Here is a 288,358-nt window from a genome sequence, read left to right as displayed (position 1 = left end):
ATTACAAATAAGGAAATTGAGGTTCAGAGAGATTAAGTAATATCCCCAAGCACCACAGCTAGAAAGTGACAGATCTAGGACTCTCAAATCCTTAAGCTTATCACATTATAGAGTAACTGATCCATTACAAAGCAGTAATTCAGGAGATATTTGATAGACAATGACAGATTAATAACATTTCTGCTCTACTTCCTTCAATAAAATCCTCAACAAAATAATTGAAAGATTAAGAGAAGGAGAAACCTCCTTTTTTATTCTATTGAAGTATAGTTGATTTACAATGTTGTGTTCATTTCTAGTGTACAGCAAAGTGGCTCAGATAAATATATGTGTGTATATATGTGTGTGTGTGTGTGTGTATTCTTTCTCATATTCTTTCCATTATAGCTTATCACAAGATATTGACTATAGTTTCCTGTGCTATACAGTAAGACCATGGTTTATCCATTCTCTATATATTAGTTTTCATCTGCTAATCCCAAACTTCTACTCCAGCCATTCCCCACACCTTCCCCCTTGGCAACCACAAGTCTGAAGTCTGTTCTCTATGTCTGTGAGTCTGTTTCATAGATAAGTTCATTTGTATCATTTTTTTAGAGTCCACATATAAGTGATATCATATATTTTTCTTTCTAACTTAGTATGATAATCCGTAGGTCCATCCATGTTGTTGTAAATGGCATTATTTCATTCTTTTTATAACTGTGTAGTATTCCATTGTATATATATACTACATTCTTTATCCATTCATTTGTCGATGGACATTTAGGTTGCCTCGTGTCTTGGCTGTTGTAAACAGTACTGTGTTGATCACAGGGATGCAAATATCCTTTTGAGCCATGATTTTCTCCAAATATATGCCCAGGAGTGTGATTGCTTTATTTTCAGTTTCTTAAGGAACCTCCATGCTGTTCTCCATAGTGGTTGTACCAATTTACATTCCCACCAACAGTGTAGGAGGGTTCTTTTTTCTCCATACCCTCTCCAGCAATTATTTTCTGTAGAATTTGAAGATGGCCATTCTGACTGGTGTGAGATGGTATATCTTTGTGGTTTCGATTTGCATTTCTCTAATAATTAGTGATGTTGAGCATGTTTTCTTGTGCCTGTTGGCCACCTGTTTATTTTCTTTGGAGAAATGTCTGTCTAGGTCTTCTGCCCATTTTTCTATTGGGTTGTTTGTTTTTTAGTTATTTAGTTGTATACTGTGTATATTTTGGAGATTAAGCCCTTGTCGGTTGTATTGGAAAAAATTCCATTTTAAAGAAATTAAGAATTCGTCAAAAATCCTGAATCACAACATACAGAATTTCTTACAGGATAGTATTTCTCCTGAGTCTCTTTTGCAAAAAAGGTACTTACACAAAAATCTAGTCAACTCAAACAGTAAAGAACCAAAACATGGAGAAGCCATGGTATGATACGCCTGGGATTAAGTACTGATTCCATTAATATTTGTAATTTAAAATGAAAAAAATATAGGAATTATAATAATAGAACAGAATATAAAGGATATAAACATTGATAATGCAAAAATTGTAATGGAGCTTACAAAAATGTGGAGGTATGAGGGAAGAGAGGAGTGGAAGAAAGTTTAAGTACATGAATATCTTTCTTATCAATAGAGAAAAATCAAGAGATATCATTCAACCTGATAAGTCAGTAAGTAGATGTTAAACATACTATCTAAACTTAGGAAGATAAACAGAAATATTAAAAATATATAAACTTTTAATATTACCAAAAATTAAAAAATAATAAACATAATTAAACATAGAATTTCATAACTGTATAAAAAAAGAAATCCATACTAAACACCAAAACAACAAGAAAGTAAATAAAATGATTAGAAAAAACAACCACCTTATGATGAATAAGGTAAAGCTGAGAATATCATGGTAACACATTTATGTATGTATTAGCTGATGCAACTACATAAATGAAGTGAATGAAAGTGACAGTATTATTCATATTTGCAAAATAATATGATTATCCATGTGATGAAACCCAAAAAGAAAAATTGAAACCCTACTAGAAAAAATAAGAGAATCAGTGAGGTATTTCATTACAAAGTCAGCAATGTTAATCAGTAACTTCTCTGTATATAAAAATTCAGTTCAGTTCAGTTCAGTCACTCAGTCATGTCCAACTCTTTGCAACTCCATGGACTGCAGCATGCCAGGCTTCCTTGTCCATCACCAACACCTGGAGTTTACCCAAACTCATGTCCATTGAGTCGGTGATGCCATCCAACCATCTCATCCTCTGTTGTCCCTTTCTCCTCCTGTCCTTGATCTTTCCCAGCATCAGGGTCTTTTCCAATGAGTCAGTTCTTTGCATCAGGTGGCCAAAGTATTGGAGTTTCAGCTTCAGCATCAGTCCTTCCAATGAACACCCAGGACTGATCTCCTCTAGGATGGACTGGTTGGATCTCCTTGCAGTCCACAGGACACTCAAGAGTCTTCTTCAACACCACAGTTCAAAAGCATCAATTATTTGGCACTCAACTTTCTTTATAGTCCAACTCTCATATCCATACATGACTACTGGAAAAACCATAGCCTTGACTAGACGGACCTTTGTTGGCAAAGTAATGTCTCTGCTTTTTAATATGCAGTTTAGGTTGGTCATAACTTTCCTTCCAAAGAGTAAGTGTCTTTTAATTAATGAGATATAAGTTACAGTTAAAGAGAAATCTCTGCCATCAATATCCATATGATTTCTCACATTCAGTCTTAGAAAGACATCTTGCCATTTGAAGCAACATGGATATCATGCTAAGTGAAATGAGGCACAGAAAGGAAAAAACTCCATGATCTTACTTTTATATGGAGTCTTTAAAATCTGTGTTGAATTCATAGAGGCAGAGAGTAGAATGGTGGCTACTAGGGGGTGGGGAGGTGGGGGAAATGTGGAGATGTTGGTCAAACAGAACAAAGTCACAGTAGGATGAATAAGCTTAGACATCTAATGCACAACATTATAACTACAGTTAACATTGTATTGAATACTGAAAATTTGCTGAGAGTGTAGATTTCAGGTGCTCTCATCACATTAAAAAAATGGAAAGACTATGAGATGATATGTTAATTAGCTTAACTGTAGTAATCATTTCACTATGTATATGTATATCAAATCATCACGTTGTACACGTTAAACATACAATGTTTATTTAAAAATAAAATTAAAAAAACATCTAGGCATAAATACCATAAGAAATGCACAGCATTTATATCAGCTAGAAACTTAAAAAATATACTGAGTGACTTAAAATCAGCTTTAAAGAAGTAGAAAGCTATATACTAAGTTGTTGGAGTATGACCTTCAATATTTGAAGTATATCAATTCTTTTTATATTGATCAATATATTCAATTCTAATCCAAACATTAACATGAGTGTAGCTATAACTTGACATAATGATTCTGAATTTCATCTGGATAAATAAACATGAGAATAGCAAGGAATCCTCTGAAAAAGGAGTATAAAGTAGGGGAACTAGGATTACTGTACACTACAATGTTGCATAAAGCAACAGTAATTAAAGCGGTTTGATTTTGGGACTTAAACTGACTGATGAACAGAATAGAGAGGCCAGTCAGATCCAAACACATCTGGAATTTAGTTTGTGATATAAAGTAGTATCTCTGGTAATGGGAAAAATATTAATAGATCATTCAATATATACACAGTGGAATATATTCAGCCTTTAAAAAGAAAGAAATCCGCCATTTATGATAACATAGATGAAACTTGAAGCATTCTGCTAAGTGAAATAAGTCACATAGTAAAAGATAAATACTGTATGATCTCAGTTATATGTGAAATCAAAAAAATAAAAATAAAATAAAAACTGAACTCAAAGAAACAGACTCATGTTGTGAGGACCTGGAGGGTGAGGGAAATAGGTAAAGGTGGTCAAAGGGTACAACCTTTGAAATATAGGGGGAAAAAGTTGTTCTCAGGATCTGAAATGTATGCTTGCACACATGGTGATGGTAGTTAATAACACTGGAGAGAATACATGAGAGTTGCTAAGAACGTAGATGGGCTTCCTTGGTGGCTCAGATGGTGAAGAATCCGTCTGCAATGCGGGAGACCTGGGTTCGATCCCTGGGTTGGGACGATCCCCTGGAGGAGGGCATGGCAACCCACTCCAGTATTCTTGCCTGGAGAATCCCCATGGACAGAGGAGCCTGGCAGGCTTTTCAGTCCATGTGGTCACAAAGTGTCAAACACTACTGAGTGACTAAGTACAGTACCCAGAACAAGAATACAGATCTTAACTGTTCTTACCATCACCACCACCACAACCAAACAATGGTAATTATGTGAGATGAAGGATGTTAATAGATTTATTGTGGCAATCATTTCTCAGTATATACGTGTGTCAAATCATCAGATTGTTTGTACACCTTAAACTTATGAAATGCTGTATTTCAGCTATATTGCAACAAAACTGGAAAAAATATAGACATCAGAGCAACTGGCTAGCAGTTTTATTTTTTTTTAAATATATAATTGTAAATCTTGTTTCCTACTTCCCTCTTTAAACTGAAGGGTAGAGCAGATAGATCAAATATTTAAACAGAAAAAAAAATGCATAAATAAACCAGATAAAATCATGGGAAAATTTATGTGTGTATGTGGAGAGAGGATCTTTCTAACCTGAAAAAAAAAAATCCATTACTGAAAATAATCATAAAAGGTAATTTTATTATATAAATCTTAAAAATTTCTGCATGACAAATATAATTATAACAGTCTAAAAAACTGACACATTTGGGAAGAAAGATTTCTAACTTCTGGGCCAGAGAAGACACTGATTTTCTTAATACTGAAATAACTCATACAAATGAATAAACAAGAAAGAGAAAATCAAGCTGATAAAAATAGCCAAAAGGGGAGAGGGTGAAACAGATCATATAAAAAGAATTTAACAAATGTTAAACCATGTATGTGTTCACAGATAAGTTAAACAATACAAAATAAAATGACAAAATACTATTTTTAAACTATCATATTAGAGAAGATTAAAAAGTGGTTTGAGGGACACAGTTGGAAAGCGTGAGGAGAAACAAGCACTCATATACTGTTGATAGAATCATAAATTGAGGCAAAGTATTTCGAAGGACAAGTTGTCATTATTAAAATTTTAAGTATATTATAACTTTTGACTTAGTGATTTGTCCTTTAAGTCTTTAGTATATAGATAACTTTGTGTATGTGATCAACTACATATGTAGAACTAAGCCTGTTGCAGCACCCAGGTTAGAAGGAGAAAATGACAAAATTTTAAATATCTTGTTGGTTTTGAACATCATGGTACATCTGCAATGCAATACTATGTATTTGTTTATAACAGTGAAATTAAAAAGAAAGATACATAATATATATTGTAAAATGAAAAAGAAAGTTACAGAACAATATGTGTAGTATACTTTTTCATATAGATATAAAAAAGTCAGACTTTCTATCTGTATACATATAGATATTTCCAGATATGCAAAAAGCTTACCAGTTATTTCTAGTGAGTAGGATTAGTATCTTAAGAGGGGAAGGAAGTGAACTTCTTATTTTATTTTATGTATCTTAAGGCAATTTGAGTATTTTTCCACAATCACTTATTTCTTTTATAACAAAACTGGCTTGTATTTTATTAAGTAGCTGTTGATGGCCCTTTAGTTACAAATCTATTTTTAGATATCACTAGTGTGCTTCTCTAGTGCCTTTATGAAGAAGAAATTCTAGGCACCTAAGAAAATGTTTAGTGAGAACCTATTCTAGGTCCTTGGCATATATGGGGGAAATGAAAAATTGCTCATGGGAAAAAACAAAATAGAATTCATTTTTCCCTAGACTTGTGAACTCTATTTTGATAATTTGCATTACCCTTTGGCAATCCACTTTATCTTAAAATGCTGGGGATTCCTAACAAGAACATCATGCATGGTTACTTACAAAAGTACAGATAATTGTGATTAAAATTTCAAATAAATTAACTTTAAGAGCCATGCAAGGGCAACTAAGTACTTCTGTTCTGGGACTAGACATGCAATGCTAATCCTCAGTCAACATAATTATGTCCTTTGAGCCGTATATTAGAACTTGTAAGACATACATTCGGTCATAACAACAGTCTTGTATAGGCATGAAACTCTGAATGTCAATGGGGCATAAATGATCAGAAATTTCAAAATCCTCTTCCTGGGCTTTCTAGAATCTTCATAATTGTTCTCCATTCTCTTTTCTGATTTTCCTTCCTGTTCCTTTTCATTGCTTTGCTAAGGTCAAGAATCTCCCAGCCTTTCATGGACTTATGATTGCTCCTCCTACCCTTACACCCCAACTCACCCCAACATGCATTATAAAAGCATAGCCTGAGGGAGGAACAGCATAACACATTTCTGTTAAGAGCATGAACTACGGACCCATTTTCCAGTTTTGTGACTCTGGACAAGTTGTTTAAACCATATGTGCTTCACTCGCCCCACCTCACAGAGTTATTAGAAGTAAATTACTTACATTAAAAGACTAATAACTAATCTGTAGGGCTTACAGCAGTTCCCTTGGCACATAGCTGGCATCATGTAAGAACTTGTTAAGTCAACGAATAAGTCCTATGAGGCTTGGCATAGACATGACCACCATCAGGAAACTTTTTGCACTTTCCTCTTAGTTTTTCTCCTCTCTGTGCTTTGGCTTGATGTTATGTTTACTGGACCACATTTTCTAAAAATTAATTTATTTTTGGCCCCATGGAGAAGCATGAGGGATCTTAGTTCCCTGATCAGGGATAGAACCTGTGCCCCTTGCAGTGGAAGCACTGTGTCCTAACCACTGGACCACCAGGCAGTTCACCCAGAATGCTTTTTTTTTGTTTGTTTGTTTTTGCCCACTGTATAGCTAAGCTATTTATTTATTTTTTTATTTTTTTTTATTTTTAAACTTTACATAATTGTATTAGTTTTGCCAAATATCAAAATGAATCTGTCACAGGTATACATGTGTTCCCCATCCCGAACCCTCCTCCCTCCTCCCTCCCCATACCATCCCTCTGGGCTGTCCTAGTGCACCAGCCCCAAGCATCCAGCATCATGCATCGAACCTGGACTGGCAACTCGTTTCCTACATGATATTTTACATGTTTCATTGCCATTCTCCCAAATCTTCCCACCCTCTCCCTCTCCCACAGAGTCCATAAGACTGTTCTATACATCAGTGTCTCTTTTGCTGTCTCGTACACCGGGTTATTGTTACCCTCTTTCTAAATTCCATATATATGCGTTAGTATACTGTATTTATGTTTTTCCTTCTGGCTTACTTCACTCTGTATAATAGGCTCCAGTTTCATCCACCTCATTAGAACTGATTCAAATGTATTCTTTTTAATGGCTGAGTAATACTCCATTGTGTATATGTACCACAGCTTTCTTATCCATTCATCTGCTGATGGACATCTAGGTTGCTTCCATGTCTTGGCTATTATAAACAGTGCTGCGATGAACATTGGGGTACACGTGTCTCTTTCCCTTCTGGTTTCCTCAGTGTGTATGCCCAGCAGTGGGGTTGCTGGATCATAAGGCAGTTCTATTTCCAGTTTTTTAGGAATCTCCACACTGTTCTCCATAGTGGCTGTACTAGTTTGCATTCCCACCAACAGTGTAAGAGGGTTTCCTTTCCTCCACACCCTCCAGCATTTATTATTTGTAGACTTTTGGATCGCAGCCATTCTGACTGGTGTGAAATGGTACCTCATAGTGGTTTTGATTTGCATTTCTCTGATAATGAGTGATGTTGAGCATCTTTTCATGTGTTTGTTAGCCATCTGTATGTCTTCTTTGGAGAAATGTCTATTTAGTTCTTTGGCCCATTTTTTGATTGGGTCGTTTATTTTTTCTGGAGTTGAGCTGTAGGAGTTGCTTGTATATTTTTGAGATTAGTTGTTTGTCGGTTGCTTCATTTGCTATTATTTTCTCCCATTCTGAAGGCTGTCTTTTCACCTTGCTAATAGTTTCTTTTGATGTGCAGAAGCTTTTAAGGTTAATTAGGTCCCATTTGTTTATTTTTGCTTTTATTTCCAATATTCTGGGAGGTGGGTCATAGAGGATCCTGCTGTGATGTATGTCGGAGAGTGTTTTGCCTATGTTCTCCTCTAGGAGTTTTATAGTTTCTGGTCTTACGTTGAGATCTTTAATCCATTTTGAGTTTATTTTTGTGTATGGTGTTAGAAAGTGGTTCAGTTTCATTCTTTTACAAGTGGTTGACCAGATTTCCCAGCACCACTTGTTAAAGAGATTGTCTTTAATCCATTGTATATTCTTGCCTCCTTTGTCAAAGATAAGGTGTCCATATGTGTGTGGATTTATCTCTGGGCTTTCTATTTTATTCCATTGATCAATATTTCTGTCTTTGTGACAGTACCATACTGTCTTGATAACTGTGGCTTTGTAGTAGAGCCTGAAGTCAGGTAGGTTGATTCCTCCAGTTCCATTCTTCTTTCTCAAGATCGCTTTGGCTATTCGAGGTTTTTTGTATTTCCATACAAATTGTGAAATTATTTGTTCTAGCTCTGTGAAGAATACTGTTGGTAGCTTGATAGGGATTGCGTTGAATCTATAAAGTGCTTTGGGTAGTATACTCATTTTCACTATATTGATTCTTCCAATCCATGAACATAGTATATTTCTCCATCTATTAGTGTCCTCTTTGATTTCTTTCACCAGTGTTTTATAGTTTTCTATATATAGGTCTTTAGTTTCTTTAGGTAGATATATTCCTAAGTATTTTATTCTTTCCGTTGCAATGGTGAATGGAATTGTTTCCTTAATTTCTCTTTCTGTTTTCTCATTATTAGTGTATAGGAATGCAAGGGATTTCTGTGTGTTGATTTTATATCCTGCAACTTTACTATAGTCATTGATTATTTCTAGTAATTTTCTGGTGGAATCTTTAGGGTTTTCTATGTAGAGGATCATGTCATCTGCAAACAGTGAGAGTTTTACTTCTTCTCTTCCAATTTGGATTCCTTTTATTTCTTTTTCTGCTCTGATTGCTGTGGCCAAAACTTCCAAAACTATGTTGAATAGTAATGGTGAAAGTGGGCACCCTTGTCTTGTTCCTGACTTTAGAGGAAATGCTTTCAATTTTTCACCATTGAGGATAATGTTTGCTGTGGGTTTGTCATATATAGCTTTTATTATGTTGAGGTATGTTCCTTCTATTCCTGCTTTCTGGAGCGTTTTATCATAAATGGATGTTGAATTTTGTCAAAGGCTTTCTCTGCATCTATTGAGATAATCATATGGTTTTTATTTTTCAATTTGTTAATGTGGTGTATTACATTGATTGATTTGTGGATATTGAAGAATCCTTGCATCCCTGGGATAAAGCCCACTTGATCATGGTGTATGATCTTTTAATGTGTTGTTGGATTCTGATTGCTAGAATTTTGTTAAGGATTTTTGCATCTATGTTCATCAGTGATATTGGCCTGTAGTTTTCTTTTTTTGTGTGGCATCTTTGTCAGGTTTTGGTATTAGGGTGATGGTGGCCTCATAGAATGAGTTTGGAAGTTTACCTTCCTCTGCAATTTTCTGGAAGAGTTTGAGCAGGATAGGTGTTAGCTCTTCTCTAAATTTTTGGTAGAATTCAGCTGTGAAGCCGTCTGGACCGGGGCTTTTGTTTGCTGGAAGATTTTTGATTACAGTTTCAATTTCCGTGCTTGTGATGGGTCTGTTAAGATTTTCTATTGCTTCCTGGTCCAGTTTTGGAAAGTTGTACTTTTCTAAGAATTTGTCCATTTCTTCCACGTTGTCCATTTTATTGGCATATAATTGTTGATAGTAGTCTCTTATGATCCTTTGTATTTCTGTGTTGTCTGTTGTGATCTCTCCATTTTCGTTTCTAATTTTGTTGATTTGATTTTTCTCCCTTTGTTTCTTGATGAGTCTGGCTAATGGTTTGTCAATTTTATTTATCCTTTCAAGGAACCAGCTTTTGGTTTTGTTGATTTTTGCTATGGTCTCTTTTGTTTCTTTTGCATTTATTTCTGCTCTAATTTTTAAGATTTCTTTCCTTCTACTAACCCTGGGGTTCTTCATTTCTTCCTTTTCTAGTTGCTTTAGGTGTAGAGTTAGGTTATTTATTTGACTTTTTCTTGTTTCTTGAGGTGTGCCTGTATTGCTATGAACTTTCCCCTTAGGACTGCTTTTACCGTGTCCCACAGGTTTTGGGTTGTTGTGTTTTCATTTTCATTCGTTTCTATGCAAATTTTGATTTCTTTTTTGATTTCTTCTGTGATTTGTTGGTTATTCAGCAGTGTGTTTTTCAGCCTCCATATGTTGGAATTTTTAATAGTTTTTCTCCTGTAATTGAGATCTAATCTTACTGCATTGTGGTCAGAAAAAATGCTTGGAATGATTTCTATTTTTTTGAATTTACCAAGGCTAGCTTTATGGCCCAGGATGTGATCTATTCTGGAGAAGGTTCCATGTGCGCTTGAGAAAAAGGTGAAATTCATTGTTTTGGGATGAAATGTCCTATAGATATCAATTAGGTCTAACTGGTCTATTGTATCATTTAAAGTTTGTGTTTCCTTGTTAATTTTCTGTTTAGTTGATCTATCCATAGGTGTAAGTGGGGTATTAAAGTCTCCCATTATTATTGTGTTATTGTTAATTTCTCCTTTCATACTTGTTAGCATTTGTCTTACGTACTGTGGTGCTCCCGTGTTGGGTGCATATATAGTTATAATTGTTATATCTTCTTCTTGGATTGATCCTTTGATCATTATGTAGTGACCTTCTTTATCTCTTTTCACAGCCTTTGTTTTAAAGTCTATTTTATCTGATATGAGTATTGCTACTCCTGCTTTCTTTTGGTCCCTATTTGCATGGAAAATCTTTTTCCAGCCCTTCACTTTCAGTCTGTATGTGTCCCCTGTTTTGAGGTGGGTCTCTTGTAGACAACATATGTAGGGGTCTTGTTTTTGTATCCATTCAGCCAGTCTTTGTCTTTTGGTTGGGGCATTCAACCCATTTACGTTTAAGGTAATTACTGATAAGTATGATCCCGTTGCCATTTACTTTATTGTTTTGGGTTCGAGTTTATACACCGTTTTTGTGTTTCCTGTCTAGAGAATATCCTTTAGTATTTGTTGGAGAGCTGGTTTGGTGGTGCAGAATTCTCTCAGCTTTTGCTTGTCTGAAAAGCTTTTGATTTCTCCTTCATACTTGAATGAGATCCTTGCTGGGTACAATAATCTGGGCTGTAGGTTATTTTCTTTCATCATTTTAAGTATGTCTTGCCATTCCCTCCTGGCTTGAAGAGTTTCTATTGAAAGATCAGCTGTTATCCTTATGGGAATTCCCTTGTGTGTTATTTGTTGTTTTTCCCTTGCTGCTTTTAATATTTGTTCTTTGTGTTTGATCTTTGTTAATTTGATTAATATGTGTCTTGGTGTGTTTCTCCTTGGGTTTATCCTGTTAGGGACTCTCTGGGTTTCTTGGACTTGGGTGATTATTTCCTTCCCCATTTTAGGGAAGTTTTCCACTGTTATCTCCTCAAGTATTTTCTCATGGTCTTTCTTTTTGTCTTCTTCTTCTGGAACCCCTATGATTCGAATGTTGTAGCGTTTAATATTGTCCTGGAGGTCTCTGAGATTGTCCTCATTTCTTTTAATTCGTTTTTCTTTTATCCTCTCTGATTCATTTACTTCTACCATTCTATCTTCTAATTCACTAATCCTGTCTTCTGCCTCTGTTATTCTACTATTTGTTTGCCTCCAGAGTGTTTTTAATTTCACTTATTGCATTATTCATTATATATTGACTCTTTTTATTTCTTCTAGGTCCTTGTTAAACCTTTCTTGCATCTTCTTAATCCTTGTCTCCAGGCTATTTATCTGTGATTCCATTTTAGTTTCAAGATTTTGGATCAATTTCACTATCATTATTCAGAATTCTTTATCAGGTAGATTCCCTATCTCTTCCTCTTTTGTTTTTTGTTTGGTGGGCATTTATCCTGTTCCTTTATCTGCTGAGTATTCCTCTGTCTCTTCATCTTGTTTAAATTGCTGAGTGTGGGGTGTCCTTTCTGTATTCTGGCAGTTTGTGGAGTTCTCTTTATTGTGGCATTTCCTCACTGTGTGTGGGTTTGTACAGGTGGCTTGTCAAGGTTTCCTGGTTAGGGAAGCTTGTGTCAGTGTTCTGGTGGGTGGAGCTGTATTTCTTCTCTCTGGAGTGCAATGAAGTGTCAGTAATGAGTTATGAGATGTCTATAGTTTTGGGGTGACTTTGGGCAGCCTGTATCTTGAAAGCTCAGGGCTGTGTTCCTTTGTTGCTGGAGAATTTGCTTGGTATGTCTTGCCCTGGAACTTATTGGCCCTTGTGTGGTGCTTGGTTTCAGTGTCGGTATGGAGGCATTTGATGAGCTCCTGTCAATTAATGTTCCTTGGAGTCAGGAGTTCCCTGGAGTCAGGGTTTGGACTTAAGTCTCCTGCTTCTGGTTATCGGTCTTATTTTTACAGTAGTTTCAAAACTTCTCCTTCTATACAGCACCATTGATAAAACATTACATTAAAGATGAAAAGTTTCTCTACAGTGAGGGTCACTCAGAGAGGTTCACAGGGTTACATGGAGAAGAGAAGAGGGAGGAGGGAGTTAGAGGTGACCCAAATGAGATGAGGTGAATCAATAGTGGAGAGAGTGGGCTAGCCAGTAGTCACTTCCTTATGTGCACTCCACAACTGGACCACTCAGAGATGTTCACGGGGTTATACAGAGAAGAGAAGAAGGAGGAAGGTAACAGAGGTGGCCAGAAGGATCAAAGGGGGGAATGAAAAGGAGGGAGACAGATCCAGCCAGTAATCAGTTCCCTAAGTGTTCTCCACCGTCTGGAACACACAGAAATTCACAGAGTTGGGTAGAGTAGAGAAGGGTTAGGGAGGAGACACAGGCGACCTGGTGGAGAAAAAGGAGAGTCCAAAGGGAGAGAGAGCAGTCAAGCCAGTAATCTCACTCCCTAGTGAAAAATGGGTCCTGAAGATTGGGTCCTTAAAGGTACAAAATTGATAACTAATACCAGAAAGCAAAAATTAAAAATCTAGAGTAGAACTTGGAATTTCAAAAATATGATGTTAAAGAAAAGAAGAAGGAAAATAAAGAGAGAAAAAACGAACAAACAAAAACAAACAAGGTCGTGAAAATTATAAAGAAAGTACAGGTACAAAATTGATAACTAATACCAGAAAGCAAAAATTAAAAATCTAGAGTAGAGTTTGGAATTTCAAAAATACGATGTTAAAGAAAAGAAGAAGGAAAAGAAAGAAAAACGAACAAACAAAAACAAACAAGGTCACGAAAATTATAAAGAAAGTACATGTACAAAATTGATAACTAATACCAGGAAGCAAAAATTAAAAATCTAGAGTAGAGTTTGGAATTTCAAAATACAATGTTAAAAAAAAAAAAAAAAGAAGAAGAAGAAAATAAAGAGAAAAACAAACAAATACGAACAATGTCACAAAAATTATAAAGAAAATACAGGTACAAAATTGATATCAAATACCAAAAGCATAGATTAAAAATCTAGAGTAAAGTTTGGAATTTCAGATATACAATGTTATATAAAAAGAAGAAGAGAAAGAAACAGAGAAGAAGGAGAAAAAAAAGTCACAGAAATTATATAAAAAAAACTATAGGTACAAAATTGATAACATATACCAAAAAAAGCGAAAATTAAAAATCTAGAGTAGAGTTTGGAATTTCAAAAATACAATGTTAAAGAAAAGAAGAAAAAAACAAAAACAAAAACAAACAACAACAACAAAAAAAACAAGGTCAAAAAATTATAAAATATATATATATGAAGTTTGCTGAAGAAGAAAAAAATAGGGTCTTTTTTTTTTTTTTTTTTTTTTGCAAAGTAATAGGTTATAAAAGTGAAAATTAAAGGAACAATAGAGGACTTAAAAATTTTTTTTTATTTAAAAAAAAAGAAATGATCGTAAAAATAATAAAAATATATCTAGGACTTTTTGTTTTTTTTTGTGCGTGTTGTGGGTTCAGTTCATTTTTGGCTAGTTCCTTGGTCAGATTTATATTTCTCAAGATCTATAGGCCCCTTCCTATGTAGTCCGTAGTAACCACAGGGTTTTGATCTATTGCCTGTAGCTTCCAAGGAGTTTCCCTCTGTTATATCTTCTTCTGTTTGCTAGTCTCTTCAGTATCTGGTTTCCGCCCTGACACAAAGGGCACGGTGGAGGACAGTTTTTTTTTTTTTTTTTTTAGGCTTACTTGTTCAGTCGCTGTGGGGGGAGGGAGGAGGATGCTGCAAACAAATAACACTGGCGTGCGCTCGCAGTGCCTCAGCCACACTGGGTCTGCCCCCGCTCACGGCGCGTGTAGCCTCCCTGCCCACACTGCTCAGGCTCTAGGTTGTTCCGCCGGGAACAATCCGAGGCTGGCCCTGGGCTGCATGTACCTCCCAGGTCCAAGCTGCTCAGGTTCAGGCACTCGGGTAGTCCTCAGAGGCGCAGACTCAGTTGGGCCTGCGTTTTGTGCTCTTCCCAGGTCCGAGCAGCTCAGGTGATGAGGTGTTTGGCGAGCGCCAATGCTACGACTTATCGCCTCCCCGCCACTCAGTTATCTGGGTGTAAAACCGGCGCACCTTCAAAGGCAGATGTTGACCGTCCAGCCCCCCAAGAAGTTTTAGTTAGCAAAGAAGCCTGCTTACAGTTTTATAGATAATGTCTCTCTGGGGCTGCGATTGCCCCCTTCCAGCTCTGGCTGCCTGTCACTGGAGGGGGAAGATCTGCAGCCGGCTATCTCTGTTCAGTCCTTTGTTCCGTGCGCGGGCCTGGCGGTCTTAGGTTAGGGCTGGTTTTTCGCGTCGTAGATATCCCACAGTCTGGTTTCCTAGCCCAAATTATTTCGCTCAGATAGTGCTCAGGGTATTCAGGCCAGATTCTTACTCTCAGCGATGCAGCCCACGCCACGCCTCCCTGCCCATCCCCGGCTTGCTAATGGCGGATGCAGGCATCTGCGCTGCTTCTCCGCTGGGGGAGTTACCGTAGGGCTCGCAATCTGCGAGTTTTAATTGTTTATTTATTTTTCCTCCCTGTTATGTTGCCCTCTGTGCTTCCAAAGCTCGGCACAGATTCGGCAGTGAGAAGGTTTCCTGGTGTTTGGAAACTTCTCTCTTTTTAAGATTCCCTTCCCGGGACGGAACTCCGTCCCTCCCTCTTTTGTCTCTTTTTTTTTGTTTTTAATATTTTTTCCTACCTCCTTTCGAAGAGTTGGGTTGCTTTTCTGGGTGCCTGATGTCCTCTGCCGGCATTCAGAAGTTGTTTTGTGGAATTTACTCGACGTTTAAATGCTCTTTTGATGAATTTGTGGGGGAGAAAGTGTTCTCCCCGTCCTACTCCTCCGCCATCTTGGCTCCTCCCTCCAGACTGCTTTTTAATTGTCAGTTGTTCTAGAGCTTGCCTGCTGAAGTGATCCACAGTGAAGATGTTCTTCAGTTGGTAAATGCAAGGTTTTTTTTTTTGTTTGTTTGTTTTTTAGGGCACGTATTTTGTTTTGTTTTGTTTTGTTTTTTGCCTTCCACCAAATCCCTAGTGCCTAGACTGGTGCCTAGGGCAGATGCATTTGAACAAACCAAGAAAAAAACTTCTCACTTCTTTTATATCCCCACCTATTATAGTGCTGCACAGGAGTATCAAGTAATAATAAAATTATTATTAGTAGTAGTGATTATAATGTGACACAGACTGAGTGCTACATGGCAGAAAGTGTGTTAAGTACTTTACATACAGAATTTTATTTAAGCCTCTTAACAACCCAGTAATGGAGGAGCTGTTAGTAGCCTAACCTTTGTAATGGAGAGAGTGAGGCTGAGCAAGACCCCCTTATACCTACTGATCATACAACCAGTAAGTCATAGAGTTGAAACCCTGGTGATCTGACTTCGGAGCTGCTCTCTTAACAAAACTGACAGTTGTTGAAGGTCACCTAAGCTATGTCACAGGTGGTGAACATTGTCTCATAGGCATTCACTCTTTGAAGGAAAAATGCCGTTTATGTAGATCCACATAAGCGTTGAATTTCTTTCAGGTACCTCTCCCATTAAACAGAAACAGTATAAGAAAGAAGGTGGGGGAGAATTATCTCATACGATTGTCACACTAACCTGTGGATGCCCAGCTATCACCTCTGTTGTACTGATAAGTGCATCAGTTTCAGAGAGATCAACATGAAATGCTGAGCTTTTGAACACATCTCAGTATGACTCCAAACACTAAACTAATTTTTGTTGTTTGTACCATAGATATTTCTAAGGAGGTTAATTAAAAATAATACAGCATTGATAATGACATTTTAGAAACTATGATATTTAGGTAAGAGAAATACTTATACAAGTAGGATTTTCCAAATGTGTAACATACCAGTTTTTTAGTAACCAGAGGTGAACCCTGGAGAAAATGATAGATGAAATAAGTCCAGTGGTGATCCTGCCACATCGTTTCCCCCTTAACCTAGTAATCATTCCAGAACAGTTCTGGTGGAAATATTTTTATCCTTGTACCTTTGAGATTTTTGGTTTTAAGGGATGTATGATTTCTGAATCAGTTGATGTTCTATAAATTTTCCAAAAAAGTACATTTGTTACTGAATTTTACTCCATAATTTTATCCTTTCTAAAACAGCACATATTTTTGATAGCAATTTTTTTAGCATCTCTCACACAAGTATATTTTAAACTATAGTTATGTTGGTAGATTTTAGCTTTCTTTGTAGAACACTTTCTCTACCCAAATCCTGACAATTTAGACCACCTGGTACACAGTTTATGGCTTCATATCTATACAGTAGCTGAAAATTCTGAAGCACATCTCTTTATGTGGAATCAGAGATATCATTATGCAATTCATCCCTTTCCTACTCTTGACTGTCTTGTCCCCAAGAAGATTTTATCATAAGTTCCTCATTGCCTGTCAAGTGTATCACCTTATCATTTACGTGACTTATTGTAAGTTTATGTACCCTAGCATATAAATTCATTTTATCCTAGCTTGTTTTTGTTTGAGTCCACATAAGATTGCTTTCCTTTGGAGACTAAGCTCTTTCTAAATATGCTTATCTGAACAAAATGCATAACGACCTAGAAGCTAAGCCAAGTGGTAACAAAATACAGAGTTTTGTCAAGTTGTCTTATGTTGATCAGCTTTTGGAACTGAGCCCCTTTAAAATTCATACTTTTCAGCGTGAATACCCTAAGCTGCAAAGTCAGGAATTCCAATTTGGTAGCATAGAGAAACATGTCCTTGTAATTAGAATGAGACCAATGGTATAATGGCCATTCATGCCACTGCACTTGGTTCCTTGAGCTTTGGGTCAAAAAAGCATACTATTAATCTAACACTTATATAAATAAGTAAACGTCATGTTCAATGTGCCAGATATCTCCCAAGATCAAACTGGTATGCAAATACTGACAGAAAGTCTCCTACTGTGACTTGCAGTCAGTATGCAAAGTGTTAGTCACTCAGTCATGTCCAACTCTTTGTGACCCCATGGACTGTAGCCCACCAGTCTTCTCTGTCCATGGGATTCTCCAGGCAGGAATACTGGAATGGGGTGCCATTTTCTTCTCCAGAGGACCTTGCTGATGCTGGGATCGAACCTGGGTCTCCTGCATTGCAGGCAGATTCTTTATCATCTGAGCCAAACAACTCCATATTGTTCGTCTCCAATAATGATTTTCATGTGAATCCGTGTTAGGACTGAACTTAATAGAAAGGAAGTCTAACTAGAAAGAATCCTCTGAAGTGCAAGAGTGCCCCTCATTTGGGAATAACATTCCCAGGACACAGGACACATTCTTTGTTTCTTTTGTCTAAGAGAGAGGGATATATTTGCAAATGATCTGAAGAAAATGAGAACTTTTATGCAAATCAATTACTACGCACTAATAAAAATGATCCCATGAGGCAAAGGAATAACAGTCCAAGGTTGGTCCATCTAGTATAAATAATGTAGCCTAAACTGGAAATGGATTAAGTAGAAATGTCTGAGTATTTCAATAAAAGTAAATGTCACACACACATATATAGAGATAGGGCCCAAGTATTCTGAAGATAAAAACTTGTAGTGTACAAAATCAAAAAAGAACACATTATTTCCTGAAAATTACCTTCAGAAACCATAGAGCATTGTTAAGTCAGACTCATTAGAGAGATGGCCAGTCTGAATTGCCGAAATGTCTTCAGTATTTAGAATTTATTTTATTTGGATACATTTTATTGCTCTAAACTAATTTAAATAATAATCAGTAAACATAGTCTAGTGGAACATTTAATGAGCTTGATTTTAATTAATAGATAAGGGTAATTTGTAACTGACTCATTGTTTATCTTCAAGTTGATTTTGCTAATGTCTTTGGAAGCATTTGTTTCTGCAAGCAGTTTACGATTCTTCAACATTTTTCATTAACATTTGCCAAACAGTTTTTGCATAGAAAAGTGCAAAAGGAGTGTTCAACCCAGAATTCTTTGTTATCATAAAATTAAATAAGATTTGAATGATTTTTATAGAAAAATTCCTCATAATGGATTAATTACGTGCAGGGCAAACTTTGGTAGTATTGGGAAAAAATTTTAAAGAGCTAGAAATCTAACAAAATTCTCCTTTACTCTTGCCAGACAGTACTGACATAGCTGGTTGATTTGATCAAATTAAGATATTTTGTTAAAGCACTATAAAACAAACAAACCCTTAGGCTATTTGATGGAATTGACTAGTTATATTTTTGTTTCAAACTGGCTGATTCCATACCGTCAAAGTAGAGAAATAGCCCAAATGTACTTGATTCCTTTAAATATATATTTATTTGAACTAATATTTTTTAAGGGGTGATGTGTCTCTCTTAAAAAAGATGTTTTGAATGCTAAAATTATTCATCAGTCCTTGAGAATTTATTGAGGTCATTCTGTGTGTTAAGGATAAAATTTTTAAGATTCTGCCTTTGCTTGCAGGTTGCTAACAGCATAACATATTATATACTTAATAATAACAAATTATGTATATTATTATATATAACTTGAGAAAAATATGAGTGAGTTTCATTCAGGCGTTCTTCCATTCAACTGAACTAACATGATTTGAGAACCTGTGCCAGGTTCTAAAGTATAAATGTGCAGAACATCACTTTTTTGCCATATAAGAGGAGATGTGACATGGAGAATAAGAGGCATCTGCTACAAACACTATGATTTAACAAAAATAAAGGAAACAAACACCTTTTCTTCAAAGATGTCCCAGGTAGGAACTGTGGCCTGAAATCATCTGTATAACTATTCTAATACACGACTTGCCCCATGAGGACCCAGTAGTGGTTGTGCTTTTGGAGTACGGAATCAACTGGAAATTAAATTGGAGAGGTGAACATTTGTTCAAACACTGTTGACACCTCATCCAGGTGACTCAGACCTAAGTTCCTTCTGCCTTTCTAGAAGTCTCCATCCTCAGATCCTATTAGATAATTAGTTTAGCACTCCATTCCACTTGACTTCTGTAGACATTGCTGAAATCTTCAGATCCCATTTCTTTCTTTCCTGAGCTAACAAACTGAACAGAGACATGTGTTTGTTAGTTTTTCAAAATCAGGTTGAGGGGAAGGTCTGTAGGAATTTTCCCACATGCCTTCTCTACAGGTACCCTATATTTTCATTCCACATTTTCAGATTCGAGTTGACAGGAATAATTAATTATACAAAAAGGCAAGGTACTCAAATCCAACAAACATAATGTATGGTTCTCTTTGTGGTTTTAATGAATGCATCCTTAGTATACCTTTCAAAGTACATATTCAGTGTGGTTCTGTGATAGTGCAGCCATACTCTCTTTTCTCTCTTCTTGTCATTGCTTCTGGTTAGTGCATTCTGGCTTGTTTATGGTCGATGCTTTCAAAGAAGCATGATTTATTGACTCCAGTGAGCTTGCTGAATATTTATTTATGTAAGTATAATTTAGTGTCTACAAAATAAAAAGCCATCACCCCTTCACCATTTTGGCTATGGATTTTTAAAACAAATTTATACATTAATGGTATTATTTAAAAATACTCTCCCACATTTTATCTAATTAGAAACCCTCTCAATTTCTGCTTCTTTTCTGTGCTCCCAGAGTATCTGTTCTTTAAGACCTGTATCCTATCATAGTCTTTGTCACACTCTATTATAATTTTATGCTTTCTTGTTTATTTTTTCACTGTGCTTGGAGTTCTCTACCCTAATGGCACTTAGTAGGGTATTAGTAGGTATTTGCTGAGTGAGCCATTGATTAAATAATAGGTGTCTTGAATACCTGGATTGTGTTAATTTTTCTTATTTTCAATACCGTGCTTCTTTTGGGATGTTTGCATGCTAAGTCGCTTCAGCTGTGTCTGACTCTTTGCGACCCCATGGACTGTAGCCTGCCAGGCTCCTCTGTTCATGGAATTCTCCAGGCAAGAAGACTAGCATGGGTCGCCATTTCCTTCTCCAAGGGATCTTCCTGACCCAGGAATTGAACCCGCATCTCTTATGTCTCCTGCATTAGTAGGTGATTCTTTACCACTAGCGCCATTTGGGGTGTTGACCATGCATAAATCCATACTGGATCCCTAAAATGATTGCATAAATATCAATACAGTGCTCAAGGCCTACAAGTGGTATCCATATGAGAAGATACAAATATAATCCATAAAACTGTGGACCCAATGGACCATTTTATAGACGTTCATTTTATAGATGAGGAAACTAAGTTTTTCATAGGAAAATGATTTCCCAAGGTCATCAAACCTTTTAGTGGTGGAGTCAGGTTTTCAGTCCAAATCTACTATATAGTATAAAAGGGAGAAGCCAAAAAGGGCTATGAAAATAATTTAAAGGTTAAAGGACATAGTTCAAATATGGGTTCAAGATGGGTTGGGATAGAACACATTCAAGGGGTAAACGATGACCCCTATCTCACCAAAACTAATTCAATAGGATAAAGGTATTGAATAAAATCAATGATCTGGGAAAGAGAGACAGAGGAAAAGTAGACCAATCACCATGTTTCCAGGATTCACAATTTAACATTTCCTAAAGTAAGAGTATATCTTATAATTAAAAGGATCTATGTGGGTCTTTAACCTGGCCGGGGACATTTTGAATTATATTGCTCCCTCCTCGATCTCTCCCACCCAATAAAAAGATGATTTATGAAGGGAAGCAAAATTGGTGAAACATTATATGTGATTGTGCTAAATTGAAGTCATTCTGTAGCACAGTTTAAGTATTTATTTTTCTGAAAGGACTCTTCTTGTTAAATACTTCTCATTCTATTATTTCTAGCCAGTGGAAATCCATCATGAGTATTTAAATCTCAAAGATGAGCTAGATTCTAAATCTGTACCTCATGTTTCTCAGCTGAGTCTCTTCTTCAAATTATATATGCATTTTCTGTATCTGTATTCCGATTCATTTTTCACACTTTCACAGTCTGGGATGGGAACCATGCATTTGCTAGTTCTTGACCTATTTTTAAGTTTTGTCAAATTTTTTTTCAACTTGTGCCTCTGCCCAGGAGGAACAACCACTTTAGATTGAATCACATTACAATCAGTTTTGTAAACTTAATCCAAATTGGGTCTTATACTATGTTTGTCTCTAATCAACTTAAAACTGAGTGTTTTTTTCCCAGTAATTCTGCTATTATGAGCCTTCTTTCTAGATATGTTTGTTCTTATTCTAAGGGCCTTGTCAGCTGTAATTCCAGAATATAGATAACTCTATAATCTCATGCTCAGCAATTATTTCCAGCTTGTTCTTGACTAAAATCTTTGACATTTCCTCTCATGTCTTCAGCCCTCAGTGGCCTCAAACTGTCCTGCTTAAATGACTTCCAACCATTAAAGTTTACCAATTTTAAGTGATTTTTTCCTACCATCCGAATCACTAGAGTTCCATAAGACTATAGGATGTGAAGTCACTCAGTCATGTCTGACTCTTTGTGACCCTATGGACTGTAGCCTACCAGGCTTCTCTGTCCATAAGACTGTAGGGACCATCCAATTAGATATTCTGTATCATGGTCAAGAACCCTGATGCCCAGAGAGATGAAATGATTTTTCCAAGGTCACATAAATTGGTAGTATCAGAGTCAATGTGAGGACTCAAGGCTCTTGATTTTTGTAAGATGGCTTTTCAACCCTACTGTAGTACGTTTATTTATATGACCAATGTCTTATTTTTCTTATGTTGTTTAGAGCTCCAAAATACTTGTAGCATTTTGTTTATCTTAACCTTTGACTTGAATTTTTGTGAAAATAAAGATACTGTAATCTATTCTTATGCTTATCATCCCAAATCATCAATAAAAGATGTCTTCATTTCCACCTATATCAGGAAGCCCATTAACATAGCATTTTAATTTGAATTAATGATAACACTTAGAAAGGAATGCTAGATCAAATACTATAACCGATCTTCATTATAATTCCAGTACAGACTAGCAGATGTACAGTTATAGCCATGTTGTGTTATGAACATTTTGAAAAAGTAATTAAATGAGTGGCTCTGGATAAGACGTTAGAACCAAGGTGATAAAGTCAATGATGCAGATCCAAACTGAAAAAAACAGTAACCCATAGTCAAAGTAATTCTTGTATTTAAATATTATTACCTATTGATTTTGTCTTAATATTTTTACTTTCAGAAATAGAGTGCTCCTAGGAATTCCAATTATTGGCATACATTTCTACACTGTTTATGAATTAAGACAAAAATCACATGCTGTTATAATGACATTTGGAGGCATTCAACAAAGGGGTAGCATAAAAAATCTATGGTTTTAGAACATGGAAACCCTTGGGTTTCCTTTCAAAGAAAATGTGTAACCAACTTCAATAGTGAGAATGGTTATGTACTCATGGTGCTAAAGAAAACCCCTGTGTTTCTGTTACAAGTGTGTATGTTCAAAGAGAATGACATATTCCAAAGTAAAGCTGAGTATTGACTCATAGCTCCTGTGCAGTCCATCTGCTGCTTTTAAAGTCTGCATGGAGTCCTTGAGGTGAATGTGAAGACAAACTCAACTGAGATAAGTAAAATTCTGTTCAGAAAAAGCAGAGGTACATATGCAATTACACACACACACACACACACACACACACACACACACATGGGGCTTCCCTGGTGGCTCAGTGATAAAGAATCCACCTGCCAATTCAGGAGACATGTGTTTGATCCCTTGGTCAGGAAGATCTCCAGGAGAAGGAAATGGCAACCCACTCCAATATTCTTGCTTGGGAAATCCCATGGACAGAGGAGCCTAGTGGGCTACAGTCCATGGAGTTGAAAAGAGTTGGACATGACTTAGCGATTAAACAACAACAACAACAACAGCAAAATATATAAACAATGCAGATTTATTTTTGTTTATTTAAGTATTGACACATGCATACTTTTTGAGACACTAAGTTGCCTTTCTGCCAATAAACTCCAGTTTGCAACTGTTTTATTTTTTTTAATCATTAAGGAGTGGTTCATAGGCAATAAGCAAAGATTTTTTGTAGAGCATGAGTCACTGAAATCCCTTGCCTCTGATTTTTGTTTTTGATTTAAGAAGACCTGTACATATTCAAAAACAAGAATTGAGAAAATTACCTGGAAAAATCGATGCTCAGAGCTTCAATTACATGGACAGGTCATAAGAGAATATTTCAAGGGGAAGGGAAGCTGAATTACTGAGATAATTGTTTCCATTTCCCCATTCAGTTTTCATGTGTAAGCACAATATTTTGCAGTTTATATTGAAAAGCTTTTTGGCCATTTGTTGGTGCTACTGATGAATTCTGACTTCTCTTCATGGTCATTACTCAGATCTGAGAGCGTATGTTTTAAAGTAAAAGCAAGACAAACTTGCAAACTAAAACAAATTATTTGGAAGCAGGGACTGAGGGTCAAAAACTCCATTAGTGTCTTCAATCAATATAATGGAATTACCTGGGGAACTTGTTAAAAAATCCAGATTACCAGGGCTTACTAGACTCTCTTGTTACGGAGTATAAGAATACATATGTGTAAACAGCTCCCGGGGTGATTCAGATGCATTTAGCTAGGCTGGCCAGCACTAGTGATGTTTGGGAACTACTGAAGTACATCATAACAAATATTTAACAACTGAGGTTCCCTTAGGAGATTTCTATATGTTTCATAGTTTGAAATTATCTATTTTACCTGATTCTTTTACTGAGTGTATTTACACGTCATGTAAGGAGAGAACCATTTCCACTAAAATTTCCTGATCAGAGTAGTCCCCATGTGGTATTTTTATAAAAACACAACTGGAGAGATGGGTACAAGTCTATGCAAGCTACTATCTGGTAGACCTATTTGTGTGAAACTTTTATTGGCAAGATGTCTCAGAAATATTGTTGTTTTAGTGGCTAAGTCGTGTCTGACTCTTTGTGACTCCATGGAGTATAGCCTGCCAGGTTGCTCTGTCCATGGGATATCTGAGGCAAGAATACAGGAGTGGGTTGCCTCTTCTTTCCCCAGAGATCTTCCCAACCCAGGGACTGAACCCATGTCTCCTGCACTGCAGGCAGATTCTTTACTGATGAGCCCTATTGGGTTGGCCAAAAAGTTCGTTTGGGTTTTTTGTAAGATATTATGGCAAAACCTGAGTGAATTTTAGGCCAATCCAATAGCTAGTTAAATATAGGCTAGATGCTTTTGTTAAGAGTAAATAAATATATTTTCCCATTTGTCATAACAACCAGCACTCATCAGAATAAATGTTAATATTTATGAAATCCCATATAACTAATCTGATACAGTTATTAAGAAGATGAAATTAACAAAATTGCCATAGTTGCTATACATAGAATCAACTACTCAGATTCTTAGGCAATTCATTACTGAAGAAAATTACAGATCCCTCTCAAACCAGTCAGGAAGCTGAACTAGGAAAGTATCATATTCGAAATGATGAAAAAATTACTTTTGTTTTTCAAATCCTAATGTATCTGAGCTATCTCACTTGCTTGACTTCATTTTATATTTGCACCATTTAAATTTTGCCAATGGTTGGATCTCCTTGCAGTCCAAGGGACTCTCAAGAGTCTTCTCCAATACCACAGTTAAAAAGCATCAATTCTTCAGCACTCAGCTTTCTTTACAGTCCAACTCTCGCATCCATACATGACCACTGGAAAAACCATAGCCTTAACTAGACGGACCTTTGTTGGCAAAGTTATGTCTCTGCTTTTTAATATGCTGTCTAGGTTGGTCATAACTTTCCTTCCAAGAAGTAAGCGTCTTTTAATTTCATGGCTGCAATCACCATCTGCAGTGATTTTGGAGCCCCCCAAAATAAAGTCAACCACTCTTTGCACTGCTTCCCCATCTATTTGCCATAAAGTGATGGGACCAGATGCCATGATCTTAGTTTTCTGACTGTTGAGCTTTAAGCCAACTTTTTAATTTTCCCCTTTCACTTTCATCAAGAGGCTCTTTAGTTCTTCTTCACTTTCTGCCATAAGGGTGGTGTCATCTGCATATCTGAGGTTCTTGATATTTCTCCCGGCAATCTTGATTCCAGCCTGTGTTTCCTCCAGCCCAGCATTTCTCATGATGTACTCTGCATATAAGTTAAATAAGCAGGGTGACAATATACAGCCTTGACGTACTCCTTTCCCTATTTGGAACCAGTTCGTTGTTCCATGTCCAGTTCTAACTGTTGCTTCCTGACCTGCATACAGGTTTCTCAAGAGGCAGGTCAGGTGGTCTGGTGTTCCCAAGATCAGTCCTTGGTATTCATTGGAAGGACTGATGTTGAAGCTGAAACTCCAATACTTTGGCCACCTGATGCAAAGAGCTGACTCATTTGAAAAGATCCTGATGCTGGGAAAGTTTGAGGGCAGGATGAGAAGGGGACAACAGAGGATGAGATGGTTGGATGTCATCACCGACTTGATGGACATGGGCTTGGGTGAAATCCAGGAGTTGGTGATGGACAGGGAGGCCTGGTTGCTGCAGCTCATGGAGTCACAAAGAGTTGGACATGACTGAGCAACTGAACTGAAGTAAACACTTTGCCAAAGTAAGTACAAATGTTTTGCAGCAATGAGATGGTAAGTGGAAACATCTATGTCTCTGGAAGAAAAACAAATCAAAACATGATTTGCACCATTTAACATTTTCAATGACATTTTCAGCCACTGTAGCCAATGCCAAGCCCCCAAATTGATATCACTGTATGTAGAGTTGGGAAGAAATGCATAGTTGTGTCTCACAATGTGGCATGACCTGGTCGTAGCACACCATTGGCTGTATATGTTTAGGCTACAGCTACCAAATGGTAAGCAAGGAACCATCCTTTTACTTCCTCATATTTTCACATTCAGGATCACTGCTTGCTCTCAGAGAGTTCCTGTCTATTTTTAAAATTAATTAATTAATTTTAATTGGAGGCTAATTACTTTACAATATTGATTATGGTAGTTTTTGCCGTACATAGACATGAATTAGTCATGGCTGTACATGTGTCCTGCCATCCTGAACAACCCCCCTCCACCTCCCTCCCCACCCCATCCCTCTGTGTTTTCCCAGAGTACCAGTTTTGGATATTTTGCATATGGTAATATTCACGTTTCAAGGCTATTCTCTTATATTGTCCCACCCTGGCCTTCTCCCACATATTCCAAACGTTTGTTTTTTACTTTTGTGTCTCTTGCTGTCTTGCATACAGGGTTGTCATTACCATCTTTCTAAATTCCATCAGTTCAGTTCAGTCACTCAGTCATGTCTGACTCTTTGTGACCCTGTGGAGTTTAGCATGCCAGGCCTCCCTGTCCATCATCAACTCCCAGAGTTTACTCAAACTCATGTCCATTGAGCCAGTGATGCCATCCAACCAGCTCATCCTCTGTTGTCCCCTTTTCCTCCCGCCTTCAATCTTTCCCAGCATCAGGGTCTTTTCAAATGAGTCAGCTCTTCGCATCAGGTGGCCAAAGTGTTGGAGCTTCAGCTTCAACATCAGTCCTTCCAATGAATATTTAGGACTGATTTTTAGGATTGACTGGTTGGATCTCCTTGCAGTCCATATATATGCATTAATGTACTATATTGGTGTTTCTCTTTCTGGCTTACTTCTTTCTGTATAATAGGCTCCAGTTTCATCTGCCTCATTAGAACTGACTGAAAATGCATTCTTTTTTATAGCTGAATAATATTCCATTGTGTATATGTTCCACAACTTCCTTATCCATTTTTCTGACGGTGGACATCTAGGTTGCTTCAATGTCCTCGTTATTGTAAACAGTGCTGCAATGAACATTGGGGTACACGTGCCTCTTTCAGTTCTGGTTTCCTCCATGTGTACGCCCAGCAGTGGGATTGCTGGGTCATATGGCCATTCCATTTCCAGGTTCTAAGGAATCTCCACACTGTTCTCCATAGTGGCTGTACTAGCTTGCATTCCCACCAGCAGTGTAAGAGGGTTCCCTTTTCTCCACACCCTCCAGCATTTATTGTTTGTAGACTTTCTGATGGCAGTCATTCTGACCAGCGTGTAATGGTACTTCATTGTTTTTTTTTTGATTTGCATTTCTCTGATAATGAGTGATGTTGGAGAGCTCCCATCTTTTATGGAGAAAATAAACAAGGAGACAGACAAGTGTTATGTAATGAAATAAGTACTTGGAAAAGGATGAACACTGGGTGGTTAATGAGAACCAAAGAGGGACAGCTAACCAAAGTTTGAGGAAGCTTCCCTGAGGAGGTGACATCTAAAGCAAATTTCATAGCATATACTTGTGGACCATACTTTGATAAACCTTACACATATTGTGGACTTCTCTTGTTGATCAGACAGTAAAGAATCTGCCTGCAGTGTGGGAGACACAGGTTAGATTCCTGGCTCAGGAAGATCCCCTGGAGAAGGGAATGGCTACCCACTCCAGTGTTCTTGCCTGCAGAATTCCGATATCTATTATATATTGGGTTGGGGGCAGAAGAGTAGCTGAGTCTGGATGGATAGCCAAGGACCGAGTCTTAGAGGAACTTGAGGGGCATGATTAGGAGCTTGGATATTACATCTGTTGTTCATAGAAGAGCACTGAAGGTTGGGGAATTAGTGGATACATAGCAGAAAATGCATTTAATGAGGAGGGGGATGGGCTGGAGGTAGAGAAAAATCCTGTGTAAAACTCAAGGAACTCATACATTCCACATGGAGAGAGGCCTGTAAGCAGAGGGTTTACTTTGATACATGACAGTATGGGCTTGAATAAAGGTATGAACTTGGCTGTGGATTGTTTTTTATGTTCCTGTCATATATGTGTAAGTAGGTTGTAAGCTTCTTGAGTTGAATATAAAAGTTTAGAATGTTACCAATTCCACAGGTATCTCTGAAGTCATGTGGTGGTATGAGTGCATGTTAGGTCTCCTCAGTAGTTTCCGACTCTTTGTGACACCATGGACTGTAGCCCGCCAGGCTCCTCTGTTCATGAGATTCTCCAGGCAAGAATACTGGAGTGGGTTGCCATGCCTCCTCCAGGGGATCTTCCCAACCCAAGGACTGACCCCACATCTCTTATGTCTCCCGCATCAGTAGGTGGGTTCTTGACCTCTAGTGCCACCTGGGAGGCCCATAGTGGTATATAGAGAAGCAAATTATACAAGAATTTTATTGTATGTTTCTATTTACACATGGTGTTTGAGTTTATGTGGAAATATTCCCCACCTAATCACTAAACTATAAGAAACGGAAAGAAATTTGTTTAGGTCTTTAACAAACACATGCAAAATCAACACGAGCTGTAAATGTAATTAAAAACATCATATCACTTACTAGTATATAGAAATATTAGGTATTTAATTTTAACATTTACAAATTATTTATACATGTAGACCTCTTTCTTTGCCAAAGAGTGGTCAAAGATTTTGAATATTTGGACATTTTCTATTTATAAATGAGTAGTTGTACTATTTTAATAATACAGGGAAATCAATTTTAGTGACTTACTCTTACACATGTAACAATGGGCTATACAGGAAATGACCTTGGATTTGATTGTGATCTAAAGACTTGCAATGTTGTGTTATATTTTCCAGTAAACCTCTCATAATCAAGCCCTCTATTATCAACACAGGTTATTTCTCAAGTCTAAGTAAAAATAGCATATTTTCTTTGGAAAGGATTTGAAGAATACAATTTATTTATCACAACACAAATTGTGCCCACTTAATATTAAATATACTAAAAATAATTCATACAATTTACTAGCATTAGCAGATAAGCTGAGCAATTGTATAAAAGCACTGCTATGTATGACATATACATAGGACACAGACACATTTGGTGATAGGACTGAATTTTCTTTGGTGTTTTAGCCTGTGCCCCATATTGCATAAATGATGTTTTAAATTTATTCTTTAACTTGAAATATTTGGTTAAAAGAAGAAAAGGGATTTAATGTCACAGGTGAGTGTTTGCTCTTTCTGTAGTTAGAATTCTTCATTTAAAACTAAAAAGGTAAGCATAGCCTGCACTGTACTGCAGTAACGATGTTAAGAATCTTTATGTTTTAACACAAGGGCTTATATTTGGCTCACCCTACATGCCCCACAGAAATGGGCAATGAGACAAGGTAATGATGGTAGGTTCACAGCTCAATGGATGACCCATGTGTGATGCTACCAGTTCAGTTGTTGGCTACCAGAGCACAAGTGTCAGGGCAAAAAGCATGGAGACTTTCACCTAATCTTAAGTGCCTTGGAGGGGAAGCGATACAAAATTGTTTCCCCTCATATTTCATGGGCTAGATTTAATCACATATTTCCACCTAGCTGCAAAGTAGAGTGGGAATTCAGTTATTCCTGTGCCCAGAAAGTAGACAGAAATTGGATATTGGTGAATGTTGGACTACCTTAGAGAATAAAAGACTAATATGTTAAATATATGGAATCAGGACAGGAAAAGCTCAAGAATTCCACTCAAATTTCTTTGAATCTGTATTCTCTCATTCCAAGAACCGTGTCTTCCATGATTTTGTATCTTCAGTGAATATGACAATGCCTGAGTACCTAGGCATTCAAGAAAATTTCTGTTGAATGACTGATTTCCCTAGAATCTATAGAAAAGTGAGAGTTAGAATTGCTTGAATTCTAAGGGGTAATTGAACACAAACCACACGAACACACACAAAACCCACTAGATTCATTAGATAGATAAAAGGATATAACCAGTTAATCATAAATGAACTGATTGAAATCAGTTTGGTATAATCTACAAGTTCAACATAAGTTCTTTCTTCCTGAGTGGAAAGACATGTCTAGTTAATAGAATTCCAAAAGTCAGATGACGAAACTGAACCAAAATAGCCGATCAAGGAATCCTGTCAGCATCCCATTTCGGCCTACCATAAATTCCATCCCACGAGCTGTTGATGTGGTAAAACCTCCATCTGTGCTGTTTTAGTATCCACAAAACATAACCAGAGAGCTGAGAAGCACCTTAGCAAGTATTCGGTCTAGGGATGGTTAGTAATTGGAAGAGCTCCACTCCCAAGGCAGACATTTTGCTTGCTCTTTCTATAAGTTTGTAAGTGAGCTGAAGGCTATGCAGATAATTTGATATATATATATATATATATATATATATATATATATAATGCCTTACACTGTAAGGTACTGTACTATGAACTTTATATGAATTATCAAATGCATTCTTTACAGCAAGTCTACAAGATAGGTAATATTATTCTCTTCATTTTACAGGTGAGGGAACAGAGGCTTAGAGAGGTTAAGTAACCTGCTAATGGTTACATATTTGGTAACTAGAAAACTTTGCTTCCAAATTCAGTGCTCTTAACCTCTGTTCTCGGTCATTGGGATATTATGCAGTTACTACAGGCTACAGAGACAGTGTTGAACCAAGACACTCAGAATCTTTCTGAATACTGTGACACAAGTAATTATGTCCAGCCAATGGTGATTGTCAAGGAATTTGAAACTTATTTCCCTTGTCAACTGCCTTAGTTTGCATGAGGTGTTTAGGATTCAGGAGCAAACTGGCAGAGTAGAAGGACCTTGAGCTCACCTCCTCACAATATCACACATAAATCGCAACTAACTGTTAAACAACCCTCAACAAAAAAAAACGAACCTACCGAAAAGATCTTCTACAACATGAAGAAGAAGGCACAGTGAGATATGGTAGAAGTAATTCACTTGCAATATAATAAAATCCCTCCATTCACATGGGAAAACTGAGGTCCAAGAGAAAGATGTCTAAGGTTACCTTCAGGAGATGGTGTCAGACCTTGGAGTGGAAGAACACAGCAGTCCTGACTTGGAACCCCAGGCTCATATACCAGGATATCTACTGAGATCTCTGCTCTAACAAGGGCAGCAGCTTAGAAATCAGGGACCCTTGGTTTCTTTCTGACAATGGACCCACAAGAGAACAAGCCTTAGAGCACAGTGTACTCCATCACTTCTAGAAGATCCGATGGACACTTTGTCAATATTTGCCATAGCATTTAGTCATACAGATTAGGTGTGCTGGGGGTTGCACAGAATTTCATGGAAGGGTCAGTGACAGTTCTAGTTTGATTACCCCCAACTAGGCTAAATCACGTCTGTTACTTCCCGTCACTGATGAATCTGACTCACAGAGAAGGAAATCCAGAGAGCCACAGAAAGGGTAATGCTACACAAGAGGAAGAGAGATTTAGAAAAGGGGAGATAATGGAAAAGAGATAAGATTATAAAACATTTGTTATGCTGATGAGTAGAGAGAGGCTGTTCACAAATTCTTATGGCTGTTCCCACACTCCAGTTATTTGTGTCCTTAAATTGAACACCTAGACAAAATATCTCACTTTAGCATGAAGACTGTGGCTTCTTCACTGCTTTTTGGCCCAAGATCTCCTCAGTTCTTTGTTTTGCATGGCCTGGATTTCACCTTTTCCACGTAGCCATTCTCCAGCTGGCAAAGTCAGTGTCTAGGGTACCCTGGAGTGCATAGCAAGGACCCTTGAAGGCGAGCTGAGTATCTGCCGTCTATCTCAGCCCACAGCTGTGGTGAGTCTTTTCTTCTGGTGATTTTCAATGCACCCTCCAGCTCAGAGATGAGAGCCTGCTTTGGATGAGGGTTTCAGGGTTGTTGGATCACTCGAACCTTTTCAAGCAAACTCTGAATTTCAAGGACACAGTGGGTTACAAGAAGTAGGGGCTCTGGCTGCCTTCACAGGAACTTTCCTTACAATTCATTTTCTATTCATGCGTGGTGTGCATCATGCTCGTCATATTGTGAAGAAAGCAACAAGAAAAGGACCTCATTTTCCTGCATCTCATTGTGTTAGCAGAACAGCAACTTTGAATGAAAGATGGAAATTAGGGAGGGAAATTCTACATTATCCTTAAGAGCATTTGACAGAACATCATATTCTATGTAATTTAAATAGCCAAATAGAGCAAGCAGAGTTTAATTAAAGGCAGACTATGGGCTACAAACTTCTGACAATGATTTGAAAGGGTGCTTAACAATATCTTAACTTGACTCATTTTGATTCTTTTTAAGGCCCCAGTATTATTACTCTGAGTATCTACCATCCCCAAATTAAGAGAGTTGTAGATGTAAGCCTTGGCAAAAGACATCCCACTGTGTGAGTTTCAAAACTAACATTTGTGATCCATTGTTGGTAAAGTATACTGTGCTTGTGTCAGACGGGATGTCAGGGAGGGGTTTGTGTGTGTGTGTGAGATGGGATGTCAGGGAGGGGTGTGTGTGTGTGAGAGATGCGGTGTCTGGGAGGGGTGTGTGTGTGTGTGAGACAGATAGGGTGTCAGGGAGAGGTGTGTGTATGTGTGTGTGAGAGATGGGGTGTCAGGGAGGGGTTTGTGTGTGTGTATATGTATTTTCATGGAAAGCGCAACCTGCTGAGAGGCACGACCTGAGTGAATTTAGTACAGTCCAGTGTCTGACTTTCAGCCTCAGCATCAGAGATTTTCTCATTTCTACACTCCCATGGGAGGACAATTGCCCCTGAATATGTATTAATATCTTCAGTCAAATTTGAAGACCTGGCAGTTATATTCACCTGGAGATGATTAATAACTTCTTTGAATGCTATTGGTATAAAAATGAGGAGGTTCAAACTAAGGTACATGTGGGGACCCTGGTTTACATAAACTCTAATCACATACATTCTGGAAAAAAAGGAGGAAAAGCACAGAAAATGCCTTGTCTAACAAAAGCTACCAATTAGGTCCAAACTCGAGAAATAGCAGGAAAGGGGATCATATTACCCATATTTCTGAGGCTGACCCTCCAAGATTAATCCCTGCTTATGGCTGGACGCTCTTGGATCACTGACATTCTGGAAAGGGCCCATTTAGGTTTAATGATGCTGGAACTCTGTGGCACTGCCACCTCAGCCTGGTCCTCACACTGTTATCTTATGCTCTAGTTTCAGTACTTTGATCCATGTTGTATATTCCTGTTTATGTATTTCTGTTCGTTTCCTTCCCCACTAGCCTCAGAGGATTTATGGTCAGGGATTAAGGTTCTGCTTTGTCCCCACTCAATCCCTCTAGGAGTGCTGTTGTTATTGTTCTGTTGCTCAGTCGTGTCCGACTCTTTTTGACACCACGGCCTGCAGCACACCAGGCTTCTGTGTCCTTCACTATATCCTGCAGCTTGCTCAAACTCATGTCCATTGAGTCAGTGATGCCATCCAGCCATCTCATCCTGTCACCCCCTAAGAGTGTAGCTGGTGCAGCTCAGTCCCATGGCTCAGTACTGGCTGCCTAGTGCTAGAGTTCCCTGTGCTAACTGACTGTCTTGACTAGATCCCTGCTTAGAGCTGATGGCTAGACCCTCTTGGTACATTCCTTAGGAGGAGAGGCATATATACACTTGACCCCGAGGCAGAATTGGCAACAACAATAACCTGGGACTCCTGGTAACATTTATGGATTTCATGGATAAACCCAAAATCTTGTTTAATTTTCTAGATAAAAATCATAGCTGACTTAAGGAAGTGATTCAGATGGCTGTAAGATACCCAATCTGCAGCAGAGGAAGCTATGAGAGTAGAATTTTATTTACATATTTATAAGAATAAAGGACTCTGATTTTATAATTTTGCCCTCACAAATATCCTTCATATGTGAGGAAGGAAAAAAGGCATTTTTGATATCCACATCTGTAGGCTTTAGAGAACCACTCCAGCTTAATAAAAAATGAATCAGAAAAAAATAACTCAAGTTGGGGACAGATTAAACATATAAAGAACAATGGTGACAATAAAACAGTTAAAATTGAATAGCTATTGCTAATAAACATATGAATTATAATAAAAATGATGAGTAGTATCTTAAAATAGAAAATAAATTCTGTAAAAAATAGTTGCTTAGAACTCAACATTTCCAATCTGTGAAACCAAAGATAGGAGTTTAGGAAAGAATAAAAATAGCAGTAGGTCTCAACACAGTGCATTGTGGCTACATGATGATTCTTCAGGTTTTGTAGATTGATATGTCAATATTCATTTCAAGTAAGTGTTTTCCAAATTTTAGGGTATAGAATTATGTAGTACCTCTTTGAAATAAGTGCCAACAAAAAGAATGTGAAAAATGCATTCAGAAAAAGATGAAAAGATAACAAAAAGCAAGTTAGAAAATAAAAAGTAAAATTTTAGAAATAAGACCAGATATGTTGGTAATTATAATAAATTTGAAATGATGAAATTAATTCGTTAAAAGAAAGTTGTGAGAAGTGTACTGCTCACAAGGAAAACATCTATATTAAATTATATAGAAAGATTAAAAACAAAGAAGTGATTTAACATACATTAGGAACATGCAAATCAGAAAGCAGGGCAAGCAATATTAATATAAGATACAATGAAATTTTAAACAAATAGTATTATGCTCAGAACAACACAGGAGTAAAAATATACAAGGTAAAAGCCTTTAAAAATCACAAATTTGATTAAAAACACAAATCACAAATTTGATTAAAAACACAATTACATTGAAAGACATTAACATAGTAAGTAGGACAAAGTCAATAATGATACAGAAGATTTAGATAAGCATAAAGGAAGTTGATTTAACAGATATTAGAACAGTTTTTTTTAAAAAAACAAATAACATATATTTCCCCATGTGTCTATGGAACTTAAAGAATTATGCTCCTGAACTAAGAAAAAACTTTAATAGATTCAAAAAAGTCTAAATTTATAGGCCTCATTTTCAGGCATAATGTACTACTAGAAATCAAGAACAAACAATAAAAACCTATGTGTGTGTGTGTGTGTGTGCGTGCATGTATGCGAATGTGTGTTATAGCAGTTTGAGAAAACAGGAAACATTATAGAATAACAGTGGAACATTATTTTTTTGACAACAACAACCAAAAAAGGAGAATTAAAAGCTCTGGCAGGGGGAAAGCCCTAGGAAACAACAGGAACAAACTCCTACACAAGAAAGTCATAGTCTAAATGTAAAGCAAATGAAAATGGAGAAAGATTTTCAGTAACTGGTAGAATATAATAAAAAGAATCCATCTGACTTACACAGGGAAAATCCTGTCTTTTAAACAATTTTCTTATTTTTGTATAATTTCAAATTTACAGAATAGTTACAAGAACACTGAAATTTTATATCCTCTCTTCAGATGACCAGCTGTTTATCTTGTATTTATTGCCTCCTTTCTTCTGCTTACTTTGGGTTTATTTTGTTATTCCTTATCCAATTCTTTAATGTAAAAGTTGATGTCTGAATTAGAATCTTCCTTTCTAACATAGGTATTTAGATTTATAAATTTCCCCCTACCTACTGCTTTATCAGCACCATCCCACATGTATTGTGTCTTTATTCAGTTCAAAATGCTTTCTCATTCCTATTTTGATCTTTTTTTTCACCGATGACTTATTTGGAAATGTATTATTTAATATCTAAATATTACAGATTTTCCAGATATTTTTCTGTAATTGACTTATGATTCAATTATAGCCAGACCACGTAGTGTATGTTTCATGGTTTGAATGCTTTCAAATTTATCAACATTTCTTTTATGACCCCAAACATGTATTTTTTTTTAAAGCATGAAAACAAAAATAAAAGCATGTATATTTTTCAGTTGTTGGGTAGAGGATTCTAAACTATCAGTTAGGTGAAGGAGGTTGATAGTTGTTTCAAGTATTCTATTTCCTTCATGATATTCTGTTTACTCTTACTGAAAGAAGGTTGTTGCAATCTCCCATTGTGATTGGAATTTATTATTTTTTCCAGTTCTATCAATTTTTGCCCCGCATATTTTGAAACTTTTTTTTATCCTCTCAATGAATCTTCTTTCTCTAGTGATTTATTTGTTTTTTTAAAATATTTATTTATTTGGCTGCACTGGGTCTTAGTTGCGGCACAGAGGATCTCAAATCTTCTTTATAGCATGCGAACTCTTAGTTGTGGCATTGGGATCTTGTTCCCGGACCAGGAATTGAACCCAGGACCCTGCATTGGGAACGTGGATTCTTGGCCACAGGACAACCAGGGAAGTCCTTCTCTGGTGATTTAAAATGCTGTTACCTATGTCACTGATTTTCAAAGTTTGGTTATGTTGTGCTTTGGTTTTCTTCCTTTAAGCCCCTGTTTAGGTTTTATAGAGTTTTTTCTTTTCCTTTTTTTTTTTTTTTTTTTGGTCTCTAGGATTATAATGTTGATCAACTCTGAAAAATTTCAGCCTTAATTTTCAAATCTTATATTATTTTATTTTTAACTTGAATTTCATATATGTTAGGCTACTTTTTGTTATCTCATATGGTTGCTGATGATGTGGGGTTTTTCCCATTTCTTTTTCTCTATGTATTTTGTTTTCAGAAGTTTCTACTGCTATGTTATCAATTTCATTAACTTTTTCAACTGCAGTGTTTTCACTGAACTCTATCTGATCATTGTGCAAACTCCAAAAATCTCCTTCAATTCTGAAACTTCCATAAACTGTTTTTACTAAACCAGGGTAATGTGAGCTATTTTCTTATCTTTTATCTCTGGGAATCAATAAATAGTATGCTTGTGTTACTTGCTCAGTCATGTCTGAGTCTTTTTGTGACCCCATGGACTATAGCCCACCAGGCTCCTCTGTGCATGGAATTCTCCAGGAAAGAATACTGGAGTGGAGTATTAAAGTTGATAAATAATGATACAACATATCTGTTTCTCTGCTTATAGAAAATTACCTGCAAAATATTTGGTGGTTCACATATTTGGTGAATTTATGAATGAAAATAGGATGGAGGTGTTAAGGGTCAGTTAAGGTGGATATTTCTCTTCATAAGGTCTTCCTTATTATTTGCCTTTTAAAATATGATCACATTCATATATTACTTAGAAAATTATATTGGAAAAGTTAAATTGTTTAACTCTGTTTAACTACAGACAAAATACATCTGCATAATTAATATCTGCCAGAAAATTTAACTGGAATGTTGAATGCATTCTTCAGAAAGAGGCATTCTGTTGGTTAAGCAGTGGGGTTGATTATTTTAGATTCTTGCAATCCTATAGCTGCATTAGGCAAAATTAGTTAAGTAAAGTACCTGAAACTCTATATCAGAAATCTTTAATGCATGGTCCATGGAAAATTGTGTAAATGTTAACTGCTCCACAAGTGATTAGTGGTGTTAAAGGAAAAATAAATAAAAATTTAAAAGAAAGATTAATTTCACAGAAGTTCCCTTCCAAATTGCATTGTTACTAGATTATTTTAAAATTTTCATATGTACCAAAAGATTGCATTGATCTGTTAATCTCAATGGCCCTTCACTGAACAGTCCCAGTTACCTTGGTTAACGAACTTGAGTGTCATTAACAAAACATTTTGTGATCTAAATCATGCACACAATTAAAAAAAAAAACAAATTCTAAATGTATTAGAACAAAAAATTCAATAAATTTTTACTAAGTAAAGACACCAATTTTACTAGTACCCATTTACATTACCACCAGCATCCCATAAACCTCACTGGAGCCACTTCCAACTCTTTATTCCTAAACAGGTAATTGCTTTTGTATTAGCATAGATTATTTTTTAACCTTTATGTAAATAGAAATATATATGTAAATATATAAAAAAGAAATATATATATGTAAATAGAAATAGATAGCATCACTGACTCAATGGACGTGAATTTGAGCCAACTCTGTGAGATAGTTAAGGAGAGGGAAGCCTGGCATGCTGTAGTCCATGGATTTGCAAAGAGTTGGACACAAATTAGCAACTGAACAACAACAATAAATAGAAATATAGTACCATGTCATTTAAATATTATTTTTAGTTTGCTATATATGCCTTTTTCCTTGCAAATAATCCATCAAGATATATCCCCAATTCACACACAAAAAATGGATCAATGGCTGCAAATTGTGTACTAAAGTATAAAAGTAGCAATGAAAATGGTAATGTAAATAGTACAATTCAGAGTAACATCACAGACATAGCTAAAAAATTGGACTCTAGTGAGAATATGGAACATACATCTGTGAATTTAAGAAAGAAATATTAAATCTGTGAAACCTGGTGTTTTCACTAAAGCACCAAGAAAGGAAAACTGGATTGGAAAACAGTGAAAGAAATATTTGAAAAATTAGATTTCATTCAACCAGTGATGAATTTTCTCCTAATTACAGCAATTCACTGTAACAAATTTTGCTAAACTGTAGCCTAAAGCCATCAACAATTTATTATTTCCAAGCAAAATAATGATGTCACTGGTAAACCAATCTTTTCCCAACTGATAATGACATAAATGTATCCAGAAAGACATGGATAAATTAATTACTTAAATCAGAGAAGATACAAAGAATCATATTCATCATGACAAAATAGTTACAATGAGATACAGTTAACACTGAAGAAAGTTATTAAACTCAGATATATATGTCTCTTATGAAATTGGGCATTGTTTCTCTGCTATAAATGACTAGAAAGGTAGGCAAAGTATTTCAAATGACTCTTTTCAAACATTGTGCAAAAAACAGCACAGGCTTTCTTTTTTGATTTCTTCTGTGATTTGTTGGTTATTCAGCAGCGTGTTGTTCAGCCTCCATATGTTGGAATTTTTAATAGTTTTTCTCCTGTAATTGAGATCTAATCTTACTGCATTGTGGTCAGAAAAGATGCTTGGAATGATTTCTATTTTTTTGAATTTACCAAGGCTAGCTTTATGGCCCAGGATGTGATCTATCCTGGAGAAGGTTCCATGTGCGCTTGAGAAAAAGGTGAAATTCATTGTTTTGGGATGAAATGTCCTATAGATATCAATTAGGTCTAACTGGTCTATTGTATCGTTTAAAGTTTGTGTTTCCTTGTTAGTTTTCTGTTTAGTTGATCTATCCATAGGTGTGAGTGGGGTATTAAAGTCTCCCACTATTATTGTGTTATTGTTAATTTCTCCTTTCATACTTGTTAGCATTTGTCTTACATACTGTGGTGCTCCCATGTTGGGTGCATATATATTTATAATTGTTATATCTTCTTCTTGGATTGATCCTTTGATCATCATGTAGTGACCTTCTTTGTCTCTTTTCACAGCCTTTGTTTTAAAGTCTATTTTATCTGATATGAGTATTGCTACTCCTGCTCTGCCTTATGATCCAGCAATCCCACTGCTGGGCATACACACTGAGGAAACCAGAAGGGAAAGAGACACATGTACCCCAGTGTTCATCGCAGCACTGTTTATAATAGCCAGGACATGGAAGCAACCTAGATGTCCATCAGCAGATGAATGGATAAGAAAGCTATGGTACATATACACAATGGAGTATTACTCAGCCATTAAAAAGAATACATTTGAATCAGTTCTAATGAGGTGGATGAAACTGGAGCCTATTATACAGAGCGAAGTAAGCCAGAAGGAAAAACACCAATACAGTATACTAATGCATATATATGGAATTTAGAAAGATGGTAACGATAACCCTGTATAGGAGACAGCAAAAGAGACACTGATGTATAGAACAGTCTTATGGACTCTGTGGGAGAGGGAGAGGGTGGGAAGATTTGGGAGAATGGCATTGAAACATGTAAAATATCATGTATGAAACGAGATGCCAGTCCAGGTTCAATGCACGATACTGGATGCTTGGGGCTGGTGCACTGGGATGACCCAGAGGGATGGTATGGGGAGGGAGGAGGGAGGAGGGTTCAGGATGGGGAACACATGTATACCTGTGGTGGATTCATTTTGATATTTGGCAAAACTAATACAATTATGTAAAGTTTAAAAATAAAATAAAATTAATTAAAAAAAAACATACATTTGGGTACACAAAAAAACAGCACAGGCGTATGAATCTTGAGAGAAAGGAAACAGACAAGTTGAATCTTTCATTTTCCATGAATTTCTATCTGGAGGCAATTTTAAATCTATTACATAGGAATGGGAAACTCAAGAAACAGAGACCTAGCTGAGTTGAGGAAACAACTTGAGTTTTTCAAAGACACTGATGTTGCTGGAGTTGTGGGAAATTCTAGAAAATAAAGAGCTATGCAAGAAAGGGGCTTCCCTGGTGGCTCAGTGGTAAAGAATCCAGCTGCAGTGTGGGAGACCTGGGTTTGATCCCTGGGTTGGTAAGATCCTCTGGAGGAGGGCATGGCAACCCACCCCAATATTCTTGCCTGGAGAGTCCCCATGGACAGAGGAGCCTGGTGGGCTACAGTCCATGGGGTCACAAAGAGTCTGACACTACTGAGTAACTAAGCACAGCGCAGACCCTCTCTAGCAATTCTGAAGAATAAGACGTGAAAGGATCATGCTTATCTACAAGTAACTTAACTGCTTTCCAAACCAGATTTCAGCACATTTTACAAAAAAAAAAAAAAAAAACCTTAATAATTAAAAATTTCACAAAGTTCAACCTTCAAAAAAAATGGTTAGATATGTGACAAAGCAGGAAATGTGAATCATAACTTCGAGAAAAATAAAGGCATCAGGAACTGATTTAACATTGGTAGAGAAGAGGAAATTATCCAACAAGAACTAGAAAACAACTCATTGAAATGTGCTCAAAGAATGAAAGGAAAATATAAACAAAACCAAGAAAGAATTAAAAAGATATTTTAAAATCCCTAACTAGAACTTCTAAAGCTGGAAATTGCAATATCAGAAATGGAAGTGTTTGAGAGCAGATTTTATACTTCAGGAGGAAATACCAGTGAATTAGAAGGTACAGCAATAGGGAGCTTCCCTGGTTGTCCAGTGGTTAGGACTCTGTGCTTCCACTGCAGGGGGCAGAGATTCCATCCCTGTTCAGGGAACTAAGATCCTGCATGCCATATGGTAGAGCAAAAAAAGAAAAAAAAAAAAAAATGAAGTTACAATAGTGGAAATTAGCCAAAGTAAAGTACAGAGAATGGAAGAAAAGAATGAACGCTGTCCTCGTTGACTTGTAGAAAAATATCAAACAATCTAATGTGTAACTGTGGTCCCCAAAGGGGAAAATGTTGAATAACTGTTGCCTGAAATTTTTCAAAATTTAATGATAACTAAATATCTGAATCAGAGATCAAATTGCCAACATCCACTGGATTATCAAAAAAGCAAGAAAATTCCAGAAAAACATCTATTTCTGCTTTATTGACTATGCCAAGACCTTTGACTGTGGATCACAATAAACTGTGGAAAATTCTGAAAGAGATGGGAATACCAGACCACCTGACCTGCCTCTTGAGAAACCTGTATGCAGGTCAGGAAGCAACAGTTAGAACTGAACGTGGAACAACACACTGGTTCCAAATATGAAAAGGAGTATGTCAAGGCTGTATATTGCCACCCTCCTTATTTAACTTCTATGCAGAGTACATCATGAGAAACGCTGGGCTGGAAGAAGCACAAGCTGGAATCAAGATTGCCAGGAGAAATAGCAAGAATCTCAGATATGCAGATGACACCACCCTTATGGCAGAAAGTGAAGAGGAACTCAAAAGCCTCTTGATGAAAGTGAAAGAGGAGAGTTAAAAAGTTGGCTTAAAGCTCAACATTCAGAAAACTAAGATCATGGCATCCGGTCCCATCACTTCCTGGCAAATAGATGGGGAAACAGTGGAAACAGTAGCTGACTTTATTTTCTTGGACTCCAAAATCACTGCAGATGGTGACTGCAGCCTTGAAATCAAAAGACGCTTACTCCTTGCAAGGAAAGTTATGACCAACTTAGACAGCATATTAAAAGCTGAGACATTACTTTGCCAACAAAGGTCTATCTAGTCAAGCTATGGTTTTTCCAGAGTCATGTATGGATGTGAGAGTTGCACTATAAGGAAAGCTGAGTGCTGAAGAATTGATGTTTTTGAACTGTGGTGTTGGAGAAGACTCTTGAGAGTCCCTTGGACTGCAAAGAAACCCAACCAGTCCATCCTAAAGGAGATCAGTCCTGAGAGTTCATTGGAAGGACTGATGGTGAAGCTGAAACTCCAATACTTTGGCCACCTGATGTGAAGAACCGACTCATTGGAAAAGACCTTGATGCTGGGAAAAATTGAAGGCAGGAGGAAAAGGGGACGGCAGAGGATGGGATGGTTGGATGGCATCACCGACTCAATGGACATGAGTTTGGGTAAACTCTGGGAGTTGATGACGGACAGGGAGGCTTGGTCCATGGGGTTGCAAAGAGTCGGACACGACTGAGCGACTGAAATGAACTGAACTGAGATATATGAAAATGCAAGAGGTTCAACAACATCCAAAAGTAATAAAATAAAGAAAATCATGTCAATGTACATCTTAATTAAAGCTGAAAAAGAAGGACATTATGAAAAATTTGAAACAAGTCAGAGGGAAAAAAAAAGAAAGTGTATAAGAATGGCTATAGTGTTCTCACCACAGAGATGAGTGACATTTTTAAAGTACTAAGAAACAAATGTCTGGTGACCAATATTCTATATCAAGGAAAAATATATTTCAGATGAATGTTAAATACAACATTCTCAGAAAACCTACAGGAGAGAAAATTTATCTCCAGCAGGCCTACACTACAAGGAATGATAAGAGGAATTTCTTCATGCAGAAGGAAAATAATACCAATGGAAAATTGGATCTCTTTCTAAAGAGATGAAAATTACTAGTAATGGTAAATATGTGGGTAAAATAAATATTTTCCTAAGTTTAATTTTGTATTTTATAACTGATATGAAAACAAAAATAATAAAATTGTATCCTTATATTTTTAACAAGTAAACAATATGACAGCAATAGCATAAAGGATGAGAATGGGGAAATGAAAGTGAAAGTTGCTCAGTGGTGTCCGTCTCTGTGCGAACCCATGGACTATATATATGGTCCATGGAATTCTTCAGGCCAGAATAGTCGAGTGGGTAGCCTTTCCTTCTTCATGGGATCTTCCCAACCTAGGGATGGAACCCAGATTTCTCTCATTGCAGGTGGATTCTTTACCAGCTGAGCCACCAGGGAAGCCCAAGAATACTGGAGTGGGTAGCTTATCCCTTCTCCAGCAGATCTTCCCCACCCAGGAATTGAACTGTGGTCTCCTGCATTGCAGGCGGATTCTTTACCAACTGAGCTATTTTTCAGCTCCTACATTATAGGGGAAATTGTGTATAACTATTTGAAGGTAGAAAGTGATAACTTACAGAAAATTAAACCTTTTGCAACTTATTTTAAAACAGTAAACCAAAAAGGTACAGACTACAAACTAAAAAAAACTACAATGTTAATGATTCCAATTATACATAGTGAAAAAGTAGACATCTGAGCAAAATGTGATAGAGACCATGATAATCAGCAGCACACAAAGTGGAAGAGTAAATACCTATCAAACATGAAAATAGGTCTCTTTAAACTTTGCTTTACTGATATATGAAATATGAATCAGCTTCCTGCATATGTGGCATACATAAACCTGGAAGAGATGCTAGATCACATTCTGTTCTATTTATCACTGAGAATCCAGAAAAAAACCCAGTGAAAAACAGCAGAAGACCAAAATTTTAAATTCTCATTTAGTCAATGATTAAAACTAAAAAGCTGTACTACAAGTATCCCTGAAGGGGCACCAGCTCTCTGTATAGCATGTGACAGCTTGCTATGAAAATAAAGAAGTACCACCTGAATGTTATTCTATAAAGTACTTTAATCACAGAAAATACTTAATGATATACCTTGTTCTATTGCACTTCACTTTACTGTGTTTCAGATATAGCGTGTATTGTATAAATTGAAGGTTTGTAGCAATCCTGTGGTGGAGCAAGTCCATCAGCATCATTTTTTCCAATAGCGTTAACTGACTTCTGTCTCTGGGTCACATTTTGGTAATTCTCACCATATTTCAATGTTTTCCATTATTATATTTGTTGTGGTGATCTGTGATCAGTGACCTTTAATATTACTATTGTCATTGTCTTGGGGCTGCCATGAACCATGCCTGTATAAGACAGTGAACTTATTTGATAAATGCTGTGTGTGTCCTGACTGCTCTATCAGTCAGCTGGTCCCCCATCTCTCTGCTTCTCCTCAGGCTTCCCTATCCCCTGAGATACAACAATATTGAAATCAGGCCAATGAATAATTCTTCAGTGATCTCTGTAAGTGTTCAAGTGAATGGAGTAGTTGCATGTCTCTCATTTTAAATCAAAAGCTAGAAATAATTAAGCTTAGTGGGGAAGGTATGTTGAAAGCCGAGATTGACCAAATCTAGGCCTCTTGCAGGAAATGGTTAGCCAGGTTGTGAATGCAAAGGAGGGAAATTAAAAGTGCTACTCCAGTGAACACATGACTGATTTGAAAGTGAAACAACCTTATTGCTGATATGAAGAATGTTTAGTCTGGATAGAAGTTCAAACCAGCACAACATTCCTTTAAGCTAGAGCCTAATCCAGAGCCAAACCCTAACTCTCTTCAATTCTGTGAAGGCTGAGAGATGTGAGGAAGCTGCAGCAGAAAAGTGTGAATCTGGCAGGCATTGGCACATGAGGTTTGAAGAAGCCCATGGATCAAGAGGTAATTTTGTAAGACTATAGCTGCCATACATAATAATTCCTTTGATAGATTTGGGCAAAGTAAATTGAAAACTCTTTGAAAAGGATTCACCATTCTAGATGCCATTAAGAACATTTGTGACTCATAGGAAGAGGTCAAAATGTCAGCATTCACAGGAGTTTGGACAAACTTGATTCTAACCCTCCTTGATGACTGAGGGGTTCAAGACTTCAATGGAGGAAGTAACTGCAGATGTGATGGAAATAGAATGAAAATGAGTATTAGAAGTGGGGCTGAAGATGTGACTAAAATGCTGCAATCTCATGATAAAATTCCAGCACTTGAGGAGTTGCTTCGTATGGATGAGTGAAGAAAGGGGTTTCTGGAGATGAAATCTCTTCCTGATGAAGATGCTGTGAAGACTGTTGAAACAAAGGATTTAGAATGCCACATCAATTTAGTTGATAAAGCAGTGGCACAGTCAAACCTGTGGTTTTCTAGTAGTCGTGTATAGATTTGAGAGTTGGACCATAAAGAAGGCTGAGTGCTGAAGAATTGATGCTTTCAAACTGTGATGCTGGAGAAGACTCTTGAGAGTCCCTTGGACAGCAAGTAAATCAAAACAGCCAATCCTAAAGGAAATCAGCCCTGAATATTCATTGGAAGGACTGATGCTGAAGCTGAAGTTCCAATACTCTGGTCACCTATGTGAACAGCCAAGTCACTGGAAAAGATCATGATTCTGGGAAATATTGAGGGCATGAGGAGAAAGGGACAACAGAGGATGAGATGGTTGGATGGTACCACTGACTCAATGGTCATGAGTTTAAGCAAACTCTGAAAGATAGTGAAGGACAGGCAAGCCTGGCATGCTGCAGTCCGTGGAGTTGTAAAGAGTCAGCCATGACTGAGGGATTGAACAACAGCAAATCTGTGGCAGGGTTTGAGAGGACTGACTCCAATTTTGAAAGAAATTTTATTGCGGATAAAATACTATCTTACAGCATTGCATGCTACAGATAAATTTTCATGAGAGGAAAAGTCAACTGATGTGGCAAACTTCATTGTTGTTTCCTTTTACAAAATTGTCATAGCCACCCCACAGCCTTTGTAACTACCACCCTGATTAGTCAGCAGCCATCAATGAAGCAAAACTCTCTACCAGCAAAAAAAAATTACGACTCCCTGAAGGTTCAGAAGATGGTTATCATTTTTTAATAGTAAAGTATATTTTTAATTGAGATATGTACAGTGTTCTTTTTAGACATAATGCTATTGCATACCTATTATAACAGACTATAGTACTGTGTGAATGTAAGTTTTACATGCAATGGGAAATTTAAAAATCTGTGTGATTCACTTTATTGCAATGGTCTGGAACCAAACCTGAACTATCTCTATGGCTTACCTTTATACCTCCTAAAACTGACTTGGTGAAAATTTTGTAAGCGATAAAATGGTGGACATTGAATGCATTTTTTTGAATGCTCTGTACAGAAATGGTCTAAAAATAACATCTTATATAGCAAAGTATGATTGCTCTTGAGAACACATATGTATATATGAGTTTTTAAGGGAAAGATAAGGTAAAATCATCTTCATAATAGAAGAGTGATATATGCAAGTATCTTGAAGAGCCTAAACCTATGATTTAATGGATAAAATATCATTATTTACAATACTGTGGATAACCTGTCAAAATATTTTAAATGCAAATGGTTACAAAAATATTCCCCAAAATTTGGCTGTTTCCTCAAATCTAAAGATCTTCCTCAATTCATTGAAGAGAGAAACCCATGACATATCATTAGGCATGGTCAAAATCCACACTTAAATGCTTTAATAGAACATGTAGAATATTTTTCAGAGCCAAATGAAACCAGAGACTAGAAATGGAATCTATTCTCTGACAAGTTGAAATATCCAGTGTTTCAGCTGTTGAGTGCAATGTGCTTGTCAACTTTGCATCTGATGGTTCACTGATAATAGTTTTTATTGAAGCATGTCTCCATAATTTATGGGTCCTCATTTCATCTTAATATCCCTATCAGCCTGAAATACTTGCTGCCATTACCAACAACCTATAATTGTGAGTTAGGACTTTCTAATTTTAAATCAGTAAACAGTAAGAAAAGGAACTGACCATGTTGCTCAGTGTATCCACAGGTCAGATATAGATTTTTGGTGAAAGAGCTACATTTGTAGACTATAGACTAACATAGTGTTAATTTTATAAAGTAGGAACACATATGATCAGATCGGATTAATTACTGTCATTATGTACATCAAGAGGGCAAGAATGGTTGTATGCAGATGAGGTTGGAGATTATTTTCTATAGTTTTCTACAGTTCATGAGAAACATGACAGTAGTTTGCATAAGCAGAGATTTAAATAGTTTGATATAAGGGATAGGAGTTTAGTGCATGGGACAAGATGATGGCAAAGTAAGAAGAGGGATCAAAATAAGGTCTATGTTTTGGCTTTTGTAGAATGTTTTTTCTTTTTGCTGTGACTAAGAGCACAAGAAAAAGAACAATTTGACAAGGACATTATGTTTTATTATTTGATTCTAAGGACTGTGAACATTCAATAGGGAGATACCACCGAAGGAAACTGTATGAGGCTGGTACAGAGGAGAGTGATTTTGATTGGACATTAACATTTTGAGGCCATCAGAATATCTATGCTGATTAGAACCATAGCTTTGAGAACATCATCCAGGAAGCCTGTGAGTGAAGAAACTATAGGGCAGATCAGTGAGGAATAACACATTTAAAGAACAGAGGAGTATGGGGTCAAAGAAAACAAAAAAGAGCCTTCCTTCAAGAAGGAATCAACTGACCAGAATTTGACTAAGACACAGAGTGGCATGAGAGCTGAAAGCATCTATTAGATTTCATGAAATAGAGTTTACTTAACAAACTTATTTTGAGTAGAATTATTGTAGTGATCAAAGTGGAACTCAGATTGGATTTGGTTGAAGAGTGAATGGCAAATGAATTGAAACAGTGAGTATGGACCACTTTTTAGAGAAGTTTGTGCTTAGTTCAGTTCAGTCGCTCAGTCGTGTCTGACTCTTTGCGACCCCATGAATTGCAGCATGCCAGGACTCCCTGTCCATCACCAACTCCTGGAGTTCACTCAGACTCACGTCCATCGAGTCAGTGATGCCATCCAGCCATCTCATCCTCTGTCGTCTCCTTCTCCTCTTGCCCCCAGTCCCTCCCAGCATCAGAGTCCTTTCCAATGAGTCAACTCTTCGCATGAGGTGGCCAAAGTACTGGAGTTTCAGCCTTAGCATCATTCCTTCCAAAGAAATCCCAGGGCTTATCTCCTTCAGAATGGACTGGTTGGATCTCCTTGCAGTCCAAAGGACTCTCAAGAGTCTTCTCCAACACCACAGTTCAAAAGCATCAATTCTTTGGCGCTCAGCCTTCTTCACAGTCCAACTCTCACATCCATACATGACCACAGGAAAAACCATAGCCTTGACTAGATGAACCTTTGTTGGCAAAGTAATGTCTCTGCTTTTGAATATGCTATCTAGGTTGGTCATAACTTTCCTTCCAAGGAGTAAATGCCTTTTAATTTTATGGCTGCAGTCACCATCTGCAGTGATTTTGGAGGCCCCCCCCCAAAAAAAAAAAGTCTGACACTGTTTCTACTGTTTCCCCATCTATTTTCCATGAAGTGATAGGACTGGATGCCATGATCTTCGTTTTCTGAATGTTGAGCTTTAAGCCAACTTTTTCACTCTCCACTTTCATTTTCATCAAGAGGCTTTTGAGTTCCTCTTCACTTTCTGCCATAAGGGTGGTGTCATCTGCATATCTGAGGTTATTGATATTTCTCCCAGCAATCTTGATTCCAGCTTGTGTTTCTTCCAGTCCAGCATTTCTCATGATGTACTCTGCATATAAGTTAAATAAGCAGGGTGACAATATCCAGCCTTGACGTACTCCTTTTCCTATTTGGAACCAGTCTGTTGTTCCATGTCCAGTTCTAACTGTTGCTTCCTGACCTGCATACAGATTTCTCAAGAGGCAGGTCAGGTGGTCTGGTATTCCCATCTCTTTCAGAATTTTCCACAGTTTATTGTGATCCACACAGTCAAAGCCTTTGGCATAGCCAATAAAGCAGAAATAGATGTTTTTCTGGAACTCTCTTGCTTTTTCCATGATCCAGCAGATGTTGGCAATTTGATCTCTGGTTCCTCTGCCTTTGCTAAAACTAGCTTGAACATCAGGAAGTTCACGCTTCATGGACTGCTGAAGCGTGGCTTGGAGAATTTTGAGCATTACTTTACTAGCATGTGAGATGAGTGCAATTGTGTGATAGTTTGAGAATTCTTTGGCATTGCCTTTCTTTGGGATTGGAATGAAAACTGACCTTTTCCAGTCCTGTGGCCACTGCTGAGTTTTCCCGATTTGCTGGCATATTGAATGCAGCCCTTTCCCAGCATCATATTTCAGGGCTTGAAATAGCTCAACTGGAATTCCATCACCTCCATTAGCTTTGTTTGTAGTGATGCTTTCTAAGGCCCACTTGACTTCACATTCCAGGATGTCTGGCTCTAGGTCAATGATCACATCATCATGATTATCTGGGTCATGAAGATCTTTTTTGTACAGTTCTTCTGTGTAGGGAGACAATTAGGGCTGACTGAGGCAGTGAGGTCAGGAGGAAAACTTTCAAAAAATAAAAGCAGCTAAAAATCAAGAATATGTACTTGTTGATGGGAACAATTCGGTATAAAAGGAAAGTTTGAAATACGGGAATAATAATAAGTTGGGAGAGTGTGCAATCTCAAGCACATGTTGAGTGATATAGTTTACATGGGAGGAGGTATATCACTTCAATTCTAACTGGAGGGAAAGAAGAAAAAGTGAGTATGGATGTTGGTACGGTTGCAGGAGGTACATTGATCTGCTCAGAAATGCATGGGATAGATTTGTGATATGAAGTTTTGGGAAACTGGGAAAGATTTGATGTTGTCATGGTAGAGAAAGGAGATCAAGTTGATTAGGGAAAGCTTTGTAGGACTTGTACATAGTGTGTTGGCCCTAATTAAGGCTAATGAGCACTAATTTTAGAGTGTTGCCATCAGACCCATTTTGTTGCTTTTTAAAATTTGGTGGTAAGAGCAGAGGTGAAACTTACGTGCATACAATTTGGGATATTGTCAGCTATATGTGAAGCAAGGGAGATAAAATATTTAAAGTTATAGACAATACCAATTCTATAATGTAAGGATTCAGTTAAGGGATAGGGAAAAAGTTGAGGGGTTACTAAGAATTCGAAGTGCTTATAAACTCAAACAGCAGTAAAAAGAATAAATAAATGGACATTTTGGTAAAAACTGGAATGCTTTGGAGGTGGAATATTTCTGAGTGATGATCCTGGCATGTGTACAAGTTGGCTGAAGGAGACTGTAGGAGGAATATGTTGGATGTTAAGAAAATGAGAGACCAGAGTGTTGAGCAGCTCATCTGTAGGAACAGGATGATAACAAGGCTTGAGAGAAACAAAGACCTTTTTTTCAGGTGCCTCTGCCTTGAATGAATAATTGGAGGGGAGGGGGTTAGATACAGTAATCAAAAGCAAGAGAAATGGCCAAGCCAGAGGTTGATAAAATTTGACTTAATTAAAATCAAGAACTTCTTTTCATCAAAAAACACCTTAAGACATGAAAAGACAAGCCACAGACTGGGACATGGTAAATACAACGCATATATTGGGGGAAGGAAACAAATCCAAAATACACACAGAGTTTACACATATCAATGAAAGATAATAAAGAATGGAAAGAATACAGGTGCTTCACAAGAAAGGATATCCAAATGGTCAGAAGATGTATGAAAATATGCTCAACATTATTCTCATTAGAAAAATGCAACTTAAAATCACAATGAGATATTGCTATATATCTGCTAGAATGTCTGAAATTAAAATGACTAACAATAACAGTAGTGGATGAGAATAATGAACAACTGGAAATCTCATATATTATTGGTGGGAATGTGAAATTGCAGAGGCACTTTAGAAAATATATTGGCAATGAAGATACATTTACCCTAAGACCTCAGTCATATTCTGAGTATATGCCTAAGAAAATGACTGCAAAGTCCCCAAAAAGGACATGTACAAGCTTATTAATGGTATATTTATTTTTAATAGCTATGAAATGTAAATAATTAAAATGCCTATCAACAGTAGCATGTATAAATACTGTTACATTCATACAATGAAAAACAACAGTACAAAGTAATGAATTATTGCTATATATTACAACATGGGTGAAACTTACAAACATAAAGTCCAGAAAAACAGTCAGATAGATAAATACTAGTCTATTATAAAGACATAGGCAAAAATAATCTGTGGTGATCAAAGTCAGAATAGTGGCTGCCTTAATAGGAAAAAGAGGGAGATATTATTGACTGGAATGTGGCATGAAAGAAACTATTAGCATGCTAGAAATGTCTTATTTCTTGATCTTGTTGGTTACATGGGTGTATAAATATGTAAAAATCTATCAAGCTATACATTAAGATTTGTGCATTTTATTGTTTGTCTTTTAACCATACAAAAGTGTTACAAGAACTTTCAAGAACTTGTTCCCATGTATCACTAGAATTCCACATAAATATAAGATCCATGAACCTAGGGTCCTTATTAACAAAATGAAATGTCAGTCTTATTAACAAATTGAAAGAAAAAATGAATGAATATAAATAAATTTTGAAAGCTGGATCAAGGGAGAGGAAGCTCAGGATATGATGTTGAAAGGATTCAATAGGATAGATGGATGGCCTCTGAAATACTGTTTGTAAACTCTAGAGTGCAGCTGAATTCCTTTAAAGGATGACTGGACTCCATCCCAAGAAATTCTGATTTAGTAGTTCTGGGAGTGGGGCTTGAGGTTTTAACAAGTGTCCCAAATAATTCTGATGTAGATATTCCCAGGTTCACCCACTGAGAATGATTTTTCTAAATGTTTACATTTTGGAAGGAATGAAAAGAAATCATAGAGGAGTGACTGCATCCTCCAAAAAAAAGGTTATGCTTAATACTAGAGCAGGCACTCCTTTTCTCTGCAGATTTTCAGCCATGACTTCTGACATGAAGCCCTTTTCCCTTTGGTAACTGTAAGTTTGATTCAAAGATCTGTGAATCTGTTTCTGTCTTGTAAATAAGTTCATTTGTTCTCACTTGTTAATTTGTATTACTCTTGTTTGCTTATATGACCAACTTGGCCTCTAAACTGTGAAATACTGTGAAGCAGTGGTAAAGAATCCATCTATTAGCGCGAGAGATGTGGGTTCAATCCCTGGGTTGAGAAAGTCCCCTGGAGAAGGGAATGGCAACCCACTCCAGTATTCTTGCCTAGAGAATTCCATGGACAGAGGAGCCTGGCAGGCTACAGTCCTGCTGCTGCTGCTGCTAAGTCGCTTCAGTTGTGTCCGACTCTGTGCGACCCCATAGATGGCAGCCCACCAGGCTTCCCCATCCCTGGGATTCTCCAGGCAAGAATTCTGGAGTGGGTTGCCATTTCCTCCTCCAATGCATGAAAGTGAAAAGTGAAAGTGAAGTCTCAGTCGTGTCCGACTCCTAGAGACCCCATGGACTGCAGCCCACCAGGCTCCTCCGTCCATGGGATTTTCTAGGCAAGAGTACTGGAGTGGGGTGCCATTGCCTTCTCCGAGGCTACAGTCCATGAAGTATCAAAAAGTCAGATGTGACTGAGGACACATGTACACGCACATACACACGTACACTGATGGGCAGAGGCTGTGTCACATTCTCAGTATTCGATGTGCCTAGTTTGGAGCACTGCACATATTATTGCCCAACTGGTTTTTGTTTGATGAACAAATGTCTGAATTTCACTGAGGCCTGAATTCAAGGAAAAGTGGAACACTGAGCCTAAGTTTCAGGTAACGATGTGGGCATGCCAAGATGCATGTGAGCACAGGAATGAAGAGACAGGATGACCTTGGTAAGCTGGGGAACTGAAGTTTTCAGGGCCAAGCATGGAACATGCTGATACCTAATAATACTGTCACATCAAAGAAAGTCATCTTTGCATATGTTGAAGAGATGTTTTTATGAAGATGTGGAATTATGATAGAGGCCACATTTGGGTTTGTTATACTTTGGCATTGGGCGTAATAACCATCTCAGGGCAAAATGCTTATTTCCTATGAGTGATTAATTAGGCATTACACAACTATGTGTTGTCAGTATCAAGTGTTTTCTGTCATCAGATTTCAAAAGAACTTTTTATCTTGTTTCTGCATGGGAATAAGGAAATTCAATAACCATGAATATTTCAAAGTGCTTATAATTAAAACTTCATGTGCTTGGCACGAAAACATGTTTCAGAGATTGAGCCAATTGTTTGCTGATTCTGCTGTTGATCTGCACCCGTGCATGCTAACAGCTGGCTAGCAAACACTGCGTGGCTTTGCTTCTTAGCCACCATGGAAGTAATGAAATATCTCCTTTTTGGGAGAACATCATTAATATTCAAGACAGAGTCAAATGCTCATGTGGTGTTTTCAATTAAGCTTTACATGTGGGGCTTAAATAAGCTCACCTGGAGCCTGGTGGGCATGACTGAGGACTGAGTGCACACATACAGAAGACGGAGCTAGACAAACACTTACCACCTTAACTCACTGAAATAGAATATAGCCAACTAGTACTGAAGAGCAACATGGTGACCTGTTCCTTTCCAGGTGAACCTATGGGGAGGCCAAGGTGTGCAGTGTCCCTAGAGATGGGGTGGGCGTCCTTGGATAAGGCTAGGTTAGGATGAAGTGAACGTTGCTCAGTCACGTCTGACTCTTTGTGACCTCAGGGGCTATACAGTCCATGGAATTCTCCAGGCCAGAATACTGGAGTGGGTAGCTTTTTCCTTCTCCAGGGGATTTCCCAACCCAGGGATCAAACCAGGGTCTCCTGCATTGCAGGCAGATTCTTTATCAGCTGAGCCACCAGGGTAGCCCAAGCTAGGATGGTGGTGAGCAATAACACTGGGGTCTGTAGCCAAAAGACTAAATCCTAGAGAGTGTGTTCCCAACTCAATAGAGTCAAAGTCAAGGTAAACAATCCCAAATTGTCTCCACTCTGGGGTCCTACATTAACAGCAAAATGCAGCTCATACCCCAAACAGGGCAGAGAGAAAAATAGAAAAGCAATAAGAAAGAAGTACAAAGGCAAATAGATATGTGGTTCCCCTTTAGTCATCTCCCGGGTGGAACACAAGCACCCTGGGTGGCTCTCTGTGTCATTGTTGAAGGACAAGTTTCAATCATTTAAAGGAGACAGCTGGAACAGACAGGGACCACCTCCCTTCTACTGAGTGGTGCAGTAAAAGACTAGATTCACGGGTAATGTTCGAAGTGCCCTGCTAGAACCTCGTGTCCCTACTTACAGAACTCCACTCCGTTGTTCAAAATATTGACCACAGAGAGTAGGAAAGCAACTGAGCTTCATTTATTTCATCATCAAAATGTTCAAGAAACACAGACCTGAGCTATGATAATTACCACTTAAGCAGATGGGAAAACTAATGCTTGGGAGGAAGTGGGAGCAATGGGACCATTTCCATGCTTCCCCTTGTCTTATGAGTCTCTGACTTGGCTCTGTTTCCTAGTTTCTCTGAGTTGGCCTCTATGATCTCATTCATTGCACGCTTACTGTCGAGTGATCAATTTCAAACTATTTCTTTTCTATCCTTGCTCTCTCTCTGTTGATTACAAAGCTTCCTTTCTGGAGAGCAGCTTTCATTAAATCATCCTTAATAACAGCGAGCCAAGGTCCATTCAATTTACAGTGTGATACACGGTTCCTTTATTGTTTCTTCTTCAATTTATAATTATTTTCTTTAGGCATTGAAGGCTAAGGGTAAAGTGCAGTGGTCTATGCAATTTTCTCTAATTCCTAATACAGTAAGGTCTAGGGATACACTGATGTGGTAGCAAATGAATTTTCATAATTATGCTAAGTACTCTACCAAAGGGTCAAGCTGTGACTTCCCCAGCCCTACTCAGCTACAGATGCTATTTCATCAAACTATAGGCTTTGTGCCACCCAGATCATGGGCCAATATTGCAGTATTGATCCAAACTGGCAGGATATTAGGAACCCTACTCATGTCAGAGGCTGGAGTCTGGAACTAGTCTTGCTGTTCTGAGCACCCAGATATCCACCACACCATAAACATGGGGCATCCACTGCAGATCCTTCATAACTAATCAATACCTCTGGAGCTGTGCTCCAAACCCCCTCTCCAATTTGATGGGGCCCTTGTTCTCTACTTGATCTTTGCCAGTCCCTCTGGTCATCTACTAGCTGGACGCTGTCATCAGTTTTCAGGTGCTAGCTCGGATCCTGTGCCAAACACTACTCAGCATTAAGACATTGCCTTCTTTTTATCTGAATGCAGAATATGTCCTGGGGGATAGTCTTCTTGTGCCCTACCTGGTATATTAAAAGCACTGTCAGTATCATCACTGGCTCTCATTATCCCTGTTTACCATATTCACTGAACACTGCATTCCTTGGACCCCAGCATTAAAGTTGGATCAATCTCTGTAAGCCTAGCCCAGGTCATCAATAGCAGTTTCTCCTTCCAAGCTAGCATGTGAGGCAGTTGTTGGACTGTGTCTTGGGGGTTGTAGAGGACCTTGAGGGAAAAATAGAACCAGAGAAAGGAGGCTCCTTTCTTGTGGGCATCAGAAGACAAAGATAGCGTTTTCACCAAGGTGAACAGCAGGAACAAGCTCAATGCAGCTGAGGGGTTGTCATTCTCTAACTCTCCCAGCTCCAGCCCCACTTGGTTGCTCCTCTAATACTTCCAGGTGGTAGGTTTAACTCCAGCAAATCTCTGAGTGTCTAATGAACTAGCCTGGCAGGATGTCAGGAATCTCACCTCTATATCTGGGTAGGATCTAGACTCGGTATTGCTGTCTTAATTGTGGTACCTCATATGTCTTGGGTACATGTACACCCATGGCTTCATAGCTATTCCCTTTCTCTTTCCTTTAGGTCCAGCCCATACCACAGTGTTCCTTCTTTGTTTTGAAAAATCTGTACACCGAATCCCTAGAAACCTGTGCAGAACCCTGATGCACTATTACTTTCGTGTGAGCCAACTTCCTTGAAGGGTTGGATCTAGTTTCCTTCATGCCTAATTTTCAACCAGATGGACCCCCACCTCCAGCATGCAGACTGGTCTGATTCTCTACACCTCAAAATGCCTGCTGCCATGTCCTACTCTTCATGGACTGTAGCCTGCCAGGCTCCTATGTCCATGGGATTCTCCGGGCAAGAATACTGGAGTGGGTTGTCATTTCCTTCTCCAATATCAGGCCTTACTGACTATCAATAGAGATCACTTCTGACTGAATTAATCATGCCCCCTTGAATGTTGTGGTTTGGATGCTCTAACCATATCGGTGCCCAGCTCTAAAGCCAAACTTTTCTTCCCCATAAGTCTGTTATTTTCATAACTCTAGGATTTTATATATGTAAATATAAATAGGGTCCCTCCTGCCAAGATGCCAAGATAGGATAGTCTCTGGTTATAGCGGACACTATCCATGCCATGAAAACCCCTACCCCATATACTTGTTAAAGCATGATCTGAAAAATGAGGAATTTACCAGTATATCTATTCAGGGAGGAGGAGAAGTGGGAGACAGAGGATGAGATGGTTGGATGACATCACCAACTCAATGGACATGCATTTCAGCAAACTCTGGGAGATAGTGAAGGACAGGGAATCCTGGCATGCTGCAGTCCATGGGGTTACAAAGATCGGACATGAGTGAGTGATTAACAACAACATATATGTGTGTGTGTGTGTGTGTATATATATGTATGTATATATATATATATATATATATAAAATCTTTGCCTGTGTTTGGTCTTTGTCACTGCATGCAGGCTTTCTCTAGTTCTGGAGAGCAGTGGCTCCTCTTGTTGCTGAACATAGGCTCTAGTGTGTGCAGGCTCAGTATTTGTGGCACAAGGGGTTAGTTGCCTTGGAACATGTAGGATCCTCCCTGACTAGGGACTGAACCCATGTCCCCTGCATTGGCAGGCAGATTCTTAACCTGCCACCACAGGTTAAGTGGTGGCAGTGGACCACCACAGAAGTCCCAGCACATATGTATTGATGTAGTCTGAACAGTGTTTTACTGTCCTTGCTTTTTCTTTCTCTTTTTAAATATCATTCAGTAAGGCTTCCTTTCCTTTCACTGTGGGCTCCACCACTCCTTATTGTCTTATATCTGGCCTGTTTAGCTCATTTAGCGTATCTGCCTAGACTCTAAATGCATTTAAGCTTGTAAAAAAACCTAGCTACAGCAAGTGTAAGAATGAAAGGCTGAAATGAACCTCTGCAAAAAGAGCAATTTCAAATGGAAGGTAATCAAACTTTAGTATTTATAAATTTTTCAAGTATTTATGATTGCAAATTGGCTTAATGTAATACAGCATGCTGGCAATAATGTATTGAATATTATATAGAATTAGCAAATCATATGTTTTTGAATTATAAGACTGTAAGAGAGGAAAAAACTTCAATAGCAAAGTGCAATAAGAATTTTAAGAGGCAACTTTTGAGGGAGTAAAATAATCAACGTAGATGATTCTGTTCAGGAAACATAATTTAAAATACAAAGTCAAGAGAACAGAAATATACTCACAGATGTAGAAAACAAATTAATTGTTACCAGGATGGAGAGGGATAAATTGGGAGATTGGGATTGACATATACACAGTACTATACATAAAATAGACAGCTAATACGAATCTGCCCTATAGCACAGGGAACTCTACTCAATACTCTGTAATATGGAAAAAAGAATCTAAAAAAAAGAATGGATGTATGTATATGCATAACTGATTAACTTTGCTGTACACCTGAAAGTGACAGAAACATTGTAAATCAACCATATTGAGGTAAAATTAAAAAAAAAAATACTTTGAATAAGTTGCTTGGCCTCTCTGTGTCTCAATTCTCAGAACTATTGTGGTGCATAGTAGGTAGTCTTGAAATGTCCATATTTTGTTAAAACTCAAATTTGGCACTTGAAAGAAAATCAGAACTATACATATCTCCTTTCAGTCTCTTTGTAAATGGCATCCTTCTCTCCATGTCTTTAAGCTGTCCATCATATCCATAGTGTGATTTGACTTCTTTTTGCAGAGACGGGTGACTTCTAGAAGGAGCCTGAAAATTTGCTTCAGATTAGTATCTGTATTAGCACACACCTAGTACGAGAAGGGGAAATCTAGTGCTAGCTTGATAGGGGTGGAAATGCCCAATCAACTCAGTAGCAGGACTAAATTGAAGCTTGGTAGCCTCTGGGCATAAACTTTAAAATTGAATAATTAAAATTCAATCATTTTCTGTCAGATATATTAAGAAAGGCAGTAGATAACTGAAAGAGATCATAATTGAGCTGTGTGTATATACAGGGCTATTGGACCAACATTTTAGGCTTAATTAACCACTCAGTTCTTGTTTTTCTGCATACATTGGTTGTTCTGAGTTACTGAGATGGTCATGGCAGTCAAAAAAGTCTTCAAATCACAATTTAGCCCTTGTTATTTTTCCCTGAGTAGTTGACTGGCTGCTTTGGAGACATGGTCTCAGAGGGATTTAGTATAAATGAAAAGGAAGTGAAAAATGATAGCAACTGCCCTGTATTGAGCTCCTGTGACTTGCCAGTCTCCTGATATGCATCTTCTCTTAGCACTCAGATCAGTCATATGAGGCAGGTCTTATTAGCATCTCGTTTTTATAGAGGAGGAAAGTGAGGCACAGAGAGGCGAAAGAAGTTTCCTGTGGTCACTACAGCTGTAAAAAGGTAGATGCAGAATTGGAACCCAGGTCTAACTGACTCAGAAATGCATGCTGTAGTACTATGCTGAGCTTCCTCTCACTTGAAGCCATTTCTGTGTCACTTGTTATCTATCTACCTTAAGGAGGAGAAGAGGGTAACACAGGATGAGATGGTTGGATGGCATCATCAACTAAAAGGACATGAGTTTGAGCAAACTCATGGTGAAGGACAGGGAAGCCTGGTGTGCTGCAGTCCATGGGGTCACAGAGAGTCAGACACGACTGTGACTGAACAACAACAGCCCCCCAAAATTTTTTATTTGCCTCTAATATACTTGGTTGCAGTTTTTGTTGTGTTTTGTGTCTGAATATGTCAGTTGATGGATGAATATGTGTGGTGCATTAAAACAACAGCCACCACAGAAATAACAATAACCTCCATCACTAGTATTTATTGAATACCATGTGTCAGTCAGAGTTCTAACTTGTGCATATAAATGATTGTATCCTCACTACAACACTCCAAAGAAAGTCCTGTAAGTATCTCCAGTTTACAGATGAAATAATGAGCACAGAGAAGCTAAGGAGTACTTGCATTAAGTTAGGGGTTGGTAAGCCTGCCTGTGGCCTGTATTTGTACCACTTGTAGCTAAGAATGGTTTTGATATATTTAATGGGTTGGAGAAAATAAAGCAAAGAAAAGTATGTGACAAAAAAGAACTATGTCCCCCACAAAGCCTAAAATATTACTTTCCCTTAGAGAAAAAGCCTTCCAATCCCTGGTATAGAGTCTAAGTCATGGGGATAGTAAATAGTAAAATCAAGGCATATTCTTTTTTTTAAGGTTGAAGTACAGCTGATTAACAATATTATATTGGTTTCATATGTTTAGCATTGTGATTCAGTATTTTTTCAGATTATAATTCATTATAGGCTAGTTACCTATAAGATAATGGCTATAATTCCCTGTGCTATACAGTAGACCCCTGTTGTTTATCTATTTTATATATAGGAGTTTGTATATGTTAATCACAAACTACTTACTTCTGCTCCTCTGCTGTCCTCTTTGGTAGCCATAAGTATGTTTTCTATCTGTGAGTCTATTCTGTTGTGTAAGTAAGTTCATTTGTGTCATATTTTAGATCACAGATATAAGTGATATCATATGATATGTGTCTTTCTCTGACTTCACTTAATATCACAATTTCCAGGTCCATCCATGTTCCTGCAAACAGCATTATTTCATTCCCTTTTTAATGACTGAGTAATATTCCATTGTATATGCATAACACATCTTTTTAAGCCAATCATCTGTTGATGGACATTTAGGTTTCTTCCATGTCTTAGTTATTGTGAATAGTGTTCCTATGAACAGTAGGGTCCTTTTGAATCCCAAGATGCAAGCATAGCTCCTATTATAGTGTTTCACATTAGAGTTTAACAATGATGACAAAAATGATAGGTATCAGAAGCTTTTATTTATTTAGTGTTTATTTCAGACACATAAGGATGGATTTTATGTAATATATGGTTTAATTTGCTACTCAGAATACTCTATGAAGTGTTTTCCAGTCTTTGTGCTACTCAGCTTCCATTTTCCTTCCTTCTTTCTTGCCAAAAGCACTATCAGTTTGTTCAGAGATCTATCCTTCATCCCATGTAACATGGTGTGTGTTAGTCGTTCAGTTGTGTCTAAGTCTTTGCGGCCTCATGGACTGTAGCCTGCCAGGCTCCTCTGTCCGTGGACTTCTCCAGGCAAAAATATTAGAGTGGGTTGCCATGGCCTTTTCTGGGGGATCTTCCTGACCCAAGGATCAAACCTGGGTCTCCTGCATTGCAGGCATATACTTTACCATCTGAGCTACCAGTGAAATCCCATGTAATGTGATAGAAGATGACCAACCTATTGTCTGTTCAGGAGTAGAGCCTGATGATCTAAAGTTCCCAGAGTAGGTCCAGTTCCCCTGTCAGTGATCATCAGGAGTAGACATGTGATCTAGTGCTGGCCAATGAGACTTGTGGGGGCTGGTCTTCTGGCCAGGAAGTCTTTAGCAAGGATTTCTCTCTTTTAAAGGAGATACAGAGAGATGGTCCCTCTTCTTCCTTTGGTGTTGATTTGTCTGGATGTGATGCTTTGATCTGACATATTGCTCCTATCCCAAGGGAAGCAGGGCAGCTTAGGGAAGAGGACAGCTAGAATTGCTAAGAAGTTGAGCCAATCCTTGGCACTTCCTCAAGATTTCTTGCGGTAAGAAGTAATGCCTTTTCTTATGATTAAGCCAGTTTAAGAGTCAGGGTTTTCTGATACAACTGCTCTAGTTCATAACAGGAAAATATATAATGTCAGTGCCTACCCAGTTGTCTTTTTAACATAACACTTTTCTCTGTCTGGCAAAAATGAAATTACAAAACACTCATGGCATATCATATACAAACACATCACTGAAGAAGCCACCTGACTGTATTTATTCCATGTATACATACGAATAATTTAAAAAGATTTAAAGGGTAATCTGTCATTAGTCTGTGACAGAACTCCCATTAATGTGTAGTGGGTCACATAAATGTCTTGACTTACCACACTTAGTTCTGTCCTTTTGCAACTTGGGGCTATTTGCCTCATATTCTGAAGTTGAATGACATTTTATTCAATTACAACATTAGAATGATGTTGTCCTATATAGCAAAACACTAACATCAGAAAGATTCTCAAATTTTGTGTCTTTTGACAGTATTACCAGGCACAATGCTGAAATGACAAATGTGTCTTTCATTTTAAAATATTCTGTCCTATGAAACACAAAGCATCTGTAATACTCTAGATTTATGATAATAAACAATAAAAATCATACACATAAATTTATCCTAAAGTATACATAACTGGTTTTTAAATATATCATATTCAATTACTTGAATTGAATTACTTGAATTGAAAATCATAATTAAAAATTCTCACTGCAAGTAGTACAATTTCCTAGTTCTTTTCATACTCACATATGCATACATATGTATTCTGTAGTGTTTATGTATTGTTGTTGTTCAGTCACTAAGTCATGTCTGACTCTTTGCAACCCTATGGACTGCAGCATGCCAGGCTCCTATGTCCTTCCTATGTCTCCCAGAGTTTGCTCAGATCCGTGTCCATTGAGTCGGTGATGCTAACTAACCATCTCATCCTCTTCTGCCCCCTTCTCCTTTTGCCTTCAATCTTTCCCACCATCAGGGTCTTTTCCAGTGGATCAGCTCTTCACAGGAAGGCCAAAGTATTAGAAATTCAGCTTCATCATCAGTCCTTCCAGTGAATATTCAGAGTTGATTTCCTTTACGATTCACTGGTTTGATCTCCTTGCTGTCCAAGGGGCCCTCAAGAGCCTTCTCCAGCAGCACAATTTGAAACTATCAATTCTTTGGTGCTCAGACTTCTTTAGGTCCAACTCTCACATCTGTACACGACTACTGGTAAAACCATAGCTTTGACTAGATGGATCTTCATTGGCAAAGTGGTGCCTCTGCTTTGTAATTAGCTGTGTAGGTTTGTCAGAGCTTTCTTTCCAAGGAGCAAGCATCTTTTAATTTCATGGCTGTAGTCACCATTTGCAGTGATTTTATAGCCCAAGAAAATAGTCTGTCACTGTTTCCACTTTGTCCCCTTCTATTTGTCATGAAGCGATGGGACCGGATGCCATGATCTTTGTTTTTTGAATGTTGAGTTTTAAGCTAGCTTTTTCATTCTCCTCTTTCACCCTCATCAAGAGCCACTTTTAGTTCTTCTTTGCTTTCTTCCATTAGAGTGACATCATCTGCATATCTGAGGTTGTTGATATTTCTCCTGGCAATCTTGATTCCAGCTTGTGCTTCATCCAGCCTGGCATTTAGCATGATATACTCTGTATATAAGTTAAATAAGAAAGGTGACAGTATACAGCCTTGTTGTACTCCTTTCCCAATTTTGAACCAGTCTGTTGTCCCATGTCTGGTTCTAACTGTTGCTTCTTGACCTTCATATGGGTTTCTCAGGAAACAGGTAAAGGGGTCTGGTATTGCTATCTCTTAAACAATTTTCCACCATTTGTTTTGATCTACACATTCAAAGGCTTTAGCATAGTCAATGAAGTAGAAGTAGATGTTTTTTTTTTCTGGAATCCCCGTGCATTTGCTATGATCCAATGAATGTTCGCAATTTGATCTTTGGTTCCTCTGCCTTTTCTAAACCCAGCTTGTACATATGGAAGTTGTTGGTTCATGTACTGCTGAAGCCTAGCTTGAAAGATTTTGAAAATTACCTTGCTAGGATGTGAAATGAGTGCAATTGTAGGGTAGTTTGAACATTCTTTGGCATACTCTTCTTTGGGATTGGAATGAAAACTGACCTTTTCCAATCCTTTGGCCACTGCTGAGGTTTTCAAAGTTGCTGGCATATTGAATGTAGCACTTTCACAACATCATCTTTTAGGATTTGAAATAGCTCAGCTGGAATTGCATCACCTCCACTAGCTTTGTTCATAGTAATGCTTCCTAAGACCCACTTGACTTCACACTCTAGGTTACTGAGTGACCACAGCATTGTGGTTATCTGGGTCATTTAGATTTTTTTTTAAATAGTTCTATGTATTTTTGCCAACTCTTCTTAATCTCTTCTGCTTCTGTTAGGTCCTTGCCTTTTCTGCATTTTATAGTGCCCTTTTTGGCATGAAATGTTCCCTTGTATCTCAATTTTTTATTTTATTTTTTTATTTATTATTATTTTTTTAAGAATTTTTACGACCGCCTGCCCAGCGCGCTACACCAGCCCACCGCCCACTGCCATGGCAAGCTCCTCCGCCGCACGTGCCGACCCGACGGAGCACGCACTCACCAGCACGCCTCCAATTTTTTTAAAGAGATCTCTAGTCTTTCCTATTCTATTGTTCTCCTCTATTTCTTTGCATTTTCATTTAAGAAGGCCTTTTTATCTCTCCATACACATAAATATATATGCATTTATAAATATATGCATCTGCTTTCCTTGTTTCTTCATAAAGTTTATATTTCAAAACTCGAAGACCAAAGATTCAACATCAAAAATTGAATGCCCATATTTATTATTCCCATTTAGATATACAGAAAGTACAGATTAGCTGTATATTTTAAACAATCAGTTGAGTTTTTCATACTGTTTTAGTTTGTGTATTTCGATTTGTTGGTGTTTACAATGTCTTTAAAATTTAATTTGCACCAAATCATGGTTTTTAAAATTTTAACATTTGAAATAATTACACTGTAATTTCTTTCAAGACTATACATTTATATGAATGTGTTTCCATCACAAATTAGTCCTAGAATTTTCTACAGTTCAGCTGCATCATTTAAATTTTTCTTTGATTTGGAAAGTTTCATTTCTGGGAGGTGATGACATGGACTTTTAACCAAGACATGATGCTTGATTCCCAGAAACATGAAAAACAAACAGCTTTGGGCACACGGTGATGCAGATGAATGGAGAGGAACGGAGAAATCTGTGAATGTTTACCATGATTTAATGATCTCTTGAAAAGCATCCCTTCCTCTTGACTCAACCAGAGGCCCATATGTGCAGCGAGTGAGAAAGCGTGGAAGCACACACAGTGATCTACAAAAGGCAATATTTTACATGAGCCCAGGGTTCTCCATAGCTGTTATTTTTTTTCCCCCAGTTTAATACCAAGTTGGTGTTTGACACAATTCCTGAAGTTAATACAGATTGCTTGTTGGAAAGTGATCTATTGAAAGAAACTGAAAACATTTGAAAGGTGAGAATTCAGTTTGAGAGACTACTTTTTCCATATTATACTTAAAGTATCAAGACTCATGATCACTAAATACCTCTAGGGATAGAATAAAAAGTACAGATGCATTTTTTTTCCTAAAAAATTGCTAGCACAATTTTCCCTTCATTCATAGGACTTTTCTGAGGGGTATCAAGGCCAGATAGAAATGTATTAATTGGTTAGCATGCTAGGCTAATGGTTTTAATTTCTGGTTTCCTATTATTGCTCATAGGTATGTGTAAGCATAATGAACAACATTCAGTTAGCAGAGCACACATTAGTCTCGCTTGAGTGCCCCTGCTATGAAACCTCATATCACCTTATACTTCCCCTCTTAGGCTCTTCCCTAGCTGCATTGTATGTACTATTCCTTTATGTTGTTCTGTTGCTGTGCGGCCAGTATTTCTGGCACAGAGGAGACATTCAATGATTTGACACTAGAATGATCAGGTTTCCAGTCATTCGGCAGTATACCATGAACTTTTCTAAAATCAAATGAGTCACTAGGCCAGAGGCTTTCTAAACTGAATAAATAAAAAGGTAGCATTATACCAAGAGGGATCTTTTAGAAATCACTTCAAGAAGCCAAGCTCCTCACAATTAGGGTCTCACTTTTTTTTCTTCTCTCTCATTTCTTAGCATTTATTTATGCATTACTTCAAGTCACTTACAGCCAGGTAGGGAAGACAGACTTTGAAGAAGTAAGTGCAGTACAGTACAATGATAGTAATGACAGGGAAATTTGGTGCCACTGTGAAAGTGTGAAATGGGGGGACTTTACCATGTCTAAGAGTTCAGGAAGGCTTCTCTGTGGAAGTTAACAAATCACAGATATAGTGTTTTCCTTAACTCAGCATTGTGGTTTACACATGTGGGGTTCTTGAAAATATTTATTGAGGAAAGTATATAATACATGGCAGTATAATTGTTGACATAAGGAATAGATGCTATATTAAAAAAAGTTATAAATGTAAACAAATATCCCTTGCCACTCCCACATAGACATACAGAGTTCACTAATTTTATATCCCTATTCATCTCAGGCATCTGTAGTGACCCGAAAATTGTTTCTGCAAACAGCTTTGTTGTTCTTTCTAGATTTTTTGCTTTAAGTTAGCTATTCCCCTTCCCTGAGTAGCAGGGGCTTTTTAGTATGTGCATATGTGTGTATGTCAGCTTATATGTGTGCAACAGTGCATGTTTTTCATTTCTATTCATTTCTACCAAGTGCATGAATACATGTTTCATATTTTCCAGACTCATTCTTTGAGAGTAGTTTTTCAAATGGTGTTCACTTGTGACATCACATTTAAGGTCCTTTCACTGTGAAATTGACATCCAGAATTATAAGAAAGAAGAGAACCTATACTTCTGAATTACTCAGGAAACTCATTGAAGATGACATATGAAATTGTTCTTCAGTCAGAAAAGACCTAGAGTTTCTTTTTTTTTGTTTGTTTGTTTTTTGTTTTTTTATTTTATTTTATTTTTAAACTTTACAATATTGTATTAGTTTTGCCAAATATCGAAATGAATCCGCCACAGGTATACCCGCATTCCCCATCCTGAACCCACCTCCCTCCTCCCTCCCCTACCCTCCCTCTGGGTCGTCCCAGTGCACCAGCCCCAAGCATCCAGTACCGTGCATCGAACCTCTATTATCACACCTTAGGTATTGTAGGAAGAATCACTATTTTGGAGCACTGTTTTTTTTTTTTTTTTAGCTGTAAAATGCTATAAAATGCTTATGAATATTTTCCAAGGTCATCAAATTTGATACACATTGTTTACATTGATACACATGTGTCTACTGAACATATTGTCTACATGGATGAGCAAGCAAGGAAGTACAGAAGCTGATGTCAAGAAAGAAGAATAAATGATTGGGAGATGTGGAGCATATAAAAATCAGGGAAACTTAGAGTATGATTAATACTATGGTTTTAGTTCCTTAAAGAAAACAAACTCTTTCCTGCCTTAGGGCAAACTCTTCATCTGGCTAGTTCCTACTTTTCATTTTATCAGTTCAGCTCAGTTCAGTTGCTCAGTCGTGTCCGACTTTTTGTGATCCCATGAATTGCAGCACGCCAGGCCTCCCTGCCCATCACCAACTCCCAGAGTTCACTCAAACTCATGTCCATCGAGTTGGTGATGCCATCCAGCCATCTCATCCTCTGTCGTCCCCTTCTCTTCCTGCCCCCAATCCCTCCCAGCATCATGGTCTTTTCCAATGAGTCAACTCTTCACATGAGGTGGCCAAAGTATTGAAGTTTCAGCTTTAGAATCAGTCCTTCCAATGAACACCCTGGACTGATCTCCTTTAGGATGGACTGGTTGCACCTTCTTGTAGTCCAAGGGACTCTCAAGAGTCTTCTCCACACCATAGTTCAAAAGCATCAATTCTTCAGTACTCAGCTTTCTTCACAGTCCAACTCTCACGTCCATATATGACCACTGGAAAAACAATAGCCTTGACTAGACAGACCTTTGTTGGCAAAGTAATGCTTCTGCTTTTTAATATGCTACCTAGATTGGTCATAACTTTGCTTCCAAGAAGTAAGCATCTTTTAATTTCATGGCTGCAATCACCACCTGCAGTGATTTTGGAGCCCAAAAAAGTGAAGTCTGACCCTGTTTCCACTGTTTCCCCATCTATTTGCCAGGAAATGGTGGGACCAGATGACATGATCTTACTTTTATGAATGTTGAGCTTTGAGCCAACTTTTTCACTCTCCTCCCTCACTTTCATCAAGAGGCTTTTTAGTTCCTCTTCACTTTCTGCCATAAGGGTGGTGTCATCTGCATATCTGAGGTTATTGATATTTCTCCCGGCAATCTTGATTCCAGCTTGTGTTTCTTCCAGCCCAGCGTTTCTCATGATGTGCTCTGCATAGAAGTTAAATAAGTAGGGTGACATTATACAGCCTTGATGTACTCCATTTCCTATTTGGAACCAGTTTGTTGTTCCATGTCCAGTTCTAACTGTTGCTTCCTGACCTACATATAGGTTTCTCAAGGGGCAGGTCAGGTGGTCTGGTATTCCAATCTCTTTCAGAATTTTCCACAGTTTATTGTGATCCACACAGTCAAAGGCTTTGGCATAGTCAATAAAGCAGAAATAGATATTTTTCTGGAACTCTCTTGCTTTTTCCATGATCCAGCGGATGTTGGCAATTTGATCTCTGGTTCCTCTGCCTTTTCTAAAACGAGCTTGAACATCTGGAAGTTCATGGTTCACGTACTCCTGAAGCCTGGCTTGGAGAATTTTGAGCATTACTTTACTAGCGTGTGAGATGAGTGCAATTGTGCAGCAGTTTGAGCCTTCTTTGGCATTGCCTTTCTTAGGGATTGGGATGAAATCTGACCTTTTCTAGTCCTGTGGCCACTGCTGAGTTTTCCAAATTTGCTGGCATATTGAGTGCAGCACTTTCACAGCATCATCTTTCAGGACTTGAAATAACTCAACTGGAATTCTATCACCTTCACTACCTTTGTTCGTAGTGATGCTTTCTTTTTTTTTTTCTTTCTTGCCACTTTTTTTTTTAATTTTTTTAATTAATTTTATTTTATTTTTAAACTTTACATAATTGTATTAGTTTTGCCAAATATCAAAATGAATCCACCACAGGTATACATGTGTTCCCCATCCTGAACCCCCTCCCTCCTCCCTCCCCACACCATCCCTCTGGGTCATCCCAGTGCACCAGCCCCAAGCATCCAGTATCGTGCATTGAACCTGGACTGGCATCTCGTTTCATACATGATATTTTACATGTTTCAATGCCATTCTCCCAAATCTTCCCACCCTGCTTGACTTCACCTTCCAGGATGTCTGGCTCTAGGTGAGCCATCATGATTCTGTGGGTCATGAAGCTCTTTACTGTACAGTTCTTCTGTGTTTTCTTGCCACCTCTTCTTAATATCTTCTGTTTCTGTTAGGTCCATACCATTTCTGTCCTTTATCGAGCCCATCTTTGCATGAAATGTTCCCTTGGTATCTCTAATTTTCTTGAAGAGATCTCTAGTCTTTCCCATTCTGTTCTTTTTCTCTATTTCTTTGCATTGGTCTCTGAGGAAGGCTTTCTTATCTCTCCTTGCTATTCTTTGGAACTCTGCATTCAGATGCCTATATCTTTCCTTTTCTCCTTTGTTTTGTGCTTCTCTTCTTTTCACAGCTATCTGTAAGACCTCCTCAGACAGTCATTTTGCTTTTTTGCATTTCTTTTCCGTGGGGATGGTCTTGATCCCTGTCTCCTGTACAATGTTATGAACCTCAGTCCATAGTTCATCAGGCACTCTATCTATCATAAGAAATCCCTTAAATCTATTTCTCACTTCCACTGCATAATCATAAGGGATTTGATTTAGGCCATATCTGAATGTTCCAGTGGCTTTCCTTACTTTCTTCAACTTATGTCTGAATTTGGCAATAAGAAGTTCATGAACTGAGCCACAGTCAGCTCCTGGTCTTGTTTTTGCTGACTGTATAGAGCTTCTCCATCTTTGGTGGCAAATAATATAATCAATCTGATTTCAGTGTTGACCATCTGGTGATGTCCATGTGTAGAGTTGTCTCTTGTGTTGTTGGAAGAGGGTGTTTGCTATGACCAGTGCGTTCTCTTGGCAAAACTCTATTAGCCTTTGCCCTGCTTCATTCCGTATTCCAAGGCCAAATATGCCTGTTACTCCAGGTGTTTCTTGACTTCCTACTTTTGCATTGCAGGCCCCTATAATGAAAAGGACCTCTTTTTTGGGTGTTAGTTCTAAAAGGTCTTGTAGGTCTTCATAGAACCGTTCAACTTCAGCTTCTTCAGTGTTACTGGTTGGGGCATAGGCTTGGATCATCGTGATATTGAATGGTTTGCCTTGGAAACGAACAGAGATCATTCTGTCCTTTTGAGATTGCATCCAAGTACTGCATTTCAGACTCTTTTGTTGACCATGATGGCTACTCCATTTCTTCTGAGGGATTCCTGCCCACAGTAGTAGATATAATGGTCATCTGAGTTAAATTCACCCATTCCAGTCCATTTTAGTTCACTGATTCCTAGAATGTCGATGTTCACTCTTGCCATCTCCTGTTTGACCACTTCCAATTTGCCTTGATTCATGGACCTAACATTCCAGGTTCCGATGCAATATTGCTCTTTACAGCATTGGACCTTGCTTCTGTCACCAGTCACATCCACAACTGGGTATTGTTTTTGCTTTGGCTCCATCCATTCATTCTTTCTGGAGTTATTTCTCCACTGATCTCCAGTAGCTTATTGGGCACCTACTGACCCGGGGAGTTCCTCTTTCAGTATCCTATCATTTTGCCATTTCATACTGTTCATGTGGTTCTTGAGGCAAGAATACTGGAGTGGTTTGCCATTCCCTTCTCCAGTGGACCACATTCTGTCAGACCTCTCCATCATGACCGGTCCGTTTCGTGTGGCCCCACACAGCATGTCTTTGTTTCACTGAGTTAGAGAAGACTGTGGTCTGTGTGATTAGATTTGCTAGTTTTCTGTGATTATGGTTTCAGTGTGTCTGCCCTCTGATTCCCTCTCGCAACACCTACCATCTTACTTGGATTTCTCTTACCTTGGACGTGGGATATCCTCATGGCTGCTCCAGCAAAGCGCAGCTGCTGCTCCTTACCTTGGACGAGGGCTATGCTAGCTTAAATGCCTAATATTCTGGAGAAATCTTCCCTCCCAATTCTACACTACCCCCTGATTCTTATGTATTTTCTTTCCTTTAGGAATTATCATAATTTAAATAATATCCTTGTTAATATGGATGATGAAATTTTCTGTCACTAGGTTATAAGGTCCAGTAGTGTAGAAATTATGGCTGACTGTTTTACTGCTATATTCTCAATACAGGACCTGGCAAAAAGCAAGCGCTTGATACATCCTCAGTGAATGAACAGAGTCATGAATATATTATTGGAACCAAGGATTTTGTGAACAAGGAAGAGAATGGTTTGAGGCAAAATTCTGGAACTGGGCTATTGACTGCCCATCTCTTTAATATCTTTGCTACCTAAGAGAATCCACTGTATTTAACAATCACAAATGGGGTTATGGGGTTTCTTTTTGGAGTGATGAAAATGTTCTGAAAATAGATAGTAGTCAGTTGTACATTAGAGGTAATGTACAACTGTGAATATGCTTAAAAACCACTTAATTGTGTGCTTTAAAATTGTGAATTTTATTGTATATGAATTATATCTCAATTAACTTTTTTAATCCATGAAGGGGAGTGACCATTATGAATGTCTTTCCACTTTAGTGATGTAGGGGTGGTCTGACTTTACAGTTCCATAGTTTCCTATGGAGACAGGTTTTCAATATTTATACTAAAATTTAACATGGAATCAATTTTACTAAAGCCCAGGAACTTTTGGTTTGATATGGTATGATATCATACCTGTGGTTTGATACTGTGCCTCTGGTGTTTACATCATCCTGCCTAGGACATTCTGGATCCCTGCTGTTGTGTGATACTTTTGGAATCTTAATGTGACAGTTTTAAAGCTCCTATGAAATAAGGGACATGGGAAACCAAGGATGCCACAAAAGATTTAAGTGGCAATTCATAGACTACCACCCCTCCAGCCCTACTTTTACTCTGGGAGACGATTGTATAAGCAGGAAATCACTGGCTGACTGAAATTTCTTCCCCAGACCTTCTATCCCTGTCCTCAAGAGGATTTACTACTTTTCCTTCTGCCTCATCTGCTCCTTGTGCTGCCATGGAGCTTGACTGCTGAAACTTTTTTCAAGGTGAAAATCTTTCAAAAGAGGCAAGCTTATCCAGAGGCTTTGCTTGGCTATGGAAAGGCACAGTCCTGATTTTCAACTCTTGCTGTTGGCTCAGGTACCTCAGGACAAGCCAATAGCCTCAAAGCCACATGTCAGGACCTGGGAAGGGGGGTACAGCATATGAGCAGCAGTTATAAAAAAAGTTCCAGCTGTTTTTTGGAAAGCAAGAGCATTTGGCACTACCAAGAAACAACTGAACCTTAAGATTACAGTAAAAATATTCGCTAGACTATGAGCCTATACTAGATGGCAGGGAGTTATGTGGCTTTTTCTATATGACATTTGCTAATATTACCTCATGCACCTGTGTAATTGTTAATTATCACCCCCTTTCATTAAGAAAGCCTTCTTCAGCGATCAATGCAAAGAAGTAGAGGAAAACAACAGATGGGAAAGACTAGGGATCTCTTCAAGAAAATCAGAGATACCAAAGGAACATTTCATGCAAAGATGAGCTTGATAAAGGACAGAAATGGTATGGACCTAACAGAAGCAGAAGATATTAAGAAGAGATGGCAAGAATACACAGAAGAACTGTACAGTAAAGAGCTTCATGACCAAAATAATCATGATGGTGTGATCACTCACCTAGAGCCAGACATCCTGGAATGTGAAGTCAAGTGGGCCTTAGAAAGCATCACTATGAACAAAGCTAGTGGAGATGATGGAATTCTAGTTGAACTATTCCAAATCCTGAAAGATGATGCTGTGAAAGTGCTGCACTCAATATGCCAGCAAATTTGGAAAACTCAGCAGTGGCCACAGGACTGGAAAAAGTCAGTTTTCATTCCAATCCCAAAGAAAGGCAATGACAAAGAATGCTCAAACTACCACACAATTGCACTCATCTCACACACTAGTAAAGTAATGCTCAAAATTCTCCAAGCCAGGCTTCAGCAATATGTGAACTGTGAACATCCTGATGTTCAAGCTGGTTTTAGAAAAGGCAGAGGAACCAGAGATCAAATTGCCAACATCCACTGGATCATGGAAAAAGCAAGAGAGTTCCAGAAAAACATCTATTTCTGCTCTATTGACTATGCCAAAGGCTTTGACTGTGTGGATCACAATAAACTGTGGAAAATTCTGAAAGAGATGGGAATACCAGACCACCTGATCCACCTCTTGAGAAATTTGTATGCAGGTCAGGAAGCAACAGTTAGAACTGGACATGGAACAACAGACTGGTTCCACATAGGAAAAGGAGTTCGTCAAGGCTGCATATTGTCACCCTGTTTATTTAACTTCTATGCAGAGTACATCATGAGAAACGCTGGGCTGGAAGAAACACAAGCTGGAATCAAGATTGCTGGGAGAAATATCAATAACCTCAGATACGCAGATGACACCACCCTTACGACAGAAAGTGAAGAGGAACTCAAAAGCCTCTTGATGAAAGTGAAAGTGGAGAGTGAAAAAGTTGGCTTAAAGCTCAACATTCAGAAAACAAAGATCATGGCATCCAATCCCACCACTTCATGGGAAATAGATGGGGAAACAGTGGAAACAATGTCAGACTTTATTTTTCTGGGCTCCAAAATCACTACAGATGGTGACTGCAGCCATGAAATTAAAAGACACTTACTCCTTGGAAGGAAAGTTATGACCAACCTAGATAGCATATTCAAAAGCAGAGATATTACTTTGTCAACAAAGGTTCGTCTAGTCAAGGCTATGGTTTTTCCTGTGGTCATGTATGGATGTGAGAGTTGGACTGCGAAGAAGGCTGAGCGCTGAAGAATTGATGCTTTTGAACTGTGGTGTTGGAGAAGAGTCTTGAGAGTCCCTTGGACTGCAAGGAGATCCAACCAGTCCATTCTGAAGGAGATCAACCCTGGGATTTGTTTGGAAGGAATGATTCTAAAGCTGAAACTCCAGTACTTTGGCCACCTCATGCGAAGAGTTGACTCATTGGAAAAGACTCTGATGCTGGGAGGGATTGGGGGTAAAAGGAGAAGGGGACGACAGAGGATGAGATGGCTGGATGGCGTCACTGACTCAATGGACGTGAGTCTGTTGAACTCCAGGAGTTGGTGATGGACAAGGAGGCCTGGCGTGCTATGATTCATGGGGTCACAAAGAGTTGGACACGACTGAGCGACTGATCTGATCTGATCTGATCTGATGTTGTGTGTGGATTTAAATTTCCTTCTAGAATCGCTTGCTTTCATCCTGAAGAACTTTTTGTAAAATCTCTCATGGTTTTTGTTTAGTGGGGGATATCTTTTTTCCTTCTTCATTTGTAGTTGCTTTGGCTGTAAGATTCTTGTGCGATAGTTCCTTTATGTCCAGCACTTTGAGTATGTCACCCCAGTGTATTCTGGTCACCATAGCTTATTATGAGAAGTTAGATATAACTCTTATTGAGATTCCCTTGTACATAAAGAGTCACATTTTTACTCATTCTTTAAAGCTTTTTGTTTTGTCTTTGGATTACAACATTTTGGCAACTATTAGCATTTTTCTTCAATATCATTTATATTTATTTATTGTTTGCAATTTTTCTTTGACTAGTGGATATCCCATATAATATATTTAGCAATTCTGGATTTTTATTTTCTTTGTTTTTTCCTCTAATAATTATTGTTTTTATTTTATTCATGCTTTTTAAAGTGGCTTTCCTGGACTATATCTGTCATATCTCTCTCCTCTGCTCTCTGTAGTCACTGATATTTATGATAAGTTTTTTTTGCTTCATTTTTATCACTTAATTTCATCATATTATATTGTATTGTACTGTACTGTATTATATTTTCTCTGCCTGACTTCCTATAGCTAACTCGTATTTCTACATAGCTTAGTGATTTGGCAACCATTGGTCAGAATTTTTAATCAAAAAGCTTGAGTCATTAAGTCTTACATCCTTTGACAGTGGATTTGTGTCTGTCTTGAGGGATACATTTCAAAGTTCAGGACGTTTTCATGTTTTGGGCTTTTACTTTCCTCAAGGTCACCTTAGTTTTTTTGTTCACATTTCATATCCTCTCAGTCAACTAAGAATATATGAAAACTTTGTGTGTTCAAGTCTCCCTACACAAGCATTGTTGTTGTTGTTCAGTCACTAAGTTGTGTTTGACTCTTTGCAACCCTATGGACTGCAGCATGCCAAGCTTTCCTGTCATTTGCTATCTCCTAGAATTTGTTCAAACTCATGCCTATTGAGTAGGTGATGCTATCCAACTGTCTCATCCTTTGTTGCCCCCTTCTCCTCCGGCCCTCAGTCTTTCTTAGCATCAGGGTATTTTCCAGTGAGTTGGCTCTTCGCATCAGGTGGCCAAAGTATTGGAGCTTCAGCTTCAGCATCAGTCCTACCAGTGAATATTCAGGGTTGATTTCCTTTAGGATTGACTGGTTTGATCTCCATGCTGTCCAAGGTTCCCTTAAGAGTCTTCTCCAGCATCACAATTCTAAAGCATCAGTTCTTTGGTGATCAGTCTTCTTTATGGTCCAGTTCTCACATCTGTACATGACTACTGGAAAAACCATAACTTTAACTATATGGACTTTTGTTGGCAAAGTGATGTCTCTGCTTTTTAATATGCTGTTTAGGTGTGTATAGCTTTCCTTCAAAGCAGCAAGTACCTTTAATTTCATGGCTGCAGTCACCATCCACAGTGATTTTGGAATCCAAGAAAATAAAATCTGTCACTGTTTCCAATTTGTCCCCATCTATTTGCCATGAAATGATGGGACCAGATGCCATGATCTTAGGTTTCTGAATGTTGAATTTTAAGCCAGCTTTTCCACTCTCATCAAGAGGCTCTTTAGTTCCTCTTTGCTTTCTGCTATTAGAGTGGTATCATTTGCATATCTGAAGTTGTTGATATTTCTCCTGGCAATCTCCATTCCTGCTTGTGATTCATGCAACCTGGCCCAAGAAAATAGTCTGTCACTGTTCCCATTGTTTCCTCATCTATTTGCCGTGAAGTGATGGGGCTGCATGCCATGATCTTAGTTTTTTGAATGTTGAGTTTTAAGCTAGCTTTTTTACTCTCCTCTTTTACCTTCATCAGTAGCCTCTTTAGTTCCTCTTTGCTTTCTGTCATAAGGGTGGTGTCATGTGCATATCTGAGGTTATTGATATTTCTCCCAGAAATCTTGATTCCAGCTTGTGCTCCATCCAGTGTGACATTTCTATGATATACTCTGCATAGAAGTTAAATACGCAGGATGATTATATAGCCTTTACATATTCCTTTCCCAATTTGGTACCAGTCTGTTGTTCCATGTCCAGTTCTGACTGTTGCTTTCTGACCTGCATACAGATTCCTCAGGAGGCAGGTAAGGTGGTCTGTATTCCCATTTCTTTATGAATTTTCCATAGTTTGTTGTGATCCACACAGTCAAAGGCTTTAGCATATTCAGTGAAGCAGGAGTAGATGTTTTTCTGGAATTTTCTTGCTTTTTCTGTGATCTAATATATGTTGGCAACTTGATCTCTGGTTCCTCTGCCATTTCTAAATCCAGTTTGTACACCTGGAAGTTCACAAGCACATAGTTTCTCAGTTAGCCAGGATTGTCTAGATAACTTGGGTTTTCTTAGATCTTTTGTGTACTTGGATGAGTCAGCCAAGTATGGGCAGAGTGCTTATTAAGCCTTACCCTGGCTTGCTCATTTCTAGAATCTCCCTGTTAAATTTCTAACTGTGCTTCCAATTGAATGCCCACCCCAAAAGGGACTACAACCTCTGGTTAGCAGAGAGCTTCAGATCTTCCCTGTTTGTCCCTGAGTATGTTTTCCATCCTTTGCAACAAATCAAGTAGGCCCTCATTAGCAATAAAGCTGCTGTTTCTCACAGACAACACAACCCTGGTATCATCACTGTTCTGACTGAACTTATAGGGGATGGGGACAGCCTAGGGCCAGAAGATCAGAGACTCAGACAGTTTTAACTGAATTTCAGCAGATTTTTGTGAATAAACTCGTCTCAGTATGCTGTTTGCTTTAGGTCAATTTCCATAACCCTTAACTGTTGTTATCAATTATTTGCCCAATTTTGTAGTTTTTTGGGGAATAGGATTTTTCAACTTGTTCACTCCTCTATAGTCATAAGTACCCTCCCCACTATGAGGGTATTTCTCTCATAATTGATAGCAGCACTATAGTTCTTTGTATTAAGGCATCATGATTTATTTATTTATTTAAGCAGCTATTGTTGGCAATTTGGTTCTTTTTTTTTTTTTACCTTTATGAAATGCCAGGAATATTTTTATGTGTGAATCTCTCTTCCCTTAAGCCACTTCTATAATTGGAATTATTGACTCAAAAATATAATTTTTTAAACGTTAGGAATTCATCTTGCCAAAATATTTCAAGAAAGACCATAACAATTTGTGCTTTCTCCAACACTGTAGGAGAGTGTTTGTCATACTATATACTCTCATCTATATTGGGCTTATTATTAAAAATAGATGTGCTTTGGTAACTGGATAATTGAAAGGATCCAGCATTTTTTTGAATTGCTTTTCCAAAAGTCTTTATTCATCTCAACTCTCTGTAATTCTTTATTTAGAATTAATGGATTCTTTCCCTTTTCCTTAGCTACTCCATTCATTACCTCTTCTTGCAGCAGAATAAGAAATCATTTCACGTCATCACGCACAACATCAACCCCCTTTATCTTTCTAATGGAGCCATCTTTAGAAACAGCATTCTCATTATCAGTTCTTCATGACTGTAAATTGATTCATCCAATTCGTAAGTTTTAAATTTTAATTAGGTCACAAGAATATCTTTTGCCTTTCAAGCAGTACAGATTAAAGGTCCTTTGCAAAGTAGTAATCTAACTTTTATGAAATTTAGGGAGAAAAGTGATGGACAATAAATTGCATTTTTAAACATTTTTGCTTTTATTACAATACTTTCTAAATAGTGACTAAAGCACATCTGACTTTCTCCACTGTAGATATATACTCTGTGAACTTGATGATTACGTTTTTGAAGTTATGATTCTGGACATTTTCTTCTAAAGCCCTTTTCCAATAGAAATTTATCATTGTACATTCATTCTTAGCTGTGATGGCTTGAATCCAGACACACAACCAGTCCAAACTATAGTACACCACTTTGTCTACATTTGTAACAATGTCCACGACAGTGTTCACTCCAAGATGTCTAGTGATATTTATTAAAAATATTTAAGGAGTTGGTCTTTCGTTTGATACTAACCTTCTACCTTCTGTTTCTGTTTCTTATTTCTTATTATGAGTTATATTCATTTACCTCAGAATAGCCAGGTAAATGGCTGAATCTTAAAAATTCAGATTGGGTGATTCCCATTCATAAAATGATTTAGTATATGATAGATTAAGGTCCACAAATTTCTCACATCCCAGTCCATACTTCCTTTTCAGGACTATACTCATTCTATGATGAGATAAAGGCTGTTTCCCTACCTCATTGAATGTGAAATAGTTTTCTTATTTATTTTGTGTCAAAGAGTATGGTAGGAAAGACATCACTAATGCAAGTTCAGGGCCTTGGCTTCAAGTGGCCTTATAGCTTCTGTTTTCAAACTCTTGGAATGCTCCTGAATTTGTCGGTTAAAGAAACTGGTCTAGCCTTTTGGATGATGAGATGCTGAGTTGAGGCATGTTGAGTATAACAGAATCTTCACAGCCACTAACAAGATTTGCAATTGAGGCTCTCTTGGAACTTGCAACCCATCAATTCCTACAGCTGAATGCATCCACATGAATTAACCCTGGGAAAACCAGCAAAGGATCTGCCCAGTTAACTTACAGGATGAGGAGAAATGATACATCATTATAATTTAAGATACTAAATTTTGGGGTGTTTTGTTTGGTGGCAGTAGCTAACTAGTACAAGTGGCTTATCATTCCACTTTGTTATTTTACTCTTTCTTACCTTTGCCTGTAAAACCCTTCATTATATAGAATTTCTACTTCTGGAATATCTTTGTCAATTCCATCCTTCTATCCTTATCATGGGCTTCCCTGGTGGCTCAGACATTAAAGAATCATCCTGCAATGTGGGAGACCTGGGTTCAATCCTTGGGTTTGGAAGACCCCCTGGAGGAAGGCATGGCGACCCACTCCACGATTCTTGCCTGGAGAATTGCCACGGACATAGGAGCCTGGTGGGCTAGAGTCCATAGGGTTGCAAAGAGTTGGGCACGACTGAGTGACTAAGCACAGCATCCTTATCAAAACCTAGTTTCAAAACTCTGAAAATAGAATTTTCCTTGAAACACTTCCCCCTCATGTACATTCTTATTAATATTAGCAAGCATGTTTTCCTGCCTCCAGTTCTATCATGGCCAGAGACTAGTACATGAACCATGGTCTCACAAATAAAAAGAGGCCAGAGAGTTAGGCTTCAAATCATTCCTACCAGCAGTGAAACTCAAAGCAGATACTTCCTGATGGCTGACCAGCATAGGTAATTTAAAGTTTGCCAAGATTTATGATTGTGAAAATATTTAGTTTTATCAGAGTATGAGTAAACCTTGACGGCTCAGACAGTAAAGAATCTGCCTGCAATGTGGGAGACCCGGGTTTGATCCCTGCATTGGGAAGATCCCCTGGAGAAGGCAATGGCAACCCACTCCAGTATTCTTGCCTGGAGAATTCCGTGGACAGAGGAGCCTGGCAGGCTACAGTCCATGGAGTCTACAAAGAGTCAGACACAACTGAGTGACTAACGTTGGCATTTTTATAACATTTATGAAGGTAAGTTCAATAATATCTATTAAAATGTAATATAGGTATATCTCTCAGAAATAATAAGACAGTTTCAGGATACTCATCCTAAAGAAATAAATGAAAAGGGGAGCAAAGGATTTTTGAATTAACCGTGTATTTCGAATGATCTCAATGTTATCAGCAGGACTTTATTAGGTAAGTTATTAACATCGATACAACAGAAAAGGAGGTAGTCATTCAAAACCTTGACATGGAACAACAATTTCCATGACAGATTGTTAAGGAAAGAAAGCAGTATACTATGGAATGCGTTTCTTCCTATTACTTTTACACATATAGCACAGATAGTAATCTGCCATCACTAGATGAAATTGCATCTCATTATACCAAAGAAGGCCTGATAGTGGAAGGAGAGGCAGCTATTTTTAACTCATCATGGGCATTTTAAAGGATTTGAAGGGGCAGTATGTGATCAGATAGGGTAGATGCGGAAAAGATATTTCTATTCATTGGTGGGAGGTGAGATGGCCCCTGTTTTATTCTCACTAGATACATGTTCTGAGACTGGAACTATAGCTTATTTTAACTTTCTGAGAAAGATGTTAGGAACCAACACTTGATTTGTCACTGGGAATCTCAGAAAACTATGCAATTTGGTGTCTCCCATTGAGTTCTTATCTGTTTCTGTTTAACCCTGCCTATCACAGAAGAACTGTACAAAAAAGATCTTCACGACTCAGATAATCATGATGGTGTGATCACTCACCTAGAGCTAGACATCCTGGGATGTGAAGTCAAGTGGGCCTTAGAAAGCATCATTACGAGCAAAGCTAGTGGAGATGATGGAATTCCAGTTGAGCTACTTCAAATCCTGAAAGATGATGCTGTGAAAGTACTGCACTCAATATGCCAGCAAATTTGGAAAACTCAGCAGTGGCTACAGGACTGGAAAAGGTACGTTTTCATTCCAATCCCAAAGAAAGGCAATGACAAAGAATGCTCAAACTACCGCACAACTGTACTCATCTCACATGCTAGTAAAGTAATGCTCAACATTCTCCAAGCCAGGCTTCAGCAATACGTGAACCATGAACTTCCTGATGTTCAAGCTGGTTTTAGAAAAGGCAGAGGAACCAGAGACCAAATTGCCAACATCCGCTGGATCATGGAAAAAGCAAGAGAGTTCCAGAAAAACATCTATTTCTGCTTTATTGACTATGCCAAAGCCTTTGACTGTGTGGATCACAATCAACTGTGGAAAATTCTGAAAGAGATGGAAATACCAGACCACCTGATCTGCCTCTTGAGAAACCTATATGCAGGTCGGGAAGCAAAAGTTAGAACTGGACATGGAAAAACAGACTGGTTCCAAATAGGAAAAGCAGTACGTCAAGGCTGTATACTGTCTCCCTGCTTATTTAACTTATATGCAGAGTACATCATGAGAAACGCTGGGCTGGAAGAAGCACAAGCTGGAATCAAGATTGCTGGGAGAAATATCAGTAACCTCAGATATGCGTATGACACCACCCTTATGGCAGAAAGTGAAGAGGAACTCAAAAGCCTCTTGATGAAAGTGAAAGTGGAGAGTGAAAAAGTTGGCTTAAAGCTCAACATTCAGAAAACGAAGATCATGGCATCTGGTCCCATCACTTCATGGGAAATAGATGGGGAAACAGTGGAAACAGTGTCAGACTTTATTTTTTTGGGCTCCAAAATCACTGGAGATCGTGACTGCAGCCATGAAATTAAAAGATGCTTACTCCTTGGAAGGAAAGTTATGACCAACCTAGAGAGCATATTCAAAAGCAGAGACATTACTTTGCCAACAACGGTCTGTCTAGTTAAGGCTATGGTTTTTCCTGTGGTCATGTATGGATGTGAGTTGGACTGTGAAGAAGGCTGAGTGCCGAAGAATTGAGGCTTTTGAACTGTGGTGTTGGAGAAGACTCTTGAGAGTCCCTTGGACTGCAAGGAGATCCAACCAGTCCATTCTGAAGGATTTCTTTGGGATTTCTTTGGATGAAGGATGCTGAAGCTGAAACTCCAGTACTTTGGCCACCTCATGCGAAGAGTTGATTCTTTGGAAAAGACTCTGATGCTGGGAGGGATTGGGGGCAGAAGGAGAAGGGGACGACAGAGGGTGAGGTGGCTGGATGGCATCACTGACTCGATGGACGTGAGTCTGAATGAACTCCGGGAGTTGGTGATGGACAGGGAGGCCTGGCGTGCTGCGATTCATGGGGTCGCGAAGCGTAGGACACGACTGAGCGACTGAACTGAACTGATCATCCAGTCTCTCAGGAGAGGTAGAAATAAAATCAGTTGTTCACTGACTACCTGGCAGCATCATAAGTTGGAGGAGGGCTTTATACTTAAGTACAGAGAAGAGGAGCAGGAACACCTTCTGTGGAGTTTCTAATCATGGACGCTTGGCTTGGCAGACAGCCCATAGGCTGAGAAGCCATAGAGAAGTGAATAAGAAGGGCATGGGATATTGTGCAATGTTAAAATGTTACCAAAGAGATGGAAGAGAACTTTCATACATATCCATGTATGTGCATATAAAGAAAAGGGATCTAAGAATGACAAGTATTGGGTTGACCAATCCAATAATATTAATAATGCCTTTGATATCCCCAGCACCATAGTCAGTAGGTAATGGATATTATTCTAGTTTCAGTTTCTCAACAAATCTGAGAGGTTAGATTCAGTTGTCTTGTTTTACATAAAAAGAAACTGAAGCTGAGGGAAATGAAACATTTGCCCAATGCTTCACAGATCACTAAATTCTTTGAGGCAGTACTCAAAATCAGATATCTCTAATTCCATTATTTTTCATTCTGGTACATTGTATTGCTTTGGCCATTCAAGGTCAAAGGGAGACAAAATTTTTTTTCAACGTGGATGAAATCAGGAAGTCACATTCACCCTGCTAAAAGGGACAGTATTTATTATCAAGAATGCATTTATTAAAAACTTAGTATCTAGAGGCAGAGTGCCTGTGTTCAAATCACTTCTCCTCTAATTATGAACCTACAATATAAATGTTGTATAGCCTTTGTCAATTACCTTCAACTCAACCTCTCCTTGCCTTGTTTTCCACATTTGTAAAATGGAGCTGTTATGAGAGACAAATGGACTGATATTTGTGAAGAGCTTAGAATGGTACCTAAGACATGCTGCTGCTGCTGCTGCTGCTGCTGCTGCTAAGTCGCTTCAGTCATGTCCGACTCTGTGCGACCCCATAGACGGAAGCCCACCAGGCTCCCCTGTCCCCGGGATTCTCCAGGCAAGAACACTGGAGTGGGTTGCCATTTCCTTCTCCAATGCATGAAAGTGAAAAGTACCTAAGACATAGTAAACCTAAATAAATATGTGCTAAATAAAATAAAGGAATAATTGTTATTTTGTATGAGAGACTTCTAAGCAAGAAGGCAACTTTAGCAACAGAATCTAATTCTTGCTCATCTGTATTCCCATCTTAATGACTGTGATATACTAAAAATGCCCCCCAAATATATCCTGGTAATCATTCCTGGCACTGGTGAATGTTACCTCATATAGAAAAAAAAAAAAAAAAAAACACCAAAAACCCTCCCTGCTGGTCATCCTCTTGTTTCTGACTCTCTCCGTACTTCTACCAGCAAACTAGGTCTCTGAAGTTCAAGGAAGAATTTGTAGTAAAGAATTTCCTACCAAACTGCGAACAGGCTTCCAGTTTTTAACCAAAGACTTCCTGAGATTCTGGATGGTTGACATCCGCCAGGAGGGTCACAGCCAGAGATCAGCTCCCCAGAAGAGACGCATGGCACACCAGAGACTGGCAGGCCCGGAAACCTGAGTGGCTGGGACTGGGGAGGTGATAAGACGCACTTCACCTGAGGAGAGTACGCTCACCAAGCACCTGGTTGCCTGAGCTGGTCGGACTAGGGAATGACACAAAACGCAGGCCCAACCGAGTGTGCCCCTTTCTGGAGTACCCAAGAACCTGAACCTGAACAGCTTAGACCTGGGAAGTGCACGCAACCCAGGGCCCACTCCCTGGAGAGCAACCTGAAGCCTGAACAGTGTAGACTGGGAAAGCACAGACGCCATGAGTGGGAACAAACCCAGTGTGGCCGAGACACTGCAAGCCACACACGCCAGTGATATTTGTTTGCAGTATTCCTCCCTCCCCACAGCATTACTGAACGAGTGAGCCTAAACAAGAGACCACCTTCGCCCCCTTGTGTCAGGGTGGAAATTAGACACTGAAGACATCTGCAAACAGAAGAAGCCAAATAAACAGAGGGAGCTGCTTTGGAAGTGACAGGTGCAACAGATTAAAATCCCTGTAGTTAACACCAACTACATTGGAAGGGGCCTATAGATCTTGAGAAGTATAAGCTGGAACAAGGAACTATATGAAACTGAACTGATCCCACACTGCCTGCAACAGCTCCAGACAAATTCCTAGATATAGTTTTACTATTATCAATTTTTTAAATTTTTAATGTTTTTTTTTCTTTTCTTAAGCCCTGTATTATGCCTTTAATTTTCATTTTTATAACCTACTGTTACCTTGCAAAAAAAAGACCCTATTTTTAAAGCAAACTTCATATATATTTCTTACACTTTTTGTGATTTTTTTATTGTATTTTTGAGAGTCTAACCTCTACTCTAGATTTTTAATCTTTGCTTTATAGTTCAGTTCAGTTCAGTCGCTCAATCATGTCCGACTCTTTGTGACCCCATGAATCTCAGTATGTCAGGCCTCCATGTCCATCACCAACTCTCAGAGTTCACTCAAACTCATGTTCATCGAGTCGGTGATGCTATCCAGCCATCTCATCCTCTGTCGTCCTCTTATCCTCCTGCCCCCAACCCCTCCCAGCATCAGAGTCTTTTCCAATAAGTCAACTCTTCACATGAGGTGGCCAAAGTATCAGAGTTTCAGCTTTAGCATGAGTCATTCCAAAGAACACCCAGGACTGATCTCCTTTACAATGGACTGGTTGGATCTCCTTGCAGTCCAAGGAACTCTCAAGAGTCTTCTCCAACACCACAGTTCAAAAGCATCAATTCTTTGGCATTCAGCTTTTTTCACAGTCCAACTCTCACATTGCTTTATAGTATTTGTTATCAATATTGTACATTTAAGAGTCCAATATTTAGTACCTATTTTTACTTAGGAGTGTGATTACTACTTTGATTACTCTCTCCCCCTTTTTACTCTCCTTTTTCTCCCCCAGGTCACCTATATCTCCTCCCTACCCCTTCTCTTCTCAACCCAACTCTGTGAATCTCTGGGTGTTCCAGGCTGCAGAGAACACTTAGGGAACAGAACACTGCCTAGATCTATCTCTCTCCTTTGATTCTCCCTTTTCTCCTCCTGCTCACCTCTATCTCCTTCCTCCCTCTTCTCTGCTCTATGTAACTCCATGAACCTCTCTGAGGGTTCCAACTGTAGAGAGCAGATAGAGAATTGTTTACTGGCTAGGTTGCTTTTGCCCCTTTTGATCCCCCCTCTTCTCCTCCTGGTCACCTCTATCTCCTTCCCTCTTCACTTCTCCATGTAACTCTATGAACCTCTCTTGGTGTCCCTCACTGTGGAGAATCTTTTCACCATTAACCTAGAAGTTTTATTATCAGTGCTGTATGGATGGAGAAATCTTGAGGCTACTGTAAGAACAAGACTTAAAACCAGAGGCAGTAGGCTTAAGCCCAAAACCTGAGAACACCAGAGAACTCCTGACTCTAGGGAACATTAATGGATAAGAGATCATCCAAAAGCCTCCATACCTACACTGAAACCAAGCACCACCCAAAGGCCAATGAGTTCCAGAGCAAGACATACCACAAAAATTCTCCAGCAACACAGGAACATAGCACTGAACTTCAATATACAGGCTGCCCAAAGTCACACCAAACCCACAGACATCTCAAAACTCACGGCTGGATACTTGATTGCACTCCAGAGAGAAGAAATCCAGCTCCACCCACCAGAATACCGATGTAAGCTTCCCTAATCAGGAAACCTTGATAAGCTACTCGTCCAACCCCACCCACAGTGAGGAACCTCCACAATAAAGAGGAACCACAAACTGTCAGAATACAGAAAGGCTACCACAAACACAGCAATCTAAACAAGATAAAAAGGCAGAGAAATACTCAGCATGTAAAGAAACATGATAAATGCCCACCAAACCAAACAAAAGAGGAGGAGATAGGGAGTCTACCTGAAAAAGAACTTAGAATAATGATAATAAAAATGATCCAAAATCTTGAAAACAAAATGGAGTTACAGATAAATAGCCTGGAGACAAGGATGGAGAAGATGCAAGAAATGTTTAACAAGGACCTAGAAAAAATAAAAAAGTCAATTAATAATGAATAATGCAATAAATTAGATAAAAAAACACTGTGGAGGGAACCAACAGGAGAATAATGGAGGCAGAAGATAGGATAAGTGAGGTAGAAGATAGAATGGTAGAAATAAATGAAACAGAGAGGAAAAAAGAATTAAGAGAAATGAGGACAATCTCAGAGACCTCTGGGACAATGTGAAATGCCCCAGCATTCGAATCATAGGAGTCCCAGAAGAAGAAGACAAAAAGAAAGGCCATGAGAAAATACTTGAGGAGATAGTAGTTGAAAACTTCCCTAAAATGGGGAAGGAAATAGTCACCCAAGTCCAAGAAACCGAGTCCCAAACAGGATAAACCCAAGGTGAAACACCCCAAGACACATATTAATCAAATTAACAAAGATCAAACACAAAGAACAAATTTTAAAAGCAGCAAGGGAAAAACAGCAAATAACACACAAGGGGATTCCCATAAGGATAACAGATGATCGTTCAATACAAAGTCTTCAGGCCAGAAGGAATGGCAGGACATACTTAAAGTGGTGAAAGAGTAAAGCTTACAACCCAGATAACTGTACCCATCAAGGATCTCATTCAGATATGAAGGAGAATTTAAAAGCTTTACAGACAAGCAAAAGCCGAGAGAATTCAGCACCACCAAACCAGCTCTTCAACAAATGCTAAAGGAAATTCTCTAGACAGGAAACACAGAAAGGGTGTATAAACACAAACCCAAAACAACAAAGTTAATGGCAATGGGACAATACTTATCAATAATTACCTTAAATGTAAACAGTTGAATGCCCCAACCAAAAGACAAAGACTGGCTGAATGGATACAAAAACAAGACCCTTATATATATATATATATGCAAATGGAGACCACAAAAAGCAGGAGTAGAAATATTCATATCAGATAAAATAGACTTTAAAATAAAGGCTGTGAAAAGAGACAAAAAGGATACTACATAATGATCAAAGGATCAATCCAAGAAGAAGATATAACAATTATAAATATATATGCACCCAACATAGGAGCACTGCGATATGTAAGGCAAATGCTAACAAGTATGAAAGGGGAAATTAACAATAACACAATAATAGTGGCAGACTTTAATACCCCACTCACACCTATGGATAGATCAACTAAACATAAACAAGAAAACACAAACTTTAAATGACACAATGGACCAGCTAGACCTAATTGATATTTATAGGACATTTCACCCCAAAACAATAAATTTCACCTTTTTCTCAAGTGCACATGGAACCTTCTCCAGGATAGATCACATCCTAGGCCATAAGTCTAGCCTTAGTAAATTAAAAAATATTGGAATCATTCCAAGCATCTTTTCTGACCACAATGCAGTAATATTAGATCTCAATTACAGGAAAAAAAAAAAAAAAACTATTAAAAATTCCAATATATGGAGGCTAAAGAAAACGCTTCTGAATTACCAACAAATCATAGAAGAAATAAAAAAAGAAATCAAAATATGCATAGAAACGAATGAAAATGAAAACACAACAACCCCAAACCTATGGGATACTGTAAAAGCAGTGCTAAGGGGAAGGGTCAGAGTAATATAGGCTTACCTCAAGAAACAAGAAAAAAGTCAACTAAATAACCTAACTCTATACTGAAAGCAACTAGAAAAGGAAGAAATGAAGAACCCCAGGGTTAGTAGAAGGAAAGAAATTTTAAAAATTAGGGCAGAAATAAATGCAAAAGAAACAAAAGAGACCATATCAAAAATCAACAAAGCTAAAAGCTGGTTCTTTGAGAAGATAAATAAATTGACAAACCATTAGCCAGACTCATCAAGAAACAAAGGGAGAAGAATCAAATCAACAAAATTAGAAATGAGAATGGAGAAATCACAACAGACAACACAGAAATACAGAGGATGATAAGAAACTACTATCAGCAAATATATGCCAGTCAATTGAACAAGTTGGAAGAAATGGACAAATTCTTGGAAAAGTATTACTTTCCAAAACTGAACCAGAAAGAAATAGAAGATCTTAACAGACCCACCACAAGCAGGGAAATCGAAGCTATAATCAGAAATCTTCTAGCAAACAAAAGCCCAGGACCAGATGGCTTCACAGCTTAATTCTATTAAGAATTTAGAGAAGAGCTAACACCTATCCTACTCAAACTTTTCCAGAAAACTGCAGAGGAAGGTAAACTTCCAAACTCATTCTATGAGGCCACCATTACCTTAATGCCACAAAAAAAGAAAACTACAGGCCAATATCACTGATGAACATAGATGCAAAAATCCTTAACAAAATTCTAGAAAACAGAATCCAACAACATGTTAAAAAGATCATACATCTTGATCAAGTGGACTTTATCCCAGGAATGCAAGGATTCTTTAATATCTGCAAATCAATCAATGGAATACACCACATTAAGAATTTGAAAGATAAAAACCACAAGATTATCTCAATAAATGCAGAAAAAAGCCTTTGACAAAGTTCAACATCCATTTATGTTAAAAACTCTCCAGAAAGCAGGAATAGAAAGAACATAACTCAACACAATAAAAGCTATATATGACAAACCCACAGCAAACATTATCCTCAATGGTGAAAAACTGAAAGCATTTCTTCTAAAGTCAGGAACAAGACAAGGGTGCCCACTTTCACCACTATTATTCAACATAGTTTTGGAAGTTTTGGCCACAGCAATCAGAGCAGAAAAAGAAATAAAAGGAATCCAGATTGGAAAAGAAGAAGTAAAACTCTCACTGTTTGCAGATGACATAATCCTCTACATAGAAAACCCTAAAGACTCCAGCAGAAGATTACTAGAGCTAATCAATGAATATAGTAAAGTTGCAGGATATAAAATTAACACAGAGAAATTCCTTGCATTGCTATACACTAACAATGAGAAAACAGAAAGAGAAATTAAGGAAACAATCCCATTCATCAATGCAATGAAAAGAATAAAATACTTAGGAATATATCTACCTAAAGAAACAAAAGACCTACATATAGAAAACTATAAAACACTGATGAAAGAAATCAAAGAGGACACAAATAGATGGAGAAATATTCCATGATCATGGATTGGAAGAATCAACATAGTGAAAATGAGTATACTACTGAAAGCAATCTATAGATTCAATGCCATCTCTATCAAGCTACCAATGATATTTTTCACAGAACTAGAAGAAATAATTTCACAATTTGTATGGAAATACAAAAAACCTCGAATAGCCAAAGCAATCTTGAGAAAGAATGGAACAGGAGAAATCAACCTTCCTGACTTCAGGCTATACTACAAAGCTACAGTCATCAAGACAGTATGGTACTGGCACAAAGAAATATAGATCAATGGAACAAAATAGAAAGCCCAGAGATAAATCCATGCACCTATGGACACCTTATCTTTGATAAAGGAGGCAAGAATATACAATGGAGAAAAGACAATCTCTTTAACAAGTGGTGTTGGGAAAACTGGTCAACCACTTGTAAAAGAATGAAACTAGAACACTTTCTAATACCATACACAAAAATAAAATCAAAGTGGATTAAAGATCTAAATGTAAGACCAGAAAGTATAAAACTCCTAGAGGAAAACATAGGCAAACACTCTCCGACATAAATCACAGCAGGATCTTCTATGACCACCTCCCAGAATATTGGAAATAAAAGCAAAAATAAACAAATGGGACCTAATTAAACATAAAAGCTTTTGCACAACGAAGGAAACTATAAGCAAAGTGAAAAGACAGCCTTTAGAATGGGAGAAAATAATAGCAAACGAAGCAACTGACAAAGAATTAATCTCAAAAACGTACAAGCAACACCTGCAGCTCAATTCCAGAAAAATAAACGACCCAATCAAAAAATGGGCCAAAGAACTAAACAGATATTTATCCAAAGAAGACATACAGATGGCTCACAAACACATGAAAAGATGCTCAACATCAGTCAATATCAGAGAAATACATATCAAAACCACAATGAGGTACCATCTCAAGCCAGTCAGAATGGCTGCTATCCAAAAGTCTACAAGCAATAAATGCTGGAGAGGGTGTGGAGAAAAGGGAACCCTCTTACACTGTTGGTGGGAATGCAAACTAGTACAGCCACTATGGAGAACAGTGTGGAGATTCCTTAAAAAACTGGAAATAGAACTGCCATATGACCCAGTAGTCCCACTGCTGGGCATACACAGCGAGGAAACCAGAATTGAAAGAGATACGTGTACCTCAATGTTCATCGCAGCACTGTTTGTGATAGCCACGACATGGAAGCAACCTAGATGGCCATCCACTGATGAATGGATAAGACAGCAGTGATACATATACATAATGGAATATTACTCAGCCATTAAAAAGAATACATTTGAATCAGTTCTAATGAAGGGGATGAAACTGGAGCCTATTACACAGAGTGAAGTAAGCCAGAAAGAAAAACACCAATACAGTATACTAACACACATATATATATATGGGATTTAGAATGACGGTAACAATAATCCTGTATGTGAGACAGCAAAAGAGACACAGATGTATAGAACAGTCTTTTGGACTCTGTGGGAGAAGGAGATGGTGGGATGATCTGAGAGAATAGCATTGAAACATGTATATTATCATATGCGAAACAGATCTCCAGTCCAGGTTCGATGCATGAGACAGGGTGCTCAGGGCTGGTGCACTGGGATGACCCAGAGGTATGGGATGGGGAGGGAGGTGGTAGGGGGTTTCAGGATGGGGAACACATGTAAACCCATGACTGATTCATATCAATGTATGGCAAAAACCACTACAATATTGTAATGTATTTAGCCTAAAACTAAAATATATAAATTAAAAAATAAAAATACAAAAAAAGATTTTTTCCATTTTCCCTTGCCTTAAAATTTGAGTATTTTCCAAGATTCTCAGTTTATTTTCCAAGAGATCCATTTCAAATGAAATTTCTTGATAAAAAAAGAATATTTAGCATATTGGACTTCTTTGTAAGGAAACATAATTAGAAGAAAATCAATAGACCTAAGGAAATATATTTTAATTCAAAAACTACATTGAAAAATTACAGTACTTTTATCTGGAAGAGATTTATTTGAAGAAACAAAAGAAAATCAAGAAAACATTAAATCTGTGAACCTAGACCGAGTAGTCATGATGAGAGAATCAATGAACACAAAACATTGAAGAGAAGTGGAAAATATTATTGTAAAAAAATACTGCTGAGACATAGATGTCATAGATAAAGAGTTTTAGTAAAGACTCTTGATGTAATGGTTGTGAGCCTCTAGTTATTTATCTCTTACATTCCAAAACTTAGATCAATGTGATGTTGAAATTTTTCTCAAAAATGTTATTGAGTGAATGCATAAGCATCATTCTTGTTGACACTGTACAGGAATTTCACTCCCTGGTTTCATGTTGCCTTTTGCTCCAGTTTAAGTGTTTCTAGTGTATTTAACCAGAGAAAGCAATGGCAGCCCACTCCAGTACCCTAGCCTGGAAACTCTCATGGATGGAGGAGCCTGATAGCCTGCCGTCTATGGGGTCGCACAGAATCGAACATGACTGAAGCGACTTAGCAGCAGTAGCAGCAGTGTATTTAACAGTGTATAACTGACATTCACATTTAAAAATAGATTTGATTAACAGCTCCTGACATAACCTAGAACAATAAAAAGCAAAATGCTGAAAACTGACAATATCATTGAACCGTGATTCTTTTGGAAAAACCTTTTGACAAATATGAGAGTATCTTCCAGTTAGTACAGAGCTTATAGGAGTCCATTGAGAAAAAATTACCTGGAATTCACTTCATTATCTATTCAGACTCATCTTCATGAAATAGAACCACATTTTTATTTTTTTTTTTTTTTTTTAATAATACAGAAAAGAATTTTAATTGATTCATCATAAAGGCATCGAGCAAAATAATGTTAATGAAGTTTTAAAATAAAATATTTTATTTTAACCACATTTTTAAATGGCTGAAAATATATTTTTTTCTATTCCACTCATTCATAAAGTGTTCCATTTTGCAAACTGGTTAGTGATCATTATTTCACAAACACTTCTTTGTGATGGAACCAGAGTATTTCCACAACCAGTTTTCCCCAAAGTTTTGGAAGCTATAGCCCATTAAATCCAGACTACAGGAGGTAGTATTTTCTCCTCTCCAAATGACTCATTTTCCTTTTGATTATATTGATCAGAACTGACTAAAAAGTGTAAAATAATATCAGTGATTCTCAAAATCTGTATCTTATCTTTGATTTCTAGGACAAAATTTATGTATTTTCTTTTTGAAAACAGATATCCTTGATTCTGTTAAAAAATCATCTTCTACTTTAAGAGGGATTTTATGCAGGAAGTGGTATTAAAATTTATTAAATGTCTCTTTACCATTTATTGATTTATTCATAAAGTTTTAAACCTGTAACAAATTTATATCTTTTATTATTAAATCCCCCTTTTTAAGATAGTATGAAAGTAATACTCATTCAATTGTAATCATACTTTGAATTTTGAATTTTGGTTCTTTCCCGGGCTAGTGCTATGTGGCCCCATGCTCTCTTGTGATGCTGGGCAATGGTACCCACCGCAGTTCTCAGTCAGCCGTGTGATCACAACCCATATGCTTACGGCCATTATGTACCCACACAACAGTTCTGTTGTTCACTTTCCCTACAGTATTCAATAAATTACATGAGATACCCAATACTGTTTTTTTTTTTTTTAATGGGCTTTGTGTTAGAGTATTTTGCCTAACTGTAGGCTAATGTAGGCACTCTGAGCATGTTTAAGATAAGTGAAGATATAATGAACTTAATTTCTTAGGTTAGGTATATTAAATGAATTTTTGACATATTCAATTTACAGTGAGTTTATTAGGATGTAACCCAATTGTAAGCTGAGGAAGATTTGTGTGTATATATATATATATATCTTTATTCAAATAACTTGAAGGCAAAGTCAAACATATGCTCCCGGAATGGGAGGACTGAATATTTTAAAGATTTCAATTCAACCATAATTAATGTATAAATAAAAAAAAAATCTAATAAAAAATCCCAGTACACAAACTAATAAAAACCCCAGCACCAGCACACAAACTCATACCATGTCTGACAAGTATTTCCACCTTGAGATTTGTTGTCTCTGGTCTTATTTTGTTGTAAATGTTTAAACTTCCAATTTTAACAAAATAAAGACCACAACTGAGAATTAAATAAAAGGTTATAAGGTTTCCCTGGGAAAAATAAATTCTTTGTAAATGTTTAAACTTGCAATTTTAACAAAATCAAGACTGCAATTGAGAATTAATTAAAAGGTTGTAAGGAATATCTGGAAAAAATAAATTCTTAACCTTAGCTAAGAATAAATCAAACATTAATTGGAAGGAACTTGCTCTACTTATATAAAATGAAAATTTTGCAATAAGTTAGAAAATGTTGCAATAAATTAGAACTCAGTTGTATCAGGGCTTCCCTGATAGCTCAGTTGGTAAAGAATCCATCTGCAATGCAGGAGACCACAGTTCAATTTCTGGGTCAGGAAGATCCGCTGGAGAAGGGATAGGCTATCCACTCCAGTATTCTTGGGCTTCCTTTGTGGCTCAAATGGTAAAGAATCCACCTGCAATGTGGGAGACCTGGGTTTGATCCCTGGTTTGGGAAGATCCTCTGGAGAAGGGAAAGGCTACCCACTCCAGTATTCTCGCCTGAAGAATTCCAGGGACTGTAACTCATTTGGTTTAACATATCTTTGTGTCCATAGAGTCACAAAGAGTCAGACACGACTGAGTAATTTTCACTTTACAGTTGTCTTCAACAAACAAATAGAGGAAGGCATCAGAAAGATCATATTTGAAATACGCCATCAGTCAGTAGTAGTATCAGAAGTACAAATTAAAACACTATAAACTGTAATTTTTAGCTGGGAAAATAGCTAAAAACAATTTTTAAAGTGACACTCCATGTTGAAAACTAGGGCAACCACTTTTTATCCACCACTATTGTAGAGAAACAGTGAGTACATATAAACAGTCTTAAATACAAAAGACCATTTGACAGAACCACTGCCTATTAGATTCCTTCACATTTGCACATAATAAACTGATGGTTGAATGAAGGATCTGAGAGGTATTGAATTCCAAGGAAGGAGATAATTAGAACAACTCAGTTTGTGAACATCACTTTTCTTTTTCCTGATGTTGCAAGGAGTATCAGTGAAAGAAAGAAACCAGCATGCAAACCCATACCATGTCTGACAACTATTTCCACCTTGAAATTTGTTGTCTCTGGTCTTATTTTGTTGTAAGTGTTTAAGCTTGAAATTTTAACAAAATGAAGACCACAACTATGTCAGTAATCACTTGGTGTTCCATTCCTTTCAAATAATGCAATTAAATAAACACTATAAGATTTCAAGGGGTTCCATAGATTTAAAGGGAGAATATGGCTTTTGCATCTTGGCTTGAATCAGATGATTGTAACTGCCATTAATTACAACAGAATAACTTTTTGATAGACTCAGTTTTTACATTTCATTCTTTGTTTAACTCAAGTAAATCAGTCTCTATTCTCCTCCAAATGAAACATGCTTCACAACCTCTTAACTTCTGAGGAAAAGAAAATGTTAAGCAACAGAAAACTGTTTAAGATCACTCTACCAGGAAGTTGACCATATAAAATTTGACTATGATTATATTTGCAAATGACATTTTCATATAGATATATGGTTCCTTCTATTCTTTTTATCTCATTATCCATTATTTATGAACAAAATGTCTTAGAAGTAGAGCTAGAAGCATGTTGTTTCCATTTAAAAAACATCTTCAATTTTACAAGGCCAGAAACTTCCTAGATAAGAATATTAGGCAAATGCAAGACTCTTGAGAGTCCCTTGGATTGCAAGGAGATCCAACCAGTCCATCCTAAAGGAAATCAGTCCTGAATATTCATTGGAAGGACTGATGCTGAAGCTGAAACTCCAATACTTTGGCCACCTGATGTGAAGAACTGACTCATTGGAAAATACCCTGATGCTGGGAAAGAATGAAGTCAGGAGGAGAAGGAGACAACAGGGGATGAGATGGTTGGATGGCATCACCGACTCAATGGACATGAGTTTGAGTTAGCTCCAGGAGTTGGCAATGGACAGGGAGGCCTGGCATGCTGCAGTCCATGGTGTCACAAAGAGTTGGATACGACTGAGCAAACTGAACTGAACTGAATCAACATCTAGGGAAATGATGAATAAAAATGTGTATCTATATTTTTGCTCTTAAACTATTATGTATTAACATTAGTGCAAAATATTTTATATATTGAATACATTGGGTTACTGAATGGAATTAATACATTTCCATTGAAAACTACCTACTTTACTCCTGTGAATAAGGTCCCTTAACCAAAAAAGTTCCTGTCAAGGGTCAGTTCCTACTTATCCCTGAGTTGCAGATTTTATTTTCTTAATGAGATTATTCAAACAAATCAATCATATCCTCCTGCTGGAGCACCTCACCCACTTGGTACTATAAAATCTGCCCCTCATGGTCCCTATTTGCTTACTCTGTTCTTTATTGTAACCTTTATGTGTTCCTGCATGGTATGTATCCTTCTCTCTTGGACTGTGAGTATTTGTGACTAATAACCTGTTCTTGATGTAATTTGTCCAGTGTCAGGTGTTGTGTGCTCAGCCTTTTCAATAACCCTAGGAGGGGAATCTCTCCCTGACCAATGGGTTGAATAGAAAGCAAACAAAATAATGAATAAAATCCATCAAGTGTGTTAAGGATAGATAGTAAGAGAATAGTTTATAATTATAGGCAAAAATCATATGCATATGTTAAATATTGATACTGAGTGAGCAAGCAACTTGTAAAACATGGACAGCATGTATAATATTTGTCAAATATTAGACAGCAAGTAAGCTAGTTACACATTAAAATACTGAACTGAACTGAATGGGATAAGTGATGGAACTAAGAGTTGCTTATAGCTGCTTAAAGGGATTGAAGGATCAAGTTACAATTTACAATCATGCCACCCTTAAGTCAATAGCTATGCTATCTTTAAAATGGCCACCCACTGGTGACACCCAGTTTGGTCCCATCATGATATTACATGTGTTCTACTAAAGAAATATTTACAAAATATTTGTTCAGCAGGCTAATTGGCAAGCTATGGTGGGAGCCAGGCATCTGCATTCCTACCCCATTATGTCTCTTAGAAAGCATGTGATGGTTTCAGGAAATTTTGCAAGTTGTTCTTCCCTGATAATACCAAATCTCTGATATTTACACCATCAGCAGGAGTAGCTGATGTGAAGAGAGAGAGGGAGAGAGAAAGATTGATATTACATGTCCCTTGGTTTAAGGTAGTGTGGACCTTCTGTCCTACCATCATCTTATCCTAAGTGTGATAATCTCCCATCCTCCCATCCTTTGTCCCTATTATTCACTGTGCATTGTGCATATGTGCGAGCTAAGTTGCTTCAATTGTGTCTGACTCTGTGACGTCATGGACTGTAGAGCACCAGGTTACTCTGTCCATGGGATTCTCCAGGTAAGAATACTGGAGTGGGTTGCCATGCCCTCCTCCAGGGGATCTTCCTGATCCGGGGATTTAACCCTCATCTCTTATGTCTCCTGCATTGGCAGGCAGGTTCTTTCCCAGGTGGCACCTGGGAAGCCCATGTTTTTCCCATTTATGCTTACATATTTAATAATACTTTTGATTTTCCATTTATTGTTCCTTATTTAATTCAGTCAGATACTTTTTCCAATTATCTTGTATTCTTGCTTTTTTTTTTTTTTACTGACTCACTTTTCAGGTTACGGTTTTTTCCATAGTCACTGATTTAGCTGTACACTACATGTTATGAAATTTATCATTTTTATTATATTTCTATGAATTATGAAATTCCTCTGTATACTGCCTCTTATCCAAGAATTGCTTAAAAATTATTTACTGTTTTTCTGTATTTGAGACAAAGCTTCTACGTATCTTCTACAATCAACAAGAGAATATCATCTATCTCTTTTTTTCTTCTTTGGAATTGAAAGGCTTAATCTGTAGTATTTGTGGTTATTCCAAGAACACTTATTAAAAAATACATAGCTATCTAATAATCATACAGGATGCCTTTGTTTACAATTTTGCTTTGAGTTGAAAGTATTTAATAGGGGAATGTCTGCTTCTACTTTTGTTAAAATTTATCACTGTTTTGTACTATCTTGCCTTAACGTTGTCATCAGACACACCCTCCTCTAGCATGAGCTCCATGGGGGTAGGGATTATATGTGTCTTATTGAAATCTACCCTTAGCATTCTGGACATACATTCAGTTCAGTTCAGTTCAGTCGCTCAGTCATGTCTGACTCTTTGCGACCCCATGAATCGCACACGCCAGGCCTCCCTGTCCATCACCAACTCCCGGAGTTCACACAGACTCACGTCCATCGAGTCAGTGATGCCATCCAGCCATCTCATCCTCTGTCGTCCCCTTTTCCTCCCGCCCCAAATCCCTCCCAGCATCAGAGTCTTTTCCAATGAGTCAACTCTTCGCATGAGGTGGTCAAAGTACTGGAGTTTCAGCTTTAGCATCATTTCTTCAAAAGAAATCCCAGGGCTGATCTCCTTCAGAATGGACTGGTTGGATTTCCTTGCAGTCCAAAGGACTCTCAAGAGTCTTCTCCAACACCACAGTTCAAAAGCAGCAATTCTTCGGCACTCAGCTTTCTTCACAGTCCAACTCTCACATCCATACATGACCACTGGAAAAACAATAACCTTGACTAGATGAACCTTTGGTGGCGAAGTCATGTCTCTGTTTTTCAATATGCTATCTAGGTTGGTCATAACTTTCCTTCCAAGGAGTAAGCATCTTTTAATTTCATTGCTGCAGTCACCATCTGCAGTGATTTTGGAGCCCAAAAAGATAAAGTCTGACACTGTTTCCACTGTTTCCTCATCTATTTCACATGAAATGATGGGACCAGATGCCATGATCTTCATTTTCTGAATGTTGAGCTTTAAGCCAACTTTTTCACTCTCCTCTTTCACTTTCATCAAGAGGCTTTTTAGTTCCTCTTCACTTTCTGCCATAAGGGTGGTGTCATCCGCATATCTGAGGTTATTGATATTTCTCCCAGCAATCTTGATTCCAGCTTGTGCTTCTTCCAGTCCAGCGTTTCTCATGATGTACTCTGCATAGAAGTTAAATAAGCAGGGTGACAATATACAGCCTTGACGTACTGCTTTTCCTATTTGGAACCAGTCTGTTTTTCCATGTCCAGTTCTAATTGTTGCTTCCTGACCTGCATACAAATTTCTCAAGAGGCAGGTCAGGTGGTCTGGTATTCCCATCTCTTTCAGAATTTTCCACAGTTTATTGTGATCCACACAGTCAAAGGCTTTGGCATAGTTAATAAAGCAGAAATAGATGTTTTTCTGGAACTCTCTTGCTTTTTCCATGATCCAGCAGATGTTGGCAATTTGATCTCTTGTTCCTCTGCCTTTTCTAAAACCAGCTTGAACATCTGGAAGTTCATGGTTCACGTATTGCTGAAGCCTGGCTTGGAGAATTTTGAGCATTACTTTACTAGTGTGTGAGACGAGTGCAATTGTGTGGTAGTTTGAGCATTCTTTGTCATTGCCTTTCTTTGGGATTGGAATGAAAACTGACCTTTTCCAGTCCTGTGGCCACTGTTGAGTTTTCCAAATGTGCTGGCATATTGATTTCAGCACTTTCACAGCATCATCTTTCAGGATTTGAAATAGCTCCACTGGAATTCCATCACCTCGTAGTGATGCTTCCTAAGACCCATTTGACTTCACATTCCAGGATATCTGGCTCTAGGTGAGTGATCACACCATCATGATTATCTGGGTCGTGTAGATCCTTTTTTGTACAGTTCTTCGGTGTATTCTTGCCACCTCTTCTTAATATCTTCTGCTTCTGTTAGGTCCATATCATTTTTGTCCTTTATCGAGCCCATCTTTGCATGAAATGTTCCCTTGGTATCTCTAATTTTCTTGAAGGGATCTCTAGTCTTTCCCATTCTGTTCTTTTTCTCTATTTCTTTGCATTGGTCGCTGAGGAAGGCTTTCTTATCTCTTCTTGCTAATCTTTGGAACTCTGCATTCAGATGTTTATATCTTTCCTTTTCTCCTTTGCTTTTCGCTTCTCTTCTTTTCACAGCTATTTGTAAGGCCTCCCCAGACAGCCATTTTGCTTTTTTGCATTTCTTTTTCTGGGGATGGTCTCGATCCCTGTCTCCTGTACAATGTCACAAACCTCAATCCATAATTCATCAGGCAGTCTATCTCTCAGATCTAGTCCCTTCAATCTATTTCTCACTTCCACTTTATAATCATAAGGGATTTGATTTAGGTCATACCTGAATGGTCTAGTGGTTTTCCCTACTTTCTTCAATTTAAGTCTGAATTTGGCAATAAGGAGTTCATGATCTGAACCACGGTCAGCTCCTGGTCTTGTTTTGTTGACTGTATAGAGCTTCTCCATCTTTGGCTGCAAAGAATATAATACATTAGACATTTGATTAATATATATTTATCAAATAAAGAGGTATTCCTATAATTAGAAATTCTGGGTCACAGGCAGTTGCGTCTAGAGGCTAGAAGACACTGGACACCAAGAAAACAGAAACTTCATCAGGTGTTTACAATATAAATTTCAAACTGTAAAACTGGATTTTGAACATACTGTGGAATTGACTACTGTTTGCCAATGAAAATCTTATCTTTTTTTTTTAAATGTCAGTGAATTTACCTGAGCACATGAACACACAGCTAAATGTTAAATTTCCCACCCTCACTCTTAATTATGTGTGGCCACGACAGTAATTTATCACCAAAGAAAGCCTAGTGGGAGCAATTAATGTAAACTCTGAGTCACTCAAAAAAGATCTTCATGACCCAGATAATCATGATGATGTGATCACCTACCACCTAGAGCCAGACATCCTGGAATGTGATGTCAAGTGGGCCTTGGGAAGCATGACTACGAACAAAGCTAGTGGAAGTGATGGAATTCCAGTTGAGCTATTTAAAATCCTAGAAGATGATGCTGTGAAAATGCTGGACTGAATATGCCAGCAAATTTGGAAAATTCAGCAGTGGCCACAGGACTGGAAAAGGTCCGTTTTCATTCCAATCCCAAAGAAAGGCAATGCCAAAAAATGTTCAAACTATGGCACAATTGGACTAATCTCACATGCTAGAAAAGTAATGGCCCAAATTCTCCATTTCCAATATAAAACTAACCATTTCCAATATATGCAGTGCCATTGTAAGCCACTTCAGTCATGTCTGACTCTGTGCAACCCTATGGAAAATGGAGAAAGAAAATACTTACATAGCAAGTAAGGAAACCCCTCCATTGCTACTATATCCCTTATTTCTGTAACAGCCATGATTAATATCTACAACATCATTTCTTCCCTTACCTGTTCCACGTTTCCTTCACTTTTAAACAACCCTTCTGCTGATTGGAGTTCTTAATGGGCCTTTAATTTTTACTACTGACCATGGAAGCACTAAGAGACATTGATACTCTGGGTCAATTACCCTAGCCGAGAGATTTCCACACCTCCCCCCTTTATCTGTCAATTCACTATCATTAGCGATCAAAAATAGTCAGGTGGCAGTCTCATCTTTGAATTCAATGAAATTATTGTTGTGTATCCGGTAGAAGCATTAATCTTTTGGAGACCAGGACTTCCAAATCAATAGAGCTTAAAGTTACCGGAACAAGAAGTAAAAATTCTACTCTTGGTTTGATGTATTATTGAAAGGAATCACTCCTACTTGCAACCTTCATTCATAGATTCAGTAAAATGGTTTTACTGCTCTTTCCAATATAACCAGTAAATTCTAGACACCATGTGGATTAGAAGCTAGCTAGCCAGCCATTATTCAAGTATTTAGCTAACCTAATCAGGAGAGGAAGCACAAATGCATGAAATAACTAATGATAATAGGAAAATAATCATACAAACAGATACAATTAAAACTATAATAAACTACTTTCACCTTTATGCTAATAAATATGAAAATTGGATGAAATGCATAGTTTCCTAGGAAAATGTGCTTTACCAAATCTGACCAGAAAATCAATAGAAAATCACAACAGACTAATTTCCGCAGAAAACTTGAGAAAATTATCGGACAGATTATCTCACTGGACCAAAACACAAACACAAAAAAACATGCAATTAAGATGATTTAGCTGGAAAATTCTATCTAGCTTTTAAAGAGTAACTATTTTCCTTCAGAGGCTGGAGAATAAATAGAGCTAAAAGCCACTTATTTTCCATGAAACGATTTTAATACTGATACTCAAATTTCAAAAAATAGTCCACATAGAAAACTAAAGATCAAGCTAATTTAGGAAAATTGATATAAAAAGTCAACATAGGATATTAATAATTCAACAGGATATTAAAAGAATAAATCCAGAGTGAATGAATGGTTTATTTCAGGAATGCAAGGATGGTGTAGGAATAGGAAATTAAGCAATTCATCATAGTAGATCTAAGAAGAAAAAATATTTTTACTCCATAAATACTGAAACACATATGGAAAACTTCAACAAACTCTTTTAATTGAAGTATAGTTGAATTACAATGTTGTGTTACTGCTTTATAGCAAAGTAATTCAGTTATATATATATATATATATATATATATATATATTCTTTTCCATTACAGTTTATCACAGGATTTTTTTGCCACTTTATTTGTTATGTGAATAATAATTGTTTTACAGAATTTTGTTGTCTTCTGTCAAACATGAATAAGAATCAGCCATAGGTACACCCATGTCCCCCCTCTCCTGAACCTCTCTTCCATCTCCTCCCCTATCCCACCCCTCTGGATTGTCACAGAGCCCCTGTTTGAGTTCTCTGAGTCACAAAGCAAATTCCCATTGGCTGTCTATTTTACATATCGTATTTATGTTTCCATGTTACTCTCTCCATACATCTCACCCTCTCTCTCCTCCCCTCCCACTGTGTCCATAAGTCTGTTCTCTATGTCTGTCTCCATTGCTGCCTTGCAAATAAATGCATCAGTACCATCTTTCTAGATTCCATATACATACATCAGTATACGTTATTTATCTTTTTCCTTCTAAGTTACTTCACTTTGTATAATAGGCTCTAGGTTTGTCCATCTCTTGGCAGAATTGTATTAGCCTTTCCCCTGCTTCATTCTGTACTCCAAGGCCAAATTTGCCCATTATTCCAGGTGTTTCTTGACTTCCTACTTTTGCATTCCAGTCCCCTATAATGAAAAGGACATCTTTTTTGCGTGTTAGTTCTAGAAAGTCTTGTAGGTCTCCATAGAACTGTTCAACTTCAACTTCTTCAGTGTTACTGATCTGGGCATAGACTGGAATTACCTTGACATTGAATGTTTTGCTTTGGAAATGAACAGAAATCATTCTGTTGTTTTTGAGATTGCATCCAAATACTGCATTTCAGACTCTTTTGTTGACTATGATGGCTACTCCATTTTTTCTAAGAGATTCCTGCCCATAGTAGTAGATATAATGGTCATGACTTAAATTCACCCATTCCAGTTCATCCTAGTTCACTGATTCCTACAATGTCCATGTTCACTCTTGTCATCTCCTGTTTGACCACTTCCAACTTGCCTTGATTCATGGACCTAACATTCTAGGTTCCTATGCAATATTGCTCTTTACAGCATCAGACCTTGCTTCTATCACCAGTCCCATCCACAACTGGCTGTTGTTTTTGCTTTGGCTCCATCTCTTCATTCTTTCTAGAGTTATTTCTCCACTGATCTCCAGTAGCATATTAGGCACCTACCAACCTGGGGAGTTCATCTTTCAAGGTCCTATCATTTTGCCTTTTCATACTGTTCATGGCGTTCTCAAGGCAAGAATACTGAAGTGGTTTGCCATTCCCTTCTCCAGTGGACCATATTCTGTCAGCAAACACACTCTTCCAACACAAGAGAAGACTCTACACATGGACGTCACCAGATGGTCAACACTGAAATCAGATTGATTATATTCTTTGCAGCCAAAAATGGAGAAGCTCTATACAGTCAGCATAAACAAGACCAGGAGCTGACTGTGGCTCAGATCACGAACTCCTTGTTGCCAAATTCAGACTTAAATTGAAGAAAGTAGGGAAAAACACGTAACCATTCAGGTATGACCTAAATCAAACCTGTTATAACTATACAGTGGAAGTGAAAAATAGATTTAATGGACTAGATCTGATAGACAGAGTGACTGATGAACTATGGACAGAGGTTCATGACATTGTACAGGAGATAGGAATCAAGACCATCCCCAAGAAAAAGAAATGCAAAAAAAGCAAAATGGCTGTCTGAGGAGGCCTTGCAAATAGGTGAGAAAAGAAGGGAAGTGAAAAGCAAAGGAGAAAAGGAAAAATCTACCCATTTGAATGCAGAGTTCCAAAGAATAGCAAGGAGAGATAAGAAGGCCTTCCTCAGTGATCAATGCAAAGAAATAGAGGAAAACAATAGAATGGGAAAGACTAGAGATCTCTTCAAGAAAATTAGAGACACCAAGGGAACATTTTATGCAAAGTTGGGCACAATAAAGGACAGAAATGGTATGGACCTAACAGAAGCAGAAAATATTAAGAAGAGGCAGCAAGAATACACAAAAGAATTGTACAAAAAAGATCTTCATGACCAAGATAATCAGGATGTGGCATCACTCACTTAGAGCCAGACATCCTGGAATGCGAAGTCAAGTGGGCCTTAGAAAGCATCACTTTGAACAAAGCTAGTGGGGGTGATGGAATTCCGATTGAGCTATTTCAAATCCTGAAAGATGATGCTGTGAAAGTGCTGCACTCAATATGCCAGCAAATTTGGAAAACTCAGCAGTGGCCACAGGACTGGAAAAGGTCCATTTTCATTCCAATCCCAAAGAAAGGCAATGCCAAAGAATGATCAAACTACTGCACAATTGCACTCATTTCACACACTAGTAAAGTAATGCTTAAAATTCCCCAAGCCAGGCTTCAGCAATATGTGAACCATGAACTTCCAGATGTTCAAACTGGTTTTAGAAAAGGCAGAGGAACCAGAGATCAAATTGCCAACATCTGCTTGATCATCGAAAAAGCAGGAGAGTTCCAGAAAAACAATCTATTTCTGCTTTATTGACTATGCCAAAGCCTTTGACTGTGTGGATCACAATAAACTGTGGAAAATTCTGAAAGAGATGGGAGTACAATACTACCTGACCTGTCTCTTGAGAAACCTTTATGCAGACCAGGAAGCAACAGTTAGAACTGGACATGGAACAACAGACTGGTTCCAAATAGCAAAAGTAGTATGTCAAGGCTGTATATTGTCACCATATTTATTTAATTTATATGCAGAGTACATCTTGAGAAAAGCTGGGCTGGAGCTGGAATCAAGATTGCTAGGAGATATATCAATAACCTCAGATATGCGGATGACACCATCCTTATGGCAGGAAGTGAAGAAGAACTAAAAAGCCTCTTGATGAAAGTGAAAGAGGAGTGTGAAAAAGTTGGCTTAAAGCTCAACATTCAGAAAACTAATGTCATGGCATCCAGTCCCATCCCTTCATGGCAAATAGATGGGAAAACAATGGAAACAGTGTCAGACTTTATCTTTTTGGGCTCCAAAATCACTGCAGATGGTGACTGCAGTCATGAAATTAAAAGATGCTTACTCCTTGGAAGGAAAGTTATGACCAACCTAGATAGCATACTGAAAAGCACAGAGATTACTTTGCCAACAAAGGTCTGTCTAGTCAAGGCTATGGTTTTTCCAATGGTCATGTATGGATGTGAGAGTTGGACTATAAAGAAAGCTGAGTGCTGAAGAATTGATGCTTTTGAACTGTGGTGTTGGAGAAGACTCTTGAGAGTCCCTTGGACTGCAAGGAGATCCAACCAGTCCATTCTAAAGATCAGTCCTGGGTGTTCATTGGAAGGACTGATGTTGAAGTTGAAACTTCAATACTTTGGCCACCTGATGCAAAGAGCTGACTCATTTGAAAAGACCCTGATGCTGGGAAAGATTGAGGGATGGATGAGAAGGGGACGACAGAGGATGAGATGGCTGGATGGCATCATCGACTCAATGAACATGAGTCTGAGTGAACTCTGGGAGTTGGTGATGGACAGGGAAGCCTGGCGTGCTGTGGTTTATGGGGTCACAAACAGTCGGACACGACTGACCGACTGAACTGTACTGAACTGAACTTGTCCACTTTTTTAGAACTGATTCAAATGCATTCCTTTCTAAGCCTGAGTAGCCTTCCATTGTGTATATGTACCACAACTTTTTTATCCATTCATTTGTCGATGGACATCTAGGTTGCTTCCATGATCTAGCTATTGTAAATAGTGCTGCAATGAACAGTGTGATGCATATGTCTTTTTCAATTTTGGTTCCCTCAGGGTGTATGCTTAGGAGTGGAACTCCTGTGTTATATGATGGTTTTTTCCCTAGTTTTTAAGGAATCTCCACACTGTCTTCTAAAGTGGCTGTATCAGTTTACATTCCCACCACCATTGCAAGAGTGTTCCCTTTTCTCCACACCTTCTCCAGCATTTATTGTTTGTAGACTTTTGATGATATCCATTCTGACTGGTGTGAAGTGATATCTTATTGTAGTTTTGATTTGAATTTCTCTAATAATGAGTGATGTTGAGCATCTTTTCATGTGTTTTTTGCTCATCTGAATATCTTCTTTGGAGAAATGTCTGTTTAGGTATTTTCTCCCCTTTTTAATTGGGTGTTTTTCTGGTATTGAGTTGTATGAGCTGCTTGTATATTTTGGAAATTAATTCGTTTTCTATTGTTTCCTTTGCTATTCTCCCATTCTGAGGGTTGTCTTTTCACCTTGTTTGTAGTTTCCTTTGCTCTGCAAAAACTTTTAAGTATAATTTGGTCCCATTTTTTAATTTTTGTTTTTATTTCCATTACTCTAGGAGGTGCATCATAGAAGATCCTGTTTTGACTTATGTCATCAAGTGTTCTTCCTATGTATTCCTCTAAGAATTTTATAGTTTCTGGTCTTACATTTAGGTCTATAATCCATTTTGAGTTTATCTTCGTGTATGACTTTAGGTAGTGTTCTAATTTCATTCTTTTGCATGTAGCTGTCCAGTTTTCTCAGCACCACTTATTGAAGAGACAATCTTTGTCCCATCGTATATTCTTGCCTCCTTTGTCAAAAATAAGATACCCATAGGTGCATGGTTTTATCTTTGGGCTTTCTCTCTTTTTCATTTGGTCTACAGTTCTGTTTTTGTGCTAGTACGATACTGTCTTGATGACTGTAGCTTTGTAGTATAGTCTGAAGTCAGAAAAGTTGATTCCTCCAGCTCCATTCTTCTTTCTCAAGACTGCTTTGGATATTCTTGGTCTTGTCTGTTTCCATATGAATTGTATCACAGGATTTTGAATATAGTTCCCTGTGCTATACAGTAGGACCTTGTTATTTACCTATTCTTTATATACCAGTTTGCATATGTTAATCCCTTGCTCCCAGGCCTTCCCTCTCCCAACTTTCTCCCCCTTGACAACCACAAGTTAGTTGTCTATGTCTGTGAGTCTGTTTCTGTTTTGTAGATAGGTTCATTTGTGTCATATTTAGATTCTGCATATAAGCGATAACCTATGGTATTTATCTTTCTAACTTACTTCACTTAGTATGGTAATATCTAGGTCCATCCAGATTGCTACAAATGGCGTGATTTCATTATTTTTCATGGTTGAATAATATTTGATTGTCTGTATGTACCACATCTTCTTCATCTATTCATCTGTAAGTGGACATTTGGGTTGCTTTCATGTCTTGGCTATTGTGAATAGTGCTGCTATGAACATAGGAGTGTGTGTTGTATCTTTTAGAATTATGGTTTTCTCTAGATAAATGCCCAGGAGTGGGATTGCTGGGTCATATGGTAATTCTATTTTTAGTTTTCTGAGAAAACTTAATTTTGTTTTCCACAATAGCTGCACCAACTTACATTCCCACCAATAATGTAGAAGTGTTCACTTTTCTCTACACTCTCTCCAGTATTTGTTATTTGTAGACTTCTTAATGAATGTCATTCTGACCAGTGTGAGGTGATATCCCATTGTAGTTTTGATTTGCATTTGTGTAATAATTAGCATTTGAGCCACCAGGGAAGCCTTAATAATTAGTGATGTTGAACATCTTTTCATGTACCTACTGGCCATCTGGATGTCTTCTTTGGAGAAGTGTCTATTTATGTTTTCTGACCATTTTTTGATTGGGTTGTTTTATTTTTTTCAAGTTTCATGAGCTGTTTGCATATTTTGGAAAATGAGCCCTTTTGGGTCACATTGTCTACAAATAACAATCTCTTGATTTAAAAAATAGTTAAGAAAATAAGAATATATGGATATTTTCTTAACATAATAACATATATCTATTTCACTCCAAAGGCAGCAACATGTTTAATGGAGACATATTAGGTGCATTCCTTCTGAAGTAAGGAACTAGATATAAATATCTGCTATCTCTATTATCATTTAATGTTATATTGGAGATACTAGTTAAAGCAATAGCTTAGTGAAATAAATTTATTAGAGTGAGGTAAAGCTATCTTTGTTTATGAATGATGTGATTTCGTTCATAGAAAAATCAGGAAAATCAACTGAAAAACAAAAATCATCATAGTAAACTAGTGATGTGAAAAATTATAAACAAAAATCAGTCCTTCTATGGACATAAATTTGAGCAAACTCTGGGAGATCATGAAGGACAGGGAAGTCTGGTGTGCTGCAGTCCATGGGGTCACAAAGTGTTGGACACGATTTAGTGATTGAACAACAACAGCAATACTTTTCATATGTTTACACAACTACCAGTAAGGTTGTCATTACAATGAAATAAGTAACAGAAAGAATTCACAAGAAGTTCTATAAAAAGTAAACACTTTAAAATTACCCTCAAAGGACACAAATGAGGGTGGTCAAGATATACTCAACTGAATAGGAATTATTTTAAAAAGTTTTTTTTTTTCTAAATTTATCTATTAATTTAATACAAACTGACCAAAATGCACAAGATTACACAGTAAATGGTAGATTTGTGAGCAAGGAGATCCAACCAGTCCATCCTAAAGGAAATCGGTCCTGAATATTCATTGGAAGGACTGATGTTGAAGCTGAAACTCCAGTACTTTTGGCCACCTGATGCGAAGAACTGACTCATTTGAAAAGACTCTGATGCTAGGAAAGATTGAAGGTGGGAGGAGAAGGGGACTACGGAGGATGAGATGGTTGGATGGCATCACTGACTTGATAGACATGAGTTTGAGTAAAATATGAGAGTTGGTGATGGATAGGGAGGCCTGGCATGCTGCAGTCCACAGGGTTGCAGAGTCAGACACGAATGAGTGACTGAACTGAACTGTGAGAAGAATCCAGAAAGAGTTGTTCTGGTGTCAGTGTCCTAACATTGAACTGAAGTGTCTCTTTAAAGAGCTTTCTCATTTTTTTAAGGCAGGTTCATATTCTACTGTATGGATTTGGCACTATTTATTCATTTCCATGTCAATTCACATTAGGTTCTTTGAAAATTTTGCTTTTAAAAATGACTCAGCAGTGATTGCTGCTGTGGCTGCTGTTTAGTCACTAAGTCATGTCTGACTCCTTGTGACCCCATGGACTGTAGCCTGCCAGGCTCCTCTGCCCATGGGATCTTCCAGGCAAAAATACTGGGATGGGTTGCCGTTTCCTTCTCCAGGGGAACTTCCTTACCCAGGGATCAAACCTGCGTCTCCTGCTTGGCAGGTGGATTCTTTACTACTGAGTCACCTGGGAAGCCAGCAGTGAGCCATGTTATGGATATATCATTTTAGACACACACACAAACATATATCATTTTACATATGCACAAGAATATCTATGGGTTCCATTCCTATTGTGAAATTGCTGGATCAAAGGATTTATGCAAGAGAGAGAGAGAGAGAGAGAGAGAATGAATAGAATTCCTAAGAAATTAGAATAACCACATTAATGTCTATATAAGAAATAGTAATTGCATCTGAAATTGGAGTGAACATTGGGCAAATGAGATTCAGGAGTGGAAGAGGTATTTTCATTATATTATTTGTAAGCCATAATTTGAAACTATATGAAGGAGTTGAGCTGTATATACTCCCAGCACCTCTGAATGTGATGTTATCTGGAACCAGGGTCATTGCAGATCATAATTAATTAAGATAAGGAGGTCATAGCAGGACGGGCCCCTAACCCAATATGACTGTTGTCATTATAAGAAGAGAAGAGGTGCAGAGACACAGACAGAGAGAATGCCATCTGACAGTGGAGGCAGAGAGTGGGATTATGCTGCCAGAAGCCACGGAATACCTAGGGGCTACCAGAAGCTGGAATAAGCAAGGGAGCATCCTCCAGTAGAAACTTCAGGGGGAGCTAGTTCTGACAACACCTTAACATTAAGATTTCTAGCCTCCAGAATTGTGAGGCAATAAACTTCTGTTGTTTTAACTCACTCAGATTGTGGCCATTTGTCACAATGGCTTAGGAAATTCTGGAAAAAATCTGACAATTTAAAAACATATATTTGCATATACTAAAATTATATATTAGCAACCATTTGTGTAGATAATGAATTTAGACAGTACTTTTCAGTTCATATTTGATCTCTGTTGCTTCATATTAGAGTTTTGTATACAATTGAACTAAACTCGGTTAAGCCAATAAAAGAAATGTACATATTTGTTTTGAAGATTTAGATAATTATAATAATGTAACAAACACCACTAAATCCACTCCCTTACATATTATACCTTGTTCACTTTTTTGTATGTATACTTTTGTATTAATTATGGCAAGCCTTCACAGCATATTATGCTAAAGTCAGAAAGTCCTTGTAGATAAAATAGGTCTTTTGAAAGCAGTCTACTGTTAAAAGTTTAAATAATTAGCCTCCCATTAAAATAAATAAATTTATATTAAAAAAGAACAAAAAAATTGAATAGAAATAGCAGGCTTTTAGGGGGAATTGCAAGTTTCTCATATTTATAAAATGAAAATCTGTGGTGTTCTGGAATGGGGAGAGTCCATTAAGATTTATTATTTTCCATTAAAAGCAAAAAGCATGCTCAAGGAGACTGTTGTTAAAAATTGACTTGATTTAAGGAGGGAAGAAGTTGCATAAACAAATGAATCACCAGGAGATGGTTAATCAGCTTTGTGTGACTCATTATAAAATTCCTTTAACATCTGCTAATAAAATGCACTTGATATCATATTTTCATATTTTTCTGTCCTTTTTAAATAGCTTTATTGAAGTATAATTGATATACAACATTTTCATATTTATAGGGGCTATTGTTGAATAGAAACCCTACAAGCTGTATTTCAGTGTCACTTGTTGAAAATGACTTTAAATGTTTGATAATAAGAATCACTAATTGTGCTCTCATATTTGAAAGCTGCCTTACATAGAGCCCTCAAATGAATTTATCTGTGTTTGGTGGTCAGCATTTTTCATACAGGAGTGTTGAATCCTAAATTCTGAAAAGAAGGGCGCCTGAAACATTGGGGAGGGAACACAGTCCTCATTTTTATAGGATACTGAATATGAAATCAGGCTGAACTATTGTGAGAGAGTCATAGTAGAAGAGAAAGGGCATCAGACAAGAAAATGAGAGGCCTGGGTGCTAGACCCAGTTAGTTTTATAAGCCTCAGTAAATCATTTCACCTTTCACAGTATCATCGTTCTCCTCTGTAAAATAGAGGTAACAGCTACTTCACACTGTACATCTTCTTCCAATATACATGATTATTTTGAGGATCAGTTTGATAGTAGATATTAAAGGACTTTGCAATTTGTGAAATTACATGAATGGAATATTATCTTTCAATTTTATGAAGAGGCGGTCTTCCTCTACTAACTGAATATATTTTTCAGAGGAATAATTGAAAGAGGCAACAGAAATGCAAATCAGCCATCCTGCACTGTATGGTCAGTCCAGTTAGGCCCACAGAAAGTAAAATAATTTTTCAGATGATTGTGTATCAGTGCATTTATTTTCCCATGAACTTATGCAAACTTCTATTTTGCATCATTATATTTTAAAATATATCTATGGATATTAGCCAGAGAACTTTGAAAAAATGGACTAGCATTTAATGCAGCAATATTTAAGAAATAGAAATAAAATAAATATAGATCACATGTAAGGAAATTGGTACTTAAAATTCTAAGTACACCATTTTAAAGAATGAATCTGAATTATATTAACACCTTATATCAGGAGAACACTTCATACTTCAAAAAAATTTCCACTGACATCACTCTATTTGATTTTCATACTCACCCTGTATGGTTATTTATACTGGCTTACTGATGAGAAAATGGAGATTTTTGAGAGGTTATCTGGCATATCACTGCTGGTAAATGGCAGAACTGGAGTGAAAATGAGTTTTCCTAAGTCCCTAAATCACTGTACTAAGCATAATGATGGTTTTAACTAAGATATATGGACATCCTATATGCTAGCTTTTCTGTATTTTAAATAGAAATTTTGTTTCACTTAACTGATTATTATTGATTGTAATGTATCTCATTAATATGACAAAATAAATGGCAATGGCTGTGCATGTCTGGGTGGATTTCTGCTACCATGATTTTGCCTGCTCTTTCTTTTGCTATATTTTCAGCATTGTGTATTTGAAAAGGTAGTGACACATACTAAATGAGTAGATATTTAGATTAGGGTGAGTAACTCAATGAACTTAGCTCTCTGCAGGGGTCTGAAAATGAAGGGCATGCACTTGAAGAAGTGGTTGGGGAAGGAAACCTCCTGCTGCGTATGTCTGTTTCCCACTGCTCCATGAGGCAGAGTGTGCTAGTGCATCAGAGTATGCTAGTGTGTCAGAATTATAGGGCTTTCATTCTTGATTAGAAATGCATGGATCCATACAAGTAAAGGGATGGATGTGGTTGGGAATGGAGCATTCCAGAAATTCTCAATGTCTTGACATTTTCTCTTTGCATAAACAGAGGCAGTGTGGATTGGCAAGAATGTTTGACTGAAAGTCTCTGGCTCCACTTTGTCAAATTGGACAAGCCATATTCCAGTCTGTAGTCCTGTCCAGTGCAACCATCCTATTTGCAATATAAGGATTATTAGACCTCCCAGAGTAGGGATCCTCAACCACTGGGATCTATCTAATGCCTGATGACCTGAGGTGGAGCTGGTATAATAATAATAGAAATAAAGTGTACAAATATGTAGTGGCTTAAATCATCCCAAAGCAGTCATCAGCCCCCCAACCCTGGTCTGTGGAAAAATTGTTGAAACTGATCCCTGGTGCCAAAAAGGTTGGGGAGTGCTGCTCTAGAGAATATCTAGGGTTCTTGCTAAGTTTGTGCATGTAGCTGCCCTTATATAACATTATCCTTTTTCTCCCTTTCTTACTTTCCTAATTTTGGCAAATTCAGATACATCCTTTAAGACCCAACCATAGCTCAGATGTGAATTCCCCTATAACATTTCCTGGACACTCAGGAAGTCCCTTTGACATTCACATTCAAATGTACCAACTTCTAGTGTTATGTGATAATGTACAATAGTCACTTTTTTAAGAAGGCCCTCTCTCCTCCCAAATAAGATTTACCTTATGGCAGGGGTCTGATCAAATTTGTTACTATTTGCCCATTGAATATTACATGTCCCTTGTAAGCTAAGTCTGGTCTAGAACAGACACTAAAGAAATGTCTGTTGAAATTGTAGTATTGGGCCAACTTTCGGTGGCTTATTGTCCCTGAGAATATGGTCAATATAAGACAAAGGGACTACTTTGTGCTGAATGGAAAGGCTTAGAAGACACTTGGTAATGGACATTATCTTCTAATCCCCTTTCCAAAGGAATGAGTGCAAGAAAGATACAGAGAGGTGTTCCCTTAGCGTTAAAAGTAAATGTGCATGGTAACTGGAATGTAGACTCTTGTCAACAAAGCAGTGAATCCCTTCATGACAGTAAGATTCCTCCTCGGGCTTTAAAAAATGAAGTCATGTGCTTATGGATGCAGCAGACATTGGGCATAAAAATCCCCCAGCTTTAGGTAACATAATGCAACCTCAAATATATTGGCTAAAAATGACTGCGTTTTAAAAGCTTATTCTTTGAGCTTTCCCTTTATTGATCTTAGAAATGTTCTAACAGGAAAATCATATGCCTTGTTACTGCAAACTGAATCCCCTTTCATCATTTCTACCATTTGGCTGCATAGAAATCCCAATAGACACACCATTTTCACTAGCCCTCAAGAGTATCTGAAAATCATGCTCTCTGAGATAACCAGTTCATAAAGGTAATTCCTCACATATGTTGGAACTTTGTAGAGGAACTTTTGAGTTTTCTTTGCATGAACAATGTAGGCTTCAGATAATTCATTGAGAAGATGCTTACTTCCTAGCTTTTTAATAGAACACATTTTCTTTCCTTTTGTTTATAAATCTTTCAGCACCTTGTGAATCTTAATTGCCTGATGTTATAATTCACAGGCAGACATATAATAGTTGGCTTTATGACAGATACGTGCAAACACTGAAATGAAGAAAAAGGAAGACAGAGCATTGAGACAATGAATTGGAGAACCCATGCATAGCAGTTATCCTGAAACCACACCTACACATTCATGCCCAGTCACACTGCTCTCCTGCATATCACGCTTAACCTTTTCAGGGATCTTGAAGTATAGACCAGTTGTGTCCACTTATTGAACAGATATTTATTTAAAGAAATATGGTTAAGGTCAGTTCTTTTACTGCTTGGATTTATGGAGAGATTGAATTCACTAAAATGTAGGTCTTTCTGATGGAGAACCGAAGGATGGATCTGATTTAGGTTTCTAGATTGGACATAGTATGAACTCATTAATGTTAGGAGCAACTTATTTACCTACTCTAGGTCTTAGTTTATGGATGTGTTTGGTTCAAATTTGCCTTTTCCATTTGCAGGTGGTTACAGTGGGGAAACAGCCATTGGGAAGGGCCGTGGACAGCAAGGAAATATAGCTGAGTTGGCTGGCTTAGGCCAAGCAGTTCTGGTCATAATGATTGGCTTACAGGTAGGCAGATGATTTAGAGTGGCCTGATATATGTGATGTGGTTTAGCTCAGACCTTAAAATTAACTCAGGTGACATATTTCAGGAAAATAAGACCAAGGTTAGAATTGAACAAGTTTAAAGCCTATGCCTTATAACCTCTACAATGCATGCAGAAGTCTCTAAACTGAAAAGACATGTCATACATTGCAAATTTAGGCATTGGAACCATGTCTTCAGAGTCCAAAATAATTCACATGATGTTTTCTTAAAGTGCTTTTAACAGGAATGTATTATAAGGAATGGTTTAAAACATACTTCAAGGCATTTAATGTGCCATTAAAACTTTTATCGTCAGGGAAGGGAAGTGAATGCATGTAACCCAGGGTGTGAAGAAATAGAACAATTTAAAAAGAAGGAATTCACTCTGTATTTTGATATATTTAGTTTAGAAAAAACTCCCCAATATGGGGAAGCAACCAAAATAATTATATTTGAAAAAGTAAAAAAGTACAACATGGGAGATTGTTTGTTTTAACTTATACACTAGAGACAGCTTAAATTGTATAAGAAGATCACATATGGGGTTGACTTGAAAACTAGGGCTCTAATTGAGCTATTGCTCAAAGCCATTGCTCTGAGTAATGGGCTCATATACAGCTTTGTATTGAGCATCTTATTAGACTTCTCTGTTGTTAAGTGACATAAACTACTGTTACTGCACTTTCCTCCCTTGTAGTCTCTTTCTTAAAGAAGTAGCATGGGACAGAAGGAGGAATATGGAATGAAAAATCAGAAAAAAAGTGGACTTTAATGCTAATTCTGCCAATTACAGACATTGTGGATAACCCATTTAGTTTCTCTGCATGTCTGTGCTCATATTTATAGAGTGGAAAGAAGAATTTAATAATTATTCAGTCTGGTTTTCTTCAAATGCAATAATATATATCAAACTACTTATTTTTTTATTAAACTATTTCTTATTGATGTTACATGATATCAGTAAAGAGGGACCTCTATAGTGACAAAATTGAAAACCATCTATTGTATATCACCTCGTTGATAAGTGCTATTGTTAATGCATTTCTCTCTTTTGATGTATTTTTTAATATAATTGAAATAAAAATATAAAACAGTTCCGTATTTTGATTTAATAGGTTATGATAATAATTTCCTTAAGACTTTAAAAATATTTCATCACATAATTTTAATGGCCATATATTTATGGTATTAATATACTTCCCCTGAAAGTTGCTCAGTGTGTCTGACTCTTTGTGACCCCATGGACTATATATAGTCCATGGAATTCTCCAGGCCAGAATACTGGAGTGGGTAGCTGTTCTCTTTTCCAGGGGATCTTCCCAACCCAGGGATTGAACCAAGGCCTCCCGCATTGCAGGTGGATTATTTACCAGCTGAGCCACCAGGGAAGCCCATTAATTAATATACTTGTTTAACTAATATTTTGTTATTTAGGTCTTTTTGTTGTTGTTCTATATAATGATTCAGTGAAAACCACTATGTATAAATCTTTCACTGAACTTTGGATTATTTTTCTAGGCCACTTTCTGAAAGTGGTTCAAAGACTAGGAACACTTTTTAAATGATCATGCACAGTGCCAAATTGTCCACAGAATGAGGTGGATGAAACTGGAGCCTATTATACAGAGTGAAGTAAGCCAGAAAGAAAAACACCAATACAGTATACTAATGCATATATATGGAATTTAGAAAGGTGGTAACAATAACCCTGTATACGAGACAGCAAAAGAGACACTGATGTATAGAACAGTCTTTTGGACTCTGTGGGAGAGGGAGAGGGAGAGGGTGGGATGATTTGGGAGAATGGCATTGAAACATGTATAGTATCATGTATGAAATGAGTCACCAGTCCAGGTTCGATGCACGGTACTGGGTGCTTGGGGCTGGTGCACTGGGACGACCCAGAGGGATGGTACGGGGAGGGAGGAGGGAGGAGAGTTCAGGATGGGGAACACGTGTATATCTGTGGCGGATTCATGTTGATGTATGGCAAAACCGATACAATATTGTAAAGTTAAAAAAAAAAAAAAAACCATTTGATTCCTCCACCAGGTCCTTATGAGACTATCTATCTTTGAGGGATTTTTTGCTGACATTTTGCCCTTAAATTTTACAAATTTCATTCAACATTATTTTATTTAGTATTTTTTTTTTTTTTTGCAAATCTCTGATTATGCATAAAACAAAACATTATGAAAAGGGTCTTGGGAGTAGTAAAATGTTAGGTAAATGTCATTCTCCCTTGTCTGCTGTCACCTCAGGGCTCAGAGGTATCTGCCCATACCCTGGGACTTATCTGTAGGTAAACTAGAAAACTGCTGCACTATGAGGCATGCTGCAGAATTCTCTGATGCCTCCAGCCTTGGAAAAATAAGCATTGGGGTTACTTGCCATGGATTTTGGATGTGATTCCAGATCTATGAGAACTGGTTCACTCTGTCTATCACAGCTCTCTGAAGCATACACTGTATTTTACTGACCTTTCTTAGGATATTCACCACTTTGAGGGGGATCCTATGGATATAATGAAGTTGCCATTATTGAGGCCAATTAACCACCCTTATGGCAGAAAGTAGAGGAACTAAAAAGCCTCTTGATGAAAAGTGAAAGAAGAGAGTGAAAAAGTTGGCTTCAAGCTCAACATTCAGAAAACTAAGGTCATGGCATCTGGTCCCATCACTTCATGACAAATAGATGGGGAAACAGTGGAAACAGTGTCAGATTTATTTTCTGGGCTCCAAAATCACTGTAGATGGAGAGTGCAGCCATGAAATTAAAAGATGTTTACTCCTTGGAAGGAAACTTATGACTAACCTAGATAGCATATTAGAAAGCAGAGATATTACTTTGCCATCAAAGGTCCGTCTAATCAAGGCAAAGGTCCATCTAGTCAAGGCTATGTTTTTTCCAGTGGTCATGTATGGATGTGAGAGTTGGACTGTGAAGAAGGCTGAGAGCTGAAGAATTGATGCTTTTGAACTGTGGTGTTGGAGAAGACTCTTGAGAGTTCCTTGGACTGCCAGGAGATCCAACCAGTCTATTCTAAAGGAGACCAGTCCTGGGTGTTCATTGGAAGGACTGATGTTGAGGCTGAAACTCCACTACTTTGGCCACCTCATGCAAAGAGTTGACTATTGGAAAAGACTGATGCTAGGAGGGATTGGGGGCAGGAGGAGAAGGGGACGACAGAGGATAAGATGGCTGGATAGCATCACCAGCTCAATGCACATGAGTTTGGGTGAACTCCTGGAGTTCATGATGGACAGGGAGGCCTGGCGTGCTACGATTCATGGGGTCACAAAGAGTGGGACACGACTGAGCGACTGAACTGAACTGAACTGAACTGAACTTCTGTGAAGATATTTGAGATGTTCCTTGTTCAACTGCATGGTGCTAAGGGCAAGATGAAATGAGTATACAGTTCAGTTAAGTCTGATCTCCTTTAGAGAGGGCTGATCTCCTTTACTCTGGACTAGTTGGATCTCCTTGCAGTCCAAGGGACCCTAGAGTCTTCTCCAACACCACAGTTCAAAAGCATCAATTCTTTGGTGCTCAGCTTTCTTCACAGTCCAACTCTTACATCCATACATGACCATTGGAAAAAACATAGCCTTGACTAGACGGACCTTTGTTGGCAAAGTAATGTCTCTGCTTTTTAATATGCTATCTAGGTTGGTCATAACTTTCCTTCAAAGGAGTAAGCGTCTTTTAATTTCATGGCTGCAGTCACCATCTCCAGTGATTTTGGAGCCCCCAAAAATAAAGTCTGACACTGTTTCCACTGTTTCCCCATCTATTTTCCATGAAGTGATGGGACCAGATGCCATGATCTTAGTTTTCTGAATGTTGAGCTTTAAGCCAACTTTTTCACTCTCCACTTTCACTTTCATCAAGAGGCTTTTCAGCTCCTTTTCACTTTCTGCCATAAGGGTGGTGTCATCTGCATATCTGAGGTTCTTGATATTTCTCCCAGCAATCTTGATTCCAGCTTGTGCTTCTTCCAGCCCCAAATTTCTCATGATGTACTCTGCATAGAAGTTAAATAAGCAGGGTGACAATATACAGCCTCGACGTACTCCTTTTCCTATTTGGAACCAGTCTGTTGTTCCATGTCCAGTTCTAACTGTTGCTTCCTGACCTGCATACAAACTTCTCAAGAGGCAGGGCAGGTGGTCTGGTATTCCCATCCCTTTCAGAATTTTCCACAGTTTATTGTGATCCACACAGTCAAAGGCTTTGGCATAGTCAATAAAGCAGAAATAGATGTTTTTCTGGAACTCTCTTGCTTTTTCCATGAACCAGCGGATGTTGGCAATTTGATCTCTGGTTCCTCTGCCTTTTCTAAAACCAGCTTGAACATCTGGAAGTTTACGGTTCACGTATTGCTGAAGCCTGGCTTGGAGAATTTTGAGCATTACTTCACTAGTGTGTGAGATGAGTGCAATTGTGCAGTAGTTTGAGCATTCTTTGGCATTGCCTTTCTTTGGGATTCAAATGAAAATGGACTTTTTCCAGTCCTGTGGCCACTGCTGAGTTTTCCAAATTTGCTGGCATATTGAGTGCAGCACTTTCACAGCATCATCTTTCAGGATTTGAAATAGCTCAACTGGAATTCCATCACCTCTACTCACTTTGTTCGTAGTGATGCTTAGTAAGGCCCACTTGACTTCACATTCCACGATGTCTAGCTCTAGGTGAGTGATCCTACCATCGGGATTATCTTGGTTATGCAGATCTTTTTTGTACAGTTCTTCTGTGTATTCTTGCCACCTCTTTTTAATATCTTCTGTTTCTGTTAGGTCCATACCATTTTTGTCCTTTATTAAGGCCATCTTTGCATGAAATGTTCCCTTGGTATCTCTAATTTTCTTGAAGAGATCTCTAGTCTTTCCATTCTGTTATTTTCCTCCATTTCTTTGCACTGATCGCTGAGGAAGGCTTTCTTATCTCTTCTTGCTATTCTTTGGAACTCTGCATTCAGATGTTTATATCTTTCGTTTTCTCCTTTGCTGTTCACTTCTCTTCTTTTCACAGCTATTTGTAAGGCCTCCCCAGACAGCCATTTTGCTTTTTTGCATTTCTTTTCCATGGGGATGGTCTTGATCCCTGTCTTCTGTAGAATGTCACGAACCTCATTCCATAGTTCATCAGGCACTCTATCTATCAGATCTAGTCCCTTACATCTATTCCTCACTTCCACTGAGCAACCCCACATCCAAGGAGCGTTGGGTGCATGGGCGCAGGAGGGCCGAGAGGAGCTACTCCACGTTCAAAGTCAAGAGAGGCGGCGGTGAGGAGATACCCCTCGTCCAAGCTAAGGAGCAGTGGCTGCGCTTTGCTGGAGCAGCCGTGAAGAGATACCCCTCATCCAAGGTAAGAGAAACCCAAGTAAGACGGTAAGTGTTACAAGAGGGCATCAGAGGGCAGACAAACTGAAACCATACTCACAGAAAACTAGTCAGTCTCATCACACGGACCACAGCCTTGTCCAGCTCAATGAAACTAAGCCATGCCATGTGGGGCCACACAAGATGGGCTGGTCATGGTGGAGAGGTCTGACAGAATGTGGTCCACCAGGGAAGGGAATGGCAAACCACTTCAGTATTCTTGCCTTGAGAACCCCATGAACAGTATGAAAAGGCAAAATGATAGGATACTGAAAGAGGAACTTCCCAGGTCAGTAGATGCCCAATATGCTACTGGAGATCAGTGGAGTAATAACTCCAGAAAGAATGAAGGAATGGAGCCAAAGCAAAAACAATACCCTGTTGAGGATGTGACTGGTGATAGAAGCGAGGTCCGATGCTGTTAAGAGCAATATTGCATAGGAACCTGGAATGTCAGGTCCATGAATCAAGGCAAACTGGAAGTGGTCAAACAGGAGATGGCAAGAGTGAATGTCGACCTTCTAGGAATCAGCCAACTAAAATGGACTGGAATGGGTGAATTTAACTCAGATGACCATTGTATCTACTACTGCGGGCAGGAATCCCTCAGAAGAAATGGAGTAACCATCATGGTCAAAAAATGAGTCCGAAATGCAGTACTTGGATGCAGTCTCAAAAATGACAGAATGATCTCTGTTCGTTTCCAAGGCAAACTGTTCAATATCACAGTAATCCAAGTCTATGCCCCAACCAGTAACGCTGAAGAAGCTGAAGTTGAACGGTTCTATGAAGACCTACAAGTCCTTCTAGAACTAACGCCCCCCAAAAATGTCCTTTTCATTATAGGTGACTGGAATGCAAAACTAGGAAGTCACGAAACACCTAGGGTAACAGGCAAATTTGGCCTTGGAATATGGAATGAAGAAGGGCAAAGGCTAATAGAGTTTTGCCAAGGTAATGCACTGGTCATAGCAAACACCCTCTTCCAACAACACAAGAGAAGACTCTACACATGGACATCACCAGATGGTCAACACTGAAATCAGATTGATTACATTCTTTTCAGCTAAAGATGGAGAAGCTCTATACAGTTATCAAAAACAAGACTGGGAATCGACTGTGGCTCACATCATGAACTCCTTATTGCCAAATTCAGACTTAAATTGAAGAAAGTGGGGAAAACCACTAGACCATTGAGGTATGACCTAAATCAAACCCCTTATGATTATACAGTGGATGTGAGTATATATGGTAGCTCACTTCATATTCTTATTTCCCATGGGAAATCGTATCAAGTTTAATTTTGCTTATGTGAATTATTTGAATGATTCTATTGAAAACATAATTTTCAAATGTGAAATGCTATTAGCACTAGAAAATGAAGACAAGCAGCAAATTAAGATTTACAGTGTGACTTAGGCTGTGCGGGGATGAAATCCAGGCCAATGTTGCCTTCATCCCAGTCCATCAGCTAGCGGAAAATGTCAGTCTAACCTGCTTTCTAACTGAAGCAACAGATGTGCAGACAAAGTTGGCTGAACTGATAGTGTCTGGTTTGTCAGTCCTTAAATGTGAATAAAACAAACTGTAGGTACATTTATTTCCTTGATTGGCTCTTAATTGATATTTGCTTTTATCCTGATCTCCAGTCACTGTCCTTGGCTTTCACTCCAAGTCCCCTATTTTTCTCCTGCACTGTCATTAAGAGGGGCTCTCTGATACATACTAACTGTTTTAAACTCATTTTGGTACCCTTTCCACCTAGAATAGATTTCCTTCTTCCCCACTCCATCTCATGAAAACAAGACAGAGTTTTATAATTTTCCTATAGCTAGATATCACTGTTCAGATTCATTCCTACTAATCCTAGCAGACTATAAAGCGATTTTTTTTCTCAAATGGAAACTAATTCTAATTAATATGCTAAATTTTCAGTTTTATGAGACTGTAAGTACCTATAAACCACTAAACAATACCAATGAACCAACAATGAAACTATCCAAGATAGCTTTGTGATTAACCTTTAGTGATTCTAAACAACGTTTCTTTGGACACATTCATGAAATAGACAGAGCTTACTGACATGCCTGGCTTTTCCCACCATTCTCCACAAAGCTTCTGTCCTTCTTCCACATAAATACATGGAGCCCACAATCTCCTTTCCCTTCTTACTGGCAAATATTTCTCTTAAGAATCCATTGAGTTTCTCACAAAGTAAGGTGTGAGAAATGAGGAATGTGGGCCTCCTCCCAAGGGAACTAGAAGACTAATAGCCGAAGCTCACTTCACTTAAATCAAGATAATACATGTCTAGTTCCATGATGACAGAAATTTGCACTTGGGCCACCACCTCTTTCCTCCCACTTCTGTATGATTATTGCTGATTGATCATAATACTCTTTGCTTCTGAACAGGAAACATTCTCCTCAGTTTCTTTCTTAAAACAGTGCTTCAAGAAGTGACTGCTCACTAATTTGAATTGATGTTTAAACTGAAATGTATTGGCTGCCTGAATCGAACTTTTTGGGGCTTTAGGAAGTACAGCTGATATAGGTGTTTGGAAACAAAGTCATTCCCTCTGAAACCATGCCATATAGATAGCTGTTCACATTCCATGTGTATAAAACACATATGTCCTTGAACAAGTCCTCATCTTTCTGTTGAAGTCTCTCAGTTGTAGAATGAGAAGATTTTGCTTCAGATAGACATGGGTTTAAATTTAAGCATTATAAGTGAAGGTATGATCCTGGGAAGGTTATTGAACTTCTTTGAGTCTTACCTTCCTTACAGGCAAAGTGAGAATAAGAATGCCTACTTGATATGATTGTTCAGGAGATGAAATGAGATACTGTGGGTGAAGATACTTTAGTGAGGAAGCTCTTCCTCACTAAATGTATGTGTCTTCTATTGCTCAAAAATAAGAAAGGATTCTGCTATATTTAGCCCTGTGGTGAAAGGCAGGAAAAAAGGGTATAAGAGATGCATACGAGGGAAAAAAATCCTTAACAACCCATTTAATCACTGAATCAGAGTCCCAGAAAACTAAGGATTGGAGTGGTCAAGGTCCTGCTTCTGCTTACTGTATGCACCACTGCTGTTTGATCACTGTGTTTGACCCAATTTTCTTTGTATCTCATTTCTTAAGTGGTACCACATTAGAGAAAACCTTCCCTCTCATTCTTGCAACATAAAAAAGAATTATTCTAAATTTAGATTTCCCCCAGATCTTTCATCTGTCTAGATTTGCAGTCTATAATGAAATAAGTTTCATGCTCAGCATTTTATGTCAGACATAAATTATAAAACAGTCAGAAATGACCTAGCATCTTTGGTACATTGGTATTTTTCAGCTTTTATTACTATTCTACTTCAAATATGCTATGTTTGGAAGACACCAAACATCTTCAGAATCCTCTGATTTTATAAGAATTCTGCTTTCCTGACAAGATGACTCACCAGTACCATGACAAAAGTCACATACAATTTTCCAGTATTTTCCTTTTTCTGAACAATTCTTTATATTTGCATAATATTTTATATCCCATAAAGCACTTTTCCAATATTTTCCTGTTTCTGAGCAATCCTTTATATTTGTGTAATGTTTTTTTATAATCCAGAAAGCACTATTTTTCACTATTCTTTTTTGACTCTCACAGCAATTCTATGAAGGTACCTAGGGCAAGGATTGTCACCTTTTGGCATATAAAAGAAACTAAGCTCAAGCAAGGTTAAATATTGCACTTGAGGTCAAAATACTAATACACAGTACAGCTCAGGGTAGAAACAAGTTCTACTGAAAGTTCATACTGTAAGCATATCCCAATACATAAAACACACCAAGAGTACAATTTCATTCAGTAGAACCAATAAATAATATTCCATTTCCAGGTCAGAGGAACTTAAACATCTCCCCAAACTCAATTTATTTTTAATTCTGAACAGTGTGTTCTCTTTTTTACTTTCACTCTGAGTTAAATACACTCTGCCTTGGATCTCAAAGAAGTCTTTAATTGAAGTAGGATCAAGTGTATTCCTTATTACACATTCAGAAAGTCCTGAAATATTCCAAATTTCTGTCAGCATACAATCTCTAGGACTGTAGGAAAACCTGCTGTATTGCACTTTGCTGAAATGAAGTGCTTAACCATCGAATGATTTTGATATGCCATGGTCCTCTTTAGGTTAAGGGTATGTATTGGGGTCTTGGACATAGAGCAAAATCCCACAAACTATGAGGAGAGTATATTTGCCTTATCAAATTTCTATGAATATTGATTCACTACCAAGCTATGAGCTCACAAAGCAAGGAAGGGCTTTGAAAATGCATGTCCTCAAAAGCCAGAACTAAAGGTATGAAAAATGCTAAACAACACATCATAAAAAATGTGAGTGGAAAGAGGCCAAGATGACTGATTATATTGAAATATTTCTATGGTCTGTGTATTTTGAGGAAGAGAGTGATATTAACTTTAGTTTTTCTAAATGTAAATATACATGTTAAAAAGGGCAGGACACTACAAAAAAACCACTAGCACAACCACACCAGAAAAGCTAAGCATAATCACTACAAATTAAGAATAAAATGGGTCACTTCAAAAGTAGTACTGAGCAAAATGCAAAAGTAAAGAAATTCTAATAAATTCACTAGAAGATGATAAAGAAGAAAGGAAAAGGATAACAACTAGAAAAATCAGAAAGGCAGAAATGAGTTATATCTAATCACATTAAATGAAAATGCTTCACTTCATCTGTTACATGACAGATGAGTGGGAAACGTTCTTCTTAAAAGAAATGCACTTAAAGCAAAATCGTACATAAAAGTTAAGAAAAAGACAAACACATTCCAACCAATGTATAGCCAATGAAAAGTAGTGTAGCATTATTTTCAAAAAATTTTAAGTTAAAGGCATTAATATGGATACACATGAACACTGCCAAAAAAGATATTTATGAATTTGTATATACCTAGTAATATAAATTTGAATCATGCAAACTAATATTAGCTTTATTAGGACTTCTTGTTTCAGCTCCAACATTTAAGGAGCTTGAAAGTTGTCACTCCTACTCTTAGAACAGGAACAGAAAAAAGCTGAGAAAACTGAAAATCAATGACATTCTTGCATCCATTTGAGAAGTGGAAGAGACTTTAACTGCTATCTCGAAATCTGGAGAGATGGGTAATACAGAGGATCAAATCTGAGATGAGCTTGTCTGAATCAGAAGATACTAGAATCATAAATGATAATATTGATGAATTGCTGGAGGATTTGTATGGACCAACATGAGAGAAGTAAACTCCTGGGGTCCAATATTGACACTTTCTAGGGTCTTTGCTGCAGGAAACCCATCGTGTTCTCATGCTGAAGATGAAGAAAATAGTGCCTTCATGTCCTGGCAGGGTTACAGGAAAAGTAAAAACGTTGTTATGTTGGATACTCTGGATATATTTCAAACATCTATTCTGCAAGATAAAAGGCTTTATCAGACTTTACGCAACTTAGGGGCAGGGCAGTTAGCCAAATCTAGGGCCCTCTAGACTTTCTAGAGAAGATAAAAGGCTAAGAAACACCTCTGAAGGCTACAGCCCAGGTATTCATGTATCACTAAAAAACTGAAATTTAATCAAACAATGTAAAATGTTGGCTGCCTCTCATATCAATGGGGCTGCAGTATAATATCAGTGAGTTGCACCTGAAAGAGCTGCAAGACTTAGACATTGTGAAGGAGTTCTTAAGAGAATCTGAAAGATGACAGAGGGAATAAGACAAGGAGGTATTTAAAAGCTCTGGTACCTATAACTATAGCAAATATAACCCAAATCCTAGCCAAGTGAACACAAAACTTGATACTAAGGGCATGTTTACCTCAGCTTCTGTTACCTGGTACACCTTGTCTGGCATTCTAACAACAACAAAAAAAATTACAAGGCATGCTGTAAAAACAAGAAAACATATGATTCAAAGAGAGATAATGATCATCAGAATGAGACTCAGATATGACACACATGTTGCAATTTCTGACAGAGACTTTAACTATGACTAATACGCGAAAGGCTCTAATGGAAAAAGGAAATAATATACACAAACAGATGGGTGATATAAGGAGAGAGAGAAACTCTAAAATTGAACAAATAACAAAGAATGCCTTTGATGGCCTGAGCATAGTTAAAAATAGAGTGAGCAAAGTCAAAGATACGTCAATGGAAAATTCTCAAACTGAAATATAAGGTGAAGAGAGTGAAAACAGCAGAATAACCAACATCTGTAGTTATAATTTCAAAACATGTAAATGTGTAATTGGATTACCAGAGGAGAAGGAAGAGAGAGAAGAGTACAAAAATATTTCAAGCAGAATTAGCCAAGAACTTTCCAAAATTAAAGAGATCCCAAAACACAGATTCAGGAAGATCAGAGAACACCAAGCAGAATAAATATCAAATAATCTATACCTAAGCATACCATATTTAAATTGCAGGAAAACAAAGGCAAAGACACATTTTTAGTCAAAGGGGAAAAACACCTTATCTATAGAGGAAAAAGCATAAGAATGACAGTGTGCTTCTTTTTAGAAACCATGCAAGCAGTTAAAGGGTTGTGTAAGATATTTAAAGTGATGAAAGGAAAACCATAAACATAACCTAGAGTTCTATATCAACTGAAATTATCTTTTAAAAATGAAGGAGGAATAAATAGTCCCTTCAGCCAAAAAAACAAAATAAAACAGACATGTGACAGAACTCCAGTGGACTTCTCCTGGACAGAATTTTAAAACAAAATCTTCGTGGGAGAAGGAATAAATGAAGGTAAAATAAAACCTTTCTATTTCTTCTTAGTTTTTGTAATAGATGCCTGTTAATAATGGCAACAATCTCTTGTGCAATTGTAGCACATGGATAAGTGAAATGAATTTTATAAGGCACAGGAAGGAAGAATTTAGATTTCTGTTATAAGTTATCTGCACTATACACGAGTCCATATGATGTATTGAAGGTGGAGTTAGATTAGTTAGAAGGTGGAGTTAGATTGCAATATCTTTTTGTTGACCGGATGGTCAACACCAAAATCAGATTGATTATATTTTCTGCAGCCAAAGATGGAGAAGCTCTATACAGACAGCAAAAACAAGACTGGGAGCTGACTGTGGCTCAGATTATGAGCTCTTTACTGCCATATTCCAGACTTAAATTAAAGAAAGTAGGGAAAACCACCAGACCATTCAGGTATGACCTAAATCAAATCCCTTATGATTATACAGTGGAAGTGAGAAATAGATTGAAGGGACTAGATCTGATAGATAGAGTGCCTGATGAACTATGGACTGAGGTTCATGACGTTGTACAGGAGACAGGGATCAAGACCATCCCATGGAAAAGAAATGCAAAAAAGCAAAATGGCTGTCTGGGGAGGCCTTACAAATAGCTGTGAAAAGAAGAGAAGTGAAAAGCAAAGGAGAAAAGGAAAGATATAAACATCTGAATGCAGAGTTCCAAAGAATAGCAAGGAGAGATAAGAAAGCCTTCCTCAGCGATCAGTGCAAAGAAATGGAGGAAAACAACAGAATGGGAAAGACTAGAGATCTCTTCAAGAAAATTAGAGATACCAAGGGAACATTTCATGCAAAGATGGGCTCGATAAAGGACAGAAATGGTATGGACCTAACAGAAGCAGAAGATATTAAGAAGAGGTGGCAAGAATACACAGAAGAACTGTACAAAGATCTTCACGACCCAGATAATCATGATGGTGTGATCACTTACCTAGAGCTAGACATCGTGGAATGTGAAGTCAAGTGGGCCTTAGAAAGCATCACTACGAGCAAAGCTAGTGGAGGTGATGGAATTCCAGTTGAGCTATTTCAAATCCTGAAAGATGATGCTGTGAAAGTGCTGCACTCTATATCGCAGCAAATTTGGAAAACTCAACAGTGGCCACAGGACTGGAAAAGGTCAGTTTTCATTCCAATCCCAAACAAAGGCAATTAACAAACTACTGTACAATTGCACTCATCTCACATGCTAGGAAAGTAATGCTCAAAATTTTCCAAGCCAGGCTTCAGCAATCCATGGACCGTGAACTTCCAGATGCTCAAGCTGATTTTAGAAAAGGCAGAGGAACCAGAGATCAAATTGCCAACATCCGCTGCATCATGGAAAAAGCAAGAGAGTTCGAGAAAAACATCTATTTCTGATTTATTGACTATGCCAAAGCCTTTGACTGTGTGGATCACAATAAACTGTGGAAAATTCTGAAAGAGATGGGAATACCAGACCACCTGACCTGCCTCTTAAGAAATCTATATGCAGGTCAGAAAGCAACAGTTAGAACTGGACATGGATCAACAGACTGATTCCAATAGGAAAAGGAGTATGTCAAGGCTGTATATTGTCACCCTGCTTATTTAACTTATATGCTGAGTACTTCATGAGAAACGCTGGGCTAGAAGAAGCACAAGCTGGAATCAAGACTGCTGGGAGAAATACCAATAACCTCAGATATGCAGATGACACCACCCTTATGGCAGAAAGTGAAGAAGAACTAAAAAGCCTCTTGATGAAAGTGAAAGAGGAGAGTGAAAAAGCTGGCTTAAAGCTCCAGAAAATGAAGATCATGGCATCTGGTCCCATCCCTTCATGGGAAATAGATGGGGAAACAGTGGGAACAGTGTCAGACTTTATTTTTCTGGGCCCCCAAATCACTGCACATGGTGATTTCAGGCATGAAATTAAAATATGCTTACCCCTTGGAAGAAAAGTTATGACCAACCTAGATAGCATACTGAAAAGCAGAGACATTACTTTGCCAACAAAGGTCCATCTAGTCAAGGCTATGGTTTTTCCAGTGGTCATGTATGGAAGTGAGAGTTGGACTGTGAAGAAAGCTGAGCACTGAAGAATTGATTCTTTTGAACTGTGGTGTTGGAGAAGACTCTTGAGAGTCCCTTGGACTTCAAGGAGATCCAACTAGTCCATTCTAAAAGAGATCAGTTCTGGGTGTTCTTTGGAAGAAATGATGAACTCCAGTACTGAAAAGTACTGAAACTCCAGTACTTTTGCCATGTCATGCAAAGAGTTGACTCATTGGAAAAGACTCTGATGCTGGGAAGGGTTGGGGGCAGGAGGAAAAGGGGACCACAGAGGATGAGATGGCTGAATGGCATCACCGACTTGATGGACGTGAGTTTGAGTGAACTCTGGGAGATGGTGATGGACAGGGAGGCCTTCCGTGCTGTGATTCATGGGATTGCAAAGAGTCAGACACGACTGAGCTTCTGAACTGAACTAAGGGTAACCACTACAAAAACAATTTTTAAGAAATATATGTGATATAGTAAATATCAATTCACCATTAATAATGAATTGACAATGTGATTAGTCTTAAAGCACATATTAGGAGGGCAAAAAGTAGAAAAGAGCTACACATGGAATAAATATTCCAATTAGTATGTGCCACTAATCACTTTAAATGTGAATAGTCTAAATACAGACATTAAAAAACAAGTGATTAACAGAATTCAGCAACACATCAAAAAGCTCATACACCATGATCACGTTGGGTTTATTCCAGGGATGCAAGGATTCTTCAATATAATGGAAATCAAACAATGTGATACACCATATTAACAAATTGAAAGATAAAACCATGTGATCATCTCAATAGATGCAGAAAAAGCCTTTGACAAAATCAGTACCTATTTATGATCAAAACTCTTCAAAAAGTGGGCATAGAAGGAACCTACCTCAACATAGTAAAGGCCATATATGATAAGATTACAGCAAGCATTATTCTCAATGGTGAAAAACTGAAAACATTCCCCCTAAGATCAGGAATAAGACAAGGGTGTCCACGTTCCCCACTATTATTCAACATAGTTCTGGAAGTCCTAGCTACAGCAATCACAGAAGAAAAAGAAAGAAAAGGAATCCAAATTGGTAAAGAAGAAGTAAAGCTCTCACTGTTTGCAGATGACATGATACTGTACATAGAAAACCCTAAAAATAGTATCAGAAAATTACTAGAGCTAATCAGTGAATTTAGCAAAGTTGCAGGATACAAAATTAATACACAGAAATCACTTGCATTTCTATATACTAACAATGAAAAATCAGAAAGAGCAATTAAGGAATCAATCCCATTCACCATTGCAACAAAAAGAATTAAATATCTAGGAATAAACTTACCTAAGGAGACAAAAGAACTGTACACAGAAAATTATAAGACACTAATGAAATAAATCAAAGATGACATAAACAGATGAAGATTCTTCTTACCCATGTTCCTGGGTAAGAAGAATCAATATTGTGAAAATGACTATACTACCAAATGCAATCCACAGATTTAATGCAATCCCTATCAAATTACCAATGATATTTTCACAGAACTAGAACAAAAAATTTCACAATTCGTATGGAAACACAAAAGACTCCGAATAGCCAAAGCTGTCTTGAGAAAGATGAATGGAGCTGAAGGAATCAAGATTCCTGACTTTAGGTTCTACTACAAAGCTACAGTCATCAGGACAGTATGGTACTGGCACAAAAACAGAAATATAGACTTATGGAACAAGGTAGAAAGCCCAGAAATAAACCTGTGTGCCTATGGGTATCTTATTTTTGACAAAGGAGGCAAGAACATACAATGGGTTAAAGACAGCCACTTCAATAAATGGTGCTGGGAAAATTGGACAGCTACATGTAAAAGAATGAAATTAGAACACTTCCAAACACCATACACTAAGATAAACTCAAAATGGATTAAAGACCTAAATGTAAGACCAGAAACTATAAAACTCTTAGAGGAAAACATAGGCAGAACACTTGATGACATAAATCAAAGCAAGATCCTCTATGACCCACCTCCTAGAGTAATGGAAATAAAAACAAAAGTAAACAAGCGGGACCTGATTAAACTTAAAAGCTTTTGGACAGCAAAGGAAATGATAAACAAGGTGAAAAGACAACCTTCTGAATGGGATAAAATAATAGCAAATGAAACAACTGACAAAGGATTAATTTCAAAATATACAAGCAGTTCATACAGCTCAATACCAGAAAAACAAACAACTCAATCAAAAAGTGGGAAAAGGACCTAAACAGACATTTCTCCAAAGAAGACATACAGATGGCTAACAAACATGAAAAGATGCTCAACATCACTCATTATTAGAGAAATGCAAAGCAAAACTACAATGAGATATCACCTCACACTAGTCAGAATGGCCATCATCAAAAAGTCTACAAACAATAAATGCTGGAAAGGGTGTGGAGAAAAGGGAACCCTCTTGCCCTCTTGCACTGTTGGTGGGAATGTAAACTGATACAGCTACTATGGAAGACAGTATGGAGATTCCTTAAAGAACCAGGAATAAAACCACCATATGACCCAGCAATCCCACTCCTAGGCATATACCCTGAGGAAACCAAAATAGAAAGAGACACATGTATCCCATTTTTCATTACAGCACTATTTACAGTAGCTAGAACATGGAAGCAACCTAGATGTCCATTGAGAGATTAATGGATAAATAAGTTGTGGTATATATACACAATGGAATATTACTCAGCCATACAAAGAATGCATTTGAGTCAGTTCTAATGAGGTGGGTGAATCTAGAACCTATTATACAGAGTGAAGTGAGTCAGAAAGAAAAAGATAAATACCGTATTCTAACATATATGTATAGAATCTAGAAAAGTAGTACTGAAGAATTTACTTACAGGGCAACAATGGAGAAACAGACACAAAGAATAAAATTATGGACATGGGGAGAAGGGAGGAGAGGGTGAGATGTATGGAAAGAATAACATGGAAACTTACATTGCCATATCTAGCCAATGGGAATTTGCTGTATGGCTCAGGAAACTGAAACAGGGGCTCTGTATCAACCTAGAGGGGTGGGATGGGGAGGGAGATGGGAGGGAGGTTCAAAAGGGAGGGGATATATGTATACCTATGGCTGATTCATGTTGAGATTTGACAGAAAACAGCAAAATTCTGTAAAGCATTTATCCTTCAATTAAAAAAAAAATGAACAAAACCCAATAACAAAAAGACGGTGATTATCAGCAGATTGAAACAATAACAACATTACCTTAACTACATATTATCTCCAGGAAACTTAGTTTAAAGACAAAGATAGACTAAAAGTAAAAGGGTGGGGACTTCCTGGCTAAGACTCTGCACTCCCTGTGCAGGGGGCCTGAGTTTGATCCCTGGTCAGGGAACTAGATCCCACATGCAGCAGCTGAGAGGTCACATGCCACAACTACGAGTTCATGTGCTGAACTAAGACCTGGCACAGTCAAATAAATAAATTTAAAAAGTAAAAGGGTAAATAAAGATGCACTATGCTTCCATTAATCAAAAGAAAACTGGAATAACTATTAATTTCAGACAAAGTAGATTTTGGAACAAGGAAAATTATCAGGGATAAAGAAAGGCATAAAGGGAATCTATTCTCCAGGAAGATGTAACAGTCTTTAATGTGTATGCGTCTAACAAAGGACAACAAAATATATGAGGCAAAAACTGATAGATAATTGACAGATCAGACAGGCAGAAAATCGGTAAGGATATAATTTACCTGAACATCATTATTAATCAATACTGTCTAATGACATTGACACAGTACTCAACCACAGCAGAATACACATTCTTCTCAAGCTCATGTGAGCACTCACAAGACTACATTCTGGGCCATAAAAGACAGCTTAATTTTAAAAAATCACACAAAGCAAGCTCTCAGACACTATGGAATTAAACTAGAAATCAGTAAAGGAAACTTAGCTGAAAAATTACAGTATAGTTAGAGATGAAATAACACATGGGCCAAGGCAGTATTTTCAAGAGAAATTTTAAAAATAATTTGAGCTAGTAAAAGGCAACTTATCAAAATTTGTGAGATAATCTAAGTTTCCACCCTAGAAAACTAGAGAAAGATGAGCAATTAAAGCCTAAAGCTACTGGAATAAAATAAATAATAAAAATGAGGGCAGAATTTAATGAAATTTAAAAGCAGGAATAGAGAAAATCAACAAGAAAAAGGCTTGTTCTTTGAAAGATTGGTAAAATTGATAAACCTGCAGACTGGCTAACCAAAAAAAAGAAGACAAGACACAAATCAGTGTTAGAAATGAGCCCTTGGATATCAAAGGGATAATAAAGAAATATTATGACCTCTATGGCCACAAATCTTACATCCTAGATGAAATGGAACAATGCCTTGAAAGACACAAATTACCAAACTTACACAAGGAGAAAAAAATAATCTGAACAGGCTTATATCTATTAAGGAAATTAAATCTGTGATTAATAACTTTCCCAAAAAGTAAATGCCAGGCTCAGATACTTTCACTGGTGAATTCTATCAAATCTATAAGGAAGAAATGGCACCAGTTTTTCTAGAATCTTCGAGAAAACACAAAGAACACCTTAACTCATTTTAGAGATCACAATTACTAATACTAAAACCAGAGTAAAACATTACAAGAAAGATCTACAAAGCATTATCTCTAATGAATATAGATACAGTAATATTTGATAAATTCTTAGCAAATTGAATCTGGAAATGCACAAAAACATTATACATTATGAAAAAGTTTTTCAGTTATATAAAACTCGTTCAATATTCAAAAATCAATCAACGTAACCAATCACATCAACGAGTTAAAAAAATCATATGATTATATCAACTGATGCAGGGAAAACATCTGGAAAAATCCAATACCCACTAATGATAAAAATTCGAAGATAAATAGAAATAGATGGGAAATTCCTCAACTTGAAAAGTAATATTAACAAAAATACAAACTTAGATGACAGAAATATATTTTGAACAATGTAAAAAGTGTTAACATCAAGTACTGTATATGGAAAACAGCCCTATAGATCAATAAGAAAATAAAAATGGATAAGTAATATAAAGTTGAAATCAAAGATGTGGATATATCTGATGGACAGTAAACATCAAAAAAAATGAAATTGCCCTATCCCAGTGTAAATATGGGAATATTTAAAAAATAAGCTTAGTATTACCAAGGAATGGTGAGCATATGGTGAAAAAAGGATCTCATATAATCTTAGTGGGAATGTAAAATTAGTACTACCACTTGGGAGAGCTATTTGGAAAAAAATGGTGGTTTGAAAATAGGTCTGTTCTAACACTCAGGGATTTTAGTTTTTTGGTATTGTACCCTCAAGGACCTCTTGCACATATTTACTAGAAGATATGTGTAAGCAGGCCAAATGCCAAAAAATTGATGCTTTTGAACTGTGTTGTTGGAGATGACTCTTAAGAGTCCCTTGGACAGCAAAGAGATCAAACCAGTTAATCCTGAAGGAAATAAACCCTGAACATTCATTGGAAGGACTGATGTTGAAGCTGAAGCTCCAATACTTTGTCCTCCTGATGCGAAGAACTGACTCAATGGAAAATATCCTGATACTGGGAAAGATTGAGGGCAAGAGGAGCAGGGGACTACAGAGGATGATATGGTTGGATGGCATCACTGACTCAGTGGACATAAGTTTGAGCAAGCTCTGGGAGAGGGTGAAGGACAGGGAAGCCTGGCATGCTGCAGACTGAACAAGGAGTGTAAGAATGTTCACTGAAACATGATAACAGCATGAAGTGGCATATATTTCCAATAGCAAATGGACAAATAAGATATCATCTTATGATGGCAGACTCTACAGGATTAAGTATGGGTGAACAATATACTAATAACATGGACAGGTTGAAAGAGGACTTTCCAGGTGGCTCAGTGGTAAAGAATATGTCTGCCAAGCAGAAGATGTGGGTTCAGTCCCTGGGTTGAGAATATCCCCTGGAGAAGGAAATGGCAATCCACTCCAGTATTCTTGTCTGGGAAATCCTATGGACAGAAGAGTCTGGCAGGCTACAGTCCATGGGGTCCCAAAGAATCAGATACAACTTAGTGACTAAATAGTAGCAGCAGCAGTTTGAAAGAACATACTATAGCTAGAGAAAATAAAATATACAATAATATGAAAAATTAAAGCATTCATGTGACTTTTATAAAATGTATAGCTTGATATGTAGTAAAACTTATGACTGGTAGGATAGCACATATTCATGGTAGTGACAGGAATGCATCTAGGCACTTATTCTGTAATGTTCTATAATCTTTATAAATAGAAAATGTGAAGCAATAAAAATCCAAAGTAAAAATAGTTTTGTGTTCTTAACAATATTTCAGAGTACGCTGAATCTATGAACTAAGAATAACTAACCATAAGGGGAAAATGTGAAATTGTGAACAGTTATGTAGAAATGAAAATTCACAATTGTCAAATAAAAATATACTATGGGGGAAGCAGAAACCAGATTGATGCATAATCAAATCATTGAAGTAGAACACAAATTTGTTCTATTTTACCAGAACACTGAAGAAAAGAATAAAGGCATTAAAATAATAACATAACCTCTAAAAGACACAGAACAGATTGTGGAAATCCAAATTAAACATAGTCTTAAACCCAGAAATAGCAGATATTAAAATTATTAATAAAATTAACAATCAAAAAGTCTTGAAGAAAATCTTCCTGAGGTGAAAAGGATCCTATTATGATTAATAAAAGTATGCACTATGCAATAGGTAAATAATGGAAACAAAGCAAGATTTAGATTTATTCTGGAAAAAAATCCTTGAATTTGAAAGCCTTTCTTTCTTTCCCCTTAAGCATTTAGTAGGAAAAAAAAGTGTTGGCAAATGATCAGATTTTGTTTTTTTTTTTTTTTTTTTTAGAGGAACTAGTTCTACAGAAGGTTAAGACGAGAATTTTTGTGAATGAGAAATTATATAAGGAGCCAAGGTGGCACTTATGGAGACTTAGTAGCAGCAGCAACAACATTTTCTCAGATATTGAAGGGTGCAGAAAGAATGCCACCTACATAATTCCCAGAACTTTACTCCTCCTCTCAACTTGCTGGAATTTGAAGATTTGCTCCAGTTTCCTCAGGAATAATCAAAGCAGAGAACTCAAGATGAATTGTTTATAGCATAAAAGACCTGCTCTGAGCACTAAAACCAATTAAAATATAGACTTAAGTCTAAATAATTTAAATGTATTGATAAAATCTAAAGCTACGCTAAAGATACTCCTTAAAAATAGATTTTATAAAATACTTCTGCAACAATAAGCTCTGAACAATCATCTGAATATGAAAATTTCATAGTGAATAAAGAGAAATTGCCAAGAAATATAAAACTTTCATCAGGTAGAATATTATACATATGGCCTCACTGTTAAAATCATAATTAAATTTAAATATATTAAAGGTATCCCCTTGAATGAAAATGGGGTGTATACTTTCCAATAAACTGAGAAAGGCATTTAATTTATTAAAACAGGAAAAAAAGTGTCAGTGACAAGTAAGCCATAAAAGAGAATAAAGCATCGAACAGGATGACAGAAGTAGCATTAAAATGGATTGATTACTTCTAAGGGGGGAAGGGAAATGTTTTATTTTAGGTTGCAAAATAATTCAAAGAGCCTTCTAGGTTTCTGAATCTGTACCCAGTGGATAGCGGCTTGATCAGGAAATTCTGTGTTAGATTAAAAAAAAAAAAAAACTTATTGGAGTATAGTTGCTTTACAATGTTGTGTTTCTGCTTTACAGCAAAGTGAATCAACTATATGTATACACGTATCCCCTCTTTTTTGAATTTCTTTCTACTTAGGTCACCACAGACCACTAAGTAGAATTCCCTGTACTACACGGTTCTCATTAGTTATCTATTTTATACATTCAGTTAAGTTCAATTCAGTCGCTCGGTCGTGTCTGACCCTTTGCGACCCCATGAATCACAGCACACCAGGCCTCCCTGTCCATCACCAACTCCCAGAGTTTACTCAAACTCATGTCCATCGAGTCGGTGATGCCATCCAGCCATCTCATCCTCTGTGGTCCCCTTCTCCTCCCGCCCTCAATCTCTCCCAGCATCAGAGTCTTTTCCAATGAGTTAACTCTTTGCATGAGGTGGCCAAAGTACTGGAGTTTCAGCTTTAGCATCAGTCCTTCCAATGAACACCCAAGACTGATCTCCTTTATTATGGACTGGTTAGATCTCCTTGCAGTCCAAGGGACTCTCAAGAGTCTTCTCCAACACCACAGTTCAAAAGCATCAATTCTTTGGTGCTCAGCCTTCTTCACAGTCCAACTCTCACATCCATACATGACCACTGGAAAAACCATAGCCTTGACTAGACAGACCTTGTTGGCAAAGAAATGTCTCTGCTTTTCAACATGCTATCTAGGTTGGTCATAACTTTCCTTCCAAGGAGTGTCTTTTAATTTCATGGCTGCAATCATCATCTGCAGTGATTTTGGAGCCCCCAAAAATAGTCTGACACTGTTTCCACTGTTACCCCATCTATTTCCCATGAAGTGATGAGGCCAGATGCCATGATCTTAGTTTTCTGAATAGTAGTATGTATTTACTTTATTTTGGATGCTGGCGAGTGGGGGTGGGGGCAGGCCAATTCTTATCTGAAGGCTGACTACCTGTACTGACCATCAGTGGGCAAGAACTTTTATAGATGAAAGGAGGGAGCTACATGCAAAAACAGCACAGTAAGCTCTGACAGTTATCTTGAAATTGGTCATCACTTGTCTAACCAGTGTCATCTTGATTGTTTTAATTACAGTTAATATTCAGTTCCAGGGTCGGTTTGTTTCCATTTCTTTGAGGCCAGTTCTTAGAACTGTGGTAGCTTATGTCATGACTACAGGTCTGGTCATCATGCAGTTAACTTCTCCACCTGGTGGGGGTTTCAGTATCTATAAGACAGCTCACAGGATATGGCTCAGAATGTATCTATAGCCCTTCAGAAGGAACTAAAAGTCCTTGACTTTACTTAATGACAACATTAGTATTATTTCATCTCCTTTGATTGTTTTCCTTTTTTTGTGCATTTTTTTCTCTTCTCTGAGTTAAGCTTATTCTTTGGCTCAAGTTTTTCCACAGGAAAAAACAGCAGGTGAAGGACATTGGAAGAGGGGAAAAGACCATAGGTCCTGCTCCATTTCAAATCTTGTATTATTAATAAAATTGCATCTGCAGTAACTTGGAGGTATAATCAGAGGCATACTTAGCGAGCAGTCCTAGAGTGAAAGGTGAAACAAAACAGAAACTTCATAGTGTGTGCTGGTTCTTACTGCCTGAAAAAGCTTGGCAAGATAATATAGAAAAGACATGAACTCAGAATATAGTCAGTTTTCAGTTAAAAATGAAAAGAAATAGGAAGAGTTAAGGGACTGTGGGCTTTGCAGGTTTAGAAAAGACCAAATGTTTTCCCAACCCTATATTTTAAGAGTTGGGGATAAAAAAGATGTTGAGAGGCTAAGATTTCAGTAATACTTCTCAGCTGAATAAAATGATTCAGAACAATGATCAGATTCAATGTATGGATTCCCCATCACTTTTTACGGATAGCTACAAGATGGCTACTATTAATGAGTGTGTGTGTGTTTATGTATAAGGAATCAAAATAAATGAGATTTGAGAATTATATTGAGGAAATACTTGTGTGATCACTGGTACATGGAACTGACTTGAAGTGAATAGATCAAAATCTTCAAAGCCTCTGATAATTTGAAAGTTAAGAGAACTTGCAGTCCCACCTTTCAGCACCTGTATTTGAGGCAGCTGTGGAGCCACTAGGGATGGCCTATCCCCATGTATTTCAGATATGACCAAGGGAGATAATGTAAAAGAACTTCTAGAACACAGAGCTCAGGCTCAGCAATAATCAACAAGGACTCCCTCCCACTGAGTAGAATTAGGCTTTAATTGAGACTTCTACCAACAGGATAGGGAGCCTTCATAATGCCTGATTCTCAGGATTTCAACTTTGCGATATACTAGTGAGTGATGGGTATGTATCTCTTTTTCCCTTTTTTTTTTTAAATGGAAATTCTTTTCTTTCTTCTTTGCTTGCTTGGTTTCATTTTTGTGCCCCAATATTCTTTCACTTGCTCCAGTATTATATTTTAGACATGTGTGGTGGTGATAGACAGATTACTTGTCATCTTTAGTACATAGTCACCTAACCAAAAGCGGTCACATCTAGTCCTAAGAGAGAGTACTGCACAAAACCTGAAGAGTTTGAAATCTGCCTGCATTCATTACCTTGATGGGACTTTGGTTTGTCTTCACTGGGGGCACTGGGAAAAAAAAGGTAAACATTTTAACTTCTCCGAGCGAGAGGAATGGGATGAAAGAAATGTTAGGGTATTACATCAGGGAATAATTAAATCTTCTCAGTGGGTCAGGGTAAATTGCAGCACTAAGACTGGCACTGCTCTCCATGTAACATTGCTCCTCTTGAAGTTCCTGATCTTTCTTTTGATGTGAATAAATGCTGTTTCATGGAAAATGTTCTACTCATTATTTTCTTATTATGTTTTCTTTCAGCTTCTCATGAGTACTTGGTTTTAAGTATTACTTTTAAAATATATTTTAATCAATTGTTTTCTATGAATATTCTTCACTTTCTATCTCCATTTAGTTCAGTCTTTCAGCTGTAGTGACATTAATCATACTGGGAATTTATAACACATACAGGAAGAAAACACACTACAGGTTCAATTAGTATTTTACCTCCCACCATTAAACAGAGGCAACGGGTTGACTTTAAGTTGTCAGCAGGCAGAGACACTTACTTCATGTATAAGAGATGAGATTCATAGGTAGTGTAATGAAAATGTAATCTCTTGAAACTGAACTCCATGGATTCAAGTTTAGGCTTCTAAAGTTATATTGAGGAACATGATATGAAAATAAGAGTTTCCTAGCATTTTGGCAGCTGGACTTAGAGTCAGTATTTGTTTAGTCTCTTTGTCATGTCTGACTCTGTGTGACCTCATGGACTGTAGCCTGCCAGGCTCCTCTGTCCATGGGATTTCCCAGGCAAGAATACCGGAGTGGGTTGACATTTCCTTCTCCAGGTGATCTTCCACACCCAGGGATCGAACCTGGGTCTCCTGCCTTGCAGGCAGATTCTTTACCACTGTGCCACCTGGAAATAATAAGTGAATTCTGAAGAAATTCTCCACAAATTATGACTGTACTCATAACCAAATAATGAACTCATAGGTACTTTAACCACATTGAAGTCAATCACTGCTCCTTTGTTTTGCAGTCATTAACAGGACTCGAGAACTTATTAATTCACCACTTAAGACTGAAGGCTTAGCTTCTTTCCTCTGAACCCCTTACAAATTATTCAAACTCCTAGTAGTACCCACTTCTGCCATCTTTCCCAAGAATGCCATGGATTAATGTTGAGGGGCATTGGGTGTTGAAGAGTTTGGGCTGGTCTTTAATTATTACAGGAATGGAACAGAGAGGATTGGAAATTACAGTGAATTTCAGGAAAAGATGTAAAAATATTTAAAATCCCAAAGTCCCCTGCTCTTCAGAATGTGTTCCAAATATAAGATGCTATTATGACAATGAATTAAATTGAACATAGTAAACCATTTACAATTTATTGTTCTCTTTCAACATCATTCAGTCTTTTTTTTTTTTTTTTTAACTTTATTATTATTTTTAAATTTTATTTTATTTTTAAACTTTACAATAGTGTATTGGTTTTGCCAAATATCAAAATGAATCCGCCACAGGTATACATGTGTTCCCCATCCTGACCCTCCTCCCTTTTCCCTCCCCATACCCTCCCTCTGGGTCGTCCCAGTGCACCAGCCCCAAGCATCCAGTATCGTGCATCGAACCTGGACTGGCGACTCGTTCCATATATGATATTTTACGTATTTCAAAGCCATTCTCCCAAATCATCCCACCCTCTCCCTCTCCCACAGAATCCAAAAGACTATACTATACATCAGTGTCTCTTTTGCTGTCTCGTATACACGGTTATTGTTACTATCTTTCTAAATTCCATATATCTGTGTTAGTATACTGTATTGGTGATTTTCTTTCTGGCTTACTTCACTCTGTATAATAGGCTCCAGTTTCATCCACCTCATTAGAACTGATTCAAATGTATTCTTTTTAATGGGTGAGTAATACTCCATTGTGTATATGTATATGTGTATATGATCAACATCATTCAGTCTTAAACAGTTGGGAAAGAACAGAACTTCTGAAATAGGTGCAATTGATTTTATCAGCACTGACAGTAAAATATCAGAGCCTTGGCTATCCAAGCAGTCTTGTTCTATTCAGATACTCTATTTCTTCATGATTCACTCTTGGGTGGTTGTGTGTTTGTAGGAATTATCTATTTTTTCTAGGTCATCCAGTTTATTGCATCAGTTGTAATGTCCCCTCTTTCATTTTTGATTTTAGTTATGTGAGTCTTTTTCTTCTTATTTTAGCTAAGAGTTTGTCAGTTTTGTTGATCTCTTAAAAAAAATCACTCAGTTTCAATGGTGTTTCCTATTGATTTTCTGTTCTCTATTTCATTCACCTTGGCTCTAATCTTTATTCTTTCCTTCCTTCTGTTCACTTTGGGTTGTTTGTTCCTCTTTTTTTAGTTTCTTGAGATGTAAAGTTATGTTGTTGATTTGAGATAGTTCTTTTTTAATGTACACATTTATAGCTCTATACCTACCCTGTTAGCAATGCTTTTGCTGCTCACCATGTTTTTTGTGTATATTGTGTTTTCACTTATCTTAAGCTATTTTCTGATTTCCCTTGTGACTTCTTTGACTCACGGGTTGTTTAAAAGTGGGAGGGAGGAGGGAGGAGGGTTCAGGATGGGGAACACATGTATACCTGTGGTGGATTCATTTTGATATTTGGCAAAACTAATACAATTATGTAAAGTTTAAAAATAAAATAAAATTAAAAAAATAAAAGTGTGTTGCTTAATTTTCACATATTTGTGAATATTCCAGTTTTCCTTGTGCTATTGATTTCTAGTTTCATTCTATAGTGATCAAAAAGGATACTTTCTATGACTTCAGTATTCATGGATTTTTAAAGATTTGTTTTTGTATCTATCCTGGAGAATATTCCATGTGCAGTTGAGAAGATTGTATATTTTGCTGTTGTTGGGTGGAGTGGTCTGAATATATCTTTTATGTCTAGTTAGTCTGTGTTATTAAAGTCCTCTATTTCCTTTTTGATCTTTGTTGCTCTCTTCACTATTGAATGGAAGATATTGAAGTCAACTACTCTTATTGTGTTGCTATATATTTCTCCCTTCAACTATCACAATATGTGTCATATATTTAAGAGTATTGAGGTTTGGTGACTATAATTTATAATATTTATAATGACTATATCTTCTTGGTGAATTGATGCTCTTATATAATGTCATCCTTTGCCTCTTATTAAAGTTTTTTTTTTTTTTAAGTTTAATTTGGCTGATGTTAATATAACTGTACCTGTTCCCTTTTGGTCACCATTCATACAGAATAGTCTTTTCCATTCTATCATGTTCAGCCTATGTGAATCCTTAGACCTGAAGTGAGTCTTTCATAGGCAGCATTCTGTTGGGTCTTATTTTTTTTAAGTATACATTCAGGGAATCTCCATATTTCGATTGTGGAGTTTAGTCCATTTTCATTTAAAGTAATTAATGATAAGGAAGGATTTACTGTTGTCATTTAAAAAAGGTGTTTTCTGCATATGCTGTAGCCTTTTTGTGACTTCTTTTACTATAGTCCATTTTGGTTCATTGTTTTTTTCTGTGGTGATTATCTTGATTCACTTCTCATTTCCTTTTGTGTATATACTGTAGATATTTTCTTTCTGGTTATCATTGCAGTTACATAAGACACCCTAAGTCAGGTCAGTCGCTCAGTCTTGTCTGACTCTCTGTGACTCCATGGATTGCAGCACGCCAGGTCTCCCTGTCCATCACCAACTCTGGGAGTTTACTCAAACTTATGTCCATTGAGTCGATGATGCCATCCAACCATCTCATCCTCTGTTGTCCCCTTCTCCTCCTGCCTTCAATCTTTCCAAGCATCAGGGTCTTTTCAAATGAGTCAGCTCTTTGCATCAGGTGGCTAAAGTACTGGAGTTTCAGCTTCAACATCAGTCCTTCCAATGACTTTTCAGGATTGATTTCCTTTAGGATGGACTGGTTGGATCTCCTTGCAGTCAAAGGGACTTTCAAGAGTCTTCTCCAACACCACAATTCAAAAGCATCAATTCTTTGGCACTCAGCTTTCTTTATAGTCTAACTCTCACATCCATACATGACTACTGGAAAAACCATAGCTTTGACTAGATGGACATTTGTTGGCAAATTAATGTCTCTGCTTTTTAATATGAGTTCTAAGTTGGTTATAACTTTTCTTCTAAGGAGCAAGCATCTTTTAATTTCATGGCTGGAGTCAGCATTTGCAGTAATTTTGGAGCCCAAAACAATAAAGTCTCTTACTGGTTCCTTTGCTTCCCCATCTATTTGCCATGAAGTGATGGGGCCAGATGCCATGACCTTAGTTTTCTGAATGTTGAGTTTTAAGCCAACATTTTCACTCTCTTCCTTCACTTTCATCAAGAGACTCTTTAGTTCTTCTTTGTTTTCTGCCATAAGGATGTTGTCATCTGCATATCTGAGGTTATTGATATTTCTCCTGGCAATCTTGATTCCAGCTTGTGCTTCATTCAGCCCAGAATTTCTCATGATGTACTCTGCATATAAGTTAAATAAGCAGGGTGATAATATATAGCCTTGACGTACTCCTTTACTGATTTCGAACCAGCCTGTTCTTCCATGTCCAGTTCTAACTGTTGCTTACTGACTAGAGATCTCTTCAAGAAAATTAGAGATACCAAAAAAAATATTTCATGCAAAGATGGGCTCAATAAAGGACAGAAATGGTATGGACCTAACAGAAGCAGAAGATATTAAGAAGAGGTCACAAGAATACACAGAAAGACTATACAGAAAAGATCTTAACGACCCAGATAATCACGATGATGTGATCACTCAGAGCCAGAAATTCTGGAATATGAATTCAAGTGGGCCTTAGGAAGCATCGCGATGAACAAAGAAATGGAGGTGATGGAATTCCAGTTGAGCTATTTAAAATCCTAAAAGATGATGTTGTGAAAGTGATCCAGTCAATATCCCAGCAAATTTGCAAAACTCATCAGTGGCCACAGGACTGGTAAATGTCAGTTTTCATTCTAGTGTTTTCCCAAAGAAAGGCAATGCTAAAGAATGCTCAAACTACTGCACAATTGCACTCATCTCACACACTAGCAAAGTAAGGAGCAAAATTCTCCAAGCCAGGCTTCAACAGTATGTGAACTATGAACTTCCAGATGCACAAGCTAGATTAGAAAAGGTAGAGGAACCAGAGATCAAATTGCCAACATCCACTGGATCATCAAAAAAGCAATAGAATTCCACAAAAACATCTAATTCTGCATTATTGACTATGCAAAGCCTTTGACTGTGTGGATCACAACAAACTGTGGAAAATTCTTCAAGAGATGGGAATATCAGACCACTTGACCTGCCTTCTGAGAAATCTGTAGGTCAGGAAGCAACAGTTAAAATATCCTAAAGTACAACATTAAATTTTAAACTGATAACAAGTTCAGTCACATACAAAAATTCCAGTCTTTTTACTGGTTCAGTTGCAAAGTTTTCTCTCACTCTTTGTGACTCCATGGATTCTAGCCTACCAGGCACCTCTATCCCTGGGATTTACCAGGCAAGAATACTGGAGTAGTTTGCCATTTCTTCCTCCAGGGTATCTTCCTGTCACACTGATCGAACCCACATCTCCTACATTGGCAGGAGGATTCGTTACAACTGAACCACTCGAACAACCCTTTTATAGCCCCATAAAATTTATTATGAATGTCATTAATTACATTTTTATGCATTCAGTTCAGTGAGTTCAGTCACTCAGTCGTGTCCAACTCTTTGCGACCCCATGAATTGCAGCACGCCAGGCCTCCCTGTCCATCACCAACTCCCGGAGTTCACTCAAACTCATATCCATTGAGTCAGTGATGCCATCAAGGCATCTCATCCTCTGTCGTGCCCTTCTCCTCCTGCCCCCAATCCCTCCCAGCATCAGAGTCTTTTCCAATGAGTCAACTCTCTGCATTGGGTGGCCAAAGTATTGGAGTTTCAGCTTTAGCATCAGACCTTCCAAAGAATACCCAGGACTGATCTCCTTTAGAATGGACTGTTTAGATCTCCTTGCAGTCCAGGGGACTCTCAAGAGTCTTCTCCAACACCACAATTCAAAAGCATCAATTCTTCCATGTTCAGTGTTCTTCACAGTCCAACTCTCACATCCATACACGACCACTGGAAAATCCATAGCCTTGACTAGGTGAACTTTTGTTGGCAAAGTAATGTGTCTGCTTTTGAATATGCTATCTAGGTTGGTCATAACTTTCCTTCCAAGGAGTAAGCGTCTTTTAATTTCATGGCTGCAATCACCATCTGCAGTGATTTTGGAGCCCCCCAAAATAGAGTCTGACACTGTTTCCACAGTTTCCCCAACTATTTCCCATGAAGTGATGGGACCAGATTCCATGATCTTCATTTTCTGAATGTTGAGCTTGAAGCCAACTTTTCACTCTCCTTTTTCACTTTCATCAAGAGGCTTTATTGTTCCTCTTCATTTTCTACTATAAGGGTGGTGTCATCTGCATATCTGAGGTTATTGATATTTCTCTGGGCAATCTTGATTCAAGCTTGTGCTTCTTCCAGCCCAATATTTCTCATGATGTACTCTGCATATAAGTTAAATAAGCAGGGTGACAATATACAGCCTTGACATACTCCTTTTCCTATTTGGAACCAGTCTGTTGTTCCATGTCCAGTTCTAACTGTTGCTTCCTGACCTGCATATAGGTTTCTCAAGAGGCAGGTCAGGTGGTCTGGTATTCCCATCTCTTTCAGAATTTTCCACAGTTTATTGTGATCCACACAGTCAAAGGCTTTGGCATAGTCAATAAAGCAGAAATAGATGTTTTTCTCGAACTCTCTTGCTTTTTCCATGATCCAGCGGATGTTGGCAATTTGATCTCTGGTTCCTCTGCCTTTTCTAAAACCAGCTTGAACATCTGGAAGTTCACGGTTCATGTATTGCTAAAGGCTGGCTTGGAGAATTTTGAGCATTACTTTACTAGCGTGTGAGATGAGTGCAATTGTGCAGTAGTTTGAGCATTCTTTAGCATTGCCTTTCTTTGGGATTGGAATGAAAACTGACCTTTTCCAGTCCTGTGGCCACTGCTGAGTTTTCCAAATTTGCTGGCATATTGAGTGCAGTACTTTTTCAGCATCATCTTTCAGGATTTGAAATACCTCAACTGGAATTCCATAACCTCCATTAGCTTTGTTCGTAATGATACTTTCTAAGACCCACTTGACTTCACATTCCAGAATGTCTGGCTCTAGGTGAGTGATCACACCATCATGATTATCTTGGTCGTGAAGATCTTTTTTGTACAGTTCTTCTGTGTATTCATGCCACCTCTTCTTAATATCTTCTGCTTCTGTTAGGTCCATACCATTTCTGTCCTTTATCGAGCCCATGTTTGCATGAAATGTACCCTTGGTATCTCTGATTTTCTTGAAGAGATCTCTAGTCTTTCCCATTCTGTTGTTTTCCTCTATTTCTTTGCATTGGTCGCTGAGGAAGGCTTTCTTATCTCTTCTTGCTATTCTTTGGAACTCTGCATTCAGATGCTTATATCTTTCCTTTTCTCCTTTGCTTTTTGCTTCTCTCCTTTTCACAGCTATTTGTAAGGCGTTCTCAGACAGTCATTTTGCTTTTTTGCATTTCTTTTCCATGGGGATGGCCCTGATCCCTGTCTCCTGTACAATGTCACAAATCTCAGTCCATAGTTCATCAGGCACTCTATCTATCAGATCTAGGCCCTTAAAACTATTTCTCACTTTCACTGTATAATCATAAGGGATTTGATTTAGGTCATACCTGAATGGTCTGGTGGTTTTCCCTACTTTCTTCAATTTAAGTCTGAATTTGGCAATAAGGAGTTCATGATCTGAGGCACAGTCAGCTCCTGGTCTTGTTTTTGCTGACAGTATAGAGCTTCTCCATTTTTGGCTGCAAAGAATATAATCAATCTGATTTCGGTGTTGACCATCTGTTGATGTCCATGTGTAGAGTCTTCTCCTGTGTTTTTGGAAGAGGGTGTTTGCAATGGCCAGTGTGTTCTCTTGGCAAAACTCTATTAGCCTTTTCCCTGCTTCATTCCATATTCCAAGGTCAAATTTGCCTATTACTCCAGATGTTTCTTGACTTCCTATGTGTTAGTTGTATAAGGTCTTGTAGGTCTTCATAGAACCATTCAACTTCAGCTTCTTCAGCATTACTGGTTGGGGCATAGAATTGGATTACTGTGGTATTGAATGGTTTGCCTTGGAAACGAACAGGGATCATTCTGTCGTTTTTGAGATTGCATCCAAGTACTGCATTTCAGACTCTTTTGTTGACCATGAAGGCTACTCCATTTTTCTAAGGGATTCCTGCCCACCATAGTAGATATAATGGTCTTCTGAGTTAAATTCACCCATTCCAGTCCATTTTAGTTGGCTGATTCCTAGAATGTCAACGTTCACTCTTGCCATCTCCTATTTGACCACTTCCAATTTGCCTTGATTCATGGACCTGACATTCCAGGTTCCTATGCAATATTGCTCTTTACAGCATCGGACCTTGCTTCTATCACCAGTCACATCCAGAACTGGTTATTGTTTTTGCTTTGACTCCATCCTTTCATTCTTTCTGGAGTTATTTCTCCACTGATCTCCAGTAGCATATTGGGTACCTATCGACCTGGGGAGTTCCTCTTTCAGTATCCTATCATTTTGCCTTTTCATACTGTTCATGGGGCTCTCAAGGCAAGAATACTGAAGTGGTTTGCCATTCCCTTCTCCAGTGGACCACATTCTGTCAGACCTCTCCACCATGACTTGCCCGTCTTGGATGGCCCCACATGGCATGGCTTGGTTTCATTGAGTTAGACAAGGCTGTGGTCCGTGTGATTAGGTTGCCTAGTTTTCTGTGATTATGGTTTCAATGTGTCTGCCCTCTGATGCCCTCTCGCAACACCTACTATCTTACTTGGGTTTCTCTTACCTTGATTGTGGGGTATCTCTTCACGGCTGCTCCAGCAAAGTGCAGCCACTGCTCCTTACCTTAGACTAGGGGTATCTCCTCACCACCGCCCCTCTTTATCTTGAACGTGGAGTAGCTCCTCTTGGCCCTCCTGAGCCCACACTGCCATCGCTCCTTGGACGTGTGTTACATTTACTGTGCAGTTTATTTCTAATCTGGGCTTCCCTCATAGCTTAGTTGGCAAAGAATCCGCCTGCAATGCAGGAGACTCCAGTTTGATTCCTGAGTCGGGAAGATCCGCTGGAGAGAAATAGGCTACCCTCCAGTGTTCTTAAGCTTCCCTTGTGTCTCAGCTGGTAAAGAATCCACCTGCATACCACCAGCCACAGGGTCTTGTAGAATCCTTTCACCAAGGAAATGGCTTCCCTCCTGGAGCTGCTCAGTGCCACTTCATTGATGTTCACCACCCTGTCCCTACACTTTGACATATATTTATGTTTTTTTTTTTTATTTAAATTATATGTACCAAAATTAGAAGAGTATACAGTTTGCTGTGTTTGTCCATGCATTTACCTTTGTTGAAGAACTTTATAGTTTTATGGTTTTGTGTTGCTATGTACTGATCATTCATTTCAATCTGAAGGATTTTTCTTAGCTTTTCTTATAGGGCAAGTATTATCATAATGAACTTCCTCAGTTTTTATTTATCTGGGAGATATTAATTTCTTCACTTTTAAAATAGAGGATAATTTTAATTGGAGCATAATTGTTTAACCTTATTCTGCTATATTCTGTGATTCTCCTATACTAGGTGTTCTGCTATACAAGGTGATATCCTTCATTTTTGAAAGACAATTTTGTCTAATACAATATTCTTGGTTGTTAGTTTTTTCTTTTAGCACTTTAAATATATCATCCCAGTCCCTCTAGTCTGCAAAGTTTCTACTGAGAAATTCACTGACAATTTTATGGAACTTCCTTGTATTTCTTTTCTTTTGCTGCTTTCAAAATTCTCTTTGACTTTGACTTCAGTTAGTTTGTTTATAAAGTGTCTTGATATGGTTCTGTTTTCATTTATTTTAGAGTTATTTCAGATTCTTCAATCTGTATGTCTATTTTTCCCTCAGATTTGGGAAATTTTTAGTCATTATTTCTTCAAAGGAGCTTGCTGTTCTTTTCATTTTCTTTCTGGGATTCTTATAATGCATCTATTGATTGCTTGATAATATCTCAAAAGTTCTTTAGACTCTCTTCACTTTTCATTAATTTTTCTTTTTTGCTTCTCTGACTGGATGTTTTCAATTGATCTGTTTTCAAGTTTACTGGTTCTTCCTTCTGCCTAATGAATTCTGATGTTCAAATTCTCTAGAATTTTCAGTTCAGTTATTGTATCTTTTAGCTCCAGAATTTGTCTGGTTAATTTTATGGGTTTTCCTCTCTGCTGATACTCTCATTTAGTTTATGCATCAATTTCCTGATTTTGTTTAGTTTGTGCTCTCTTTTAGCTCATTGGGCATTTTTATGACTGCCTTTTTATATTCTTTGTCAGGTAGCTCATGTATCTGCATTTCTTTAGGATCAGTTGCTGGAATTTTATTTTGGTCTTTTGGTTGGGCCATGTTTTCCTGTTTATTTATATGCCTTATAATTTTTTGCTGGAAATTTGGCATTTGAAAAAAAACAACCACCTCTTTCAATCTTTGCCTACTGGTTTAATGTGGGAGAAGACATTCACAATTCTGCCTGATTACAAGTTTTAGGCCCTCTTAAATCTTTTCTTACTTCTTTCTTCCCTTGTCATCTGCCTGAAAAACTGCAGCTCTAATGTGATTCAGGAGAAGGCAATGGCACCCCACTCCAGTACTCTTGCCTGGAGAATCCCAGGGACAGAGGAGCCTAGTGGGCTGCTGTCTATGGGGTGGCACAGAGTCGAACATGACTGAAGTGACTTAGCAGCAGCAGCAGCAGCCATGTGATTCAAGTCAGGTGAGACAGAAACCAGTCCCTTGAAAAACCCCTTGACAAGCCAGAACACAGGACACATGGTACACTGTTTTTGTTTCTCTCACAATGGAGGAACCTTGGCACAGAGGTCTTCCCCCTGGTTGCTCTGTACTATGCTGCTTAGGGGATGGTGCACTTAGCTGCACCAAGTGCTGTGACTTTTCCTACCCCTTGCTTTTAAAATGGCCTTGATGCTCTGGTTTCTCAAGTGTACTCTAGAATTCTCATAGAAGTATTCTGGTCCTTATATTGTTGCTAACTTGGTGTGTCTATGGGGAAAAGAGGGTCTGTAACTACCATCTCGGTCTACTCAACAGGATGTTAGACTTGGTTTTCTTTGACCCCAGAGTCCACATTTCTATGTAGTATGTTACCCTCTCTCCCATGTGGGGTCTCCTTATGCTTATCTCCATCTCTGTCCAAATTTACATTCCTGCTCTCTCACTATAGTCATTCAAATGTGAATGAGTTTTAGAAATGTAAATGACTTCACTGTCATAAATTTTGCCTCAGGTTAGTCTCATTGATAAGTAAAATGTCTACTTAATAACATAATTTCTAGGTGTTTATGTGTTGTAAATTTTATTCAACAAATGCTATTTGATATTTACTATGATATAGTTGTTTGTTTAGGAACAGGATAAATGAATGGTAACCTGGAATGGCTTAAAAGTTAATGAGTTATGCTGAGCTGCCTACAAGGTACTATAGCAGAAATCTGGACAAATTGCTGGAAGCCTTAGAAGAGAAAGTGATTTCATCTGCCTTGGGAATTAAGGAGTTCCTCACTCATGATCTGTCATTTGAGCTGATTCTTAAGGGATACCTAGGAACTGACTATGTGGTCAATAAGTTTTAGATATTTATTGCAGAGAGAAGTTATTTATTGCAGAGAGAAGTGTGGTTTAAGGTGGAGAGGGTTGAAATGATGAGCCATTCATTATAGCAGAAGTGAAAGGAGGGGAAAGGCAAAGGGTGGCTTTATTAGATGATGATCTTTTTTTTTTTTCCTTAATGATGGATTTTCAAGTGTCAAGTAACCTATATCTGGATCTCTTGCCTCGACTTGGGGGTGACTTTTCTGTGAGACAGAAGGCATCTTGTTAACCTTCACATCTGAACTCCTAGAGTCCATGTGAAGCACTGCATAAACTTCATACAGCTCTCCATAGGGCTTGGCTTGACCCCAGAATCATATGCAGAGTTCCCTAGATGAAACAGATAAGTGTTCTACAAAATTCATGCCAACCTAACCAGTGACATTCCCTTCTAACTAGAGATTTGGTCCCCAGGACAGGGCCAAGCAAAACCATCCTAAAGGGAGGACCTCACAAAGGTGAAAGATTTTATAGGAGTAAAAATCACTTTTTATCACAACAGGAATTCATTATAGAATTTGGTCATATAGACCAAAATTACAAGTTATGTGGCCTTAATCAGGTTATTTATGCTCTTTGAGCCACAGGCTCTTCATCTCTAAAATGCAGACAATAACAGTATTCTAGCACAAAGGGATGTGAAGATGAAATGAAATAACACCTTAGTGGGATCTATGTAACATGGCTGATAGTACACAAAGAAAGTTTTTGCTGCCCCTACCCCAGCCCACTCCACAGTGAGTTATGGTGAACAAACTGCTTTTCTGTATTTTTTGACACTAAGTAATCTTCCATTTCACAGTTTCTATAACCAACCCTGAAAATATCTATAATAATGATAATCTGGCTTTTATTGGCCCTGGGCACTTGCTAGCATGGCTCTGTAAAATATGACTGACTCAAACTTTACTCAATTGTCTAGATCTCATGGACCATGCTGTTTGCCTTCCCTACAGGATTGGCTGTAGTTGAGCAATTGTGTCACCTTGAAATCCAAGCTTCTATCCATAAATTTATGCTTTTATGGACCCAACCTGAACGAGCAGAACAAGGGAAGATACTCACTTTGAATGCTGATCCTCAGATAAACCTTTCCTTCATATAATGATTTGATTTCTTTATTTAGAAAGTCATTTGCCATGTGTCCCAAAGGATGTTTCAGTACCTTATTCATTGTCTTCTCTAGCTTCTTTTCATTATGTGTGAGCCTCCATTGAACTATCTTTGAAATTCTGCTTGTCAGGAAAACAGCCAAAATATTGAAACAGATGTCAAAAAGTATTTTCTCAACTTGGAATCATTAAATGGTTCTCTATTCATAGATAATATTAAATATAATTACATGATGTAACTGAATTTTAAATCTGATGTTTTCTCTACAAAACTTTTAAAACAATGTTTTAATATAAAGGTTCCATTGCCCCACTGTGTTTGTTACCCATGAATGACTTCTTTTTTTGTCTTCAATTTCAAACTCCAAAGGAGTCTTTAACAAGAGAATCTCTCTAAAGACATCAAAACTGTAGTCATCCTCTGATTTCATAACCCCTCTAAGGTAGAGCCAGTACTATTATTTCTCATTTTGATATAAGGAGCACTTTTCTACTCAGCCTGCCTTATTCTAAGTTAATCTTGGTCAGAACTGGAATTAGATGAGCAGAACTCAGTTCATTTAGTCTGGAATTTATTATATTATCCAAGGCATCATATGTAGCTGGGTGGGTGTGGCTTTTGAGTCACAGGCTTTCCCTAGGGTTCCCTCCACTGTTCTACTTACCCATCCATATGACTGGCTCGCTCTTACCAGATATTTACAGATATCACAGGAGAAACTGTGATAAAACCCCATCAGCTTAACTGGAACCTTGGTATCCTGCTTAGGTCTTATAAAACACCTGTCTCAAGGGACTGGGTTAGCATCATCTGAATGAATTTGTACTTCAAATGTAGAGTAGCATGTAGAGGCTATGGGCCTGGGTTATTGAACCATAGACCTTTATATGAATCTCAGCTGTACAGCTTGATCTAAGTGTTCTCTCAAAGTCCTAAGTTCCTCACAAGTAAAGAAAGGATAATATTGTCAATTCTCATAGAGTTGTTAGAAAGAATGAATGTGTTAATGAAGATAAAGCACCTATAACATACCTGGCATACAGCAAGTGCTCATTAATATGAACTGCTAAACTTCACTGACTATACAGATCCACAATGTTTTCACATTTACATTTGAGGATCACCTAGTACTGAAAAGTTCTAGCAATAATGACCCTTCACATCCTCCACATTATATGTTCCTTACCTGCAATAAATTTGCATATGCTCTATTAGACTTTTTGATACAGGAGTCCAACCAATACAGTTGTGTGCCTCAGCACACATATCCATACATTGTTATAGCTTTCTCCAGCACATGAGACTTGTTTCTTACCAGAGCAGACCTAAGTGATATTATTTGTGGAGCCTCTAGTTATGCTATTCAACCTGACACAACGGTTAGCCACAGGACCCCTTTCACAGAGGATGTCCCTTGAATTATGCCTGGGTGAGACATTAACCTACTTCATCATGAGGACAGATGATCTTTTGGGCTTTCTGAGCATAGTGAAACATGTAGCTGGTCCAATTTGCTAAATATAACCTTTAAGAATCATCAATGAGCAAAGCAGAAAACAAGGCGTCCCTGCTGTGTGTGCATGTGTTAGCTGCTCAGTTGTGTCTGACTCTTTGTGACCCTGTGGACTGTAGCCTGCTAGGCTCCTCTGTCTATGAGATTTCCCAGGCAAGAATACTTGAGTGGGTAGCCATTCCCTTCTCCAGGGGATCTTCCTGACCCAGGGATCGAATCCACATCTCCTGCATTGCAGGCAGATTCTTTACCATCTGAGCCACCAGGGAAGCCTCCAATATCCTACTGAAATATCAGAGAAGACACAGAAACAGAATAGACTGCAGAGTACAGAAGTCTATATGCTGAAAGTTCCATACAGAAGTCCATATGCTGAAAGTTCCATTTTGGTTGGAGATCCACCCAATATATTTTTCATGGGAAATGATTGAAGGATACTGAAGAAGGAAGGAAGAGCTTTTCACACTCATTAGCTTAACAGACACTGCAGATAAGACTCACTGCTCTAGGAGAACTAGACAGAGTGACTATATGTATCATTTTGCTCACAATGGTCTTCATTTATGCCCATTTTTCTAGTAGAAGTATTAACAGTGCTCCTTTCACTCTCAAAAGAGTCCCAATTGGATATTATGTAGTCTCTCTAGGATTACATAGAGTGCCTCAATAGAATACACAACAATCTTAAAGTCACACAATTACCCCCTTCATTATCATTAAATTGTTTTGACTTACCTGAAAAGTATTTACATTCTGGGTAACACTCTATCCAATCTGAACCAGCCAACATTTGTTGTCATTCCTATCAACACTTCCTCAAATAATGAAGCACCTTTCAAACAATAGGGCAGGAAAAGTAAGACAGAGGACTTATTACCACAGGATAGATTTTAATGATGGAAAAAATGTTTTACTTCTCTGACAAATGATGAAAAATTGAGACTTATTTCCAAGAACAAAAGAGAACATCTCTGAAATTGGAAAAAGAACAAAGAAGAGAAATAAGACTGAGATACAAGAAAAGGTACAGATGGATGACTAAAGCAAGCAAGTGATCACATGTGAAAATAATTCAATACAGCAAGGTAAAAATTCCTCATGGGAGGCAGTGATTAACAAAATGTGAAAGAAAAGTCAGAGTATAACAAAATGTAAGAAATGGTAATAACACAAAAACACTATGTGAGTTTGAAGATCACAGAATTATAGGTGTTGAGAGGAGAAATGAGAACAGAAACCCAAAGAGTAAAGAAAGATGAAATTGAAGACAACGTTCCCTTCCTGATAACAGATGTGCATATACATGTTGAAAGTAATCAGTGACTTCTAGGTGAAAGTAACGAAAAGAAACTTACACCTTGGGATATTTTGGCAAAACTTTAAATGTTAATATTCACAAATTCTCCAATCATCAAAGCAGGAAAAATGTTTATGGACACATACAGAAAAGTCAACCTGAACACAGTTTACTACTCAGGAAAAAAAAAAAAACTAAATGGAAGAAGAAAATGAAGAAATACCTACCATGTTTTGGACAGACATGACATCTGTGAGAAGAAAACAGTGATATCCTAGAGCTGTGGTATCACAATTCCTCCTTTTTTTGTTCCACTTCCTGGCACACAGAGAAAAGAATATTTCAATAGTTTATATGGTTACTACATGTGGGTGCTCACAACAGGAAACTATCAGCCTAAAGGCTCTGGCTGACCCAGGCTGTGATGAGCCACCTCAGAGGTGAAGGGGTAAATTCCTCACACACATGTCGTCCATTTTTAGTACAATCTTATACTATGGCCCATGAATTGAGAACCTCTTCTCAGATGTGCAATGATTCACAAAACATAACTCTTGTTCTCTCTTAAGTAGTTTTGTGTGCTCAATCACTTCAGTCGTGTCCAACTCTTTGTGACCCCATGTGGGCTGGGGTCCATGGGATTCTGCAAGCAAGAATACTGGAGTGGGTTGCCGTGCCCTCCTCCAGGGGATCCTTCTGATCCAGGATGAAATCCGCATCTCTTGTGTCTCCTGCATCGCAGGCAGATTCTTTACTGCTGAGCCACTGGGGAAGCTTTGAGGAGGAACTAGGACTCTTTAGTAGAACCTACCTTATTTGTACCTCAGCTGAAAGTGAGATAAAGGTAGAATCCAAGAATGATAATATTTTGAAGGAGACTGAAGGGGTACACAAGCCAATGAAACATAGGGTGCTAAATGTGAAGTAACTGATAGAAATACAGGAACTACATTTGTTACTTGAATACTAGGTTTGCCTCTTGGTGGATGTTAAGTCAAAACACAAAAAGACACAACCAAGCCAAATAATTGGAGAAGGAAGAAGATGTATTACTTGCAGGAAGTAAGAACACTGGAGATCTTTCCCCAAAAAAGCAAAATTCAGGAAGTTTTAAATCAAGGGTACAGGCATATTCATGAAGGAACTTGAATAGAGGAGATTTCAGTGTATAATTGGGGCCAAGTTCTACGGAGTCCAAGGCTTAGTTAACTGAAGTCACCCATGAGGGTCAACATCATCATTGCATCTTCCACCAGGGTTGGGGTAGTATCAGGTTCTTATGTATATTCGTTGAGGAAGAACTAAGACTCTGTTGTATTATTCATTGACTGCCTTTCCTTTGTTCATGCACTCATTTGTTCCCTTTGTTTCTGTTCAGTCACTAAGTTTTGTCTGACTCTTTGCTACCCCCATGGACTGAAGCATGCCAGCGTTCCCTGTCCTTTATTATCTCCTGGAGTTTATTCAGACTCATGTCCGTTGAGTCAGTGATGCCATCCAACCATCTCATCCTCTGTTGTCCCTTTCTCCTCCTGTCCTCAATCTTTCCCAGCATCAGGGTCTTTTCCAATGGGTTGGCTCTTCACTTCAGGTGGCCAAAGCATTGGAGCTTCAGCATCAGTCCTTCCAATGAATATTCAAGATTGAGTTCCTTTAGGATTGACTGGCTTGGTCTCCTTGCAGTCTTTGTTCCCTTAAGGTCATTGATTACTGAGACAAGGGTAAGAATTGTGGCCAGGCTTAAATCACAAAATAGGCCAAAAATGCCTTCTCTTCTGTCAAGAAAGCATTGCCTAGTTCTCTTTCTCCCAGGACCCTCCTACACATGGACTTTAAAATCTTTAAGTTCCTTTTGATAATTATTTTATGTGACTAAAATTATACTTTTATTATGTTTGGTTTTTAAGTGTATAATAATTTAATATTGAAAGTGCTGTGAAAAAGACAAAGTCTGCTAAGCCAAATGGACAGTTGTCAGTCCTTGTCTTATTCTTTGTAGTATTTATTTATTTTTTAAAATCTATCTTTTCAAGTATGTGGTGGTGGTGGTAGTTTAGTTGCTAGGTTGTGTCCGATTCTCTTGACCCCATGGACTATAACCCACCAGGCTGGATGAAGCACAAGCTGGAATCAAGATTGGAAGGAGAAATATCAATAACCTCAGATATGCAGATGACACCACCCTAATGGCAGAAAGCTAGGAGGAACTAAAGAGCCTCTTGATGAAGATGAAAGAGGAGAGTGAGAAAGCTGGTTTAAATTTGACGTTCAAAAAAATTAACATCATGGCATCTGGTCCCATCACTTCATGGTAAATCAGTGGGGAAACAATGGAAACAGTGGCAGACTTTATTTTCTTGGGTTCCAAAATCACTGCTGATGGTGACTGCAGAATGAAATTAAAAGACACTTATTCCTTGGAAGAAAAGCTATGACAATCATAATGTATTAAAAGGCAGACATTACTTTGCTAACAAAGGTCCATCTGGTCAAAGCTATGGTTTTTCCAGTAGTCATGTAGGGATGTGAGAGTTGGACCATAAGGAAGGCTGAGCACCCAAGAATTCATGCTTTTGAGCTGTGGTGTTGGAGAAGACTCTTGAGAGTCCTTTGGACTGCAAGGAGATCAAACCAGTACATCCTAAAGGAAATCAGTCCTAAATATTCATCAGAAGGACTGATGCTGAAGTGGAAGCTCCAATACTTTGGCCACCTGATGCGAAGACTGACTCATTGGAAAAGACCTTGATGCTGGGAAAGTTTGAAGGCAGGAGAAGGGGACGACAGAGGATGAGATGGTTGGATGGCATCACCAACTCAATGGACATGAGTTTGAGAAACTCCAGGAAATAGTGAAGGACAGGGAATCCCGGCGTGCTGCAGTCCATGGGGTCGCAAAGAGTCAGAAACTACTGAGCAACTGAAGAACAATTGCTGTGTTGCTCTCTGAAATTTATGGCATTTTACAGTCAACCAACAATGATTGATAGAATTTGTTTCCTATATCCTTGTAAATAATGTTGTTTAACATTTTTCTGCCTTTTAGGGACAAAATGTGATGTATTTCATGGATTTTTACTGATGTCAGCCATCTCTTCATTTACTTATGAACCACTTGTATTTCTTCTGTGCATATCTTGTTCTTAGTTCTTTATCCTCCCTTTTTTATTTACCATTTTATCTATGTGTTCCCTTCACAAATTTGTAAGAACTATGTGTATATTAGGCTTCGGATTCCCTGGTGGCTACGATGATAAAGAATCTGCCTATTATACAGAGTGAAGTAAGCCTGAAAGAAAAACACCAATACAGTATCAGAGATCAGATCAGATCAGTCGCTCAGTCGTGTCCGACTCTTTGCGACCCCATGAATCCCAGCACGCCAGGCCTCCCTGTCCATCACCAACTCCCAGAGTTCAATGAGACTCACGTCCATTGAGTCAGTGATGCCATCCAGCCATCTCATCCTCTGTCGTCTCCTTCTCCTCCTGCCCCCAGTCCCTCCCAGCATCAGAGTCTTTTCCAATGAGTCAACTCTTCGCATGAGGTGGCCAAAGTACTGGAGTTTCAGCTTTAGCATCATTCCTTCCAAAGAAATCCCAGGGCTTACCTCCTTCAGAATGGACTGGTTGGATGTCCTTGCAGTCCAAGGGACTCTCAAGAGTCTTCTCCAACACCACAGTTCAAAAGCATCAATTCTTCGGCGCTCAGCCTTCTTCACAGTCCAACTCTCACATCCATACATCACCACAGGAAAAACCATAGCCTTGACTAGATGAACCTTTTTTGGCAAAGTAATGTCTCTGCTTTTCAATATGCTATCTAGGTTGGCCATAACTTTCCTTCCAAGGAGTAAGCATCTTTTAATTTCATGGCTGCAATCACCATCTGTAGTGATTTTGGAGCCCAGAAAAATAAAGTCTGACACTGTTTCCACTGTTTCCCCATCTATTTCCCATGAAGTGGTGGGACCGGATGCCATGAGCTTCGTTTTCTGAATGTTGAGCTTTAAGCCAACTTTTTCACTCTCCTTTTTCACTTTCATCAAGAGGCTTTAGAGTTCCTCTTCACTTTTTGCCATAAGGGTGGTGTCATCTGCATATCTGAGGTTATTGATATTTCTTCCGGCAATCTTGATTCCAGTTTGTGTTTCTTCCAGTCCAGCATTTCTCATGATGTACTCTGCATATAAGTTAAATAAACAGGGTGACAATATACAGCCTTGTCGAACTCCTTTTCCTATGTGGAACCAGTCTGTTGTTCCATGTCCAGTTCTAACTGCTGCTTCCTGACCTGCATACAAATTTCTCAAGAGGCAGATCAGGTGGTCTGGTATTCCCATCTCTTTCAGAATTTTCCACAGTTGATTGTGATCCACACAGTCAAAGGCTTTGGCATAGTCAATAAAGCAGAAAAGAGAAACCCAAGTAAGATGGTAGGTGTTGCAAGAGGGCATCAGAGGGCAAACACACTGAAACCATACTCACAGAAAACTAGTCAATCTAATCACACTAGGACCACAGCCTTGTCTAACTCAAGAAACTAAGCCATGCCCGTGGGGCAACCCAAGACGGGTGGGTCATGGTGGAGAGATTTGACAGAATGTTGTCCGCTGGAGAAGGGAATGGCAAACCACTTCAGTATTCTTGCCTTGAGAACCCCATGAACAGTATGAAAAGGCAAAATGATAGGATACTGAAAGAGAAACTCCCCAGGTCAGTAGGTGCCCAATATGCTACTGGAAATCAGTGGAGAAATAACTCCAGAAAGAATGAAGGGATGGAGCCAAAGCAAAAACAATACCCAGCTGTGGATGTGACTGGTGATAGAAGCAAGGTCCAATGCTGTAAAGAGCAATATTGCATAGGAACCTGGAATGTTAGGTCCATGAATCAAGGCAAATTGGAAGTGGTCAAACAAGAGATGGCAAGGGTGAATGTCGACATTCTAGGAATCAGCGAACTGAAATGGACTGGAATGGGTGAATTTAACTCAGATGACCATTATATCTACTACTGTGGGCAGGAATCCCTCAGAAGAAATGGAATGGCCATCATGGTCAACAAAAGACTCCGAAATGCAGGACTTGGATGCAATCTCAAAAACGACAGAATGGTCTCTGTTTGTTTCTAAGGCAAACCATTCAATATCACAGTAATCCAAGTCTATGCCCCAACCAGTAATGCTGAAGAAGCTGAAGTTGAACGGTTCTATGAAGACCTACAAGACCTTTTAGAACTAACACCCAAAAAAAAAAAAAAAAAAAGGTGTCCAATACAGTATACTAACACATATATATGGAATTTAGAAAGATGGTAATGATAACCCTGTGTGCAAGACAGCGGGGGAGACACAGATGTAAAAAGTCTTTTGGACTCTGTGGGAGAGGGTGGGATGATTTGGGAGAATGGCATTGAAACATGTATAATATCATATATGAAACAAATCACCAGTCCAGGTTCAATGCATGATACTGAATGCTTGGGGCTGATGCACTGAGACGACCCAGAGGGATGGTAAGGGGAGAGAGGAGGGAGGGGAGTTCAGGATGGGGAACACGTGTATACCTGGGGGGGATTCATGTTGATGTATGGCAGAACCAATACAATATTATAGAGTAATTAGCCTCCAACTAAAATAAATAAATTTATATTTAAAAAAAATTACTATAAAAAAAAAAAAAAGAATCTGCCTCCAATGTAGGAGACCTCGTTTCAATCTCTGGAGAAGGAAATGGCAGCCCACTCCAGTATTCTTGGCTGGAGAATCCCATGGACAGAGGAGCCTGGCAGGCTATAGTCCATGGGATTGCAAAGAGTTGAACATTACTGACAAACTAATACACACACACACACACACACATACACATCTGCATATTAAGAGTAACAGTCTTCCATCTATTAAAGAGTCAAAATTTTTCCAAGTTACTGTCTTTTAAAATGTTTATATTAAAATGAGCAAAACCAATACAATATTGTAAAGTTAAATAAAATAAAATTTTAAAAAAATGTTGATTCAAAGACAAAAGTGTAAAAAAAATAAAAAAATTAAATGTTTATATTATTTCTTGGTATGTAAAAACTTTAAATTTTTAGATCTTACATTTTATCAATGTTTTCCTTTATGGCTTCTCTCTTGTCTAGGAATGCCTTCCTCACTCTAAGTTTGACCCTTCAGTCTCATATCCTTTGTCATTCTATATTCTCTAGTCTGATCATGGCTCTAACCCTTAGTGGTCTGAGTAAAGTTTAATTATCTGGGTCCTGCATTAGTCCAATATTCTCAGAAAAATAATGTTTTCCATGATCAAGATCTAGAGAAACATGTCTTGTTTCTCACCTTTCTCCCTTAATTTGATCTTAATTTTGATGTTTTTGGAATATATCATTTTAGTCAGTAGCTGCACTGTTTTATTCTCATTTTCTTTTTCTTTCTTTCTTTTTTTTTTTCTTTAAATGGGGGATGCATTCAGTGTGTAGCAGAGTCAGGTAAATATTCTTCCATCTCCAGACTTCATCAGAGGTGCACTTGCAAGTGTTGATGACTCCCTCTAACAAATAATCACTTAATTTTGTTGTTATTTAGCCACACCTCGACACTTTCTTTTTGTAGTTTGTTTTTCTACATCTTTGGATACTTTACCTAGTTGTCCTTCTGCTTTATCTTTTCTTTCTAATTTTTTTCAGTTTTTATTTTATTTTATTTAACTTTGCAATATTGTATTGGTTTTGCCATATATCAACATGAATCTGCCACAGGTATACACGTGTTCCCCATCCTGAACCCTCCTCCTTCCTCCCTCCCCATACCATCCCTCTGGGTCGTCCCAGTGCACCAGTCCCAGGCAGAGGTGCATTCTTTATCTTTTCTAACCATCCTTTAAATGTTGGAGCCTTTATGAATCTGACCTGGTCACATTATCTCTGCACTCTTTATAGTCTATCTGGAAAATCTCATCTACTGCACCAGCCTCAAATATGACCTGTGTATTTTTTATCCTCAAAACTATCTCTTTATTCCAGACTTATCTCCAGCAATGTGTACTCACATCTAACTACCTACTTCCATTTATACATGATATTTAATATGTGTCCCAACTTATTTAAAAAATGCTTTATTTCCCCCCTAAACCTGCTCATCTGTCAGTCTCCCACATGTGAATATATAACACCAATATCCATGCATTTCTTTTTTTTTTTTTTTAAACTTATGAATTGTTTATTTCTGGAATTTTCCACATAAGATTTTTGGATTGTGGTTGACCTCAGGGAACTGAAACCATGGAAAGCAAAATCTCAGATAAGGGAGAACTATTGTGTGCCCACTGATAATTCCCTTTTGTTAGCTACCACTTATCCATTGTTTACTATATATTAGGCACTGAGATAAATGCCTTTTGTGTGTTATTTTAATTCTTTTTTTAAAATTTTATTTTTAAATGGCGCATTCATTTCGATATTTGGCATCAAATGCCATTTAATCCATCTATTTATTTGTGATTTGTATTTCCTTATTATATTTTATTATTTTTTTCTAATTTTATTTTATTTTTAAACTTTACATAATTGTATTAGTTTTGCAAATATCAAAATGAATCCACCACAGGTATACATGTGTTCCCCATCCTGAACCCTCCTCCCTCCTCCCTCCCCATACCATCCTCTGGATCGCCCCAGTGCACTAGCCCCAAGCATCCAGTATCGTGCATCAAACCTGGACTGGCAACTCGTTTCTTACATGATATTTTACATGTTTCAATACCATTCTCCCAAATCTTCCCACCCTCTCCCTCTCCCACAGAGTCCATAAGACTGTTCTATACATCAGTGTCTCTTTTGCTATCTCATACACCGGTTATTGTTACCATCTTTCTAAATTCCATATATATGCGTTAGTATACTGTATTTATGTTTTTCCTTCTGGCTTACTTCACTCTGTATAATAGGCTCCAGTTTCATCCACCTCATTAGAACTGATTCAAATGTATTCTTTTTAATGGCTGAGTAATAATCCATTGTGTATATGTACCACAGCTTTCTTATCCATTCATCTGCTGATATCCATGCATTTCTGAGGCCAAAACCTAAGGTATCATTCTTCATCTCTCTCTTTTCTTCATGGATGACGTCCAAACTGTTTAGCAATGATGTCAAATCTTCCTCAAAAATAGTTCCCCCTTTCCTCAGTCTTGGCCCTCTCCAGTCCATTCTCCACACATCAGCCACAACAATGATTTGGGAACCCATTGCATATCATATTTTCTTCCTTCTTTAACCTCTCGTAGTGGCACTCTGCCTCATTGCCCTTTGATTATAATTCAGATGTCTTACAAGGCCCATCATGATGTGGCTTCTGATCACATCTACACATTTGTCCCTTATCTTTGACTTTTTCACATTTCACACTCAAGGAAAACTCAAATACGCCATGCCCCTTCTCACAGGCACTTTATACACATGTCTCTTCCTGAAGCATTTTCTCTTCCTCTTCCTTTTTTTTTTTTAATATCTTAGTGCTAGTTTTCCTTCAGGGGTCAGGAGTTTTCCGATGTCAGGAAGTTATTCCTGATCACTAACCCCCAGGTTACACTTTGGTTTATTCCTGATCACTAACCTCCAGGTTACACTTTGGTTACACTTTTGGTTTAACCCCCAGGTTAAACCAAATACAGGTTTGGCCACTGGCCACTCAACAGCCAATAAATCGAGGGGCAAGCTTTGATAGAGAGGCAAGATACTTTATTCAGAAAAGGTGGTGATCTGGGGAGATGGTGGGCTTATATCCAGAGAACAACTCCAAAGATTCTGCTCCATGACAGTTTTTAAAAGGAAAAAAGGGGATACCATCTCAGTTAATCATTAAGGCAGGAGGTCATATTCTTCATCACTTTTCCATTACGTGCAGGCCTGCTGACTTCTCCCCATCACAAGATGCTGTCTTGCCCATATGGTCTGCCTGAAAATTTACTAAAGGGAAGCTGGGGGTAGAGAGTCAGTCATTCTTTAACTACTTAATATTTCATCCTTATACCTTCTATTGCAGGAATGGAATCAAGGGTTTAGGTAAGGTATTGTATATATTTAGAAAAACAGAAATCAGGAGGTAAGTTAAATGTTGTGTAATGATCTCATCTTTCTGATTAAGGTCTAAGGAAAACAAGGATGAGCAAACAGAAAGGGGCAAAAGAGCTGCTTACAACATTATGTATCCCTAGCATACGCTATAATTAGTGCACCAAGAATAGAGCAAAGGTTTGTTTACAGGTGTCTGTCTCCTAGTAGACTGCTTTCTGTAGGGGCAGCAGTTCTGTCACCTTACTTCTGTCTAGCACAGGGACATCTTATCAAACATGTTTTGAATCAAGTAATGGACTGGATGTGTGATTTTTCAAAGTTCTAAAAACCCCTTCAGATAACCTGAAGAGTGCAGTAGGGTAGGGGAAGGAATAAAGGAAGAGAGGAAGTCATCATAGGAATGATTCTGGAGCCTCAGCCCCACTTCCAGTACAGAAGCTGCACTTTCACCAACACTTCTATGAAACTTTTGTTTCTGACTTTATTTGAGAAAAGATTCTGCTAAGAATAAAGTCAGGGGGGAGGAGCCAAGATGGCGGAGGAGTAGGACGGGGAGAACACTTCCTCCCCCACAAATTCATCAAAAGAGCATTTAAACGTCGAGTAAATTCCACAAAACAACTTCTGAATGCTGGCAGAGGACATCAGGCACCCAGAAAAGCAACCCAACTCTTCGAAAGGAGGTAGGAAAAAATATTAAAAACAAAAAAAAAGAGACAAAAGAGGGAGGGATGGAGTTCCGTCCGGGAAGGGAATCTTAAAAGAGAGAAGTTTCCAAACATCAGGAAACCTTCTCACTGCGAATCTGCGCCGAGCTTTGGAAACACAGAGGCAATATAACAGGGAGAAAAATAAATAAACAATTTAAAACTCGCAGATTATGAGCCCTACGGTAACTCCCCAGCAGAGAAGCAGCGCAGACGCCTGCATCCGCCATTAGCAAACCGGGGCTGGGCAGGGAGGCGCGGCGTGGGCTGCATCGCTGAGAGTAAGAATCTGGCCTGAATACCTGAGCGCTATCTGAGCGAAATAATTTGGGCTAGCAAACCAGACTGTGGGATACCTACCATGCGAAAAGCCAGCCCCTAACCTAAGACCGCCAGGCCCGCGCACGGAACAAAGGACTGAACAGAGATAGCGGCTGCAGACCTTCCTCCGGTGACAGGCAGCCAGAGCCGGAAGGGGGCAATCGCAGCCCCAGAGAGACATTATCTATAAAATTGTAAGCTGGCTTCTTTGCTAACTAAAACTTCTTGGGGTCTGGACGGTCAACATCTGCCTGAGAAGGTGCGCGGTTTTACATCCAGATAACCGAGTGGCGGGAGGCGATAAGTCGCAGCATTGGCGCTCGCCTGGGAAAAAGCAAATTGGCGCTCGGACCTGGGAAGAGCACAAAACGCAGGCCCAACTGAGTCTGCGCCTCTGAGGACTACCCGAGTGCCTGAACCTGAGCGGCATGGACCTGGGAGGTGCATGCAGCCCAGGGTCAGCCTCGGATTGTTCCCAGGAACAACCTGGAGTCCGAGCAGTGTGGACAGGGGCTACAGCGCGTGAGCGGGCAGACCCAGGGTGGCTGAGGCACTGCGAGCCCACACCAGTGTTATTTGTTTGCAGCATCCCTCCCTCCCTCCCCACAGCGCAACTGAACAAGTAAGCCTAAAAAAAAAAAAAAAAAAAAGTGTCCTCCACCGTGCCCTTTGTGTCAGGGCGGAAACCAGATACTGAAGAGACTAGCAAACAGAAGATATAACAGAGGGAAACGCCTTGGAAGCTACAGGCAATAGATCAAAACCCTGTGGTTACTACGGACTGCATAGGAAGGGGCCTATAGATCTTGAGAAATATAAATCTGACCAAGGAACTAGCCAAAAATGAACTGAACCCACAACACCCACAAAAAAAAAAAAAAAAGCCTAGATATATTTTTATTATTTTTACGATCATTCTTTCTTTTTTTTTTTTTAATTAAAAAAAAAAAATTTAAGTCCTCTATTGTTTCTTTAATTTTCACTTTTATAACCTATTACTTTGCAAAAAAAAAAAAAAAAAAAAGACCCTATTTTTTTCTTCTTCAGCAAACTTCATATATATATATTTATAATTTTTTTGACCTTGTTTTTTTTTTTTTGTTTTTTTTTTTGTTTTTTTCTTTTCTTTAACATTGTATTTTTGAAATTCCAAACTCTACTCTAGATTTTTAATTTTCGCTTTTTGTATATGTTATCAATTTTGTACCTATAGTTTTTTTATATAATTTCTGTGACTTTTTTTTTTTTTCTCTGTTTCTTTCTCTTCTTCTTTTATATAACATTGTATATCTGAAATTCCAAACTTTACTCTAGATTTTTAATTTATGCTTTTTGGTATTTGATATCAATTTTGTACCTGTATTTTCTTTATAATTTTTGTGACATTGTTCATATTTGTTTGTTTGTTTTCTCTCTTTATTTTTCTTCTTCTTCTTTTTTTTTTTTTTTTAACATTGTATTTTTGAAATTCCAAACTCTACTCTAGATTTTTAATTTTTGCTTTCTGGTATTAGTTATCAATTTTGTACCTGTACTTTCTTTATAATTTTCACGACCTTGTTTGTTTTTGTTTGTTCGTTTTTTCTCTCTTTCTTTTCCTTCTTCTTTTCTTTAACATCGTATTTTTGAAATTCCAAACTCTACTCTAGATTTTTAATTTTCGCTTTCTGGTATTAGTTATCAATTTTGTACCTGTACTTTCTTTATAATTTTCGCGACCTTGTTTGTTTTTGTTTGTTCGTTCTTTCTCTCTTTCTTTTCCTTCTTCTTTTCTTTAACATCATATTTTTGAAATTCCAAACTCTACTCTAGATTTTTAATTTTTGCTTTTATGTATTTGTTACCAATTTTGTACCTTTAAGGACCCAATCTTCAGGACCCATTTTTCACTAGGGAGTGAGATTACTGGCTTGACTGCTCTCTCCCTTTGGACCCTCCTTTTTTCTCCACCAGGTCGCCTGTGTCTCCTCCCTAACCCCTCTCTACTCTACCCAACTCTGTGAATTTCTGTGTGTTCCAGACGGTGGAGAACACTTAGGGAACTGATTACTGGCTGGATCTGTCTCCTCCTTTCATTCCCTCCTTTGATCCTTCTGGCCACCTCTGTTACCTTCCTCCTTCTTCTCTTCTCTGTATAACCCCGTGAACATCTCTGAGTGGCCAGTTGTGGAGTGCACATAAGGAAGTGACTACTGGCTAGCCCACTCTCCCACTATTGATTCACCTCATCTCATTTGGGTCACCTCTAACTCCCTCCTCCCTCTTCTCTTCTCCATGTAACCCTGTGAACCTCTCTGAGTGACCCTCACTGTAGAGAAACTTATCATCTTTAATGTAGATGTTTTATAAATGGTGCTGTATAGAAGGAGAAGTTTTGAAACTACTGTAAAAATAAGACCGATAATCGGAAGCAGGAGACTTAAGTCCAAACCCTGACTCCAGGAAACTCCTGACTCCAAGGAACATTCATTGACAGGAGCTCATCAAATGCCTCCATACCGACACTGAAACCAAGCACCACACAAGGGCCAATAAGTTCCAGGGCAAGACATACCAAGCAAATTCTCCAGCAACAAAGGAACACAGCCCTGAGCTTCAAGATACAGGCTGCCCAAAGTCACCCCAAAACTATAGACATCTCATAACTCATTACTGGACATTTCATTGCACTCCAGAGAGAAGAAATACAGCTCCACCCACCAGAACACCGACACAAGCTTCCCTAACCAGGAAACCTTGACAAGCCACCTGTACAAACCCACACACAGTGAGGAAACGCCATAATAAAGAGAACTCCACAAACTGCCAGAATACAGAAAGGACACCCCAAACTCAGCAATTTAAACAAGATGAAGAGACAGAGGAATACAGAGACAGAGGAATACAGAGACAGAGGAAGAGACAGATAAAGGAAGAGGATAAATGCCCACCAAACCAAACAAAAGAGGAAGAGATAGGGAATCTACCTGATAAAGAATTCCGAATAATGATAGTGAAATTGATCCAAAATCTTGAAACTAAAATGGAATCACAGATAAATAGCCTGGAGACAAGGATTGAGAAGATGCAAGAAAGGTTTAACAAGGACCTAGAAGAAATAAAAAAGAGTCAATATATAATGAATAATGCAATAAGTGAAATTAAAAACACTCTGGAGGCAACAAATAGTAGAATAACAGAGGCAGAAGACAGGATTAGTGAATTAGAAGATAGAATGGTAGAAATAAATGAATCAGAGAGGATAAAAGAAAAAAACGAATTAAAAGAAATGAGGACAATCTCAGAGACCTCCAGGACAATATTAAACGCTACAACATTCGAATCATAGGGGTTCCAGAAGAAGAGGACAAAAAGAAAGACCATGAGAAAATACTTGAGGAGATAATAGTTGAAAACTTCCTAAAATGGGAAGGAAATAATCACCCAAGTCCAAGAAACCCAGAGAGTCCCAAACAGGATAAACCCAAGGAGAAACACCCCAAGACACATATTAATCAAATTAACAAAGATCAAACACAAAGAACAAATATTAAAAGCAGCAAGGGAAAAACAACAAATAACACACAAGGGAATTCCCATAAGGATAACAGCTGATCTTTCAATAGAAACTCTTCAAGCCAGGAGGGAATGGCAAGACATACTTAAAATGATGAAAGAAAATAACCTACAGCCCAGATTATTGTACCCAGCAAGGATCTCATTCAAGTATGAAGGAGAAATCAAAAGCTTTTCAGACAAGCAAAAGCTGAGAGAATTCTGCACCACCAAACCAGCTCTCCAACAAATACTATAGGATATTCTCTAGACAGGAAACACAAAAAACGTGTATAAACTCAACCCAAAACAATAAAGTGAATGGCAATGGGAACATACTTATCAGTAATTACCTTAAATGTAAATGGGTTGAATGCCCCAACCAAAAGACAAAGACTGGCTGAATGGATACAAAAACAAGACCCCCCTACATATGTTGTCTACAAGAGACCCACCTCAAAACAGGGACACATACAGACTGAAAGTGAAGGGCTGGAAAAAGATTTTCCATGCAAATAGGGACCAAAAGAAAGCAGGAGTAGCAATACTCATATCAGATAAAATAGACTTTAAAACAAAGGCTGTGAAAAGAGACAAAGAAGGTCACTACATAATGATCAAAGGATCAATCCAAGAAGAAGATATAACAATTATAAATATATATGCACCCAACACGGGAGCACCACAGTACATAAGACAAATGCTAACAAGTATGAAAGGAGAAATTAACAATAACACAATAATAGTGGGAGACTTTAATACCCCACTCACACCTATGGATAGATCAACTAAACAGAAAATTAACAAGGAAACACAAACTTTAAACGATACAATAGACCAGTTAGACCTAATTGATATCTATAGGTCATTTCATCCCAAAACAATGAATTTCACCTTTTTCTCAAGCGCACATGGAACCTTCTCCAGGATAGATCACATCCTGGGCCATAAAGCTAGCCTTGGTAAATTCAAAAAATAGAAATCATTCCAAGCATTTTTTCTGACCACAATGCAGTAAGATTAGATCTCAATTACAGGAGAAAAACTATTAAAAATTCCAACATATGGAGGCTGAACAACACACTGCTGAATAACCAACAAATCACAGAAGAAATCAAAAAAGAAATCAAAATTTGCATAGAAACGAATGAAAATGAAAACACAACAACCCAAAACCTGTGGGACACGGTAAAAGCAGTCCTAAGGGGAAAGTTCATAGCAATACAGGCACACCTCAAGAAACAAGAAAAAAGTCAAATAAATAACCTAACTCTACACCTAAAGCAACTAGAAAAGGAAGAAATGAAGAACCCCAGGGTTAGTAGAAGGAAAGAAATCTTAAAAATTAGAGCAGAAATAAATGCAAAAGAAACAAAAGAGACCATAGCAAAAATCAACAAAACCAAAAGCTGGTTCTTTGAAAGGATAAATAAAATTGACAAACCATTAGCCAGACTCATCAAGAAACAAAGGAGAAAAATCAAATCAACAAAATTAGAAACGAAAATGGAGAGATCACAACAGACAACACAGAAATACAAAGGATCATAAGAGACTACTATCAACAATTATATGCCAATAAAATGGACAACGTGGAAGAAATGGATAAATTCTTAGAAAAGTACAACTTTCCAAAACTGGACCAGGAAGAAATAGAAAATCTTAACAGACCCATCACAAGCATGGAAATTGAAACTGTAATTAAAAATCTTCCAGCAAACAAAAGCCCCGGTCCAGACGGCTTCACAGCTGAATTCTACCAAAAATTTAGAGAAGAGCTAACACCTATCCTGCTCAAACTCTTCCAGAAAATTGCAGAGGAAGGTAAACTTCCAAACTCATTCTATGAGGCCACCATCACCCTAATACCAAAACCTGACAAAGAACCCACAAAAAAAAAAAAACTACAGGCCAATATCACTGATGAACATAGATGCAAAAAGTCCTTAACAAAATTCTAGCAATCAGAATCCAACAACACATTAAAAGATCATACACCATGATCAAGTGGGCTTTATCCCAGGGATGCAAGGATTCTTCAATATCCGCAAATCAATCAATGTAATACACCACATTAACAAATTGAAAAATAAAAACCATATGATTATCTCAATAGATGCAGAGAAAGCCTTTGACAAAATTCAACATCCATTTATGATAAAAACTCTCCAGAAAGCAGGAATAGAAGGAACATACCTCAACATAATAAAAGCTATATATGACAAACCCACTGCAAACATTATCCTCAATGGTGAAAAATTGAAAGCATTTCCTCTAAAGTCAGGAACAAGACAAGGGTGCCCACTTTCACCATTACTATTCAACATAGTTTTGGAAGTTTTGGCCACAGCAATCAGAGCAGAAAAAGAAATAAAAGGAATCCAAATTGGAAAAGAAGAAGTAAAACTCTCACTATTTGCAGATGACATGATCCTCTACATAGAAAACCCTAAAGAGTCCACCAGAAAATTACTAGAAATAATCAATGACTACAGTAAAGTTGCAGGATATAAAATCAACACACAGAAATCCCTTGCATTCCTATACACTAATAATGAGAAAACAGAAAGAGAAATTAAGGAAACAATTCCATTCACCATTGCAACGGAAAGAATAAAATACTTAGAATATATCTACCTAAAGACACTAAAGACCTATATATAGAAAAAACTATAAAACACTGGTGAAAGAAATCAAAGAGGACACTAATAGATGGAGAAATATACCATGTTCATGGATTGGAAGAATCAATATAGTGAAAATGAGTATACTACCCAAAGCACTTTATAGATTCAATGCAATCCCTATCAAGCTACCAACAGTATTCTTCACAGAGCTAGAACAAATAATTTCTACAATTTGTATGGAAATACAAAAACCTCGAATAGCCAAAAAGCGATCTTGAGAAAGAAGAATGGAACTGGAGGAATCAACCTACCTGACTTCAGGCTCTACTACAAAGCCACAGTTACCAAGACAGTATGGTACTGGCACAAAGACAGAAATATTGATCAATGGAATAAAATAGAAAGCCCAGAGATAAATCCACGCACATATGGACACCTTATCTTCGACAAAGGAGGCAAGAATATACAATGGATTAAAGACAATCTCTTTAACAAGTGGTGCTGGGAAATCTGGTCAACCACTTGTAAAAGAATGAAACTGGACCACTTTCTAACAGCATACACAAAAATAAACTCAAAATGGATTAAAGATCTAAACGTAAGACCAGAAACTATAAAACTCCTAGAGGAGAACATAGGCAAAACACTCTCCGACATACATCACAGCAGGATCCTCTATGACCCACCTCCCAGAATATTGGAAATAAAAGCAAAAATAAACAAATGGGACCTAATTAACCTTAAAAGCTTCTGCACATCAAAGGAAACTATTAGCAAGGTGAAAAGACAGCCTTCAGAATGGGAGAAAATTATAGCAAATGAAGCAACCGACAAACAACTAATCTCAAAAATATACAAGCAACTCCTACAGCTCAACTCCAGAAAAATAAACGACCCAATCAAAAAATGGGCCAAAGAACTAAATAGACATTTCTCCAAAGAAGACATACAGATGGCTAACAAACACATGAAAAGATGCTCAACATCACTCATTATCAGAGAAATGCAAATCAAAACCACTATGAGGTACCATTTCACACCAGTCAGAATGGCTGCAATCCAAAAAGTCTACAAATAATAAATGCTGGAGAGGGTGTGGAGAAAAGGGAACCCTCTTACACTGTTGGTGGGAATGCAAACTAGTACAGCCACTATGGAGAACAGTGTGGAGATTCCTTAAAAAACTGGAAATAGAACTGCCTTATGATCCAGCAACCCCACTGCTGGGCATACACACTGAGAAACCAGAAGGGAAAGAGACACGTGTACCCCAATGTTCATCGCAGCACTGTTTATAATAGCCAAGACATGGAAGCAACCTAGATGTCCATCAGCAGATGAATGGATAAGAAAGCTGTGGTACATATACACAATGGAGTATTACTCAGCCATTAAAAAGAATACATTTGAATCAGTTCTAATGAGGTGGATGAAACTGGAGCCTATTATACAGAGTGAAGTAAGCCAGAAGGAAAAACGTAAATACAGTATACTAAACGCATATATATGGAATTTAGAAAGATGGTAACAATAACCCGTGTAATACGAGACAGCAAAAGAGACACTGATGTATAGAACAGTCTTATGGACTCTGTGGGAGAGGGAGAGGGTGGGAAGATTTGGGAGAATGGCAATGAAACATGTAAAATATCATGTAGGAAACGAGTTGCCAGTCCAGGTTCGATGCATGATGCTGGATGCTTGGGGCTGGTGCACTGGGACGGCCCAGAGGGATGGTATGGGGAGGGAGGAGGGAGGAGGGTTCGGGATGGGGAACACATGTATACCTGTGGCGGATTCATTTTGATATTTGGCAAAACTAATACAATATGTAAAGTTTAAAAATAAAATAAAATTGGAAGAATAAAAAAAAATAAAATAAAGCTCAACATTCAGAAAACAAACAAAAAAAAATGAAAAAAAAAAAAAAGAATAAAGTCAGAAATAACCAAAGTCCATAATATTGAAGCTCTCCCCAAGCTCTTAATTCCATAATTTTGTGAAACTGCAACGAACTAAATGACGGAAATAACATAGGATGAAAACATTAGACTCTAGTCTACATACAAAGAATCTTCAAAGAGGTTTGCCTCAGACTCAGATCATTTTCAGACAGTTCAGCAGATCATTGCACTACTGTATGAGACAATCATTCAGGAAACTGTTTCTAGAAGGACAGTTTTTTTTTTTTTTCTTCTTTTTCTTTTCAAGAGTACATATCCTAGTAGCTAGAAACAAATTACTATGTGGCACTTGCAGAACTAGGATACTGTTTCTCTCAAACCATTATTCAAACCCATGATAGTTTCATTCCATTTTAGTTAGTAACTGAAATAAACCTATAAAATCCACATTCTTTCTCTTGCCTGTGGGAGCCCCTTGATTCAGGAAACTTGATTGAATATAAAAGGCAATATTCAGAGAAGAAAGACACAATTGTACAACTAATTAAATCACTTGCCTCTTGCTTCAGAGGTTAATGAGCATCCCAATCAGGGATAACAAAACCAAAATTAGATGTTTTAGAAGTGAGGTACATAGGTATTATAATCTTTATATTAAAAATTATTAAAGTTTTTAATACCACTCTCTATTTTGCTCTCCTTTGTTTTTGTAATGTTTTCACATTACGAAGCACAGGATTCAAGAAGTGCCAGGGGCTTTGGAGACAATACTGCACAAATTTTCTTCTCATATAATGTGAAAAAGCCCAGGGAAGGGAAACAACTCACCCCAGATCATTCAAGTAGTAGAAATGAGGTTAGAAATCAGGACTATCACTCTTAATTAGATGATCTGTTTTTGATACTAAATTTCAATCTATTTATATTTTTGAAAAAAGTATAATATAGGGCAGAATAATATACCCCATGAGGCATTGTAGCACAGTAGAAAGAATATGGATTTTAGAGGAAGATGGATCTGGTTTGAGTTCCACTTAGGTCTCTTTCTAATTTCTTAAACACCTTGGGCCTCATTTCTGCCTCTGAAAGATTAAGATGGAAATATTAGTTGTGGTGGATTATACTTTTCAAATTGGCCACAACAATATCTCCCATTCTGCATGCTTTTCATTAATGTGACCTGAATGCTCCTACCAACAATAGGTGGACCTTTGTCCCCTCCTCTCCTATCTGATTTGACTTGTGGCTGTTTTGAGCATTAGAGGGTAACTGAATGATAGTATTCTAGCCTGGAGAATCCCATGGACAGAGGAGCCTGGTGGGTTATAGTCCATGGTGTCGCAAAGAGTTGGACATGACTGAAGTGACTTAGCACACACACACACATATGACTTCCAAAGATAGAACAGAAATGGTCTGGACGTTTCCACCAGGTTTTCCTGGGACACTTGCTTGGAGGATGGTAACTGCCAGGTGTGAGGTTCAATTGCTCGGTAGTTACTATTGTGAACTGGTGGACAATCCTAGCTGGGATTCCAACTTACAGCCAACATCTCCTGCCAGCCATGGGAGTCAACCATTTTCAATGTTGAGGCCAGTGGAATTTTCAAATGAGGGAAATCACAACTGAAATCGGGGTGCAGGAGCAGGAGAAATCCCAAGAAGTAGGCAACTGAACCCTTTCTGAATTCCTGACCAGTTTAATCATGAACACAGCAAAAGCATTTTCATTTTACTCTAAATTTAGGGTCATTTGTTCTGTAACAATAACCAAATCACATACTGCTACTGCTGTTGCTGCTAAGTCGCTTCAGTCGTGTCCGACTCTGTGCGACCCCATAGAGGCAGCCCACTAGGCTCCTCTGTCCCTGCGATTCTCCAGGCAAGAATCCTGGAGTAGGGTGCCATTTCCTTCTCCAATGCATGAAAGTGAAAAGTGAAAGTGAAGTCGCTCAGTCATGCCTGACTCTTAGCAACCCCATGGACTGCAGCCCACCAGGCTCCTCTGCCCATGGTATTTTCCAGGCAAGAGTACTGGAGTGGGGTGCCATTGCCTTCTCTGAGATCACATACTATATAAGGACTAAAAGGTAAAGTGCACAGTATAGTACTCACCAAAATATACAGAGCTAGTTTTTATGAAATTACATTAATAAAGAAGCACTCCCATTTTTACATTGAGGCAACAATAATTTTTTATTATACCCAAGTTAAATTCCAGTTCAGGAACATATGTGATGGCTCCAGTTAATCTGAGGTCCCTCATATTTCTCTTGTAATTCTCTTGCCTTCACATATACTCTCAGTTCTTTCTCTAGTTCTCAGCCCTGGTCACTGTCACTTGGAGAATTCCATGGACAGAGGAGCCTGGTGGGTTACAATCCTTGGGGTCACAAAGAGTCAGACACGACTGAGTGACTAACACACACATTATATTTGGACTGATGCTATTATTTAAGTAATATATTGTATATATGTGGCATTTGAGAAATTCTCTCAATGCAGATATGCATCCACTTATAAAAGTTAGTATCAACTTATGCCACACATATATGCGTTGATGTGCCAAATGTATGTAGACCATTTGTCCAGAGCATGTAAATGAAGCCACACAAATGAATCACATCTGATCAGTTGTCCTTCTAATATGTGCAGAACATACATAATCGTGTTCTCTGGCACAGAGAGACAACTACTCCATAAATGATGATGGGGATGCTTCCTGTGTAATGAATAGGCAGGACTCATGTTTGGAAAAGATGTTCATTAAATAAAAATATTTTAAATGCAATGACATGGCTGGCTGGCTGTATATCACAGAACCTGGGAATGGCCCTATCTCTTTTCTAGATAAGAGCTGTGCAATGACATTTGCTAAAGGTCACCATGAATCAACAGGGCTTGGAGTCAACTCAATGCTCAGAGTCATTTCCAATTTACAAGTCCTCTCTTAGGAAAGTAGAGTTCATCCTCCCTTCACTGCTCCCCTCCCTGTCATTTTATCTCCCATCATCAAGCATACCATATATGAGGAACATTTTCATCAATTGCTGTGGATGAAAGGAAGGCAACTTCCGCTTATGGAGTGTACAGTATGCACCAGGTAAATCATTGTGCTACTTCACATGTCAGTGTCATTTAACTCTCCCAGGAGAGTATGGTGAAACAAGAGAACACTTGGATAGAAGTGTTTGCTAATAATATAAGCAAGCAATTATTGTCTTCCTAGATCCATAAAATATTAATTTTGGAAGAAATTTATAAAGCTCATTTGGCCTACTGATTTTTAACCAGATTTTGGCTTCAGTTCTATTAATATATATGACAAATTATCCCTAATGTTGTTATATAGTCACTAAGTTGTGTCCTACTCTTTTGTGACCCCATGGACTGTAGCCTACTAGGCTCCTCTTGCCCACAGGATTTTCCAGGCAAGAATATTAGAGTGAGTTGCCATGCCCTCTTCCAGGGGATCTTCCTGACCCAGGGAATAAATCCATGTCTCCTGCACTGACAGGTGGCTTCTTTACTGCTGAGCCACCAGGAAAGCCATCACTAATATTATGTCTTCTAGAAGATCGGAGGAGAGGAGAGTTAGGGTAGGAATCTGTGTATTTTGAAAATGAAAGCTCATCCAGGACTTGCCAATAGGCCTTTTGTTGAATGCATATCACTATTCTTCCCCGCCACCCCCATTTGAGAATCCTGAAGTAGTTGGATACTCTTTCTTTACCAGTGAAACAGTTGGAACATTGTGACAACCGAGATGAAGTGACTTGGCCAAAATACTGCAAGACTGTATTAGAGGTAATCATCTCTCTTTCTTTCTTCTAGGACACTGTCTACTTCTCTTCGAGAATGTGCGCTAATGTCAGTATTTTCAAAAAAATGATTAATTTGAGAACTGATCAGGCCATCCTTATATAAGTGGAACTTATTGTGTCCCAAATGCAAATTATATGAGTTCAAGGGACCCAATGGTCTTCACTTTTTTTTTTTTGGTCTTCACATTTTAGTCAATGTCCCATTTGCAAGATAAAGCCCAGAACACTGGTGCTGGAGTCATCATCTGTAATTCCAGGCAAATGAGAGAAACACCATGCATATTAATTACTCCTGCTACAAAACTGAAGTTGATGGGGTATTGGAGATGCTAATAATGATCATAGGAATTAAAATAACCTGAAGTACTATCCAAACATGAATCAAAGTATTCTATCACTTGCAGAAATCATTTAATGAGTGCCTACTCCCTCAGAAATGTATTATTTTTTTTCTCATTTCATTGATTGATTTTTGGCATGAATGTAGATGTGGGAAACAGATACACTTTACCTGATTCTGTAGCCCTTATTTGTATTATTTCATGAATTCATTATAGCAGAACCTTCACTATATTTTAATGCAAGCAGAATAGATAATGAGTTCCTCCCAGTGTCTTACTTCACCTCTCTACATTATTTTTTATCAAATTAAATCATTGGTCAGTAGAATCTTTGATTTTCCATACTGGTGGTGAATGCTGCAATTCTGTGGCTTTCAAGGATCTTGGCATTCAAATTCAAGATAGATTCAGCTTTTCTTGGAAAAGAGAGATTTACCTTTGAGTCAAGTGAACTACACCATCATAACCTAATAACAATCTTCACTGAAACCAGTTGAATATGATTAGTGTGCACATTTATCCTCATCACCCCAGGTTGCAAGTCAAGACTGTTGGAAACTTCCTGAAGAGAAGATATTGTCCACTTAAAATGGGCCAGAGATGTGTGCTTTTGGTACATCTTTTACTCTTCAGTTTTGAGTCTGTCCTCATGCTCTTAACCAATATATCACATTGTAAACCCTATAAACTTGATCTCTATTCATGACAGAAAACTATTCACTCTGAGTATGTGGTCCTATCTTCTTCATGCATACCACCCATCTCAACAACAGTGACATCACTCATCTTCTCCGATAAATGTCAACTCTTTCTTCTTTTATAATTCTAACCAAGAGTTCCCTGAACTATGACATTTTCTTGCATCTGACTTTCTGCTTCTCATCTCTGTCACCATCTTTTAGTATCCTTATATATAGGGGAAAAAGTGACACTTTTGATCTGTTCTAAAGCAGAGCTGTTGCTTTAGTTATCTGTTGATCACCATTTGAGGTTTGCAAAGGCAATACTTTTACCTGAAAAGCAGAGCTGGAGATTGCATTATCTTCACTCTGTATGCTGCTACTGCTGCTGCTAAGTCACTTCAGTCGCGTTTGACTCTGTGAGACCCCATAGACGGCAGACCACCAAGCTCCCCCGTCCCTGGGATTCTCCAGGCAAGAACACTGGAGTCGGTTGCCATTTCCTTCTCCAATGTATGAAAGTGAAAAGTGAAAGTGAAGTCGCTCAGTCGTGTCCGACTCTTCGCAACCCCATGGACTGCAGCCTGCCAGGCTCCTCCGCCCATGGTATTTTCCAGGCAAGAGTACTGGAGTGGGGTGCCATTGCCTTCTAAATGAAATCTATTGATGTGATCCAGAAATGGAGAGGGGATTAGAGGGCAGAACAAGAACAGACTAGAATCATATGCCTGTGAGTGCATGAGAGAAAATACTTTTTTTATTTTAAACTTAATTGGAAAATGAGGCAAAGGGTCCATTTTGCTCCTCTAACTGTGGCCTGAATAGAAAATTTTAGCCAATTTTTGTCAGTATTGCCTATAAGGGAAAAAGTTTTGTATGAAAGCACCAAAGGTGAGCCTTAGGGACCAGTATGTTTTTCAGCAACATAGGTTTAAGGAGAACTAAAATTGTATGCTGTGACAACACTATAATTTTGTTACAGAATAAACAAGTGAGAGAGAGAAGGACGAGATGTTGGAAGCATGCACACTTTACTGAGTAAAATTATTACTCCATTTAAAAGTTCAACTGTGATTGCAAATAGCCAGAGAATAAAGAGTAAATTTGCATAAACTATTTAAAAAGGGATTCAGATTTCAGGTTTTGTTCTATGAGTATTGCACTAACCAACTTGTAGTGGCTAATTAGGACTCCAGTGTGCTCATACTGTGGCCTCAGAAGAGTTGTAGTAATATATTTAATCACTGAGAAGAAATTAAATGATGGATAAATTAACATCATCTAATTGATGATGCCACGGATTATTTGCTGTGGCATGTAAATCTGTTTTTATATGTGGCTTTGTCATGGACTATGTTAAGTGTGTGAACTTGCTTCATCTCCTTTTGTGAAAGTAAACATTATATTTTTAAATTTTTTAAATTGAAGTATAGTTGACTTACAGTGTTAATTACTGCTGTACAATGAAGTGATTCAGTTATACATATACATACATATCTATATATACATTCTTTTTTGATGTATATATTCTTTTTTATATAAACCATTATGGTTTATCATAGGATAATGAATATAGTTCTCTGTGCTATATAGTAGGACCTGTTGTTTATCCATTCTATATATAAAAACTTACATCTGCTAACTCCAACCCTTTCTGCCATGGCAATCACCAGTCTTTTCTGTCTGTGATTCTGTTTTTGTTTCACAGATGGGTTCATCTGTGTCATATTTCGGATTCCACATATAAGTGATATTATATGGTATTTGTCTTTCTCTTTCAGACTTCACTTAGTATGATAATCTCTCTTTGAATCCATGTTGCTGCAAATGACATTGTCTTTCTTGTTTACGACTGAGTAGTATTCCATAATGTTTGTTTGTGTGTGTGTGTGTGTGTATACACACATCTTTTTTATCCATTCATTCGTTGATGGACGCTTAGGTTGCTTCCATGTCTTGGCTATTGTGAACAGTGATGCTATCATCATAGAGATGCATGTATCTTTTCGAATTATGGTTTTCTCCAGATATATGCCCAGGAGTGGAATTGCTGAATCATGTGGTAGTTCTGTTTTTAGTTTTTTTAGGAACCTCCATACTGTATTCCATAATGGTGTACCAATTTATATTCCCACCAACAGTGTAGGAGGGCTCCCTTTTCTCTACACCCTCTCCAGCATTTGTTATTTGTAGACTTTTTCAAGATGACCATTCTGACTGTTCTGAGGTGATACCTCACTATAGTTTTGATTTACATTTGTCTAATAATTAGAGATGTTGATCATCTTTTCATGTGCTTTTTGGCCATCTGTATGAAAGTAAACATCTTAGTTGCTGGGACATCAAATGTTGTTAGGAGGACTCACTAGACATGTTAAACATTGAATGGGTTAAGTGCCATTGGTACCTACTTAATGTGACAACTACTTCCTCATTCATCATTCATCTTGGGTCATATTTGTTATATTTATTAACTAAGCAAAAATACCATGTATCACTCCATTTTAATTTTTCTTTCCACATCTATTGAGCTAAATGCAAGGTGGCTAGAACAGGGAGATGTCATTAGCTATTCAGAGTAGATGCACCACTGTATGCATTTTGTTGTTCCATCACTGAGTCACATCAGAGTCTTTGCGAACCCATGGACTGCAGCATGACAGGGTTCCCTGTCCTTCACTATCTCCTGAAGTTTGCTCAAACTCATGTCCATCGAGTTGGTGATGCTGTCCAACCATCTCATCGTCTGTCACCCCCTTCTCCTCCTGCCTTCAATCTTTCCCAGAATCAGGGTCTTTTCCATTGAGTCAGTTCTTCATATCAGCTAGCCAAAGTATTGGAGCTTCAGCTTCAGCATCAGTCCTTCCAATGAATATTCAGGGTTGATTCACACATAATGAGACACCTTTCTCTTTGTCTTGCCTTGCCCCTTCCAGCCCCTCACAGTTGGAGGCACTGACGCCCTCTGCCTATGCAGTCACATGTGGTCCCCGAATCAACCCAGCAGACAGCAGGCATATAAAAAGAGCCACAGCAAACCATCAAGTCAGGTCTAGACTAAGTTTTTGCTCTTGATTTAGCAGGCAGAGGACTGTATACCTGCACGACCACCATGTCAGTGCACTCTCTATGCTGGTTAGCATTTTCTTTCATGGTTTCCTTGGTCCTACAATTCCCACTAGTATTATAGATGACTCCAAACCCTGGAACCTGACATTTAACCCAAATTCTTGCTGCTTTCCTCCTAGAGGGTTGGATCATACCTTTGACACCCTTGCTCCCCATCCTTTCACAGCTAGGATCTTGCTGGGAAAGAACTGAAATCACAGTAATTACTGAAACAAGCTCAATTATCTCATCCCTTTGGATTTTATGTATTGGGCACTTTGGCCATGATTCTCAGGGTCCAGTTCTATCTTTGAGCTTAACTCCTGTTATCTCCCTCCTTGCTAACTTTGCCTTTCGCAACTGGCAAGAACCACCACTAAACCTCATTCCCTAACTTGACAGAGCTAACTGAGATAATAAATATATATACTAACATTGTGACAGCATTCCCTTGGTCCCATTCTCACCCTTATCCTTTTCAATAATACTAATAATGAATTTCAAAAACAGTATGACATGATTCTTCATGAACTATCAGCATTTTCATAGCTAAACAGCTGCATTTGGTCTACACTGCATTAACTCTGGTCACAACAAAATTTCCTGAGAATGGAGGATGAAGATCCTGATGTCTGTGTCCAAGGCATTGAATATATTTCCCTCCCTCCTCCTGATCACTGCTTCTAATGCATTTTTATTCTGAGATACAATGCTTTGAAGTAAACACTATGTTTAAAATGACTGCTTTATAATTAGGTAGTCACATACATGTAGTTGAAAACAAGATCATAATACTCCACTCAGAAACATATAATTTAAACGAGTAAGAGGTTATGTATTCTAAGCAACCTTTTGTTTCCTGAACAACTATTTTTAGTATGCAAATATACAGATGTGCACACTTGTTGCTCTCTAATGAATAAGTTGTGTCAGATCTAACAAAAGCGATAACTATTGTTTAGTTATAATTTTATTTATTTATTTTAGTTATAATTTTAAAAAGAAATTTTCAGTGCATCTTTTGTGCATTTTATTTATATGAAGCTTCTACTTTTTTGGGTACAGTGTCTATACATATAGTCAACATGACTATTGTGATATTAAAAAAAAATAAGACTCTTAACCTGATGTAGCAGCAAATGTCTAAGTAACACTTGATGTTTTTAAGTGGCATATCTACTGATCAGGCCAAATATTCAGCTCAGCAAAACCAAATATCTTGTAGCTGATTATAAAAGTTACTGTCAAATATTCATGTTTTATCCAGATTGGAAGTCATACAAGAATCCAATCTTCCTTTCTAGGTTATGTCTCTTAGCATAGTTACATAAATATCAATTATTAGCTTAAGATGTCAAGTGGCTTGTATAGGGTAGCTTAACACCTTCACTAATATATTGCAAATTTCATGATCTTGATGTATGCATGTCTATGAAATAAAATGATAAATAAGAAACATTTCAATAGAACAAAGGAAATCATGGCTGTATAGGAGTTTTTTATGCATAACCTTGAATTTTAATGAAATATCTGATAAAAAGTTTATTTTCTAATGCTATTGGATATATATTTATAATACATGTATTTATTTTTTAACTTATTTTTTTGTTGAAGTATATGTGATTTACAATATTTTTTTTTATAAAATTTTTTTAAATTTTATTTTATTTAACTTTACAATATTGTATTGGTTTTGCCATATATCAAAATGAATCTGCCACAGGTATACATGTCTTCCCCATCCTGAACCCTCCTCCCTCCTCCCTCCCCATACCATCCCTCTGGGTCGTCCCAGTGCACCAGCCCCAAGCATCCAGTATTGTGCATTGAACCTGGACTGGCAACTCATTTCATATATGATATTATACATATTTCAATGCCATTCGCCCAAATCATCCCACCCTCTCCCTCTCCCACAGAGTCCATAAGACTATTCTATACATCAGTGTCTCTTTTGCTATCTCATATACAGGGTTATTGTTACCATCTTTCTAAATTCCATATATATGCGTTAGTATACTGTATTGGTGTTTTTCTTCCTGGCTTACTTCACTCTGTATAATAGGCTCCAGTTTCATCCACCTCATTAGAACTGATTCAAATATATTCTTTTTAATGGCTGAGTAATACTCCATTGTGTATATGTACCACAGCTTTCTTATCCATTCATCTGCTGATGGACATCTAGGTTGCTTCCATGTCCTGGCTATTATAAACAGTGCTGCGATGAACATTGGGGTACACGTGTCTCTTTCAATTCTGGTTTCCTCAGTGTGTATGCCCTGGTGGAAAGTGAAAGTCACTCAGTTTTGTCTGACTCTTTGTGACCACATGAGCTATGCAGTCCATGGAATTCTCCAGGCCAGAATACTGGAGTGGGTAGCCTTTCCCTTCTCCAGGGGATCTTCTCAAGCCAGGGATCGAACCCAGGCCTCCTGAATTGCAGGCGGATTCTTTACCAGCTGAGCCACAAGCGAAGCCCAAGAATACTGGAATGGGTAGCCTATCCATTCTCCAGGGGATCTTCCTGACCAAGGAATCTAACAGGCATCTCTTGCATTGCAGGCAGAAATTCTTTTCCATATATATACATTCTTTTTATACATATATACATTCTTATACATATATATTGGGGAAGGAAATGGCAACCCACTCCAATATTCTTGCCTGGAAAATCCCATGGACAGAGAAGCTTGGCAGGCTACAGTCCACGGGGTCGAAAGAGTCGGACACAACTTAGCGACGAAACCACCACCACCACCATACATAAATATGTATAACTGAATTCAGTATCACACGTTATTGAACATAGTTCTCTGTGCTATACCTAGGACCTTGTTTATTCATTCTATATATAAAAGCTTACATCTTCTAACTCCAGACTCCTACTCCACCTCTCTCCAACCCCTTCCCACTTGGCAACCACCAGTCTATTCTCTATGTCCCTGATTCTGCATCTGTTTCACCAATGGGTTCATATGTGTCATATATTAGATTCCACATTTAAGTGATATCCTATGGTGTTTGTCTTTGTCTTTCTGACTTGCTTAATTTAGTATGACAATCTCCAGTTGATCCACGTTGCTACAAATGGCATTATTTTTTCTTTTTTTATGGCTGAGTAGTATTCCATCATGTATATATGTGTGCATGTGTACACACCACTTCTTTATCCATTCCTTTGCTGATGGACATTTAGATTGCTTCTTTGTCTTGGCTATTGTGAATGTGCTGCTGTGAACATATTATAACATAGGTGTTATAATACATAGATTTAGCTATGTATGTGTATATACTACATATAAAAAATTAACTATTCTTATATATAAATGAATATCCATGTGTGTATACATATATATATATATATTCTATCTATACATATGACATACATACCTTGGAAGGCACACGTTAATTGATTATTAGGTTTATTGTATATTTGTGGGCACATGTTTTATCTTGTACATTTCTCATAAAACTACATGTGCCCAAGGATATCACTCTTTTTTTTCAAATAGGAAAGCTAAGACTCCAAAGCCTACGGCATTTATACTCTATTATGTATCAGCAAACATTCTATTCATTATTTTAGATTTTACTATCCAACTATTGGACCCTTCATCCATTTGTTTTTCTTTGCAGAAATTCTATTGTTGATTCAGTGAGCATTATTAGCAAATTCAATTTTTACTTAAGGGTACTATATCCTTTAGGATTTATTAGGTGGTATGTGGGATAGCAAGTGGAGCGAGGATGATGATAGATGAGAAATGGTATAGGACAATATGTGCTATAAATAATACAAAAATACAAAGGAATGAGTCAGTTTATAGGAGTCAGTGTGAGAGAAAAACATCAGAACCGAAAGAAACTCTTCATAGAGGAAGGGCAGTGAAGATGAACATCCTTTGAACCTTGCACTTTTGAGTTAAGGTGGCATTTATCTAGCAGCCACCACTAAGCCTTTCCTTACAAACACAGTATCTGAAAACCACAAAAGTGCCCTTAAAAAGGAGCCTACAATCTACTGTCATAATTTAAGAGAATTTTATATTAAGTTCAAGACCCATGACACTGAGTTAAGACTCATAATAAACAACTGATACATTATACCACACAATTAATGGGAATCTGAAAGTATGCAAGAAAGATACTTTGCCCTTCTCCCTCTGGCTGTCCTATGATTAAGACATTGAAGGTTTCTACCAAGAAGAAACTTGGACAGCTATCTCTTTACATATTGTTTTTATTTTTGACAACAATTTTATTGAGATTTGTTTACATATAATATACTGATGAGTTGGACTATAAAGAAAGCTGAGCGCTAAAGAATTGATACTTTTGAAATGTGGTGCTAGACAAGACTCTTGAGAGTCCCTTGGACTGCAAGGAGATCCAACCAGTCAATCCTAAAGGAAATCAGTCCTGAATATTCATTGGAAGGACTGATGCTGAAGCTGAAACTCTAATACTTTGGCCACCCAATGCAAGGAATCGACTCATTTGAAAAGATCCTGATGCTGGGAAAGACTGAAGGCAGGAGGAGAAGGGGAGATGGGGATGAGAGAGGATGAAATGGTTGGATGGCATCACCGACATGATGGACATGAGTTTGTAGGCTCTGGGTGTTGGTGGGGCTTCCCTTGTGGCTCAGCTGGTAAAGAATCAGCTTGCAATGTAGGAGACCTGGATTCGATCCCTGGCTTGGGAAGATCCCCTGGAGAAGGGAAAGGCTGCCCACTCCAGTATTTTGGCCTGGAGAATTTCATGGACTATTACAGTCCATGGGGTCCCAAAGAGTTGGACATGACTGAGTGACTGAACTGAACTGAATGTACTGACATATGTAACTTATTTATATATAGTGAATATATAATTTATTTACATACAATGACGCCATTTTAAATCTGCTGCCATTAATTGATTTTGACAGGTGCTTATACTTCTGAAACCATCCCCACAATCAAGATATAGAAGATTACTATTACTCAGAAAATTTCCCCATGCCTGCATCTAGTCATTGCCACCTCCCCACAGGCAATTATTGATCTAATATTTATCAACCAAGGTCAGTTTGCCTGTTTTTGAACTCCATATAAATGAAATTATGCAGCAAGTGTTCTCTATGTCTGGCTTCTGAAGCTCGTGCATGCGTGCATGGTAAATCACTTCAGCTGTGTCTGACTCTGTGATCCTATGGATCGTAGCCTGCTAGGCTTTTTTTTTCTTCTCTTTTCTTTTCTATTCTTGGTTTTCCAGGCAGCAATACTGGAGTGATTGCCATGCCCTTCTCCAGTGGATCTTCCCGACCCAGGGATCAAACTCAGGTCTCCTGCATTGCAGGCAGTTTCTTTACCATCTGAATCACAGCATTGTATTTCTGAGATCCATCTATGTTTTTGTGTGTATCAGTAATTCAGTCTCTGTTTAGCAGTGTTAACTTGATCAACAGAACATTTATCTTTTAATGGAAATGATTAATATTCCCAATATGCAGGCATTTCAAAAGAAACTGCTATAAAAATCTGTGAATAAGTCTTTTTATAAATAGATGTTTTAATTTCTGTTGGCTAGATACCTGTGCAAGATCTCTATGAGGATTATTTTTAAGCCTTTCAGGACAATGTCTATAGTTGCCTTGACTTTAAGCCTAATGGGTCCCTACTATTGAGGTGTGATTCTTTTAAGATCTCTCTTTGCATGTGTCAGGTGTCCAGTCAAGTCTCTCTACTCTAGCTGGTCAAAACTCAAATGGAGTCTAGGCCTGTGCAAGTTCTCAGAATTGTTCACCTCACAGCTCCTTACTATCACTTTGCCCAATTCTTGTGAAGTGTTACCCTTGTCTGTGTAATTTGAAGTTCTACAGTACACTCACGAGGACCCAGTGCAGACTCCTGGAGCTCTTTGTCTACACAGATCCCTGTTTCCAAGACTCTGCCTTACACATTTCAGCTACATCAGCATTTTTAATTCTAAATGTCTAACTCAAGTCAACAAAACCTCTATGTTTTGCTTGGGTCCCCATTCCTGCATAGCAGTGTAGAAGGGGCCTCTGGGAAGAGAGATTGGATGATCATCTTTCATCTCCTGTTTTCCCTCTTCCTAGTCTGACTGTCATGATATACATGTTTTTCAGTGTTTGAAAACATACGTTTTATATATTTTGTTCATTTTACCACATTCCCAGTCCAATATCAAACAGGTTTCAAACACTTTGTCATGACTGAACAGCGATGTCCATGGATTTTGTTTTGGAAGGTGGCTAAAGTATTATACCTCTCCTCTTGGATCTTTAGTTATTCCTCACATGGTGGGATACAATTATTCACACAAGACAGAGCAGGAGACTGAGAGGGGAGTGGTAACCATCTCCTGTTTCCAAAGGAAGATAATAACTACCTGTGAGTTTGTAATAGATAGGATAGGAAAAGGAAGAACCCTGGTTTACTCACATGTTGTGAACCTTTGTGTTGCCAGAGCTTCTTTGGTTTACCATGATAAAGACAGGAATGATGAAGTTAGGAAATGTTTCAACACAATTCAAATGAGATATACTGGAAAAATACTTGCTGGAAATTGAGCCCACTCCTGTGTATATCCATCTGCTCTCAAGCTACAGATCTGCCCAGGGTATTATACCAAATCCCAAATGTAGGGGTTTCCAGGTGTAAATTTTAAGTCTTGTTTGTGATAGATATGTATTTTGTCAACTAAGGACATGTTTTACTGTGAATTTCATGCAAATGTGCTTATTTTTACTCCAGTATTTTGAAATTCATTACTCTCCTGATTTGCTGCTTTCATATGAGACCATAAAGTTTACAGTGCAGTATTTTTGTTGAGATTAACTAGCATCATCACTCATGGAAGAAAAGTGGGGTGAAGGGGCAGAAACACACCACAGACTCCATTTGTTGGCAAATACTGGATCTGCATAGATACATTTTTTTTTTCACATTGAATAAAGGAAAAGAAAACTACTTTGTGTCTCTGATAAAACAGTATAGGACAAAGAAATGGAATTTAATCCTATTTATCCACTATGTTTATGAAAATTATTTAATACACAATTAAAAGTAAAATACTTAAAAATTTATTGGAAACATGATACTATGAAGATAGCAGTTCTTAACTACTTGATCTATAGATTCAGTGCAATCTTAATCAAATTCTTAGCAAGTCATTTTATAGATATTGACAAATTGGTTCTAAAAGTTTTCTTTTAATTAAAAAAAATATATTCACTTGGCTGAGGTAGGTCTTAGTCGTGGCATATGGAATCTTTAGTTGTGGTATGAGAACTCTTAGTTGTAGCATGTGAGATCTAGTTCCCCGACCACAGATCGAACCTGGGCCTCCTGCACTGGGAGCACTGAGTCTTAGCCACTGGACTACCAGGAAAGTCCCTACACTGATATTTTAAAAGAGAACCCAATCCTCCTCATTTTGATCAACACTTAACATTGCTGAACTTTTAAATAACGTCAACATGATGGATGAAAATGGCATTTCCCTACTTTTGTTTGTCTATCTTTTAGTTTGCACTTTTCAAATTACCAGAGAAATTGACCATCCTTTCAATTTTCTCTTTGATAAATTGTCCACTCTAATCCTTTGCCACTGTTTATATTTAATATTTATATTTTCGTGATTGATTTTTAGGTAAAACGGATACATTCAAAATGTCACTTTTTATATGTGTTAGAAATATTTTCTTCTGATCTCTCTTTTTTTGGGGGGGGCTTATAATTTTTTGGTCATATAGATTGTATTTAACCTTGATGTATCAAATTTTAAGAACATTGATCATCACAGGTTTGCCTTTGAGTCCTGCTTAAGAAAGCTTCAGCATCCAACATTAGAAATATATTAATATGTCATTCATACAGTGATTAAATTGATCCCCAAAGACTTGATTTTTATAAACATGTCATTTTGCTATTGACCGATTATACTTTTTGTTCTGTGAAATGTATGTTCTTTGATTTTTTCTCAATGTTTCAAAAATATTTAAGGAAATATACATAAATAATACTGGTGTGTGTTGAATATATGTGCATGTGTTTGCATGTATATAGAACTCTGATTTTAGGTTGTACTGAAATTTTCAATTTCTATCACTATTAAATGAGTATAAGTGGAAAAAATAAAACATATGATCTTGTTGTCATCTAGCAGAGAGAAAGAAAGAAGGAGAGCAGGAGAATAGAAAAGTGAGAGCAGAGAGAGAGATATGGATACCAGGAGGCACACACTGTTATTTTATGGTTAAATAATTATGCTGGTGTTAATTTCTTATGATGCTTTGACTTCATTGAGATATACCACTTTTTATTGCTCAAAAGAAATCTCTATACTTTCTGATAAGACTTTTGTACCTTCCTTTTTAGTGTTGAATATTTTGTCCATAGAGGAGTTATTTTCCCTTTGCAGAATTAATGGGATTATTGTTTCCAGGTATACTTGCTCTGGCATTACAGAGTCTTTACTCTAGGGATCTGGGGTATTTAGTCCTTAGGTTATAGAGGTCTGACAATAGGCTCACTCAGGAAATTGGGCAAGAGATCATGTCTTTTGATCAGGAAGAAAACCTTTGCATTAATGATTATCCATTCTTTTTTAATTTATATTAATTGTAGGATAATTACTTTACAGTACTGTGATGGTCTCTGCATATATCAACATGAATCGGCCACAGGTATACATGTGTCCCCTCTCTCCTGAATCCCTCTTCCACCTCCCTCCCCATCCCACCACTCTAGGTTGTCACAGAGCACTGGCTTTGGGTTCCCTGTGTCATACATCAAAATCACACTGACTATCTATTTTACATATGGTAATGTATATATTTCAGTGCTACTCTCTCAAATCATCCCACCTTCTCCTTTTCCAACTGTGCCCAAAAATTTTTAATTTATTGGCTGTGCTGTGTTAAGTCTCTTCAGTTTTGTCTGACTCTTCGTGACTGCATGGACTGTAGCCCATCAGGCTCCTCTGTCCATGGGATTCTCCAGGCAAGAATACAGGAGTGGGTTGCCATGCCCGTCTCCAGCATATACTGTATAGAAAGAAAAGAAAGTGAAGTCGCTCGGTCGTGTCCAACTCTTTGTGACCCCATGGACTGTAGCCTACCAGGCTCTTCTGTCCATGGGATTTTCCAGGCAATAGTACTGGAGTTGATTGCCATTTCCTTCTCCAGGGGATCTTCCCGACCCAGGGATCGGACCTGGGTCTCCCACATTGTAGACAGACGCTTTACCATCTGAGCCACCAGGGAAGTCCTTATTTACTGTATAGACAGACACTTAGAGACACTTATTTTGGCTGCACATCAATTTTGCCTCTAAAAATGTTGTGTTCTACTACCTACCTCTATAACTTTCTGCAGGTCAGGATCCCTTGGCTGCCACTGCAACCTGGCCACTGATTATGAATACTATATCTACCACCTTGCTTCTGATATTAAGCTCTACCATGTGACCTCCTTTTTTTTTTCAGAATCCTGTCACCCCATTGTTATCAATGAGTCTGTTTTTAGATGTGGCCTACAGATGTCACCCCCATCAAACTTGATAGTCAAACTGGTGTCCCTTTCATTGCCACTTTCATTATTACTTTGGTAAGGATGCATTCCCAGGGTCTGCAGTGTGACACAACCATCTGGTAAGTTTTCCTGCTTTGCGTGGTGCTTCCCAGGTGATGCTAGTGGTAAAGAAGCTTCCCCAGCAGCGTTTTGCCACAGTATCCCAGAATCCTTGCATGGATGTTAAATCTTGTAATGTGAGAGGTTGTTCTCAAATTGATGTACTCTGCCTTGTCTCACTTTAAGTTTCACTAATCTCATTTAACATCCTCAGAAAACACAGTCCTGTGCATCCTTTTCTGGCTCCTCATGGTAATAATAACAATTCCTAAATGCTGAGATATTTATGTAAAAATCATGTAACCCTCACAGTTAGCTTTGCAAAATAGACATCACTGTTCATGTTATAGACAGAAACAATTAGGCATATGGGGATTAAGTAGCTTGTCCAAGATCACACCTTGAGTATGTCAGTCTCATCCGAAAAGTCAAGTTCTCAACAGTACTCTTCACTGATTCAGGAAACCAGCTGATAAGTGGTAGATCTGGACAAAATGATGGTTTCTTGACTCTAGTATAATTTTCTAGTCATTATACCATCACTTGAATGATCAAATTACTAAAATTTTAACTATCTGATTCAGCTTTATTAACTTAATCTTCATGCATACTCTGCTATGAAATAAAATAATGTAATAAGTATAGTGAAGTTCATGCAGGAAAAGGTATGTGGAACAATATCTGTTAAATTGTTAACCATGTCACCAATCAGAGCTTTTTCTTGACCACATTGCATACAGATTTACCCTTCAAAGGCTGGACCATTTCAAATTATGTCTATGAAAAAGCCAAAATAGGTCAGCTATTAAGGACTCATATAGTTGAATGGGGATCAAAATCTATAATTTAAAGATCCAGAAGCCTGTGTAAGCCATAAAATACAAAGGTCAAAAGCATAATTTATACTTTACTTTTTCTTCTAGTACAGTTTACACTAAAATTATGTTAACACTTGTGGCTTCGGGGCACTCAAGGTCACCTGATCTACCAGCAACTTGAAAAGCTGTTATTTGGCAAAGGAGAGTTTGAAGCCTCAGAGACAACCAGTCTTTATAAACTGCATCCAGTCATAGATGAAAGCAAAAGATGTAAAAGCCCACCTTGGGTTAGAAAACCCAAGACAGGCCCTGTGTTATTTTTTTAATACTGTATTTATTTAAAAATTTGATTTATTTATTTTTGGTTGCTCTGGGTCTTTGATATTCACCCAGGTTTTCTCTAGTTGCTGCGAATGGGGGCTACTCCCTAGTAGTGGTGCACGGGCTTCTCATTGTGGTGACTTCTCTTCTTGCAGAGCATGGGCTGTGGGGCACACAGGCTCAGTAGTTGTGGCCCAGAGGCTTAGTTGCTCCTCAGCATGTGGAACCTTCCTGGATTAGGGATTAAACCTGTGTCTCCTGCATTGGTGGGGTGGATTCTTAACCACTGGGCCCCAAGGAATTCCCCTATGTTATTAATTGAAATATTGTCATAGAGCTCCAGGGACTTCCCTGGTGACCATTCTTTTCAGATGGTAAAGAATCTGCCTAAAATGCAGGGGATGCAGGTTTGATCTCTGAATTGGGAAGATCCCCTGGAGAAGGGAATGGCACCCCACTCCAGTATTCTTGGAGAATTCCATGGACAGAGAAGCCTGGCAGGTGTTGCAAAGAGCCAGATGCAACTGACCAACAGTTTCACATAGAGTTATGGCTCCCAAAGCTTTCAAAATATTGAGACAACACAAACAGATTCATGTGAGGGAACATTTATTCTAAGGTTAGTAAAATCAGCAGTTGGTATAGTTGACATGAGAAGGGGATATTTTGAAATGTGCCACTGATTCCTGTAATTCTGCCGATCTAAAATAATTCAGTCTTGAAGTAAAAGGTGAATTTTAAGCACATACCAGAATAGAAAGAGACCTGATGCAGGGAAATTCATGTTCACTCTTCAGGCCTGATTTTCTTCAGCAGTAAAAGGCAGTGATCTTAAGAGCCCTTTCTAACTCAAGAAAAGGTAGGACTGCCAAGAAATAACTTTGTTGTTTTGGACATATGAATGTTTTCCTGAAGTCTTTAAAGTGGTTGGTAAAAATATTCCCCTTTTATAGGGTTGTTGTGTGGCGCTCCCATGAAAGAAGTTCCTCAAAGAAGGGACTACGATCCTGCTTTCTCACAAGTGGGAGAAAATTCAGAACATGCTAATTGGGCAAGCTTGAAATTCCAGAGATCTGCAAATGGAACAAGTGCAAATGGAACTGGTGATAATTGATGGCTAATTATGCAAGCAGTAACACACCCCAGGGTATGAGCCTGTCTGCCAATACATACAAGCCTTGGGTGGGAGTTTATTAGCAGGCAAACACACACCCATGAGGTTATATTGTGCAGAGCAAATGCTTTTGAACACACAACGTGGTTTCAAGTACAGTGCAAGATTCTGAAAACATATTAGTACCTAAAATGGTTCAATGTGGATCAAGTGCACATACAGAGTTCAAAAGAAATTTCTGTTGGCAGTCCCCCTTGAATCCCTCTTTCAATACTTCTCATCATTCTGACCTCTCCCCCTATACCTTCTAAATCCAAAAAAGCCATTTGGAAAAATACAAAATGCTTTCATTTGACTTTGAAACTCCATTGGAATGAATTGAATTAGCAGTGAGGATTCATAAGGTGATGCCAGGAAAACGATTTTCTCATAAAAGATCAAGTATATCTGACCAGTCTGTAGTGAATGGTTTTCTAGACTCTTGACTCTGATGCTGGAGCATAGTGCCAGGGATTGCTATTAATGATGACAGCCAGAAGAGCAATGTCCTTAAGCTGAGAAGAAAATTGAAAGGAAATGACGGAAGCACCAGGTTATTAGTTTCATTTTGTTTTCCTTTTTGCATAGCAAGAATGTCACTAGATTGCACAGATGGGCCAGCTTTCCCAATTGAGTATCAGAGAAGAACTAGTCCAATGTAGACTAATTGAGACCACTGGTGAATGACTTCATATTCAAATTATGACCAGAAGCCTATCACTTCCACTGCCTTTACCGTTCCCTACTCCAGGTCACCATAATCTCTCAGCTGGAGGATGGCTAGAGCTGCATGATTGCTTCCAACCTTGTCCCCAATCATTCTGTCCTCAATGCATTAGCCAAAGTGATTCTGTCAAAATACAAGTCAGATGATGCCAGTCCTGCTCCAGATGCTCTGAGGGCTTCCATCTTATTCAAAGTGAATGCTCAATCCTTGTAATGGCTACAAACCACAAGCACCGTGTCCGGTGACCTCTCTGATTTCTGTTCTTCCCTATGATTTTCTGTGCTCGCTCTTCTAGCCATGCTGGCCTCTTTGAACTTCCCATTTCCTCTGTCAGAACATTCCTCTTTCAGCTATATGGCTTGCTCTTTTACCCCCATCAATGCTTTGCCTAAATAGTATGTTCTTAGTGAAATTTTCCCTGATCATCTTACCAGCATAAAATTGTAAACTATCCCACATTCCCTACCTAGTGTCCTGCATTATTATCGCTCATAGTACTTGTGAGCTTCTAATATATAATTCAGTTTTCAGTTATTTGTTTCCACCAGAATGTAAGTTCCACGAAGGCAGAGATTATGTCTGATTAGTTGATTGTTATAATTCCAATACAATTGAAAAGAGCCTTGTACATCTCTTCAATGTCACTTGATTCAACCTAATATTGTTATTAGATAAACAGAAAGATGTTCCCTGATGGCTCAGATGGTAAAGAATGTGCCTGCAGTGCAGGAGACCTGGGCTCAATCCCTGGGTCAGAAAGATCCGCTGGAGAAAGGAATGCTGACCCACTCCATTATTCTTGCCTGGAGAATTCCATGGACAGAGGACGTGACTGAAGCAAGTGAGCATGCAGACTGAGAGTGCTGGTCAAATCTTTCAAAATATCTTGTGTTTGTGAAAATCATTAGGTTCATAAGAATATATCGATTTTCTCATAAGACAGATCATATATGAACATAAAGATGAAACTAGTTTTCTAGCTATATAATCAACGTGGGTGTCAGTGCTTCCAAAATTATGCACCAGACTTCAATAGAGGCTTTTACAAAGAATACAACTTATGGTCTAGCACACTCAAGGTGATGACGGTAGCTCAACCCAAGTAAAACATCTTCTTTCTATTTATCTGATAACTGTATTAGGTTGAACCAAGTGACATTGATATTTGACAATTTCTGACCTAACAAATGGTGATTTCATATATTTCAAATGAATACTTCCTGAAGAACTTGAATCATTCATTTTGCTACCTTCCAAAGAGGAGCACTATTCTTGGGAAGACTCTGTCAGCCACCTTGGAAGAAACTGTCCCATTTCATGCCCAGCCTTGATTATTTTCAACTCTAGTTGCTTTCAACTTGTACACTGCTCTAAGCAAATATATCCAGAAAGTATGTTAATTTCACTCCTGGATTTTACTTTGAAAGTGATTGAACTAGTTAAACTTTCTGTTACAAGTAATAGAAACCCAACTCAAAATGAACTAGCTTAAACAAAATGGGGATTCATTGGCTCATAAACTGAGAAATACACAAATTGAGATGTTGAGTCTAGAGGCTCAAATTCTCTCTCACCACCTCTTTGTTTTACTTGGCTGCATTCTGCATAGATGTGCTCTACAAAGGATGGGGAAGATGGCTACAGATATCTCTATATTCACATTTTCTTTAGTTAATCTAGTGGAAAGATTTCTTTCAATTTCTGCATCTTGGGGAAGATACTAATTATCTCTCCATGGGTCTGGTATCCACTCCTGGATCAAGATTGTACCAAGGATGGAGTACAGTGATTGGCTCAGCCTGGGTCCTGTGTTGGGGTAGGGATGGGGGTTTGTGGACTCTTTGTGCATTAGCGTAAATGACAAACATTGTTAGGACCTCAAGTAGTAGAGGATGAGTGCTTCAAAGACAAGGTTTAACTCTTTTTTAAAAAACTGAGATACAGTTGTTCTATATTATATGTTACAGTTGTACAAAATTAGTGATTCAAATTTTAAAGGTTATACTCCATTTACAGTTATAAAATATTGGCTGTATTCTCTGTGCTGTACAATACATCCTTGTAGTTTATTTATTTTATGCATAATAGTTTGTACCTTTTAATCCCTTATGATTGTCTTGTGCATCTCTCCTTCACTCTCCCCACTGGTAACCACTACTTTGTTCTCTATATCTGTGAGTCTATTTCCTTTTTAAAAATATTCACTAATTTCTTTTTTAGATTCCACATGTAAGTGATATCATATGATATCTGTCTTTCTCTGTCTGACTTCACTTGCTATGAAAATCTCTAGGTCCGTCCGTGTTGCTGCAAATGTCATCATTTCATCCTTTTTGGGCTGAGTGGTATCCTATTATACATGTATAACACATCTTCTTTATTTCTCTGTCAATGGATGAAAAGGGCAATAATAATAATAGCAATATTATTGCTATTAAGAGTCTATTTCAATGTATATATTTGGTACAAAAAATTCAGAATCTTCCTGAAACCTGTCTTGTATACACACTTCAGGTGTATCTAAGATAACCATCTTAAACTTATCTTTGGTTCTAGAATTTAGTTTGAGATTGTGGCGCTGTCTGCCAATCCCTGAAGTCATCCTCATGAATCCTAGACATATGGATTGATGGAAGATTTCTTTTGGTGTTAGGGAAACCTCTTTGCAGTTAATGGGGGAGGCATAGACTCTTTAACTAATAAAACGCTGTTTCCCATGAAAAAGTAATAATAAATACAAAGAAACGATTATGGGATCCTAAGGAAATAAAGCATTATTAAGGATCAAATAAATTCTACAAGATCATCTTTAATAGTTTTAAAATAATATGTATTAATAGGGCTAGGGGCAATTTGAATCAATAATGCTACATTTCCAGGAGGGTTTAGGAGATGAAATTCTTCAAGAAATAAAACTACTTACATATCTGTGTCATAGACACACAACAAAAAGGATCTTAAGTGGAAAGTCACGGACAGAGAATCCTTGGGCTAATCTGCAGGTTTCTCACCGAGTGAGGAGTTTTGTTTGCTTGTGTGTGTGTGTGTGTGTGTGTTTTCCCCTAGCCCAAATCCTAAAATTTATCCTAGACCACATGTTGTTAAATTTTGATGCAGATTAAAATCATGAGTGAGAAGGAAGTTCTGCTTCATGATATGGGATTTCCAAATACAGAAAAGACAGTCATATTGAGTAGCTCACATATGTGACAAGTACAGCTAGTAGTAATAGTAGCAACCATAATAATGTTACATGGATCATAAGCATTGGTTTTCCTAGATATAAGGTTCCTACATCTAGGCTCTTATATAGCAGATAGACATTATCACAGAGACATGTCCAGTAAATTAAATCTAATTCAAAGTTCCTTAATGTTATATTGAGAAAGACTATATTTTGTTTCCTTTTTATTATTTGTCAAAATTTGTCTGACAAGGAAGAGCTATTGGGTTGGTATATAATACAAATATTGCTTAATCCTGAAATAGATCATTTAGGGATAATTAACCCTATTAGAAGGTACCACAGGTGGTAGCTTTCTTACACAATAATGTACAGTTTCATTTTGATGATCAATTAGCAACTGTCTCTGCCAAGTTCTCCTCCATATTAGATGACAATCAGAAGTGCAAAGTCATTGGCACTGGGTTTTGTATTCAACAGAAGAATAACTTTGTTATTTAATTTGAAGTTATGGGTAAGTACTTTCCATATTCTTTCTCTGATGTTTTGATTTTTTTTTTCCTGTCAGAGATTCATTGTCATTTAAGTTGATTGTAATAGGAAATGCCCCCTTGGATGCTAACATATTGCCATAGATAACAACAAATAAAAGCATAACATCTTTTACCATGTAAGATGCTATTCTAATTCCAATTGGTGACAAGAAATAATTGCTACTATATGATCTATGACTGTTTACAAACCTTAATGTAGCTCCCAGGGAAGTTGAATGTGAGTTTTTTTTTTGTCTTCCAGAGAGGTTCATGGTGAATGTCTCTGAACAGATTATATCACTGAAGTCTCAGCTAAGTTTAGTTATGGACAAAAAACTAATATTAATGCATAAAGCAAAAATTTCATCTTTATGGCAATAAAGCATCTGTGAAATCCTGTATTTAACAAGGTATAAAAAATGTCTTCCTGGGGCAGTTCACTATCTCATTTCTCACTAGTAGAGAATACTTTTGATGGAAAGCTGGCAATAGGGCGGACTGAGGAGTTTACCAAGGTGTTCATTTATGAAGAGTAAGGATGGTTTAGGGGTGGAATTGACATATATATTCTGCTATATTTAAAATGGATAACCAACAATAACCTACTATATAGCCCGTGGTACTGCTCAGTGTTATGTGGCAGCCTAGGTGGGAGGGGAGTTTGGGGAAAAATGCATATCTATGGCTGAGTCCCTTTGCTGTCCACTTGAAACTATCACAACATTGTTCATTGGATTAAAAAAAAAAAAGTTTCTTTTTTTAAAAGGATTGTTGAGTCCAGAGGTGGAAAAAAGCAAACAGAAGCTGTATCAAACTATGGATAGACAGGCTAAATGAATAATCAACTTTAAGTGTTCAGACAGAGAGGAGGAGGAGTGGGAATAAAATACATCCTGAGGATTATCTATGAGAGCAAAAACTTGAAGGAAAGAATCAGAGACCCAGCAAGGAGAATTCCTCTCACCTATGAGAAGACTCTACCATCATTATTCATTAGGTTCTTGGGGCCTCAGGCCCTAGAAAGAGGAAGTCACTGAAGGCACTTCTCTGGTGATCATTCTATTTTAATTCTCCAAACTCAGTACCCTTAAAAGATATTTATTAAGCACCCTACATGTAGAGAGTGCTACATTAGATCCAGAGCTTCCAGGCAACATGGTTTATGGAAGAAAAAGCAATTGCTTTCTTTGTTCGGGTTTCCTCTAGCAGGCTGGGAACAGCTACCAGGAGCTCCACGTTCATGAAGGCTTTGACAGTTGTATCTGGATTCAGCAGATATGACTGCCCCAATGGCTGTCCTGCTTCCTTTACAGGGCTTTTTGTGAGGATTAAGTGAGACCACGTCATCTAAAGAGCTCAGTATAAGTGTGCAAATAAGATCCCCTTCTGTAGAAAGTACTGTAAAAACCCTAATCAAACATATTTCAAGAATAATCATAACTGACTCATTCCCTGAAAGCTCCAGAGGTTGGATATATTTCAGCCAAAGTTTGAACCACACATTCATGATGTAATCGATGGTCCTAGTTCTATGATTCTCTCAGCTATGCTCTCCTGCCTAGCCAGATTCTTCCTCGGACTGGCTTCCCCTGAAGTAGCAAAATGGCTCCAACAGTTCTAGGCCTCCCATCGACATGTCAGATGCTCAACTCAGCAGCCCAAACTGGATTGAGCTTCTCTAGGTCAAGTGGAGAATGGATGTTACAGTTTTAACTACAAATAGCTATTACCCTGCTTATTTAACTTATATGCAAAGTACATCATGAGAAACGCTGGGCTGGAAGAAGCACAAGCTGGAATCAAGATTGCCGGGAGAAATATCAATAACCTCAGATATGCAGATGACACCACCTTTATGGCAGAAAGTGAAGAGGAACTAAAGAGGCTCTTGATGAAAGTGAAAGAGGAGAGTGAAAAAGTTGGCTTAAAACTCAACATTCAGAAAACGAAGGTCATGGCATCTGGTCCCATCACTTCATGGGAAATAGGTGGGGAAAAAGTGGAAACAGTGTCAGACTTTATTTTTTTTGGGCTCCCAAATCACTGCAGATGGTGACTGCAGCCTTGAAATTAAAAGACACTTACTCCTTGGAAGGAAAGTTATGACCAACCTAGATAGCATATTGAAAAGCAGAGACATTACGTTGCCAACAAAGATACGTCTAGTCAAGGCTATGATTTTTCCAGTGGTCATGTATGGATGTGAGAGTTGGGCTGTGAAGAAAGCTGAGTGTTGAAGAACTGATGCTTTTGAACTGTGATGTTGGAGAAGACTCTTGAGAGTCCCTTGGACTGCAAGGAGACCCAACCATTCCATTCTGAAGGAGATCAGCCCTGGGATTTCTTTGGAAGGAATGATGCTAAAGCTGAAACTCCAGTACTTGGCCACCTCATGCGAAGAGTTGACTCATTGGAAAAGACTCTGATGTTGGGAGGGATTGGGGGCAGGAGGAAAAGGGGATGACAGAGGATGAGATGGCTGGATGGCATCATCGACTCAATGGACATGAGTTTGGGTGAACTCCGGGAGATGGTGATGGACAGGGAGGCCTGGCGTGCTGCAATTCATGGAGTCACAAAGAGTCAGACACGACTGAGCGACTGAACTGAACTGAACTGAAGAGTATGGATTCCAGTGGCTTCTGTAGATTCCAAGATAGGAAGGAAATGTTGATTTTGTTAATTTCTTATTTCCTTAATCAATCTTTTCTCTTAGCTCATGGGACAGATAACTTTTGAGCAAACAGTCATGGCCACATACATAAAAGTGGGCAAAAATTTGAAGCAGAATCACAGGGCATATGCCCACCTTACTCCATTCATCCTTAGGTGATTTGGAGGAAAGAGGTAATTTCATTATATTTGATAATTGAACAGAAACCAAAGTTTACCTTCTTTATGACTTTACTTCCCTCCTTACTGATCACAAGTTTGTGTGCCCAGCACATAGTGAGGCCAAACAACACTGAAATGTCAGAGTTTAGAGCAATGTTTATTGTAGAGCCTTGCAAGGTGAATGGGTGGCTTGTGCCCCACAAAACCCAAAACTCCCCAAAGAGTTTCAGCAAAGCATTTTTAAAGGCCACATAAGGGAGGTGCTTGCAAGATATGTGATCAGCTTGTGCAGAATTCTCTGATTGGCTCATAGTGATATAACTGGATGGTTAATTTTATCAATCCTTAGGCACCAGAGTGTCTGGAGGTTACATGCTCATGATCAAGTAGTTAATTTCTTCCATTTGGTGGTGGTTTATAAGATCTGAGCAGCTTAGGAAATATGCACTTGATATTGATACTATTACCTAGATACTTCAGAGAGGAGCTACAGTACAGGATATGGGGGAGGGGTCTGTCCCAGTTAGGCCCCATAGACTCTCGCTCATTTGTATCTTGACAGATATATATTGAGGATAGTATGTATCTATTGTATCATTTCATAGATGGAGAAACTGAGGGCCATGTTTCCTATCTTATCTACAACCCAGTTAGCTTTCTTCAATAATTGCTTCAACTCAATATAGTTCAACAGATATTTTTTTAAGCATCTTATATGTATAGAGGACTGCACTAGATCCAGGGCTTTCAGAAAGCTTACAACTGAGTGACTGCTTTTTTTTCTCATTCTTCCTACCTTCTGACACAGCATCTTACACATAGTGATATGTGTTTTTTGAAATGATGAACTGAGGTGTGAGACATTTGCACAGTTAACTATACAAGAAGAGAAACTGTCAAATGCACCAACACCTTCTCTCTTACTTATTGCATCCTAACTAATACAGCTGTAAGTGCCAAATCCTCTTCTTTTGCCAACAAATATCATTTAGTTTGTTAATTATCCGAAAGAAAAGAAAGCTGTCAGAGAAATTTGTAAGAACACATTGAAAGAGGGAGTTTATGTCAAGATGTAACTTGTCATCCTGGGCCAGCATGGACGGTTCGGTTCAGTTCAATTCAGTTCAGTCGCTCAGTCGTGTCTGACTCTTTGCAACCCCATGAATTGCAGCACGCCAGGCCTCCCTGTCCATCACCATCTCCCGGAGTTCACCCAAACTCATGTTCATCGAGTCGGTGATGCCATCCAGCCATCTCATCCTCTGTCGTCCCCTTTTCCTCCTGCCCCCAATCCCTCCCAACATCAGAGTCTTTTCCAATGAGTCAACTCTTCGCATGAGGTGGCCAAAGTACTGGAGTTTCAGCAGTCCAAGTCCAAGGGACTCTCAAGAATCTTCTCCAACACCACAGTTCAAAAGCATCAATTCTTCAGTGCTCAGCTTTCTTCACAGTCCAACTCTCACATCCATACATGACCAGTGGAAAAACCATAGCCTTGACTAGACAGACCTTTGCTGGCCAAGATACATTCAAAAAAGGTTTAAAAGCTTTGAAGAACATATACAAATGCTTTAAGAAAGACAGGTGAGGGGAAAGTTCTAGAACACACCTCATATTTTAAGTATGCATTTCATGGTGTTAACATTTTATTTTGCTAGCTAGTTGTTTAGCTTATTGAAATTTTTAAATGATATAGTGTAGAGACAAAGAGAGAAAGTAAGATCAAAAGTATAAAGAAGTTAAAGATCTGCTATTTCAGTACATTCAGTATGATGCCCTCCAATAGGTGATTAAAATCTCTGTAGATGTCAATGAGAGGCTTCCATTATCATCAACAAGAGCGGTCACAAAGGCTCTTTCAAATCCATTATCTCTAATGTCAAAGTCTTTAATCTGTACTTCTTCGTATCTGAAGAACCTCTCAACTGAACTTTCGCTTTTGTCTTCTGACTGGTGTGGCTGTTGTGTCAAGTGCACAAGTACAATCCTAGCAGCTTCTCCGTGTCAACTAAGACACCTTAGCCCTGTCTCACATTTATCTACCCAGTAACTTTGGCTATTGTGATGGACTGAATATTTGGGTCCTCCTCTGATTCATGTGTTGAAGTTCTAGCTCCCAATGTGAAGAGAGAGGCACTGCCTTTGAGAGGTAATGGTTTAGAGCAGTCTGTGAGGGCTGAACCCTCATGATGGGACTGCTGTTCTTTCAGGAAAAGGAAGAGAGACCAGAGGTCTCTTTTTCTTTCTCTGCCATGCAAAGAGACATTGAGAAGGTTAAGTCTACAAACCATGGGCAAGCCTTCAACAGGAACCAAATCTGCAGGCACTTTGATCTTGATATTTCCAGTCTCTAGAACTGTGATACATGAATTCCTGTTGTTTAAGACACTCAATCTATGCTATTAAGTTATGGCAGCCCAAGCTAAGACAGTTACACAAGTTGCCTTTTCATCTGGTATGCATCTGCCTGTGTGTTTGTGCATATATGTACGTTTCCTTGAAGGAGATGTTTCAGTTTATGATGGATTTCACAGAAAGCGTTAGATCTACAAGAAAGCAGTGTATGATGATTAAAATGATCTAGAACTGCACAGAGTATGGAAACTTCTGCTCTTATGGTCACCTTTCTATAATAAGGTGTAATCAGATCAGCAGGAGATGCCTAATGCTATTTAATAGAAGGCAGCCATTTTTAATTTTTTCAATTGTTCAATATTTTTCTTCAAACAGCATACATTTGGAACTCCATTATATCAGTTGGTTTAAAGTGAAGACCTTCTAGCCTGAACCCTTTATAGATGCTTTACAGATGAGGAAACTAGTACCAAAGAGAGGATAATATTCAATTTCACATAGTCAGTAATTAGCAAAGCCAAATCATAGAGCCAGTTCAGCTGCCATAACATGTAAATTTTAATCCCAAATCTACTACTAACTAGCTGTATAACTTGAGCAATTCTCTTAAACTTTCTGAATCTGTTTTCATCATTTGAAACATGAGGCTAAGAAGTTACCACTAAGCCAGGTGTGCTAGTGGTAAAGATCCGATCTGCCAGTGCAGAAGATGTAAGAGATGCAGGTTCGATCCCTGGGTTGGGAAGATCCCCAGGAGGAGGGCATGGTAATCCACTCCACTATTCTTGCCTGGATAATCCTATTCACAGAGGAGCCTGGTGGGTTACAGTCCATGGGGTCGCAGGGTTGGACATGACTGAAGGGACTTAACATACACACAAGAAGGTACCTACTTCATAATACCTATATGTGAGGATTGCATGAGGTGCTCTATGTAAATATTTCTACTACATTACAATGCACAGTACAGATAATACTTACCTTCATTACCATTTCCTTACACTGAACACAGTGTTTTTGTCACCATGTAAGTAGCTTCTGACATTATTTTAGCAGTAGAAACCTTTACTCAAACATCATCTTCCATTGAATTCCCCCAAATAAAGTGAATAAAAGTGAACCTGTGTTGATTGAAGTGCAGATAGAGTTCAGATATCCTGGAAGCCTTTCCCTTAATTCCCAGGAGACCTGGAAATACTCAGAGGAACTTACCTAGAGATTATAGGGACTACACTTAGATAACACTGTGTTTGTCTTATTTTTTCCCCCAACAAATTGACAATCTATTTAGTTTTCTCTGCATTTCACCTTGGATCTTCTAACCTATCAGGAGGCAGATATTTCTTTTTCTGCCTCTCAACATCAATAGGAATAACTGAGACATTCTCATGTAGAATAGGTCAAAGTGCACAGAACAAGGTTAACAGGATAGTTAGATTTATTCAGACTGAGTTTCAAATATTTAAAGATCACCCTGCCCAAGAGCCTTGTTAGTGGGTTTCTACCTAGTGACTAGGCCTCATGAGACCTGGCATATAACATTCAAATCCACCAGCAGCACAAAGAACTTCAAAAGAAGCCTTGTATTGAATGACCAGGGAAGGTGCAGCGATATAAATCAAAGAGGACTGTTAGCATCATGGAGTCTTCTGACATTTATGATCTCATTTAATCCACCAACTGACTTCATTAGGAAGCAATGGCCTCCACTGTAGAGATGATGCATAGAACCTCCAAGAAATTCGCTGACTTCTGAAATGAGATCCTGGAGTAAAAATAAGCTCTATCTGATGTCAAAGCTCTTGCTCTATTAAATTCCAAGGTCATAAGGTAATATATTAATTCATTCATTCAACAAAAAATTATCTATTGTCACTGTTCAAGGCACTGTATGAAAATTACATAAATAAATAAAGGGACCTAATTTTTTGAGAAGATCTCTATATTCTCCCCTTTCCTATAACCACTTCTTATATCTTCAGTAATTTTCCTAGGCCCTCTGGGGAACACAGAAAAAAAAAAAATCAAGCTGAGACCAGCTCTTGGTAATGTGACAATATATATAATTGGAGAGAAATATCATATATAAATAAGTACATGAACATATGAATATGCTTGATCAGATGATTCTGGAATGAATGAGAAAAGTAATGTTTAGTGTATAATAGCAGTGATCTACTTGAATGACACTACTTTACTCATCCTCATTCTCATAAGTCATATATCCTCGAGTTATACTTGATGAATCAAATGCTACTGTAGTTAAAAGATATAACAACTTGTAGTTTTGATAATCTTGCTAGAACCTCATGTCTTTAAAAGCTTTTGGGTTCCCAAATTGTGTTTAGAATTTAACTTACTCATGTATGTATGCATACATGTGCATGTATGCGTGCATGTTTGCTAAGTCACTTCAATTGTGTCTGACTCTGCAACCCTATGGACTGCAGCCCTTCAGGCTCCTCAATCCATAGGAATCTCCAGACAAGAGTATTGGAATGGGTTACCATGCCCTCCTCCAGGGAATCTTCCAGACCCAGGGATCAAACCCACATCTCTTATGTCTTCTGCATTGGCAGGCAGGTTCTTTACCACTAGCGCCACTTGGTAGGCCCCACAGATGCATGTATATAAGGACATAATCAACTTTGACATATCCAATAATACAGTGTTCGATTTATTTATTTTTAATATAAATTTATTTATTTTAATTGAAGGCTAATTACTTTACAATATTGTATTGGTTTTGCCATACATCAACATGAATCTGCCATGGTGTACATGTGTTCCCCATCCTGAACCCCCTCCCACCTCCATCCCCATACCATCCCTCTGGGTCATCCCAGAGCACCAGCCCCGAGCATCCTGTATCATGCATCGAACATGGACTGGAGATTCATTTCACATATGATATTACACATGTTTCAATGCCATTCTCCAAAATCATCCCACCCTCGCCCTCTCCCACAGAGTCCAAAAGACTGTTCTATATATCTGTGTCTCTTCTGCTGTCTCGCATACAGGGTTATCATTACCATCTTTCAAAATTCCATATATATGTGTTAGTATACTGCATTGGTGTTTTTCTTTCTGGCGTAGTTCACTCTGTATAATAGGCTCCAGTTTCATCCACCTCATTAGAACTGATTCAAATGTATTCTTTTTAATGGCTGAATAATACTCCATTGTGTATATGTACCAAAGCTTTCTTATCCATTTGTCTGCTGATGGACATCTAAGTTGCTCCCATGGCCTGGCTACTATAAACAGTACTGGATTTAACATTGGGGTACACGTGTCTCTTTCAGTTCTGGTTTCCTCAGTGTGTATGCCCAGCAGTGGGATTGCTGGGTCTTATGGCAGTTCTATTTCCAGTTTTTTAAGGGATCTCCACACTGTTCTCAATAGTGGCTGTACTAGTTTGCATTCCCACCAACAGTGCAAGAGGGTTCCCTTTTCTCCACACCCTCTCCAGCATTTATTGCTTAAAGACTTTCAGATAGCAGCCATTCTGACTGGTGTGAAATGGTACCTCATTGTGGTTTTGATTTGCATTTCTCTGATAATGAGTTATGTTGAGCATCTTTTCATGTGTTTGTTAGCCATCTGTATGTCTTCTTTGGAGAAATGTCTGTTTAGTTCTTTGGCCCATTTTTTGATTGGTGCTGGGGTCCAGCCCCAGCAGGATCCAGGGGTACCCTCAGGAGAGACAGCGTCAGCGAGAGAGAGAGAGAGAGAGAAAGAGAGAATGACATGGGGAGACTAAGCTTCAGTGAGCAAGGCTCATAACTTTATTTTCAAAAGGAACTTTTATACCTTGACTTGTACATAGAGGGAAATGAAAGATGCAAAGTCATGTAGAGTCAGCCCAAACATTACATCTGTTTTGTCTTTATCTAAACCAGGATTTTTTCTGCATACCTTTTCCATAAACAATGTTGTGTACATTATCTTCTGGCCTTGGAGGCCTGTGGACATTTTATGACCCTTTTTTGATAAAGGCTGCTCTACCAGAAAACTTATTTTCCCTTGAAGTGTTTTTTCTTTATATTTCTAATCCATGTCAGCCTCAGAAAGTGCTAAACAGAGTTACATTCTCACGGAGCAAAGGTGCAGTGAGTTACAACAAAGAAAGAACCAATTAGCTCAAAGGTCTGATGTGGTTAATTCCAAGGCTACTACTTGTTTTTCTTACATTCCAACTATGTTAACTAATGCACTCCCAGGTGCACAATGGATAAGAGATATGGGCACTTGGCAGCAAGCATTGGCTCAACAATGAAATCTTACACCAGCACTACTCTAATAGTTTTTAACTCTTTGAAAGGCTCTATATTTTCAGAATGTTTTAGGCGTCCCATGTCTCTCACGGTTGGGAGGCTGTGAACAATCACATGCGTAGCTGCAAGAGTCTGGATAAACCTGTCAGGCAAACTAGAAAGCCATCAGAGGGGTTTGAACTGAAACACTTCTATCATGCCCAGGAGACTTATTAACTAAAGCCCTAAGTTGACCTTTTCCAGAGAAAGGTGGTCGGGGGTAGCCCCCTGTTAATGTCAGAAGAGTTGGTGAAAGGTACAAAATAGTAAGACAGATAGATTCTGGTTTTGGGGTAGATGCTCAAGCACGTCCATGGGGTCCCTTGAGTCCTGATCTGCCTTGCTTGTCAGGTCTCTTTCACATGACCTTGTCATGGGTGGGATCTCCCGTGCTGGCTCCCAGCAGATTGGGTCATTTATTTTTCTGGAATTGAGCTGCAGGGGCTGCTTGTATATTTTTGAGATTAATTCTTTGTCAGTTGCTTCATTTGCTATTGTTTTCTCCCATTCTGAAGGCTGTCTTTTCACCTTGCTTATAGTTTCCTTTGTTGTGCAGAAGCTTTTAATTTTAATTAGGTCCCATTTGTTTATTTTTGCTTTTATTTCCAATATTCTGGGAGGTGGGTCATAGAGGATCTTGCTGTGATTTTTGTCGGAGAGTGTTTTGCCTATGTTCTCCTCAAGGAGTTTTATAGTTTCTGGTCTTATGTTTAGATCTTTAACCCATTTTGAGTTTATTTTGGTGTATGATGTTAGAAAGTGTTCTAGTTTCATTCTTTTTGCAAGTGGTTGACCAGTTTTCCCAGCACCACTTGTTAAAGAGATTGTCTTTTCTTTATTGTATATTCTTGCCTCCTTTGTCAAAGATAAAGTGTCCATAGGTGTGTGGGTTTATCTCTGGGCTTCCTATTTTGTTCCATTGATCAATATTTCTGTCTTTGTGCCAGTACCATACTGTCTTGATGACTGTGGCTTTGTAATATAGCCTGAAGTCAGGTAGGTTGATTCCTCCAGTTCCATTCTTCTTTCTGAAGCTTGTTTTGGCTATTTGAGTTTTTTTGTATTTCCATACAAATAGTGAAATTATTTGTTCTAGCTCTGTGAAAAACACCCTTGGTAGCTTGATAGGGTTTGCACTGAATCTATAGATTGCTATGGGTAGTATACTCATTTTCACTATATTGATTCTTCCGATCCACAAACACGGTGTATTTCTCCATCTATTAATGTCCTCTTTGATGGGAAATAGATGGGGAAACAGTGGAAACAGTGTCAGACTTTATTTTTTGGGGCTCCAAAATCACTCCAGATGGTGACTGCAGCCACGAAATTAAAAGATGCTTACTCCTTGGAAGGGAAGTTATGACCGACCTAGATAGCATATTGAAAAGCAGAGACATTACTTTTCCAAAAGACCCGTCTAGTCAAGGCTGTGGTTTTTCCAGTGGTCATGTATGGATGTGAGAGTTGCACTGTGAAGAAAGCTGAGCACTGAAGAATTGATGCTTTTGAACTGTGGTGTTGGAGGAGACTCTCAAGATTTCCTTGGACTGCAAGGAGATCCAACCAGTCCATTCTGAAGGAGATCAGCCCTGGGATTTCTTTGGAAGGAATGATGCTAAAGCTGAAACTCCAGTTACTTTGGCCACATCATGCGAAGAGTTGACTCACTGGAGAAGACTCTGATGTTGGGAGGGATTGGAGTCAGAAGGCGAAGGGGACGACAGAGGATGAGATGGCTGGATGGCATCACTGACTCGATGGACGTGAGTCTGAGTGAACTCCAGGAGTTGGTGATGGACAGGGAGGCCTGGTGTGCTGCGAATCATGGGGTCCCAAAGAGTCGGACATGACTGAGCGACTGAACTGAACTGAACTGAACTGATCTGATTTCTTTCACCAGTGTTTTATGGTTTTCTATATATAGGTCTTTTGTTTCTTTAGGTAGATATATTCCTAAGTATTTTATTCTTTTCGTTGCAATGCTGAATGGAATTGTTTCCTAAATTTCTCTTTCTGTTTTCTCATTATTAGTGTATAGGAATGCAAGGGATTTCTGTGTGTTGATTTTATATCCTGCAACTTTACTATATTCAATCATTAGCTCTAGTAATTTTCTGGTGGAGTCTTTAGGGTTTTCTATGTAGAGGATCATGTCATCTGCAAACAGAGTGTTCTTTCTTCTTTTCCAATTTGGATTCCTTGTATTTCTTTTTCTGCTCTGATTGCTGTGGCCAAAACTTCCAAAACTATTTTTAATAATAGTGGTGAAAATGGGCACCCTTGTCTTGTTCCTGAATTTAGGGGAAATGCTTTCAATTTTTCACCATTGAGGATAATGTTTGCTGTGGGTTTGTCATATATAGCTTTTATTATGTTGAGGTATGTTCCTTCTATTCCTGCTTTCTGGAGAGTTTTTATCATGAATGGATGTTGAATTTTGTCAAAGACTTTCTCTGTGTCTATTGAGATAATCATATGTCTTTTATTTTTCAATTTGCTAATGTGGTGTATTACATTGATTGATTTGCTGATATTGAAGAATGCTTGCATCCCTTGGATAAAGCACACTTGGTCATGATGTATGACGTTTTTAATGTGTTTTTAGATTCTGATTGCTAGAATTTTGTTTAGGATATTTGCATCTATGCTCATCAGTGATATTGGCCTGTAGTTTTCTTTTTTTGTGGCATCTTTATCAGGTTTTGGTATTAGGGTGATGATGGCCTCATAGAATGAGTTTGGAAGTTTATCTTCCTCTGCAATTTTCTGGAAGAGTTTGAGTAGGATAGGTGTTAGCTCCTCTCTAAATTTTTGGTAGAATTCAGCTGTGAAGCCATCTGGACCTGGGCTTTTGTTTGCTGGAAGATGTCTGATTACAGTTTCCATTTCCATGTTTGTGATGGGTCTGTTAACATTTTCTATTTCTTCCTGGTTCAGTTTTGGAAAGTTGTACTTTTCTAAGAATTTGTCCACTCTTCCACATTGTCCATTTTATTGGCATATAGGTGCTGATAGTAGGCCTTTTTGATCCTTTGTATTTCTGTGTTGTCTGTTGTGATCTCTCCAGTTTCATCTCTAATTTTATTGATTTGATTTTTCTCCCTTGGTTTCTTGATGAGTCTGGCTAATGGTTTGTCAATTTCATTTATCCTCTCAAAGAACCAGCTTTTGGCTTTGTTGGTTTTTGCTACGGTCTCTTTTGTTTCTTTTCCATTTATTTCTGTCCTAATTTTTAAGATTTCTTTCCTTCTACTAACCCTGGGGTTCTTCATTTCTTCCTTTTCTAGTTGCTTTAGGTGTAGAGTTAGGTTATTTATTTGACTTTTTTCTTGTTTCTTGAGGTGTGCCTGTATTGCTATGAACTTTCCCCTTAGGACTGCTTTTACAGTGTCCCACAGATTGTGGGTTGTTGTGTTTTCATTTTCATTCATCTCTATGCATTTTGATTTCTTTTTTGATTTCTTCTGTAATTTGTTGGTTATTCAGCAGCGTGTTGTTCAGCCTCCATATGTTGTAATTTTTAATAGTTTTTTCTCCTGTAATTGAGATCTAATCTTACTGAATTGTGGTCAGAAAAGATGCTTGGAATGATTTTATTTTTTTTTTAAATTTACCACGGGTAGATTTATGGCCCAGGATGTGATCTATCCTGGAGAAGGTTCCGTGTGCACTTGAGAAAAAGGTGAAATTCATTGTTTTGGGGTTAAATGTCCTACAGATATCAATTAGGTCTAACTGGTCTATTGTATCATTTAAAGTTTGTGTTTCCTTGTTAATTTTCTGTTTAGTTGATCAATCCATAGGGGTGAGTGGGGTATTAAATTCTCCCACTATTATTGTGTTCTTGTTAATTTCCCCTTTCATACTTGTTAGCATTTGTCTTACATATTGCGGTGCTCCTATGTTGGGTGCATATATATTTATAATTGTTATATCTTCTTCTTGGATTAATCCTTTGGTCATTTTGTAGTGTCCTTCTTTGTCTCTTTTCACAGCCTTTGTTTTAAAGTCTATCTGATATAAGTATTGCTACTTCTGCTTTCTTTTGGCCTCTATTTTCATGGAATATCTTTTTCCAGCCCTTCATTTTCAGTCTGTGTGTGGCTCTTGTTTTGAGGTGGGTCTCTTGTAGACAACATATATAGGGGTCTTGTTTTTGTATCCATTCAGCCAGTCTTTGTCTTTTGGTTGGGGCATTCAACCCATTTACGTTTAAGGTAATTATTGATAAGTATGATCCCGTTGCCATTTACTTTATTGTTTTGGGTTCGAGTTTATACTCCCTTTTTGTGTTTCCTGTCAAAAGAAGATCCTTTAGCATTTGTTGGAGAGCTGGTTTGGTGGTGCTGAATTCTCTCAGCTTGTGCTTGTCTGTAAAGCTTTTGATTTCTCCTTCATATTTGAATGAGATCCTTCCTGGGTCCAGTAATCTGGGCTGTAGGTTGTTTTCTTTCATCATTTTAAGTATGTCCTGCCATTCCCTCCTGATCTGAAGAATTTCTATTGAAAGATCAGCTGTTATCCTTATAGGAATCCCCTTGTGTGTTATTTGTTGTTTTTCCCTTGCTTCTTTTAATATTTGTTCTTTGTGTTTGATCTTTGTTAATTTGATTAATATGTGTCTTGGTGTGTTTTGCCTTGGGTTTATCCTGTTTGGGACTCTCTGGGTTTCTTGGACTGGGTGATTATTTCCTTCCCCATTTTAGGGAAGTTTTCAACTATTACCTCCTCAAGTATTTTCTCATGGTCTTTCTTTTTGTCTTTTTCTGGGACTCCTACGATTCAAATGTTGGGGCATTTAGCATTGTCCCAGGGATCTCTGAGATTGTCCTCGTTTCTTTTAATTCGTTTTTCTTTTTTCTTCTCTGATTCATTTATTTCTACCATTCTATCTTCTACCTCACTAATCCCATCTTCTGCCTCCCTAATTTTACCATTTGTTCCCTCCAGAGTGTTTTTGATCTCATTTATTGCATTATTCATTATATATTGACTCTTTTTTATTTCTTCTAGGTCTTTGTTAAACCTTTCTTGCATCTTCTCAATCCTTGTCTCCAGGCTATTTATCTGTGATTCCATTTTGATTTCAAGATTTTGGATCATTTTCACTATCATTATTTGGAATTCTTTATCAGATAGATTCCCTATCTCTTCCTCTTTTGTTTGGTTTGTTGGGCATTTATCCTGTTCCTTTACCTGCTGGGTATTCCTCTGTCTCTTCATCTTGTTTATATTGCTGTGTTTGGGATGGTCTTTCCGTATTCTGGCAGTTTGCGGAATTCTCTTTATTGTGGAGTTTCCTTGCTGTGGGTGGGGTTGTACTGGTGGCTTGTCAAGGTTTCCTGGTTAGGGAAGCTTGTGTCAGTGTTCTGGTGGGTGGAGCTGGATTTCTTCTCTTTGGAGTGCAATGAAGTGTCTAGTAATGAGTTATGAAATGTCAGTGGGGTTGGAGTGACTTTGGGCAGCCTGTATATTGAAGCTCAGGGCTGTGTTCCTGTGTTGCTGGAGAATTTGCATGGTATGTCTTGCTCTGGAACTTGTTGGCCCTTGGGTGGTGCTTGGTTTCAGAGTAGGTATGGAGGTGTTTGATGAGCTCCTGTTGATTAATGTTCCCTGGAGTCAGGAGTTCTCTGGTGTTTTCAGGATTTGGACTTAAGTCTCCTGCTTCTGGTTTTCTGTGTTATTTTTACAGTAGCCTCAAGACTTCTCCATCTATACAGCACCATTGATAAAACATCTAGGTTAAAGATGACAAGTTTCTCCACAGTGAGGGACACCCAGAGAGGTTCACAGAGTTACATGGAAAAGAGAAGAGGGAGGAGGCAGATAGAAGTGACCAGGATGAGATGAGGTGGAATCAAAGAGGATAGAGCAAGCTAGCCAGCAATCACTTCCTTATGTGCGCTCCTTACCTGGACTGCTTAGAGATGTTCATGGAGTTTTACAGAGAAGAGAAGAGGGAGGAAGTCAATATTTAATTCAATAAAAATTGAATATTTAATTCAATATTAAAGAAAAAAACGAAGTCACAAAAATTATAATATATATATGTATATGAAGTTTGCTTTAAAAAAATGGATCTCTGTGTTTTTTTTTTCACAAAGAAATTATAGGTTATAAAAATGAAAATTAAAAGAGTAATAGAGGACTTAAAAAAATTAAAGAATGATAGTAAAAATATATCTAGGACTTTCTCTGGTGTTATTGAGGGCAGTGTGGGGAAAGTTCATTTTCAGATAGTTCCTTGATCTGGCTTATGTTTCTCAAGATCTATAGGCCCCTTCCTGTGTAGTCGATACTAATTACAGGATTTTAATCTATTGCACCTGTCACTTCCAAGGAGGTTCCCTATGTTTTAGCTTCTTCTGTTTGCTGGTCTCTTTAGTGTCTAATTTCCGCCCTGACACAAGGGGGAGGTGGTGTACACTTTTTTTAGGCTCACTTGTTCAGTCGTGCTGTGGGGAGGGAGGGATGCTGCAAAGAAATAAAACTGGTGTGTGCTCAAAGCGTCTTGGCTACACTGGGTTTGACCTCTGCTCACAGCATGTGTGCTTTCCCTGTCTACACTGGTTAGGCTCCAGGTTGCTCTGCCAGGAACTGTCTGAGGCTGGTCCTGGGTTGTATGCACTTCCCAGGTCTGAGACACTCAAGTTCAGGTACTAGGGTGCTCCTCAAAGGCGCAGACTCATTTGGGCCTGTGTTTTGTGCCCTTCCCAGGACAGAGCATCTCAGGTGACCAGGTGTTTGGCAAGCACAGTCGCTGTGACTTATCGCCTCTCCCGACCCTGCCACTCGGTTTTCTCGGTGTACAACTGGCGCACGGTCTTAGGTGGATGTTGACCATCCAGAATCCCAAGAAGTCTTGGCTAGCAATGAAGCCTGCTTGCAATTCGGTAGATTATGCCTCTCTGGGGCCGCGACTGCCCCCTTCTGGCTCTGGCTGCCCTCGCCTTCCTGTCACCGGAGGGGAATGGGTCGGCTTGCAGCAGGCTAGCTCTGCTCAGTCCTTTGTTCTGTGAGCGGGCCTCACAGTGTCTTAGGTTAGGGTTTTTCGCGGGGTAGCTATCCCACAGTGTGGTTTGCTATCCCAAGTTAGTTCCCTCAGATTGCCCTCGGGGCATTCAGGCCCTGTCCTTACTCTAAGCAATGCAGCCCGCGCCTCCCTGCCCAGCCCTTGCTTGCTAGTGGTGGTTGCAGGCATCTGTGCTGCTTCTCTGCTGGGGGAGGTACCATTGCGCATGTAACCTGTGGGTTTTAATTATTTATTTTTCCTCCTGGTTATGTTGCCCTCTGTGGTTCCAAGGCTCGCCACAGACTCAGTAGTGAGAGTTTTTCCTGGTGTTTGGAAACTTCTGTCTTTTCTAAGACTTCCTTCCTGAGACAGAGCTCCATCCCTACCTCTTTTCGCTCTCTTTTTATCTATTATATTTTTTCCTACCTCCTTTTGAAGACAATGGGCTGCTTTTCTGGGTGCCTGATGTCTTCTGCCAGCTTTCACAAGTTGTTTTGTGGAATTTACTCAGCGTTCAAATGTTCTTTTGATGAAACTGTGGTGGAGAAAGTGGTCTCCCTGTCCTATACCTCCCCCATCTTAGGACCGCCGCCCTAATACAGTGTTTTAATGTACAGAGTGATAGCGAGCCAGCTAGACAGATGGACTGAGCTTGATTGAAAAGAGGTGTAATATAATACATAATGCCTTAAAATGGACTTGAGCCTAGCAGCTTAGTACTTAGGGGCACAGTGCTAAACCGTGGAGTTATGCTAAACAAAACGTGAAAGTTACAGAACAAATTTGAGTTTCAGGGTCTAGATCTGACCTCTCCTCTAACTCTGCATTCCACACCTCAGGAAGTAATTTGCTTACCCATTCCCAAAGTCCTTTTTGGCTTATATATTTGGAACTTAAACTTATCTTGCCTGAAGGATTAGTTTTAGGCCTAGCAGACTATATTCTCCTTACTCTGAAGTTATTGTCATTTTCATTACGTACATACAGTAGGAAAATAAGGAGATAGACATAATTAAAAAGAAAGAAAACTAAAACATAAATTTCACCTCATGCTATCACTGAAAGATTCAGTTCAGTTCAGTCACTCAGTCATGTCCAATTCTTTCTCACCCCATGGACTGCAGCATGCCAGGCTTCTCTGTCTTTCACTGTCTTCTGGAGCTTGCTCAAACTCATGTCCATAAAGTCTGTGATGACATCAAAACATCTCATCCTCTGTCATCCCCTTGTCCTCCTGCTTTCAATCTTTCCCAGCATCAGGGTCTTTTCCAAGGAGTCAGTTCTTCGCATCAGGTGGCCAAAGGATTGGAGCTTCAGCTTCAGCATCAGTCCTTCCAATGAATACTCAGGACTGATTTCCTTTGGGTTGGACTGGTTGGACCTCCTTGCAGTCCAAGGGACTCTCAAGAGTCTCCAACACCACAGTTCAAAAGCATCAATTCTTCAGCACTCAGCTTTGTTTATAGTCCAACTTTCACATCCATACATGACTACTGGAAAAACCATAGCTTTGACGAGATGGACCTATGTCTGACAAAGTAATGTCTCTGTTTTTAATATGCTGTCTAGGTTGCTCATAGCTTTTCTTCCAAGGAGCAACTGTCTTTTAATTTCATAGCTGAAGTCACTATCTGCAGTGATTTTGGAGCCCAAAAGTATAAAGTCTATCACTGTTTCCATTGTTTCCCCATCTATTTGCCTTGAAGTGATGGGACTGGATGCCATGATCTTGGTTTTCTGAATGTTGAGCTTTAAGCCAACTTTTTCACTCTCCTCTTTCACTTTCATCAAGAGGCTCTTTAGTTCTTCTTCATTTTCTGCCATAAGGGTGGTGTCATATGAATATCTGAGGTTATTGGTATTTCTCCTGGCAATCTTGATGCCAGCTTGTTCTTCACCCTGGCATTTCACATGATACACTCTGCATAAAGTTAAATAATCAGCATGACAATATACAGCTTTGATGTACTCCTTTCCTGATTTGGAACCAGTCTGTTGTTCCACGTCCACTTCTAACTGTTGCTTCTTGACCTGCATACAGATTTCTCAGGAGGCAGGTAAAAGGGTCTGGTATTTCCAGCTCTTTAAGAATTTTCCACAGTTTGTTGTGATCCACACAAAGGCTTTTGTGTAGTCAATAAAACAGAAGTAGATGTGTTTCACAGAGAAGGCAATGGCAACCCACTCCAGTACTCTTGCCTGGAAAATCCCATGGACAGAGGAGCCTGGTAGGCTGCAGTCCCTGGGGTCGCAAAGAGTCAGACGTGACTGAGTGATTTCACTTTCACTTTTCACTTTCATGCATTGGAGAAGGAAATGGCAACCCACTCCAGTGTTCTTGCCTGGAGAAACCCAGGGACGGTGGAGCCTGATGGGCTGCGGTCTATGGGGTCACACAGAGTTGAACACGACTGAAGTGACTTACTAGTAGCAGCAGCAGCAGCAGCAGCAGCGGATGTGTTTCTGGAATCCTCTTGCTCTTTCTATGATCCAGTGGATGTTGACAATTTGATTTCTGGTTCAGCTGGATTTTGTAAATCCAGCTTGAACATCTGGAAGTTCACAGTTCACATACTGTTGAAGCCTGACTTGGAGAATTTTGAGCATTACTTTGTTAGTGTGTGAGATGAGTGCAATTGTGTGGTAGCTTGAACATTCTTTGGCATTGCCTTTCTTTGAGATTGGAATGAAAACTGACCTTTTCCAGTCCTGTGGCCACTGCTGAGTTTTCCGAATTTGCTGGCATTTTGAGTGCAGCACTTTCACGGCATCATCTTTTAGGATTTGAAATAGCTCAGCTGGAATTGCTTTACCTCCATTAGCTTTGTTCATAAAGATGTTTCCTAAGGCCCACTTGACTTTGGACTTCCTTTGGACCCTAGGTGACCCCAATATGTAGAAACTCTTTGAAGAAATAATTCCTTCCTGTGAGCTGTGGGTTACTCTGAGATTCTGTCCTTCTTTCCTTCCTTCCTTGTCATTATTTAGTTGGATGAACTTGTACTAAAGCACTTAAAGTTTCTTTGCTTCAGGCTTCTCATGGTAAATTAGACAAATAAAACCTATTTAACTGGGATGTTGTGAGGATAAAGTGAGATGATTTATGTAAAATCATCCAGTGCCAGAATGAATGCATAAGAAGTGCTCATCCGACGTTAGGCCTGGTTTAAAATTTCAAATATGGGGATTTTCATATCAATCTAAAAAGCATTTGAACATATCCAGAGGGGTTACATGCAATTTACATGGAAACTTTTAAAAATGTACTTTCCCGGTTATTTTTCATAGACTAAGAAAGAGAAAAAACAAACCAAGATGTTACCGAAATAGTTTTTTAAAAAAGGAGAACTGTATAAGGTGAAAAGATGGCATTTTTATATCAGTTTTTTTTTTTCTCTTGAAAACTGAGGCCATTCTTAGACTTTTCAGTAACTATACCACTGCAACAAGGGGGAAATGACATTTGGGGATTGAACTCAATATCAGTTACTCTCTAAAAAGGAGAATTGGTATCTTCCAAAGCAATAGCCAAGTCCATCCTGAAAGATGCTGTTTTAACTGGTTTGGAGTGCATCCTGGGTATCAGTAGTTTTTATAAGAATCTACGGTGCAGTCAGAATTGAGAACCAGTGCACTAGTTTACCTGGGGATCACTAAGGCTCAGTAGATACGATGTGAAATTGATCTTCCCTTTGGGTGATAGCACTTCACAATTATTTCTCAGTGAGGCATATTAGTTTTTAACCTCTCCTACTACTCTGCTGGCTACAGCAATTTCCTGCACATGACTATCATTTATTACTTCCCTGGCCACGATGGACTCTACCACTGCTATAAAACGCCTGGAAATTCTGGCCAATGTCTCAGTCAGGAAATCCCATTTGTGAAACTGTCTGTGTCTATACTAGAAAGCTGATGTTTGTCCAGCTGGGGCCATGAGTAGAGGAAGCGCATCAATAACATAAGGTCATGTCAAGATGTAACCAGTACAGATGGGTAGAGTCATGCAGCTGCTCACTGGATATTTTGAAATTTTGAGGGGGGAAATTCTAACTCAATTCTTAGGTTGTAGGAGAATTCAAATTTGAATAGACAACTTAATGAGATCAAATCTTTTTTTTTTTTTTTCTGAGCAGCAGGGTTTGACAAACTTTGTTGGTAAAGGTCTAGATAATGAATACACTAGACTTTGTGGACCATATGGCTTTCTCAAAACTACTTAACCTCTTCCACTGTGATGAAAAAGTAGCCACAAATAGTGTAAACAAAGGATTTCAATAACACTTCATTTACAAAAACAAGTGGCTGGCTAAATTCAGTCTTTGGGCTCCAACTTTGCTAACCTATGGTTTATAGACTGGTAAAACTTGTGTGATTTGGGATTATTGTATTCCTAGTATTGTTCATATGTGAAGCAATCATTTGATGCTTGGGACAAGAGTAATGACAGTGTGGAAAGACTGATATATACAGGAGAGCACACTTAGCTCACTGCTGGCATGGGGAATATCTGTGAACAGGATAGTGATAAAATTTAAGAGCCACTACAGGCTGATTTAAAACCTTTGTGCAGGTGGAATGCTTGAGTGTATCTTCAGGAATGAAGTGACTACAATCATACTGGAAATTGCTAAGGATGTTAATGACTCTGGATCACCAGGGAGCAACCAGAAAATGGGTGTTTGGAAAATGACTTTGTAATCCATATACCTTCAACAGTGATTTTTAAAATCCAAATTTAAAAATGGTAGGTCACCGAAGTTCATGCTGCTAAAGCAAGGGAAGTATCTCAAAATGGCAAATATAACTTTCGTGTTAAACTTACTTTGAGAAACAATCTGAGAATAGCTAAAAAGATGAGCCCCCCCAAAAGCATCTCCATTTTAATATTCCAATGATTGGTGGTACCCAGACAGGTCAGGAAATAGTAAATGGCAGCAGAAGATTTGAGTCATCCTATGTTCACAAAATGATAGGTTTGTAAGAGTCTAACCAGGTCGTGTTATGAAAAAAAAAAATTATTTTGAAAATTTCTTAATATTCAAAGTGTGGAAGGAGAAAATAAGGATAAAAGTAGAAGCTAGGAGTAGTTTTCTGCTTCCTTGCCTGGGGTATATGTGCACTGAATTGAGGATGAGTTAAATGAAACAGAGCTACAATATTCTCAATCTCCTACAGAAGAGTCCACAAACATGGCCCCACTGAGATTTGCACAATATCCTAAGGAAGTAGTATTTAGTGGTATCACCTTAATCTCTTTTCTTGGGCTCCAAAATCACTGCAGACGGTGACTTCAGCCATGCAGTTAAGATGCTGGCTCTCTGAAAGAAAAGCTAAGACAAACCTAGATAGCATATTAAAAAGCACACACATTAATTTGCCAACAAAGGTCTGTATAATCAAAGCTATCATTTTTCCAGTAGTCATGTATAGATGTGAGATTTGGATCATAAAGTAGGCTGAGTGCTGAAGAACTGATGCTTTTGAATTGTGGTGCTGGAGAAGACTACTGAGAGTTCCTTGGACTACAAAGAGATCAAACCAGTCAATCTTAAAGAAATCAATCCTGAATATTCATTGGAAGGACTTATACTGAAGCTGAAACTCCCAAAACTTTGGCTAGCTGATGTAAAGAGCCAATTCATTGAAAAAGATCCTGATTATGGGAAACATTGAGGGCAGAAGAAGGAGGTGACAGGATGAGAAGGTTGGATGGCATCACTGACTCAATGGACATTAGTTTGAGGAAGCTCCTGGAGACAGTGAAGGACAGGGAAGCCTGGTATGCTGCACTCCATGGGGTCACAGAGTCAAACACAACTTGGTGACTGAAAAACCACCACCATCTTAATCCCAGAGTTCCATATTCCAAATGCGTCTCTAAAGGAACAGATGCAAAATATCAAATAAAATTCAATCTTGTGCCACATATGTTCAAAACACATGTGTTGAATAAATAAATGGCAAGATAATTTTTATATTCTGCATAGATACACCATGTGAGTAGTACACTGGACCTAATGTTAAACATTCCCTATAGTAGTTTCTGAACCTGCTTTGGTTTATTCGATCAACCTGAAAGAGATGACACCCCATCTGCTTTAATGACTCATAATGAAGTGATGTTCAACCAAGAAAGAGAGGATGTGTCTGCCTCAAATTGGATGGAAGACCAAATCCTGTGCCGTATTTTCCTGTTCCTTGTGTGCGTGTGTGTGTGTGCTCAGTCATGCCTGACTCTTTGTGACCCTGTAGACTGTAGCCATCCAAGGTTTTCTCTCTATGGAATTCTCCAGGCAAGTATAATAGAGTGGGTTGCCCCTTCTCCAGGGAACCTTCCTGATCCAGGGATTGAACTTGTGTCTCCTGCATTGAAGGCAGATTCTTTATGGCTGAGCCACCACGGGAGCCCTCGTTGTAGCTTACTTACAGTTAATTCTAATAGATCCCCTGCCCTCATCTTCTCATTTAATTAACATTGTCCTGGTCTGCCTATTATGGAATCCTTGTTTTCTTTGCTGAATTTGATCATGGTGTACCACCAAATCCTTATGGATAAAGATGAGAAGATAAAGATCTGTCCTGCAACATGCTACTAATTTGAAATGTATATACCTAGGGGACTTCTGGGGCATTAATAAGTTAAAGTGTTGACTGACATAGTGATCAGTGATGCGAATTATCTGGAAATTATGATCTGCTTCAGATGAAATAACTATATATAGCACATTAAAATGGAAATTTAGGCAAACAGACATTGAAAAATACCCCAAATCAAACCTAAGTCCCCACACCTAGATGCAAAGTACGTGTGAATAACTGGCTGTACAAGTCTTAAACTTCGCATATCCATTAGAGACTACAGAAAGGGATCATGAGTGTTGGAGAAAGATAGGAGTATGCAGTGAATTCCATTTACTGGAGGTGAGAAGGAGGTGCCTGCCCCCATTCCCAAGCCTATTGGGAATAAGTTCAATGGGATGACTATGAGAGCTTAAGGCACGTTTCTGACACTGGAGTGTGAACCCCGTGGGCTCAGAAAGACACACTGGAGGGGAATGTAGCAACAACCTCAAGGAAACCGTAGCAAGAGGTTTCCAGTATGGGGGTGGGCTGTCTGAAGAATCCAAGAAGAATTGCAGAGTATAGGGAAAGAATCCACTACAGAATTGACCATGCCTGTATCCACGTGGACCACATAGGCAAATGGCTAAACCACAACTTACCTGAGTCTTGGTGAAACACCTTGGGATGCTCCCAGAGCACAAGAGGGTGAAAAGTCTGTTAGGTGCCACTCCCAAACCCTCTCCCATTTGCCTCCTGATCACCCCCAGGAGACTTTCAGCTGTCAGTTTCTCATTACCTCCCAGGTTTTGATGAGGTAGAGGCTTTCTGCCCTGCCTCCCCCAGAATTGAGCTGCGGAATACAAACAGCTTATGAACAGTCTACAGCTGGCTCCTCCACTGTGTGCATGCCCACAGCACACACAGCTGCCAGCTCGCCCCTTTGTTTCAATGTTACCATTTGAATGTGTGGCACATGGACTTTGAGGAGCTGGCACCTTTGACTAGTCTTCCTTTTGAAATTATGTGTGTAATAAACTGTCTGAACATAAAAATATATCATTGTGTCCTCACCAGTTGAATCATTCAGTCCTTGGCTTTGGCCTCGCCTTTTCTTTTGTATGGAATCCATTTTAAATGCTTCCCAGGCCCAGAAAATACATCAGTAATTGCCCATGGTGGTACCAGAGAAGTAGGAATGTGCCTGGACCACCTATCTTCAATGTTTGATCTCCATCCTGGTGATGCAAAGGCCCCGAGAAGGGTATATGGTTGGTATCACCAAAAGAATCCGAAAAGTAGTGGCCAGAGGAGTAAGCGAGTAGCATCCTAGAAAACAATGAAATAACGTATCTGAAAGGATGGGTGCTCAACTGTATCAAATGCCACTGAGAGAGGCTGATGGAAGAGAGGATTGAACAGTGCATTGGACAGTATAAAGAGAGAAGTAGGGAATAACTGAGTAAGCATGTGACCCTGAGAGATTTTGTTTGTTTGAACTTTTGTTTGAAGAAGGGGTTCATTCCAACATGTTTTACATGATAAGAATGATGTTGTAGAGAGGTGAGATATTGATGATGCAATAGAAAGAATTACTGCAGTGAGGTCCCTGAGCAGGAAGAAGGTTTGGACTCTATTGTACCACCAGAGGGGCTTGCTTTCAGCATGTAAAGTTAATTGATTGTGTTGGGAAGGAGGACAGAGTATGTGGATATGGACAGAGGTTGTTTGACAGGTTTGATGGTTGAACATGTAGGATTTCTCTTCTGAGTGCTCCTGTTTTCTCAGTGGACTACAGATCAAGGTCAGCAGGTAAGAATGTTATGGATTAAGAAAGGGGAAGGTGCAAATATTTCTCACATTCTGTAGGTTGCCTTTTCATTTTGTTGATTCTTTTCCTGTGCAGAAGCTTTTTAGTTTGATGTAGTCCCACTCATTAATTTTTTACTTCTGTTGCTTGTACTTTTGATGTCATATCCAAAATAAATCATTGTCAAGACCAGTATCAAGGAGCTTTTCCCTTTTGTTTTCTTCTTGGAGTTAAATAGTATCAGGTTTTATGTTTAAGTCTTTATTTCAGGTTTATTTTTGTGAGTTGTGTAAGACCTTTAATGTTCTTGTCACAAAAAGGAAATGGCAATTCTGTGACTTGGTGTTAGCTCTGGTAAACATTTTGGAATATGTAAGTATTTCAAATTAATACATTATACACCTTCAACTCACACAATGTTACATGTCAATTGTATCTCAGTAAATCTGGGGAAGATAGTAGGTGCTCAGTGAGTATTTGCTGAGTGAATAGATGAGAAAAAAATGGAGAAAGTGAAAAATAACAGTTGAAGAGGGAGAGTGTAAGCATGAAACGACCAGGAGAAACACTACAGGATTTTTGGACAGAAGGAAGGCACACTTGGCAGTCCTGGCCATGAGTTTAGAGGTGAGACCAATCTGTGTCTTTGTGTTTTTCTCTGGTTACATTTAGCTGCTTGTGTGCAGCTGAGGAGTAAGTAGGAAAGTGAATTTAATGTTGACTGGAGTACTGCCAGGAGCGATCCAAATTTCAGAATGAATTAATGTTTCTATCAGCAGGTACCATTTTGTCAATTATAGGTAACTTGAAACTCTTGGGACTTTGTCAACACTATAGGAGATATTTGAATAAGTACTGGGGAATTGTTTAGGACAAAACAAAGTAAAACAAAAAACCTTAATGACTGAACTCAGATTTAGGAAATTAGAACTAATAACAAAAGCATGGTCACTGACCATCTGGAAACCAGACTTCCTTCACTGCTGAAGATTAGTGGAGGGGGGACCTATAAAGGAACTGATGGTAATTCTGATTTTTGCCTGAATAATTGCTGATATTTCAATTCTGATTCTATTTTCAGAGTGTAGGAACTGTGCTCTATGAAGTATCAGGGCAGAAGCAGCTTGTAACCTTTATGTACTGAAGATGGAATGGTTGAAAGGTTCAAAACAGAGTTCACAGATGTTTTGGGTATCTTTCCAGGTGAGAACTGCAAGTTATTCCCTTCTCTCTGTACTGAACCTCTGCCAAACTCAACAGCACTGGGGCAGCAGGAGGTAGTGGCTCTAGTAGACTTCCCTTGATGATCCACCGCAGATACGATCTTAGCAACAAAAAGGCTCAGTCTCAGCCACAGCCATGGGCAACTGGAACAATCTCCAGTGAGGAAATCAGGAACATCTAGGGCCAGGGAGTGGCCACTGACCTGTAGGAGGTCTGGCAGAAAGCTCGGGGCTACCTCCTGAGATGGTGTCTGCAGGGCATGACAGTGACATGACTTTGGGCAAACTGTTATTAAAACCAGCTGAGAGTTTCAAGACTAGAATGTACAGGCCCTGAATTAAGGTAGGAAGTCAAGATACAGAGCAAAGGCCTTGGGGTAGTGAGGATCAGAGCTGTCATACACTGAAATTTAATGGTGCTGAAATGCCTGGTCTCAAGGCAATGGGATCAGCTAGATTTTCTCTAAGGAGTCTGGTCTTTGACTCTGAATACATTGTATAAAAATCAAGCAATCTGGGTACAGTTAAGGACTTTTTAAAATTTATATGGGTCCTGATGATAACTGAACATTTCAAATCCATCTATAAAACATGTTGCTGCAGTAAACACAACCATCTTGCTGAACAAAACAGCTCATCTTACAAAACAAAGAACAAGGCCTCTATAGAGTTTCTATAGATTTGGAACCAGAAAGTCAGAACACTTGCAAGTCATGATATGCAAAAGAATAGCTCCTTAGGAATCAGAGGACATAGCTGATTGCACAGGTTGAAAAATACTTTCAGTTTATGAGTTTTTCAGATCAATTTACCCAGACCTATAAAAAGATTTTCTGGAATGTCTACTATATGAAATAGTACAGTGAATTGGCATGCAAAAACCTACATCTGATTCCTTTAATTTAATTGGGGCATAGTTGCTTTACAGTGTTGTGTTAGTTGCTGCTGTACAACAAAATGAGTCAGCTATACATGTATACATATATATTCCCTCCTTCTTGAACCTCCCTCCCACTTCCGCCCATCATACCTGGCTAGGTCCTTACAGAGCACTGAGCTGAGCTCTCTGTGCTATAAAGCAGCTTCCCACTAGCTCTCTATTTTACACATGTGTATGCATGTGAGCTCAGTCATGTCCAACTCTGTGACCCCATGGACTACAGCCCACCAGGCTCCTCAGTCCATGCAATTTTCCAGGCAAGAATACTGGGGTGTGTTGCCATTTCCTCCTCCAGGGGATCTTCCTAACCTGAGGATTGAACCTGGTGTCTTGTGTCTTCTGCACTGGCAGGCAGATTCTTTACCACTGGGACCGCATGGTAGTGTGTGTGTATGTATATATATATATATGTATATATATATATATCCTGCTTTCTCAATTCATCCTACCTTCACCTTCCACTGCTGTGTCCACAAGTCCATTCTGTACTAGTTTCATCAGTTCAATTTTTATAGATTCCATATATGTTAATATACAATATTTGTTTTTTTCTTTCTGACTTCACTCTGTATAACAGGCTCTAGGTTCATCTAACTTACTAGAACTGACTCAAATCCATTCCTTTTTATGGCTAAGTAATATTCCATTATACACACACACACACACACACACACATCACATCTTTATCCTTTCATATGTTGATAGACATTTAGGTTGCGTCCATGTCCTGACTCTTATAATATTATAAATAGTGCTGCAATGAACACTGGGGTGCATGTCTTTTTGAATTATAGTTTTCTTAGGGTATATGCCTAGTAGTGGGATTTCTGTGACCATATAACTTGTAAATAAACCTGCAGTCTGATCAAGTCAATTGAACTTTATTAAACATATTGTATACATTGTTGCCACAGTGGTGGTGAGACTGGTATCATTTCTGCCGCCTCCTAATAATAATGTAACTTAGGTGATACTGCTGGTCTGAAGCCCTGTAACCTTCAGTGGATTCCTCAAATGTCTCTTTGAAACAAGTGACAGGGAATGGATTAGGGATGTTTTAGTTCAGAGTGAAGTAATATTTGCTAAACAGACAAAAATACTGAGATGCAGAGAGAGAGAGATGTATTGAATTGTGTTCATTAATTCATGCTTCCTGACCTGGGTATTGAACCTGTGTGTCTTATGTTCAGTGTTTAAGTATGTGTTCGGTGATTACTATTAACCAACTACTAAGCAAGCCGCTGATGCAGAAACCATGGTCCTTGTGGTTGACAAGCTTGCTAAAGTAGGAAGGCAGATTCTCAGAATGACTTGTCATTTTCCCACTAGCTACCTTTTAGTTTTCTTGTTATTACTAACAAATACTAAAAATCATTAAGCTATTTCTAGCATGATGTGATACTAGAGTCTATAGTTAGACAACCCTTATTTGCCTAATACCATATTTTTTCCTCATTAAAATAGCAATCAGTTTCATGAAGACAAAGCAACTGTCAGTAGTGGCTCAGTGCTGCTCTCACTACTCCAACAAGGCATGGGTAAAGAAAACACCACAATAATGGCATCTTGAGTTCATTGCATTTATAGTTTTTAATGGCATATCTTAAAATTAAGGCTTAGATAGGATGATCTTAGCACTTAAATGTGGAAAAATCAAGCACATTCTGTTCCTTAAGCTGGACAGAAAACTAGTAAAAACTATAGCAGAAACCATTTCACCTCCCAAAATAGAGGAACTGTTGATTGAATTCATATCTCTGAACATCCAGTCAGTTTAAGTTTTATGTCAAACTACAAATTGTCATTGACGCCTATCATCAACATAGAGCTTTTCTACCAAAAATCCACTTTTCCGGGGTGAATTCATCTCCTGCCTCTCAGAAAAACTTCAAATATATTTTCAAATGTGTAATATTCAATACCTCTCAGAAACCCAGAGGAAATCCCCAAAGAATTTCATATCTAAGCATAGCTAATGTGAGGATGAATCAGATTTCCGAGTGAGTCTCTGAAACATTCTTAGGAAGTGTGTGACCAGTCTGCAGAATGAGACTGTAGCCCTGCACATAATGAAAAGTCCAGCCCTGCACTTGCAAAATGTGGCAGGTGCTAAAGCTATCAGCTGCATCAGTGAGTCAACCCAGCTGTGATGTTCTTATTCTGAGCTGTAAATGAAAAAAAAAGAGAGAGAGAGAGAGAGAGAGAGAAAGAAAACTTCCTGGAATCCACTGCTGTGTCATCTGAGGGGCATGAAATATTTCTGCAAGTGTGTTTGTGAATGGCTTAGAAAAGAATGCTCTGGACTAGGAGGCGGAGCTGGGTTCTAGTCTTTGCTTTGTAATTTCGGGAAGCCACACATCCATTTATCTTGATTGTTCTTTTTAACCCAGCCTCATCCAAGCAGCACAGACCAACAGATGTGAGCCATAGATTGTGAAGGAACAGCCCTTCCTCACTCCTACCTGCTCTCTGTCTGCTCCCATTTGAATCTTGACCCACTTAGGTCTAGAAACTAGGCACAACCTATCTTTAATAATTCTGCATCTGCACCTCCAAACTTCCTCTTTCAATTGGGTCACTTTGTGTATCCTTAACTTTCCCTCAAGCACTCTGCTCAGACTATCCTTCCTGTTTGACTTTGAATTAGACACACTTAGAGAGGGTCTCCTGTCCAAATGACACCTTGAAGGCCCCATGGCTGTTGGAATTGATGTCTGCTTAGTATGCTGGATTGGATGGGGACACAATGGGACTCAGTTTTCCCTCTGTAAAATGAAGACATGATGTAAATGAGAGTGCAGTGACTTCCTGCCCTCTCATTACAAAGAAATGATTGTTCAGTTAAAGGACTAAGTAAATAGTAATGTCATAGGAAGATACACCTTTCTGTAAATGTTCATATTTTAAATTCTGCCTGTTTTGCTTATGATTAACAGTAGAACTATAGGATTTAGTTATTATACACAAGAAAGCTAAACAATTTGCTTAATTATGTCAGAGGAGTAAAATAAAATTTAGTGGCTTATATATATAAGTCAATGGAAATCATTGACTTCTTGATACTCAGAAAGACATATTTAAGGGAGTGATTTTTACCTCCTTGTCCCAACCAAGGGAACTACCACATCTGTATTCTGTATGTCCACTCCATCCTTCACTCCTTTCATAGCTTCTCCCATGAGAGATCACGTGTGTTCCATTGCTTGGTCAGATAGAGTTATTATTACAGTTTTCATCATTGGGCACATTTACTAGACCTTTAAGACTTGGTGTAAAATGATTTTCCTCTTTCACTTCCTACTACATTTTAAATGAAAACAATTTCAATTTCAATAATAGAAGACCCTTAGAGGCTGTAAAGACCTGAAAGCAACTAAGCTACTGGTTGAGGTCACTCAGCAGAAGTTGATTCAGCCCCTTTAGAGAAGGTATGAAGTTGTGTAAGCATTGGTATATAAACCTGTTAATGTCAGTCGGACCACAGTATTGATAAGGTCATCAGTTATCCTTGTGACTGTCTTCAGTACACGGCTTCCTCCAGCTAGTGTGTCTTTTTCTCTAAAAGCTCCCATAGAAATTCTTGGCCCTACTTTGTTCTGCAGGAAAAACAAACCATTCTTCCTAGGGTTCCAATGCTGGTAGACTAACTCAAGTTCAAGCATTAATGGTTTATCCCTGTGAGGGTGATACTTTGGAACAGAGGGCCTCCTAGACAAGACACATATCTACATGTGAGGATAAATGGTCATGGCAGAAAAAGGGCCCAATTCTTTTCCCATAAGAACCCAAAGAAATCTTTTGGCTGACCCGACAGTATTGGATACCAGTGCAGAAGTGGCTTCACTCAACCAATACTCACCTAACCCAAACCAACTGCCAACCTTGAATTTCCAGCACGTGATAGCAATTCCCATTTGTGCTACCTACATAAAGTGCCCTGATTCCTTTTATGACTTAGCTGGGTAGAGACAGAAACAAAACAGAAATGAAACACTGAGTGTCTACAGACAAAAGCAGTGCTAGGCATACTCCCTATTCACTTACATAGCAACATCCGTTGGCTCTGCTGTCTGTGCTGGTGAAATTTTCATGTCATGAACAGACAGTGTCACTGCTATGATAATACCCACTAAATTTGTGTAGCACTTTGCTATTAGAAAAAAGCTTTCATCTCTATTTAATCTTCTTGGTACATGAATGAGTTCAGTTTCCTATCTAATTTATTCTGCCCCACTTAAGACATTAACAAACACATATTTCAATATAACATTCATTATGACTACTGTCCTAAATCTGGGTAATGTCAATTGATGTGGACCCGAAGATTTGGCTCAAAACCAATTTCCATTCAATTTAATCAGTATTTATTTTCCCAATTCTCCACAAATATATTAATATGTGGAAGTTACAGGGAATTAATGTTCAGTTCAATATAAGGACAGACTTTCTAAGCAACAGCATTGTTCAAAAATGGCACAGACTGTCTCAAGAAGTAGTGAGCTCCTTGTCATTACAGGCATCCAACAGATGGCTGGTTGATCACATGCAGAGAAATTATAAAGTTGTCTAATTAGATACCAGCATGGTGTAGATGATTTCAGTCCCAATATTGTTAAGCCCATGAAACATATTTGTCTAACTATCTAGCCTGTGGTCTATGATTCATCATCTTTATGAATTGTAGTTAATCCAAAGGCCCATCATTTTAGAAACGTCTTATTTTTCTAGGGCTTGGTTTCAAAGATAAATGATTTTTGTAATCTCATGAACACACAACCATTTAAGAACTTTCTGCATTTCGTATTTCAGGTTTGAGTATAAATTGACAAATGTTATTTGTGTATGGATTCTGAATATATATATCATAACATGTGTCACACCTGTTGAAAAAAAGAAAAAAAAAAGAAGCTGTGTTAGTCAAGGCAAGTTGTAACAAGTTTGAAATACTCATATCTCTAAATCTTTTCAAATTCACACATTCCCATAACAAAATACAAGATGATCTTTCCTCTGTAAAAATGATAGCAACAACCATTCATCTGTCAGGACCTGTCAGATTCACCACCCACTTCAGCACACCAATTTCCATAGTGAGGACCACATAGCACTTGCCTGTCTCCTCAGTGCCAAAGCAACTCCTGGAGTTGTTAATCCATTTTCTAGGAGACAAGGTATTTTAATGAACACTACACAAAAGCTCTCAATTCAGATTTAAATGAACATTCTGCTAAATTCACACCAGCCGGACCTTTTCAACACCCCTGCATTCTTCGCACTCAGGGACATCAACCCATAGTACGTCGTGTCTAGACTTTCCCTCACCCTGCAGCCAGATTTTCTGCATACAGCAGGATGGCTCAAAATCTTCTGTGGTGCTTACTTGATCAACGATAAAATAGTGCAGCCTTGTTATGCCTCACACGGGGAAAGGACCTGGTTTGTGATCACTATTCCCTCTGTCCAGCCGTTTCTCTCCAATTCTCTTATCTCCTATCAATATAAGCACAGAGAATGAAACAGCAAGTCCACTGCACAAATTTGTGGTATGCACACTGTAATTAATGGTCATCAGAATCATGTGCAGTGCTGGTTCAAAAGCAGACGGCAGGAGCCCTACCTCAAGAATTTCAGATTCAGTAGTCTAGAGTGGAGCCTGGTAACTTACATGACTAGCAAGCTCTTAGGTGGTCCAGGAATCACACTTGAAGCATAACTGGTGTAAGGAGAAATCTAACAAGGTAATTAGTTGCCTGTCTTCCTCATTACAGACAACACCAATCTCTATGAGTGAATTTCTTAGAGCCCTTTCAATTATCTTCTGATAAGGAAGTTCCCCTTTCTTTTCTCCAACAGGGTGAATGTCCATAAAGCCCCTGATGTATGCTTTTCATTACTCTGCACCTTTTCCTCTAGTCTTAGGCTTTAGAAACACTGTTTTTAAGTAAGATCTGCAAGGGGTGTGTATTAGTTTCCTGGGGCTGCTGTAACAAAGTACCACAAACTAAGTGACTAAGGGAAAAGAACTTTATCCTCTCACAGCTCTGGAGGCTAGAAGGTGGGGATCAAGACATCAGCAAGGTTGGTTCTTGCTAGGGGCTGTGTGGGAGAACATGCCGCTCTCCTGAGAGCGGTTCTGGTGGTTTCTGGCAATCTTTGGAATTCCTGGCCTTGTGGGTGGGTTACCCCATCTCTGTTTTCAGGTGCATTTGACATTTACCCGGTGTGCATGTCTGTATATAGTTTCCCCCCTTTTATAAGGATATCAGTCATACTGGATCAGGGCCCAATCTACATAATTGTAACCATTACCAAGACCCTATTTCCAAATAAAGGTCACATTTGGGAGGGGGAGACAGCTCAAATCATAACAGGGTTTCAGGGCTCCATGATTACTTGACTTTCTTTAATTATAGGCTGTTTGAAGACTTTGTCTTCAGCTTTGGATCCTAGTCACCAGTCTGGGGGTTGAGGAAATGTCCTGCTTCACAACCTATTATAAATACATTCATGGGGGATGGTGGGGGGGCGAGGCAGAGCTTTATTGACAGCTGTCTTGAATGTGGTCTATTATGAATTACCCTGGAGGAAAGAAAAAGTGATGTCTCTTAGGGTAAGCACTCCTTCATTTCTCTTCTTTGGCTACAACTTCCCTGAACATTATTGTTTGTCTATTTTTTCACATGATTAGTAGGATTAGATAGTTCAAAACATCAGTAACAAAAAAAAAATGTAAAAACCATGCAACACTTGTTGGATTTAGATTTTGTAGATTAATAAGAAGGCAAATAGTTTGATGACATGTCTATTCAGTGATCTGTCTTTTCGTCTGTTCAAGACATCTTTGGTGTTCCTCTGTAAGTATCCTCTGTAAGTATCTCCAATTTTCTAAAAACACCTTTTGCAATACCTGGTTATGTTTATCTCTAAATATTTTATGTATACAAAGTAATGGAAAGAATCTTACTTTTATTAACAACTTGTGTGGGGATCACCCCCAGTGGAGAGTTCTGTTTCTTTTCGGTGGTTTAATAAACCCAGGCAAAAAGTTGAACCTGAGGACGTGTATTTTTGTAGGTATAAGGGAATGTGAGCAGACAGATCTTGCTCTGCAGTGAGACAGGAAAATAGAAACATATTCGTCTGAGAAAGAGGGAATGAGGAACAGGGATAGATCAGGAATGAATGGGGTCTTGATGTGCAGGAAGACCAAAAACTGACTATGATAGAAAAAAAAAAAAAAACAGTATTTAATGGGGCCTTTCTACATGGTGTGTTTGTGTCCTCTGAGAGGATGTCAAGATTGGATTAGACAAGCAAGAAATTTATTGAGGGAAAATATTATAAGGGAAAAAAGTGGAATGAGGTGAAAAAAGATGGGGAATATCTGTAGACTACACTGCTGATCTGACACTTGTCCAAGAGAGAGTGAAGGAAGGAAGGACTGGGTAGGAAGAATCTCCAAGTGTAATGTGACAAAGTTTCCATCAGGCTGCTATCAGTATTCTACAAGGTACTGAGCTAATCACTGACATTCCTCTGTGCCATAAGATGAATTATGTTCTAGAATTTAAAATATTGTCCTCTTTTGGTTTTCTTGAATTAAAAGTATAACATGATGGCAAAGAGATAGCAGTTTAGAGTTTGGCAGATTTGTGTTCAGTTCCTTCATGTGTTCTTGAAAATGATTTTATCTTTTTAGTCTTTTCTTTCTTTATTTGTAAAAGAGAATAATATTAGTATCCACTTTATAACATTTTTTCTCACTTTATTCTCATTATAACCCCAGAGAAAAGATACCATTTACCCTTTGTATTTCATTTAAAAAAATCTATTTATATTGTCATTTGGTTGATTTACAATGTTGTGTTAGTTTCAGGTGTACAGCAAAGGGAATCAGTTATACATATATATCTATCTATCCACTTTTTTAGATTTTTTTCCATATAGGTTGTTGCAGATTATTGAGTAGAGTTCCCTGTGCTACACAGTAGGTCCATACTAGTTACCTATTTTATATATAGTGTGTGCATGTTAACCTCAGTCTCCCAATTTATCACTATGACCTTTACCCCCTTGGTAACCATAGATTTCCTTTCTATATCTGTGACTCTATTTCTTTTTTATAGGTAAGTTCATTTGCCTCCTTTTTTTAAGATTTCACATATAAATAATATCACATGATATTTGTCTTGTGATACGTGTCTGATTTATTTCACTCATTATGACAACGTCTAGGTCCATCCATGTTGCTGCAAATGGCATCATTTTCCCCTTTTTTATGGGAAAATTCCATTGTATACGTGTGCCGCATCTTCTTTATCCATTAATCTGTCCATGGACATTTAGGTTGTTTCCATGTCATGGCTGTGGTAGATAGTGCTGATATGAACATTGGGGTGCATATAATTTTTTGAATTATGGTTTTCTCAGAAACATGGTAGCTCATTTTTAGTTCTTTAGGGAATCTCCATACTGTTCTCCATAGTCAGTTAGTTCAGTCGTGTCCGACTCTTTGCGACCCCATGGACTGCAGCACGCCAGGCTTCCCTGTCAATCACCAACTCCCGGAGCTTGCTCAAACTCCTGTCAATCGAGTTGGTGATGCCATCCAATCATCTCATCCTCTGTTGTCCCTTTCTCCTCCTGCCTTCAATCTTTTCCCAGCATCAGAGTCTTTTCCAAGGAGTCAGTTCTTCGCATCAGGTGCCAAAGTATTAGAGTTTCAGCCTCAGCATGAGTCCTTCCAATAAACATTCAGGACTGATGTCCTTTATGATGGACTGGTTTGATCTCCATGCAGACAAAGGAACTCTCAAGAGTTTTCTCCAACACCACAGTTCAAAAGCATCAATTCTTCAGGGTATATCTTTCTTTATAGTCCAACTTTCACATCCATACATGACTACTGGAAAAACCATAGCTTTGACTAGATGGTCATTTGTTGGCAAAGTAATGCCTCTGCTTTTTAATACACTGTCTAGGTTTGTCATAGCTTTTCTTCCAAGAAGCAACTGTCTTTTAATTTCATGGCTGCAGTAACCATCTGCAGTGACTTTGGAGCCCAAAACAATAAAGTCTGTCACTGATTCCATTGTTTCCCCATCTATTTGCCATGAAGTGATGGCACCGGATGCCATGATCTTTGTTTTCTGAATGTTCAGATTTCAGCCAGATTTTTCACTCTCCTCTTTCACTTTCATCAAGAGGCTCTTTAGTGCTTCACTTTCTGCCGTAAGGGTGGTGCTGTGTATCTGAGGTTATTGATATTTCTCCTGGCCATCTTGATTCCAGCTTGTGCTTCATCCAGTCCCACCTTTCAGATGATGTACTCTGCATGTAAGTTAAATAAGCAGGGTGACAATATTCAGCCTTGATATACTCCTTTCTCAATTTGGAACCAGTCTGTTATTCCATGTCCAGTTCTAACTGTTGCTTCGCAGGTAAGGTGGTCTGGTATTTTGATCTCTTAAAGAATTTTAAGAGTTTGTTGTGATCTACACGGTCAAGGGCTTTGGCATAATCAATAAATCTGCAGTGGATGTTTCTAGACCGCGCATAAGTGCGGGCGGCTGCGAAGGTGCACAAACGCGGCCAAGAAAAGCTACCCCATGTCCGAGGTCAGGGGCAGTGGCCGAGAGGAGCTACCTCACGTCCGAGGTCAGGGGCGGTGTCCGAGAGTGCCAGGCTGCAATGGCACAGGAATGGCAGAGAGGAGCTACCCCACGCACGAGGTCAGGAGCTGCGGCTGAGAGGAGCAACCCCAGGTCCAAGGAGCGGTGGTTGCGCAGGCGCAGGAGGGCCTAGAGGAGCTAGCTACTCCACGTTCAAGGTCAGGAAGGGTGGCGGTGAGGAGATACCCCTCATCCAAGGTAAGAGAAACCCAAGTAAGACAGTAGGTGTTGCAAGAGGGCATCAGAGTGCAGACACACTGAAACCATAATCACAGAAAACTAGTCAGTCTAATCACACTAGGACCACAGCCTTGTCTAACTCAAAGAAACTAAGCCATGCCCTCAGGGGCTACTCAAGATGGGCAGGTCATGGTGGAAAGGTCTGACAGAATGTGGCCCACTGGAGAAGGGAATGGAAACCACTTCAGTATTCTTGCCTTGAGAACCCCATGAAAAGCAAGAAAAAGGCAAAAGTATAGGATACTGAAAGAGGAACTCCCCAGGTCAGTAGGTGCCCAATATGCTACTGGAGATCAGTGGAGAAATAACTCCAAAAAGAATGAAGGGATGGAGCCAAAGCAAAAACAATACCCAGTTGTGGATGTGACTGGTGATAGAAGCAAGGTCCAATGCTGTAAAGAGCAATATTGCATAGGAACCTGGAATGCCAGGTCCATGAATCAAGGCAAATTGGAAGTGGTCAAACAGGAGATGGCAAGAGTGAACGTCGACATTCTAGGAATCAGCCAACTAAAATGGACTGGAATGAGTGAATTTAACTCAGATGACCATTATATCTACTACTGTGGGCAGGAATCCCTTAGAAGAAATGGAGTAGCCATCATGGTCAACAAAAGAGTCCAAAATGCAGCACCTGGATGCAATCTCAAAAATGACAGAATGATCTCTGTTCATTTCCAAGGCAAACCATTCAATATCACAGTAATCCAAGTCTATGCCCCAACCAGTAACGCTGAAGAAGCTGAAGTTGAGCGGTTCTATGAAGACCTACAAGACCTTTTAGAACTAACACCCAAAATAGATGTCCTTTTCATTCTAGGGGACTGGAATGCAAAAGTAGGAAGTCAAGAAACACCTGGAGGAACAGGCAAATTTGGCCTTGGAATACGGAATGAAGCAGAGCAAAGGCTAATAGAGTTTTGCCAAGAGAACGCACTGGCCATAGCAAACATCCTCTCCCAACAACAGAAGAGAAGACTCTACACATGGACATCACTAGATAGTCAACACCAAAATCAGATTGATTATATTCTTTGCAGCCAAAGATGGAGAAGCTCTATACAGTCAGCAAAAACAAGACCAGGAGCTGACTGTGGCTCAGACCATGAACTCCTTATTGCCAAATTCAGACTTAAATTGAAGAAAGTAGGGAAAACCACTAGACCTTTCAGGTATGACCTAAATCAAATCCCTTATGATTATACAGTGGAAGTGAGAAATAGATTGAAGGCACTAGATCTGATAGATAGAGTACCTGAAGAACTATGGACTTAGGTTCATAATATTGTACAGGAGACAGGGATCAAGATCATCCCCATGGAAAAGAAATGCAAAAAAGCAAAATGGCTGTCTGGGCAGGCTTACAAATAGCTGTGAAAAGAAGAGAAGTGAAAAGCAAAGGAGAAAAGGAAAAATATAAGCATCTGAATTCAGAGTTCCAAAGAATAGCAAGAAGAGATAAGAAAGCCTTCCTCAGCAATCAATGAAAAGAAATAGAGGAAAACAACAGAATGGGGAAGACTAGAGATCTCTTCAAGAAAAGTAGTGGTACCAAGGGAACATTTCATGCAAAGATGGGCTCGATAAAGGACAGAAATGGTATGGACCTAACAGAAGCAGATTATTCAGAAGAGTTGGCAAGAATACACAGAAGAACTGTACAAAAAGATCTTCATGACCAAGATAATCACGATAGTATGATCACTCACCTAGACCCAGACATCTTGGAATGTGAAGTCAAGTGGGCCTTAGAAAGCATCACTACGAACAAAGCTAGTGGAGGTGATGGAATTCCAGTTGAGCTATTCCAAATCTGGAAAGATGATGCTGTGAAAGTGCTGCACTCTATATCCCAGCAAATTTGGAAAACTCAGCAGTGGCCACAGGACTGGAAAAGGTACGTTTTCATTCCAATCCCAAAGAAAGGCAATGCCAAAGAATGCTCAAACTACCACACAATTGCACTCATCTCACATGCTAGTAAAGTAATGCTCAAAATTCTCCAAGCCAGGCTTTAGTAATATGTGAACCGTGAAATTCCAGATGCTCAAACTGTTTTAGAAAAGGCAGAGGAACCAGAGATCATATTGCCAACATCCGCTGGATCATGGAAAAATCAACAGAGTTCCAGAAAAACATCTATTTCTGCTTTATTGACTGTGCCAAAGCCTTTGACTGTGTGGATCACAACAAACTGTGGAAAATTCTGAAAGAGATGGGAATACCAGACCACCTGACCTGCCTCTTGAGAAACCTATATACAGGTCAGAAAGCAACAGTTAGAACTGGACATGGAACAACAGACTGGTTCCAAATAGGAAAAGGAGTACGTCAAGGCTGTATATTGTCACCCTGCTTATTTAACTTTTATGCAGAGTACATCATGAGAAACGCTGGGCTGGAATAAGCACAAGCTGGAATCAAGATTGCTGGGAGAAATATCAATAACCTCAGATATGCAGATGACACCACCCTTATGGCAGAAAGTGAAGAGGAACTCAAAAGCCTCTTGAGGAAAGTGAAATAGGAGAGTGAAAAAGTTGGCTTAAAGCTCAACATTCAGAAAATGAAGATCATGGCATCGGGCGCCATCACTTCATGGGAAATAGATGGGGAAACAGTGGAAACAGTGTCAGACTTTATTTTTGGGGGCTCCAAAATCACTGCAGATGTTGACTTCAGCCATGAAATTAAAAGACGCTTACTCCTTGGAAGGAAAGTTATGACCAAACTAGATAGCATACTGAAAAGCAGAGACATTACTTTGCCAACAAAGATCCGTCTAGTCAAGGCTATGGTTTTTCCTGTGGTCATGTATGGATGTGAGAGTTGGACTGTGAAGAAAGCTAAGTGTTGAAGAATTGATGGTTTTGAACTGTGGTGTTGGAGAAGGCGCTTGAGAGTCCCTTGGACTGCAAGGAGATCCAACCAGTCCATTTTATAGGTGATCAGCCCTGGGTGTTCTTTGGAAGGAATGATGCTAAAGCTGAAACTCCAGTACTTTTGCCACCTCATGTTAAGAGTTAACTCATTGGAAAAGACTCTGATATTGGGAGGGATTGGGGACAGGAGGAAAAGGGGACGACAGAGGATGAGATGGCTGGATGGCATTACTGACTCGATGTTACATTAGTTTGAGTGAACTCCGGGAGTTGGTGATGGACAGGGAGGCCTGGCGTGCTGCAATTCATGGGGTCGCAAAGAGTCGGACATGACTGAGTGACTGAACTTAACTGAACTGAACTGAGATATTTCTATGGCATTCTCTTGCTTTTTCAATGATCCAACAGATGTTGGCAATTTTATCTCTAGTTCCTCTGCCTTTTCTAAATCCAGCCTGAACATCTGGAAATTCACAATTCACATACTGTTGAAGCCTGGCTTGGAGAATTTTGAGAATTTCTTTGCTAGCATGTGAGATGAGTGCAATTGGGCTGTAGTTTGATTATTAATTTGGCATTGCCTTTCTTTGTGATTGGAATGAAAACTGACATTTTCCAGTCCTGTGGCCACTGCTGAGTTTTCCAAATTTGCTGGCATATTAAGTGCAGCACTTACACAGCATCATCTTTCAGGATTTGAAATAGCTCTACTGCGATCCCATCACCTCCACCAGCTTTGTTCGTAGTGATGCTTCCTAAGGCCCACTTGACTTCGCATTCCAGGATGTCTGGCTCTAGGTTGGTGATCACACCATCTTAGTTACCTGCATCATGAAGATCTTTTTTGTATAGTTGTATGTGTATTCTTGTCACCTCTTCTTAATATCTACTGCTTCTGTTGGGTCTATACCATTTCTGTCCTTTATTGTGCCCATCTTTGTATGAACTGTTCCCTTGGTATCTCTAATTTTCCTGTAGTGATCTCTAGTCTTTCCCTTTCTATTTTTTCATCTATTTCTTTGCATTGATCACTGAGGGAAGCTTTCTTATCTGTTTTGCTATTCTTTGGAACTCTGCATTCAAATGGGTATATCTTTCTTTTTCTCCTTTGCCTTTCACGCTCTTCTTTTCTCAGCTATTGGGAAGGCCTCCTCAGACAACCATTTTGCCTTTTTGCATTTTTTTGGGGGGGATAGTCTTGATCACTGCCTCCTGTACAGTGTTACCAACCTCTGTCCATAGTTCTTCAGGCCCTCTGTCTATCAGATCTAATCCCTTGAATCTATTTTTCACTTCCACTGTGTAATCGTAAAGAATCTGATTTAGGTCATACCTGAATCACCTAGTGTTTTTGCCTACTTTCTTCAATTTATGTCTGAATTTGGCACTAAGCATTTATGATCTGAGCCACAGCCAGCTCCTGGTCTTGTTTTTGCTGATTGTATAGAGCTTCTTCATCTTTGGCTTCAAAGAATAATCAATCTGATTTTGGTATTGACCATCTGGTGATGGCCATGTTTAGAATCTTCTCTTGTGTTGTTGGGAGAGGGTGTTTGCTATGACCAGTGAGTTTTCTTGGAAAAACTCTGTTAGCCTGTGTCCTGCTTCATATTGTATTCCAAGGCCAAATATACCTATTACTCTGTGTATCTCTTGACTTCTTTTGCATTCCAGTCCCCTATGATGAAAAAGGGCATCTTTTTGGGGTATTAGTTCTAGAAGGTCTTGTAGGTCTTCATAGAACTGTTCGACTTCAACTTCTTCAGCATTACTGGTTGGGGCATAGACTTGGATTACTGTGATACTGAATGGCCTGCCTTGGAAACAAACAGCAATCATTTGGTCATTTTTGAGATTGCACCGAAGAACTGCATTTTGGACTCTTGTTGACTATGAGGGCCTCTCCATTTCTTCTAAGGGATTCTTGCCCACAGTGGCAGATATAATGGTTATCTGAGTTAAATTGGCCCATTCTAGTCCATTTTAGTGCACTGATTCCTAAAATGTCAATGTTCACTCTTGCCGTCTCCTGTTTGATGACTTCCAATTCACCTCGATTCATTGACCGAATATTCCAGGTTCCTATGCAGTATTTTTCTTCACAGCATTGGACTTTGCTTCCCTTACCAGTTACATCCACAACTGGGCATTGTTTTCACTTTGGCTTCTTCTCTTCATTATTTTGGAGTCATTTCTCCACTGATCTCTCAGCATATTGGGCACCTACCAACCCAAGGAGTTCATCTTTCATTTTCATACTGTTCATGAGGTTCTCAAGGCGAGAATATTGAAGTGGTTTCTCCATAGTAGTTCTCCATAGTGGCTGCACCAATTTACATTCCCACCAATAGTACAAGAGGATTCCCTTTTCTCTACAGTCTCCAGCGTTTATTGTTTGCAAACTTTATAATGCTGGCCATTCTGACCAGTGTGAGGTGTATCTCATTGCAGTTTTGTTCTGCATTTCTCTAATAATTAGTGATGTTGAATATCTTTTCATGTGCTTTTTGCCCATACAGATGATCATTCCTCTTTGGAGAAATGTCTAGTTAGGTCTTTTCTTATCTTTTGATTGGGTTATTTTCTTCTTTTTTTTCCTGGTATTGAGCTGCCCGAGCTCTTTGTGTATTTTGGAGATTAATCTCTTTTTGGTTGCTTCATTTGCAAACATTTTCTCCTGTTCTGTGGGCTTTCTTATTTTGTTCATGATTTCCTTTCTTAAGCAAAAGTTTTAAGTTTGACTTGGTCCCATTTGTTTGTATTCTTATTTTCATTTCTCTAGGAGGTGGATCAAAAAAGATCTCACTGCAATTTATGTTGAAGAGTGTACTGTCTATGTTTTTCTCTAAGAGCTTTATAGTGTCCAGCCTTACATGTAGGTTTTTAATTCATTTTGAGTTTATTTTTGTGTATGGTATTAGATCAGATGATATAAGATCAGTCGCTCATTCGTGTCTGACTCTTTACGACCCCATGAATCACAGCACGCCAGGCCTCCCTGTCCATCACCAACTCCTGGAGTTCATTCAGACTCACGTCCATCGAGTCAGTGATGCCATCCAGCCATCTCATTCTCTGTCGTCCCTTTCTCCTCCTGCCCCCAATCCCTCCCAGCATCAGAGTCTTTTCCAATGAGTTAACTCTTCGCATGAGGTGGCCAAAGTACTGGAGTTTCAGCTTTAGCATCATTCCTTCCAAAGAAATCCCAGGGCTGATCTCCTTCAGAATGGACTGGTTGGATCTCCTTGCAGTCCAAGGGACTCTCAAGAGTCTTCTCCAACACCAGAGTTCAAAAGCATCAATTCTTCGGCACTCAGCTTTCTTCACAGTCCAACTCTCACATCCATACATGACCACAGGAAAAACCATAGCCTTGACTAGACGGATCTTTGTTGGCAAAGTAATGTCTCTGCTTTTGAATATGCTATCTAGGTTGGTCATAACTTTCCTTCCAAGGAGTAAGCGTCTTTTAATTGCATGGCTGCAGTCACCATCTGTAGTGATTTCGGAGCCCCCAAAAATAAAGTCTGACACTGTTTCCACTGTTTCCCCATCTATTTCCCATGAAGTGATGGGACTGGATGCCATGATCTTCGTTTTCTGAATGTTGAGCTTTAAGCCAACTTTTTGACTCTCCTATTTCACTTTCCTCAAGAGGCTTTTGAGTTCCTCTTCACTTTCTGCCATAAAGATGGTGTCATCTGCATATCTGAGGTTATTGATATTTCTCCCAGCAATCTTGATGCCAGCTTGTGTTTCTTCCAGTCCAGTGTTTCTCATGATGTACCCTGCATAGAAGTTAAATAAACAGGGTGACAATATACAGCCTTGACGTACTCCTTTTCCTATTTGGAACAAGTCTGTTGTTCCATGTCCATTTCTAACTGTTGCTTTCTGACCTGTATATAGGTTTCTCAAGAGGCAGGTCAGGTGGTCTGGTATTCCCATCTCCCTCAGAATTTTCCACAGTTGATTGTGGTCCACACAGTCAAATGCTTTGACTATGCTTTGGCATAGTCAATAAAGCAGAAATAGATGTTTTTCTGGAACTCTCTTGCTTTTTTGATGATTCAGCAGATGTTGGCAATTTGATCTCTGGTTCCTCTGTTTTTTCTAAAACCAGCTTGAACATCAGGAAGTTCACGGTTCACATATTGCTAAAGCCTGGCTTGGAGAATTTTGAGCATTACTTTACTAGCGTGTGAGATGAGTGCAATTGTGCGGTAGTTTGAGCATTCTTTGGCATTGCCTTTCTTTGGGATTGGAATGAAAACGTAGCTTTTCCAGTCTTGTGGCCACTGCTGAGTTTTCCAAATTTGCTGGGATATAGAGTGCAGCACTTTCACAGCATCATCTTTCAGGATTTGTAATAGCTCAACTGGAATTCCATCACCTCCACTAGCTTTGTTCGTAGTGATGCTTTCTAAGGCCCACTTGACTTCACATTCCAGGATGTCTGGCTCTAGGTCAGTGATCACACCATCGTGATTATCTGGGTCGTGAAGATCTTTTTGTACAGGTCTTTGAACAGTATGAAAAGGCAAAATGATAGGATACTGAAAAAGAAACTCCCCAGGTCAGTAGGTGCCCAGTATGCTACTGGAGATCTGTGGAGAAATACCTCCATAAAGAATGAAGGGATGGAGCCAAAGCAAAAAGAATACCCAGCTGTGGATGTGACTGGTGATAGAAGCAAGGTCTGATGCTGTAAAGACCAATATTGCACAGGAAACTGGAATGGCAGGTCCATGAATCAAGGCAAATTGCAAGTGGTCAAACAAGAGATGGCAAGAGTGAATGTCAACATTCTAGGAATCAGCAAACTGAAATGGACTGGAATGGGTGAATTTAACTCAGATGTCCATTATATCTACTACTGTGGGCAGGGATTCCTCAGAAGAAATGGAATGGCCATCATGGTCAACAAAAGAGTCCAAATTGCAGTACTTGGATGCAATCTCATAACGGCAGAATGATCTCTGTTCGTTTCCAAGGCAAACCATTCAATATCACAGTAATCCAAGTCTATGCCCCAACCAGTAACGCTGAAGAAGCTGAAGTTGAGTGGTTCTATGAAGACCTACAAGACCTTTTAGAACTAACACCCAAAAAAGATGTCCTTTTCATTCTAGGGGACTGGAATGCAAAAGTAGGAAGTCAAGAAACACCTGGAGGAACAGGCAAATTTGGCCTTGGAATACGGAATGAAGCAGGGCAAAGACTAATAGCGTTTTGCCAAGAAAATGCACTGGTCATAACAAACACCCTCTTCCAACAACACAAGATAAGACTCTATACATGGACATCACCAGATGGTCAACACCGAAATCAGATTGATTATATTCTTTGCAGCCAAAGATGGAGAAGCTCTATACAGTCAGCAAAAACAAGACCAGGAGCTGACTGTGGCTCAGACCATGAATTCCTTTATTGCCAAATTCAGACTTAAATTGAAGAAAGTAGGGAAAACCACTAGACCATTCAGGTATGACCTAAATCAAATCCCTTATGATTATACAGTGGAAGTGAGAAATAGATTGAGGGGCCTAGATCTGATAGAAAGAGTGCCTGATGTACTATGGAATGAGGTTCGTGACATGGTACAGGAGACAGGGATCAAGACCATCCCCATGGAAAAAAAAATGCAAAAAAGCAAAATGGCTGTCTGGGCAGGCCTTACAAATAGCTGTGAAAAGAAGAGAAGTGAAAAGCAAAGAAGAAAAGAAAAGATATAAACATCTGAATGCAGAGTTCCAGCGAATAGCAGGAAGAGATAAGAAAGCCTTCTTCAGCGATCAATGCAAAGAAATAGAGGAAAACAACAGAATGGGAAAGACTAGGGATCTCTTCAAGAAAATCAGAGATACAAAAGGAACATTTCATGCAAAGATGGGCTCGATAAAGGACAGAAATGATATGGACCTAATAGAAGCAGAAGATATTAAGAAGAGGTGGCAAGAATACACAGAAGAACTGTACAAAAAAGATCTTCACGACCCAGATAATCACGATGGTGTATGGTATTAGAGAATATTCTAATTATTGTTTAACAAGTAGCTTGTTAAACTTTAACAGTTTTCCCAGCACCACTTACTGAAGAGACTTTGGCCACCTCATGCGAAGAGTTGACTCATTGGAAAGGACTCTGATGCTGGGAGGGATGGGGGGCAAGAGGAGAAGAGAACAGAGGATGAGATGGCTGGATGGCATCACTGACTCGATAGACGTGAGTCTCAGTGAACTCTGGGAGTTGGTGATGGACAGGGAGGCCTGGCGTGCTGCGATTCATGGGGTCGCAAAGAGTTGGACATGACTGAGCAACTGATCCGATCTGATCTGAACATTTTTATAAGTGTTAAATTGGGTGATGTGTGTAAAGCACATAGCACAAGGCTCTACATCATGCAAAGGTTCAATAAAAATAGTTTATTATGATCACTACTACTATTACTCCTACTGAAAGAGACCCTACTTTTTACACAGTAGATTATTCTTAAATGTACCACTAGATTTAACGGCATCTTACTTCAGATTTTGAATCTGTATTTGTATGAAAGATTGGTTTATAATATTTTTCTCCTTTTAGAATTTAAAAAAATTTTCCTGTTGAGGTTATGACTACATCACTGAATAGTCTCATTTTTAAAATTTTCTTTGGCCATGCTACATGGCATGTAGGATATTATTTTCCCAACCAGGGTTGAACCTGTGCCCCCTGCAATTGAAGTGCAGTGTTAGCTACACTGAGCACTGACTGTTAACCACAGAACTGTTAAGGGCGTCCCCTGAATATTTTAACTTCTGCTCCAGGCTGAATTGATTTAAAGGGAAATAACAAATCACTCTTCATGGAACGTGTATGGGTTTGCTGGGGTTGTGTTTATAAAGGACCACAAACTGAGTGGCTTAAACAGAAGTTTATTGTCTTAGAGGTCTGGAGACTCAAAATCTGAATTAAGCTGTCAGCAGGGTCATGGTCCCTCTGAAACCTGCAGGGGAGTCTTTTCTTTCTCATCCTCGCTTTTGATGGTTTGGTAGCAAACTTTTGCATTCCTTGTCTTGTAGCTGCCATCATCATCTTGCGGCATTCTCTTTGTGTGTCTCTGTGTGTTTTAACATGGCCATTCCCTGCCCCCCCCCCCCACATTTACTGAGGTATAATTAACAAACACAAATTATAATTAAAGTATAAAATATGGTGATTTGAAATACCCATACATTGTGAAATGATTACCTCAGTCAAGCTCTGGTTACCACATTCATCATGTGACTCAGATTCTTCATGTGATTACCACATTCGTCACCTCACATAGTCACCATTTCTTTTGTGTGGTAAGAATACTTAATATTTACTCTTAGAAACTTTCAAGTATGTAGTGCAGTTAACTATAGTCACTTAACTGCACAGTAGATCTTCAGAACTTATTCATCTTATAAATGAAAGTTCATACCTTGTGACTATTATCTTCCCATTCCCCCACTCTCCCAGCCCCTGGCAGCCACTATTCTGCTCTCTGGTTCTGTGAGTGAAACTTTTGGAGATTCCACTAAGCATCATGTCCTCCAGGTTCATCCATGTTGTGGCTGATGGGCAGGCTTTTCTTCTTTGCATGGCTGAATAATATTCCATTAGCTTCCTAGGTGCTTCAGTGGTAAAGAATCCACCCGCCAAGCAGGAGATGTGGGTTTGATCCCTGAGTCAGGAAGATCTCCTGGAGAAGGAAATGGCAACCCAGTGCAGTATTCTTGCCTGGAGAATTCCATGGGCAGGGGAACCTGACAGGCTACAGTCCATGGGGTCGCAAAGAGTCAGACATGACTTAGCGAATAAACAGCAGTAGCACAACAGCAACATTCCACTGTATGCATATAACACATTCTATTTATGTACCTATCTATCACAGATATTTAAGATGTTTATATATCTTGGTTATTGTGAATAATGCTGCATGAACATTGGCCTGCAGATATCTCTTTGATATACTGATTTCATTTCCTTTAGATATATACTCAGAAGCACGATTACTGGATTGTGCAGTTCTATTTTTAATTTTGTGAGGAACTTCCATACTGTTTTTATTATGACTATACTAATTTTCACCCCCACCAACAGTGTACAAGGGATCCCCTTTTTCCACACCTGGCCAACACTTGTTACCTTTTTGATAATAACCATCCTAACAGGTGTGAGGTATATCTCAGTGTGGTTTTGATGTACATTTCCCTGATAATTAATGATGTTGAGCATTTTTTTTATGTTACTTTAGGTCATCTGGATGTCTTCCTTAGATAAATGTCCATTCAGGTCCTTTTAAAAATGAGATTATTTTATTTTTTACCGTTGAGTTGTGTGAGTTCTTTATATACACTGGACATGTGTCCCTTTTCAGTTATATGGTTCACAAATACTTTTCCCATTCTGTAGGCTGCGTTTTCATTTTTGTTGATGGCTTCTTTTGCTGTCAAAAGCCTTTTAGTTTGATGGAGTCCCACTCATAAAGTGAGTTTTGAAGTGTTTCCTCCTCTTTAGTTTTCTGGAAGAATTTGAAAAGGGTTGGCATTTGCTCTTTTAAATGTTTGATAGAATTTACCATATAATGAGCTAATCCTGAGCTTTTCTTTGTGGGGAGGTTTTTAATTACTGGTTCAATGTCCTTACTCAGTATTACCTTGTAGAGATTTCATACTGAAGATTCAGTCTTAAGAGACTGCATGTTCCCAGGAATTTATTAGGTCTTCCTATTTAGAGTTTATCCAGTTTGCTGGCATATAATTCTTATAGTAGCATCTTATAATCTTTTGTATTTATATGCTATCAGATGTAATGTCTCCTCTTTCATTCATAATTTGTATTTTTCTCTGTTAGTGTATATAATGGTTTGTCAATTTTGTTTATCTTTTAAAAAAAGCTCTTAATTTGTTTAATTTTTTCTATTTTCTTTCTAAGCCTCTATTACATTTTTTTCTGCTTCAATTTTTATTTCCTTTCTTGTTCTATCTTTAGGCTTTGTTCTAGTTCCCCCAGTACTGTTTGGTTGTTTGAGATTTTTCTTTTTTCTTAATGTAGTCATTTATTGCTTTCAGCTTCCCTCTTAGAACTGCTTTAGTTCCATCTCATAAACTTTGGAATGTTGTATTTCTAATTTTGTTAGTCTCAGAATACTTTTTGATTTTCCTTTTGATTGCTTCTTTGACCCATTGGTTGTTTAGAAGTTAGCTGTTTAATTTCTACGTATTAGTGATTTTTCCAAATTTTCTCCTGTTACTGATTTCATTATGGTCAGAAATGACACGATATGATTTCAATCTTCTTAAATTTTCTAAGATATGTTTTGTGGCCTAACATATGATCTATCCTGGAACATGTTCCATGCGCTCTTGAGAAGAATGTATATTCTAGTGCTATTAGACAGAATTTTCTGTGTATGTCTCTCAGGTTCTTCATTTTGTCTATAGCATTGATTAAGTCTGCTCTTTCTGTATACATTTTCTATCTGGATGATCTATCCATTGTTGAAAGTGGGGTAATGTCATCTCTTGCTGTCTATTTCTCCTTTTAGTTATGCTATTATGCTCTATATATTTAGGTGGTATAATGTTGGGTATATACATTTACAATTTTTATATAATCTTGATGAACTGACCCCTTTATCACTGTATAATGACCTCCTTTGTTTCTTGTTAGAGTTTTTGACTTAAAACCTATTTTTTTCTGATATAAATATAGCCATTCCTATTTCCTGTTGCTACCATTTGTATGAAGTATCTTTTCATCCCTTCACTTTTAGTCTATGTGTGTCCCTAAAGCTGAAGTGAGTCTCTTGTAGGCAGTATATTGTTAGAACTTAGTCACTCTGCATTTTTGATTGGAGAATTATTTGGAGGATTCAATCCATTTACAGACTGCAGCTGGGAAGAGCTTGAGCCAACTTTCAGGAATGCTTCAGGATCCACAATTGGACTGAGGTCAGAAGTCCTGCCTCTAGGAGTATAGATGGACATTTCTCCTACTAGGTTCCTCAATACTTAAGACTGCTTCTGGATATTGGCTGATAGCAGCAGGAGCCAGTTTACAGGGCTGTTTCAGGATCCACTGTTGGAAGAAGTTCAGAAGGCCTGCTTCCAGAAACATGGACAAGCATTATCACCCACTGGTTCTCTGAGCGGGCAAGACTGCTCCCTGACCATAGCTGAGAGGGGCTAGAGCCAAGATACAGGGCCACTTTGTGATCTGTAATTGGACTCAGGTTGGTGTCTCTGACAGGAAATGGAGCTGAGTCGCAGGGCTGTTTCAGGGTCCACAACTGGGGTCAAGTTCAGTGGGTCTGTTACCTGAGGCCAGGGTGGCCCTGGCTCTTTCCAGGTCCCTTGACAAATGGTGCTTGTGGCAAGACAAAGGCTGAGTCTAAGTGGGGACAAGTCTGTTTCTGGGTCTGTGGTCAGGATCACAGTCAACGAGCTGCTGTCTCAAAACAGCTCTCCTTGATTTTGGGCTCCACATGAGTTTAGCAACTTCCTTCTTGGATCCCAGCATTCCAACAAAAGCACTTTTATCTGCAGATGGCCCTCAAATTATCATTGTTCTGGGAGAATACAAATAGGGGACTTTCCATTCTGCCATTTCACTGATGTCTTCTTCATGGCCATCTCTGTATAAAGGACCACAATTTATATAGGATTAAGGGCCCACCTACTCCAGTATGACCTCATCTTAACTTATTAAATCTGCCACAACCTTATTCCAAATAAGGTCACATTCTGAGGTACTGGGGGTAGGGACTTCAGTATATCTTTTGGGGGGGACACAGCTGATAAGAGAAAGTTATAGAAAATGTCATTAAATGAACAAGGAATTTCAGAATCAAGGAGATATACTGGAAGTCAGTCAGCCATTGGTAAAGTATATCATTTAGAACTCAGGTCTTGATGATGTGTTTATTTCAGATATTTTATTGAAACAGGAAAAGAAGAAACTGGAAAGGAATATGTAAGAGGGAAAAAGTAATTTGGCAAAATGTAAAAAATACTTTCCAGTATTTTTCAAGCAGGTATTTGGATTCTAAATATCTGAGGAGCATCTTAGATAACAAATAAGAATAAACACACATGTTTTAAAAGCTCACTTGTTCATGTTTGGAAACAATGCAAGACATGATTTTTTAAATTGTAAAATATAAGACAGTATAAAGCAGTAGGTAAGATTATCCATATCCTCATCACCAGCCATTCATTGTTATACAAATGTTTTATATATTTACCTTCATACACGCATGCACACCAAACTTCCCCAACCTGTGAACCATGGAGAATATAAAGTTTTTTAAACATATATACATTTTTCAATTCATTATGACTTATTTGTGAATTAAATAAAATTCTCACACATATGTACTACTCATTCAAGTAAGTGTAGATATATTAATATAAACCATTACTGGAATAGGAATTGCTTTTGTATCCTGCATTTTGTTTTTTAATCAACACTTACCAAGCTGCTAATGCAACTATTAACACATAATCTGATTTTTTGATGTTACAAAGAGAAGACAGGATAGATTTCCTACAAACACTATCTGAAAGAGATTCTTTTTTGTCATTTAACATTATGGTGTGAGAAAATGTAGACTACAAATATGATTTAATGTTAGGCAGTGCAAGTTAAATGAAAAAGTAATACCTTTACTGTTGACATTAAACATTTTGTCAACTTGATTATTTGTAAACTGGTAGATTTTATTCTGCACTATTCAAATAACGGTGTTGCATATGTAAAGGTTATGACAGAAGTGAATCCACCCCTTAGTTGTTAAAGGGAACATGATTTTAAAAACATTGTATTTGATCCCATTTACAAATGATTACCAAGACTGCTTTGAAAAACTGTAAAAGTTCAGGCATACGGAAAATTCCCCATGCTGTAATTGGCTTATTTGACTCTAAAAGGAAAAGCAGTGTGTAAAGGTAGGCAAAGCATTGGACTAGAAGCCAGAGATCTGGAATCTAGCCTTCGCCCTGCTACTGTATAGCCATAAAACTTTAAATGGCCTTATCTGTAATATAAAAAGATGACTCCATTGAGTACCTAAGGGCCTTTCCAGCAATGATACTTCAGTACGCTTATATTATGAAGTAAAGTTTAGCATTTTGTTAACTTGGCTGGTTAGGTCATATTGTTAGTAAAGGAAGATAGACTTACAGATTTTTTTTTCAATTTTTAATTAAAAAATATTTATTTATTTTTGGTTGTGCTGGGTCTTCATTCCTTGCTGCATGCAAGCTTTCTCAAGTTGCTGTGGGTGGGGGTTACTCTCTAGTTGCGGTGCATGGGCTTCTCATTGCAATGGCTTCTCTTGTTGCAGAGCATGGGCTCCAGGGCACACAGGCTTCCATAGTTGCAGCACATGGGCTCCAGAGTGCAGGCTCAGTAGTTGTGGTGCACAGGCTTAGTGGCCTCACCGCACGTGGATTCTTCCTGGACCAGGAACTGAACCTGTGTCCTCTGTGTTGGGAGGTGGATTCTTCACCACTGGACCACCAGAGAAGTCCTAATCAATTTTTTAAAAAATATATATTTTTTACTTTGGGAAAATCTTATATTTACAGAAAAGTTGCAGAGTACAGGAGGCTCTCATATATACATCATCAGTTTCTCCTGATGTTAACATCTTACATAACCTTGGTCTATTTGGGCAGACTTGAGGTTTTAATCGTCCCTTGGGACCATTCATTTTACTGCCAAATCATTTAATTTATTTACCAAGTATTTATTGGACACAAACTGTGTGTGCTTGGCACTCTTTCAAGCAATATGTACCAGGAATGTCCAATCCATTCTCCTGGATGGATTGGAGTTGGAGGGGAGGGGAGAGAGAATTTCATGCTGCCTTATATTACAGTGAGAGGAAATAGACAATACTAGATAAATAAGTAAAACAAGTAGTGTATAGATGAAAGTAAGTGCTAAAAAAAAAAAAATGAAGGAAAAAGGAAAGGGCCTCTAGGAGGTCTGGGGACTGCAATTTCAGATGGTAACCAAGGAAGTTTCCACTGTTAGGTTAACTTTCACTTGAGAAATTAACTAGAGGAAAAAAAGGACAAGCCATTAAGATATCTGTGAAAACAATATTCTAGGGAAAGGAAAGAGAAAATGCAAAGTCATGAGGTGGAAACACGCCTGGCTTGACTGAAGAAAAGCAAGGAGGCCAGTGTGTTTAAACCAGAGTCAATGAGGGGGAGAGTAATTTGAGAATAGGTCAAAAAGGTAATTGGCATGATAGTATAGAAATTTGTAAGTCATTATAATGAGTAATGTGGTCAGATGGAGAAAATCAGAAAACTTTTGGGTAAGTTTGTATAATCTAGTGAAGAGGACAAAAGCTGATTAATTTCATGAGAGAAGGTGATCGAGTAAAAGAGAGAAATTAAGGATGACTGAGAATTTTGACTTGAGCAAATGGGTAAATGGAGTCTGGTGCTGTATAGGAGGGTGAGAAAGACTTAGGGAAAAAAAAAAAAAAACAGGCTTCAGTAGGGAAGAGGACAGGAATCAAAACTTGGGTTTGGCCTATTAACACATTATTGACCAGGGGATTTTTGCAAAAACTAACACCTGTGGCCAGAGATTGGTTATGTAAGTGAATATTGAAACACTCTGGTCAATATCATTCTGATAACAAAAGACATATTAACACATCTCCAGTAAGTTGTTAAAACTAATGTTCTTATTAGATAGTGAAAATGACAGCAAGTTGCAGCACCTTTGGACTGGATATATAAATCATATAAGCCTATAGATGATATGTAAAGTTACATGTTGGGTGAGATCTCCTAAGGAAAGAGTTTATACAGAGGATAGATGATGTTGGGCTCTGCAACATTTAGAATTCAAAGAGGAAGGAAGCAGAGAACACTAAAAAGAAACAACGAGTTAATTAAACAGGAAGGGAAAACAGCAGTGCGATGTCCCACAGCAATGTGAAGAAAGTGTTCAAAGAAAGAGAGTGATCCCTTGTGTCAAATGCTCCTGAAACATTGAGTACAATGAATGCCAATGATTAACCATGGGTTTTGTCAATATGAACGTTTATTGGTGACTCAGCTAAAAAATTATTTCACTAGAGTTTTTAAGATGAAAACTTGACAGGAGTGAGTTTAAGAGAGAACAGAAAGAGAATAAGAAGAGGCAAGGGTTTAAACAGTTCAAGAAATTTTCCTGAAAAGGAGAGAAGAGAAAAAGGAAAGATAGACATGTCAGCATTTTTTAAGTTGGTGTATTCATTAGAATGTTTCAATAGAGAGGGAAAATGGATGATGCATAAAGGAAAGGGTATTATTGCAGGAGTAAAGCCCTTACATAGGCAAGAGGGTTGCCAGTCAGTGTCTAGGTTAGCCTTACAAAGGAGAGAGTTTATCCCTGGAGACTAGTGAGAATATGGGTACAGATGCTGGCATCTAAGGAACATGCACACCCTCGTTCTGGCTGTTTCCTTGGCTCCGTGAAATAGAAAACATGGCCACCAACTACAAGTGATAATAGGATAAAATGTGAAGGAAGTTTGACGAAACTAGAGAAAGTATGTAACAGTGGCCTCAAGAGAGTGGGAGAATAAATTAACTAGGTCAGAGTAAATTAATGCAGTCAGACACTGCTGAGGGCCTGCCTGAGCTCAGCACCATACAGGTAATGTGAGAAACAATAGTATATTATGTTGTAGTGTTCCAGCCACACCAAGCACCTAAGTTATACTTAGATATGGATTTCTAGGGGTTGGTTTTTGAATGCTATCCGGTTTAGTCCCTAGCTATAAATATGGATGCAACAATGAATCACCAAATATTTGGTTAAAATCACTGTTGTCATAAGAAGCAATCTTAACTAAAACTACTAGCCCATGAAGAGGCAGTTAAATCAGTTAGTCCATATTAAATGCTGAGAATAGAGCCTACCACGGAGTTATTATTTCAAACAGTTTATAATTATTGTCATTTTTAGAAGAAATATCAGAAAATCTGTAAGATATGTGATATTAATATTCTTGGGGAGATTCCAGGACTGTGACATGCAAAAAAGAGAACAAATTCCTATGGAAAAAAAGAATATAGAATGTTGATCAACAAGATGGCAGAATTAGAAGACTTGGATGTTCCTTCCTTCCACAAGGGCTTCCCTAGTAGCTCAGCTTGTAAAGAATCCACCTGCAATGAAGGAAACTCCAGTTCAATTCCTGGGTTGGGAAGATCCACTGCAGAAGGGAATGGCTACCCACTCCAGTATTCTGGTCTGGATAATTCCATGGACATTATAGTCCATGGGATCACAAAGAGTCGGACCGACTGAGTGACTTTCACTTTCTTTCCTCCCACAAACACATCAACAACAATACACGGACATAAGTCATTTACTGAGAAAATGAGAAAAGAACTGAGTCTCTCGTACTCATAGTGTCTGGAAACCTAGCTATATTGAAGGTGGAAGGAACATTCAGGACATCCCCTCGTAATCTGCATGACCAGCACAGAGGCCTATGATCACAAGGAAAGCCCTGGCCTCTCCTTGGGGAAGGAAAGAGTTGGACTACACAGCGAACATTTCATTTTTCCCAGGGGTTGCCCAGGAGACTGGCATCTGTCTCACTTGTCTCAGAACACTGACAGGACCTATCATGCTTCAGACTCCTAGAGGTCTGTGAGAACAAAGATGGCAGTATGAATCAACACACAAGCAATCACCAGAACCCTTCCTCTGGTCCAATACTAGGCAAGCAGGTGAAAATCTCAGATCCCACCTTGTCACTGTGACGGAAAGGAGTTTAACCATATGACACTGAAAGCACATGCAATAAAAACGTAATAAACAAGTGGGACTACATCAAACTCAAGTGGTTCTACACAGCAAAGAAAATATGTATATAGAGAAAAAGGTCATCTATAGAATAGGAGAAAATATTTGTGAATCATAACTGTTAAGGGGTTAATATCCAAAATGCATAAGGGATTCCTATGACTCCATAGCAAAAAAGCACATATATCAATTTTCAAATGGGCAAAGGACTTAACTAGACATTTCTTTCCAGCTCCTCAGGGTTTTTGTGCTCACTGCTTCTGCCCAAAATTATCTATACCTTTGTTTCCTCACATGACTGATTCTTTCTCATGTTTTAGCTTTTAGAGCAAATGCTACTTTTTCAGACTGTCCTTCTTCGGATTCTGCTATTCAAACAGACTGCCTGCTATTCTTTGTTATCCGCACCCTATTGATTTCCTTCTAATACTTCTAAAATTGTAGTTATTTCATTTTGGTTATTGATTTTTTCTCTCTCTTGTATTAGAATTAAAACTTGATGAAGACAGGTATAATGCTTGGTTCCTAGTGTGGTTTCTTGCACAGAGCAGGTGTTTTACAAATAACTGTGGATTCAATGAGAAAAGAAGAATCAGATGGATCTCATACTTCTTTGGCTATTTGAGTTACTTGGTGCTGGTAATGCCAGCATATGCTGTCTTCCACCTTGCAACTCAATGGGATGGCCCTTTACTGTAAGTGGTCCTTTATTTGCTTGAGCTTACCTGACACCTATTCTGAACATTCTGGTTAGTGCTTGCTTTCATGTGAGCTCTGACTCTTTATAGTTACAAGTAAATATACCCCATTTGTTTAATGTTCTTTCCAAATTACTTGGAAATTTTTCAGATGAAAGTGTTTAAAAGACATATGTGATCTGAAAGAAATTTGAATCCATCCTACCTGGAAAAAGTGTATCATTACATAGAAGCTAAGGGATCTGAACCTGCTTTGTGTGCGTTCTCACATGGATAACAGGATATCTGGAGAAAATGTCTTATTCTGTGCAGTTCTTCATGGCTGTAGGTCATTAAATCCAAATCATTTCACCCTGCAGGCAGCATAATGTAAAAGTGAATGCCCAAATTTTTCATTTTTGATGTAACTTTGGCCTTAGACTGTATGTGACTTACTTTTGTTGTTGCTGTTCATTTTTTTAAATTAATTAATTAATTTATTTTTTGTGTTTATCCATAACTTTATTTTTTTAATTTAATTTTATTTTTAAACTTTACAATATTGTATTGGTTTTGCCAAATATCAAAATGAATCCACCTCAGGTATACATGTGTTCCCCATACTGAACCCCCCTCCCTCCTCCCTCCCCATACCATCCCTCTGGGTCGTCCCAGTGCACCAGCCCCAAGCATCCAGTATTGTGCATTGAACCTGGACTGGCGACTCATTTCATATATGATATTATACGTATTTCAATGCCATTCGCCCAAATCATCCCACCCTCTCCCTCTCCCACAGAGTACAAAAGACTGTTCTATACATCAGTGTCTCTTTTGCTGTCTCGTATACAGGGTTATTGTTACCATCTTTCTAAATTCCATATATATGTGTTAGTATACTGTATTGGTGTTTTCTTTCTGGCTTACTTCACTCTGTATAATAGGCTCCAGTTTCATCCACCTCATTAGAACTGATTCAAATGTATTCTTTTTAATGGCTGAGTAATACTCCATTGTGTATATGTACCACAGCTTTCTTATCCATTCGTCTGCTAATGGACATCTAGGTTGCTTCCATGTCCTGGCTATTATAAACAGTGCTGCGATGAACATTGCGGTACACGTGTCTATTTCAATTCTGGTTTCCTCAGTGTGTATGCCCAGCAGTGGGATTGCTGGATCATAAGGCATTTCTATTTCCAGTTTTTTAAGGAATCTCCACACTGTTCTCCATAGTGGCTGTACTAGTTTGCATTCCCACCAACAGTGTAAGAGGGTTCCCTTTTCTCCACACCCTCTCCAGCATTTATTGCTTGTAGGCTTTTGGATCGCAGCCATTCTGACTGGCGTGAAATGGTACCTCATAGTGGTTCTGATTTGCATTTCTCTGATAATGAGTGATGTTGAGCATCTTTTCATGTGTTTGTTAGCCATCTGTATGCCTTCTTTGGAGAAATGTCTATTTAGTTCTTTGGCCCATTTTTTGATTGGGTCATTTATTTTTCTGGAATTGAGCTGTAGGAGTTGCTTGTATATTTTTGAGATTAGTTGTTTGTCAGTTCCTTCATTTGCTATTATTTTCTCCAATTCTGAAGGCTGTCTTTTCACCTTGCTTATAGTTTCCTTTGTTGTGCAGAAGCTTTTAATTTTAATTAGGTCCCATTTGTTTATTTTTGCTTTTATTTCCAATATTCTTGGAGGTGGGTCATAGAGGATCCTGCTGTGATGTATGTTGGAGAGTGTTTTGCCTATGTTCTCCTCTAGGAGTTTTATAGTTTCTGATCTTACGTTTAGATCTTTAATCCATTTTGAGTTTATTTTTATGTATAGTGTTAGAAAGTGCTCTAGTTTCATTCTTTTGCAAGTGGTTGACCAGTTTTCCCAGCACTACTTGTTAAAGAGATTGTCTTTAATCCATTGTATATTCTTGCCTCCTTTGTCAAAGATAAGGTGTCCATATGTGCGTGGATTTATCTCTGGGCTTTCTATTTTGTTCCATTGATCAATATTTCTGTCTTTGTGCCAGTACCATACTGTCTTGATGACTGTGGCTTTATAGTAGAGCCTGAAGTCAGGTAGGTTGATTCCTCCAGTTTCTTAAATTTATTTTTAATTGATGGATAATTGCTTTACAATAGTGTGTTGGTTTCTACTATACATCAACATGAATCAGCCATAAGTGTACATATGTCCTCTCCCTCTTGAACTTCCCTCCCACTTCACACCCCTTCCACCCATCTAGATTGTCACAGAGCCCCAGTTGCAGTTCTCTGAATCATACAACAAATTCCCACTGGCTATCTATTTTACATATGGTAGTATATGTGTTTTAATGCTACTCTCTCCATTCACACCAATGCATTTTAAAACCATATTCTTCCTGCATAACACATTAATCATCTTTTTTTATAAATTAGTTAATTTATTTTACTTGGAGACTAATAACTTTACAATATTGTAGTCGTTTTTGCCATACATTCACATGAATCAGCCATGGGTGTACATGTGTCCTCCAACCTGAATGCCCCCCACCTCCCTTCCCATTCCATCCCTCACAGTTGTCTCAGTGCACCAGCCCTGAGTACCCTGTCACATGCATCAAACCTAGACTGGTGATCTATTTCACATATGGTAATATACATGTTTCAATGCTATTCTCTCAAATCATCCCACCCTCTCCTTCTCCCAGAGTCAAAAAGTCTGTTATTTATATCTGTGTCTCTTTTGCTGTCTCACATATAAGGTCATTGTTACCATTTTTCTAAATTCCATATGTATACATTAATATACTGTATTGGTATTTTTCTTTCTGGTTTACTTCACTCTGTGTAATAGGCTCTAGTTTCATCCACCTCTTTAGAACTGATTCAAATGCATTCTTTTTAATAGCTGAGTAATATTCCATTGTGTAATGTACCAAAGCTTGCTTATCCAATCATCTGTTGATGGACATCTAGGTTGCTTCCATGTCCTAGCTATTGTAAACAGTGCTAATGAACATTAGTGAACAGTAATGAACATTGGGGTACACATGTCTCTTTCAATTCTGGTTTCCTCCATGTGTATGCCCAGCGGTGGGATTGCTGGGTTGTATGGCAGTTCTATTTCCAGTTTTTTTAAGGAATCTCCACACTGTTCTCCATAGTGGCTGTACTAGTTTGCATTCCCACTAACAGTGTAAGAGGGTTCCCTTTTCTCCACACCCTCTCCAGCATTTATTTTTTGTAGACTTTCTGATAGGAGCCATTCTGACCGGCATGAGATGGTACCTCATTGTGATTTTGATTTGCACTTCTCTGATAATGAGTGATGTTGAGCATCTTTTCATGCATTTGTTAGCCATCTGTATGTCTTCTTTGGAGAAATGTCTGTTTAGTTCTTTGGCCCATTTTTTGGTTGAGTCATTTATTTTTCTGGAATTGAGCTACATGAGCTACTTATATATTTTTGAGATTAATTCTTTGTCAGTTGCTTCATTTGCTATTATTTCCTCCCATTCTGAAGGCTGTCTTTTCACCTTGCTTAGTTTCCTTTATTGTACAAAAGCTTTTAAGTTTAATTAGGTCCCATTTGTTTATTTCTGCTTTTATTTCCATTACTCTGGGAGGTGGGTCATAGAGGTTCCTGCTGTGATTTATTTTTTTAAAATTTTTATATTGGAGAATAGCTGATTAAAATGCTCTGTGTGTTTCCGATGGACAAAGGGATTCCATTTTACATATGCACGTATCTATTCTTTTACAAATTCTTTTCCCATTTATGATGTTACAGAATATTGAGCAGAGTTCCCTATGCTTATATAGTAAGTCCTTGTTGGTTATCTATTTTAAATGTAGTAGTGTGTGGATGTCAATCTCAAATTCCCAACTTATGACCCTCTCCCAAACTTTCCTCTTTGGTTACCATAAATTTGTTTCCTAAGTCTGTGCTTCTGTTTCTGCTTTGTAAAACCGTTCATTTGCACCTTTTTTTCTTTTTTTAAGATTCCTCATATAAATGATATCATATTTTTCTCTGACTTACTTCACTTAGTATGTTCATCTAGGTCCACCCATGATGCTGCAAATGGCATTATTTCATTCTCTTTACAGGCTGAGAAATATTCCATTGTATGTACCACATCTTCTTTATCCATTACTCTGTTGATGGACATCTAGGTTGCTTCCATGTTTTGGCTATTGTATACAGAGTTGCAATGAACATTGGGGGTACATTTATCCTTTTGAACCATGGTTTTCTCCAGATGTATGCCCAGAAGTGGGATTGCAGGGTCATATGATAAATCTATTTTTAGTTTTTTTAAGGAACCTCTATACTGTTCTCCATAGAGGCTGAACCAATTTACATTCACATCAACAGTGCAGGAGGCCTCCATTTTCTTCACACACTCTAGAATGTACTGTTTGTGGATTTTTTGATGATGGCCATATTGAGTGGTTTGAGGTGGTACCTCATTGTGGTTCTGATCTGCATTTCTCTAATAATTAGTGATGTTGAGCATCTATTTATGTGCTTGTTGGCCATCTGTGTGTCTTCTTTGGAGAAATGTCTATTTAGGTGTTCTGTCCATTTTTTGATTATTATTATTTTTTTAATATTGAGCTGCATGAGCTGTCTGTATATTTTGGAGATTAATCTGTAGTTGCATTGTTTGTAAATATTTTCTCCCATTCCTCTGATTCATTCTTGATCCTACTTTCTTTTGACCTTTGATTTTTCTCCTATGTACATACCATTTGGCCTCCTTCTGTGACCTATTAACATATTCATCACTATTTCTCTGACTATAACCTTCTACTGCTTTTGCAACCTTTGCCTGATCTCTTCTGTACTGTCTACTGGCCCCTCTGTGTTTGATCTTTGTATGTCTGGGTTTGCCCCAGCCATTTGAGTATAAACCAGACGGATTCAAAAGGTTATTGAATACTGAAAGTCACCTAAATAGTGGAAAGCCTAGCATATTGGTTAGTGGGGAATTGGGGTGAAGGGCAATTTCACCCCACCCTTCTTGACCCACTCTGTGGGTGGCATTCACTTGTGTGTAACACCCAGCCTGGCCAACTGGCCAAGAGGAAATAATATGATGTAGAGACACAGTCTTCCACTGCCTCAATAGAAAGACCTTGATTTTTATTATCACTTCAAAGCAGGATCCAAAATGTGGCAACAGACATCAACAGGTCAAAATGCTGGCAAGACAAATGGCTATTATATGAATCTTGGTTTTCAGTCAGTTGAACAATTCCAAAAAATATTCAGTCCACAATTCTCACTCTCCATCCAAGATGTTCCCTTCTCCAGCTTGACATTCCTGCTTCTGAGGATGACCTGGAGTATCATCTTTGGCTTTTTTTCTCAATTTTCCCTTTCCACACTCTGTTGATCACCCAGTCATGTCAGTTGTTTCTAGGTGGTGTCTTTGAACATGTCTGATGCTGTTGCCACTTCTCTAGCTTCAGTCTTCTTCACACCAGCTCTCCCTGCTTCATGGCTCTGCACACTCTACCTTGCATTTGCTTGTCAAATTCACTATAATGTGGCCATTTAAGCATCTACTCCCCTGCTCAAGAATCTACAGAGTATTTTTTATTCCAAATCTTCTTTTATCCAGGCCTTCAAGGGTTTTTCAGAACCGATTCTATCTTTCCTGCATTTTATCCCAATATAACAAAATGTTCTAGAGTCTAAGAATCAAATGGACGTGGTCTAATAACTTCCACCATTTATTAGCTGTATGAACTTGGGAAATTTACTGAACCTGTGAATGTCTTGCTTTCCTCATTTGAAGAATTAGGGAAAAAATATTTATAGGACTCTTCAGAGGATTGAAATAGAAGATACAAAAAAGGAAGCAGTACAGTTCATGGTGTACAATGAATTTTCAAGATGATGATAATGGTGATGATACTGCAATCTTGATCAGTCTTCCTCCATAAGCTATGTGTTCATATTGATTAGTTATTGGTTAGTTTCTAGTTTCATTTTGCTTTTAAATTGTTTACTTCCTTAGTATTAATTTTAAAGGAAAAGAAAACAGTCTAATTTCAGCTATAGCCTATAGCAGACTCAGATGCCGTTGGCACTCCTGGAAGGCAGTTTTAGGCAATGAATAGCTGTCTGCCAGTCTAGAGTTTGTCACTCTAGCATTTCTGGTAAATGAAATCATTATATTTGACCATTTTTGACAGCCTTCCCTAACATACCATTTCATAAAGAAAGCCCTTTAGTGCCTGTGGATTACCCCAAATCATGATGACACTGATTAATTCATCAAATCAATTTAACCAATGAAATTGTGAAACAATATTGAAACAAAGAAAAGTTCCTGTAGGTCATAGTTTAGATACTCACTGAACATGATTTGCTAACCTTTATCCTTTAATCCACATCCTGTGAGGAAAACCAGTTAAAGGACATTAAATATTCTGGCTTAGTTTAGTAGAAATGGAAGATCAACATCGTGTTCTGGAATGAGGACTCGACTGCAGTCAGCGGGCGAGGGTTTTAGTCTTGGCTTTGTTATTATGTTGTCAGAACTGGTCAAGTCCCTTCCCTCTCTGATCTTCAGTTTCCTCAACTGTAAAAGTCTGGGGTTGTACTAGAAGAAACCAAAGGTTTTTGCTAGCCCTAATATTTATTTTTCCAAATATAAGGCAGCACCGAGATTTGGCTGCATATTTCACTTTTAATAAGGAATGTTTGCTACCTGAAGTGGGGGAGTAGCACTGATTGAGATCAAGACCATGCATTTGATCCAGAAATAGGCTTAAACCTTGTAATTGATTTTATGGTGACAAAAAGGAAAAGGTCAAGGATCTAACACAACATTAACACCAGCTATATGACATCTCTACATGGGAATTTAAAGTCCTCACTTTCTCCGTTTGTTGTTATTCATTAAAAAATACTTATTAAACACATACATCCCATTAAATATTGTGCTGCATGTTTAGGTAAAACAATGAACAAGACAAATAGATTCTCTTTGGATTTACAATCCACTGGGAGAGACAAAAATAAAAGATATAATTACAAACTCAGTAAATGAAAAAATCAGGATCAGTGATGGCAAACCCTTCCATATATACTCCCTCATTTGATCTTTCTCAAAGTCTTGTTGTGAATTATCATTCGTGTTTACCAATGAAGAAGTGCATGCTGTCTCTATAGCTCATGTCAATATGAGAATCCAGAAATAGTACTATGAATGGCTTTGAATTAACCTACAGAATAAACAAATTTCCAGAAAGAAAATATTTTGAAAATATTGAGAAGTATATTTAGATGCTTAGTTCCTCATCAGATCACCTGCCTTTTCTTACATGTTTTCAACACTTCTACATTTCCAGGAGGACAGAATTCAGCCTGGTAGGTTCTTTATCAAGGATTTATGAAAATCCTACAATGCTTTCTGAAATTAAGTCAAATATCCAACATCTTAGAAGCTATCCTTATCATCAGAATGGATTATTATTACTAGAGAATATTGTTTGGATGTTAATTATAGCATTTACTGTATTCTGCCCTGCTGTGTTTGTTAATGCCCCATAGACTCCATTACTGATCTGCAGTTCCTTGAAGGAAAGGACTATCCTTTATGCTTTCCTGTATCCCACATGGTGTTTTTGTAAATAGTAAATGCTCAGTGAAATATATGCTGATGTAAGAGTAAAGAATTGCTCCCACACACTCTAGATCTTCTCAGGCATTTTCATATCTTGTAGAATACTGTTTTTCATTCTTACCCATAGCTGGTGTTAACTCCTGATTCTTAATGAAAGAAAAAAAAATGGATCAGGACAACGTTGAGCTGAGAAATTTGGTAATATTATTTTGTGTTTTCAATACACGGGAAAGGGCCTAGGTGAGGGACCAGTTAAAACTGATATGTAAAAGTTATCTGTCCATGTGTCCTGTCATTCAGAAAGCAAAATCTGGGTCCTAGAGATTCTGGGGCTTCCTACAAGAGGAAAAAAAAAGACATAAAACTTATTTATCATCTGCATCTGATCTGGAAATGAGAGAGATTATAGATAACCCAGCCAATAAAACATTGGGAATTATGACTCAGGTAGTGAGACACTCAGCCAAGATGCTGACATTTGTTAAAAAGGAAATAAATGGAACCAGAGCAGAGGACTGTGCTTGCTTTAATTACATAAAAGATATTATTTTTCTTTTTAACAGCCAGGATATTACATTTAAACATGTGACCTTACAAGGGGAAAAACAGGTCACAGTTTCCTTAATTCTTTTCTCTCGTTATGTAAACCTGAAATAATACACTTTTTGAGGGTGGGATTTGGGATAGCAGATGGTAAGGTGGAGTGGAACAATATGGCAGAGAAGGAAAGACGATGAAAAGCCAAATATCCTGGATTTCAGAGCCAGAAATCTGACCACTCTCACCTAACTGGAGGAAAATATCTCTTGGGATATAAACTGGGTCAGCAACCAAGCCAAAATGAATAGTAGTTAATATTAACCCTTTTGAAGTATGTCTACATGTGAGCACATCCACAGCTATAAAATCATATCTTCTTAGACACATTCTGTATATAGCAGGCACATTTCCTAAAGGCTTATTAGCCTCCCAGACTAGTAGACCAGATATAGCAATAGGAAGAAATATTAACACTGTGATTTAATTAAAATAAAATAACTTTATAAATTTCTCACCACACACACTGGGGTAGGAGACCTGCAAGTGGCTCCCCAGTGAGCCTCTTTTCTAGAACAAACACGTATCTTCTATTTTTTGGTGTAGGTCAAATGGACAGTCAATTAAATGATTTCTTTATTTCTTTATCTATGTGCATTATTACTATTTCTATGAAAGTAAGAACACTTTCATAATCTTTCAAGATGTTCCAGAAAAACATCTGCCTCTGCTTTATTGACTATGCCAAAGCCTTTGACTCTGTGGATTGCAAAAAAACTATGGAAATTTCTTCAAGAGATGGGAATAGCAGACCACCTGACCTGCCTCCTGATAAATTTGTATGCAGGTCAAAAAGCAACAGTTAGAACTGCACATGGAACAACAAACTGTTTCCCAATCAGGAAAGGAGTACATCAAGGCTGTATATTGTCATCCTGCTTATTTAATTTATATGCAGAGTGTATCATGCGAAATGCTGGGTTGAATGAAGCACAAGCTGGAATCAAGATTGCCAGGAGAAATATCAATAACCTCAGATATGCAGATGACACCACCCTTACGGCAGAAAGTGAAGAAGAACTGAAGAACCTCTTGATGAAAATGAAAGAGGAGAGTGAAAAAGTAGGCTTAAAACTCAACGTTCAGGAAACTAAGATCATGGCATCCAGTCCCATCATTTCATGGAAAATAGATAGGGAAACAATGGAATCAGTGAGAGACTATTGTTTTGGGCTCCAAAGTCACTACAGATGATGACTGCAGCCATGAAATTAAAAGATGCTTTTTCCTTGGTAGAAAAGCTATGACAAACCTAGACAACATATTGAAAAACAGAAATATTACTTTGCCAGGAAAGGTCCGTCTAGTCAAAGCTATGGTTTTTCCAGTAGTCATGTATGGATGTGAAAGTTGGACTATAAACAAAGCTGAGCACCAAATAATTGATGCTTTTGAACTGTGGTGTTGGAGAAGACTCTTGAGAGTCCCTTGGACTGCAAGGAGATCAAAGCAGTCAATACTAAAAGAAATCAGTCCTGAATATTCATTGGAAGGACTGATGCTGAAGCTGAAACTCCAACACTTTGGCCAACTCATTCAAAGAACTGACTCATTGGAAAAGACCCTGATGCTGGGAAAGATTGAAGACAGAAGGAGGAGGGAAAAACAGAGACAGAGGATGAGATGGTTGGATGGCATCACTGACTCGATAAACATGATTTTGAGCAAGCTCCAGAAGTTGGTGATAGACAGGGAGGCCTGGTTTGCTGCAGTCCATGGGGTCACAAAGAGTCGGACACGACTGAGCGATTGAACTGAACTGAAGAACACTTCATTTGAATTGTACTGAATCCTAATTTAACCCTCAAAGGGGGACCTTGTACTAATACTTCCCCCCCAAATTTCCAATTCAAAGTTTACATATTAAGGCTAATTTTATATAATTGCATTGAAATGATTTTAATTGAACACAGGCACACTTACTGAAACAACTAGATGCCTTCAACTGTTAGAAATGACTTGGGAAATTCGAGGAATATTTCACAAATTACGGTTGGCCAGTCCTTTCTACACAATGTGGGCAGGGAGCACTCAGATAAGCTGGCCCCACTACTTTCTGAGTTTAGGCTTCAGAGCTGTTGAGCTGGACCCAGTGGCTTTTTTAGCCCCCAGCCCTATTTTCACTGTCTTAATGCTTGTACTGGATTTTGTCTCTCCAAAAAGTTTTCTAGTCCTAATCCCCAGTACCTCTGAATGTTACCTTGTTTGTAAAGAAAACAGAGTCATTGCAGATTGTAATTAATTTAAAGTGAACTCATAAGTGTGGATCCTAATCCAACATGACTGTGTCCTTACAAAAAGGGCCATTTGCAGACACAGAGAGACACGTACACAGGGAAGTGATGTGAAGACACAGGGAGAAAACAGTCCCCTACAAGGTCAAGAGGGAGGTCTGGAACAGATCCTTCACTACAACCCTAGAGGGGAACAACACTGCTCACAATTCAATTCTAGACTTCCAAGACTCCAGAACCATAAAACAATACATTTTTGTTAAGACATCCAGTCCTTGGTACTTTGTTACAGCAACCTCAAGAAACCACAATTCTGGTCATTTACTTACGGTAAAAACAACAACAACAACACACACACACACACACACAAAAGAATGAGGTCATAGGCAAACCTGAAGTATTTTTACATGAACGCTGAAAAAGCTTGGATAAGACTTCAGGGCACTTGATTCCTTTGGAATATATGCGTATGTCTAAATATAAGTACCCATGCATAACCCATACATAGATGCATATATTTATAAATTTATGTGTGTGTGTGTGTACATGCTAAGTCATTTCAGTCATGTCTGACTCTTTGTGACCCCATGGACTGTAGCCTGCCAGGCTTCTCTGTCCATGGAATTCTGCAGGCAAGAATACTGGAGTGGGTTGCCATTTCCACATCCAGGGGATCTTCCCGACCCAGGAATCAAACCCTCATCTCTTATGTCTCCTGCACTGGTAAGCGAGTTCTTTACCCTATTTCTTAAGAACTTACTGCGATGTGATATATATGCATTATTTCTCATACTTTTGTCTAGGAAATATATGTTACATATTGTGTCTTATAGATGAAGGAATTGATGGTCAGAAAAATTTAGTAGTGTCTACACAGAAAACAGGTGAGGGAGCTATGATTTAAATTCCATTCAGTCTGACTCCATTGTCTGGACGCCTAATAACCAGGTTACATTAACATGAAGGGGAAGAAGAAAACCACGTTGGTTTATCAATAGCAGTGCAGCTAGAGGATGTAATTAAAGTCTTGTCGATGGGGAAAAAATGAATAAAACTACATTTGAGTTTAGTGGGAAGAATGGGCTTCCCTTATGGCTCAGCTGGTAAAGAATCTGCCTCCTTCGTGTGAGACCTGGGTTCTATCCTTGGGTTGGGAAGATCCCTTGGAGAAGGGGTAGACTACCCACTCCAGTATTCTTGGGCTTCCCTTATGGCTCAGCTGGTAAAGAATCTGCCTGCTTTGTGTGAGACCTGGGTTCTATCCTTGGGTTGGGAAGATCCCCTGGAGAAGGGGTAGACTACCCACTCCAGTATTCTTGGGCTTCCCTTATGGCTCAGCTGGTAAAGAATCTGCCTGCTTTGTGTGAGACCTGGGTTCTATCCTTGGGTTGGGAAGATCCCCTGGAGAAGGGAAAGGCTACCCATTCCAGTATTCTGGCCTGGAGAATTCCATGGACTGTATACACCATGGGGTTGGAAAGATTTGGACATGACTGAGAAACTTTCACTTTTCACTTGACCAGAGCCTATGCTAGGACTATGGGTAATACAACATGGGAGTGGAAAGGTAGGTTGGGCCTATATTGTGGATCCTCAACATGAGACTGAGAACTTCTTAACAACTATCTTATGCTGCTGCTGCTGCTGCTAAGTCGCTTCAGTCGTGTCTGATTCTGTGTGACCCCATAGATGGCAGCCCACCGGGCTTTCCCGTCCCTGGAATTCTCCAGGCAAGAACACTGAAGTGGGTTGCCATTTCCTTCTCCAATGCATGAAAGTGAAAAGTGAAAGTGAAAGTGAAGTCGCTCAGTCATGTCCAACCCTCAGCGACCTCATGGACTTCAGCCTACCAGGCTCCTCCATCCATGGGATTTTCCAGGCAAGAGTACTGGAGTGGGGTGCCACTGCCTTCTCCGAAGGCAATGGCCTCTTATGGATAGTATTAATTTTGTTTTTGTCTCATCACCATTTTTTAGTGAAGTATTAATCAAAACCCCATTGATTTTGACACTTGGAATATCATAAACCAAATCCTGACCTAGTGTAACTCTGCATATTGACCCATCTTAGGTATTGTGCCTAGAAATAGCACACAACTGAAGAAACCAGCAGAGTTGAAAAGCTGTGCACAGGCAGGGAGTGAACCCCCATTAGTTTCTCAGGTCTCTCACTGTGTCTTTCCAAGTGGACTCCCAAAATGCAACATAGCTCAAATATACACTCCAAAGTCAAAAGCCATTTTGACTTGGCATGATAATCACATGTGCTTTGGTTTTATATGCCAGCTATCTTCCCATTTATTCAATTTTTGGTTAAAATATATTGGAAAATTCCTGACATTTTACTATACATTGTATATATACTACATTTAGAAACACTGAGAACAAGATGGTGGAAGAATAGGATGGGGAGATCACTTTCTCCCCCACAAATTCATCAAAAGAACATTTGAGCGCTGAACAAATTCCACAAAACAACTTCTGAATGCTGGAAGAGGACATCAGCACCCAGAAAGACAGCCCATTGTCTTTGAAAGGAGATGTCCCTCACTGTGGAGAATCTTTTCATCATTAACCAAGATGTTTTATCATTGGTTCTGTATGGATGGAGAAGTCTTGAGGCTACTGTAAGAATAAGACTGAAAACCAGAAGCAGGAGGCTTAAGTCCAAATCCTGAGAACATCAGAGAACTCCTGACTCCAAGTAACATTAATTGATAAGAGCTCATCAAAAAGCCTCCATACCTACACTGAAACCAAGCACCAGCCAAGAGCCAACAAGTTCCAGAGCAAGACATACCATGAAAATTCTCCAGCAATACAGGAACATAGCCTTGAATTTCAATATACAGGCTGCCCAAAGTCACACAAAACCCATAGATAGCTCAAAATTCACTACTGGACACTTCATTGCATTCCAGAGAGAAGAAATCCAGCTCCACCCACCAGAAAACCGACACAAGCTTTCCTAACTAGGAAACCTTGACAAGCCACCTGTCCAACCCCACCCACAGCAAGGAACCTCCACAATGAGTAGGAACCACAAACTGACAGAATACAGAAAGGCCATCCCAAACACAGCAATCTAAACAGGATGAAAAGGCAAAGAAATACTCAGCGGATAAAGGAACATGATAAATGCCCATCAAGCCAAGCAAAAGATGAGGAGATAGGAAGTCTACCCGAAAAAGAATTCAGAATAATGATAGATTATATCATTATTATATCATTTAATATATAATAATTTGTATATATAAATGATATATAAATATCATTTATATCATTTAGATATATAAATTATTTAATATATATCATTTATCATTTTTATTACAAAAATCTTGAAAACAAAATGGAGTTACAGATAAATAACCTGGAGACAAGGATTGAGAAGATGCAAGAAATGTTTATCAAGGACTAGAAGAAATAAAAAAAGAGTCAATTAATAAAGAATAATGCAATAAATGAGATCAAAAACACTCTGGAGGGAACCAACAGTAGAATAATGGAGGCAGAAGATAGGATAAGTGAGGTAGAAAATAGAATGGTAGAAATAAATGAAGCAGAGAGGAAAAAAGAAAAAAAGAATTAAAAGAAATGAGGACAACCTCAGAGACCTCTGGGACAATGTTATATGCCCCAACATTTGAATCATAGGAGTCCCAGAAGAAGAAGACAAAGAGAAAGGCCATGAGCAAATATTTGAGGAGATAATAGTTGAAAACTGCCCTAAAATGGGGAAGGAAATAGCCACCCAAGTCCAAGAAACCCAGAGAGTCCCTAACAGGATAAACCCAAGGGGAAACACCCCAAGACACATATTAATCAAATTAAGGAAGATCAAACACAAAGAAAAATTATTAAAAGCATCAAGGGAAAAACAACAAAAAACACACAAGGGTATTCCCATAAGGATAACAGCTGATCTTTCAATAGAAACTCTTCAGGCCAGAAGAGAATGGCAGGACATACTTAAAGGGATGAGAAAGAAAAACCTACAGCCCAGATTACTGTACCCAGCAAGGATCACATTCAAATGTGAAGGAGGAATCAAAAGCTTTACAGACAAGCAAAAGCTGAGAGAACTCAGCACCACCAAACCAGCTCTTCAACAAATACTAAAGGATCTTCTATAGACAGGAAACAAAGAAAGGGTGTATAAACTCGAACCCAAAACAAAAAAGTAAATGGCAAAAGGATCATCAGTTCAGTTCAGTTCAGTTGCTCAGTCGTGTCTGACTCTTTGTGACCCCATGAATTGCAGCACACCAGGCCTCCCTGTCCATCATCAACTCCCGAAATTTACTCAAACTCATGTCCATCGAGTCGGTGATGCCATCCAGCCATCTAATCCTCTGTCATTCCCTTCTCCTCCTGCCCCAAATCCCTCCCAACATCAGGGTCTTTTCCAATGAGTCAACACTTCACATGAGGTGGCCAAAGTACTGGAGCTTCAGCTTCAGCATCAGTCCTTCCAATGAACAACCAGGTCTGATCTCCTTTAGTATGGACTGGTTGGATCTCCTTGCAGTCCAAGGGACTCTCAAGAGTCTTCTCCAACACCACAGTTCAAAAGCATCAATTCTTCGGCAATCAGCTTTCTTCACAGTCCAATTCTCACATCCATACATGACCACTGGAAAAACCATAGCCATGATTAATGGATCTTTGGTGGCAAAGTAATATCTCTGCTTTTTAATATGCTATCTAGGTTGGTCATAACTTTCCTTCCAAGAAGTAAGTGTCTTTTAATTTCATGGTTGCAATCACCATCTACAGTGATTTTGGAGCCTCCTCACCAAAATAAAGTCAGACACTGTTTCCACTGTTTCCCCATCTATTTCCCATGAAGTGATGGGACCAGATGCCATGATCTTAGTTTTCTGAATGCTGAGCTTATCAATAATCACCTTAAATGTAAATGGGTTGAATGCCCCAACCAAAAGACAAAGAGTGGCTGAATGGATACAACAACAAGACCCCTATATATGTTGTCTACAAGTGACCCACCTCAAAACAAGGGATACACACAGACTGACAGTGAAGGGCTGTAAAAAGATATTCCACAGAAATAGAGACCAAAAACAAAAAGCAGGAGTAGTAATACTCATATCAGATAAAATGGATTTTAAAATAAAGGTTGTGAAAAGAGAAAAAAAGGACACTACATAATGATCAAACGGTCAATCCAGGAAGACATAACAATTATAAATATATATGAACCCAACATAAGAGCACCACAATATGTAAGGCAAATGCTAACAAGTATTAAAGCAGAAATTAACAGTAACACAATAATAGTGGGAGACTTTAGAGCCAGACATCCTGGAATGTGAAGTCCAGTGGGCCTTAGAAAGCATCACTATGAACAAAGCTAGTGGAGGTAATGGAATTCCAGTTGAGCTATTTCAAATCCTGAAAGATGATGCTGTGAAAGTGCTGAACTCTATGCCAGCAAATTTGGAAAACTCAGCAGTGGCCACAGGACTGGAAAAGGTACGTTTTCATTCCAATCCCAAAGAAAGGCAATGCCAAAGAATCCTCAGAACACCACACAATTGCACTCATCTCACATGCTAGTAAAGTAATGCTCAAAATTCTCCAAGCCAGGCTTCAGCAATACGTGAACCGTGAACTTCCTGATGTGCAAGCTGGTTTTAGAAAAGGCAGAGGAACCAGAGATCAAATTGCCAACATCCGCTGGTTCATGGAAAAAGCAAGAGAGTTCCAGAAAAACATCTATTTCTGCTTTATTGACTATGACAAAGGCTTTGACTGTGTGGACCACAATCAACTGTGGAAAATTCTGAAAGAGTTGGGAATACCAGACCACCTGATCTGCCTCTTGAGAAATCTGTATGCAGGTCAGGAAGCAATAGTTAGAACTGGACATGGAACAACAGACTGGTTCCAAATAGGAAAAGGAGTACGTCAAGGCTGTATACTGTCACCCTGCTTATTTAACTTATATGCAGAGTACATCATGAGAAACGCTGGGCTGGAAGAAGCACAAGCTGGAATCAAGATTGGCACAAGAAATATCAATAACCTCAGATATGCAGATGACACCACCCTTATGGCAGAAAGTGAAGAGGAACTAAAAAGCCTCTTGATGAAGGTGAAAGAGGAGAGTGATAAAGTTGGCTTAAAGCTCAACATTCAGAAAACAAAGATCATGGCATCTGGTCCCATCACTTCATTGGGAATAGATGGAGAAAGAGTGGAAACAGTGTCAGACTTTATTTTTTTGGGCTCCAAAATCACTGCAGATGGTGACTGCAGCCTTGAAATTAAAAGACACTTACTCCTTGGAAGAAAAGTTATGACCAGCCTAGATAGCATATTGAAAAGCAGAGATATTACTTTGCCAACAAAGGTCCATCTAGTCAAGGCTATGGTTTTTCCTGTGGTCATGTATGGATGTGAGAGTTGGACTGTAAAGAAAGCTCAGTGTTGAAGAATTGATGCTTTTGAACTCTGGTGTTGGATAAGACTCTTGAGAGTCCCTTGGACTGCAAGGAGATCCAGGCAGTCCATTCTGAAGGAGACCAGCCCTGGGATTTCTTTGGAAGGATTGATGCTAAAGCTGAAACTCCAGTACTTTGGCCACCATGTGGCCAAAGTTGGGAAGGACTCTGATGCTGGGAGGGATTGGGGGCAGGAGGAGAAGGGGACGACCAAGGATGAGATGGCTGGATGGCATCACTGACTCGATGGACGTGAGTCTGAGTGAACTCTGGGAGTTGGTGACGGACAGGGAGTCCTGGCGTGCTGCCCTTCATGGGGTCGCAAAGAATTGGACTGAGCAACTGAACTGACTGAACTGACTGAGTGTGAGACTTTAATTCCCCAATCACACCTATGGATAGATCAACTAAACAGAAAATTAACAAGGATACACAAACTTTAAATATTACAATGGACCTGTTAGACCTAACTGATATCTATAGGACATTTCACCCTAAAACATTAAATTTCACCATTTCTCAAGTGTACGCGGAACCTTCTCCAGGACTGATCACATCCTGGGCCATAAAGCTAGCCTTGGTAAATTCAAAAAAGTTGAAATCATTCCAAACGTCTTTTCTGACCACAACGCAGTAAGATTAGATGTCAATTACAGGAGAAAACCTACTAAAAATTCCAGCATATGGAGGCTGAATAACACGCTGCTGAATAAAAAACAAATCACAGAAGAAATCTAAAAAGAATTTTTAAAAATATAGAAACAAATGAAAATGAACTCACAGCAACTCAAAACCTATGGGACACTGTAAAAGCAGTGCTAAAGTTCATAGCAATATAAGTTTACCTGAAGAAACAAGAAAAAAGTCAACTAAATACATAACTCTACACCGAAGCAACCAGCAAAGGAAGAAATGAAGAACCCCAGAGTTAGTAGAAGGAAATAAATCTTAAAAATTAGGGCAGAAATAAATGCAATAGAAATAAAAGAGACCATAGCAAAAATCAACAAAGCTAAAAGCTGGTTCTTTGAGAAGATAAATAAAATTGACAAACCATTAGCCAGACTCATCAAGAAACAAAGGGAGAAAAATCAAATCAACAAAATTAGAAATGAAAATGGAGAAATCACAACAGACAACACAGAAATACAAAATATCATAAGAGAATACTATCAGCAACTATATGCCAATAAAATGGACAACTTGGAAGAAATGGACAAATTCCTAGAAAAGTATAACTTTCCAAAACTGAACCAGGAAGAAATAGAAAATTTTAACAGACCCATCACAAGCACAGAAATTGAAACTGTAATCATAAATCTTCCAGAAAACAAAAATCCAGGACCAGATGGCTTCACAGCTGAATTCTACCAAAAATTTAGAGAAGAGTTAACACCTATCCTACTCAAAATCTTCCAGAAAATTGTAGAGGAAGGTAAACTTCCAAAGTCGGCCACCATCACTCTAGTACAAAAACCAGACAAAGATGCCACAAAAACAAACAAACAAACAAACAAACAAACAAAAAACTACAGGCCAATATCACTGATGAACATAGATGAAAAAATCCTTAAGAAAATTCTAGCAAACAGAACCCAACAACGTATTTAAAAGATCATACATCATGACCATGTGGGTTGTATCCCAGGAATTCAAGGATTCTTTAATATCTGCAAATCAATCAACGTAATACACCACATTAACAAATTGAAAGATAAAAACCATATGATTATCTCAATAGATGCAGAGAAAGCCTTTGACAAAATTCAACATCCATTTATGATAAAAACCCTCCAGAAAGCAATAATAGAAGGAACATACCTCAACATAATAAAAGCCATACATGACAAACCCACAGCAAACATTATCCTCAATGGTGAAAATTTGAAAGCATTTCCCCTAAAGTCTGGAACAAGACAAGGGTGCCCACTCTCACCACTAGTATTCAACATAGTTTTGGAAGTTTTGGCCACAGCAATCAGAGCAGAAAAAGAAATAAAAGGAATCCAGATTGGAAAAGAAGAAGGAAAACACTCACTGTTTCCAGATGACATGGTCCTCTACATAGAAAGCCCTGAAGACTCCACCAGAAAATTACTAGAGCTAATCAATGAATATAGTAAAGTTGCAGGGTACAAAATTAATACACAGAAATCCCTTGCATTCCTATACACTAACAATGAGAAAACAGAAAGAGAAATTAAGGAAACAATCCCATTCACCATTGCAAAGAAAACAATAAAATACTTAAGAATATATCTACCTAAAGGAACAAAAGACCTATATATAGAAAACTATAAAACATGATGAAAGAAATCAAAGAGGACACATAGATGGAGAAATATACCATGTTCATTGATTGGCAGAATCAATATAGTGAAAATCAGTATACTACCCAAAGCAACCTATAGATTAAATGCAATCCTTATCAAGTTACCAATGTTATTTTTCACAGAACTAGAAGAAATAATTTCACAATTTGTATGGAAATACAAAAAAAAAACTTGATCAGCCAAAGCAATCTTGAGAAAGAAGAATGGAACTGGAGGAATCAACCGCCTGACTTCAGGGTATACTACAAAGCTAAAGTCATCAAGACAGTATGGTACTGGCACAAAGACAGAAATATAGATCAATGGAACAAAATAGAAAGCCCAGAGATAAATCCATGCACCTATGAACACCTTATCTTTGACAAAGGAGGCAAGAATATACAATGGAGAAAAGACAATCTCTTTAACAAGTGGTGCTGGTAAAACTGGTCAACCACTTGTAAAAAAATGAAACTAGAACACTTTCTAACACCATACACAAAAATAAACTCAAAAGGGGTTAAAGATCTAAACGTAAGACCAGACACTATTAAACTCCTAGAGGAAAACATAGGCAAAACACTCTCCGACATAAATCACAGCAAGATCCTCTATGACCTACCTCCCAGAATATTGGAAATAAAAGCAAAAATAAACAAATGGGACATAATTTAACTTAAAATCTTTTGCACACGAAGGAAACTATAAGCAAGGTGAAAAGACAGCCTTCAGAATGGGAGAAAACAACAGCAAATGAAGCAACGGACAAAGAATTAATCTCAAAAATATACAAGCAACTCCTGCAGCTCAATTCCAGAAGAATAAACGACCCAATCAAAAAATGGGCCAAAGAACTAAACAGACATTTCTCCAAAGAAGACATACAGATGGCTAACAAACACATGAAAAGAGGCTCAACATAACTTATTATCAGAGAAATAATATTAAAACCACAATGAGGTACCATCTCATGCTGCTCAGAATGGCTGCTATCCAAAAGTCTACAGACAATAAATTCTGGAGAGAGTGTGGAGAACAAGGAACGCTCTTACACTGTTGGTGGGGATGCAAACTAGTACAGCCACTATGGAGAACAGTGTGAAGATTCCTTAAAAAACTGGAAATAGAACTGCCATACGACCCAGCAATCTCACTGCTTGGCATACACACTGAGGAATCCAGAATTGAAAGAGACATGTGTACCCCAATGTTTATTGTAGCACTGTTTATAATAGCCAGGACATGGAAGCAACCTAGATGTCCATCAGCAGACAAATGGATAAGAAAGCCATGGTACATATACACAATGGAATATTACTACTCAAGTCCAGACATTTGTCCAGGTGCTGAGGGCAGAGCAGTGAAGAAATTAAAGATCCTTGTTTTCATGTTTGTGGGTAGGTGGGGTGGGGTCCAGGGAAACAACAAATAATAGATACAATTAACTATAATTCATTACAGAAAAAGCAAAGGCAAGGGCATGTGGTAATGTTGCAGCATTAAGTAGGTTAATTATTGTATTAGCGTCCTTGGGAAAACTAATTACCACAAACCAGTGGCTTGAAATCACAGAAATGCTTTGTTTCATAGCTCTGGAGGCCAGAAGTCCAAAATCAAGATGTCATCAGGGTTATTCCCCCTCTGCAGGCTGTAGGAAGGACTCTTGTCTCTTTTAGATTCTGATGGTTTCCAGCAAACCTTGATGTTCTTGGTTTGTGGCAGCATCACTTCAATCTCTGCCTCTATCTTCACATGGCCCTTGTGTAATGAATACATCTGTGCATCCTCTCCTCTTCTTAGAAGGACAAAAGGTACTGGAGTTAGGGCCCACCTTCATCCAATATGATTTCATCTTAATTAATCATATCAGGACAGACACTAGTTCCAAATAAGGTCACATTCTGAGCTTCTGGGTAGACATGAATTTAAGGGGGAAAGGAGACACTATTCAGTCCCCTACACCTTTATTATTATTATTATTATTGAGAGGATGAATCTAAGCAACAGACAAAGTTAAGAGAGGTGAATCAGAGCTCTGGTGGTGTTCATGTCTTAAGTACCTAGCGTTGGTCAGGCCTATAACAGCATTCTGGCCCTCTCCAAGGATCGGATGTCTGATCCTGTCTTGAATTTTTGAGTCAGGAAATTCTTCTTTTTACTTAAGCCAGTTTGAATTCCATTTCCATCACTTGAACCCAGAGTATTTTGGTATCAAAGAGCTTACACTAGCTCTATATTATAGAGTATAAAGTATGAGTCAGGAAACAGCAATGATGATGGAAAGGTGATAAGCAGGGGTCACTTCGTGAAGAGCCTGTGGGCCATGTTAAGAAGCTTAGACTTTATCTTTTGAACCACAGGAAGCCATTAAAAGATTTTAGCAAGAGGTCTAGGATAACAGGACTGGAGTTACACTTTAGAAAGTGCATACTAACTTTTGGATAAAGAATAGACTGAGTGTAGCAGGAAGACAAGAGTGCTTTGGACAGAACCTACATATTATTCATCCTTCCCAAGAACGTGATTTCTACCAAGAGTCCTGCTTCCTGACTTTATTTGCTGCCAACATCTTTCTGGAAAACCAGACTTTTTAAGATATTGAAATTTTTTAGCTCACAACAGTGTTAAAATTTTGCCAATAACATTGTCTCCTGACCTGCTAATTTACTTGATCTTTTCTTCTAGCAATTAATTTAGAATCTACTGTCCTGAATCCATTCTAGTCCCAAGGATATATCTAATTTCTCTTTTCAACTATCTAGTCCCACTGGTTATATATACCAAAATAAATTTTATATCATGCATTAATTAAGTTATGCTCAAATTTGTCCCCGTTATGCTTTCTACATCTGGATGGAGAGTTGGGTCTTACTGTTTTTCTTTATTACTGCCTAGACCATAGTAGCTTTCTTAACACAATATAAATATTATCCCCTGGAAATTATGTCACTGAAATTTTATTTCTTATCTGAAGCCTTTGGCATTCTCCACAAATTATCATTGATATTTCAGTTGAAAGCATTACAAAGTCTTAAAAATGTTTTCTGGTAGAACATTTCTATTATGTAAAATAGCATGTAACCCATATTTTTTGCATAATTAATCAATGAATCTAAATTTTTATAAGTAAAAATGAAATAATAGTGAAGATAATAATATAACTTTACAAATATTTACAGAGCACAAAGTATGCTCCAGTTACAGGGGTAGGTCATAGAGACACAGAACTGAATATGACATAGAACGCACTCTTAACACTCATCTATAATCAAGAAGAACAGTATATAATTATCATAATACAGCTTTCATGGAAGATATACACATGTAATTCACTATGAGAAAAAAGATATGGTTGTAATTAATTCTATTTGGGAACTCAAAGGTATAGCCATTTGAACTGGGTCTTGCAATATGAAGAAAAGGCTTTTTAGACAGGTGGTGACTTTACTATAGACTACATTGAATATGTAGAACTAAAAGTCCAATGTAATGGATACAATTTAAAGTACATAAACCCTGGTCTACAAGACAGGCACTACTTCCTTAATTTTTAAAGTTAATTTTAATGTCAAGCCTTTGACCTGCTGTATAAGTGAGAATTTCAACTGAAGTTATTTTTGAGTATCCCACCCTAGGGCAGTATCAAACTACAGTCGAAATTCTGGGGCCACACAATCTTGGGACGAAGCCTTTGGTCATCAGCCATTGATCAGGAAGCACACTGTTCTAGTGCATGTGTTCCTTTTGAGTCCACTGACTCTGCTGCTTTCAAGTCATGGTTGGGGCAGAGTATCAATAACTAACATGAAGTCTAGAGCCATTTCTGTTTAAAACCTTGCCTTCTCCCCAAGGCACCGTTACAAAACATAGTCTGATGCTCATCATTCTTGGGACCCAAAGATCTATTTCTCTTTTTCATTTCAGGGGAATTTCTCTTTAGTCAGAGGGAAACAGCTTCCCCAGAAGCACTCTTTTTCTCTGCTCTTCCTATTAGACTCATGGCATATTCTCCTCAATAAGATTAATCTTTGGAGAAACAAAAGCCAAAAAGGAAATTTTCTTGACAGTTACTTCTATTTTATGCTCAACCATATTCCTCTCCTGGGGCAAAAAGGCAGAATTTAATATCTGTTGGAATAAAAACAAAACAAAGAATAAAGGGAGAAAAACATCTAATTTTAATTTATTTAAAAATTTTCTATGCTAAAGAATGTCATTTGTTTTATAGACAAGAGGTAGTCAATCATGACATTATGAGCAAACAAGCAATATTACAACATATTTCTTCAGGAAAGGTGACTGGACAGTTGTATGTAGAATGAGGAGTTAAGAGATTGGAGTTAAAACAATACAATTCACATGAGTCCACAAGTGAGATGATGAACTGCTTGGAGATGGATAGTGGTCCTGAGGCTGGAAGATAAAGGTGTAAAACAGAATTTTGCTTGATGGAAAGTGAAAGTGTTAGTTGCTCAGTCATTTCTGACTCTTTGAAACTCCATGGACTGAAGCCCACCAGGCTCCTCTGTCCATGGAATTTTCCAGGCAAGAATACTGCAGTGGGTAGCCATTCCCTTCTCCAGGGGATATTCCTGACCCAGGAATCGAATCCTGATCTCCTGCATTGCAGGCTGATTCTTTACTATCTGAGCTATCTGGGAAGCCTGGTGATGGAAACTGTATCCTGATTCCAAAGAAAGGTGGTGACTTAAGCAGAGTGTTTAACTCCTCTTCTGTCCACTCATCACCCCATATTGTCTGTTGATATCTCAAATAGTTTGATGAAATTCATCAATTCACTTAAATATTTACTGAGTTCCTACCACAGGCCAAGCATTGTGCTTGAGCAAAGAAGTATTAAAAGTGGGAAAACATATCTGTGAACCTGAGAAAGGAAATGTGTGGTTTACAAGCAATTTCTGCTAAGGGACTTGCAGATATAAGAATAACTAAAGAAATAAAACTTTCTTCCTCAGAAGGTGGCATGTGTCACAGGAAGTAGGTGGAGAAAGTTCTACTACTACCTAACTTAGAGAGTTGAAGAATGGAATCAGGGTTGGCCATGAGACAGAAGATAGGCAACTCCCTTTGAGATTCCATTGCTGCTTTGGATCATCAGCATTTGGAAGAAGAAATACACAGCAGTCCAAATACAACTCCAGTGGGCAGGAGGAGTACCTCTTTAAATATAGTTTCTACCTGAGAACTGAGTTAAAAGATGAAATACATTGGGAATGAATAACAGATACCCAGGATAGAAATGGCTTGAAGTTTCTGAAGAAGTGGAACAAAGGCCTAAATATAAGAGCTAAAACTATAAAACCCTTTGAATAAAATGTAGGAGTAAATCTTCATATCCTTAAGTTAGGCATCACTTTCTTGGATATAACACCAAAAGTACAAGCAACAGAAGAAACACTAAATAAACTTAACTTCATTAAAATAAAAATCAGTATCTAAAATCCTTTGTGCTTCAAAGTATACCACAAAGAAAAATGAGTAGACAACTCACAGAATGGGAGAAAATATTTCCAAATCAGATTCTCTGATAGACATTCAGAAAATATAAAGAACTCTTAAAATGTAACAACAAAAACACAAATATTCTAATTATAAAGTGGAAGTAACTTCAAACATTGCTTCAGATACACTAATGGTAGTAAGCTCAGGAAAAGATACACAAAATCTTTAGCTATTAGAGATACGAAAATCAATATAATACCACTTCACACTAACTAGCATGGTTATAATTAAAAAGGCAATAACAAGTGTTAGTCCTGGAGAAATTGGAACCGTAATACATTTCTGGTGGTTTTGTAAAGTAGCCACCTTCTTTAGAAAAAAAATTGGTAGTTCCTCAACTGTTAAACGGAGAAAGCAATGGCAACCCACTCCAGTACTCTTGCCTGGAAAATACCATGGATGGAGGAGCCTGGTAGTCTGCAGTCCATGGGGTTGCTAAGAGTTGGACACGACTGAGTGACTTCACTTTCACTTTTCACTTTTATGCATTGGAGAAGGAAATGGCAACCCATTCCAGTGTTCTTGTCTGGAGAATCCCAGGGACGGGGGAGCCTGGTGGGCTGCCGTCTCTGGGATTGCACAGAGTCGGACATGACTGAAGCACTTAGCAGCAGCAGCAGCAACTGTTAAACAAAGCTACTATGTGACCAATACATTCCACTTCTAGATAAATACCCAAGAGAAATTAAAATATGTGTTTATGTAAAAGTGTCCACAAATATTCTTAGCAGCATTCTTCATAACAGTCAAAAAAGGAAACAACACAAATGTCCATCAGCTGGTGAATGGACATATAAAATGTTACAGTCATGTAATGGAATATTATCTGGCCTTAAAAGTAAGGAAGGAAATACTATACATTCTCTAGCACTGATGATTCTTGAAAAAATTACAGGAAGTGAAAAAATTCAGTAAAAGGAGACATATGACTTATTTGCATGGAAAATCCAGCTTAGACAAGTCTATATAGAAGGGGAAAGTAGCTTAAGGATTGCCAGGGCCTGGAGAGAGGGTAGAATGTTAATAGTGGTGATTGCTAATGGATATGAGTTTTGGGGTTGGAGAAGTGATGAATCTCCTAAAGTTGTTATCATGATTGCACACCTCTGTGACATACTAAACATCACTGAATTGGATTTTCAATGGGTGAACATTACGATATGTGAATTACATCTAAATAAGCTTATCTAAATTCAAAAGCAGAGACATTAATTTGCCAACAAAGGTCCGTCTAGTCAAGGCTATGGTTTTTCCTGTGGTCATGTATGGATGTGAAAGTTGGACTGTGAAGAAGGCTGAGCACCGAAGAATTGATGCTTTTGAACTGTGGTGTTGGAGAAGACACTTGAGAGTCCCTTGGACTGCAAGGAGATCCAACCAGTCCATTCTGAAGGAGATCAGCCCTGGGATTTCTTTGGAAGGAAGGATTCTGAAGCTGAAACTCCAGTACTTTGGCCACCTCATGGGAAGAGTTGACTCATTGGAAAAGACTCTGACACTGGGCAGGATTGGGGGCAGGAGGAGAAGGGGACGACAGAGGATGAGATGGCTGGATGGCATCACCGACTCGATGGACGTGAGTCTGAGTGAACACCGGGAGTTGGTGATGGACAGGGAGACCCGGCGTGCTGCGATTCATGGGGTCGCAAAGAGTCGGACACGACTGAGCAACTGAACTGAACTGAACTGAACTGAAAAAGGAGAAAAAAAGGCCAACTCTCACACCTACTACTTCATACTATTCTGTGGATTTTAGACAATGCTAGAAATAAGAATTGTAATTCGAGAAAGGAAGACATATGAATCAAATGAATAATTCTTTATAACAAAACTATTATTTCATTATACAAAAAATCAAATAATTTTATTTAAGCCATCTATTACCAGTAAAAATTGATAAGCAAATAAAATGGCACAAGTATTTCTAAATTAGAATATGGCATGCCACAGGGGAGGAAATCTTAACTTTGCTAGTTCAGTTCAGTTGCTCGTCTGTGTCTGACTCTTTGCAACACTATGGACCGCAACATGCCAGGCTTCCTTGAGAAGTCTTCGCAAGAATCTTCTAACTTTGCTAAGATTGAAATTATTTCCCAAACAATCAACTTTTAACTGAAATCCAAACAACATTCTAATGATATTTATTTGGTTCTTAACAGAATCATTCTAAAGGTCATATGAGATTAGAAGTATAATTCAGTATTTTCTTATGCATTTCTTACTGATTTTTAAAATAAACATTTTTGTGTAACAGGAATTTTTAAGTGTTAAAGTATGTTAGTTCAGTTCAGTTCAGTCGCTCAGTCGTGTCTGACTCTTTGCGACCCCATGAATCACAGCAAGCCAGGCCTCCCTGTCCATCACAAACTCCTGGAGTTCACTCAGACTCAAGTCCATCGAGTCAGTGATGCCATCCAGCCATCTCATCCTCTGGCGTCCCCTTCTCCTCCTGCCCCCAATTCCTCTCAGCATCAGAGTCTTTTCCAATGAGTCAGCTCTTTGCATGAGGTGGCCAAAATATTGGAGTTTCAGCTTCAGAATCCTTCCTTCCAAAGAAATCCCAGGGCTGATCTCCTTCAGAATGGACTGGTTGGATCTCCTTGCAGTCCAAGGGACTCTAAAGAGTCTTCTCCAACACCACAGTTCAAAAGCATTAATTCTTCAGCGCTCAGCCTTCTTCACAGTCCAACCCTCACATCCATACATGACCACAGGAAAAACCATAGCCTTGACTAGATGGACCTTTGTTGGCAAAGTAATGTCTCTGCTTTTGAATATGCTATCTAGTTTGTCATAACTTTCCTTCCAAGGAGTAAGCGTCTTTTAATTTCATGGCTGCAGTCACCATCTGCAGTGATTTTGGAGCCCCCAAAAATAAAGTCTGACACTGTTTCCACTGTTTCCCCATCTATTTCCCATGAAGTGACGGGACCAGATGCCATGATCTTCGTTTTCTGAATGTTGAGCTTTAAGCCAACTTTTTCACTCTCCACTTTCACTTTCATCAAGAGGCTTTTGAGTTCCTCTTCACTTTCTGCCATAAGGGTGGTGTCATCTGCATATCTGAGGTTATTGATATTTCTCCCAGCAATCTTGATTCCAGCTTGTGTTTCTTCCAGTCCAGCATTTCTCATGATGTACTCTGCATATAAGTTAAATAAGCAGGGTGACAATATACAGCCTTGATGTAGTCCTTTTCCTATTTGGAACCAGTCTGTTGTTCCATGTCCAGTTCTAACTGTTGCTTGTGATCCACACAGTCAAAGGCTTTGTCATAGTCAATAAAGCAGAGATAGATGTTTTTCTGGAATTCTCTCACTTTTTCGATGATCCAGCAGATATTGGCAATTTGATTTCTGGTTCCTCTGCCTTTTCTAAAACCAGCTTAAACATCAGGAATTTCATGGTTCGTGTATTGCTGAAGCCTGGCTTGGAGAATTTTGAGCATTACTTTACTAGCATGTGAAATGAGTGCAATTGTGTGGTAGTTTGAGCACTCTTTGGCATTGCCTTTCTTTGGGATTGGAATGAAAACTGACCTTTTCCAGTCCTGTGGCCACTGCTGAGTTTTCCAAATTTGCTGGCGTATTGATTTCAGCACTTTCACAGCATCATCTTTCAGGATTTGTAATAGCTCAACTGGAATTTCATCACCTCCACTAGCTTTGTTCGTAGTGATGCTTTCTAAGGCCCACTGGACTTCACATTCCAGGATGTCTGGCTCTAGGTCAGTGATCACACCAACGTGATTATCTGGGTCGTGAAGATCTTTTTTGTACAATTCTTCTGTGTATTGTTGCCACCTCTTCTTAATATCTTCTGCTTCTCTTAGGTCCATACCGTTTCTGTCCTTTATTGAGCCCATCTTTGCATGAAACGTTTAACATGTGTTTAATTAAAATGCTAGAAGGCTGAGAAGGTAATGATAATAGTATATAAGCGTTATTTGAAAGAGATCATGTCCTAAGGTTTTCCAAAAGTCAAGAAAGACATTCATCTACATATGCAAATAACCCACGGAGCCCAAAGCAAAATAATTTAAATAAGAATGCACTTAAATACATCTTAGAAAGCCAAAAATTGAAAAGAAAAAATAAAGGCAAACAGAATACATTTAAAATAACCAAAGATAAAAACACAGAAACCTTCAAAGAACCAAAAATTAAACTAAGTCTAAAAAAATGGAAACCAGCCAATCTGTAGTACTTTACTCAGCAAAATTATCCTTCAAAGAATAAAGATGAAATTAAAACATTTTTTTGTACAAACAAAACTGATTGACTTCAACAACAGTAAGCACACAGCACATATATATACACACATATATATACATTATATGTATATAAAGTAAATGTGTAGTATGTATACACATATAAATATAAACATATATGAAAAGGTAGAAGGGAAATGATTCCAGATATAAAGTTGAAGCTGAAGGTGGGGATAAACAGGAACAAAAATTTTAAATATACAGATATACGTCAATGGATGCTAAGTTCTTTAGCCGATACTAAAAATTCCTCATGGCATATTGAATAATAAATAAATTGGGAAAGGGTAAATTTTTAAAATATTCTAGCATTTCTAACACCCTCCACCCTCCTCCTCTTTCAAGGTCCTGATGTAGATACAGTATCAACAAACATTAAAAATTGATAAAGATGCATCAAGATGTTGTAAAATCTATGGTAATCAATGAAAAAGCTTTGTAAATATATATGTAGATATATAACTTCCAAATGGACTGACAAGGAAAAAAAATAAAAATGGTGTTTTAAAATACCTGATCTATTTAAAAGAAATAACAAAGTCAGTGGAAAAGAAAATTAAGAGCAGGAAGGACAAATATGAATCATAATATAAAATGGTAGATATATATACAAATATATCAATAATTACATGAAAAATATATTAATAGGTTTTTTTAAGAGCAGTTTTAGGTTTATAGAAAAATGAGAAGTAGTGTTACTATATGCCCCTTCTTCCCCCTCCCACCCTTCTTCCTACTATTAACATGCATTCAGGTGTTACATGTTACAACTGATGAGCCAATATTGATAAATTATTATTAACTAAAGTCCATAGTGTACACTAAGGTTCATTGTTTCTGTAATACTTTCTATGGGTTTGGACAAATGTATGATAACATGTATCTACCATCCCTGTATCATACAGAACAGTCTTACTGCCCTACAAATTCACTGCTGTAGCATTTTTGCACTACCTCTCTCCCCTTTATTCAGTCTGTACTTCATTGGAGTCCTAGCAAAGAGTATGAACACCTTTATAATTTCTGAAAATTAATATTTTAAAGTACCACGTAAAGAATAGCAAGTATATCATAAACCTAAGTGGTGGTGGTGGTGTTTAGTCACTAAGTTGTGTCCAACTCTTTGTGACCCCATCGACTGCAGTACACCAAGTTCCTCTGTCCTCCAGTATCTCCGGCAGTTTGCTCAAATTCATGTCCATTGAGTCAGTGATGTTGCTCAACCATCTCATTTTCTGCTGCCCTCTTCTCCTTTTGCCTTCTATCTTTCCCAGCATCAGGGTGTAAATCTAACTAAATATGTCCAAGACCTCTATACAGATATTACTAAACTATTGTTATGAGCAGTTAATGAAGATTGAAATAAATGAAGGATGTAGTATTAAGGCTCCTCAGGCAGACACTTTACCATCTGAGCCACCAGGGAAGCCCCAGAGAAAAAGAACCAATAGAATATTTGTGTGTGTGTGTGTGTGTGTGTGTGTGTGTATGAAAGGAGATTTGTTATAGAAGCTGACTCATGTGGTTATGGAAGCAAAAAGATTCCACAATGGGCTGTTTACAGATGGAGAATCAGAAAAATGAGTGGTATAATTTAGTCCAAGTTCAAAAGGCTGACAGCGGGGTTGAGCGTGGAGTTAGGGACCAGACTGGTATGATTCCTGGAGTCTGAAAGTCTGAAACCAGGAACTCCAAGGTTGGAGGGCAGAAGCAAATGGAAGTCCCAGCCCCAGAAGAGAGAAAATTCGCCCTTTCTCTGCCCTTCTGTTCTATCTGGGCCCCCAATAGCTTGGATGGTACCTGCCCACATTGGTGGGGGAGGACCTCTTTACTCAGACTTTACTTTAATCATATCCTGAAACACCCTGACAGACACACCTAGAAATAAGGTTTTTACCAACTATCTGGGCATCACTTTGCCCAGCCAAGTTGAGATAAAAATTAACTATCATAAAGAGGTATACTTCATTTATGGATTAAAACACTCAATTATGTGAGGATATCAGTTTTTACCAGGATGATCTATAGATTTAACATAAATCTATAAAATTTTAAATCTGTTGGACTTCACAAGCTGATTCTAAAATGTATACAGAAATGTGAATGTCCACATGTAACTAAGAAGATCTTAATGAGCAAGGAGGAATAACTCGGTGTAGTAGACATCAAAACATTTATAAAATGATAGTGATTGATGGCATTAAAGAAAAGATAAGTGGACTTATATGAAATGAAATAGAGTTCAGAAAAAGACCCATATGCTCTTTAAAAAAAAAAACAACAACATCTTTAATCTTTTATTTTATACTGGGTATAGCCAATTATCCTGGAGTGTGATGTCAAGTGGGCCTAAGGAAGCATTAACAGAGTTAGTGGAGGTGATGGAATTCCAAATGAGCTATTTCAAATCTTAAAAAATGATGCTGTGAAAGTGCTGCACTCAATATGGCAGCAAATTTGGAAAACTCAGCAGTGGCCACAGGACTGGAAAAGGTCAGTTTTCATTCCAGTCCCAAAGAAAGGCAGTGTCAAAGAATGTTCAAACTACTGCACAATTGTGTTCATTTCACACACTGGTAAGGTATTTCTCAAAATACTTCAAAAGAGACTATAACAGTACGTGAACTGAGAACTTCCAGATGTACAAGCTGGATTTAGAAAAGGCAGAGGAACCAGAGATCAAATTGGCAACACCCGTTGGATCATATAAAAAGCAAGGGAATTTGAGAAAAACATCTACTTCTGATTCACTGACTATGCTAAAGAATCAAAACAAACTGGACAATTCTGAGAGAGATGGGAATACCAGACTACCTTACCTGTGTCCTGAAAAACCTATATGCAGGTCAAGAAGCAACAGTTAGAACCAGACATGGAACAAGAGACTGTTTCAAAATTCAGAAAAGAGTATGACAAGGCTGTATATTGTCACCTTGCATATTTAACTTACATATAGAGTACATTATGAGAAATACCAGGCTGGATGAATCACAAGTTGGAATGAAGATTGCTGGGAGAAGTATCAATAAACTCAGATATGCAGATGATACCATGCTAACGGCAGAAAGTGAAGAGGAACTGAAGAGCCTCTTGATGAAAGTGAAAGAGGAGAGTGAAAAAGCTAGCCGAAAACTCAACATTCAGAAAAAGGAAATCATGGCATCCCATCCTATCACTTCATGGCAAATGGATGGGGAAAAAATGGGAACAGTGATAGATTCTATTTTCTTGGGCTCCAAAATCACTGTGGATGATGACTGCAGCCATGAAATTAAAAGACACTGGCTCCTTGGAAGAAAAGCTATGACAAACATAGACAGCATATTAAAAAGCAGACATCACTTTGCTGACAAAGGTCTGTATAGTAAAAACTATAGTTTTCCTGGTAGTCATGTACAGATGTGAGAGCTGGACTATGAGAAAGGCTGAATGCTGAAGAACTGATGTTTTCAAACTGTGGTGCTCAAGAATCTTGAGAGTCCCTAGGACAGCAAGGACATCAAACCAGTCAATCCATAAGGAAATCAACCCACAATAGTCATTGGAAGGACTTACACTGAAGCTACAATACTTTTTGGCCAACTGATGTGAAGAGCCAACTCACTGGAAAAGACCCTGAAGCTGGGAAAGATTGAACGCAGGAGAAGAAGGGGATGACAGAGGACAAGATGATTGGATGGCATCACTGACTCAATAGATATGAGTTTGAACAAATTCTGGGATATAGTGAAGGACAGGGAAGCCTGACATGCTGCAGTCCATGGGGTTTCAAAGATTCAGACACAGCTTAGTGACTGAACAACAACAGCCAGTTAACAATGCTGTGGTAGTTACAAGTGAACAGTGAAGGGACTCAGCCATACATATACATGAATCCAGTCTCCCCCAATCATCCCCCCCCACATAGTTTTGAATACTTAGTTTACAGTAAAGGTGGAACTTCAAAGTAGGGAGAAAAAGACTGTTTCAACTGAGGAAACCACATAACGATTTGAACTAAACAATAAAACTTGACTTTTACCTCATACCATATACACAAGCAAAAGTAAAATCCAGGTAGACTGTAGACTTAAATACAAAAGACATATAAGGAAAAATACCATTAGGAAAGATAAAAAGGTCCACAGAGTAGATGAAGATATTTTAAACACATATAATTGACAAAGGGCCTTTATGCAGATGAGTGAAAGTCCCTCAGTCATGTCCGACTCTTTGCGAACCCATGGACTACAGAGTCCATGGAATTCTCCAGGCCAGAATACTGGAGTGGGTAGCCTTTCCCTTCTCCAGGGGATCTTCCCAACCCAGGGAATGAGCCCAGGTCTCCCACATTGCAGGCAGATTTTTTTTTTTTGCCAGCTGAGCCACTCCTCAAAGTCAATGTGGAAATGATTGTCAATAAAGTTCTAAAGAGACTTCTCTGGTGGTCCAGTGGCTAAGACTCCATGCAGCCAGTGCAGGGGGCCTGGGTTCCATCCCTGGTTAGGGAACTAGATCACACATGCTGCAACTAACACCCAGTGCAGCCAATCAACTATTTTTTGAATTAATAAAAAAGTTCTAAAATGTGCAAGAAATCTGAACAGATACAACATAAAAGAATATAATCAATGGGCAATAAATATAACATTTACCAAATCAATGTTACCTAAATGCCATTGACATCAGAATGGATGAACTTTGTGTGTGTGTGTGTATACATTACAGAAAAATATAGTGATGAAAATGAACACATAGCAGCACGGATATAAATATACTATTGGTTAAAGAACCCAAATATAAAATCATAATGCATGAATCTGTTTATATAAAATATAAAATTAGTGAAATAAAATTACAGTCTTAAAGAAAAGCAAAGAAATTATCTACATCAAAGTCAGGGGTATGGTAACTCTCATGGAAGAGGTAGGGAATTGTGGGTGGGGTGTTAGCACTGTTCTATTTACCCTTCCTCACGGGTACATGGATACTCACTTTCATTAACTATACATTTTTATTCCATGAATGCTTCAAATGTGTGTTTATATATAAAGGTATCCTACAGAAAAATTAAATGCAATAATATAATTAATAACATTCAGTGAGGAAGACATGAGGAATAAAGTTAGTAGAATTAAGCTAAATAGCTCATTTTCAAGCAGGTAAGTCATGGACAGGGAGGCCTGGCCTACTGCGGTTCATGGGGTCATAAAGAGTTGGACACGACTGAGTGACTAAACTGAACTGAACTACCATTTAAAGTTCTTATATCAATAAACAGATTTCTAATCCATCCTATAGTTTATAATGTCAGTTATAACCACAAAAAGAGTGTGTGTGTGTGTGTGTGTAAATTTTAACTGTATCACAAAGGGAAAACCAAGGGAGAACTTTCACTTCTCATTTAGGGCTATTATATACCATTTGTTTTTAACCATCTGCATATACACCTTGACTAGATCATAATGATACTAATAGTTTAAAATGACTGGAAGACTCTGGGAAAATTTATACCAGTGAACAGTATTTGATGATAGATGGATGTAATTCTTTGAAATTTCAGATAGTGAAGAATCAAATCCTTCTTTCTATCCCTGAACTTGAGAAATAAGCTCTATAACCTGAGGCACCAAGATAAGACATATTCCTAGCACCTCACCACAGACATTCTTTGATCATAGTTTCAGCAGCCAGCCTCAATGGGTGGCAAGACTGTTTCCACTTCCAGCCCCACGTTTCTTTCCCTGGTCTGAGCTCCTCATCCTTAGCCCTTGGCTGTTCTCCTATGTTCTGCTCTCACAGGCTCATTAGACTCTAGTACTAAATGAACCCCATTTCATCCCAACTTGACATCCACCAGTTACAAGCCTTGGGAGATCCTAGGAAGAACATGATATTTATTATCTGAACAGGGACACTTTTGAAAGAAGAAGGGTTCTTATTTATTCATGTCTACACTGGGGTGACAGGCAACATTGTTTACACCATGTTCTGCCTAGATCCTTCATACTTGTTGCTCAAAATGAATCACGCTGATATTTTTGCTGTTCAAAATGTTAGTTAAAACACATTTCCCTTATGAGTCTCTGGGCAGTATTCCATTCCCATTAACATCCATTCCAACGTAGAAACTGTGAAGGGGACTTCCAAGTTGCAGCTCATGATTCTACTTCACAGATAGAATCAAACTCATTTTTTTTTAAACAAACCCAATTCAAGGTAGATAAACAAGTCACTGTGGAGACAGAGCAAGGCAAGCATGGTTGGCTACAAATGCTGAGAGATGTTACCCAATTGAAAAAGTGATATATTGGCCTGATGCAAGGCATTTGTTTGTACAATTATGATTATTTTTTAGTGCAGTTCAGTTCATTCACTCAGTCATGTCCAACTCTTTGTGACCCCATGGACTGTAGCACACCAGGCTTCCCTGTCCATCAACAATTCCTGGAACTTGCTCAAACTCCTGTCCATCGAGTGGGTGATGCCATCCAACTATCTCATCCTCTGTTGGCCCCTTCTCTTCTTGCCTTCAATCTTTCCCACCATCAGGGTCTTTTCCA

Source organism: Bos mutus, chromosome X, assembly GCF_027580195.1.
Source record: "Bos mutus isolate GX-2022 chromosome X, NWIPB_WYAK_1.1, whole genome shotgun sequence".
NCBI lineage: Eukaryota > Metazoa > Chordata > Mammalia > Artiodactyla > Bovidae > Bos > Bos mutus.
This window is presented reverse-complemented; position numbering follows the sequence as displayed.